This window comes from Struthio camelus, chromosome 2, assembly GCF_040807025.1.
Source record: "Struthio camelus isolate bStrCam1 chromosome 2, bStrCam1.hap1, whole genome shotgun sequence".
Lineage (NCBI taxonomy): Eukaryota > Metazoa > Chordata > Aves > Struthioniformes > Struthionidae > Struthio > Struthio camelus.
This window is the reverse complement of record NC_090943.1, coordinates 2446221-2734578: the sequence shown is the minus strand read 5'-3', so window position 1 is coordinate 2734578 and position 288358 is coordinate 2446221. Positions and strand designations below refer to the sequence as shown.

Genomic DNA, 288358 nt, shown 5'->3' with positions numbered 1-288358 from the left:
TGTAGCTCATTTGATTTAGCAACTTGGATCCGTAAGGAGCTGAATAGAACAAAATGACACTTTTTACTGGATGACTAAAGGAAAAAAATACACTAAAAATTGTCTAATGCCTGGGCGAGGATGTGAACATGTGCATGCAGCTACACATGTAATTATTTATAAGAAGTGTTCAGTGGAGATGTGAACACGAACATAACAGTATGACGTTATTTAAAGGTACGTGACCCCATTTGGCATAAATCTTGCACTGTCAGCCACAACATCCATGTAGGTCTTCTCCAGGGGCACACAGAAACTACTGAACATCAAGTTTCTGAGACCTACCTGATGGCCAGCTCTCCCTTCAGTCCCTCTCAGTTTTCATCCCAGTTTAATGTGCAACCTTCACCAGCAAAGCCCCAAACATTTGCTTTTAAAGTCATCAAGTTTTCCTCTGAAGACAGCAAAGCATGATAGGTTAAATGTGTCAGGTAATACATTATCCCACGTAATTTGCAGTGCCACGGGGAGCGTAAGCACACACATCTCTTCTGCTCACGCTCGGTCGCTCCTTATGGACTAGAGCAAGTGAGCAGGGAGAATGTGCTGAGCTGCACAGCCCTGTGGTAGCATGAATTTTGGGGAATTTTGGGAAAAAAAAGTCCCTTAATGCAGAGTTCTGTTGATTGGCATTCCCCTTGTGCATAGCTGGAATTAAAATTCATCGGGAAGGGTAGTAGGCCAAAAGTTTTGCTAGTGTAATTGGATAGAGTTCTTTTCAAATTAACTGTGATTTATACCATCTCGGGGGCTGGCTTAAAGAAGCTGGAAAAAAAAATATTGCAACAAATTCAAAATCTAGAATAGGAAAAAGGTGACTTTAATAGAAACTTTATCATGTATTAACATGTCAGATAGCCTTGATGGGCAAACGCTTCTGTAGTTGTTTTCTGTAAGAAGGATGTCCACATTAATCGATGCCAGTGGAAGATCTGTTCTACTGATTTTTTGTGGGCCTTTGAGAAATTAGGAGGATAAGATAATGCCTCTTCACTACATAAGGAAAGAAAAACTTGTAAGTTAAAGTAGGTATGTATAGTCCAAAAATGCCCATGAGCAGTGTTTTCTTGGCTGTCGTCATAAGGACGATCCCGAGAACAAAGCAAAGGTGGGAGTATATTAGCACGCCCCTGTTGATACAGCTAAGCAGTACAGATTTATACCCTCAAAGAATAGCCCTGTGTTTTCTTCCAGGAGATGGAGAATCATATATTAACAGGGCTGGAGGAGACCTCCTAAGACCATCTGGCATGCCCGCAACGCAGAAACAGTTCTAATTGTTTGTTTGGTTTTTTCCTTAACTATCTAATGAGTTTCTAAATACACCTAGAAATAGGTGTATCCTATTTCCCTCCTCCCTCATCCTCACCAGGTAGTCCGTTCGAGTACTTTGTTACTTTGCTGGTTGCGTGTTGTTTTGTTGTCATCTTTGTTTTTGTTTTTTATAGTTTCTTTATGCTGAATTTGGTGTTCAGGACTTCTTCTTGGATCTGCTTATGGATCTGCAAAGCAGATTATTTAGTTCACCTGTATGAAAGATTTTACCTATTCCCTCAAACTTTTCTAGACTGAACAACCCAGGCTTCTTTGGTTTGTCATCATTTTTTCTTAATGTCTGATCTTTCCAATTAACTCTATCCCAAACTTCTCCCAGTTAATCCCGAATTTTTCCTAATGTGGTTGCCTACAATGGATCAGACAAACTACCCTTAGGCTCCATTAGCACTATTGGCTATATCTCCATAGATTGTAACAGGACCTTAGGCGCCCAGCTCAAATCACAGTTAGAGCAGGGCTCAGTTAGCTAAAGACAAGACATTTTTAAACGCCTTAAGGTATCCTTAATGCCCTAAAGTTCCTGTCCTCCAATTCCTGCTCCAGAAGGTGTAGTTCTCCTTTACATCCTTTATCCTATCCACTACCTCCACATCTCAGATAACGTTCTAGCAGCTCAAATGACACTACATGTCTATATGTGCAACCAGGTGTGATAAGACTTAAGTTCAGCATTGAAAGCTTTACCATAACCATGGAATATGGCATCCTAAAGAAGTGAGCTCATCTGCAGGGTTCTGGGGTAGACAAGTGACTGAATTTGACAAGTCTCCTGAGTCTGATTCCTGATGATAGTTTAGTATTTGCACTTCCCTACTCCAACACGCTCCGTGATGCAAGTGGTTTCGTGAAATTCTCTGCATCGTTGTGTAACAGTCCATAGCTGTTCACCTGTCCTCTGGGGTCTGTGGTGGGACTCCATTTTTTTTCACAAAGTTGTTTGACCTTTAAATTTGACTAACATGAAAATTGAAGTCATGAGGGGAAGGCCTCGCTGATTTTCCTCAGTTTATGCAGAACAGAGGGTTTTCATTAGAGGAAAACATGATTCCACCAAACTTTCCTTCTCAAACACTTTTGTCACAATCTGAATGGACCTTTTAAAGTGTTTGTGCTTGTTGCCAGATCACCCAGTGCAACAGTATTTGTGGCCTCTTTTATCCAAGTTAAACACGGGTGAGCACATTGCAAAGCCAAAATTTATTTAGTATCTAATCAGGCTTATTAAATTATCCAGGGCCTGCCAAGATCAGCAATATAATTTGAGCTCCACACTCACCCACCACCACCATTCACCTGATGCTGGGTAGGTGCTAAACACATTGAGAGACTGCCATGGCCATTAGGATTTGGAGGTGATCATTTATCACAGCAGTGGAGTAAGAGTTGTCTTTTCTATTTTCCACGCACCATTAGGCCTGGGGTGTTTACACTTCATGGACCTCACTCTGAGTAAATACATTTGGAAAGTTGATTTCAATTGAGCTGAAACTGATTCAGCTCAAGCTAGGGCCAACACATGACCAGCCTGTGTAATCCTAAAGGGAATATCACAAATTGTTTTGGAGGTATTTTGACTTATTTTCCAAAAGCCACATTCTGTCATCCTTCTTTATGTTGCATTAATGCTAATTGGGAAGATAATGTTCCTAAGATATTCAGTCCGTGCTGAGTTGAAACTAAGACTTTATTCAGGAAAAATAAAATAGAAAAAGAAACAAAACAAAAGAAAACAAGAGAACTGACCAAAAGGAGACAATAGCTTGGTAGACAACCTATTTGCCCACATCACAAGAGATTCCGTTCAAGTCACTCATCTGAATTAGGGGGAGAATGAACTTGAGCGGGGATGTCTTACATCCAAAATGAATGAGATCTCCAGATGACAGGAAATACCTGTTCTTAGGGGAAATATCATACTCTCACAATGCTCAGAAATTCATCTGGAAAAAAATTTCGGTGATGAAGGTCCTTCATCGGGATCTTTACAGTCCTGAGAAAATGCTCCATTTCAACACACCCACCTTTTCCAAGACAAAAAAAATGAAGTTAAAACATTCCTAAAAAGCATTACTGTACTTAACCAGCCAAGAGTTGGATTCATCTGTACAACCTAGATGTGTCAAAAGTTATTGGGGAATTTCTATCACCGGAAGGGTTTAACAGGTTAGAAAAACATGTGTCCAGCGTGTTTTAGGTAGGGTTGACCCTATTCAGGAAGAAGAACAAAATGGTAAGTTATTTCTCCATTTCTTCCTGACTTTTTTATTATGATTCTATTCTGATGTTAAGAATTTTTCACCATTCAAATAAATAAAAACACTCTGCTGTGGTACCAGTTACGCAGGAAAGCATGCCAGTTCAGAAAAGATCTACAGTGCAGTACATACATCTAGGAGAGCTGAAATTTTTGGTTTTAAGGAACTTAAGTTCCATTTTGACATCTCAGTCCTGAGCTCTGCTCTGTTCTGGGAAGGGAAGAGATGCTTACAGGGAACCTTTCTGAGGTAACTGAAGCTATGAATGAAGCCTCGTGTTCAACGGTTTGAGACTAAATACTTCCCACTCATGCAAAGCCTAGATTCCAGAGGATAACCGGATCTGTTGAAATAGAAATTATATACAGATAGAGCAAGGTAACTCATGCCCACAAGACTTTCCTGTCCTTGAAGACCAAGAAGAGGAAGAGAGTCAAAGCACTTTGTCCTTATGTGACACAACACCTTTGGATTAGAGGTCATGTTCCTGCTAGCCATCACCATGGTTTATACGGTGCTGTTAATGTCCAGGTCTCAGACTCACCTGTTCCCTTGTTGTTTCCTTGCAGAATTCCCACCCTCTGAGAGATGTCAGAGAGCACACCACCTCCCAAAAGCTGGCCTGGGCTGTTCCCTCCTCTCTGCTCCACTAATTCATAGGCTGGACTCACAGTCATTCCTAGGTGCCTTCTCAACAGGCTTCTCACACAGGCTTACAATCAGCTGCAGGAGCCTTTATTTTCTTGTGGTCAACCACTCTCCCCTGAAAAGTCTCCAGAGGAAGCATTACATTTCCTCATACAGCCTTTGAACTTCTGGATTAGCACTTTCCTTCCAGCCTGAGCACTTCCTCTGCAGAAGGAATTTGTTCTGCAGCCTTTGGGGAAACCGTAGCTTAACATGAATGAGTGAAATCTTGACAGCAAGAGACTGTTCCCAGTTTTGCTAATTCTAACCACCCACAGGTTTTATCTCCTTTCAGTCCTGACTCAGGATGAGCTAACGGCTTTGTGCTGCTCCTGCCCTGCAGAAAAAGGCAAAGCAGCTCAAATTCCTTTCACTGAAGACTTCATTGCCTTAAAGAACCTTGTAGTTATCTGATGGAAGAGGTCAGTGGTCACAAAGCAGCTCGTTTGTAAATTACTGCCTTAAAATTCTTGCCTTCTGGATTCAGACCCTTAATGTGTCATGTTTATCAAAGGTCCTTATGGTGGTGGGAGTACCTTCTGTCCACAAGCGAGCAGAGACTGAAAAATACTGAGTTTGGGATGACCAGACTGCAAACCTGTCTCAATTTTGACCAGATGTTCTAGCTGAAGAAATGAAAAAGGCAGTACAAACATTCTGAGATGTACCTTTTTTTAACATCACTATGCTTTGACATATGCTCCAGTATTCTTAAGATTATTTGATACAAATATATTTTTTTAAATTCTTGTGCAATGAAGTCTTTCCAACCTAGGTATGTCCCCTCGGTTTGGTCAGACATGAGGAGAAAGAAGAGCTATTAAGTCTGCAGGACAGGTTCTCTGTGGTGCAAATAAAAGGGCCAAGCTAAGGAGCATGACCTTTATATCACAACTGAGATCTTAGCAGGGAACTTAAATCATTTCATTTTATCTATCCAAAACTCCGGAATTGTTCCTTCCCCATTATCTACTTCACCTAGTAGGGTTTGACTCACCCTATGGAGATGCTGTTTTTACCTTGTTGATATTAGTTGTGCACACAATTCAGAGCCCTAAAGATTCACACAATTCACACAATTCAGAGCCCTAAAGAGCCTTTGATCAACTGGGGCAAATTCTCATCATTCTGCAGAAGGGTGCACAAACATTGAGAGCTTGCTTAGGGAAACAAAGCTCTCACAGAGACTGAGTTCCCAGGATATATAGGCTCCACATGGCTCCACCATGTGTCTGTATGGTCTGAAAGTCTTGGGCTACCTCATTCTGGGGTAGAGCACATGATAGAGGTCCTGATGAGTGGAAACTTAGCATATTTTTGAAGGAATTCTGCCTGGTGAATGGATAGGATCCTACCTGCATTTCAAAGAAAATTCTCTGAAAAGGGAATTTTGAGCAACTCTCTCAAGTTTGCTGAGCAAACTTGCTTCATTGAAAAGGTTCTGCTCTGCTTCACTACAACATTTTGAATAGTTTGGGCTATTAATAGGGCAGAAGAATAGGAATGAGGAAGAGAGAATTGGGAGACTACCACTCAATAATATAAATAATGTTTTCAAAGGAACAGGATCAGAGAACAAATGAAAATTCAGCCAGAGGATGGCTGGTCTTGTGCGTAGACCATTACTGTGAGGGTCGGTTCCTGGCTGCATTCTTGCACGATCAGGGCAATTTATTGTCTCTTGTGCCATAATTCCTTCTCCATAACACAGCAGAGTAGGACTGCTTGTATCCAGCCTGTTCATGCAACTATCCAAGGCCAGGATTGCTGCAGGTCTAGACAGAGCCCAGGACAAGTTCAGTGGGTTAGCATGGGCACTGCTGCAATGAGAAATGACGGCCTCAACTGATATGAAACGATAGCCTCAGGCTGTCCGCTGATCCTGGCTGCTGTCCCTGGACCTGCTCGGTTCTTCTTGCTTGGATGCTGTGGATGCACCCATGCCAGTGGATGCTGCTGCCCCTTGGCATCACGCTCCGCTCACCTTCCCTTGCAGGGTGGCTGCGAGCTGCACTGGGTGCTCTCTGGAGCAGGCTAGGTCACTGAACAAGAAAAAACGACTTAGAACTGGCACTTTTCATTTTACTGGCAGCCGTTCATGCATTTTCCTCCCTCTTCCCTCCTCCTCACACTTGCTCGCTCAGGAAACGAGGAACGACAGAATTTGGGTATTAGAATTGGCTGGGAATTTTCTGCTAGCACATTTTTCCTAGAAAGAACCCTGATTCACTGAGCTCTAGTCATTTCCTGCAAATCTTTAAAAAAACTCCATTAAAAATAGACGAAAAAGCGTTTTGAAGTTACTGTCACATACAGGTTTGAGTTTTTTTGAAGGAAATGTTTTTACTTTTTTTTTGAAATGGCTCTTGTTTCAACATTCTTATTACTTTTTTTTTTTTTTTAATAAAGGAAAGGTCTTAAAAAATATCTTAAATGACCCAACCTGATTTTTTCACAGATTACTGGATTCCAAAAATCGTCAAGTTTTGACAGGAAAACTTTTGAAACCTGAAGTTCTCACAGGACAAAAGGAAGTTTCACAACCAGCTCTATTTCAATATTGTGATTATTTTGTTTGTGTGTGACTGGAAGGGGAGGTGGGGAAGGATTTTATGGAAATCTGATTGAAAAATATGCTCACTGAATCTAGCCACATCCTGCGTTCTTTGTCCCACAGCAAATCCAGAGTGACTTGAAAAATCTTCATGGCTTTACAGACTGTGCTGAGCTAAACAATAGCAGAATGATTTGTCATGATGATATCCCGAGAAGAAAAACAAATTTAGATGTCACATCATATTCATTTCTGAGCGCACAAGTTTATTGCTCTGGATTAATGGCTAGTCCGGTGTTGGCAGGCTCACCAGCCCCTGCCTTTAAATTGTATCAAAAAAAGTGGTTGCAATATTAGTTTTGAAATGACTCTCTCCACACTGGGAAGTACTGATCCTCCCAAAGTGGTGGTGGAGGAACAAGGAGGAATGCAGTTTATAATGGGCATGGAGCAAACCGGAAGGGACTGCAGGAAGATTTCGCCACGCGGACTTTGAGCATCCGCTCCCCTGATGTCTACACGGGGACTGCAGATGGACCAGCCTGTGGTAATTCAGAAGCTGTTTCCTATTACAAATGGTCCTGGAGGTGACCGGGATTTCTCTAGTGGAAGGACTTCATCAAGGGGGATAGTCCTCACCTCTTTGTACCGACCGAGCGGTCAGGGTGCTGAGCTCCAAACCTCATCACGCTTTTTCCAAGGGGCACGTGCGACTGCAAACGTGCTACGAACCGTGATGGCGTATGCAGAGTTGTGATGGCCCTTCTCAAAGACTGGCTTTCAGGGGCTTTTAGATGATAGCATGAGTTGGTCTGTGGTTAGGTTAAGGTGGTGGGTAGGACAGGAACTGTAGACTACACGACATGAAACTGTTCTCCTTTAGACTGTTTACAATTCAGAACGAAAGACAAGGGGGCAATATCAGGAAGAGACTGATGCAAACAGCATACACCAGCTGAAGAGTAACCTATAAATATGCAATATATATGTACCTAAGTCTATATTCACATTATTGCATATGTGATTTGCTAGGGAGGCTGAACATTCCCAAAGAAATAATGGGTACAGAAATGGATTTAGTCTGCATCATTTTGTTTGTCTTTTTTTTTTTTTTTTTTGGTCCTAGAGGAAAAGAGCCCATTCAGCATGATTTGCTGTTTAGGAGACTCAAAATGAAATATTATATATTGCTCAGGCTGACCTGAAAGGAAATGGCAAGCAATGGCTATGGTGCATTGGGGAAACGGGAGAAACAATGGTTCCTAAAGGAGGATGGAAACTTCTGCTCCTGCAAGGCGCTGCAGCAGTGCAGGGAGGTGACAGGTTCATTTTCACCTGGATCTCAAACCCATCATGATTTTCAAGTCTAAATAAAACTGTGTTCTATTAAAATGTTGATCCTTTAGATTTCTCGTTTCTGTTTTAAAGGGCTGTAAATACTAAATTATCCAAATTTCCCATAGGATGGAAATTTAATTTTCAGTTTTTGTAAGGTTAATACTATTGGAAGAGCTGCCTTCTGTTTTAATATTTGGATTAATAAATTCTGGAAAGGCAACGACCAACAACTTAACAAAACCCACAGAAGGGAACAGACACATTATAAAAAGAGCTAGCAGTATGGGGGTTAGAGAGCACATCTGAAATGTGGAAGACACTGTTTAAGTTCTTGGCCTACTAGAAACAGAGGAAGGCATTGGTGTTTCGTAGTTGAACTTGATACCCTTACCATTGAGCTTCTACCTATTTTGAATTTTCTTTTCTTTTCTTTTTTTTTTTTAAGAGGAAGACTTCAGAAGGCCTTCACTATGTGCAGGCAGGAAACATTTTTCCCATCCCAAATTTATGCAGAACAGGCAGACTGATTCCAGCACAGCTAAGATAGCCCCCTCCAGCAGGATGAACGATGCACAGGACAATGCTATATTTGCATTAAGATTCCTACGTTGCAGAACACAGGAACCCCAATTTGGGATGAGTCCACTGGGTGGCTGGCGCTATAGAAATGCAGAACATTTGCTACTGGGTTGAACTATGTGTTGACCAGCTACTATTTTCTCACTCCAGCAACAACCATGGTTTAATGGCAAAGCCTTCGTATATTTAGGAGGGAAGATGGTGAAGTATTCATTTGTTAGCAATTTTCATTGCCTAAATACATTGGGTTTGGGGTGGGGGGGGAAGTCACTCACTAAGTCTGAGGTGAAGACTTCACTGAAGTTTATAATAAAACATTTCCCCTACAAAAGTGGAGGGGTTTGAACTCAATCAGCAATTACTAATGATATTTATTCATGTTATGGTATTTATTTAGCTGCATAAAGTATGTCGGGGATTGGAATTTCTCCTGGCAAGTCCTACATGTGTGTCAAGGAAAAAAATCTCCGCTCTGAATTCTGCCAGTGGAAAGTCAAAATAGACTGTGCTTGCATTGTTTGCCCTCGAGCAAATATCTCCAGTGAATTAAAATTGTTCAGCTTGCACCTGATAGTGCAACCCTGTTGAAAAGTTGAATTCAAGTTGTGTCTGTCTAAGGTGTTTCCATGACTCTCCTCAGTACAGGGCCTCCTAAGCCTTAAATATACTTCCTGCCCAAAATCCCTTGGGAGCTAGGAAAAGGTCATTATCCACATTTGCCAGAAGAGAAACTGAGGTGCAAAGATTAAGGCCTGTCTTTCTTTTTATTTTTTTTTAATGGAAGGGGATGTTTTACTCATACTGGTTTTACTATAAACTAGCTACTTCTACCCCTTTTAAAATCCTCCTCATATTATTTACTCTGTATCAGATAGGGTACTGAGCCACTGAGGGACTAATCGGTAGACTGGTGCTCCTAGACTGTGCGAAGATAAAAGGTCAAGGCCTTGGACTGGGCATGGGCACGCCTTGAGCACAAATTGGACTGTAGGACCCATGGGCAGAACTGCATTTTCTTTAACCTTTTGAGCAACAGCAATTGCCTGTAGTGCTGCAATTGCACCACTCACAACGGCTGCGGTACATCTGTAAGTATTGTGGTCACACTACCGGGGCTAAGGAGATACAACTGGGCTTGCGTTTAGGAAGGGTATGAGTTGATACCCCACTGAACCTTCACCTTTGCTGGGTGATACTCTAGGCGTGAGCGTCAGGGCACTTTGTCAAGACGTTTCAGTCACAGCTGAAAGTCGGGAACTCACCTTTGAGCCTGAGGACCTGTGATGAAACATGCTCCCAGCCAGCAAAAAAGTGCTCAGGTCTCTCCTACACCATGATCCCTCAAATGACTATCAGCGTCTGGTGTACCAGGTGCAGAGTAGGAGAGACGCCACGGTGTGGATCTGCAAATACATGTTGTGTGGTTTTACCTGTGGTGGAGTGCAAAGCAGAAGCCAACAGTGCGAGTCTCAAGGCGTAATACTCGGCCAGCCTGTGCAATGGGCGTTAAACAGCTCCTCTCCCTTTTATTTTGCATCGGTTCATGCTGGATCTTATTTCTTAACTAGTGTAAAGGCACATGGCTCTAAAGCAAATGCAAATATGCCATTTTACACCAGCTAAGGCTGTGGCCTGTACCACCACAGAAGCAAAACCAGATTTTCAGTGGTACCTGGGAGCAGAGAAACAGTCCTGTGAGTGTCTAAAAATGGACATCTAATGACAATCGTTCGAAAACTGTAGGCCACTGTGAGTATCTGAATTTAAATATCTTTTCAGCACCTGAGGTGTTGTTGCTGAGGGAGGAAACTAAAAGGAAGTTTTGGCTAAATGAAAATGCATTCACCTCTCAGAGGATTCATTTCAACGCAGTTTCCACTCTAGAGTGAAAAAATTCTCATTTTCTCATTTCCAGACATCATCTTTCCTGGATTTGTACAATGCCCACTACTTCCTATTAATGTAATAATTTTCCTGATCCTGCCGTATTCACCTCAAATTCCAAGAGAGACATTAGGAAGGGAGGCAGCAGTTAAGCTTCACAAAGCGGGGATGCCTTTCTCACCCAACACCTCACATTTCCCCAGGGCATGTCCTCCACCCTGTCCCAGAGGACTATGAGAAAAGACAGTGTACAGCTAGCACCATCACCTTGCAACTGCCAACTGCCCAGCCAATCCTTTTAGACATTTTAAGGCCAGTTTGTGGCACTGGAAAACACAATGAGGAGGTTTCCCCGGTCAGAATCAAGAACAAGTCTCTACCTTTGCCCTGAGACAATGCTAAGATTTCCAACACAAATTTCTGGAGGAGGGGAGATACACAGCATGGGTTTACTCTTTTCCTCCAGGAACCGTTTCAGTCTATCTAGCATCATTAGTCTGCAGATGGCAACAGGTGGGAAAGTCTTCGTCCATCACGTTCTGGTTCATGGCCTATCTTCCGCAGGCCAGGCAACGTCAAACTATCAGCAGCCCTTGTAACTGCCCTGGAGTACAGGTATGTACTTGTTGAACTCAACCCTGTGTAGTCTGGCTTGGAGAAGGAAAAATCAGGGAGAAACTTTTTTTTTTCTCAAACCTTTACCTTCAGTTGAATTTTAAGGCCTCATATCCACATCTTGAACTAAGTCAATCGCCAGAGCTAACCCCATGGTGAATTATGAAAGTGTCATTCTAGTGACATCTGTAGAAGCATTGACTGGCCTCAGTTAAAGTTTTAGATAGATGTCGACCATGTAAGATCACCAGAGCTTCTTCACAATTATAGACTGAATCTGGTCATATCAGTGTCCCTCCCTCAGCACCACCACCCCCGGATCACACAGCATCATGAGAGCAAAATAAAAGTCAATAAGAAAACGATAGAAATTATCTCTGGGGATAACATGTTTAGTTCAGTTGGGAGACTTGCTATTTGAGTTCAAGCCCAAGTAGAAATTGTTCTGCACTCTTGGCATGCCCTTTCCTCTACCTCTTCAAGCCTAGGCATATTGAAGGGTTGAAAGAAAAAGAGCGATCTGTAATGAGGATGGAGAAGACTAGTGCAAAAAGTTGCCAAGGAAAACAGAGTGAATGTCTCTGTGGAAACCACATCCTTTGAAATATCTGCAGTGTAATCTTATGCCTTCAAATTTCATTATCCTATCTGGTCTGTGTGTGTGTCACTTCAGCTTATTCCTTCCCCTTGAAGAATCCCCAAATGCCCTGCTCTACATTTGGGAGGGTTTTGCTGAAGATAATTAAAAGACTAAATAAAAATTTCACTGCGCAGTGAAGTGATGGTGAGTAAAGTATAGGGTTTTTTTGTTTTGTTTTGTTTTGTTTTGTTTTGTTTTCTGGAAAACACTTAAGTGATGTTGTTAAGAGAGCATTATTGAAAATGGTAATTGTACTCAGAAATAAATGGTCTCTCAGTCCTGTCGTTACTTGCCCCTACTTTATGGTACTGTAATTGCCCTGTGCTGGGGCTTCCTCTGATCTACGGGTCTCTGTTCCAAAGACAGATATGTCCAAGACTTTATGACCATAAGACAATATGCTGAAATCTGCTAAGTCCTCTAATATCCTTTATGATCTTATGCGCTCCTTAACATGAGCACAGCACCACATTAATTCAGCCGTACAGGCTCCAGAGGAGAGTGGCATAAGGATAGCTTGGACCAAGAGCAGCAACACCAGTTAGTCCGAACGCAACCGAGTCATGCTCGTTGCACCAACGATACATGTAGTTCAGTTATTATCCCTAGAAACAACGGCATAGCTCATGCTGTTCCCCATTTACCTGTGGAAACAATAAGGACAGCTATGATCTCCTCCTATAATCCTGGACCTACATCCACCCTGACTTAAATCCAGGAAACATCTATGAACAAAAATGCAAAAACACACAGACAGCATCACACAGATCGTGGATAAATCTATGTCCTGAATATTTTTGTTGGGATGCCATGACAAACTTCTGGATTGCAGGGCTGCTCTGGTGAAGCCAGTACATTGTAAATGGGACTAATCTGACCAAATATATATGGCTAGAATGCAGATTTTCTGCAGCTGAACTAACCTTTCTAAGTTCCCCGTGGATTCAATGGAGAGCTAGTCAATAGAGTTGAGGGTATGATTCATCTGCTCCTAAAATAGGTGCCTAAAATCGATATTGCTTTTACATGTAGGTGTCTGCAAGTGAGCAGGGTATCTTGGCTCGTGTTATAGGCAGTGGAGAGCTAGTCGGCACAGTCAACAGAGTCTAGCAAGCAACTCCACTAAGTACATGTAGGGCCTTGATTCACCTGTCTAAATACAGCCGTTTAGTGTCATTTGAGAGTGTCCAAGACACTTGCTCAGATGTCTTATACGGCAGAGTGGTAGATTTATAGGCTGTCCTTGCTCTTGCAGTGAGGAAACATGGAGGTCAAGAGGGATGCCCTGCAACACTTGCATGATACTGGACACCTCTGTGTTTAAGCAAACATAGCTCTACAACGGATATGGATAGCAAGGTCCCATTTAACCATTGATTTTAAGAATTGCTCAGAAACCTACAGTACTTATTTATACGGAGCTGTGGACACGACATCCTAAAAGGTGAGCTGAATTCTTCCCCTAAAATTAGGTGGGGGTTGTATGTAGATGGACCCATGTACCCCAGTGACTCTACTCGCATTTCCCAGGCTTGCAGAGCAGATGTGTTAAACAGACCATTTTCTGCAGTGAGCTGTGTTTAACATAAATGCCACAGTAATAGTGACATCTGAGTGTTGGGACTCGATCTCCACTGACTGCCATGAGGGTTTAGATACCTGGTGCCCATATAGAGAGTGTTTAGTTCTCTCCACTGTCTATAAAGGGAGTTATGGTGAATTAGCTCAGCTGTAGGCAGCTACATTATGGATTTACACTTTCTCAGGTGTAGGCGTCTCAATTTGGGAGTCTTAATCTGTGAGTTAAATCCCATCCTGGATTACCAGCTTTTACTACTTTAGAAAATAAGCTCCGCCATACCACTTGTAGTAGGATTTGGGGTATGTAGGCTGTTAAAGCTGGCAGAAAAATTAGGTGTTATATCTGCACCGCAACATGAATGTTCTGTTGTGGTTGCGTGAGAGATGGCTGAACACATGATGAGTAATAGGTGTTTTAGGGTTTTCTTTCTTTTATATATTTTTAGGGGAAGGGAGTTCACAGTTTCAGGGGGAGAGGGATGTTTCTACAACCAAACAGCACTGTGGGACATCTCCTTTGCTCACAATATTACCAAGTCCGGCAATGCGTACCCCTTTGTTTGCCGAACACTTCATAACCTTACAGTCTTTGCAGACTGTCCGAAGGCCTGGGCAGATGAACTCATGTCTGCTCCTGTCCACCTCTCGCTCCTTGCCCTCACCAATAACTAAGCCCAGAAACCACAACCAGGAGTGCTGGAACCGAGTGGAAAGAGGGCACAGAGGCTGCAGAAGAGCATTTCTGAACATTTTATAGGTCACTTCCGGCTTCCTATCACTGATGGGCTCAGATACCATTTGCCCTCTTCGGCTTTCAGCCATACAGGCGAATCAGGATCTGTTTGCTTTTTACCAGACTCTTTAGGTTTTGTCTGGAAGGAGAAACTGTCAGTATCACTGCAGAATTTCTGTGTATTAAGTAATTCCACATCTGCCCTTCAGCAATTAAAACTGAACTGAAGCAGCAACAACAACAACAACAAAAATGAGTAGTTTGTCTTTAAATTTATATGGCACAAAGCACTGGCAGTTCAAGAAATGAGAAAGCGTTTACCTCCGTCCTGGGACTCATGAAAAGAAGTCCGAGACAAGTCAGTCATTGCACTAGTGCCGAGAAATAAAAAGGGACCTTTTCTATCTGTGCATTCAGCAATCTCCGTTTGCACTGAGAACCTCCTGGCTTTTCCACTTTACCTAAAGTCTCCAGGTGTATTTTATAAGCCTCATAATAGGTTTGGAGCCTCAGTTCAGGAGTTTAATTTTCACGTACGATGCCATCTGCTGTCTGGACAGCCCTAAGGGGAATCCTTATTAAAATAACTCTGGAGCAGTAAAGCCATATGTGTAGCTTTACAGCTCATGGAAGGAATTATAATCATTCAGCCAATAAGAAGAATTGCTCCATGATGGCATGATAACTCTTCTGTGTACGCAGGGCCTTTAGTTTAAAAAGAAGTTGCTCTCCAAAGTGCACTGTGAAACTGTGGAGTGCAACCTTGACAGGTGAAAATTAATGTAATGAAAATTATTTCGGTTTAGCTACAGGGTTTTACACTGCCTAGGAAACAGTTTGTGTTTACTAACAGGAATGAGAAGAATATGATTTCCCCAATGTCATCCAGTCACTAGCTGTCACTTTCTGCTCTGAAGTGAGAAATCTTCCAGAAATTAGAAGACTTTAAAAGCTTTCATGCCAAACACTTCTTTTAGCATGAAGGAAATTCAAGCTTCCTGCTATCCTGGGAAGCCTCCACTGAAGTGATAAAGCAGCATTCAGAGTGGCATTCATTTCCTTTAACTTTAGAGAGTCTGTAATGCAGCCAGCGTCATCCAAGCCAGTCATTCAAGGCTCCCTTTACGGTCAATGGAGACTTATTTAATTTAGTTATTGGAGTTGAGGGCACCATTACTAAAGCTGATGTCTGAAGTCAAATTAGTTTTAGCCTAAGGTGCCTATTTCTGTCTACAGTCTACACAGAGACATACAGGGGACCAGCTTAACCCTTGGTGGTTGCGCTGTAGATGTCTACTTTAGAGGAGATTTTTTTACCCGTACTTATGTATGTGCCCTGAATCACTCCCATATGAACTCCAGTTAGTTTTGACTTTTGTCATAGGAAATGTACTTTAGGATGTCATTCAGTCACTGGGATGAGGGAATCTAATCTGCTTACCCATCATATGAGCGTGAGGAGGAGTAGCTGTAGCACTGCCATAGCCGAGTTAACGTGAAAGTATTTGGGAGATAAGGGTTGCAGGCAGAAGTAATTTCTCTTATTAGACTAGACAGTTTCACTAGGGAAAAAAGTGGAACCTCTGGATAGAAGCCCTTCTTATGACAAGGGGTGAAGACTAAATGTTGACTTTGCCTCTATATTAGGCCCAGGGAAATGCATCTGAGACTCTGTTGCTGGCTAATTTGATAGCCATGCTTCCATCTCCTTATCGCAAAAAAATGTAGGAAATTATACCTCTCTGTCTCCACAGGGAAGTTTATTTGATGCTGCTCCAGTGAAATGAAAAAAAATTATATTTCTATAGAATTGTTTGAATGCGGGTGTTTGGAGGCAGGGTTAAACAGAGGGAGGAAGGGGCTGTGCCGCCTTCTGGACCTCACACAAGAATGCGAAGAACATCTGCCCAGTGCTAAATGCTAAACTAAACACCCACTAAGCCACTTCCCTAGTGCTAACTACGCGCTTAGAAGGTATGTCCTAAACAGAGAGGTGGAATACTACCTGAGAGCTGGCCTTCGGCAGCGATGAAGTTGGGGTTTTCTGATGGCCGTAAGCCATTTAAATCTATGCTACCCTTGAATGAGTTTATCCTTTCCCGTTTCCCTTGAGAATGAAGCCAAGGAAACCGATCAAACCAAAAAGTGAATTGGGGGAAAAAATGGCCAGAGAGGAGGGTTGCACCGTTCTTTCTCAGCCTAAACCAATAACAAACATGGACTCTAAATCAGTCACTTGGAAAGGGCCAAGGTGCCTAAAATTAGTGTGCCGCAACTTAGGTGTCTGGATGTCAAAGTGAAATGCAGAGGGAACCTGGGACATATATATATACTATATATACTGTACTGGGAACCTGTGCAACATCTTGGGGAAAAGGAGGAGCTTCAAAATTGGACCCAGGAGAAAACAGATCTGATCAGTGGGCACTTTATGACAGAGGAGAAGTCCTAAAAGATATTCTTCAAGTGACTCAGGTAGGGCTACAGGGAAAGGCCTTTGACAGCTTTAGAGCTGCAAGTCTGGAGCAATCCCTGGAATTGATACCCCTCAGTGAGTGGAACAAATTCAGTGAGAAGGTTTATAGAGTTTTTGGTTTTTGGACTTTTTTCTTCAAATATGGCCACAGGCAGAATTGCCAGCACCTTTTGACAATAGCAGCATTAGGGCTGGAATATTTTCCCAGAAGGTGGGTGACCTGGGCAGCACTTGAGAGGAACCTGACCAGATTCACGCCACATTTCAAGAAGTAAAGTAAGAGCAGGAAAGGGAAAATAAAGAGGAAGCTAACGACTACCCACTGTGTGGCTAGGGTCTTCTGCCCTCCTCTTGAATTTGTACCACCTGTGAGCATCCCACAAGTATTGGTTTGAGCATCCCCAGCCTGATCAGAGATCTATATTCCAATTTTCTTCTTCCTTAGCAAGTTTAATGTCTTTTTCTCTAATTTCTTTGAGCTTTAACTTCTATTGTGGGCTAGCAAAGAAGCATTTCAGCTTTGTTTATTCCATCTATCTCCTTCGAGAAAGTAGCATGAGAAATGGTGCTTGAAAGGGCCCCAGACATGTAGGCTTGTCTCCAGTGCCCTGAGGTCTTCTGCTGCATCAGGTTCCTCAGATCCTCTTAGTAGCAAACCATTGGTAAGGAGGAGCAAATGTGGGTAAATCAACCTGTTTTTGTAATGTTATAATTGTGCTGTGACAATGCCAAAGATTTTCAGCTATCAGCCAGGCCTCTTTTCCCACTCTAGATGCTATAGAGTGCTATAGTGATTTCTGTCCTCAGACAAACTGAATACAGTTAAGAGGGCCCTAAGTGAATGAATTAATGAGATGAGATGAACTGACCAATTATCATGACTTACAGTAAAGCTCCAGGTATTCAATAAACATCAGCTTCCCGTTTCCCAGCCTATTCCTCCAAATATGTAAATACTATAATACTGTAAATATGTGCTGTAAATACATAAAAAGAGAGCAGAGACATTGCTTTAACTAGCTGTAAGACAATAAAATGGAGAGAGAGGGGACCAACCATTATTTTCCTCTGAATTACACTACTTGTGACTATGTAGCCAAAATTAATGAGAGGTCGACCACTTTCTGAAGGCTGTGAAATGCACAGCAAGATTTTGAGCTCTAAGGAGCCTGCTCCAAGGTATATTCACTCCCTTGCCACAGCCACAGTCAAAGCCTGTCGCCTGTCATATGACCCAACAGATTTTCATAGGCCACATGTGCCCAGTACAATCAAAGCAGAACAAAATGTGAGAGAGATTACGGCTGTGGAGAAAAACACTCTACCAGTCCTCTTGACTTTAATTAGGGAACACGAGATGCATTCTGGCTGCTGTCCGTTAAGTCCAGGGAATTTTACAGGCTTAACTCCCACTAAAAGCCAGGAAAATTCAGGTGGTCGAAAACAGCAATAACGATACAAGGATCATACTCATAATGAACCTACTTGTGGCACAGATCTGTAAGGCAGGAAGATGTTTCCTTCCTCTTTTCATGGATGGGCAAGCCCATCCCCAAAGAAGTTAAGCAGTTTGCTAGAGTCTGTAAACAGCTCTGTGGCAGCATGAGGAACAAAACCTTGATTGTTTTTTTTTTTAATTTTTTTTTAATAAACAGAACATCTATTCTTAATCTGGTACACTTACCCTAGCATCATGATTCCACCTAAATTCATCCTGACGGAGAATTCAGGACAATGATGGCATATCCGTGCCTAAATTTAATTCTGGTGCTTGACATTCCATGGAGTTAGCTAGGAGAAAGGTACCTAAACAACCCCATGGATTAAGCCTAGGACTTTTGCTAATGCAAAATCACTATAGTTATGTTAACTTACTGGACTAGCTAAAGTTCTGGCCTCAAATTTGCAGATTGCTAATGTTTATAATTTAGTCTTCTATAATTAGAAGCCATCAAGACCCAATCAACACACTCTATCTTTCTTGCTATCAGAAAGCAAATGCTTCTTGGAACTGGCTTGTTTTGTTTCCTAACCAGCTGGCATATTAATCCCAGAAATTCAATATTTGCTTAAGATAAAATGTCCTCCCCAGAGAAGTCAAAGCCGGAACACCGTTGTACCGGGCAAGCGCAGGAAGAACCGGTGGGATATGTTCCCCTTTTCCAGAGCTCAGCTCTGACAATGGGAATATGGAGGAAATGGCCAACGGATTGAAAATAGGAGGGAAAAAATGTAAAAAATGTTAATGTGGAAGCAAAACCAAGAGTGGGGTGAACTGCACATAATGCAGTGTGACAGCTTTTGAGCTCTAGTGTTTGCTCATGGATTTTCAGGCTCTCCTCTGTGGAAAACAGAGTCCTGTGTGTCCAAGCACTTCCCAATGGAGCCACTAGAGTTCTTTGGAAGTGGTTTCAGACGCTCCGCTTGTTTGTTGGTTATTCTTGCTGATTGGATTACAGTAGCACCGAAATGCTTCAGCTAACGGTAGGGGTCCTCTTATGCCCAGCACTGAATGAGCATATCACAGACAGTTGCGATCTGAGGGGTCTTCCAGTCAAGAAATAGTGGATCAGAGATTCTGAAGGTTTAGGGTAAAAGCTGAGTCTATAACCCTCTATTCACTAGGATGTATGGAAAAACAGAGCCTTTTCAAACCAGCCAGAGTCATAGGCAACAGAGAGTAAGGAGGACATTTTACTTATATTTTCTAGCAGGGAGCCGAAGCAATGAACCGTGTTTATATTGTTGTGTAAAGTCCTGCCCCTGCCCAGTCTCTCCATCACAAACTTACAACCAAACTGTCTACATATCCACATCACTTATCTGCTGGATAAGTGCTGGAGCATGCTGGAGCATGTCTCTGGGATGTCCCATCAGAGGAAGGAAATTCTTCCAGAAATCACTTTCCAGGGAACTTGTCATTGCTTACTACTTTATAAGGTTGCCAATTAGTCCATCTTTTAGGTAACTGGAGCAGTCAGCCGGTAGAGCCCTAAGTCTAGCCTGGAAGGGCCTTGGCATGCTTTGCTCGGAGGACGTATAAACAATTTGAATCAACTTCCCAGAAGATAGGTGCATTATGAAAGGTTACAAACCCATCTTCTGCTGATAGGTAGATTATGTCCTTAAAGTTACTTTGAACGTTTTCAAACAAGTCTATGATAAGGACAAGCAGAGAAGCCAAAAGTTTTAAGTCCTGCTAGGGCACCATACCCCATTATACTGCTTCTCCTTTAATGCTAATCTCTTTCCATACAAAGAGATCTATCTCCTTTCCATATAAAAAGGAATGTAAATTATGCATATATGCAAACACACACCACAAAGACAAAGTACACAATATGCAGGAATATTTTCCTGCTTTGTCTGATACCAGTGCTTCAAGCCAGGCACATACAAAGTTGTTTGAGTTTCAGGGTTAGTGTCTGAGCCATGAGAAACATAGAGCCAGACTGTTCACGAGGGGGTTATCTCTGAACAACAAATGCTGTGTTGCCTAAAGTGTATCTGCCCTCCTGCAGGTGTTCCCAGCCGCCAGCATCTGCCAAGACCATAGGGAAAATACAGAGGTTGGCAAGTGAGGGGAGAGATTCAACAACATCCATTTGCTGATTGTTCTTAGATTATAGGAAACTCGGTCAGGTCCATAAGAGCATCCAGTAGCACTGAAATCTATATTCAGTAGGTTTGTGCACCTGATGAGGGCAAGTAAGAAAACCATTCAGACTATCTAGTCTGTGATAAGATACCTTTTCAAGTGCTGTAGCCAACTTTGAGGACTGCAAAGGGCAAAGGCCACAGGAATTAAAAAAAAAAAAAAGTCTGTCTCAAAGGCTCTCCTAACATAAACGACTCTACGACAAGAAGTAGCCCACATGTGAGTTCTTCTTATGCTTTTCTTCTTCCCTGGCACACACGTGTAGGGAAAACATCACAGGAGGGAGATGGGAAAAGAAAGTGCTATATGTCCCTGATTTCTGAAGTCCCCTCTGGACGACACAGAAAGCATATTGTGGAAATTCACTTTCCTCCCATATATCATGTTTATCACGGGATATTGCCCCACCTTACTGCACTTCAGGACCTTTAATATGTCACAAACACATTTAACTTTCTCGTGGGCCATCTAGTGGAGTATTCTGTCTCCAAGAATGGCCAACATCTGGTGCATCAAAGGAAGGTGTAGCGGCCTCTGATGGTGTTATACATATAGCATAATATAGCTCCATGTAGATTTATCTCAGCCAGCTCTGAAATATATTTTGGTTTGTCAGAACCAAATCAGTGGAAATCTGCCAGTGCAGGAGTACCGAGAGGGATGAATTTACTGGGTTATATGCTCTACCACAGTAACACTTCTTTCTTGACAAAGTTTCAGGAGGTGGAAAGCCTTTTTGCCTGAATTTCCTGGTCTTTTCCTAGGGGGAGCACAGTTTTACTATGGGTAGTGAGTCATTTATGTTAGGAAAATCTGTATCTCACTGAAAGATTCTGGAAACCTTTATATATCAATAAATTAAGGAACAGATATGTTGAGAAGAGCGAGAAGGGAAGGTTAGACTTCAGAAGTAGCTGGCTGAAAGTAGGAAACTAACATCCGTTATCATAAGGGATTGTTGAGCACCTCACTACCATATATATTCCAGGTGCAAGGAGTGCCAAGCTCTCCAAATAAAACAAAAGATGACTTCTCCACAGTGGGACTGGATAAAGGTAGGGGAGCTTAGACATCTAGTTCAGTCACAGACTCTGGTATGTAGAAGTATAAAAGTAAACATCTTAACCTGGAGCTGCATTTTTCTGCAGATGTTAGATTAATTTGCCTAAATACAGGTGCCTAAAGCCATTTTAAGCATCAAGGTGCATCTTGCTGGGCCTCCAGAAGAAGGCAAATGACCTTTAACTCTTGTGTTATATCTGCTAGTGCCTTGTAGATGTCTTGGCTACTTTAGGGCATCTCCAATGACATTAGATGCCTAAGTACGGGCAGCAGATTCCAGCCCTCAGTGACAATATTAACTATGTATAGATGTGTTCAGCCTCACTGGGAAAACCAGTGGAATACAGCCTATGTGGAGCAGAGAAGTTAGGGAGCAAACATCATGGGCAGCAAGAGTTCCAATCCCCTAGCAAGTCTGGAAGATCTAATTTTAAAACATCATTAGGTCCTCAGATTTGGACGGTTTGGAGGTGTAAAGATTTTTCTAACTGATAAGCGAGCTGGAAAATGTTCATTGCTTATAACTTGTCAAAATTTCTTCGAAAAAAGCTTTGCCTTCTAGTTACCCTTGACAACCCTACTTCCAATTCTGCTATTATTTCCACTATGGTGTCACAGCACTGGGGATGAAAAGAAAAAAACTTCCGAACTTCCAAAAACTAGTCTAAAGGGAGAATGTACCAGCTGTCAGGAGAGATTCAGTTCGTAGTTGTTCTAAATGGCTTCATTTATTAGCAACCATTGTCAGTGCTAAATGGTAATGTTCTTAGTTCTCCGTGAATGTCTCCATCAACATTGAAACTGGATGTCTCGCTGGAAGAACAACTCTGATCTCTTTCTCTGAAAGGATTATTTATTTCACTGAGGGAGTGCCTAGGTGGACTATCACCCATCTAAAGCAGAAGGGCACAGTAGGTGTTCATAGTGGTACCTTCTGGCTTTCAATGCTGTGCAGTGTATGAGCTGCACATAAGGCTGTGGATTTCCAATCGGTCACAGTGTTGCTGAGCATATGCTGTCCAAAAAGATCCAGGTCAATGTTGTTCTATTATCAATGCTGCATTGCAGTTATACACGCACACACAACAAGCACCACAGGTGGGATTCTGCTCACAGGTTTATACACCCAAGTGCGTTCACAAGAAAGTGTCTCCATATGCACCAGGAGTGGGTCTCTGTTGCCCAGACTTAGGTGCCTAATGCCATTTGAAACACCTTAGAGTATCCAAGTTATCCACATAGGGCTTGCAGATGCAACAGAGGACCTACAGGAGACCTCCTCCCTTTTGGCAAATTCCAAGAGCCCAGGTGGAATAGCCCAGGGTATTTTGAATGGCCCCAAACGTCTTTGTCCAGGCAACTGAATCCCATACAAGACAACAAACCTCCCAGGGGACCTTAGATGGATGACGCAGATCTAATAATTTTGTTCAATGGAGTCTAGGGACAAATTCAGCTGACAAAATGTAGCTCTTTGCTTCAGGGAGAAATGTGCAGATCCTTAACTTTATTAATTAGATGTCTATCAATTAAAACAAGGTCATAGATACCCAGCCCACACGTACCTACCTACATTTATGTGTCTGAATTTGCTAGCTGAATCCCACCTGAGAAGGTAAAAACTGTCACGGAGGGTCAGAGCAGAGCCAGACCAGGACTAAGGTGATCTCAGGCTTGTTCTTTACTATGCATGCCTAATGAGAGGCTGTAATCAAGCCTCCAAACACCTCTCTTGTCAAGAAATGTATCTCTCTCTACATACTGCCTCTTTCAATGTAACACTGGAGCACTTCATAATCATAAATAAACGTGTCCTAGAATATCCTCTGTAAAGTATGGAAATAGCTTTTTTCCCAGTTCCAAGAGGTGGATGAGAGCTGCTAAGTGACTTGCCAAAGATCATATGAGAAGTCTTTGGCAGCAGGCTGTGATCTGAACTTAACTCTGCCCATCCCCAGCCAGTGACCTACCCCTGCTCCTGGGGCTGCAATAATTGTGGTCAGCCGTGTCCTACAGCTGAAGGAGCCTCACGTACAGGGGTCTCAGGTTCTTCTGAGGTCTCACCGGCCTTCACAAAGGCTCCTTCCCTCATCTACCAGATGTTCTGAGGAGCAAAACCTACCGGGCGGTGGGGCGAAACCAATTGATTTTGAAGAGCGCAGAAGGGGGATGTTAAAGATGGAAGGAGATGAAAGTCTGAAAAACGTCAGAGAAGGCAAAGGAACCCGCAATGCGATACCCAGTGCCAGGCAGCTGGCCTGGGGCCAGCTGTAACGAGGACCATCGCCACAGGAGCGTCGCGCTGCGCCTCTGCTCAGCCGTGAACTTGGGTGTTCGAGCAGCAGCATGTGAAAATATTTAGTCTGCTGCAGACGGGAATGTTTGGGAAAAGAGATAGGAAGGCCTGCATTCCTCCAACCCCACAGCCCGATCCTCCCCGCATTCCCTGGCGCTCCGCCAGCGCTCAGGCTTGCCGAGTTTTTGGGGATCTTTTCTCATTACTCGGTCTTTCGTGGCTTAGTCGGATCAAATGACAAGCGACTGTTGTTCTGGTGTCGGGCTGTTGGTTAAAAATAGGAGAGGGAGGACTCGCTGGGTGGATGTGGAAGACTTCTGGGGAGAAGATGAAAATCCCTTTCTGCTCTAGTCCTGTTTATACCTTTTTCTTCTATCTCTTCATCTTGTCTTTAGACAGGCAGCTTTGCCAGATGAATACAGTCTTCCCACCTCCCAGAGCCTAACATAACAGAGGCCTGATCTTGGCCGTGACACCTAAAATGTTGACGTTCCTCTGGGAAAAGAGACAATTAAAACACAGCTTTCCGGCTTCAGAGGTGTGTTGCAAATGCTTTTCTCCAGCAAAAAAGAGTAGTCCAAGATACTAGGCAACAGAAAAGCTAGCACTTTAGACTTCTAGGATGCACATGCCTGCTAGGAAAAAAAAAAAAATCAGTGCCAGGGACTATTACTAGGCCTTGAAATTCAGTTAATCAGACTAGTTAATTGCTGCAACTATCCGCAGCATAGTTCTGGCGCAGACCAGAAATTAGCACTGTCCATGGACCGTTCCCCACAGGCTGCCACCCTGTTTTGTAGACTATGGGAGTTTAATAATATAAATGTGTTCAGACCATGCTTAGTTAGCCTCAGAGCCGGAGAAATGCCTGAGCCAGAGCTTGGCTGTGTTTAGTTTACTAGTGTAGATGAAGCCATTATTTGTTATTCTTCAGAAGAACTCACCAGCCACAGGAATGGAGATACCCATGGAAATCAAAGGGGAAAGCCTGGCCACAGTGGAATTGGTGGGGTTTCACTGTTGATGGCTTTCAGGAACAGAGTGTTTTGTGAGGCTTAATGAACTAGGAGAGGAGACTCCACAGCCCGCGGGGTCTGTTCGGCAGGCCTTTGACTCATGATCCACTTCATCCTCCCTTCTAGCCATTTTTCATACTTTGGAAGAAATCAATTTTTGCAAGGGCAGGGCAGGACACAGTTTCCCATTTGTTTGGACTTACCAATTTGTGCAAAAATGCCTCCATTCTGATACAGAAATAAAGCAATGAAACTTGAAAACATCCCATGCAATGAAAGAGCTGAAAAGTTAGAAGCGATGTGGTAGCATGATTCATTCTAATTTCAACTGCTTTCATTTGAGGTATATGCCTTTTTTTAAAAGGAAATGAAAATTTGTGTGGATGCATTCCATCATGGAAACTTAAAAGGGGGCTATTGGAGCCTACAGAAGAAAGCTCTTTAGGGGAAACTCAGTGTTTGGTGTATGACCCAGAAATATCCATGCAGAAAATGTTGTCCAAAAGTTTCATAATGATAGATTATTTATGGATCTCAGGAGCAGACACTTTAAAGGGTCTGTTTCTCAGAGGGCAGATATTCACCATATTCTGAAAATGAACTCCTTTTGAAGCAGCTCAGTTTGGGTGTTTCCACATCACTTTTGAAACTAGTGATGTGCGATTTTTCTCCTAGTATTGAGGGGTGACTTTCCCTTCCCTTCCCTTCCCTTCCCTTTCTTTCCTCTCCTCTCCTCTCCTCTCCTCTCCTCTCCTCTCCTCTCCTCTCCTCTCCTCTCCTCTCCACGTTATGGGAAATAAACCGTGAAGGACTTTTAGACCTTTAGATAAGAGGCTGCTCAAATCCAGAACTCGTGTTAGTAAATGTTCCACTGTGTTATAGAGAAATGGGTAACACTGCATAGATTCAGGCCTGATTCTTTCCTATGTGATATAACTCAGTAGTCATCACAAGTCAGCGGATAGAGTTCGCTTACCAAAGTCACCCAAACTGAGGGCACGCACCACCATCAGGAGATGTAGGAGCTGCCAAGGAGGGCAGAGAAGATCCAAAAGCAAGGAAGGCATAATATCTACTAGCATAACCTGCCCTAGTCTCAGGATTTCAGTGATCTTCACCCCACTGATCTTGCATGGCCTTGATTCAGGAGTGCATATTACGGTGAGCCTGATCTGCAGTGCCATGTTATGTAAGTCAAGGAAACTCACCTCCTCGGTAGCTGAAAAGTGAACAAGTCGAGATAGTTCTCCCAACTTAGCAGCTTCCCCTGTAGGATATTTCAGAAGGACAATCTCTGTATGCTATTAGACCTGGATAAATTGTGTTTACTTCCACTCATCGTTGACTGCATCCCTCGACACAGGCTCCAAATAGACAACCTAATATCAGATAGCCTTTGAATTGGGGAGGGATAGTCCTATCTCCCTTCTAACTTGATCCAGCTCAAGCCCTCAGTAGTCTTTTCTAAACACGAAAGCACGTTCTCAGGGGCTGGAAACCCAGACCAGTGCAGAGGCATATGGACCAGATTAATCACATCAGGATATGGGTGGGGACCAGCATGGGGAAAATTTCAGTCCAGTTCATACCAAATAGATCCTGAGACATGAAAACCTGACCCTCAGATGATTTCTCAGTTGAACTTCTGACCTATCAGACAGCTTTCTAATTCTAAACACTGAAACTACATGCAAAAATACATATAATTTTTTCAAATGCACATTTTCCTCCCCCGCACACACACCCGAAAGAAACAGCATGCCCTGGCTAAAGCCTGGTCATACATTTTTTTTTTCTCCCCTCTGAAGAGCTGAGGCATAAACCTTGCAATACACTACCAGGAAGCTTGAAACTATAAAGTTAAAACCAAAGCTATTCTGAGTTAATAGGATCCATTTGTTGTACGAAAGAGGCACCGGCATATTTTTTTCTTTGGATGTAAGAATTAGGTAAGTGAAATTGTCAGGCGTGCATGTATGAAATGTAATCTGGCTAACCCCAGCATTCCAGCCGGCCCGTATTTCAATAGCTAAAGTATGCATGGTAAGTTTTATTTAAATGCAGGCAGCCTCGTCTTAACAACTCCTTCAGTGCACCAAGTCCGGTTCTTCAGGACGCGGAGAGGCCTGGGCTCCATCCTCAGCAGCTTGCTGTATGATCGCAAGCAAATCCTGAAAACAGAGATAGCAATGCCCCTCTTCCCAGGTGCTGAGGTCTCTGGATGAATAGTGCGATAACAGAGCAGATTCTAATCATTATAATTATCATTTATTTATTATAGCTCCGGTTGACACAGTGGGATAAGAATAAAATCAATCCAGAGCCTCTTCACAGAGGCCCCTAGCATATTTCCCCCAAGGCTCACAAATCAACACTGCTAAGAAAAGAAATTTCCACTTAACACCTCATCACCCCCCCACACCCTTGCAAATGTTTATGTACATACTTACCTTTATTAGCAGGAGCGGAGCCCCTGGGATTCCTGGTATTGGTAAAGCAAACGTGTGCATTAGCAGGGTAAAGGGCAAGCTCAGCGTTCTCCGTTGGCTGGGTTGTGTTTTTAGAGGTTTCTGGTGTTTTGTGCAAAGTCTTCTGGCTGAGGGTCTGGCAAGGAGGTCTTTAATCTCGGAAGGAAAAAAAGAAATAGAGGCCAGAGGTTGAATCTAGGTGACAGGAAAGGATAATAAGAAAGAAGACTCGTCTCCTTAAATGCAGGAGCAAGTTGCGCTGGCAGGACGTGTGCTTAATGTCCCCTGAGGTTACCACACCACAAAGGGGTGACATTCTGCAAGCAACATGCAAGTTCAGCTGACAGCTGATTTGGTTTATTTGTCCTGAAATGGCAGTTACTGGCCTTTGTTAAGGAAATCTGATTTAAACGAGTCAAGTGTTTTCTCTAAGCCTTTGCAGTGTCTAAATCTGTCTCTGCTCTGAATCAAATTATATGTAATACCTTCTTTATTAAAAAAAAAAAAAAGTGAGATAGAGAGGCAGGCATTTTCTTTCATTATAAAAATACAATTTTGTCTACAGGACCAATTTTGACAGCCTTAGAAAACAGAAATTTTCTCCACCGATATGAGTGCTCTCAGGGTGAAAAAGGAGTTCAGAAATGTCCTTTCCTGGGGTGTGTCAGAGACACGGATGTCTGCACTGACTTCCTTTACTCAGAAATGAGGATGCCGTTCGTCCCAGACGAAGGGAAGGGACTGAGTGACAGGGGATGGAAGATGAAATTCCATCAGAAGTTTTGAGCTGTTACTGAACACTGGCACTTCTGGATAATCAGATGAGATCCTTTCCTTTCCTCTCCCCCCTTTTTTTTTTTTTCCTGATATTTAAGCTCTCAAACATGTCATCAGTGCTGCTTTTGGAAATGCAAATGTCTGCTGCATGAAATTAGAGACGGGAAAACATTTTCCAGGAGAGGAAGAGTTTAGAGGTTTACATGCACATCAGGGTGTCCTGCTAAATTTAAACTCTAAATTTGGAATGAGCCAGTATGGAGTTTGTTGACTCTGGCTGGTACCTGGCTTGATCATTAGCCATAATTTTTGTTTGACTGTGGCCAGCTGTCTCACTTAACCATCTGGCTTTTCCACAAAGACATCCATCCATCTCTTTATTTCCTTCTGTGACAGCATGTCCTGCTTTCTGGATATGTTGCCAACAAGAGACTGAAGAGTAGGCCTGAACATTTCAAGATCAGCCAAGCTCGTTGTTGTACAAGCCATGCAATCACGAGCCTGTCTGCTACTATAATGACAGACCACTTAGGGGTCCCAAGAGTTGCAGGGTCAAGCCAGGGGATCTGAATCAAATCCTTGCTGAACAGTCAGCCACGATGCAATCCAGTGAGCAGAAAGGGTCCATTTGGCCCACTGCTTTTACTGAGCTAATGAGTTAATTAAAAGCTGCATCTAGGGACCTCAGTTACAGTTAAGGACCTGTGTAAGAAGATACTTGAAGAGCTATGGCTTATTTCTCTTAATTAATGCAGAAAGCATATTAGCAATTTAATGAAAAGACTCCTAGAGATAGTTTCATCTCAGCAAATGCAGGTGTCTACAACACCAAAAAATTTGAAGGGGAATTTGGGGAGAATTTGTTCCAGTTTGCTTTTATGGAAGTTTTCGGTGGATTGTGGTTGCTGTTGTTGCTGTTGCTGCTGCTGCTGCTGCTGCTGCTGTTACTGTTGTTCTTGTTGTTTTATTTCCCCTGAGAGTAGCCTCTGCAAGAGCAGTTGGTTCCCCGTGGCAAGCATAAGGGAACACATTTAACACTCACTTCACTATTGTTGCCCAGCACTCTTGCTGGTGAAGACAAGGCAATTCGCACATCAAACTCTCATTAATGCAATAGCTGTTGCTCACCTCCCTCCCCTATCCCCTCAACACACACACACACACACTTTGACGGGAGCGAGGAGTTCTCAGTGTGGCTGTAGAAAGCAAATGAAAATCCATCGATCCTTGATTGCTTCGGTCCCATTCTCAGTTCTGTTCACTCTTGGATAAGGGAAATATTACACACGTTACAGTCATACATGAATTCTCCTGTTGATTCTTGTATCCCTGTGAGTGTACACACCTCTTCTCAGGATAGCTATTGCCCTGCTAGAAGAAGCCCGTAAATCCCTTTTGAAATCAAATATATTCTCTGCGCTTTCTGCTTATGTTACCCTAGCCATGAGACACCTAGACTGAGGTCACTGTTATTTTACATCCAACTTGGCCTACGGACACCACCGGAGACCTGTTAATCTGCACTAAGTAGAGGTAGCATGCTCCTATTTTAGGTGAACATCCAACCACCTCTTTTAAAAACACGGAGATTTTGCCCCAATAAAGGGTGCAGAATACACCCACAAGAGTTCCACAGTATCGGTATCCCTCTACAGAAATAGGACATTTTGGTCCTTCTGATCTCCAGAGCTTCTGATAAGGGGCTGGGAGAGTTGATAGTGCCCCATGCTCTCCCTGGAAGCAAGGCCGTGGCTGTCACTTTGGTCTGGCCGTTGGTCTGGCCGTCTGCTGAGTATCCCTGTGACGGCAGATCTCCTACCTACAGCAGCCTTCACCAGGCTGCGAAAGAAGAAAACAATGATCAAGGGCGCCACTCTTTCCAGATGTATGTCCTGCCCAAGATGTGTCTCTAAAAAGCTTCCTTTTAAGTAGATCATTTGAATATGAGGGCAAAGCAAGGATAACTCTGCAAGGATATTATTCTTGGGCAAATATTTGCAAAATTATACTCTACTGTTTGTGGCTTGACACAGCTGGAAGTCTTACATTGCCTCATCAGTGCTGCAGTGTGTTTTGAATGGAGAGGGAAGGGGGTGACGCTAAGTATTCAGCCTTTTCACTCTTGGTCCTATCCTCCCTCTGGGAGGGGGGTCTTTCCTCCCTCCCTCCCTCCCTTTCTCCCTCCCTTCCTCCTCCCCTTCCTTCCTTCCTTCCTTCCTTTCTTCCTCCCTTCCTCTCTTCCTTCCTTCTTTCTCCTTCCTTGTTTCCTTCCTTCTCTTTCCTTGCTTCTCCTTCCTTCCTCTCTTCCTTCCCTCTCATTACCTCCTTCTCTTTCCTTCTTTCTTTTTTTAATTTCTCTCTCACTCTCTCTGTTTCAAGAATGGGCCTGTGGGAGGGGAGAGGTGAATTTACAGAACAATTTATTTCCCCTCCCAATGCTCCGTCCTTTCGGTTTGTCAGAATCTGTCCGACTGTCCATCTGTCTATTCTAAAACACAACATTTTGCCCAGTCTTGTCCGTGCTTTCTTCCCCCCGCTGTGTTTTTCTTTCACCTCTCCCCATCACAGTTATGCATGTGAATGAGCAGAGTAAGTTGATTTTGGAATAAATGCTTTCCATTTTTCCTGTCTTTATACAGCTCCTTGCACAGCTGGATTCTTCTCTGAGTTACTGTAAAGTGTTACTGTAAAAAATAATAATAATTACTGTAAGAGTAGTACAGACAGCACAGAGGTTCCTTAGCATGGATGTGTAAGTGAAACCTGTTTGCATTTAGGACAATCACGACAGCTTGCCACTCCTGACGTCCTTCGGAAGCAAAGCTACTATAAAAATCTAGCTTTCTGCTTTCATATTATTTTCTCATATTTCATCTGTAGCCTTTGCACAATGTTTATAGCTCAGTAGTACAGCCATTATTTAGTTTTTCTTTCTTTCCCCAGTGACCCCAAACTTTTGGACAGAGCTGCACCTTGCAAAAGTTTTACACGTGACAGCTCATCAAAGCCTGTCCCAAATGACATGTCGCTGTTATTAAAAACTCTCTTTGATTTCATTTGCAAGCATGTAAATACTTAAATGTTATCATATTGTTCCCCTTATCGTGTTAGTTACGACATGGCTTAACATACTGAAGTCTCGTTCCAGGCACTATTTCTGGGAGGAAGTATTCATGTCTCTCTCCAAATCTTCTGTAAATTATAAATGACTCTGCTTAATTCCTTGGGGTCATACTTGGTTAAATGGTGAAAAGGTTGCAACACACTGGGATTTAGCGCTCTGCCCAAAGACTGCTGGCCTATTTGTGAGTAAACGCAAATCCCTTTAGGGTTTTAGATAAGATCTACTGAACATCTATGGATTTTTACTGAGTTTCGCTTTGAGATTTGGGATCCACTTTGGCTGCGGGAGCTGTCACTCACTCACCTCAGCTCACATTGCTCGATAATTTATATTCTGTACTCCAGGATTTCAGTGGCGACTGAAGCAGAGAAGAAAGAGAGGGAGGACGGCTTTACTTCTACTTATCCCTTAGGCACTTTGTGGAGCTGGCTTTGTAATATTGATGATGATGTTCTCTCTTCTAATAACGGAGAACAGTATCCTTCCTGTCTTAGGTACGCACCCACTTTCATACAGATTGGTCTTCCCTCTGAAGAGCTCTTCATAATGAATAAGGAGAGAACAAAGGCCTCACTCTAAGAAGACTGTACCCTTCAGCACATGACATTTAGACAACTGAGGTTCCCAGCAGAATCAACCTAGCTCATTTCTACCGTATCCATACATTTCTACCTCAGCAAAAGTCATCTCCAGCCTACAGTCAGGTTACCTGAGAAAATGGCCAGACTTGCAAATATTTAAACGTGCTCGAGATTGTTTTCTGGTGGTGAGACCAGGTGGTGTGGAACAAGGAGCACGAGGGGCCAACCTCTCTGCTGGCAGCAGTCAGCATGGTCCCATAAATATCAGTGAAATGATGCTGAGTTGCATCGCTTGAGGATCTGGCTTAGACTGATTAAACTCTCTCCACAGGCTTGGTTTAGTTTTCCTTTACTGGAAAGAAGGTGTCTACGGAATGTGATGATTTCAGTCGCCTCCACACTTCTTGAAGCGGAAGGCTACCCACATCATCTGATCTTCAGTATCATTATAGTCTCATATTGTGCTTTTCAAGATCCTGTGGGCGAATGCGGTATCCATGTGACAAATAAAATCCTCCAGATACCTGATCTTGGGGATGGAGCGGAGCCAGAGGGCTGTCAGCAGAAATCATCTCGTTCAAAGGGTGGACTCATCGCCATGAGGTCAGCCCATGTGCCAGAACCATGAGGTGGCATTTAATGGGGTGAATACCTCGCTCACTCTCTGCCTCTCTCCTATCATGTCTAACTCTGCGTCTGCTCTGCAGATGGGAAAACACATTCCTCTGTGCATACCGATTCGCTGTGCTCTGTCACGCCAACATCAGTGCGGGTGCCTGAAGTTGCCGCTGAGGGATCTGAGTTGCCGCTCCTCATCTGATTCCCTGATAACCCCTGCTGTTAATGCTCTGAAGGGTCTGTGGGCTAAATACTTGGTTCTCTGTGATGTTAGAAAGATTCTTGCATCTGTTTTTCATGTAATCCTAATATAATGGGACCAGAATGCAAACAGCTTTGGGGGCTTTTCCTTCCAATGAATCCTGATCGCCAGTTCTGTGTCTTTGATCTTGGACCCCAGTTCCTCATGTCATTGCTTTCTCAGGAATAGATGATGTTCATTTTCTAATTCCCTCACGGAGAAAGTCTTAGTGGTGTCCAGACTGGTCTTAGGCAGATGCATGCAACCCTTTGATCACCTTTGAAGGAGGAAGCCAGATTCACAGCATTTGCTCTCCTATTACGGCAATATAAGCTTGGGTTATCTACACTCATATTCATTTTCTTAAGATAACCTCAGTCGCATAAGATTAACCCCACTGTGAAATGGCACAGCTGGGCACAACACTAGGGCCTTTCAAGGCCCAGCCCATGGTTCTCTGTGCTGCAGGAGGCTAACTCAGCCTGGCAATTGTACCCCAGTGAATTCTGTGCAAAAGTGCCCGTGTTTGCTGGGCCAGTAGGTTACAAGGAGAGGAGTTCTGACAAAAGTTTTGGAAAGATCCTGTTGCATTCTCTGTACTTGCAATGTGCTAAGTTGCTTCTGCATTGCAGCAAAGATGCTCGAGATGCTCATGCTGAGGCCAGAAAAGTCTTTTTGAAAGCACCTATATCTATCAGTGAAGTGAGGGAAGATCTGAATTTTATTAAACAGAATTTAAGTTAGAGTTTAAATTCACACTCATGGTAAAGACAAGTTCTCAGTAAGCAAAATATGTGTCAAAAAGTCCCTCCCCTACACAGGAAGACAGAAGGTGACTATTTAGGAGCCATGGTGGAGTGGGAGGAAGCACTTATAGATCCTTTCCAAAGACTTGTTGATCTATTCAGTACCACCCCACATGTGTTTTGCTATCTGCTGGCAAAACATCTTCAGCCACTAGACCTAACAGTTTGTCTCTATTCTTTATGCTTCCAGAACCCCCAAAACCATGTGTTACATGTGTTATATTTAAGGATGGCTGCTGATACACTGAGTTCTTATGAAGAAGAGAGACTCCCTGACTATAAGCCATAAAATTGAAAATTACTAGTTTTGTGGTTCAGGAAAGTGTCTAAGCAAAAACCTAGCTGCAGTAGCAATAAGAGTAGCAGTATTCCCATAAGAGTAGCCTCTAGAAACATCAGCAAAGAGCTCCACTGTTCTAGGGCCTGTGTATTTCCATGGTAAAAAAAAATCATTAGCCTGTTGTCATGTGTACCTCAGTATGAACTGAGTGAGGTATTTCCCCCAAAAGAGTAGGCTAGGAACTGGAAGGAATTTCCATCCTAAACCCTTCAATGACTGATATGGCTTCTCTGCGGGAAGGATGGAACCATTCACCCACCCTACACAGAAGAGTTTCCTCCAGGTCCTGCCTCATTCAGTTCAAGTAGATTCCCCAGCTAATGATTCTTTGTTTACAATTTCCTCCTGGCTTGGTGAGGGATATTTGGGACTTCCTTATGTTGCACAGATATAGACAGCCAGTGTCACTGAGGACACTCTGATCAAAGAATCACAGCATGGCCAAGGTTGGAAGGGACCTCTGGAGATCATCTAGTCCAACCTCCCTGTTCAAGCAGGGTCCTCTAGAACACATTGCTCAGGATCGTGTCCAGATGGCTTTTGAATATCTCTAGGGGAGGAGACTCCACCACCTCTCTGGGCAAGCTGTTCCAATGCTCTGTCACCCCCACAGTCAAGAAGTTTTTCCTCATGTTCCGATGGAACTTCCTGTGGTTCAGTTTCTGCCCGTTGCCTCTTGTCCTGTTGCTGGGCACCACGGAGAAGAGGCTGGCCTCATCCTCTTGACACTCCCCCTTCAGATACTTGTACACGTTGATGAGATCCCCTCTCAATCTTCTCTTCTCCAGGCTGAACAGGCCCAGCTCTTGCAGTCTTTCTTCCTAGGAGAGGTGCTCCAGCCCTCTAATTATCTTGGTAGCCTTCCGCTGGACTCTCTCCAGGAGTGCCACGTCTCTCTTGTACTGGGGAGCCCAGAATTGGACACAGTACTCCGGGTGAGGCCTCCCCAGGGCTGAGGAGAGGGGCAGGATCACCTCCCTCCACCTGCTGGCAACACTCTGCCTCATGCACCCCAGGAGACCAGTGGCCTTCTTGGCCACAAGGGCACACTGCTGCCTCATGTTTAACTTGTTGTCCACCAGCACTCCCAGGTCCTTCTTGGCAGAGCTACTTTCCAGCAGGTCAACCCCCAGCCTGTACTGGTGCATGGGATTCTTCCTGCCTAGGTGCAGGACCTTGCACTTGCCTTTGTGGAACTTCAGGAGGTTCCTCTCCGCCCACCTCTCCAGCCTGTCCAGGTCCCTCTGAAGGGCAGCACAGTCTTCTGGTGTGTTAGCCTCTCCCCCCAGTTTAGGATCATCAGCAAACTTGCTGAGGGTGCACTCTGTCCCTTCCTCCAGGTCATTGATGAATATATTGAACAAGACTGGACCCAGGACTGACCCCTGGGGGACACCACTAGCCACAGGCCTCCAACTAGACTCTGCACCACTGACCACAACCCTCTGAGCTCGGCCATCCAGCCAGTTCTCAATCCACCTCACCGTCCACTCGTCTAGCCCACACTTCCTGAGCTTGCCTAGGAGGATGTGATGGGAGACAGTGTCCAAAGCCCTACTGAAGTCCAGGCAGACAACATCCACTGCTCTCCCCTCATCTGCCCAGCCAGCCATTCCGTCATAGAAGGCTATCAGATTGGTCAAGCATGATTTCCCTTTGGTGAATCCATGCTGACTACTCCTGATCACCTTCTTGTCCTCCATATGCTTAGTGATGACCTCCAGGAGGAGCTGTTCCATGACCTTTCCAGAGATGGAGGTGAGGCCTGTAGTTTCCTGGCTCCTCCTTCTTGCCCTTTTGGAAGACTGGCGTGACACTGGCTTTCTTCCAGTCCTCAGGCACCTCTCCTGTTTTCCAGGATCTTTCCAAGATGATGGAAAGCGGCCTAGCAATAACATCCGCCAGCTCCCTCAGCACTCGTGGGTGCATCCCATCGGGGCCCATAGATTTGTGGATGTCAAGTTTGGATAAATGATCTCTAGCCCGATCCTCCTCGACCAAGGGAGAGTCTTCCTTTCTCCAGATTTTATCCCTTGTCCCCAGGGTCTGGAATTCCTGAGGACTGGCCTTAGCAGTAAAGAGTGAAGCAGAGAAGGCATTCAGCAACTCTACCTTCTATATATTCTTCACTACCAGGGTAGCCACTCCATTCAGCAGCGGGCCCACATTTTCCCCAGTCATGCTCTTAGGTGACATTTGCATTAGTTTGTACATATATCAGGTGACCAGTAGGAGACCAGTGCTCTTCTGGTGCGGCAACTGAAGGTGGGATCCCCATGGTATCTTAAATGGCACTAGGCATATATGTTTGGGCAGTTGAATTGACCTCTTAGATCCCGCCCCCCACCTTCAGCTTTCTTTCCACTAATTTTCCACTGACCTATTGACTTCATTTGTTAAACAGTCTATAATGTCTGACTGGTCATAAGCTACTGAACCCAAACAAAAGTAGGAAAATTAATGATTTCTGTCCTGATTTTTTTAAGACAGAAAAATAACATCATAACATCACGTGCAATATTTCTGCACACTCAGGTAGGCATTCAAACCCCTCCGACAAGTATCGGATTTAGAACTATGAGAAGTCTATGCTGCTTTACATAAACGAGATTAGGATCAGGAAGCCACACATCTTGGGACCAAACTAAAGTCAATCCAAAGCAAAATGCCCCAAACTATGTATAATGTGGATAGTGTGGATGTAGATTCCTCAGCATCAACCATTTAGCTTTTCAGCATTTTGCTCTGCCCCGCTCCAACTGCATCATATGCTTGATAATGTAAATATAGCCGGCATTTGTCTGGAAAAAAGTCCTCAAAAAAAAGCAGGATGTAACACACTGACTCTTACAAACATTGAGGCCATGCTGCTTATTATTTCAGAAATTTCCAATCTGGGAAGTCCAGTAGTAAGAACTTATTTGCTGAAAGGTGCTAACGAAAGCCCCTGGCAGCTCAGAAGAACAGCCACACTGACTGACACCAATCCTATCTTGAACAGTAGTCATAAAAGCATAACCAGAGAATAAGAAGAACAAAGCTAATGTGTATACATACACACACATACATATATATATATGTATTTCAATTCCTGAATATTTATCCCATTCTCCAAATATTTTCAGCTGAAGGTATTTCCTGAAGGTATTTGTCTATTTAGTAATTCTTAATGGATTGTTCTTTCAAGTACTTGTCCAGTTTCACCTTAAACCTGTATAAGCTTTTTGCACCCATGACATGCTTGAGAAGGAAGATCTACGGAGGTATTACCTATTGCATGAAGAATTATCCCCTCTTCATTTCAATATGTCTCCTACTAGCTTCATTCTCTAACCTCAAGCTTTGGATTGAACGGAACAGTGAATAGCCAAATCTCTAGTCAACCCCTTTAGGCTACTCTGCATCATGCTCCTTTTAGGATTTCTCTTCTCCAAGCTGAAAAGTCCAAACCTTCTTATTTGTTTCTCATATGATAGGCTTCCATACCTTTGGTTATCGTTGTTGCCTTTCTCTGAACATTCTCCAGGCTTTTTGGCCAGACTTTTTGAGCAAAAAGACCACAAATAAACCCCATAGCAAGCTAAGCTATAGTTTAAGGATGAGCTAATCACTCTTTCATTGTCAACATCAGTAGTAAATAGGATCTATGCATAACATTAATGACTATATGTGAAGGAACTGTCCAAGACACCCAGATGATAAGAATTTATGCTGTTAAGTGTGGAATATTTTCTTGTTTACAAACATAAATGCTCATCTGCACAGCATTGCTCACAGGTACCAGAAATAGTACTTGCATTGTACCGCACATCTTGTGTTGTGAGCTACTGTTCTGGATGTTATTGCATCAAAATCAGTTGCCAGCCCACAGTCTTGGCCTCCTGCTGATCCAGACCAGAGGACCTCCTGAAGCGCTCTGCAGCTTGTATCACTGATCTTTGAAAGGGAAGTAGGGTGTGAGGGGCAAGAATGTGTACTTTTTCTCAGTCTGCAATTAGGACAGGATAGGACAGGTCTCAAATCTGGAAATCAGGATTTCAGGAAGAAGAAGTTTGAGGTTTCTTCACTAAGCGAGAAATAAGAGCTGATGCCTTATCCAGGGGAAAGATCATACCAGTGGAAGGATCTCCAACTCTGACTTCAGGGCAAGGCAAATATCCCTTGGTGCCCCACCCTTCAAAGTCTGCTGACAGTGGTTTTCAATATTATTGACAGGCTCTTGCCAGTTAAATCAGGAATGTGTGCATCTTTTGTTCCCTAAAGGACAAAGAAACACGATACTACAGGAGATCTGAGGCAGGTTTAATCTCACTGTGTTTAAATATCCAAGCCTGAGTTGGTCACCCGCAGCTTTTTCTGTAGTCAGTGTAGAGGAATAGGCAATTCATCTGAGCTAATGAAGACACTGTCCCTAGGATGTCCCCAGGATGACTGGAATCAGTCCCTGTGGCTTTCACGTGTCTTCAGGGAGATGAACCTACTTAGGCCCCTACCCATCGATCCATCTTCAGTAGCTGCTGGTAGCCTGGTTTGAAATTCCTGCTGTCCCTGGAAGACAAACTCTTTATCTTCTCCAGGCTTGATGTCGCAGGGTGTGTCCTTGCTGTCCCCCATCCATGGCCTTGGCTGCTTGAAGGAAAATAAGCCAGGGAACCTCACCCTTTACCATGTGTCAGTCTGCGTGGCAGGTTGGGAGGTGATTCAAGTCAGCTGACCTCATGTAGTCACGTAGTCGTGCGCAAGTGTCAGACTTATTGAAATGGCCATATGAAATCCAGTGATGAGCTAAAATATTCATAAGCATCACCATAAATTAAGCAGGCTCCTAAATTTCCAAGGAAAAGCTCTGAATCCAAAGTCATTTTGGAAACCAACAGCTTTTCTCCATTTCTTCATGGGAGAAGCTCCTTCCTGTCAGCACAGCAGACTTTCCTGCCTTCCCAGACATCACCCCCCCCCCAACCTTCAAAGGAACACTCTTGCCTGTTATTTTTCACTGTAGCTTCTGCCAGGAAATTAGTTATAGACAGATGGTGATAGCATTGTGCTTACTCAATCCTCACCCTGTTTAATTGGGAAACGTTTGTATTTTATAGGCAACAAGAAAAAATATCCTTATTACCTAATAGGTAGCATAAATAAATAATTTATGATGGGGACATCTGTCCTCATTTAAGACAACAGTTTGAACAGTTCGCAACTATTCCAGTAAAAGGCTTGCTATGTTCCAGTACAATATATCTCTTACGAGCCAGAATTTTGACCCTTTTCAATCACATCTGCCAGTAAAAGAATTGTGCAAACGGTTTCTTGTCTCCAAGGAAGGAAGTAAATATAGTGCAACACTCAAGCTTAAGACATTGAGGAGACTTACTCCGCTTCTCCTAGTCTAATGGATGATTGTGCTTGCTTCCTTTTGCTAGTTTTCCCATATGATGCTAATCCTGATGTATCTGAGAAAGACCTCTGCAGACAAAAAGCTAGTCCTTTCTTTCAACTCTGCCAGGTGCTCAAATGGAAGATAACAGACTTTTGCCTATCTTATTTCTCCCTATCCCAGCTACAACATCATTGCTGTGATTGCTTTTGATGAAAAATGTTGGGTAAGGTCTACATGATGCGGTTAGAGCTTAGAAAACCAGAGCAGACACAGGAGATCTGCTTTACAAATGTATGTTTGTCAGTGATTTGATGACATGGTTCAAAAGAGCAAATTTGTCTGTGCTAAGGAGAGCTGACAGTGAAATGGACCACAAGAAAAACAGAGACTGATCAAATGCAATTTAGAACTGGGAGCTATTAAAAGAAGTGTATTAAATAGTTGCAATTCCCAGTCAAAGAATGTCTTTTCGTAAATATCCTGCCGACTTACAGAGGAAACGAACATTGCAAGCAATAAAATACATAAACAAGATGATAATTTCTGTTCACAGCAGCATTGTAGCATTATCAGTGGAGTTAACGAAACCGAATTTCACAGCCTCGTGTCTGTAGCCTGTCCCCTTCTCAAAAAAGTGTCCCAGCTCCTCCCTGGTGTCCAACATTTCCCCACCACACTGCAGTGCCCACGTCCTCCCAGTTCACCCCATCTTTGGCTATGCTGGTCTGACTGGTTGGCCCCATGGACCGTGCACACTGACTGCCCAGCTTTTACCTCAGGAAGGATGAGGGACTGGAGTTTTTGTTCCTTTCTCCTCTAATCAGTCAATGATGTTCATAAGTCTGTTAGGTGCGTAACTTCTTGGGGAACTTTAGCCTTCTGTCTGGTACGGGCAGTAAGTTCAACCAGCAATAGGGAGAGGCAGACAGACAGATGGAAAATCAACATGATCTTATCAGCCTCGTTTCCTGGAGAATCCAGGTTAAAATCTAATGGGGGAAAGGGAAAGAAGGCATGAAGCCAGTAATTTGGAAGGCATTAAATGGAGAAATATGATGAGAGAAGCTACATTCCACAGCTGTCAGGAATTTGTTTTGAATATTTTTAGAAAAGGCAGACATTGTAATAAAAATAAATGCCCATTTCCAGACATAGATGACCATGCTTTAAGGAATGATGGTGGTGCATTCAATACATATTTGTGTTCTGCAGTTAGAAAGGCACAGGAAGCTGGATTCATATCATAAGAAACAACTTTTCAACCCACCTGTAATGAGAAATTGTATTTAACATTATCTGCTCGAGTTATGCATTTTCAAGTCAGTAGGTCCAGATAACTCCCCAGAGAGCTCGCTGGCTGCAGGACTAGCTCTTTGGCAGTTCCCTAAGCAAAGTAAGCAGCTCCCCGAACATGTGCAACTGATTTCAGGGGTCATAAATAGACTTTGGCCTTCCTGTCGGTATTGCCTAGGCCTGAACCTAGGCAAGTCGGACTGGCTGGGCTCATGCCAAGGAAGAGTGTGAGGATGAGCAGGGCACTAATTCGTCTAATTAATTCAGGAGGGTTTAATGAAGTGATAGGACAGGACACAACCAAAAAGGAATTCATATAGGAGATTACTAGCCTTCTATGACGGAATGACTGGCTGGGTAGATGAGGGGAGAGCAGTGGATGTTGTCTCCCTGGACTTCAGCAGGGCTTTGGACACTGTCTCCCATCACATCCTCCTAGGCAAGCTCAGGAAGTGTGGGCTAGACGAGTGGACGGTGAGGTGGATTGAGAGCTGGCTGGATGGCCAAGCTCAGAGGGTTGTGGTCAGTGGTGCAGAGTCTAGTTGGAGGCCTGTGGCTAGTGGTGTCCCCCAGGGGTCAGTTCTGGGTCCAGTCTTGTTCAATATATTCATCAATGACCTGGAGGAAGGGACAGAGTGCACCCTCAGCAAGTTTGCTGATGATCCTAAACTGGGGGGAGAGGCTAACACACCAGAAGACTGTGCTGCCCTTCAGAGGGACCTGGACAGGCTGGAGAGGTGGGCGGAGAGGAACCTCCTGAAGTTCCACAAAGGCAAGTGCAAGGTCCTGCACCTAGGCAGGAAGAATCCCATGCACCAGTACAGGCTGGGGGTTGACCTGCTGGAAAGTAGCTCTGCCAAGAAGGACCTGGGAGTGCTGGTGGACAACAAGTTAAACATGAGGCAGCAGTGTGCCCTTGTGGCCAAGAAGGCCACTGGTCTCCTGGGGTGCATGAGGCAGAGTGTTGCCAGCAGGTGATCCTGCCCCTCTCCTCAGCCCTGGGGAGGCCTCACCCGGAGTACTGTGTCCAATTCTGGGCTCCCCAGTACAAGAGAGACGTGGCACTCCTGGAGAGAGTCCAGCGGAAGGCTACCAAGATAATTAGAGGGCTGGAGCACCTCTCCTAGGAAGAAAGACTGCAAGAGCTGGGCCTGTTCAGCCTGGAGAAGAGAAGATTGAGAGGGGATCTCATCAACGTGTACAAGTATCTGAAGGGGGAGTGTCAAGAGGATGAGGCCAGCCTCTTCTCCGTGGTGCCCAGCAACAGGACAAGAGGCAACGGGCAGAAACTGAACCACAGGAAGTTCCACCTAAACCTGAGAAAAAACTTCTTGACTGTGGGGGTGACAGAGCATTGGAACAGGTTGCCCAGAGGGGTAGTGGAGTCTCCTTCCCTGGAGATATTCAAAACCCTCCTGGATGTGATCCTGGGCAATATGCTCTAGGTGACCCTGCTTGAGCAGGGAGGTTGGACTAGATGATCTCCAGAGGTCCCTTCCAACCTAAACGATTCTGTGATTCTGTGATTACCATTAGTGCCCGTCAAATAAGCCCATACTGTGTTTTATTTGGATGACCAGCCTGGCTGATAAAAATAAATGCATAGATTAAGCACCATAGATAGAGGGCTTTCTGGAAGAAAGAGATAAGTAAACATAAGTTAAGGAGTCCAGTGCAGAGGCCACTGGATGAAATTACAAGAATTGTTTTTTATGGTAAATTAGGCAAGATGATCTAGAAGTACCTCCTTGCCTTAAAATCTTGGATTGGAATAATTAGACTTTGATATAGTTCTTCTTATCAAGTATGATATGATTATATCATAATCAAATGCTAGCTTCAACATGTCTGTGTTTACTGCTGTGTTATTTTAAATGTGATTAATTCAAGGCCTGTTTTTTTTTTTCCTTGTAATTCTCCACTGAAATAAATATTGAAAGCCATCATTGAAAGCCTTTCCGGTGTCTATTTGTGTTGAAAATATTTCTCCTTAGGATGTTGAGGGATGTGTGTATTCAACCCCATCTGAAAGTCAAATGAGTCCTGGACTACTCTATTGGTCTGATTTGATTCACTTTGTTTATTAAATAGGAGCCAGATGGCAAATGGCCTTTAGACCACTTAGTGATGTAAAAATATATATATGTTTTATTTATCCTAACTGATCTCCACAGTGTTGCAAAAAAAATGTGGATAGACTTTCATTTGAAAATGGTAACTCTGTAGCGTTACAGAGCACATCAGAATCACTGCACTGAAAGGCTTCTTTTCTAATAAAGTTCGTAAGTGCTATTATTAGGATTTTATTAGGATTTGCAGCTAATTCATCAAATTTAATTCTGCCTGGTGGTTTTTACAAGCTCAGACACTGACAACTCCCTCAAAGTGACGGTTTCGTCTTCACATCAATGCCAGGAGCATCATGATCCTGGGTATTTTGAATGGGTATCACCCACTCCCAGGGAAATCTTCTCATCCTCTGAGCTACAAATTTCTGCTCCATCCTTTCACCATAGAGACCTGAGTTTCACTCCAAGAAAAAAGGGGGGATATCCCCCACCCCTTGGTCTTTAACATTGCAGTTAAATGTATTTCCTGAGACGGAGGTGTTCAAAGTCTGAATCCTCAGGCTGAGGAGAGACCTGAATCCAGGTTTCCCATTTCTCGGGTGTGTGCCCTAGAGACAAGGCTCTTCTGCCAAAAGTGGAACCTCATTCTCCACCCATTTCCCAAGGAGAAATGAGTAATGAAGTTGTCTTCAAGTTAGAAATTAGATGTGAAAGCCTAGGGTTTGTGAATTTTCCTTTTACATTCTTTAATGCTTAGCTTAGCTTTTCAAAGTGGCATAAGAACTTCTTAGCAACATCTGTACTATTAAATTAACCACTGGAATGCAATTGTCTATATGGTCCCTGGCATATATTTGGCACAGGTCAAGGACCAGCATAGGTCAAAGAACATTCCCCATTACCGGTGTGGACAAGGCCGTGTCGTTTTGGCAAGTAAGCAGGTGCAAAGCTTGTGCACCCTTGTCTGCATCAGCCGAAGAATGCCTATGTATATTTTATTTGTAAAGCAAACACACTTTTTATGAACCTCGATCAAACAAGGTAGATTCTCCAAATCCCATCTAATTGCAGTTGTGCCTATGTTCTGCAGTCCCACGCCTGGTGGGTGCTAAAGTGTCCAGAAAGTGTTGCAGGATACAGGGACTAACCATACCCTCATCTGTTAAGTGCAAACACACGTACTCTCTCCCAGAGTAGCATTAACAGAAACTGTAACAATGCCTCTTTTATAGTCCAGTGCTAAACCATTCCGCAGAACAGAGAAAATCTGTGTTCAAATTCCCCTTTTTGCTTATTTGGGGCAGAAGCCAGGGTCCCCATCCCCCACCGGGCGGCCCTGTGTTTCCTAAGAGACCTTGCTCATTATTTGCTATCAAAACTGTTCCTAGCAGGTAGAATAATTATCTGCTCATTAAGGCAGGGACTGCAACCCGCTCCACCACGTGAACTCTTTGGCTGCTGGAATATAAAAGCAACCACTTACAGGTTTTCCTCTCCGGCGTATTTTGTGATCATCCTTTATGGGTGCCTAATCTGACAGGCAAAAGCTTGCCTGTTTTTTCCAGCCTGTTTAAATTTGACTAATAAAAGGCATGACCTCTCTGCAAATCTGGTGTTGGAACTCAGACTGGAGCAGGTGCACATTGGATACTGGGGCTGAGGAGCCTGGCTGGTTTGGGGAGACTAAGAAAGTCGGATTTGTTGAGGGCAGCTAAGCCAGGGCTGAAGGGTGACAAAATTTTTGATAATAAATACTTCAGGGGAAATAAGCACGGGGAAGACCTTTAATCTAAACCTAGCACTATTTTAATAGATAAGTTCCCATAATCCAGTCTATCCTGTATGCAACAGCTCCTCTGATAAAGCGTTTTCCCTTTGAAATACTTGGATATGTTTTAAATGCCACAAAGAAACTGATCTGCGAGTTCGAAGCCATGATCAGAGTCCTTGACGTCTCATTTCTCTGTCCTCCGTAACTCATTGCGTGATGCGCCCTGCTTTTCCCCCCATAAAAAGGGAGGTTCATCCTCAAAGCAGGCCCAATTTTACCAGTTGAGCTAGCAGAAATATCGCCTCCACCAGCCCAGCTCAGCGTTAGGCCTGTCTCACAGGTTTCTTTGTGTCCAAGCTATGCAATGCTTTGGGGCAGCAAAAGGGGATGTCCCAGGTGGCAATACGACAGTCTTCGCCTGGTGGGATGCGAGTGCTTTAGGATAAAAGGGCCGCGGTCACAGCTACACGGTCTGTTAACCTTCTCCATATAGATCAGGGAACTTTATCTATCTATCTGCTGTAAATGGCTTGGAAATCTACCACTGAAAGTAAAATTGCTTTGCCCTCGTATTTTTCCAAGCAAGGTAAGCCATCTCAGCTGAGTTCTGCCCCACAGGAAAGGCATTTTCTCTTTGTAAGAAAAATGTTTAGGCACAGACAAAAACTGTTAATTTCAATGATCTCTTCCAACTTTCCAGTAGGAAAATTCAAAACAAAATGCCTCAGTGGTGATTGCTCTTTACTTTTGCTCTTTTTCTTTGTTTTTTTTTTCTTCTTCGTTTATTAAAAGCATCAATTTTGTTGCTGTTTCCAAGCAGAACTTTGTTGTAAAGTTTTGTTCCCTGAAATGAATGAATAAAGGAATCACAATCAGACTGTTGGACCTCAAAGGCTGCCAAAATGTCCCACATCTGGCACAATTAGGCTTTTATTTGTTAACCACTTGTAATTTCCTTTAGACCCAGATAGACGCGATGGGGCAGACTGATGCCAGCCAAAACCAGCAAAATCAATTCTTTAGTGAATTACTGTTCTAGGCCAGTGAATTTCCAAATTTTCATGAGAACTGTGTGGGGGAAAAAAACATTGAGAAAACATTGCCCACCTCAACTGGTGCATGGAATGACTCCTTTTTATTGACTCTGTTTGTTCATAGTGATGTATAGAAATGCAGAACAGAATCCAGATGTATTTGAATATTCTTGCTTCCTTCTCTCCTTCGGCTTTCATCTTCACCTCCGCTCAGAGCTTCAGTAGAAGTGTGACTACTGCATCACAAGCTGCATTCTTCCCACAAATACATCATTTTTGGTCTTACTGAAAATGCATGATCTACTGCGTGATCTGCTCTCGCTGTTCTGCAAACTGGCAAAGAGTATTCAAGTTGCTTGACACAGCTGATCATTTCAAGTGCATTAGTTACAATTTCTCTGCTCAGCCAGATTTCTCCCTAAAGCTATCAGGTCCTGGGTAGCAATATTGTAAATCTGACTTGTATCTGTCATGGATCTACTGCTGCTGACTTCCTTGAGACTGTATCCATTTGCACAGCTAGAGTTCAGTCCTGTGGGTATCAGTGAAGCTATGCCAGTGTGCCCCATTGAGGGTGCAATCCATGGCTGTAAATAGTTGCAAATTGTTGTAGATCTTGCAGAATGCAAGCACTAGGTAACGAGTTAAGCTGTTTCAGAGATTAATCAAAAGTGCGGAGAGGAGATAAAATAGACACACTCGATCCCTGGTCACGAGTGGCAATTCTGATTTATCTTCTGTTTGGATTTGCAAATCTGAAAAAAACATGCCCAGGGATAATGCAAGGAACAAAACTGTACAGTTTGAGGAGTACTGCCAGGAATTCCTTCCTTCAGAACCCAGTTGTGAATGTAAACGACTGGCAGCAAACTCATTTCTAGCAATAACAGCTATGTCATGTTTCCTGGAACATGGGCAATGTGCAGTATCATAGGAAAGGGAAAATAAACACCAGTTCACTTTCTGAATCATCAGTCATAAATTCTCACTGAGAGAAAAAAAAAAAATTAAAAAATAAAGGAAAGAAACATAGCCTAAAGGAAGTTAGCACAGTACTAGAACAGTTTTCTGACCCCTCAGTAAGTGCATCCCCCTTTTCGGTGTGGGGACAAACCCATAATACTGAGCAAAGAGAATAAAACAAAGACAAACCACATCCTTCTTCACTTTCTGAAGTGGGACACGTTGCAAAGCCAGTCACTCAGTCTGTTTTCTCTGGTTTTGAAATCTAAGTCTTGTCACTTTATAGGACTTTTTTTTTTTTTTTTTTGGAGTTGCTTTCCTTGAAGGAGGGATGGTAAATCATACAATGACACAGTGCTCTCTCTAGCTTCCAGTTGGGCAAAATCTCACTTCACACCTCTAACAAAGTATTAGGGATTGATCCTGAGCTGGTGAAAATAAGAATAGGGCAGTGGAATGATGGTGATCTGTCCTATCAAAGCATCTAAATGCACAAGGGCCAGGTCCCATCTCCCATTGTCTATTGCAATGGAGGTACCATGTAGATGCCGGGCCCCTGGGCCGTGTAGATATCTGGTACCAGAAGATTTGGGGTTTAGACCTCTATCACATACTCTGTCTGAGAGGTATTGCTGGGTGCGTGCTGTATCACACTGCTTCAGGTGAGCAAAACCCACATGGAGTTGATGTTCTCATGAACACATGCAGGACTGCCAAGGCCAATGGCTCCCAGAAGTAAAAACTTGGCTGAACCAAAAGGAAGTGGCATGAGCACCCCTTTTGACACTCCAATTTTACGGTGGTTTCATTCTGCCAAAGTCAGAGGAAACCCGGTAGTGTAAACCTGGACTACTACATGGTGAGATAGACCACCAGAATCCTTAAACTCCAGTTTATGCTAATGAAGAGAAAAGGTACCAGACTGTGGAATTTCGCAGAGAAAGTTCTACCCAGAGTGATTACCGGGGATATAAGTGCAGCCTAAGGCTTGTCATCTCTATCCAGGACCTGCAGAATTGAGCCCCAGGAACCTGGCATGGAGCTGACAAGACACCTCTGCGGCAAAGGAGGGGACCTCCGCTCCTGACATCAGATGCCTTCTGAAGCCGTTCCAACGTGCTGAATGAGCCACAGAAGCTGATCCATATCTCGTTCTTCGCTCAGCCCGGTCAGATGGCTCTCCAGAGAGATGCCAGCAGATCCTTATCTGTGCACTTCAGAGGGGCAGATTGTTAGCCCTGGCATGAGCAACAATAGCGGCTTTGAGGACATCGGTGACCAACTGCACCTAAGCATTCCTCCCAGCACACTTACCTTCTTTATATCCCCACTAATCACCCCTCTTCCTGTCAGCAGGGAAATGTTATCACCCTTCAGCAAGGCATCAAACCAGAGCTGCAGAGGGATTGCTAACACTGACCTACCTTTGCTGTTAACATGAAAGGAGAAAGAAAGAAAGTCCATTTTAGGCCGCATCGTGTTGCCGCAAAAAGATGGATGCCAGACCTTTTGGCTTTGTGAACCAATAGGATCTGGGCTGCCCAGACAGCTAAGACTAGAAAAAAAAAGAAAAAATCTCCTCAAGGGTGGGCTTGAAGAAAGTCGGATGTGTTGTCTCTTTTTCTCTCCTGCCTCTCACTGTTTCTCCAGCCTTTTAGTCCTTTCTTTTCACCTTATTGTTCCCTGTTCATATTGCATCTTAGCAAAGGCACAGACACGTTCTGCCTGGAGTTTTATCAACGTGGCCAGGGAAGGCCCTGTCAAAATGCCCCATCAAGAAGGAACATGAACAGAAAAATTGCCTATTGGAAACAGGATTTGTTTCTTGTGAAAAGTGTCTGTTTCCTGTGGAAAAGAACCATCATTGTTTTAAAATATGTATTTTAACCTAAGAGAGATACAAAATGGAAATATTTTGGTTATGTTGTACTGCCACGGTGCCTCATGGGTTTTATTCTGCCTTACGCTCGTGTTTCCTGACTGGCAAGGGGGGACATTTGGAATTAGTCTCTCCAAGAGAGTGACTGGGGCAAAGGACCTACCTCACTTTGAGAAGAAGCTAAGTACATTATCGAGCAAGGTGGTTTGACACGGATTATGCTTGTGGGACTTTTAAGGCCATAGCTTCTTTTCTATATTGGCCCCTAATTAAATTTACTAAATCAGAGTCCACTTTTTAATCACACGCTAAGCAAATCTGCACAAGGCTGTGATTTTTCAGCATGAACCTTGGGGACTTTGGTGATATGTCCAATGACAATACTGATGGCTGCTTTTTTTCTATTGCTGCTCTGAGCTGGAGGTTGGACTACAGACCTCCAGAGATCATTTCCAAACAGCACATCCATATTTCTATGGCTGTGCTAACTAGTGTTTATCAGCTACAAAGGAAGACTGGTGTGACTTGGTGGAGACACCAACATTAGCAGAGATAAATCTCCATTCCATATGTGTAAGAAATTATAATCTCTAGTTTATTGTCTCGTCACTGAGTATTTTATGAGCCTGACCAAGCTGACTATGTTATGATTGCTTCTATGCAAAATTGATCTAAAATATTCCTGAACATTGTTACTTGTTCTTCCTCTCCTTTTTAGTTTACTGACCCGTCAGCATTAGTGGGACAAAAAAACACGTGAGGGTTCCTTTCTCTTTCTCTATCAACTATAGAGGAGGGTTAAATATCTGAGTTCTTCAATACATACACCTTTTAGGGACTGAATTTAGGTAAGATGAATCCTATGTAAGTAATTTCAAGAAATTAACAGACGTTGGTGGTGGAGTCACACCTAGGTTTTATGGAGATGAAGATCCAGAACTCATATGTAATATTCTAGTTCAACTTTCCATGCTAGCTGACAGTGACATTCTGAAACTCAGGTAGTGAGTTAGCCCGTCTGCCGTGTGGACTCAACATCATAGTAAAACACTGAGAAAAGCTTAATTTTAAATTAAGCTTGGAAATTAATGTGAGCTAGGAACCATAGACTGTTTGCATGAGGTCATCCTGATTTGGGGGCAAGACATTTTAATAGTATGGACACAGCCTGTCTTAGTCCAGCTGGTCTTAATGCCAGAGTACAGCCCTGTGAATTTTTAATTGGCATGAGTGCAACTAGTGGTACAGGAGACCCTTCCCAGGCCTAAGTCGTTATTATGAAGTATCACTAATTAAAAGTTTACTGTCCAACTAGTATATCTAACAGATGCTTAATTTATTGTTCTTATTTTGCTTTTTTTTTTTTTTTTTAATGGAAAACCACAGGGTGTTGAATCCTCCCCTTGCTGGATTGTCTGCAGTGGAACAATCTAACATTTGAAGGCAATGAGACTATACGTTAAGAAACGGGCTGTAAGCAAAGCATGATCAGCTCATGATTCACCCAGGCAGACTCACCCTCCTCAGTTCTCACACTTCGGTGTTACAGAACAAGAGTCCCACTGTTTAGCATCCCCCCTAATTCTTTGGCTTCTCACTATTTATACTTTTCAGGATTTATTCCAAGGGTGGAGGTGGTGGTGTTAGGAGATGAAATTGCTCTGTTTTTCATGAGCAGAAGTTTTCAATGGGTAATTTACTACTGTATAATTAAGCTTCAGATTTTGTTTTTACTTGGAAATGTTTTAAAAGGAAGCCAACTATCTGGTCAGATTTGTGATGCACAGCTGATGAGAAACAGAAACCCAAAATGCTGATCAGAAATCCAGAACTGGTTCAGCAGAAACAGATCTCAGATTCTCTGGAAGGAGGTGAGCAAAGCTTAATATTTCCAGTAAGGTTTCAGTATTGTCCTGCTGAATGTACATAACAATTAAGAGAGAGCCTTGTTTTGAACAACACAAGCAGGGTCGCCTAATATAGATGGGAGGGGCATAGCTCTCTGTCAGTCCCCTCCACTGGTGCACAAGTGAAGTATAAGAAGATGAGATTCATGATATGGCTATCATCTACAGTGCGGCCAAACCAGTTACTCCAGGATCCCGTTGCAAGCACTGAAGAGAAGTCGGGACCTGAGAAGAGCAAGTCCATGGCCCTGTTCTAGACTTCTCCTTAAGAAAAATCACAACTAGACACTACTGCCTGAATCTCCACAAACTGCAGAGGGAGTCAATGAGATTAGTTCAGATGAACAGTCCTGCATTTAGCCATGTGAATCTCATATAGGAGGTGAACGTGATCTCCCTCACTTCAGATGTCCTAAGGTTTAAATTTCTTCTGTAGTCAACGGGAAAAGACAGGTGCCCTAGCGTTTGGTTCATTCCATCCCTTGAGCTGTATTTGAGACTGATGAGCGCGCTTCTGTCCGGGAGGTGTCTATTATTCTCTATTAAACACAAGGAAGGATTGGACAGCTACTAAGAGGAAACCTATTTTATTTGGCTAGGTGAGATGTGTCCTGCACAGAAAGATGAAGCTGCTGATTCAGCAAGATACTTTAGCTCATGATGTTTTCCACCACTGAAGGAGTCACATAGGAATCCTGCAAGTGCATTATTCAAACCAGTAACTTATATCCCAAACACTTGGCCACTCTTCCCTCCCTACAGATCCTACTACTTAATTTGTATTTCTACTGTAAGGCCAACAAACGGAAAGGTCTAGCTCTGTGCTGGGTCCCAAGAAAATGACCAGAGAAAATATAATAGATCAGAAGCTTTCTGATTTCCAGAGCTTCATGGAGGTTTCTCTTCTTTCAGTTTTGGCCCTATATGACTGCTAGTTACACTCCTCCCATTCTATATTAGAGGTTGAAACCAGATATTGTCATGGATAACTTCTTAGTAATCCAATACCATCACCTCATCAGAAGTTAATCTCCCATGCAGTGTCTTTCCCAAAGCAAATGTGAGTTCAAGTATTATAATCTCCAGTTGCTAGATATGAATCTCTAGTCTAGTTTACAGGGATTCCTACTTTTAGCATGAACCACTCGTTGTCTGCCAGAAAAGAAATTCCCTTGAGAGCGTTCCATATTCATTTCGTATAGAATTATCTACAGCTCTGTGAAAACTGTGCACTTGTAATTACATGACTTTGTGAAGGCCAGGAAAATAAAAAGTCTCTAAGAAGCACAGGCAAACACAAGAGCTGAGTTCTGAAGGGCAGCAAATATAATATCAGTAAGTTCCTAAACATTTTAATTTTGGAGATATGAACAAGGAAGAAGATTCCTGTGGAAGAAGATCCCTGTATTTAAACATTTCCTAACTATTTGCTACTCATCACTCCTAAAGACAAATTGCTGAGCTCTATGGGCCTCTATTCTTCTGTGTTTATCTCTAGAGTGTCTGTAGAAGTCAGTGCTTTTGGTCTTCCAACATTTGTGTTTCTCTGGGCTGCTTCTTGGAGGGGCCCATCTGAGACTGAACTAAAGCGAGGGTCTCACTGCGTGAGTTACTGTAGAGATATAAAATAACTGACATTTGCCACTCAGAGAGAGGTTCTGTCTAAAAAGACAAACAGTATGAAAGAAAGTATGGCAAATAGATCTGATCAGGGTCAAATAGCACTGCCGTGCTAGAGGGAAACCAGAACCCGTGTTGATCAATGCCTCAGTTGGGCACACCACTGAATGGGTTGAAAAAATCCTTTCGCAATAATACAGTCCAGCAGCACAGTGGCCTGTCTGCTCCCTTGTTTTTCCAAATATGGCAAAGAGCCTGGCCTTCCCCTCCAGCAACTTGGGTCCTTGCTAGGTACAAAAATAGCAAAGCGGGCCAGACATCTAGTCGGCAAGATGCTCGTGTTCCCCACCATGAAGCACGGGGCAGCCATTTGTCATGAGTCATCCCGGCGAGGATCTTCTTTCAGGGGGGGTACGTTAGCACGATGGTTTCAAGAGGCTCTCCCAGGCCACATCTCTTTCTTTAGTATCTGGGGCTTGTTGATCCTGGCACACCACCTGGGAACAGGCAGGAGGCCAGCCTAACAGATTGGCATGCATGCAGGCAGGGAAGGAAGCTGAGCATCTGGCTTTAAGCACCAGGGCTCAGATTTCTCTCGGAGGGTGTTGACAGCAAAATGCATGCCGGGGCTCTGCTGCTGCAAGGGCTGCTGAGGGGGTAGGATGTCTCTGAGGGATTTGTTGAGACAATTTCACTTCTACGGTCTTTCCTTCCTGCTTCCTGATCGTTAAAGAGCTGTAAAAAAGAACCTGAAAGAGAGCTCACCTCTTGAGATTCCGGTGGACTTGGCAATGACAGGAAGTTATCTCTGAGAGCTCTAGAGGACTTTGGATCTGTCAAACGAGTGCCATCAGCCTCAGCAAGTGTAATCCTCAGTAGTCCATTAGACCGGGTCTCTTTTTCGGTGGACAGCACTCCATGTGGCATACATGCCATGTGGCAACTTCATTTCAACCATAAGACCAAGAACTGGCCACTAATGAAGAAGCCAACTGTCACATCCTCTTTAAAACTAGAGCAGGATAAGGAAAAAGAAAAAAAAACTAAAGAAATAAGCAATTAATGCAGCTGAGTTAATGTGTTCAACAAATTCCTTATTTCCCAGGCACCTTAGACTGGGTTTCCCTTACTAACTTTTAGCCACCTAAAGCTAGTAGACCACCTAAGCCAGTCATGCTGCCTCTATCTATTTTGTCTATGGAGACAAAAAGGCACCTCAAGAAGTGTAGTTTGCCCTGCCTTAGCAAAGGTTAGGGAAATCGTCTCCTGGAGGTGCCTATGTCTCTCCCTTGAACACAGAGCTCAGATTTAGCCTACACTTAATGCCTCTTAGATGGCTGACACTGAGCAAGATTAATCCCACCCTATGTTGGCAATTCCCCTTTCTCCATCTTGTCCAAAGGGATAACTTTCCTGCAGAATTTGACAGCATTCAGCTTTGTTAAATGGTTTGAGACCCTGAGATGAGAGATTTTAATGGCAGTGTACTATCTGGACATGGCTGTCACAATAATTTTGCTCCATTCCACTTTAAAAGGCTTTCCAGAGCTGCTAAAGAACGACAGAAAGGTTATTTAACAGCAAGGTCTTGTCTTCTACCGAGGCAGCTGTTTAAATTACATCAGTATTACCAGCCAAACAGTGAACCATTCGTTGTCCATACCGCCACCGAGAACGAGAAATGGTACTATCTCCTTTGACATGTTAAGAACTGATGAACGCAGAGGTTGTGGGGCCTAGCTGATGGCTCTTTCCTTTTGCAAGATTTGGAGTGCCATTTTCTCTAATGGGTTTATCTGAGTAACTGCTCTGTGATGAGAATGGGCCTGGGGAGAGAGCAAGTAATAAAATCTGTTTGTCCTATACTGAGTTATCAGCTTTCTGGAGGGAAAGGATGATAGGTTTATTTATGAATGGAAATTTTTGCATAAAATTCCAGCTCTAACTATTTTAGTTTTGATTAGGAGATAAGTTTTTGTTTTAGCCAGAATATTACATTCTACATTGTGTAGAATTACATAATTCTACACAATGTAGAAACATTTTGAACATATAGTTGTCAAAAATAAATAAAAATTAAAATCTGTGGTGAAAATTTTCAAGGAGTGGGAAAAGAAATTTTCTTCTGTTAAACAAAAATTGGTATTGACAAGCGCTTTCTCGGCTCCATCAAAAAATTTTCACAAAAAAGAGAGAATATTTTTCTAAGTACTTTTCCTCCTTAATCTTAGACCAGTGCCTTGACCACAAGATCATCTTTCCCTTAGGGAATGAGCATGATAGGAAAGGCAAATATCATCAATAAAACTACTCAGAATGATGTTGGCACAGCAGCAGGGGCTGTGGGCATTTTGTGGGTTTCAGAAGTGAGTCTGGATGGTCTTTGTGGTTTATGCGCATACGTAAACCAGTGGGAGTCCGTAGATCTGGCTTTTTGTTCTAGCTCTCCCAGACATCTGTGGTGTAACTTTGGACAGGTTCCCATCCCCAAGCTGTTCCTCAGTTTCTCCATCCTTTGAGGTTGCGTTACGTCCCTTTCTCATGCAGCCAGGAAGTTCCACAGGTTCCTGGGGGTGGAGGGAACGGTCAGGCTCAGACAGACATAGGCGCCACAAGGGCCTGCATCCCCACTATTTGATAAATTCTTGCAGAAAATCCTAGTGATATGGCTGGTTTTTTTATCTTCAGTCTGATCGGATTTGGCATCATGACAGCGGGCAAGAGCTGAGCAACCTTTTGAAACAAAGACAGTGGACCCGAGCTACCCTTCAAAATGTCCAAGCAGCTCCCACAGAGTTCAGAAGTTCTTCTTCTTCTTATCATTTTTATTATGTATCAACATCAACCCAGCTTTAGACATTGAATTTCCACGCTCTATCTGCGAGACAGTGTCCATAGGAGACCTCAAGTCAGATATGGAAGGAGAGACATCAGAATATTAAGAAACTTGTCCAAGGTCATATAAGGAAGCAGTAGCAAAGCCAGGAATTACCCCCCCCACACACACACAAAACCCCAATCTTATCAGCATCTAAGGCAAATGCCTGAACCAGATATCCCTGAGGCTATATGTGCAGGGACTCAGGGGTAGAAATATGCCACACATTGTTTAGGTATAAGATGGATTGTCCCCCAAAGACAGCCTTCTCCCAAGGTTTCCATGAAGCATCAGCAGATTTTAGGGGATGTGGATGCCCCAGGGGTAGGGGTGGGTGGGCAGAGAAGAAACCTGCTTAATATGCTAAGGCAAGGGAAATGGCATGTAAATCAGAGCTGTCATCCCTTTCCTGACCCGCACTGCTGCACATACTTCTGTCCGAAAGTATGTTTATACTGGAAAACAGATATATGTCCAGATTGCAAATGCATAAGTGAAAGAATAGAAAAGGGAGCCAACACTTCTTCAGTTCAGATCCTGGTATCTGAATTATCCTAGGTTTTATACCTGGGATGTATATTTATCTATCTATATATTGCATATATATTGCATGTATATACATATACATGCATATATACATACCCAGACAATTGTACAGTCACAGATGTGGAGATATGAGAGATAGTTCCAGGTCAGTAAGCATGGTCATCTCAAGAGAAAGCCTTGAGAAGATGGCTATACTGCTGCAAGAGCCTCTCCAGCTTCAGTCTCATACTTCTAGCACTGAGAGCATTAGGGACACCACATGGATGTCTCTCAGGAGCTTCCACCCTGGCAGAGCCACCATGCATCCAGCAGACTTCATTGGCAGTACCTCATCATTGGCTTTGCCACTTGAAGCTGAGCTCTTTCAAAGCTACCCAGGTGTCTGTACTCCAATGGCACCGTGCTTCTGGTGTTTGGCTCCAGGCAGAGCCTCTCCAATGTCCCTGCTGCACATCGTTGTGTCAGTGCTCTGGGTTTTGAGACAAACTGTTATCCCAGGAGAAATGCCAGATCTGAGATGGTTGTGAACATAGCTGGAGTTAGAGGAGAATATCTGCTATGTTCAGGTAGCACCTGCTACTGAATTTGCAAGCACTGGTCCCACATACTTGGCATCTGTATTTGATAATAGAATGGGGTACTAAATACAGGCATGCCATTGAACAGCATCTGGCTTGGAGGGGTGAACGGATTTAAATGAACTTTAAGCTAGGTCCCCCAGGGCAAAGGCCGGAGAATGAACAGACGGTCAGAGTTAGTTGTCACCAACGTTGGTTCTTCCAGGGGACGGTCTGCTCCTGAAAATGGCCACAACAGTGGCGCGGTGAGAAGAGTTTTGGCTGAGGGATGTGCACCGTTTCTGCGTTACACCATACCTCCAGCTTCCTTTGCCTTAGTTAAGCTATGTAACAGGGAATGGCACCTTCTGACAAGACTCCTTTGGAAACAGGATCTCATAAAAAGTATGCCCTCAGCAAAATGCTTGCTCCCTCCTGTTTTGTGGTCCCCACACATCTGGCACTGCCAGTTGCCCCCCAAAAAAGAAAGAAATAAAAAAGGACTGCTGGTGAGGGAGCACAAGGAGAAAGCCACCTTTGTGTCTCTCCTCGTCAATCCATGAGCTTCAATAGGTCTGCCTCGGCACCCACTGCTTTGTTGCTATCTTTGCCTGCTGCAGCCAGCACATTACCACTGCCAAACCCTTCTTGGCAGCATGAATGTTTGGTGATTCTCGAGGAGAGCCCTCGAGATCAGGCAAGGGAGACGTGTGAAGCACAGATGAGAGCTCCCATATTTCCACGGGAGAGGGATCTGCCCGTTGCAAAGCTCCAGGGGCTGCGGAGGGCCACAGTCAGGGATAAAGAGCTGCAGTCTGGAGGGAGTTGCTGCAGGAGTGAACTCACACACTATAAAGCAGCAAATGCTTAAGGCCAGACCCCATAAATCCACCAAATTAGATGCTGGTGACATTATAGACCCATTTTGTTAGTTTTTCCAGCTGAGCTGCAGACCACAGAAAATGATTTATACTCAGAGGGTTGGGATGGTTGGGGGAAGGATGAGGAGGATGGGGGGAAGGGGATAAGGGGAGTGACCTACAGTATTTTAATTTCTGATCAAAGTCTGCCTTGAAGAAGGAGGAGGAAAAGAAAAGAACTTGTTCCTGGTGCTAGGAAGATGAAGAAGACAAAGTGGGGGAGTGGGAATGAGAGAGCACGGAGCTTGCTCCCAAGGGAGTATCTGGAGGGGCGCGAGGCACTAGCTACCCAGCCATGGTGGCAGGGTCAAGGGGCAAGCTGTGGGAGGGACAACATAAAGGGGAGGGGGAAATGTGGATCCAAGATTCACCCTGACAGCCAGCCCTGGTGTAGGGGCTTGTAAGATTACTACAGAAAACAGGTTTGCAGACATGGCAGAAGACAACCTTCACAAGAAGATCAAAATGCATCTTCCTCTTCTTGGAAACTAGGCAGTGGTGCCTACAACGTTGACATGGAGAGCAAAGTTGGAGGGGAAATAAACCACTCTGGCTTCAACTTGACTTGAAAAAAAAGCGTAACTTAGAGTAATTGTTTATGTGAGTAAAACTTCAGAAATCTTCCTGGATGAACACGGATATCTTTCAAAATCACCTGGGTTTTTCTGGATAGCAAAGACTTATGTAAGGATTATCCACAACAAAGACTAAAATGAGTCACTCCCGTACATGTTACCACTGATACGGTCAGAGATGGATGTCCTACAAAAACAAATGAGATGATTAGTCCTTCAAGACCTGCAACATGACACATTCATTCCTGAAACAGTCACCTGCAGAGGGAGAGATTGTTACATAGCAGTGAGAACCACCGAGCTGTGGTTGGGTCTCTTACCCAAGTGGTTGGGTCTCTTACCGACTGCTGCTGAGTAGGCCATTTAAGCAAGTGACTAAAACCTGGCAAGTTTTCTGCATCAAATTTAAAAATTAACGATGATCACAAATTTTCCCTTCAAATGAGACTGCAATAGAACTTTGTGGGTTTTTAGTTAAATAAGGTCTTACATTTTGCAGAAAGTATCTTTTTCTGGGGTGAAAACGCATTTTGTTTTGTGAATTGAAAACCAAAAAATGTTTAATTTTGGATCAAAACAAATTAAATCTTTATTTTCAACTGATTTTTTTTTTTTGTTGGCTGTTAAATGACTAAAAGTATGTTTGACTCAAAAACTTCTGTTTAAGTGCAATGAAAACCAGCCTATTTCAGTGAGGACTAAGATAACAGAAAGAAACCTGGTTTGGTTTCTCTTCTTGCGCTCCCTATATTTCTATCAACAAGCACACTGAGGAGCACTAACAAAATGATCTCAAGAGAACATATTTGCATGGAAATAGCAGCCTAGTTTTGTTTCAGCTCTGATTTGTATACTATGTCATCTAGGTAAATGAAAAAAACAAAATAACGAATGTATTCCGAAAAGTTCCTGACCAAATCAAGTAATTTGGCAACCGCAGTCGACCTCCCATGCATGCTGCTCACTGTGTTGTGTCGAGGATATTGTAGTACTACCCCTCATGACCAGCTCATGATACTACATGTAGATGCACCATGGTCCAAGCAGCCACAGGAGCCACTTCCTTACTCCATCAGTGCCATACCAGCTCCCAAACAATTGCGTTCAGCCAGCCCACTCTGCCCAGTGCTCTCAGCATGGCCTGCCTACTCTGACTGACTCCTTCCTGAACGCCCTGCCTCTTTCCCTAGGAAGTGGAACAGCAGGAACGGATCCACTGGCACCGCGTGGTTCCGCCGCACTCAAAAGGAAGACAAAGTAAATGAGCTCTTGACTTCGTCTTTCCTACGGCTGACAATGTAAGGCCTTGTACTCCTGATCAGTCCCATGAGTCTCCTCCCTCTGGTCTTGAATAACATGTTGTTCCATCTGCTTCTGTCTTCACCGAATGCACTCAGTTCTTGACTCGTCTGAAGGAGGCACAAACAATACGCAGGGACAGATACGTGCCTTCATAATAAAATCTGTCACTTAGCTTTTCTGCTGCCTCAATTCCTGTTTATGCAGCTAGGCAAACATCCCACCTAATGGCAGACACCAACAATGTCTAAATGCAGTTCACAGTCCCAAAGTAGCTATCTTAAAGAGGTCACATGAATCAGTCCCTAAATATTTCTCTCACCTGGAGGGGTGAATAACTCAATTGCAGACATGTAAAGTGAGGTGAGATGAACCCTGCCCTGTAAGAATCTCAGCTCTAGACCATAAGAACTACTGCCGTCAGCAACAGCTTGAATTTACCACTCACTGCTTTTCCCAGGCTTCACAGAAAACGCTTGACATAGCCACCACAAGCTGCCATACCACCTCCAACTTTTGATGGATTTCTCTGGAAATCTGGGTCTAGAGGTAAATAGATCTTGACCGCACATCCACAAAATTCTGTGCTCTCTATTACTGAGAATGGGCAATAAAGCTTCCATAAGTCGCATTGACAGAGAGCTTCTTTCTATGAGATGAAGCTAGAGGCAACACAGGCCAATCCTCTGGAGGAAATTGGGATCAAGCAGGCAAAAGTGAGGTATTACAGTTAGAAAAACAGCCAAATATATTTGACTCACTCCATCTCCTGAGCTTGCCTATATGGTGCGTTCCTAACACGGTTTCCAAGCCATAAAGCTGATCTCCAAACAGATCTTCAGTGACTGCTATTGATATGATGTCCTCGTGGCCCTAGGTCCAATGAGCAGTGCTGTTCAGACACAGAGAACTTTAAGTTTTCACACCACAAATATGAGATTCATCCATTTCCGTCACATCCTTTCCCTCTGCATCTGCACAGCACAGCTTCTCTGCCCTTCTGCAGATGGTCAAGGAGGGTGGTGAGATGGAAGCAGAGCCTCAGTGCTGTGTTGCAGTTCTGGGGGTCCAAAAGGCACATTATGTTCATGTTTTCCCATTCCCTCAGGTCCCTCCTGGGAAAAAAAAAAGGTTATAGTCAAAACGGAGAAGGCTGATGAAAAAGGGACTCATGCTATTTTGGCAGATGAAGAGAGACTGAAAGATGAAGTCATGTCAAGGAGCAAACAGAAAGTCTGAGAGAAAGCTAAGATGTGAACACAGAGCTCTGGAGTAACAGGCCACTAAATTCATGTCATTCTTTCTCAGCACAAAAAAAGATGCTTTCTCTTTCCCTTTTTCAGTCTTATAGTCCAAGTTAGCTGCCTTTCCCAGCTGGGCCTTAAACCCACTTCCTTGTTATCTAGCTTTGCTCAGCACAGTTAATCACAATCTCAGCCACTGCTTAATTTACTGGAAAATATCCAGAACAACACTGGAAGCAGTATGGACTATTTGGGTAAATAAGAAACGGTTCCCAAGGTAGCTGTTAAAATCTCCCCCCACCAAGCTATCCTCCCTGTCATTGCACTTTCATTACTTTCAAAGTAAAAGTTTAAACACCTTTGTTTGTTTTAGTTTTATGTAAAAGATTCCTGCCTGCCCTCCAGTCTCTCTGCTCTACCCGCACCTGTCACCAAATGAGGTTCCTCTGACCAAATATAGGTTTCTACGGTATGGATGTCACCACCTGGGCTAGTCAACTCATGTTCCTAAATGGAAAGAAATAGAGATTTGGGGGGGGGGGGAGGGGGGGGATTTCAGTTCATTCAGAAGTGGATATCTAAAAATAGGTCAAATGAATTGCAACCTGCAAGTGCTATTTTCTTTCCACTGACTATAAAGTGTACCTGGAGTAAGTAGCTCAAACGGAGACCCTACACAATAGATATCTAAAACGTGATGACAGATCTCTCTCGTTAAATCTGCCATTTCTACTCAAAGTAGATGGTCCTGCTCACAGTTTGAAGTATCCACCGTTGAGTTTGTGATTTCTGTTAGACTACTACCCAGCCAATCAAATCAGAATAGGGCACTATATATTTAAAACAAATGTTAATTTGGCAAACAGACCGACAAAAGGAGCCGTCCTACCTTCCCATTTCATAGGAATCACAGAAGCATGGGACAAGCAACTCTTTTCCCCATGGGAAAGTTTATGGAAGAGACAGGAGATGCATCTAATTCAGATAACGAGAAATATAATTGAAAAAGGAAGCCCAAACCGAAACATGAACATTTTAGACAAAAGATAAAGTTTATGTTCCCACTTTAGGATAGGGTGGACGTTGCCTACTCTATTGTCTAGAGCAACATCGACATTGAAGGAAAAAGGTTACCAGCTCAGATGTAGATGTCTGCATTTAATCAGATAAATATCGTGGTGAAAGCCTGATCTTCCCTTTTATACCCAGGTAAGATATTTAATACAGTCCTATGATATACACAGAGTAATCTGGGGAGCCTGCAATTGCCTACTAAGCTTTGAAAACCTAGATTTTGCCCTTCTGGCAATAAAGAAACGTGCCTGAATAGCAAGGGAGAAAAAAATAGCTAAAAACAATATTTAAAACATTTTCCTTTTTTGATTGCCATTTTGACATGTGAAGAAACGAGAACAGCATTAAAATGAAACGAAATAGTTTCCCTTCCTTTTTTTTGTAAATATCCTAATGGAACATTTTGACCTGATTTGCAGGATTTTGACGAGCTCGTGTGGTGACGTGCGTGCTCTGCGAGTGGGTGTCGGGTTGCCCAGCAATGCCAACCCATACAAGGAAGCAGTCTGGGTCCTGCATTCAAAATGGCTTTGGGTACACCAAAGGGCCGTATCCTCCAAGGAGTCCGGAGTCAAGGGGAGGCATGGAGATCAAGGGGAAAGCATGAGACTTTATGAGGTAAAATATTTAGCGCCAGAGTTTAAGGACTGAAATACCTTTTGGAATATAGGTCTTAATTATTATTTACCGAGTGATTTATAGCTCAGTTCGCTGTGCAGTGAGGAAGTCTGTTCTTGTTATGACCGACTAAACTCTGTGTGTCACTTCCTTCCTCATGCTCCTCTCTGCTCTTATTCCTCATCCTTCTTTACACCCCTCCTTGCAGTTAGTCAAAGCCTCCCTCATGTGGCTCTCACCCCACCTTACAGCCCTGAGATCCACCAGAACTGCCAGTGTTGAAATGGTTATCACCAGTGTGACCTTCAGGACTTTGAAGCTAACCCTTCGATATGGTACCAGTTGAAGAGAAGAAGGGTGACGTTTCATGGAGAAAGCTTCAGGATCTCTGGAGATTTAGGAAGTCATCGCAGTATCCGTCTATTGAGAAGCTTTTCACAGCAGCCACAAGAGTTAAAAATGGACCTTGTTTGTGGCTTAGATCCCCAAGGGTTCAACCATGCTGAATGGGCTATTAAAATATAAACCCTGAGGGATGAATCTAGTCTGGAGGACTTGTGGTGGCCCACAGTGAGTGCTCAGGCCCACAGGAGGACTAGAAATCCATTAATGGGGCAAGTTAAAGGTGTTACCTGATGCAGGTAAAAGAGACCTGTGTTTTTACAGCTGAAGGACCAGGGTTCTAGGTCCTCTTTCCCCAAGGTCTGTGCAAAAATCAGGCCTAGCAATTATGCCTGCTGCCTAGGGAGCATGGCTTTGTTATGTTTTCTTAAGACCCAGCCTTGCTGTCAGACTCAGTTTCTTGCAGATCTATGCCAGAGCATAGAGGATTTTCACTGTGGGTATATATGTGTGTGCACGTGAGAGAAGATTTTGCAGAAAGAAAATGTTAATCCAAAACGAGGAGAGCATTTTGTCCCCATATCTTCCCCCAGCTCGTTCCAAGGCAGTTCTAATTCCCATATCCTGGGAACATTAGGTCAATTGTTTGTTGCTTTAACCAGGTGAGTTCACACTTGCAATGAGCTCGCTTTCACCTCCCTCGGGCTGCGGTCAGGGTCCAGACAGGCCCTTTCTGTTCCCTTTTGTTATCCACCCAAGCATTGTTCTGTGCCTATGCCTTCTCCTGCAAGAGGTGGGTAATTCATTGCAAATCGTTGGGAAAGACTGACCTCTTCCGGGAAGCCGAAGTGCAGCCGCGGCAGGCAGCCCAGGGAACCTGAAACCAGCCATTGTACCCTGGAATTTCCCCTAGGCATTTTGGGCAGCAAATTCTTGGCACTGGCTGCTAAACATTTAAAATGATCTTCCAGGGATACGTTCCCAAAGATGCTTTCTGCTTGCTGGTTGTGTAAGCCCCAGAGGGCTGTGGGCTTACACTGACCGATTTTATATTCTCCCTGACATCCCCCATGCTTATTTTTAAGTTCAGTAAGATTTTCTCACTCTATTCATCTCTGTACCGTCCTCCAGCTTTTCTTTTCAGCTGCTTCCCCTAATGCTTCAGCCCTTTTCTGGGTGCTCACCCTTGGTCATAATCGCAAAGTCATAGGCGTTTTCGTTAAAATGATCAGTCTGCACTAATTCTGTCTACGTTGTCCAGAGCTATGCAGAAGTGTGCACATGAGTCCTTGAAACAGGCTAGACACATTAGCAGGTGCCCTGTTAGCCAAACTCTTAGCTTGGGTGCTTCACTGCGCAGTACAGTGAGATGCCCATGTTATTTATCCCCTAGTACATCGAGCCGTTGCTTCTGTTCTCCGGTTAATACAGGAACAGCCGCCCTCCAAGACCTTTGTAGAAGGTTTCAGATGGCTGGGAAATCATCTTGATGGTAGCTTCAGGGTATACCACCAACAAGCAATCTGATAATGAAGAAGCAGCATGTGAAAAGTGCCCACAATCTCTTCTCTATGGTGCTGCATTTCACTGGTTTTGGAGCAGCTTCCCATAGTTTGGTAACCACAGCACTAACATTTGGCATCTTCCAAAAGAAGACGCCTGCTTCAGCCTCAGAGATGCTCGTCCTGCCGGTGACACCTGGATGAAGCTGGCCAGCTGCAGCTCAGGGACCTAGTGTCCCGTGATGCTTTCTCTTGCTCCCAAAGTGTATTAGCAGATCAGCCCAAGCTGGGATGTAACTAGGTAATGTTTCAATTTTTGTGTGCATGTTGTTAGGGCCTTGAGAGCACCAATAACCATTAATTAGCCTCACCAGCCATATCAGGGACACCCACACCCAGACCACAGAGATCCTTACAAGCCTCTGTCCCAGGCCCTTATCCCTGCCTGAGCTACACTGCAGATAGGCCCGCACTTACCCTAGATGTGCCACCTCACTGTGGACTTGTCTGGCAATCACAGCAGCCAGACCCCACAGCTGCCCCTCAGCCAAGTGCCATGGGGCTCAGCTGAGGACCCTGCAATGCCTTGCCCCCATGGCGGCCCCATAGCTCTGGGCTGACCTGCAAACACTTCAGGAGACTATGGCCAACCATGGAGGAAAGTTCCAGCTTTGAAGGCCTCTCTGACAGTCCTGGAAGCCGTGCTGGATCCCTGCCCCCACACCAGTGGGGGCATGAGCCCAGTGACTACCAAATAAGTGCAAAGTGATGAGGCAAGTCCACCTTCAGATTAGGATCAGCAAGGACCAAGGCTGAGCACTGGCCTCCCTACAACAGCATCAAGCAAGCAGCAGTGGCAAGAGCCTGAGCTTAAATCCAGTTCCTGAGCTAATGGGTGGAGAGTTAGTGTGCAGATGCAACTGGTCGGGGCAATTAAGGGCTGTTGATGCATTCATGGCCTTGAGACGTGTGCTGTATGGGGGATAAAGAGCGAAAGAGGGATTGCTAGGAAAGTCCCTTAGCAGATATGACTGTATAGCCCACGAGAAGAACATCTGAAAATGAAAGTGACCACTCATTTTGCAGAACCATCTGATTTTTTGCACTCAGGCAACCCACTATAATGAAGAATAACATTACATAACTGGCAAAGTATTATGTAAACCCTCAGTCATAGCTTAGACAATTCATTACATTTCAACCACTTTAAGGGTCCAGCTTTGACAGGTCTACTTTGTTTTTCTGTCCCTCTTAAAGAGAAGCTATAGTGGGACATAAGAGTCCTGGCCCTGGTGCGTACTCCCTCTCTTACTGTAAGCAACGCCTCCTTGCAGAGGAGATTTTGGAAAAATCTGTGACCTGCTAAGACTTGCCCCAGGTGTCTCACAGACACAGATTGCCTCAAACCTGAGATTTAATAAAACCTTTAATCCATTCATATTAGTGATGAACTGCCTGTTTTTTCTAGCCAGGTAAAACACCAGTCCTTGAATCCCGTTACATTCCTGTCTTCAGTGCTCTCCATGGTCTACTTTCATAGCGCGTGGAAAAGGCTTGCTGTTTATCAGGTTTTTAATTTCCCCATCTTTTTATTCATGCTGACTGTGCTGCCAAAGAGCCTCTGCAACAGGTCACGGTGCTAGTGGTGTGTATGCAAACCATACAGGCCAAAATATGGTCCTGCCCACAGAAGCTCACTCATTAAGCCAGCTGTCCTGTTCATCTCTCAAATCCACTGAACACACCATTAGCTTGCACTGATTTTTGTTTGTTTGTTTTGCCTTGTGAGCAATTAATCACCCACTGAAATAGAAAACTGCAGTTGATTCAAGGTGAACACGAGGATACTGAACTGTCCAGTATGGGTTGGATGATCCATGCCATCAGGGAGCTCAGCAAAGTCCAGTAGCAGATGATAAAGACCCACAAAGGGGTTACAAGGGTGATAGGATGCAATAAGTGACCAGTAATATTTTCCTATGTGGAAAGCAAAGATCCAGGCAAAGAGATTCTTTCCAGGCAAGGGCTATTGATATTAAAACCACAAAACTTAATTAAAAATGAAGGTAATTAAAGCCAGATGCAAGAAGGCATTCTTTTTTTTTCTTCACATACCAGGTTGTAGACTCATTGCATGACTCACGGGGAGAGAGCAGTAAGTCAAGGTGACTGGGAACATTCAAGGAGCGATTATCTGGGATCGTTAGTGGGCGGCAGCTATAAACTGGGAACAGGTCCTGATGAGGTGCATGGCCTTTAACTCCTCTGGTATGTAATGAGAGCTGTAAATCTCCCCGTTACAGGCAGCAGTGATGCCGGTGCACTCAGCAAGCAGCTGAACTTTAATCTTTGCAAGACATCAAGAGAAGAGGAGGGATCCTTGCTCCAGGACCTGAGCAACAGGAGGAGATTTCAGCCTCCTGTGTCAGTGGGCGAAACTACCAATTTTCTTGTGGGAATTATGTGCAGCAATGCGAACGTTGAAACAGGCCCTTGGGAGTCAAATTCTGGCCTAAATGGCTTTGGTATGAATCTTGAGGAACTGCACTAGATGCTGGGGATTTACACCTTTCAGAGCAGAATCTGGACTTTAATATCTAAAATCCCTAAGCTTGTCCCCAGCTATTTTCTTTCCTTTCTGTATACGTCTGAGTGTTCCCGAGAGGAAGGGAGACAGGGTGCTGGGCACAGTACCAATATGGTTCACAAGCAAAGTAAAATGGAAGGGACTGTGGGTGATTGAAGTGTGAAATCCAGGGCTAGGATGACCTTTACTTGCAATTAGTCCCTGGACTGACTCTGACACTGATTCACGGTATGACCTTGAGCAAGCCATACCATTTATTTGTGCCTCAGTATCCCTCTTGGTAAACTGGAGCTATACACACTCCTCTGCAAGGCTGTGGGTTGTGGAAATTAGGCCTAAATTCATCTTACATGATATTAACAGTTGCATGAGTTGCCTAAGCTAGGCCCACAGCCTCACTAAATTCTCACCATGGTCAAAGCAGAGAAATAGCCAGTTTAAGCTCTGAATTGCAGGAGCCAAGGGAGACAGCAGTCCTAAATTAAACATCTCAGGGAAGAAATGTTATGAAACAAGATATCAGGGGTTATAGCTATACTGAGGCAGGTATTGTCCACAGACACTTCGCAGTCCAACTCCCCCAGCTATTCAGACTGAAAGATATATTTTGGTTCTTGAACTGTACAGGCCTTCATATTCGCTTTATGAAACAATCAGGATATGTGAGGGAGAGTGGTCTGCCACTGGCTTTCATACTAATGCATGGCAAGGATGTGGCCAGGGTGACTGACTCTCTGGGCACCGAGTCTTTTAGGAGTCTCCGTTGCACTGGTAGAGGCATGGTCAGGATTAGAGTCTTCTGGGTATCCTGAGAACTTGGCAGGAGAAGTGCTATAAAAGGTAAAACTGGGAGGAAGATGGACTTACTCTTCAATTATAAATCCCTCAACATTTATTTCCTAGATCTCATAACAGCACATACGGTCTTCTTTCTTACTGGCTAGGTAAAAGCAGACCCCATATCCCAGGGAAAGAGCGTAGACAGGACAGATCTGAAAGCTTGGGAGCTGGCCAGTTTAAGGCAACGAGTTTCTTTTTGCTCACGGAAGTCAAAGCACGTCATGAAATCTGTGATACACATGTAGAAGTCTTGGATACTCTGGGACAATTGAAATGGTACAAGACACTCCTGCTTAGGCAACTGGATCAAGACTCTAGATGCTCATCTCAAAACAGATACCTACATGGAGATACCTTCATTTAGATGTCTTAATTGAAGGCTGAGTTTCACCATGGCAATTTCACCTGCTCAAATCATTAACCTGGCGTGTCTGAGACATCTACACAGGGCTGGCACATAGGACACAGGACTCATAGGAGACCCATGTGGTTGTGGAGCAGCAGGTGAAGGCCAGATATGGTTCCCCCAGAGCACCTCAAATGGCACTGGGAAGAAACACATGAACAGCTGAATCAAGTTGGGAGTGACCCACCCTGGGAAGTCAATAGCCTGAAGGTAAGAAAGCTTATCAGGAGTGGAGGAAATAAAGACTGTGTTCAGATGGACTCTCTTGATCCAAGGTTCTTAAGCAGGACTTTGTCCTCAGTTTCTCACCACTTCTCCTCTGCTGGATCGTCTTTCCCTCCAACCTGCTGGTTTAGGTGCTTGTACAATCATTTCCTAGCTCATTTCAGTCCAAATTAAATGGATTATTTTATATAGCTAGTCTTGGCTCATTTGTCAGGAACAGCCAAAGGTGTGCTCACATGAGCAGTGCCATCCACAGGGTCAGAAACAGGAATTTCTGCTTGCTTCCAGGCACCGAGAATTTTAACAGTTAAGATCCACAAAGGATCTGAAGTACCAAATCAGCTCAGACATTTCCCAGATTTCCTGGACAACTATCCCTGCAGAGGCCTGGTATAACAGTTTCTGCTTCTGGCAGCAAGAGTACTTATGTACTGCAAACCAATTGCCTACAAATCATTGGCTTCAAATGGACCACATCTCTAAAAAGAATTTCCACAGCTTTTCTGGGCACAGATCACGCAGTTATTAGCCATCTGCAAACCTAGACTGATTATGAGATCACCACCTCGCTAGGCTACCTCGTGTTGCAAGCTCCTAATTTTCAGACTCAGTTTTTCCCACTGTTGGAGTTGTACCCATTCCCCAGTGACTATCTCCATTAGCGATAAATCAGGAGGTTCGGTTCCGTGACTCCTATCCTTCTGAGATCCTTCCCTGTTCCAAAGCTAGACAGATTTAAGCCGATATCGTTGCCTATCTGCCCTTTCACAACTCTATTACATTTCAGTAGCGTACGTCCCCTCAATATTGACTTCTATGCTCAAGCCTAAAAAAGGCATTGGATTGGGGTTAAACCTTGTTCCTCCAAATTTTTGCACAGAATTTTTCCACCCAACCTTTTCAGTTTAGATAGATCCCTCTCTTTCCAACTGGGTGAACGCTTTTTCAAAAATGTACTAGACACAGCTGTTCAGTCTTGGCAAGCTTTACATGTATTAGGGGAAAAAAGTCTTCTCTTGGTGGCTAATTTTCTGTATAACATCAGACATTTACAGAACTGCTTCTGTTAATTTTCATTATTTCAAATTTCCTTCATTCTACATACTAAATATATCATTTTTTCACGGTTCTTCTTAGGTAGGTCATGCTGTTATTGTTTTTCTTTCTGCAAAGCTTGAGGCTCTTTGTCCTTGGTATAGAGACTGTAGTCCTTGAAGAACAAGCCACAGTTTCCCTTTTCGTATATCAGTACCCACCGACAGTGCCAATATGGGCATTTTTTTGTGCTGAGAAATTAGCCAATATTTATGATGAGATAAATGAGCATTGGGTATTGCAGGGATGAGATGTAATAATCTACAGTGACTGCAGCTAAAGCCCCGTTTCTCAGAACACGGCAGCAGAAGGTGCTTTTCTTATATTCCAAAATCTATTTCTAGATAGCAAAAAAGGTTCTCTCATTCAGCATTTTTTTTCAAGACTGTACTATCAGTATGGGTTTTTTTCTCTGCTTGGCATTCCTGAGTACACACCTACATTTTTAATTAGGCCCAAACAAACCCTGCCATTCGCATAGCTAAATTTCTAGCTTAACAAGCAGCCTAAGTTTCAGGCTCCGATAATTTCACCTGCTTTTCTGTGTAAAGAAATTTAATGGATTTTTTGTTTTTTACATTTATCCCAAAAGATTGGTATCTACCCCTAAAAATATTTTATCCAAATACACTGTGACAGTGATTGGCCTAACACAATATTTAGAAGCTTAACACAGCTGTTGGACCAGAGGTCTGAGCCTGTCAAGTCCACGCTGCTAAAAGCTGTTCCCTATCTATCTCTCCCGTTCCTCTTCCTTGTCTTAATGAGAAGAAATACACTGTACTGCCTTGCTGCAAATCCATAATAGCAGTTGTCTGTGTCCTGCAGTTACACCATTGTCCCCCTTGCAGGTTAAAAAGTCATGAGATTGTCTTTACAATCGTAACATTTTCATCAACAAAAAGTCAAGACTTTGGACTTTGAAGGTAGCCTTTTTGAGTCTTTTCTGGTAATTACAAGTGCTAGAAATACACTTTTTGTTTCCACTGGAATCTGAGCTTTTCTCCAAATCACCAGACTCCAAGAGCTGGGATTTTTCTCAAAAAAAAAAAAAAAAAAGAAAAAAAAGAGATAAAAAACATAAAGTATTTCAAAACTTTTTTTTTTTTTAAGAGTGAAAAATTATGTCTATTTCTTGCTTGCTTTGTTGTCTCTGATCTTCTTTGAAGTCTGAATGTTTGAAGTGCTTAAACATATGCTTATCTTGGAGCACATGGTACCACTGATTTCTATGGGAATGCCGATGGGCTCACAAAGTTACGCACATGCTTAGAAATGCTTTGTTGGAACAAGGATCAAGGAAAAAACTTGAGTATAAATTCTGCTGTCTGAAAAGGACTGTGGAGCCATGGACTCCATGCCACCCACATGTCCAGTGAAACTGAGACTTTTATTAGCATTTTCCACTTCCTTTCCTCTTTTTCCCCTGCCAAATTTCAATAAAATTGTTTCTCTGCTTTTGTCTCACTTTTGCTTACTTATTTCTATTTGCATTTGTATTTGGTTTTGGGTTTTTTTTTTTTTTTTTGGACAGGGTTATACTTCAGGAGCTCTTATAGATTGAGGCCTGATTTCAGAAGATCATTTTCTTCATCTGAGGACCAAATAGTATTCCTGAATTAGCCTTATCATAAGGGTGTGCAGCTTAAGAAACTTTTTGAGATTATCCTAGCAATGATCTTGAGTAAGACTATTTAACAAAATTTCAAGGTTAATAAATACCCTTTGCTTGGAATACAAAAAAAGGGCAAGATATTTTATAGTCCAGCTCCATACAAAATAGTCAGTTCCTGTTAAATGTTCTGATCCTGATCCAGAACTTACATCCTTTGTGGCTGGGTCCTGAAAAGCATTTAGGCAAGTACTTAAAATATCCTAGTGATATCAGCAGAATTCAAACACTTCTTCCGACAGCTCTCTGCATGGGGATGAGCATATGCTTAAGGTCAAGAATAGGCTTCAGATGCACTGCTGGATCCAGGTCTTCAGGCCCGTTGGGATGACTATAACCTATAGAGGTTAACAGAGAAGCATACAGATTCATGCTTTACTATAGCAAGAGTTCCTAGGGAAGGCCCAACACAACATCCTTCTCACCTTTCCCTTCTAAGGACGCTGCTGCAAAAAATTTCCTGGAAATAATGGGTCCCTGTCAACTGTCTGCAGGGCGTTTTGGATTAGGTCCAGCGCCTGGTGACAATCGCACGTCCACTAGGAAGGTGAAGTAGCTAAGTCAAGATCAGTTAACACAGCCACCCAGATGTCTTTGTAGTTCAAGGCCTCAGGAGCTTGCTCAATTTTCAACCTTACTTGTGGATTGATTCACTTTGGATGCCTAGGGAAAGTGCAAAGCAGGAGTTTGACAGCAGGCCAACCACTGTCCTTTCAGAAGTATTGTCCTTCTATATTATACAAGGGTTTGTTTGGCCTGCAGATTTTTTCTTCTTTAACTGCAAGCAATGGAAAGGTCTTTTGGTAAACAATGTGCTGTTGATTATAAATTTAACAGCGCTATATACTGCTTGGCAAAAGAGCTATTTTCTTCCATTCTGCACAGTTAAAAGAACTGAGCTGCTCTTTCACATTTAGCACGCTTCCATAATTTAGGAAGATACGTAACCAGACTGAAAATGAATGGAAATTCTAAGGTCCAGGGGAAATTCAATGTGTAAATGTACTCATAAAAATTTGACATTAATATCTATATGGCCTGAGAGTCAGTGTTCAGCCACAAAGCCGAAGAAAGAAATGAGATGAAGGTGATGAACAGATTAAAATCTCCCTTGGCTGGTTGCATCTGAGGTTATATCAGATTACATGTCAACCATCACAGATTGGCAGCACAGCTTGAGGAAGGAACTAGTTGTGTGTCTCATACTCACTGCACAAAACTTGATGGGTCTGGAAAGCTGTAGAAGTAAGGTCTTGTTTTTACCCACTGCAGCCCCAAGGCTGGATGGTTGCACCAATTTTAGTAAATTAGTTGGACCAAGGCATGTTCCCAGGGACTCAGTTCTGCCTATACACCAGTAAACCGTTAGAACAATCCCTGGCACAGTTTAGTCTTGGTCAGATATCACCATCCCACACCATTCTTGAATATCCTTTGGGAATCTGAACAATCCAGGGACCAGCCCCAAAAGGCAGGTGGGATGTGGCTACCCTCTTCAGGAGGTCAGAAAGTTTAATAGCACCAATGCAGATCGCTGCATCCCATGGCCTCAGGGCCAGAGAACAGTCCTTGGTCCTTGTTTAAAGCCTGGCTGGGTCTGTCACGGCAGAGATCCTGCCTCCAGGGAATTTCAGGCTTGTGAACAGCAAAGAAAGGGAAACTTTGTGAAAAACAATGGATCTGGTCATCATGTAATATCCAGAATTTAAATAAAGGATGAGTCTTTGTGCCTCTCCTGTTAGCCAGCTGAAAGTGGCCTGCTGAAAGTGGTGGGAAGAGATGCCAGTGGGGTTGTGATTCTCTGTGATGCAGACACATTGGAAGGGGCCACTAGGCTGAAGAAAACATCTCCTTTCCTGTCAGCCTCACGCTAGCACATTTCTGGCCAGCGTTTTTGTTCATTACAGGTCATTAAGCTAAGCAAGGTCGGACAATCTCAATAAACAAGATTAGAAGAATATTTTAGGATAGTGAAAGACCAAAAGAATGGAACAGCATCCTCATAAGGAATAATTAAAGAGAGTAGGACTATTCATGAGAGAGGGCTATAAGATCATGTGGGGCAAAGACAAGTCAACAGGGATTGACTGTTCCCAGTCTCCTCCAGTGCAAGAACAAGGAGGGTCAAAAGAAATTAGGATGTGGCATGTTCAATACTGAACAAGCAATGAAACTCCTTGCCAAAAGAATCCGCGGTTGCTTAAATGTGGCACTGTTCAAAAAGCAGATGGAAGAATAATCTAGCTAGAGCCCTTAAAGATACTGCCTCTGGCTATAAATTGCTGGAGGTGGACTCATTATTCAGGAAAAGAGCACCCCAAACCAGCTCGGTTCTTGTATTCCTACCTAGGAATCAGCTGATGTCCTGGGCTAGATGACTCTTTGGCCACCTGGCCCAGTGTAGCCAATCCTATGGTGAGACATGGATTTGGGGAGGGGAACCTATTCCAGTAATGTCAATCCGGTAAGTGAATTGCTAATCGCTGGCTCTGTCTCTCACTTCTTTCCACCTCACCACATGCAAAACTTCTCACTCAGCTGCTTTCACTGCTCCCTGCTTCTGCATTTGCAACCTCAGCGTTGCTCCAGGTCAGTGACCCCCATATGCCAGAAGCAGATTGGTGCACTCTTTGATTTTGCCAGCTATCTGCGCACGGAGTCCTGGGGCAGAAGAGACGCTTTGTAACTGCATTTGCTGCTGATAAACTGTCTAGCAGGATCTTCCCTTAGAGAGCCCTCCTTGAGGGAATGTTCCTTATTGCAGCTCAGCATGGCACTTCCACAAGTCCCAGCACCGCTCCTGCCCTTATCCCATAATGCCATGAGGGCCTTTCCTCCCTAGGTGACCCAGTGTACCAGATGCGTTGTTGCTGATTTGCATCAGATATTGGATCTGGCATGATGCCGGCATGGAGGTGAACGGACCAAAACAGAAGTTCTTGGATTTGCTGGAGTCCTCTGAGCTCTCCCAAGAACTCTGCTGAGTTCCCATTCCTTTGAGGTCCTCAAATTCTCCATCTGCAAACAGGGTTGATTACATATTACCTTCCTCAAAAAGCACAGGAGGATATCCCCCAGCAGGGATAAATTGTGAACTGCCTAATCGGGAACTTCTCTGTTTGCTCTTGTCCCAGGCTGGACAACGTTCATCTTGGCAACCTTAAGGGGAAAGGCTCCCTACTCCATTAGCTCTCCATTGAGCCATCCAACCTTCCACGCAAGGCTGTTTTATTTGGAAAACGTGACAGCTTGTGGCAAACAATATTTACACTTTAACTTTTTGTTGTTGTTGTTCCAGCTGATGTGAAACTCCTCAGCTTTACAATGCAGGTTTAATGAACGCTATTAAAAGGGTAAATATAGCAACTCCTTTTTGGAATTTCTTCCTTTTCTTTTTTAATTGATTATTTCTTAGAGGTAAAACTTTTCATGCAATGGCAAAGTATCAGCAGTAATTATATTAAATATGTGTGTTGGGAAGGAGCTGCTGATTTTCTTTTCTTCTTTTTTTTTTTTTTTTTGGGGGGGGGGGTGAGGCTATAAACCAGAAAAGAAACAAAACTTACTTTATATTTGTAGACAAGTGTGTGTGTGTGTTTATGTATTTCTCTCATACTTGCCCGTTTTGCTCTTTTTTCTTCTGTCAAAGCACTACAAGCAATAACACCACGGATGATAGAACCCTTTCTGTTTATTCTTGTTTTCTTTCCAATAATGAATAAGCTCGAAGGGCATTATTTTAACTAGGCTCTTGTAATCCTTTAACAGGGCTTGTTGAAAATAAGACCTAGCACTGCCAGACACCACGCAGCAAAAAGCTGCTTAGTGCCAAACTCCTTGGCACTGGCGAAGCTGGGAATTGACTGATTTTTCTCCCTGTTCTGTGTTTGAATATGCTCCTACCTGGGTCCCAAAGAGGGTCAGAGTTCAGGCAACACCTAAAACCTGTTCTCTGTCCTCAAAGAGTGATCAGAATAACACTTTATGTCTCCCTTGGTTTAACGAATTGCCTCCAAGATGGGATGAGATGTGCAGGGTTGGCAGCTCTCAGTGTTTTACTGAGAATCTGTAAGGTTTGTATTATTGTGCAAAATATGATGATGTGGCAAACTCAGCTTCTGCTGAAAAAAGGAGAGATATTCTAGCCTTGCTGGTCATAGAGAAACACATGAAAGCATGAACTCTAAAAGCTCTGACACCAGAAAGCAACCTGAAGAACCTCAAGCTTGTTATTAAAAAACATCTCGTGGTTCTTAAGGCAAATTCATTACTGTTTGGTGAGAAGACAGGAGGGAGGGTCACAGTTTGGGAACACTCAGTCCTAAACTCAGGATCTGCAGCTCAGCAGATCTCTCTTCAGTCCTTCATTCTGCAGCCTTGGGCAGGTCATTTCACTTTAGTGCTTCAGTTTCCCATTTCTCCCATGAAGAGAGTTACGCTTCCTCCGCTGCCCATGCCAGCCAGCACTCTTCCAGCACTGCTGGGGCATGTTAGCCTGGGCCAGGGCTCATTCCCAAGAGGCCTCATGGATGTGGCCATCCTATCTGGGAAGAAGACAGATTGGGCATCTCGATAGGAATCACGAGGTACCATAGACCTCATGCCTGAAAATGGTCCCTGCACAACTTTATTGGTTAGTATAGCAGTAGTCCATGCTTTCTGAAGTAAAGAGATTCCCCTTTTTCAGATAAATTAAAAAGAAACGAAGGTGTTTATGAACCAGTAGACGACCCTCAATGACAGTCCGCAAGACACTGTAGAGCAGCACAAATGGATGGAGACTTAATAGGCTTTTCAAAGGGATATGAGGGAATGGGATGGAGGGTATGGGATGAAATGGGCAGGAGGGACTGCATCTTTTGATGGCTTTCCACTTCAGTTAGATGAATGAGCCTGTCTTTTTTCTTTCCCCGCTCAGAGGTGCCTGGATGCAAACTGCTGTGTCTCACTGCTTCAGCCATCCTCCTTCCCTTCGCTGGCCCTCCACCCTTCCCAGCGCTCCTATCCTTCTCTCAGAACCACCTGCTTTTCAGTACCTCAGACCAACCTCAACTGACCTCATTATATGGCTTGTCTTTATGCAGACCACCTCCTTACTTCCTTACTCCAGCAACTGCCCAGGTCTTGCTCATCCGCTTGGCAGACTTCATCCTGCAGGGCTAATGTTGCCCAAACCCTACCTGCTTTAGTTCAAACCATCTACCCATTGCTCTTCTACTTTTCTGTGTAAACGTGAATTTAAAACCAAGAACGTGCGTAGCATTAGGAGATTTTCCTTGGCAGGTGTGTGTAGAAGAGGAGGGAAACACTACTCTTGAAACAGGAATAGAGAAGTTTTTTTTTTTCCCTTTTTAACAGACCAATATAATACAGTACAGTGATGACTTGAGAATCTTCCCCTGAGAACAGTCCATGAGATTTCAAATGATGCGATTTCAAGAGCAGAATAAGGTCATTGAAAGCCCAGATAGCCAGAAGCACAGGGAAACGCGAACAGCTGTGCTGCAAGACCCCCTTCCCACCTGGCATCATTTAGAGCAGCCCTAAAATGCACCATTAAAAAAGCCCTTTGCACTTTTCCTGGCTCTTTTAAAGGGCCAGAGTGAGCACCAAACCAAATACCTGTACCTCGCTGCTGAGAGGTGTCTAGTCCCCCGAAGGACACCTGAGCAGCAGCCGTATCAGCTTTCCACGCTGCACACGCAGCGCCTGCAGCTCTGCTCACCTGCTGCCCGGCTTGGCCGGTGCCGGCTCAGCGACAACTTGCCATCCAAAGGGAAGGAGGGATATCGGAGTACAAGGGGGAAGCACTTGTCTGTGGAGTGGGAAGGTTAATCTGCTGAGGAAGACAGAGCAAATAGTTGTCCGGGTGAGGATATGGCACTTCAGCTCAGCCTGTTTGTGTGCGAAAGGAAGCCCTCTGGCACAGAGATGCTGCTGGCTTTTCGACATCGGTCATTGCGGCCCAGGGGAGAAGCAGGGAGGTGAAAGTGCCCTTTTGGCTGGGAAGGGAGAGGGGAAATTGGAGTAAAGCACTCAGAAAACCACACAGCGTGTCAGCTTATCGAATGACCCTGAATAAGCAGATGAACGTTTCTCTTCAGAAGGGGTGTTGGACTTCCTACAACTGCATGAGCTTTTGCTGGGGGGAATATTTTCCTCTGTAGCTGCGCTCAGCGCAGTCACAGCCCCTCCTGACCTGTCACTGGCTGTGGCACGAAGCTGCAGGTCCTCTAGCATGCCCTCCCCACTTCGCCCCACAAGCTGCCCCAGCAATTCCCGGGATTTTCATTTCCGTTCTGCGTACCTATTCCTCACTGGATGGTACCTCAGATCCCGAGTGCCTGGTCTCCGTCACATTTCAGGGTGCAGAAGAGATCCTTTGCCTCACCCAACATGAACCCCCTGCTTTCCACCTGGATAGCAAATGCCCAGGTTGTTCAGCACAGCTCGGCCTAAACTCCTGCAAGGACTGCTGAGATTTCAGTAGAGAAGAAAAGGGGTTTTGTAAGGAAAACAATGAAGTAAGTACCACTATAGTGGAAACATCGAGAAGGAAGAATGGCAGGAAGGAAGGAAGAGCAAGCCATCTTTAAATTTCACTATCATTTTTTCTGGAGTGTTCTTCAGTTTTCACCAAACAAAAGCTTTATCTAGATCAAAAAGACTGCTAAGAAAATCAGAGTCAAATCAATCTAATGGTGACCACCTTGGCTGAGACTTTCTAGAATTTGGTAGAAGAGACCAAATTAAGCAAAAGCAATTTAAACAAGGTTTAAGAGCATCCACACCAGGAACTTGCATAGGATAGATTAGATTACTTTTTAACTGGGACAACTTCTCCAGTGTGGACTTGCCTCTTCAGACAGCTCTGATGGTAGCTGATCTGCTTCCAATGATCGTGGGGGTTCATTACCTCCAACATTTTGAACTTGAGCAAAAAGTCAAAACTTGCCCTTGTCTTGCCAATCCCCACATCACGGTCCTGTCCACTGCCCTTGCTGGGAACTAAGACCTTCTGAAATCAAAGGAAAAGCATCCCCAAGAGCCGGATGAAGTCCTCCATCAATCACATCACACGAGTACAACGAGGGCTGTTGAAAAAACCTTTGTGAAATTGAGATAAGTACCCTCCGTTGCTTCCTTTTTGCTAGTGAATTCAGCACAGTGCTTTCATTTTCCATTAACACCTGGAGAGGCCAGTGGGAAAAATGACAACCTGGAGGAGCTACCTCTATGCACCTAGGAAAAACAAACAGGGCCTGGAGATAAGAGAAAGTGGGGGACCAGAGAGATAAGAAGAAGAACCAACCACTCCCCCTTCTTCTTTTCTCCCTCCCCATTCCCTCCAGGAGCCGCAGAGCTCACAGTACTTCAAGTGCAGGGTGGTGGGTGAGGATTTCCGGAGGAACCTGTATTATTCATGTCAGCAAAGCAAGGCTTGCCATATCTCCTAAAGACACCAGCCGTGATAGCCTGAATGCACATGTTCTGACTCAGTGTAGAAGCTAAAGAGTCCTAGGTCTGTAGGATTTGGGGTCAGAGACCCCCTGGGAACTACAGCAGTGGGGAAGGCATAGCTTACGCAGCTGGGACTGATGGTCTGAGGGTCTGTTCCCAGCAGCAGGCTGCATCATCCATACTGCCTTTGCCTACTCAAAATCTCAGTCTGTGTAATTTCCGCTCTGAGGACAGCACTGTCCTCGTGCTGCATTAAACAGTTGCTTTGTTCTGCCCTGATGTGACGAGGAACGCTCTGCAAAGGTTTTTAAAGTGTTTTGGGAAACAAACACCTTGTAAATCCCGGCACCTCCAGTACAACTTTTAAAATGATACCACCCTTAAAGAAACTCTCTAAGGAAGAGAAGCCCGTTAAACAAGTGCAGAGAAAGACCCAGTCTCTGCTTGTTATGTGAAATAACATCACGAGGGCTAGGATCCAGCTCAGTAAATACGATACATAAATGTAACATAGGTGCCTATATGTAGGTATTCCAGGGAGCACTGGGGGTCTGAGCTCCCAGCCTAGACAGGGACAGTCTAGTCAGTGGAGCCCTCAGAATGACTCAGCCTGCCCTGGGGAAGACATTCACGGTAGGATTCAATTTGGAAAGCATAGGTATGATCAGAGACGCCACTGGAGACGCCCTTGGATATCCTAGCTGGCCTCCAGCTCCGATTTCAGAAGAACACAGAGAGGTGCTCCCTCATCCCTCTGCCCTGGCAGGGGATCCGATGAAACCAGTCTCTGGGGCAGAAGTGGACCAGGAGGTGGACTGCACTGACTGAAATGGTGCTTGGGCCTAATGTCAACCCTCTGTGCATGGCTGGCATGATTCTTACTACAGCTGGGACTTCAGAAGCTCTCAGTGATGGGTAAGAACTGGCAGGGAGATGACCGGGGCATTTCTACACCCCTAGAAATGTTCCATCTGGTTGACTCCGAGCCAGAGTGACGAGGTGGATTGGCTCCTCCATCATCCAAATCTGCTTTCCTGTCCCTGTTTGAAAATCATGACCTTTGGGACCAGAAAGTGCAATGACAGCAAAATTGGCAAGTCCAGCTGTCTACAGAAGGGAGTGAACTTGGCATCCTTACATGTCTGGAAATGGAGCTGTTTATACAGGGGGAGGGGAAGGGAGAGCTGCCATGCATAAAGTCTAAAATCGATCACTCACGTTAACATAGCGTGCTACAGAGTAATGAGGGTCCTATTAAGAAAGGTGACATAAATAAAACCATGTTAGCTGCTTCACTGCAGAACAAAGCGTTTTCCCCTAGGACAGAGCTTTCAGTCACAGGAATTACCAAAAAGCATTCTCACTTCTGTAAAAGTGTGATTTACTCAGGTTACTAAATATGCACTGGTATAACTCTGTTAGAATTAGACAAGAATAAAAGGAAGGATGGTCTCATGGTTAAAGTGCTGGAGTGGGAATATGGAGCTTGGGGAATTTTGCTGCACTACAGATTTTCTGCTAGATATTGGACGAGTAAGATTACTTACTATTCATGCTACCTCGTTCTAGATCATGCAGATCCAAACAACAACAAAAAAATCCTTCCTTCCTTATTTGTAAAATGAGTTTACTAGTTCTACCCTCTTTATGGAGGCTGATTGTTCTGTGGGGCAAGGATTACCTTAACAAGCCGAATATCCGCATTCTGTTAGGTGCTGGCTGAGCAGATCATTTTAATTCTAGCGATTTTATTTCAGTTTTCAGAAAATTAGAACAAAATAAAAAAAATAGATGCCAACCCATTCAAGAGCTGAGGAGTCGAAGCACATCCTGGAGTAAACCTCCTGCGATGTGAACCTCTACCTCTGTTAGACCCGGTGCTGCACCTTGAAGGATGGACAAGTTGACATCAGCGCATGGCTCCATAAAGGTGCTGCTGCCTCACAGCTGAACGTCCTGATGATCTGATGTACAGCTAAGGTTCTTTGGGCATTGTTTTTGTAAATGCAAAGTAAGCCTCTTCCTGTCTCTCTCCCCTCAGTCAAAAAATTTCATTTAGGAAATGCCCCAAATTTTTTTTCAATATTTTCTCAGGTTTTTTCTTTTCTTTTTTTTTTTTTCCAGTTTACACCAAAATTATCTGTTGGGTTTGACCCAAGCTGATGTCATGATATGTTCTGAGTTGGATAAAACTGTATTTTGGGAAAGGGGTGGGTCAGAAAGAGAGCAAATACTTCCAGTGAACCTGACCGAGACAGCTTTTTGCGCATACAGCACTGCTCCCAACACACTGGGCCCACAGCTCAGAGCCTACAGGAAAAATATTACCCACATGGAGTAATGTCAGCACATGTTACCTGCAGCCGCGCCAAGGCATCAGTGCAGTGACCCAAAACAACAGCAACGCTATGATAGCACTCACAGCATATCACTTGCTTAGCATGATAACCCTTGGGAGAGCAATAGAGGGATCCAGTGTTTGACTGGTGCTGTCATGTTTGGCTCCACCAGAGCCCCAGGCACCGGGAGCAAATGCAATCGTTCATGGGGGTTTTGTCTGAATCAGCACCTTCGGTATGTGCCAAAGCACTGGGAACAGCCCTGCTTTGACGTTACGCTGGTCCCACTTGCTCCAGTGAATTTTCTCAAGCATGTCTGCTCCGTGTTCACCCCTCCTGCCTTCCACCTCTGCCCCCGCCGCGGAGACATAAACGCAGCTTTACTGCATCCAGCACAGTGCACGGCCCGGCCAGGGTGTTAATAACAAACAGGCACCGTGGAGTTAATGTTCCCCTCTGCAGATGTATTCCCTTGAAGCTGGCACGGCTGCTGCAGTCTGGAGGAGAGCTGACTAGTGAAGAAGCACTTTTTTTTTTTTTTTCTGTCTCTGCTAATAGGACCCCAAGCCACAACTGAGCAATGGAGCAATTATGTTCTTCAAGATGAAATTCTGACTCATGCAAAGGACTCTTAAAAAATGAGGGCTTTTTTTTTTTTTTTTCCTGAGTTCTGCCAAAAATCCCATGGTGACCTTCTTTATTCTTTCCTGCTCACAGTTAAGTGGAATGACAGCTCAAGGTCAAGAACAGAAAGCAAAGAGATTTAAATCTGTGTAGAATACTGCTCCTTCATAGCGGTACGTTTCAGAACTCCAGATCAATGAAATGGAAGGGAATTTCCTTACCAAAGGTGAAACCATGACTGATCTCTATGATCAATGTGGCAGTAGGTGTCACGAGTAAACATTCCAGATTCTTTCATCTTTTCTTCGGTAACCATAACAGATATGGATATACAAGGCTGGAACAAAAGTTTGGCTTTAGGCAGGCCTAAGCTGCGGTGCTACACTGGATTTTGCCTTAAGCTTTGACTCTCTGGCTTTAAAACAATTTCCAACGCTGGTGCTGTCCTAGCTAGGATAGTAACTCCTCTACGTGACCGTCTCCTGATTTTACATAGCACCCAGTCTAAGAAACATATCGGCAGTTGCCAGCCTTCCCATCAAGATAGCATGATGAGCAAGAGAACAAAGCAGCATTCAAAACAAACCAAAGAAGTATCACTGAGAAGATGAGAAGATAAGATTTCCATACATTAGTCACAAAGTGCCACAGCCTGGAGATCAAACCTAGAGATCCAGAGATATATGTCAAAAAAATTCCTCAAAAAGAGGCCTAGGAACAAGGCTGTGCTGAAGCAGCTATCTTTAGCAAACAGAGCTGAAAGAGAAGGGTGGCTAGGAAGAATTTCATGTGCACTTTGAAGCAGAACAACTCTCTTAGTTCGCCTGGGGTCATGGCAGGGGCTGTGCAGTCCTGCCACAAAACGGTATCATGAAAAATTAAGCTACTGCACTTGACATGCCAGAAAAATGACAGGAGATGGCCCAGCCCACTGCTAATAGCAAATATTCTGAGTGTGGCTGATAGATCATGTCTGTGTCCACACTGCCACGTCTGGGACGGTGTTTCAGCACAGGCTGCTTGAGAGACGCCTGGGAAGGCAACAAAGCATGGAAGACCATAGGTAAAATAGAAAGTAAAATAAATCCTACGTATCAGGCCTGGCCACCTTTCAGAGACAAAGTACTACTGCAGTTGACCCTTTACTACCAGGCAGGCATAAGCTATATGTAAACAGAAAAGAATTTTGTTTATAAAGGAAGAGTCATAATTTTGATTCATAGAAGATCTGGCATCATTAAATGAATGCGATCTTCAGAGCTGGGAGTACAGAGATGGCTGGAATGAGCCACTAATGAACGTCCAACTGACAGAAGCCATTCAACAGCGCAGGCTAATTAAAGAGCACGTTTTTCAGCTGCAGAAGAAAAACCTGAAATCTCCTCCTCACTCTCTCTTGGTAGAACACTGAACAGCCCATATCATGTTTAATGCTATAAGACACAGGCTTACATTTAATTTCATCATCTTCGTCTCTTAGAAGGATCAGGGAAGAGTTAAGCTCTGGAAACTGAAGAATGATTTTGAGAGAGATAATGTACCGGACAAAAAGCATCAATGCTCTGCAGCAGAGTTATGATAAGGCCATGCCAAACAGGAGTTTGAGCAGACATCTTCCCTTGGCACCCACAAGGCAGCAAGTAGCCAGGAAGGAACTGCAATTAGGACAGCTGCAGACGGACAAAAAGGTACATAGAGAGGAAGGGATCTTGTCTTGGCAATCCTGGAACATTGCAATACAACACCCCAAAAATTAGCTAGGAGCCTTGTGTAGGACTTGACGACCTGGAGAACAACAGCATGAATTAATGACAGAGAGAAGCCAAATAGTTAAAGAATTGTCAAGTTGGCAGGTATATCGCTACACAAAAAGAAATGAGGCTGAGTCTGCTCGTAAGAGTCAGGATCCAACCATTGAGGGCAGGACACATATTTCCTGGGAAATATGCTCTGGGTGACCCTGCTTGAGCAGGGAGGTTGGACTAGATGATCTCCAGAGGTCCCTTCCAACCTAAACCATTCTGTGATTCTGTGATTCTGTGACACAATGCACCATGGGGCAGTGGGACACGCTGCAGGAGGCTGCAAGAGACCCATGAGACTATTGGCAGTCAAATGGGAGGTGGTAAAGTGAAGCAGTAAACCACTACCCTCTGAAGAAGCAAAGCCAAAGGCAGGACTAAAATGACTCAGGAGGAGTGTTGTATGGGAGAGTTAGAAGAAATTTACATGGGTCAGCAAAACCCTAAGGACACCATCCAGAAGAATGAAGTCAGTAACAGAGCGGAAATAAGGTGCACCCCAGCGGCGGTGATGCAAGCAGAGAGCAGAAGACTGGTCTGAAGCTCAGCCCACTGGAAATCCTGCAGTGCCAAACAGACTATAGGACACTGCAGGGAAAGACTAAAGCCCTTTGACAGAATATGTACCTGTGCTCTCTAGGGCTGGAAAAGACCTGGATGATAAACAAGAATGGTGAAAATGGCACCACAGCAGCTACCCAAAATTTTTGAGCTGGAAGAGGACCAATTTATGGGAGGTTTTGTACAAAATGACCACGTGGGATGGCTTTGGAACACATGAAGAAATCCCTTCTAGTCCATGATCCTAAAGAACAATACGATGCACTTTTCAAGACCTTTTTCAAGTGGATCCAAAGCCTAGTGGTGTTTGTGGGATTGTCTTCTGAGAACATTGTATCAGACTGTTCTTCAAAATGACTTTTGCTCTAGGAAGTTTCTAGTACTTAGCTATCCATATAGGGAAGCTGTTAGCTGTTAGCGCTATGGTTCCAGTGGGTGAGACTTGAGAAGTCTATCAGAGAGCTCTATAGGACCAATAAAATTCTTACACACAGCAAATGGCTGCTTTGCAGCTTTTAACCTCTTCTGCAGTCTACCCAAGGTTCTCTTACTTTCCTACTGTTTATTTTTTCTATCACCATTTTGAGGCTGCCAGAACAGGATAAAAAAAAAAAAAATTTAAAAGAGAGGGAAAGAGAAAGAAGGTGAAGGAATATTAATAGAAGGAAAAATAAAAATATTAGCAGGTGTTTACAATCAAATAGGGCCTAAACCTCCCAAGCTGTTTCTGTAAATTGCTTGAAATTCTTTATAAGGCAATTTTGTGGGGTGCAGAGCTTCGAAGTGATGGAGTCTAATGACTGGGATGGTTTTGGCTCATGGACCTTTTTGAAATAGAGTCTTTTGGTTGCATTGGACATTTTCACTGTCTGCAAACAGCATTTCACCATGTTCTGCAATCTGTGGGAAGATTTACTTTTGCTGAGCAGTAAAAGCCTGTTCCCTACGATAAAGCCTCTCTGATTTCAAGAGCTACAAGAATGAACTATGAATCTGCCCCCAAGACACTGAAGTCAATTTTTCACCAACCAAAAGAGGGTGAGTACGTAGCACTGCAGACCGGAGCTACACAGGGATTTAGCGGGTACTTAGACAATCTCTTGCAAGCTGTACCAGTTTTAAAAGCTTGTTCATCTAGCTGTGAATTATACCCTTCCATTGAGGATTACTGTTGCAAACTACCATGGCTGACAGCTAAGTCAAATAACTTTGCAATGAAGCAGATTAAAGAGTGCTCAGCTGATCTGTTCCACATCTGGCAGATTCTCAAACCAGTCTGGACAGATTTACATAAGAATGTCCTTCATACTTCAGTGTTGTCATAATGCCTAAGTTTTAGACATATGGGCCCAGAGTGGGATCCAGAGCCCTGATTTAGGCACCCATAATCTCTCGGAAGTGCCTGGGCAAAGTAGCTCTGGAATGGATCCTCCAACAACAATATGTTGTGTGCAGAGTGGCTGGAGATTCTTTTTTTTCTCTCCCTTAATCAGAAAAGAAAATACAAAGCATCTACCCAAAATTGCAGGGAAAAAAAAAAGTTCTAAGGAAAGCTTTAACTCATGAATGTCAAATTGACTTAAAAATAGAGATTTTTAAACATGGGAAAAATAATATTTTTGGTTTACTGAAACCAAAATCTGTCACTTCAAAGTATCTCATCACAAGTCTTTTCTTTTCTAATCAGGGTTTTTAGCTGAAAATGTCATTAGTCCCCAGTTTAAGCCAAGAACAGTTCAAAAACACATCTTCCTTTCAGTTTTCTACAATAAAAAATGTATATCAGAGAAACTCTGAAATTGCCCTTTTCCGAAGAGAATTTCTATTTTGACAAAAAAGCACACTTTACAAAGGGAATATTTTTCTTCAGAGAAACACTGGCCAGTCCTGATGACTGACACCTCAGGCAAAAGGTTGTTCTGAACACCATGTTACACCAAGTCACACTTTTCCATCAGCTCCGACACAATTCTCCTGAGGCAGCTATGACGATTTCTCAGTGTCTAAACACTGATGTAGGTTGTATGTAGGTTGTATGTAGGTTAGCACTAAATATGGAGGCGACACTAAGCAAGCAGCTGCGACTAATCTGATTTTTTTCTTTTTTTCTTCTCTTTTGTAAGATGTATGTAGCTCAAGGCATACTTGCTGCAACATGGTGATATATGTACATTCAAATATCATTATTTGAGTTACTGCTGCACCTTATAGGAGCCTGCTGGGGTTATGACCTGGCTGAGTGAGATGCTGTACACATCTCTACTGTGAAAAATCTGCTGCCTTTTTGCTGTTACAGCACCTCTTTTTACCTTTCCTGGCTGTGAGAGCTGCTTGGCTAAGACTACACCAATAATGTGGAAGTACTGAGGGTGTGAAGAAGAACTGCTTATTAATCACGGCAAGAGTATGCAAATCCCAGCTGAGGTATACCAGGCAGGTCTGTGGGTACCTCTGCAGATCCCAGCTGAGAGCATTTTGCCGGCGGGCGAGGAGTGACACAAGCACACTGCAAGAGTTACCTTGAAAGCCGTTTTCAGCGTCAACGAAGGTCAGCCCTTGAGGTCATCCTCGAAAACAGGTTGCCCACTTTCCACATTGTTAGCTAGCAGGAGCTGCCCTGGGGCTGCCCAGAAATGCTCCCAGACCCTACCAGATTCCTGCTTGTCTGATCTGGTCCCTGAAGCAACCACAAGCAAAAGAGGTGGGGAGTATAACCACAACTACCCAGACTTACCTGCCAGACTGAGGTCTAACATGGTACGAGACAAAGAGAGGGAGGAAGAAAGAAAAGATCATCTGCAGAAAGAGGAAAGACGAAAAGAGAAGAGATGGGCAGAGAAGCCACTTTTTGTTTCCATTGGTTCTTAAAAAAAATGAAATACTTGTGGGACTTGGCTTTCTCATTTGCTTTACACCACCTCCCTTTACTGACTTAATCTCCCCTAATTTGCAGGAGCAGGAGTGATGCTCTCAGCGTATAAACTTCCAAATCAGGGCAATTGCCTTCTTTCTTTCTTTCTTTCTTTCTTTTTTAATACTTCACACAAGGATGCCTTTAATATGGTGCTGCCATGAAGTCATTACCCTGGGCATCAACTACACGCCTGCGGACCCAACTCTACCCGATTATCACATCATAAAACGGAGAGCTCCTCCTGCGTGGAGACTGGCTGCCACTTCCTAAAACACACGTGCATCAGGTGGAAATGAAGGACAGCCCACCATGGGCCATGCACAGCTACACTTTACTTCAGAGAAGGAGAAAGAAGGCATGCGGCTGGAGCACCTCCCAGCGAGGGCACGCATGACACAAGCGAGTTTCTTCAGCTTTTGTGCCTTTTGCTCGCAACGCTGCGCTCCACGTGCTGGCAATGCAGTGACTGTATTGGCTGGAGTCCTCAGGGCTGGAGGTTCCCAAGGCATTGGAGTTAAATCAGTTAATTACTGACTTATAGCAGTTTTCCAACATGATGGATTCACACAACATCACTGGTTAGAGAGGGCTACTAAGCCCTGTACTAAACCGAGCAGTAGTCTCTACATTACCCTAATCCAGGAGTCTGTGAATTATCGGAAAATACATAGAGACACAAGATCCTTCTAGCTGGGATCTGATGTAGTTATGAGGGATTCAGCTACGCCTCTTTGCACAGTATCCACTTTGCAGTATTTTGTCAATGAACTGTGGAAAAACTGCTCAGTCCTTCTGGGGTTCCCAAGAGAATAGCTGGAAGGTCCAGAATTAGGAGAAGATGGAGACACTCCTTATGTTTGGTGCTGTTCTCACACAGAAGATAGATCTGATATTAAATGGCTTACAATCATGTTCGGTATGAACATAGCTGTTGGAATATTACACTTTGTCTTTTCTGATTCTTTTCCCTTCAAAATTTCTCTCATTGTGCTTATGATGGGAACTTCCTAGAAAATCTGATTATACCAGTACTGCAATGGGAAGATTGTGACACATGGCTTTTTGTCTGCATTGCTACCTGTTTGCCCCAGGGCTGAAAGCATGCATAGCTTTCATCCAAAGCATCACAATGAGAGATGGACTGAGTTGTCATTCTGACCAATTTTTTTCACGTGAACAAGACTTCCAGACTATGGTAATGCCCTGGCTTTGCAAATCCTACCCCAGTGGAGGACTCTGAGGTTTAGGTTGAAGTCTGCTCATGGCTGTGTGCTCAGATGGATAAGTACGGATTAGGGAAGGGGCTCAGATCTCCATTCATCAGTTAGTGCGGACACACTCTCTGGCCCACTTCACCTGGCTGGACTAGCCTTCTTGACTCAGAGAGAGAGGGGAGTTTTTAAGACAATTCATGCCATCCCATTTGCAGAGTCTAAATGTAAGGTTAAACTGCAAAATGGCTTTAGGGTCCTGGCTTACTCCCAGGTTCTGATCCTGACTGTCCATAGTGCACGAGTACAAGTTCATCCCTAAGCCCTCTCGAGGAAAGAACAAGCTTACTGCTTTTGAGATGAAACCTGAGAGCTTGCTGGGAATATTTTGCTACAGGGATCCCTCCTCATAAGCAGTTTGGACAATCCTGTGCCAAGTTTGCCTTCCCTCAATCACACAGTCATCCAACACTGTCTTAGGAGGTCTCATTTCCTCAAGCACCTTCAACTGATCTAGCATGAAAATGTTGAGGCATGTAGCACTTGCCCTTGGTGTTCTCATCTGAAAACAACACTCCTAGGGGCTGTCACACAACTTCCTCATCCTGGCAAGTGGATCTGTCCATCTGGGCTCACAGGGGAGCAGTAGGAAGGCATTAGGAGGATTAGCAGTGCTTGACTGGTCTGGTTTGTGTCCTCATCACGTTGTGGGTAGCTACCAGCTTGCATGAAGGCACAACCTGTACTTTTCTAGACTGCTGACCAATGGCACAGCACTAGTAGGATCCATCTCATCCAGCTTCACATACCTCCAGGGGAGATGGCTAGCACCATTTAGCAGTGCAAGCCATCCCAGACTGGCCCTGCTGGGGGGATAAGCAATGCTATATGACTCAGACACTTCTTTTAAGAAAAGATAAATCACCCTCTAGTATTGCTCAGTCTCTCTTCATTGACTGTAGGTATTTAACTTTGCAGAAGGTCAATATAGGGCAGGTGAATCCCACACCAGGTTGAGACACCTGCCCTGACATGTGTAGAAATGACACAAGAGAGCCCCAGATTTCTTGTGTCTGGCTAATTTTGAAGGGTTCATCACTGGACAAAGAACAATTCAGTGCTCCACCTGGATTTGTGTAGAAGAAAGGCCCAGAGCTACTGGCCTCCTAAGGGGACAGTCCAAATCAGACCTTGGCGTAGGTGCACTGATTTGCCCCGTGGAACAACCTGTTTTCCACCACTGCTTATAGAGAGAGCACTGCTTAGAGAGCCCTGAATTCAAGATGCATGTATATCTCTTCTCACCTAGACCCTACACCTTCTCTCTAAAGCCTTTAAAATGGACCTGCTCCATTGCGAAGTGAGGAAGCACTTCATCAGGTGAGTCAGGCTTGCAGAGTGTGACAGGACAGGACAGGACAGGGCAGGACAGGACAGGACAAGACAAGAAAAAAATCTGGGTCTGGGAGCCACAGTCTGCTGAAACCTAGAGAGTAAAAGTCCTATAGCCCCACCCAGCACCAGCCATTCTCCTATATCCTTAGGGCTTCATGTTTTTCCACATACTATTCAATTTATTATTTGCCAGTTCCAAGTATAGCAAATTCACAGAGTGAGAAAAATCTCATTTTGAGTTGGTTTTGGCCTCTCTCTCGCACTTGGACTTGTTTGGAACAAGGTCTTTGTACTTTATTACAGCAAATGCCCACAGGTTATTATTTCAGAGAGCCATTAGGGAAAGGAGTCCAAGGAGAGGGGGCCAGTGGGCTGGAGGGGGCCAGTGGGCAGGAGGGGGCCAGGAGAGAATGTGCAAAGCTTCTGAAATGCATCGTTTTTCACCTTGCCATAAAACAAACGACGGAGAGAGAACCTAAGCTAATAAACACCCACTGAGAAAAGGGCGGCTTTTTTTCTCTCTCTTTGGCTGTGACTGCCGCTTTTTTCACCCCTTTTTCAACAGATGTAAATCGTAGAAAAAAACATATTTCTATTCTCATGTATAAAGAAATATTTTGGGTCAACTTACTCTAAAAAAGAAATAAAAAAAAAAAAGAGAGAAGGCTGGGGAAAGTTGTGTATACATATGGTTAGAGATAGGAAGATAGACAGGACTAAAAGTTTGGCCCTAGATTTTAGATGTCCCCTCGTGCAAGCCATGTGGAGCTGCCCATAGAGAGGCACGTGGCAGGTCATGTGACTAGGGAGAAGATGCAGTGAGGAAACGTGATTTTTAGCAGGGTCCTCAATAGACAAGACAAAGTGTTACCTCTTTGCTCCGTCTTACAGAAGGGGAACTGAGGCTCAGGGCATGGATGGACCTGGTTATAATACTACAACACATCCGAGGTGGAGCCGACAACCTAATTCATATTTACAATTTAATTCCTACTTTTTGCCATCACAATCAATATAACTTTTCATCAGTTCACCTTTCATTCTCTCTGAAGGTGTTAATTCTTTGAGGAAGAAGGGTAGAAAAACATCACAGGACATTCACATCAAGTAATACTTCTCAGAAACCGACAGGGTCTTGCCTGCTATTGACTGGAGTCTTGACACAGGCACTACTGCAGGTTTAAATGATTTTCATTTGAAAATGAAATCGAGGGTTCTTAGTCGTTCAATCATTTCAGTTATTTTAACCAAAATCCTGATCAATCGGACACCTTTTCTATCTGTTTGCAAGATCATTTTTCTCTAAGCACAATGTGTCTCCCATGCAGCCCATTATCTTTCTTTGTCTGGTTTTCTCCACTTCAGCATTAGGAGTCAAGAACATGGCACATTTCAACCTCCCTTTCTTGCCGATTTGGAAATGCTGTTATGCACAAACACAATGTTATTAAACACATCTTTTTTAAAACATAAAATGTAAATTTTGCCAGCTATCCCTGCATTAGACAGAAAGTGGGACCGTTCTTCAAAGTCAGAAATAACTGCCCGAGTTCCCTATAGTTCACCATAGACCCTATAGTGCCCCTGGAGTCAAGGATGAGAAATAAAAAAAATCGATCACAGCATGAGCCCCAGAAGAATAGCTCAGAGTCAGAAGTCTAACTTTACATGTCTAAAATTAGGTGAGGAGGATACCATAGTGCTTAGTCATGTTCAGGTCATTACTTTTTATAGGATGGATATTATGGATGAATTTCACTCAGAAATGGGACACTGCATTCATTGTTCAGTCAGCTCTCCATCCATAAATCAAATGGAGGTTGGAGGTGATATAATCAATCATTTTATTTGGACAAAAGTATTTGAGATTGTAAAGCATGTGGCTTTTTTGGATGACTATAATTTACGTTTTAGAAGGGTCAAAAGTTTATATAGACCTTTTTTTCAATAGAAAATATTTTCTGAAGCTAAACAATTATTTTTGTGGAAAGTTATTTTCAACAAAATTTGATTCGTTGGGTTTTTTTCACTTTTTAAATGGCAAAAAAGGGAAAACACATTTTCCCTCAACATATTGCCTTTTATCCTTTATTCTGGAAGGAAATAATAAAGCAGAGCCAACACTGGTCTTCTGCCACTGTAATAAAAGAGTGTTTTTTAGGAAAAAAAAATATTTTAGAACTTTTCATTAAAAATAAAAAATGAATAATTTATGAAAAAAAATTGAAAAAGATCATTTCTCTCAACATTTGTCAACAAAAATACCAATTTCGATCTACTCAGTTCTATATTAATTTCAATCAAGGGAGGCTATCATCCTCCCACTCGAGCAAACATATGTCTAGCCTATATTATCCTAATGGATAGAGTTGTCAGGTAATGTAAAATCATATACTTTCTTAAATAGCAAAAGTTATTAGCAGAAAAGAAAACCAGCTCCACACACAGACAGGAAAGCGTATGTCTTTCCTTGCTCCAGCTTTACCTTGTTCGTGAGCGAGCATGACCTGCTGGAGCTCTACGCCACCCACGCACGGTGGCATTCGTACCGCGAGCCGTGGGCTTCATCTTGTCCAGTAGCAACCATATAAACAAGGTCAGATGAATCATGCCCTAAAAGTTCCTATTTCTCCATATTGACTGTAAAGGGACCCCCCAAGTGATGATTTCTATAACATTAGCTGAGAAGAATGGGAGACTAGGGGTTGAGCAACGTGCAACAAAAAACCATGTGGTTGCATGTAATGTACTGAGAACGGATGGATCAGAGAGAGATTTACAGATGTCATAATGCTGTATGATCTCAATGCCATAATGAAGTAATATCCTCAGTTTGCAGATGAGGAAATTGAAGTATGAAGATGTGTAGAGCCCAGCCCAAGTTCTGATGAAGCCAAATTATTTGTCTGTCATTACCTATGATGAGGAAAATCCAGGAATATAACACAGGCCTTTTGAGCCCTGTCCTGATATAGAGAATCCCACCCTTACGTTGCAGTGTTATACACAGGAGACGGAGGTTGCATGGCTGTGCAACCTGTAGCGTCACTGTAAATCAGCTGAACATACCCTTCCGACTCTTGTTTTGCTGCAGCCCTGGGGTGACTTGGTTGTTTCATATCTTCTTGCCTGTCGGTCTGGTTTAATTCTTTTGGGAGATCTCAGAAAGTAAAATAGTGGGAGGGTCAAGAGGGCTTCTGTTAAGTGTAACATCACTGGTTGTTCTAGAAGTACCTTGGTTTGTTCCTGTGCTTGCTTCTCTGCAGTACATATTCCAAAGACATGGACAGCTGGCCACCTCATGCATGGTAGATCCAGTGCTTCCCAGAAGTGCTGCAATTTGTGTGAATATGCCCAGCTGAGTGCATTGCATGTGTCCTCAGGTAACTGTCTCCTAGTCCCAAGGGTCTCCAGAAAAGACAGTACTTTGCTGCAGCTGACAGTGCCAGAACAATTCATTCAGCTGTTCCTACTCACCTTCTTTCTCAAGCATGATCTGGGAATTAGCAGGACTGGGCTGGGTGTTTTCGTGGCTGCTCTTAGCTACCATCTTTCCCAAGGGCTTAAGAAGCCGTTTCCTGCCCTGGTCTAGGTGAATCCCAAACCCATTGGGATGGAGGGGCTGTGGCATCAGCAAGAGAGATGGAAGCTGAATGCAAAATGCTCCAAAATGATTCATCCAGCCTGTTACCAGCTCCTGTTACCAAGTTTCTCCTGAGAAAGAAGATGGCTGAAGGTGGGAAACAGGCTGGATGAATTGTCCTGGATGGCCCCTAGATGGGTCTAGGGGTTATGGGCTGAGCGTCATCTTGCAGAGCACAGAGAATCCTCTCAGGGAGTATCTGTGCAAGATGCTCTGTACTTAGCTAAGGCTTCTGCTCTAAAGAGCTGACAGATATCAAAAGCAGGGCCATGGTGCCAAGCTGCAGACTCTCAGATAGCTCACAGCTGATGAGCTGCCCAGTGGGCTCTCCAGTTTCTGCAGCACCCAATACGACACAGGTAAATTCACTGAGGCCACAGGCTGATGGTGCAGGGCAAATCGTTTCAACATTCCCTGCACTGAGTTTAAACCACCACAGCCCTACGGAACAAAGCTTCAAATTAATGTAAATGAATTGCCCTGGCTCAAAAATATTTGGATGAGTGAATTGTGCACTGGCTCATTTAATGTATTAGAGGCCTTTTGCAGTCAGCAGAGAAGTGGCCTAAAGGCCAGGAGGCAGAACAAGCTCTATGCAGTGGGTCCCAGTTGATCCCACGCTAACGTGATGCATGGAGTGACTCCAGTTAGGAAACATCTGATCTGGGTCAGCCTTTGCACTGTTGGGTGATCTGGCCATGGGGAATCCAGTGGTAGCAACAGGAACTACAGCCTTAGCTTCTTGGCCTGACTTTGCTGCCCAAGCTGAGCTCTGCACTGTCAAATCTATCTTGCCACATCACTGCTTGAGCCAGCTGATACACATTTCCAACCCTTGTGCCTGCAATGTAGACACACTCTGTGTACAGGTGTGAGCTGATGTTACACTGAATCTGGTGCAAACTGCACGCTCCCGTGGACAGCAATGGTTCTCCTCCTCCTTTTCCAGCTATGTGGTTTTGACACACTCATAGTAATTGTGCAGCCACACGGTAACTCAGAGTAACTGGCTGATCGGATGGAAAACGAAGGAGGCTCAGCTCACATCAGCTCATCGATCCCGTTCACCTTGTGGCTCCGCAATTAGTAGATCCAGCACAAGGGAGAGAGAGGGAACAGGTGGCTGAGAATGAGCACAAGGGAGGAGTGAGCAGGTCTCTCACTCCGTCAGCAGCCTGCAGTCACATCAAATTAGGTGTGACATGAAACCTCCGACTGTACAATGGTTTAAATGGTCTAAGTCCGTGTTGATGCTTCTTCACCTTTCCTCTCTTAATTTTAGCGACTTCCCCATGCCAGCACTAACACTCAGGTGGCTGCATGATGCACTGGATCAGATTCTTGACGTGGATGAAAGCTACTCCTTTTTTTCCTGGCACAGGTTGCAGCCAGGTCAGTTCCCTCATCTGTCTCCCCTCACAACTGAGTGAGTGTTAACAGGGGCAGGTGCATGCCGTTGGGAGCTGCAGAGGGAGAGACCACCTAATTTACAGGCAGCACAGATTGGATTCGTTTAATCTGCTTGCAAAACTGTGCCCCAAGACATGAGTCAGCTGGGTCAGAGATGAGCAGATTTGGGTAAGAGCAGGCCTATACAGCAGAGAGACTAGCAGAGCACACCAACTGCTAAAGTTCAGCTAGAGCGTTTTGTGGCTTCAGGTGGATCAAAGAAGATGTTTAAAGGGATCAAATGGAGGAGGAAGGTGGATTTGTGGCAGAGCTCCTGCTGTGGGCAGGAGCAATGTGCAGGAAACAACCCTCAGCAGGGACTGCTTGGGATGGCTTCTGACTGCATGGAGGCAATGGGCAATACACCTGCTCGGAGGAGAAGATAGGGAAGGAGGACATGGAAAAAGGAGCAGACAGGCTTGAGTCCTTCCGTAACTGAAGCATGATGTGAACCATGCTTTGTTTTATGCCTTTGATGCTTGTCGGCCTATTTCAGACCTACCTCCTTTCTTTGTCCTTCCTCACCTCTATTGCGAGCATCTACTGAAGGGCAGCTGGAGCATGGGACCTCCTGGTGCCATCTGCCAAGGTGGTACCACCTTCTAATCAACCTTTCTGCAACACCACCACTGCCCCTGCTAAACCAGACTGCCTTGGAGTGGCCTCCCCTTGATTTAAGCTGAACGTTGTTAGATTAGGTTTTGCCCTTTCCCCCACCCTCTCCAGTCACTCAGACAAAAATAATGATATTCTCATCTGTTTAGCTCCAACGTTATTATGGATTTTTCAATGGATTCCATATTGCGCCCTCAGTTATAACATTAAACCAGGCAGCTCCAAACCGCAAGATGATTGAAACATTCTGGTTCAGCTGCGTGTTCCAGCTCACATCAAGCCAAGTTGCTTTAAATACATCAAAATTCATGGGATGCATAAAGAACACAGGTCAAACCCAGTCACAGATCTGTGGCTGATAGGAGTGGCGTTCAGATTATGGCACTGGGGGAGGCTGTATCCCTTCTTGCCTTGCAAATTTAAAATAAAATAAAATTATGTGAGAGAACAGATCTTGCTACATACTGTAGATCCGGAGTTAGTCCAGGTTACCTGGAAGAACCTGGGCCAGCGTGTCTTTGCCTTTCTCTCCTGGCTGCAGTACAAAGGGGCTGTAGCCTTCAAGCTGATGTAGTTGATTTGAAGAACTTCAGAACCAGCAACGTCTGGAAGAAAGGATCAAATAGGTCTGCAAGGCTACGAGTGACCATGAAGCAGCAGAATCAGGGGCTCCTGGTGGATGCATTGCTTTCCTTTCCCAGTCTTCTAAAAAGCATGGCCATGAGAAATGCAGACTAATGCAGATTGGAGCCTATAAATCTAAGGATTATGAAACTAGGGATTACAGACTAGGGTTATAAAAGAACAGGACATATTTTCTAAAAGTTGTTATTGACATATATCCATTTTTCTTAAAAGAAAGCCCCAACCAATTAGTATTGTGAAAATGCTTCTTAAAACGCTACAAGAAATACAGAGCTGTCTTTCATCGCTGTTGAACATGCCAGTTTTGGTTGACTGACTAGAAGCTTCCGAAAAGAGTACTAAAATCTAATTGCCACTCAATTTTTGGAAAATTGTTGTGGATTTTTTAGGAAACTCTTTTATCATAAATGTTCTGAAAACATAGTTGTACATTGTAATTTCAGGTCACATCTTTGACTCTCAGTACAAAGAGGAGCAAAAGTAGACAACAGAAACAGCTGTGTATTAGTTATGCTGAAATAACCAGGTTGTTTTTGTGTCCTGTCAAGCTCTTTATCACTCTTTCCGAGACTTGCTCTATTACAGTGTTTATTCTGATCAAGCTGAGTGTATACAATCCTTTGCAGCTTTGCTGGATTCATTCAAGGCATCAGAAGTGGGTTTATGGCCAATGTAAACAACAGTAATGGAGAGCTTCAACGCATTTGATGTGCTTTTAATATTTCAGTAAACCCGTAGATTTTTATTTTTTTAATAAGAGTGAGAAATTTAGAAGTGAGTGTAAAGGTATATTGTGCTTGCAATAATAGCTGGGAATTAGTCTGAGCATATTACATCAGCCTGAAATATTAATTTTTCACAATTCTGAGCTCCCTTGTAACTTTGAGGCCAAGCCTTTGAAATGCCAATTGCACTGAACTTCGATTAGATCTGGTTCCCTTGAGGAACGTTTGCAACATCTATCCTTTTCACAGAGATGCTGAGCCCCTCTGCTTCAGTTCAAAGGCTAATTCCGTAATATTTAGATGCTCAGGGTCCGAATGTCTCACTTAAGGTCTAAGTTTAGGACTGTGAGCATCTTCTGTTCTTCTGTAATCGGTGGAGAGAGACAGCCATGACTAGAGGGCAATTCTTCCCCCTGCAGGACAGGCTGAAATGCCCTCTGGAGCCGCCCATCTCTGTCCTTTGTCAGAATAACCCTAAGGCAACCACAGTTCTCAAATGTAAGTGCTCAGTTAAGTGTCTGCAGTGAGGTGGGAGGAATCCAGGTCCTAAGGCCCAGCCGCGTATGTGCAATGTCCAGGAGCATTCCCGTTTGCACAGAACCCAGCCCAATGGGACTCTTCAGGCTTGCCTGACACCTTTGCTCCATCTCAAGGCCTGAAAGCTTTTACTGAGCATGAATTAATACCTCTGGGGATGAAGGTCTCAGAAAGCGATGCTGAAGTGCCATCAGCCATGCATTTCACCTTCTGCACTTTTTCACTTCTGGCTCTCTATTTTTTTTTTCTTGGACTCCAATCTCCCCCATCCTGCCCAGCTGCAGCCCATGAAGCGATGGAAGAGAGCTGGTATGGAAATTATTTTCTCATGTACCTGGAGACTAGCATAATTTTGTATTAGAAGCTAAAATTAAAATCCTATTACAATAAAAGTAACCGGAATCCCAGGGGGACAACATACCAAACATTAGCCGAAAACACCTTCCTGAGCATGCAAAGAAAATCATAAGGGAGAATGGCATCTGTTATTAACATCTGAGTGCAAATTCTTTCCACCTGTCATGGGCAGAAAGTCAAAAACCCTTCATTTTCAGCAGAGCACTTGAGCTGCCCGTCTAGAGGACACTGTAAATTTCATTAAGTGGCTTTCCACCATGGCCCGCGTGGATGTTGTTTCAGGCCCTCCCATCAGCCAGCGCTGAGCAGGCACCTGGGGATGCCGGTTCAGCTGACAAGCTTGGGTTTTCCAGCTAGCGCAGAGGATGATGGAATGCTTTCATTTCCTGAGGAGAAACTGCAACGCTTCGCATTTGTATAGATGTATCAAACCGGGCAAGACAACCACTTATCAGGGCAACCGCAGCCACTGTAGGGAGGGAAAAGCTAGACGCAAAGAAAGATTAGCGTAGTCTTTAGTTAGCACCAGCCAGCTAAGAACAAAAAAGCAATAATAAACCATAAGGCGCCTGAGATCCTATTACGTCCCAGGTCAACCGCGAGCCTGAAGGCCATTTTCAAAGGAGGTCAATGCCATCGGCTCCACGTGACATGCAGGGAAGCTGAGGCACAGATGAAGGCAGGGTATTCCCAGAGTTGCCCGGGAGGCTAGAGCGGAGCTCGAAATAGGCCTTGTATCTCTGAGGCCCTCCAGAAGCACTTCCAAAGGCCAAATCAAAAAAGCAGGGCAAATCAAATTCACTCAGCTGTCTGTCGCGTGTGGTCCTGTGGGATGAACCTTGCAAGCTGGGTCCTGTACAACTGTCCTGTGTCCTCCTACCGTTTCCTTCATGCACTGTGTCATGTTGGTTGGAAACTCTTTGTTTCTTCTACGTAAGTCATAAAATTCTTAGGACAGGGACTCTCTCTTATGCAGCTATACAACACCCAATAGGGCCCCTATCTCAGGTTGGGAGCTCAGGTTCCCAGGCCATCTAAATAGTAGCCTGCTTTAGCTGGCTGGGGGAGGAGAGGGATGGTTCAGCAATGACTCCAGAAATTGCTCTGCTAATCAGTGGCAAAAACGGCACTGATGGTGCCTTTGGTTCTAAAGCTGTGATTTCAAATTCAGCGACATCATCGCTTACACCAGTTAAAGCAACACGCCTGCCTGGCTCCTGGTTCCCGTCCCCTGCATGACTGTCTGTGCTGTGCTGGCACGCATGTTTATGTGACTGCACAGTAAGCCAGATCGGGATTAGGTCTGGCTTAAGAAAGCAAACCACCAGAATAAATACGCAAATAAAAAGCATTCCTTTTTTTTTCAGCTGGTCTGGTAGCTTCTCTCTGTCTGCCATGTCCTTGCAGCAAAATTGTGTGGCTGACATTGGGCAGCCAAAATGTCCTGGGATCCTTCCTACGAAGGCCTTTGCGTTCCCTGCCCTAAGGGCTGGTCGGATTTGAATTCTTGAATTCTAGCCACAGTACCAAAATTACAGTGTTTATTTTCAGACTCGAGCACAATGCCCAGACCCTTGAGCCAGGCCCCAGCCGCTGCCATTAGCAGGAGGGTCGGGGCGATGAGCTTGTGGCCGTTCCACCTCTGGGACCCAAACAAGCACCTCTGCGTGGTTTTGAGCCGGATGCTGGAGAAACGGCAATTGCTCGCAGCAAGCTGCGTTGCAATCATACCGATGCACCTGGAGAGACTCTGGCCTTGCTTTTTCCTGGTGTGTAAGCACCTCCCTGCTACTGACTCTCCAAGGTGAGACGGAGAAATCTAGGCTCTGAGTATTTAGGATCGTCCTTCCCTTATCACTTTTTAGTCTATTTTATCAAGACTGAATCTACGGAAGCCACTTAACACGGTGACTAATCCACCGGGGTAGAAGCAAAGACTGCATTTTCAGTTTGGCCGTGACGCTGCTGCATGCCGCTACGCAACTTATTGTACTGCACTGTGCCTCAGTTTCCCCATTGCAAATTAATCAAATGATATTTCTCCTCCAAAAAGAAATACAACGTGACATTTACGGAAAGTGCTATATAAAAACCATGCATTGTTACTAAATCTCACCCTTAGTCAGCAAAACCCTTAACATGTGCTTAAGATTTAGTGTATGCTTAACTCGCATTGGGGCTCAAATGCCTGATTAAGTGTTGCGCTGAAAGAGAGAGGGATTGCTGAACAGTGGTAACACGGTCCTAGGTCATCTATTGCACTTAATTCTTTTACGTTAACAAAGTGCAACCTGGGACAAAGCCGTATTTCACTGCTGAGATGCTCTGCAGGGGGAACTTTGCACTGAAATGCCCACCTGCAGCCAAGTCGTGAAATCACCGCTGTTACCCTCAGCAGAGAGTTTATCGTTAAGGGCAGGGCAGCTGGAACTCCTCCTGCTCTGTAAAGTCGGGGTGAATCCAAGAAGCAAGCAGCAAGGCAGCCTCAACAGCAGCTCTCTAAAACGTCAGGCAGAAAGTCCTCTAAGCTTTAAAGGAACAAGAAACATCAGCCAAGAAGTGGGTTTCAATCTTGGGATCTACACCCTAGTACTCACTTGAACCCAAGAGTGGTTGTATTGGGTCAGACCAGAGATCCATTTGGCCTATTATTCCTTATCCACTTGTGGTTGCTTTGGGAACGCTGTAAGACGAGGACAAGCCTGGAGTGGCCCTTTGCATGCTTTCTCAATGACTGGTAGCTCTTGGACATCCCTTTGGTAGCTATCGCACTGCCAGCTTCAAGAGGGACATTAGCATAGCATAACTTTCGGCATTCCAATGAGGCGTCTGCTCTGAGTTCTTTGGAGGAAGTCCTCTCCCTCCATTAAGCACGGAAAAAGTATAGGACCATCAGCTTCCTACCTTAGAACTGGTCTCAGAATTATAGAAGTGCCAAAAATATCTTAATTTCAGAATACATAAATGCCCAGACTTGACTTTTTATTCCTGAAAAGTTAATAATGTTCTGAAGCCAAAGCTTCTCTGCAGCCTGAACAAATGAAATAAAAAATCAGATTGTCATCAAATGGCCATAATTTGGGAGCTGCATTTTTAAGGGAAACATCAAATACCATGGTATTTACGATAAAATTAACAGATTTGAGACCGTTGTGTGCAACATACAGAGAACCCACAGTGTGCAAAACTTCACAGCTGGACAGCACAGAAGTCCCTTGACTCTCCTGTTTTTAAAAATCTCTGTTCTTCTTAATGATTATTTCCAGAATGGTCTGTGTTGGGAATCTATCTGTTCTAGGCTTTTATTCAAACAATATACTGCTTTAATTTGTATTTTGTAGGAATACACGAACGAAATACATTTGTGTACTTCTATGCGAACCCCACTGAACAAAGTATCTGAGCACTCCACAATCTTCCAGGCATTTACCTCTCCGGGAAAGAGGGCAACCCAGGCTCTGTCTCCTGGGTCAAAGACTGTTTACATATTGCACATTATCAGCACCACAGAAAGAGTCCCTGAGATGAGAGGCAGGAATTTCTTTGTTCCTGGGAAGCACTCCCAGCCCAAGGATTTTCAGTTCTTGATGTACAGGTAGAAAAGGCTCGAGAAATACATCCATTCACACATTCCCGTTGAGACAGCAAAGGTTGACTTCCCACCCTGCACTGCACAGAGGATGTACAGCTTGCGCTTTCTCAGCTGAAACATTTCATTGTAGATGCCAACACAGAAATGCTCCACTTCCACCAAAAAAAAAAAAAAAAAGACAAAGAGAAAAGCAGGGAACTGAAAACCCAATCACCATGAAATGCAGCAGAATGGACAGCTTTCATCGATCTGCCTAAATACCCAAGAATGCATCCTCTCCACCCCATTTTGCATTATCAGATCCAAACAAAGAAATCAGATGTTCCCCAATGAAGTCAGCAGGGCTCCTGAGGTATCCTGAATGAATGCCCTTCCTGCCCTGGACCAGAAAAGAGGTCTCTCTTGATGCAAAAGGGGAGAGTCTGCTACCAAAGCATGCAAAGAATGGGACTTTTCTCTACCAATATCCTTGCTGATGTTGGAGGGCGATCAAGTAGAGAGGTGAGAACCTGGCCCTTGGTGAAGGGACAGTCCAGCTCCTTCGGGAATGAAGAACAGCTATGAGCTTCAAATAAACCCAGGCAAAGAGACTGGCCATTGCACTGTGCCACACCCTCGGAAATGCCGAAATAGCCAGGAGACTGTAGTGGGAAACAATTCCATCCTTAGCAGAAACCTTTCGCATCAATCAGCAAGGCTTGCTGGATAATACATTCAGCAGCGGCTCAGGCCAGCCATTCAGATCTTCTCTCCTCCCCTCCCTTGAATTTGTGGTTTTCCACCTGACTTGCGCCTGCAAAGGTCATTCCTGGTTTTCACGAGTACGAATTTGTTTCCTTTTTCTTTTTCCCTTTCCTTCCCAGGTGTTGGCTCCGGATGATGCGCTCTGTGGTCGGGACTGCACACTCGCTCTTGCAAAGAACGGGAGGCCGTTAAATGAAAGGTTCGCAGGATTGGCTCAGCGATGCACTGACTTGGAAAAAGCCTGAGCAGGCTTCCAACCAGCTGTGAGAATTTCCCACCCATCATTACGGGGTGTAAACTCATACGCCATGCTCAGGCCCATAAAACATCCGCTAGAAGGAACTCTGTCACAGAGACCATGTAACAATTTTGGACCTACAGAGACCTACTTGTGTTTCTATAGCCTCTCCAGTCGTATTCAGCCTTCTGAGACCATCACGGTTTCAGATCTGCAAAACAGAGCACCTCTTTCCCCATGAGCGAGTCACATGGGATGTGCAGAGCACAGCGTGCAGGGCAGTTGAGGAAGAAACTTGATACGGAAGGTCACATGCTATTTTCGAGCAGAATCAGGAGGCTGAACTGTCAAAGGGCCAAGATGAATTAACCTGGGGCCTCATCCTGGACAAAATGCATGTGTCACGCTGATGCAGAGAGAAGTCCTATGAAATAAGCCTGAACACGGTCACTTGCTAAAATCCACAGACGCACAAGAGCATGGTCACCTTACACGTTGCCACGAGAGCTGTCTCAGTAGGCTTTAGTGCCATCTTTAATGGGAAACAAAAGCTAGGCACCGAGAGCTCATCGCTATCGCTATTGAAAAAAGCGGAAATCTCTCTACTAACTGCAACAGCCACTGGCTCTGCCTCTAGTTCCTGGATTTTAACTGCAAGTAATGAGCAATATTAGGCCGGTTCCAAGTACTCAGTGTTCCTTTCACTGACTGGGGAAAGATTATAAAATGTCTTTCTAACCTGGCAATAAACAACCCGAGCCAAGTTGTGGATTTCATATTCCCAAATAAGTTGTCTTTAAAAGCGATTGTGTGAGAGCTGGAAGGGGGAAGCACTGGAGCTTCCAGTGCTGCATTTTTACCCTAGCCTGACCCCCAAGGATTGAGACAGGGCAGGTAGCTGAAGTCTTGCCGCTCCAGCATTTTCCAGCACACGGGAAAGCCATGATGCTGAGCCTGCCTCCGCTCTCCAATCAACCGGTTCGATTTATACACTTGGCTATATGTGGACTCATTCCACCGAGTGGCAAGCAGTTATCTGAGGCTCCCAAGCTGCTTTAGACCCCGAGACCATTACTCCTTGCACCTACTGACAGCACAGGACCCCAAAGAGAGTGACTGCTGTAGAGGTTTGCAGCAGGCTGAATGTACTCCCTACACCTAGGCAGGGTGGGACGAGGAGGAGCGGGGTCTGAATATCACCCAAGGGATTCTGCAAGAGGCAGGCATCGAAGAGGAGGGCAGCAGTCCTGGCAAGCGTTTGAATTTGACACGGAAGAACGGCCTCCCAGTTCCAGTCTCTCTCCGCGAGGCTCCTCAATGATTACACAAGGAAGATTAGATGACAATACATGCACTTTAGTTAAGTTCCTAAGACCAAACGGGAGGAATCCTGGCTGTATACCAGCCTTAAAAGACAGCTGAACAGTACCATAAAGGGATCCTTTCTTTCATGAATCTCAGTGCAATGAGAACATCTAGCGTCCAAGGGGAAATTTAGCCTCTTGAGAGCCCGGTGCAAGGCACTCTCTCATCTCTTCCACAGCTGCCTCTGCACAAAACCCAGCACAATCACTGAACGTCTTCTGAACAGTCAAAGCTAGCTCACAAGGAGCAGTGAATAAGAGGCATGATGCCTTGATCACACGCAGTAACACAAAAGAGTTTCACTGCTATTCTTCAGTGCTCAGTTCACGAGGTATCTTTCCATACACAAGCTGTCCTTCAAAAGCTACAGTGAGTAGAGCAATACCTTTATTGCATGACAATTTGGGGGATTCCTGAGTAAGCAGAATGACTACTTTTTAGGGACATTCATTTTTATTTTCCTTGCCATCAGGGAAATGCCAAGCAATTATATAAAGCTTTGTAAAAGTCACAATGAAAAATAACCCTTCTTTATCTGTGGTGCAAGGCAGGAAAGGACAAGAGAAGGAGCATGCAGATAAGGTGCTACACTGAGATTTGGGTAGCTCTGGTTCATGGGCCTGCTTCTGCCAACCATTTATTAACAGCTCAGCTGAGATTATCGTTATTCATACTTTAATGACAATCAAAGCCCCGCTTCACTAAATGTTTACAAATAAATTGAGGATTTCATGTCCCAAAGGTTTACTATTAAGTAATTAAAGGACAGGCAGAGGACGAATCATAGCACCCAGTTGACTGGTGGAGAACTGAAGCTCAGAAAATTTCAATGATGACACATGGAAGATCACCCAGGAAATTTCTGGTCAAGCTGTGACAGAGCCTAAATTTCTCTGAATTACCAACCCTACACTTGGAAATGCCTTCCCCTCCTGGGAACAGTTTTGCTCTTCATCAGGCTATTTATGAAGATTAGCTTGACAGAGTAAAAGCACTGGATGGGAGATGCTATATATAAAATGACCAACGTATTAAGCCACATTATGGAATTATAAACAAGATGAGAAAGGAGGATTAAGCTATTGAGGACTGTAAAGATCATCTTTGCTATAAACTGTCCATTGGCATGGCAGAGACCAACTCACCTTCAACAAAAGGCACGATATCCCATTGGTTGGGAAATAGGGCTTGAAGAGCGAAAAAAAAATCCAAACAAAATAAAACAAAAAAATCAAAAAAAAAAGGAGGATTTGTCGGGGACTCGACAACTTCCAAGCAACTGAGGAAAAGGGTGTATGTGCCAATATGAAACTCCACTCCTCTAGGTGAGATGAGGCAAGGCATGCTGGCAACTCCAAGGCAGCTGTACATGCTTCCTCGTCCTGATGAATGCAAATGTCTTAGTCTTCATCAAGAAGCATAAATATCTGCATTTACCACAGGTGACGAATGTAAAAATGGACGATGAGTGCAGCTGACGCATCGAGAGCTCACAGTGTAACCACCCTCAAAAAGCTTCTTGACTTGCTTTGCCAACAAGCTGCAAGATCCGGACTCTGCAAGATTCTTTCATTTCAGAAGGAGGAAGGGAGGCTTGCAGACAGAAAAACGTAGCATGAAACCCAGGGTGTGACTGGCATTTATATTCACAATTATAATTGTGCGCATTTCTACTACAGTGCAGCAGGTCACAGGGGCAGGCTGGAATTTATTAAATAATTCAGAACTGAACTGGATCCAGTTGTCGAGCGGAAAACTTGACGTGTACAGAAAAAAATTCTCACCACAATATCACTTTCAGGAGTTATGAAAGCATATAGATACATGGATTATAAACATAATCTCCTGAAAAGCTGGCGTTCAGACAGCCTACTGATTAGCAAGTAGTAAGAGATCGCTTACATATAAAGTTAGTCTAGCATGGCTAAGGAACAGAATGAAAATTGTTCTCCTTGTGGTCTACTGGATGGGATACGGGCTTACTAATAAGGAAGACAATGTTTCAATTCTGGTTGGCATCCATATGCAGCAGGACCACAGATGAGAGAGCTGAAAATGTTGGCTTGGCCATGACTGTCCACAATTTGGGAACTACACATGAAACCTGGCTGTCAGAGCTGCCAGTCCCCTGAAACCACAAGCATTTGTAGAGAAAAGTAGAGCAAGAGGTTTGATATGTTCATCACCACTTGAAGGCACTTTGATACCTTGATTCTGACTTTCTGGAAAAGATGTTTTTCAGTTCAGAGTTGTTTTAGCTAAAGGTGAAGGCCTGGAAAACAGTCATATTGGAAACTAAGGCAGGTGACCACGGTGGTTCTTTCTGATCTTCAAAATCAGGTAGTCTGTTTAAGCAAACACGAATTCTGAAGCCTACTGTGGTATGTACCAATTTCTATGCCTTTGTTATCTCTGTACAATGTAGGCAGTGATTTTTACAAAACTTTATGCACACCGAGAGATGTATTAAAACTGATACACTCTCCAGCATTTGCAGTGCAGCATACCCAGCAAGCCCAGTCAAAAACTCAGCCCAACCTCTGCATAAAATACCTGTGATTAATAGCATCTATATAATACAATAGAGGAAAGATGCAACCCTGTGGTGTGGTTTGCTTTTTATTTCAAAGTTACAAGGAAAAGAATGCAGGCAGCCCAACAGATTCATTTCTTAAGGAGAATTCAAGACCCGAAAACTGTTTCACTGAATACAGATTCCTTTTTCAGCCTCTGGCATTCAGCATCTTGGCAACACTGTAAGCGCTGAATGGAGATGCCGTAATGGAAGGGAGCCCTTGGCATTGCTACGTACCTGTAATTACCTTCTTCTGTCTCTATTTGTGACTTCATGGCTGTAAACAACGTTCACCGCTATAAAAACCATCACATTAAGAACATGTGCAATATGGAACAAATCAGAACATTTCCGACTAGGTGTTTCTTTCTCTAGTCAAAAGGACTAAAGAAGTCCTTATAGATGTTCTGCATCGAAGCTCACAGAAATTCACACTCGTTGTCTAATCTAGAAGCAAAATGCCAAACAGCATGTGTTTGACAAGCCTAGGATAAACACTACATGATGATAAGACTCTTGATCATCACCGAGTGTTAAAAGATGGTCCCAGTCCTTCCTACACTTCAGAGATCCCAATTCAGTTTGGGATTTAGCCCCACTGCATACTGATCCTTAACAAAGCTGTTGATCAGTCTGGTGACTCAGTTTCCACTAACTGCAAAGCGAGGAACGTCCAGGACCTCACTCACAGGAGGCAGTGATGAGTTCAATATTCACTCACACTATCCAGAAGTGCTGTTTTTGCTCCTGTAAATACAAAAGGAACTTCTAGCTTGTGTCTGTGCTAGGGTGGGCACTTTGAACGTAACTTAGGGCTCAAGACTACTTGCTTTTGTGCTAGTTTGTGCTAGGTTTCAGAAGAGAGGAGAAACAAATATTGCCATGTTGTAGATGAGCAATTCAAATACAAAGTGGAAAGATCCATGTTTTCAGCTAATATAAATCACCACGGGCCAAAGGGAGCATTAACTCCAACACAGATGATCTAAATCAAGTCCTAAGCAACACATGTGGCTGACTGCAGTGCTGCCAGAAATGAAATGCGGACAGACTAAGGGCCAGCCCTCTGCCTCAACAATGGAGCCACTTTTCCCCTTCCCTTCCTCTCACCCCTCTGCCCTTTCCCATCTCCTGTTGGAGGCAGTCCGTTCTCACCTAGCACACGAGCACGCATACAGCAAATGTCCTTCTCCAGAAGCCTCAAGCGTGGTTTCCTCAGCTCCGTCCCGCTCTAACCCTCCAGACATAACCCAGCCCTCCAAAGCTTGCTCTTTGCTGCCTACTCCTGAGCAAATTCTCAGCCATTTAAGCCAGTTTGAACCCATCTACACCATCTTCATCAGAGGGATGAGCCCCATGCCCTCCCTCTTCCTTCTCACTAGCAACCGTCCCACCTCCGTGGATGGTTCAACAGTTTAGCTGCTGCTGAGGAGTTCTACCTCTGTAAGTTTTTCTTTGCTGCACCAAATCCACAATGCAAAGTAGGAAAGTGGAGTGCAACACAGCACATGGCTAACACCCAGACACGCACTGTTTGGAAACCGGACAGCTTAAGGCTTAACGAAATATCAGGAACCGCAGCGCATCAGGCCAGGGTGCTCGAGGTGCACTGCCAGCTATAAGGAAATAGCTATCAAGGTGGCACTGTGACCACCGTCATTCGTGGCTATCTTCAGCCCCTGCTTCTCCCTAGCGTGAATGACCCAGGCTCCAATTCGGCGGTTAGGGAGCGATCAAGAGAGTCCAGATCAAGCCTGAACTCAGGCTTCTGAGGTTGGTGTTGAACTACTTTAACCCCTCTACTGCCAAACCGTAAAGGGGTTAAAACCAACTGGTTTAAAATTAAACCACTCGACAGAAGCCAGACTGGACTTTTAAACCATTAAGCAAACACCGTTCCACTTAAAACAGGAGGCAGCTTGAATCCAGGGTGCTTGTTTTGTCTTCAGTGCCCTGGCACACAAACAGCTGGCCTCACGCGCTATATTTACCTTGACGAGGCAACACGTTCTCCAGAGAAAGCCCGGGCTCGCCAGTTTAGGATGAGCAAGCACGTGCTGTGCTACTGTCCCCGAGCTGGGGCTGCCGGACGAAGCCCCAGGGATGGTCTCTGCAAGACGGCAGCTTCTCGCTGCGTCCGCCAAGGGGAGGCTCAAGCAGCCCTGCTGGGAACCACGTGCCAAGCTGCGAGTCACAAACACTCAACGCCGGTGCGCTGGGCAAGCCAGGCGCTGTTTACTCTGCAAACCTCAGCTATTAAACCCATGACTAGGACAGCTACAGAACTATTTTTATCTCTACCAGGCTGAGGTTTGACATTGCTCACACGCACAGCGCAGAGGCAAGGGCTACTGCTGCCATGTCTTGCCCTATTAAAAGTTGCACAGTTTCTCTCTTAATTGCTGCTGCCAGAGGCAAACTTGAACATTTGCAAGCAGCTTTGCTCCGTTTCCTTCCGTGAGGCACAAATCAGTGTTTTCAAAGCACCAGCTTTTCAAAACACAGATATTACGAGGCTTTAGTTCAATTAATTGCCTGAAAAGGCCCCTCACACCACTCATCTGAGGACTACAAAGTGCCACGTTTATCACCAACGTTTCAGTGATTCCACAGAAGACGTTCAAACTCCTGTGTAGAAACATATTTAAGGTCTGGCCATTTCAGGCTCACTCATTACTGCCATGAACACACACGGGATTATAAAACGACCGTATGATACAGCCTGCCGTAGTTCTGCTCTGCCTGAGCTGAAAGGCCCTCCTAAGTAAACCTTCTTCAGATTACAGTCTCCATTGTATGAGTTTTTGTTATGCATCTTAATGACAGAGGCCCCCACTTTTCACATGGAGTAAAAGACATACAAAGATCTTATAAACTTAGCATATACAAGGCATAATTTATCCTAAGGGTACGTTTCTAAACTTCATGTAGATAACAGCCACTGAAGAACTGAGAACAGGATTATTTTTTTCTTTCACAGCTTATTTGTTGCATCTTCACTCATGAAGCTCCAGTCCCGACCGGTGATATTCCTTGGAAGATAACAGCGCTTCAGCTCAGCCCAGAAAAAGGGAACTTAGCAGGTTCTACGTAATTCTCGTAATTACAAGAACTGAATTATTTTTTCTTCTTAAAGGAAGCTCTGATCAGAGTAAAATTTTTATACTTGTGTTCCAAGAGGCTGTTTGAATCATAAACCATCCAAGCAGTTAAACGCTTTTTTAGTCCCCTACCTAAGAGTTCAAGCAGCTTCTGTGCAATGGTCTCCAGGACAGAATAGCAAACACTGCGCACACTGTGCTGACATCCACCCCCAGCCTTCTATATTGTCAAGATGAGGATGGCTGATAGCCACCTTGGTACTAATCCACTTTTTATATATATATAAAAAGCTTGTGCTACAAGACAACCAAACAAAAAATTCTAAATTGTGTTCTACAGTACGATAAAGAATGCGCAGAATGTTTGTATCACCACTTCCCAGCCAAATGAATGCAAGGGAGAAAAATCACTATTCCAAGATATTTAATAAGACTGAAAGTCCTCCGAGCGGATGACATTCAGCTCAGCAGCAAACGTACAGCTCTAGAAAGGTTCACTTCTTAAAAACAACACTACAATTTTGGTTAAGCATGGACATGTCAGACTAACACAAAACACAAAGTACAGAATCAAATGCAATGGCTAATGCTAAAAAACACAACAATAAAAATGATGGCACAAAGAATGCTAAACTAAACTAAGTGCATCTAGGATTTTTGGCAATCCTGGTTTAGACCAGTTCAGGTTAGAGATCCGTTCCCAGTCAACACCAGGTTCAGTTAACATCTATTTTGTGCAAAGTGTATTTTTAAATTAATGAATTACTTATGTAAACGTTATCTTCTCCTTACAGTACAACAACAGTGATTTGGGTATCAGAAACAATCAAGAAATAGAACCCCAGACAATATTTTATTTCACAGTACATATTGTGGATGTATATATAATCACCATACTCAGCAACTAGATACAGTGCATGCCAGTAACAACTTGGACTGTAAAGGAAGGACTTGCAGTGCAGAAGTACAATTTACTCCAATACTAAGAAACTAATATGAAGTAATACAAAACAAGGTAGAATAAGGTCTTGAAAACAACGTACTCTATGTTATTTACTATACCTTTCTTTAAAAGGTAGGCTGTATTACTCTGAAAACAGGAAAAAAATCAGCTCAACTATCAGTGGAATAAACAGTTCAAAGCTTCACTAGTTAAAAATATCGCACCAATAGTGTTGTGGATTGTATTTGGAAAGCGACACAAGAAGAATTCTGCAAATATTAAAACACTCGAAAAAGAATGAAGTGATTACAACAGTTACTTTGAACTAAAATAGTTGGTAAACTGTAGAAGTCACTGAAACGTGAGGTGACCAGCAAGTCTGTCTTTCAAGTTCTCTGCTACAGGCAGTATATATAGGTTAATCTGGACTCTTTTCTAGGTAGCAGCCAATGAGTTAGGAGAGGAAAAGGTCTCCACCATTTGCAGTCCAGAGGAAGCTAACTGTAAACTCAATGAAATCTAATGGATAGCGATTGCCTTTTACTTTAGACGCACAGGACTACAAGAAGTCTTGACATGCTTCACCCCCAATTAGTGCAAATAAATAGTAATTGCAAGATAGATGGACTGCACTACAACAAACGATACAGAGGTGACTGCAGCTCCAGCTATCGGTCCCTGAACCTAAGCATCTGGAGCTGACACACAAAAATGCTCCCCGTAAAGACCACATCTAAATGGCTGGATGGGGAGTTCCCTGGAAATGAAGGACAGATAAGCAAAGGGAAAAGAATCCTTCCGCTCACAGCCACAAGAGATGTGGCAGCCCAGCTCCAACAAGGTATTTAGGCAACAAATTAACTGCGCACTATGTTGATATCGTTCTGAGGACACTGCAACCATCTGACTATTATCAAAAAAATACAAAGGCATTGTGTGCGAGTGAAGGATACATGCAGTGCGCTCGAAGAGATGTACTGAACAAATGTGCTGGTGAAGAAAATCACTGCCTCCTCTCCGGAATTAATTCTTTCCTTAATTGTGCGGTTTAAAACGGGGGCCAGGGATCATGACAAAAACCTGCAGACGATCATCAAGAATCAGCAATGCCTTTTTGGAAAAGAGAAGCATATATTTAACTCTGACACTTACTTTTAATAAGTGACTTCAGTAAGCAAAACACTTGCTCAATGACAACACAGCTAAATCTGCTCATCAAGTAGATGTCTCAACCAATAACATGTATCCAACACATGTTATCCGTATTAACTATCCATCTCTTCTTGCTTTCCCAGGATATGGCAACATAGAGCAGTGGCCACTAACCCTTCACTACTCTTATGAAATTCCTGAGTACATTAAAAACGTAACTGAAACCTATTAAAGCTATTCTTTCAATGATCACAGGGTTTTATCACCATCTTCTGCTCACTTCAGCGCTAACTTACAAAAAAAGTCCCAATGACTTACAGTTAGACATCTGGGCCTTGGTTCAGGTATTAGCTATTTTCAAGAAAGACCTTGAGAGAGAATTAACAGGCTGTAATCATCTAAAGTAGTCTCATAGGCAGTTTATTTCTCCCTCATTTCTTTGTTGCAATAAAAAAAATGCCTTTCAAAAGCAGTAACATAAAACAGCAGCATAAAAGTTGATTCAGATGAAATCACACCACTTCATATTTACAGATTATCTGTAGCAAGGAATTCACTACCATTGTTTCACACGACTAAAAACCTTGGCGTTTTTAATCCTGAAACGGTCTTCAAAAACCAGCCAAGTCTGGAAACATTTTCGCAACTCCCCTCTCTGAAATCCCACATCAGCAGCACAGTATTCCAGACAATATTGCAAACAGCTCCCATAAAATCAAAGGGTCTATAAAGAAACAGTCTTTAAAAATACAGTTCCCCAGTCCTCCTTTTTTTCATGTCACCATCCCCAGCAGCCGCTGTGGGGGCTACGTTAGTTTCTTTATTCTGCGGTTCTGCTTGTCGATATTCAACGTTGCTCGGTCTACAGAGGTGGTGATGGAATCGAGAGCTTCATCCTGTCTCTCCAGTTCTGCCTCTGCTTCTAAGGCAAGGCCCTTCAGTTTCTTTAGGATCTGTCAGAAGAAAAGACTGAGAGCTTTCAGTGAATGATCCAGCCTGCTCTTCAAGAAGTGTTACAGATAACGTGGCAATTAGTTAACTCTTTGCTTTAAATGGCCATAACGTTTGCCGAACTCATGCCCTCAATTCTGCTGGCAACATCCTAGGGAAAAAAGGTGCAATTCTTGTGCTGATAAACTGAACTGAGATGTGCAACACTGAATTCGACTACAGCACAGAAGTATCAACTCTGAAATGCTAGGAAAAAAAAAATCAGAGGTAAAAATCAATGTAAATTCAAGTTTTTGTTGGCTCTGTTATTATCTCCTTGGTAGGTCTGCATCTTAGAGAAGCAGTTTGTCCTGAGGTACTTACCACACATCCTGAGAGCTGACGTGGGTTGTGAACACCGCTGCTGCAAAATCGGAAAGCATTTTGACTAAAGGTTAAGCAGGGATCAAGTCAAAGAAGAACAGGGTAAGTTGTTTTATTACAATCTGCTGGAGAAAGAAGTGGCACGGGGTGGAGCAGAAGGGAAGAAGAGAGAACTAGGCAACTAAGCAAAAGCATTTTCAAGGGACTAGAGGTGATAAGGCATGAATAGATGCCAAGGTGGTCAAAGAGACTCAGGCTGTACCCAAGATGAGAAACAACTTAAGCACTGGCTACAGCCCTGATCCAGGTTAAGCGTTATACTACTAATCAGCCAATTTATGCTACACTTCACAGGTTACTGTTTGCATGTGTGATTGTAAGCAAACACCCAGAGTTACTCTATGATTGCCATAAGACACTTTGTCTGAAAACCCCTACAAATAGTGGTCCAAAGAGGGCAAAAACCTCTGAAGTGAGAGTGAAAAAGCTTGGTTGGCAAACTCTTAAGGCCAAGAGACATCCATAACGATCACCTACGCTGATCTTTATGGCTTTTTGACTTCTAATTTTTATCAGTTCACACAACAGTTTCCAAGAACAAAGATCTACGATGGATTTCTCTTGTGTTGTTTAATTCCTTACCCTGTAAGGTTGGCTCTTTTTTAGCAGTAGACTAAGGCATGCGTTATATCATTGCCTTTTCTTCCCCCTTGTGGCTACTCCCTTAAGAAGTCTGTCAGCGCGAAGCGAAACGACCTGTCCAGCATGTTTGACTGGACTAGACTCAGCTGCATTTCCTTAGATGCATCAACTAGAGATTTGGAAGACAAACCTACATGTGGATTGAGGTATGCGGCTTCTCAGTTCCCTCAGATTAGAAAGTGGTTTCCTCTGCTGTCACCACTGGACTACACGTTCGCCTACCTTAGACATCCACGGAAGGATCCCTGACAATAACACATTGCCTGGTTCATAAGAGGAGCTTAACCAATCAATTGTAAATAGTAATTGCCAAGAAAACAAATTATCCTACCACCACTGGTCCATGACATCAACTCTGGTGGTACCAGGTAATATTACTACATTACCTAGATAGTAATTTAGTAACTAGCATCTAAGTAATACTACTAAAGATACCAGTACTGCAACCTGTTTAGCATGATACATCTGTGGCTTTTTGGTAAAGTAAGGCAAAAGAGGTGTACTCTGTTCCTTGGTCTAAATTTTTGTTGCGTAACTGTTAGCACTTCAAACTCTGCTTTTTTGTTGTTGCTTTAGAACATATATAATAAGCTCTCAGAAAGTGGCTGTCAAACATCGGCAGTCCCTTTTTCCACATCTGGGGCTGCATTCCGTAGCAGTTCAACAGTTTGTAGTTACACAAGTCACCGCTTTGAGAGAAGCGGTGAGCAATATCATATCTAACTGGAACGGCAGGGGAATTTTATATAGACAAAATGCATCAGCTCAAGCTGGATGTTAGCCACAGCAGTGATGTTTATCGTATAAAATATCTCCCAGCTCCTTCCATAAATCACAAGCAGCTAGAAATACGGCTGTGTGAATAACTGCTTTTGCAATTTGGCTGCCAAAGTAAGAACACGCAACAAACCACAGATCAAGCCTAATCTACCTTGTTCTGTTCTTACCAAAGCTACAAGCTGAGAAAATTCTGTTTCTGTCCCAACTGAAACACGTTAGGTTCTTGCAGTCTAACAGGAAAGCGAGGCTGAATTCCCCAAACTGGGGGTGGCAGATGTGTTTAGGATATGCACCAAAAAGGCAAATGACGTGATTGAATTTGTTCAGTGTGACTCAGGACACAGATGTGAAGCAGGGTCTCGACTCTCTCGAGGGAGTGCCTTGACTTCTAGGATGTGGGAAGTTCAGAGGTGGCCCTCCCTCAGTCCTTCTTTTGAGCTTCTTCCACTCAGATAATTATATATCTATACAGACATATAGATATACAACATAAAGTAGCTACTACTACATAGAATGACTCCTGCAAAGCAACACTGAATGTAAATTTGCGTTAATAAAAATCACAGCATAATTAAGGCTGGCAGACACGTCTGGAGGTCATCTGGTCCACTTCCTCCAACTAAGAGCAGGGCCAGTTTCAAAGTTCAGTTTATAGAAAAGATCACTGGGTTTCAGTTTCCGCTCCAGTAAACGCTTAAGTCTTTATACTAATTTAACAGAAGGGAGATCTCACTGCTTCAGCATATCCTAAAGGATGGCAGCGAGAGGTGTGTGCTGCAAGGATAGAGCTCTGGGTTCAAGCTCACCCTTGCCACCTACCACACAGAAGGACTAGCATACAGGAAATCTGGGCTCTGAGAGATTAAATTGCTAAATTTTTGGTGAAAATATACCATCATTAACAGTTTATTTTCCTGGAAGTTTCGGGATACTTTCTCCCTGTTTCTGCCCTCTCTCCTCAATCGAAGCCATTTATGTGTGTACATATATACATACATTAAAAAAATACACATTTCTATACATATATATGTACAATCTCAATTTGCGGATGGTTTAAAGAGGACCCCGACAGCACTCTTTCAGCAAATTTCCCAAGCATTTTACACAAAAGCATTCAGAAATTTGCTTTTCAGCACAGCAGAACAAAAACAGCAGTGTCTGCTGATGCCTTCAAGATCACTGGCTTAATGCAAGCGCCAGAAAAGTTCCTCTGTCCAGCCAGGATCCCCATCTTCGGCTGCCGCAAGGCACGCTTTTGGCTATCTCTCATCAAGCACTGTCAAGCAGCCTGTCAACTTCAGTGCTCCCGAGTAACGTCCTCACCCAACCGATGTTAATTTGTGAAATCTGCCGAGGTAAGTGCAGCAGGTAAACGTGATTACACTTAGTGCAAGCCTCAAACGCACCTACGCAGCAAATTTGGGAGGTGGCACAAGAAGATATAGAAAGGAACCAGGGACACTCACCCCTGTCTTCTCTCAAAGAGGCACCAACTTTATTTGTAAATTAAAAGTGTGCCCACAAATGCCCAGATTTGCCATGAAAAACACTTCATTTTTAGTTTTAAACTAGATTGCTTTTGATGGGCTTCACATTCATTAAAGCATACTAACATTTAAAATACACAAAAAGACACAGTTGTTGAGAACAGAAAAGCTTTTAAAATATGCAAGCAGTAAAGCGGAAATTTAGTCAGCTACAGGGCTCTACTCGGTTTACCTGCCAATTAGGCTCTGACTTGAAACACTGCAGGCAATGATGATGTGGTCACTCATATTAAAAAAAAAAAAAAGAAAAGAAAAGAAAAAAAGAAGCAAAGCAAATGGCTCACTTTCATCTGTTAATTCCTTGCCTAAAAGAGTCTGGTAATAAATCCCTTAACCCTTCATCTGTTAGCATCTTCAAGTGCTCAAGTTGAGTGCTACTGTCTACCCAGCGGGACCTGAAATGGTTAAGGTGCTCTTCTAGCACAGCTCCCACAGCCTGCTGGATCAGCTACTGGAATTTGAAGTCTGGCCAAACCTGGTCACTATTTTTGCAAAGCAAAACGATGGCAAGATGTCTAATTATCAGTACTCTAGTTCTGCCAGTTGCTAAGATAAGCGATGCCTTCCGCGCCAGAACATAATTTGGGTTGTCAATCAAGACGCGAAAAACTCAGCGTGAAACACTTTTCTATTTGTAACGTAAAGCCAAACAGCAGACATGATTCCATCAAAGACGTTTTTAAGGAACACTTCCCTCAAGCAGTGCTTATCCTCACATCGAGACAAACTTGAACAGCCTCAGATTTATGCCATAGGATTATAATTTGGAAAGTCTGCTTTAGCCCCTCGGCTCTGACACCGACTTTCTGTGCAACTTTAGGCAAGTAACTTAATCTTCCCATTTTTTTCTCTCCTCCAGCTGCAGCGGGAGCCCAGGTGACTAGCTTAGCTGGAGACACTCACAGCGCAGAGCCGTAGAGTGACAGGTGATGAACCCAAGCCCAAGAACTTGCTCAGTACTTAACACAGTTATTTATGCCTTTGCCGCATCACCCGAAGGCCTAAACCCAAAGCATCAGGCCCACTACAAAAATGGTTTGTATCCTGAAGGCCTGACAGTGGAGGCCTGAGCTGGGGTCCTGAGCTGCCAGCATAACAATGCAGTTTAGCTAAAGCTTCTGAAATACCATCTCAGCACACTTGAGTATCTGGCACTGAAACTAAGGTAAAGAACGTGCTGGAATACAAGAAAGTCCACCAGTTTGAACCCCTTGAAATCCTCGCTTAACCTACTCTGTTATCCCTGAGTAACTGGGATGAGGCCTGAATGCTAGAACAGAGCACGTAGAACCCAAAATCAGAAACGGCTCTTGGATGCGACTCCCTCAGCCAAATTCACCTATTAGTCACTAGTAAGTAAGGAACTATCATTTGCAGTGCTATGAACTGTGGTGTGAACAAAGGTTTTGAGAGCGGTAACCGTGATGATTTAACACACGGCTCCACCTCTGTGCTTAACACAACGCAGAAGAGCTGGTGGGGGCGAGGAGCAGACCTAAAATATTTCAATTCATAGTCTCATTCCGAAATCAAACTCACACTTACGGGTCGAGCGACTTTGCACTGAAGCAATTAAGGGGCCTGCCCACATCCTGTCCTGCTGCATCTGGAGAGAAGCAGGGAAGCAGCTTGGAGCAACACCATCTTAAACTATCACAGCACAACTCACTAGAGGACATTTGTCAAAGTCTCATGTGACACAAGTAAGAAAAAGGCATACGCCACTTGTCATAGCAAAAAGATACGCATTTGCACTGCTTTAACGTGCTCTGTTTGGGTAGTTTTGGATCGCAGCTATCAGCGCTTGTCTGTAGCTATGCAAAGCACAGATGGTTTTTTGTCCAATTTGGAGTTGCATTGGGTGCACACTACCCAAAACTCTAAACCAGTCACCGCAGAAGCACTTCTACCTGCTCTAGGAATTCGGGCCACCTCTTGTAGCACAAAACCTCCTAGTATAGACAGTTCGAAAACTACTGGAACAAGCAAGTTTGAGAAGAGAGCAGGTACCTTACATCTGAAGCATACAACAGTAGTCAAATTTTAAAGCATCGGCTGTTTTGGGCCTGTGGCTGTTAGGAGAGGATGAAAGGGCTGCTAATTACTTATTTCTTATCTTATTCTTAGTGGCCGATTCTCCTGTTATTTCTTCTTGGGCTGATGCAGAAGCCTGATTTTATCTACTTTCTCAGGGTGTACCAAGCACTCATAGTACTGGGTGCTGGGGCAAAGTCTACTCCCTGGTCTTGTCTAGAAAAAACACACCCAAGCAGTTTCACAGGCTTAACTACGGCTTTTTATTTTGGTACCATCAAATCTTTAAGTTACATGCAAGCAAATACAAAGTGTTAGTTGTGAGGACCTCAGCTCTCTCCCCAGATTCTGCCTTCAGAACAAAAACAAAAAAAAATTCAGGGCACGATCGTTACATGCGTCCGCTAAGACTACTCATCTGTCGCTCGCTACTGGCCGTGGCACATGACCATCCTATGAGCAAATCTAGTATTTAGCACTCAGAACGAACAGTTTCTCAACAAAACGCCTTTTCTCTGACCTAACAGTTGTGCTTTCCTGAGACGAGGGCATGACAAAAGGGTAAATAAGCACTGAAGAGACCGAACATAGCGAAGGACTGAAATGGAACCATGCAGAACGGAAGAGATACCAAGGAAACATCACAAAGATAGTCATCGGGACGGGCGATTTCTCAAATGTTACAGAATTAACTTCTTTATATACCGTCTCTGCCTTTATGGCATACACAATGTACAGACAGAGTAAATATCAGGGCAACAGTTCTTTGGCAGGAGAGGCTTAGCAGAGGGGAAGTTAGAAAGCATTGGTTTGGCAAAATAAATTCAAATCTAGAACAAGAACTCCTACTCCCCCTCCTCGACCACAGCCCTTAAGCCAATATTATCACATCCCCTCCCACACCCAGTGACATTATGTCAGCCAGAGCGAGGCGGTAGGCAGAAGCTCAGCCAGAGACCACAGGAACTCCGCGGGCTTCTTTCTCCATCTCCGTAGCACAGCTTAGGAGCACAGCTCACACCGCCACCAGCTCTGCATTTTTAACATAAACGTCCCTTCATGAAGTCTTGGCGAGGTCTTTTACTCAGGCACCCAATCGCAATTCCAGACTGCTCAGCGCTTCCAGCTCTAATGGAAGGAATTTAATATCAATTCAGCAAGTCCTGTTGCAAAACATCTATTGTTATCACTCTGTGAGCAGATGTTTTTGAGAGAGGAAGAGAAGTCAACCGGAGAGAAAGCTAAGCAATGGGGAAGAAGGTTATCTGTTTATCACAAATTCCTCTTCTTACCTCTCCAATTTAAAAAAAATTCTACTGGTCTTCTCCACATCACAGGTAGAGAGAGGGTTAGAACAGAGCTCTTCTGGGTTTAGGATGTTTGTTTTGTTTTTTTAAAACATACGCTTGCATTAAAGATAAACAAGGAATAAAAAAGATCATGAACAGTCTTCAAGAGAGGAAACGGCTCAGAAAAGTGCTGTAGTGATCAGTACAGGGACCCCAAATACCTTTAGCTCACTCACGGAAGTGTGATGTTACGGTTGTTATTGTCTTCAGCACACATTAGCACTTTATACTTATAACCATCAGCCATCATGTCCTGCTCATTCTCAAAGCAGGAGAAGAACTGATGTGGTGCCGAGCATCTGAGAGCAGCTGCAACAAGAAAGCTTGCACCAACGGCTTGTCTAAGACCACTGCCTGTACTGCTCATTGGTGAAACGCTGACAAAAGGAAAAAGCAGCAGACTACATCTCAGCAAGGAGAACCCTGCATCCTAGATCATGACTGACTTCTTAAGGTCACACAGCTGAAAACAAGACACAGGGCTCTGGCCTCCCTGCCCTGCATTCTGTTTACGGGCTTCACTTGCTTCCCAACTACAGAATGGCTGAACATGGATAACAAACTTAGATTAAAACCTTGACATACCTTAGATGTCCATTAAAAGGCTTACTGAGATGCAGCTTCGAGCTCCTCACCTCGCTGCTTCTAAAGCCAAGGGAGAGCGCTCCGATTTAAAAATTCTTGGCCTGGCATAGTATGAATAAAGACTGCAATTGGCTCTTGGCTCTTGTGAATCCTGACAGTGGGGTTTTTGCTGTTTGTTTGTTTGGGTTTTTTGGTTTGTTTGTTTTTAAATAACACTAGCATTTAACACTGTTTTTGGTCCACTATCCAGCAGAGAGAACTTCAGAAGTTTGGATATCTGCGCAAGTTAAACCCTCACCTACCCAACTGCCTTGGGGTTAGTTTTAATAAACATTTTTCTCGCAGTTTGTCATTTTTAGTCACTCTTAAGTCACTGCTATGAGCTCGTGACTCTCAAGTGCACTCAGCCATGAAAAGCTGCTGTATTCTAATTCCCATTTATAAAATAAAAGACAGGGGCTGCAAAACTGCAGTCTAGACTGAGAGGCAATAGGGTTATCAACGACTTCCCATGATGCTATCGCTAAACTACAGATGGAGTAGTAAAGAGAGAATGAGATGCTAGAAAAAAAAAAGATAGGAACAAACTTCAAGAGAATCTTTAATCTGTAACCACATTTTCTGATGTGGCTGCAATCACCACCAGTAAATCTATTTTAATTGAAAAACAAGTAAAACCACATTTCTTTGCTTTCCCAGTTAGTTCACTGTTTCATGTAACTACATATTATGGATAGAGAAGGTTTCTTCACTAAAATGACTCTAAACATCAGCTGCAAGATAAATCCCCTAAATGGTTCTTTAAGGAAACAATACCAGACTGGATGAGTTTAAATAAATAATTTTTTCCCTAGCAGAGTCTCCAACCACTTCCCCTTCTCCATCCATGCAATTGCTAGATTTCACACTTAATTCCCAACTACAGGTTCTCCTTGCGTGTTTACAAAACACTTTGCTCAGGTTTGTGGATATTTCTGAAAATGAACTGCTGCTCCTTGGTAAAAGGAGTAAGGCAGGATAGAGAAAACACAGGAAAGCTTGAAGTGATATGTGTACTTGCTAAACTCTCTAATCTTCAGAGGAAACAGCTTAAACTTGAGGGTTTTCCTTGGGTTATGACCCTCGTTTGATATATTTAGGCTGCTGCTAATTCCCAATTTGTCTAAAAGAGTTAAAAACAAACAGGAGGTTATCAATGTATTTTGATCACAGGCCTGACTAGTTTTTAAAATACATCTATCTACAGTCAGGGAATATATTCTTAACGACAGCAGACTATGTTTCTGATGAATGAAGAATACACGTTACTAAGGAAGGAGTGAAGTGACCATTATATACAACCACAGACAGGGTTATCTCAACTCTACCTGTTTAAGCTCTTTTGTTTCCGACTCGGAGATCTGTTCTTGACTCTGCAGCTGAACCTGCTCATTGTCCATCCCTTCTCCGCCTCCCACCGGAGAGCCGGGCTGCACCACGCCTCCCAGGAGTCCTGTGGCTGCAAGAGAAATTCCCATGGTCAAAGACTGCCATCTCCTGCAATAACGGAGAAGACTAGTGGTAACAGCAAACACTGATCTGTGCTTTGCTCAGCAGCAGTTTCGGAGGGGGACAAGCGCACTTAGAGAAGCTAAGCCCAACCTTGCCTTGCCCAACCTGTATTCTTCTAGAAAGGCTTCCAGCTGTATTTTGTACAATACAGAACCCGGAGGATACCAGGCTGCCAATAGACGACCCGCTATTAAAGGCAGCGCCTGGAGAACAGCTTTATTTTGTGCTCGGGGCGTTCATCCGAACAGAGGGCAAAGAAGCAGCAACGCGTTCCCAATTCGATAAAATGAGGAATCTTCCTCTGCTGCCTCTTCTCACTTTAATCTTTTAAATTAAAGAAATTAAAGGTGGTGGATCACAGACAGAGTCCAAGAGTCAAGTCAGCACACCTCTGCAACAGAGGGACCATCCCGACGCTAGCAGCCACCCACCGCTAAGCAGCAGGGATGCGATTCCTGGTGTAACATGCCACCTGTCTTATTTAAAGCATCAGCTCTTGCTGCAGTATCTGATACTACCCAGTAGGGTGGCAGGGACACGCAGTAAGGAAGGGTTGTTACTTCTGATGTAGATGAGTGCTAAACACCCAAGACAAACATCTCAGCTTCTAGAGGTGCTCCAAACATCTCCAAAGCGCTCTCTCACTTAAAGAGGCACCGAGAAGGAAGGAAGCCAACGCTCTCGCTGCCACCTGCGAGCGCACCGCCCGACCTCGCACAAGGCAGTGACAGCAGCTGTTGGAGACACCGGGACAGAAAGCAAGTCGGAGGCGAGAGCTCACCGCGAGTCCGAAGAGCTGGTGCCCAGCTGGCTGGCCGACGACATACGCTCGGCTGCTTTGGATAGCATTTCTGCTCCGCGGAAAGGGAGACAAAAGCTAAAACAGAAGTACCAAACCCTAAATCCTTCTCAAGTAATTACGGCAAAATCATAATCCCTGGAATTAGTCGGTTATCAGTCTGAGAGTTACCGGACTCGAGATTTAAGACAAGCGGGTCATTCACTGTACTGCTGTGACCCTGCCCAAACGCGTCTCAAATTCGAAGGGGCTAGAAACCAAGCGCACGAAAACACCGCTTACGGCAAACGACTGTTGCGATCTCCCGTAGAGGGCAAACCAGGGGGAGGGAACTGCAGACTTTCCTATCGCAGCAAACAGCCAGACAAGCTTCTCTGTGTTTCTTATCAGCTGAATGTCCCCGTACGCTAATTATTTCATTAAAAACAAGAAATCTATCCACCTCACTCCATTCATCTTACTGAAGACGAGAACAGGAGGAGGCCACAGCAAAGGCGCGCAAAAAGAACGGGACGGGGAAGGAGATCAGGCGTTTCTCTTCAGTTTTCTGTTAAAAAGGAGGGGCAAGCGAAAACAAAGGCAGAAATATTTAGAAGGGGCTGCAGAGCAAATTTGGTTTGGTTACACCGAGCTGGACCGTTGCGCTGGCACCACGCGAGGATGAGGAATCGCCAAGTTTCTGAACAAAGTACTGGAGACCCGACGAGAACGCAGCGGTCGGCACTAAACATTCAGGAACTCTGAAAGGGATAAGAAGTTATGAACGCCGGTTTTCAGCTGCAGGATTAAGACAGCACCGCTTTCGGATTGTTATACCACAAACGCACTGTAGGATTTCTCGCACCTTTTTCCAGGGCAGCTGTTATCTACCGTTACCGAACGCATTACTAGCTAGGAAAAGCACTGGTTTGATCCAGCGTGGGAGAACCTCTGTTACAAAACAAGCTTTGCTCTGCTCTGTCCTTAGCGTGCAATTAAAAATCCCATCCGATTTAGTCCAAAAGAATAGTCAGAAAAGGAAGGCAAAGCAGTTTTAAAACAGCTTCAGATACAAAACACTTCAAACCTCCTTTTTCTATATGAAATCAAGTGAAAACTCTTAGGAAGGACAGGGGTTTCTTTTGTTGCATTTGTTTATGCAAACGTGCAAGGTGCACAACTTGAAAACAGTACTTGTAAAAGTAGGTAGCATCCAGATGACAGCACGACAGTTAAAAATGATGCTCCTTACTCAGCACTGCAGAGCGAAGAGCAGCAAATGCTACGAGCCAGTTCCCTGAGACAAACGTACCTCCACTGCAAAGACATTTCTGCTATACGTCTCTGAGGCAACACGCAAAGTTTCTGTGTGTGTTTTCAGATAGTGCACGCGTGATGCGTATCTGCTCCTGTGTACACACGGACTTTTTTCCCTTCTTTCAGGGAAAAAAGAAAAAAAAAATCACTATTTCCACCACGTGAGCAGCTATGGAAAAACCCCACAGGTTAAAACACAGTCCATGACTGCCACCTTGCGACAGAAGACGGACAGCGACAGACTCCAGGGAAGGAACAAACAAGGGTTTTGGTGGAGTTGGAGAAGTCATGATTTCCATAACCTCCAGTTCTCTTCATTGACATTTCCAAATCAAACAGCCAAAATGCAGGTGGCGGTAGGAGAGCAATATCCTTGACTCACTGACTCAGATGCAAACAGAGTAGAGCAGTGGGAAATCAAGCACAGCAGGGCTGTATAACTAATTATTTTATGTAACCAGCCTTAAGACCATCAGGAACTGAACACCACTTTGCTGGAATAACTCAGTGCTCAAGAAACCAGCAGGTTGTTTTTCCTCTAAGTTGTTGTGCTGACATTTTAGTGCCAGATGCCCAAGACTTACTTCCTTAAAAATTAACAACCTTTTCCAAGCTATGGCCCTTGACAGCTCGTCAACAAGAGAACGTTATCCTCCCTGCTGAAGTCCAGCTTTAGCTTGGTGCACAGAAATAGACCCATCTATTGTTTTACTATATCATTTTTCTATTCATTTTTAATATACTGGCAAAAAAAAATACTCACAGGTTTGTTCTTCTGTCACTGATCAGTAAGAAAAAGATAAGATCCAGTTATGTTTTCATAGTATTAAATTCTTAAAGACAAAGATTCACCGGCTCTGCTGGTGAATCCAGGCTTGGATTACAAAAAACCTCCTACAAAACTTTAGAAAAAGCAATAGTAGTAAGGTATTTTATTACTGTTGTGAAGGGTTTCAGTTCCTGCCGTGTTTTCTTAACGTGACTGAACCGTGCAGTCATCTAATCAGAGATCTAAAATCTCAGAAAACCAAACTCAGTTTCTTCTTTAATCCAGAAAGCTGAAATTCTCAAATAATTTTCCCTTCCAAAAAATAGAATTCAGTTTTTGTTAACATAATGTTTATCCAGCATATAATTTAAAAACTGGTTGAACTGGAAGTTTGTTTTAAACTTTCTTCAATTAACTGGAAAACAGGTTTAATAAAGAGATGCTTCCAGCTTCAAACTGCCAAAAGTAAAATAGCAACGATACAAGACTCGGAATCATGCAGTCAGAAAAGGAGAGTGGATTTACCCTTTCCACAGAGGGGCATAATACTGAATTGGTGACACTGGAAAAAAGAAGGACATTGGAGTTAAAAAGCAAACCAGCAGTTGAAAGAAACTCGGATTAAACTAATCCTTCTCACAAATTGGTGCAGTTTGTGAAAACACCAGCTGAGAGCACGACATTAAAGAGCGCTTGGCATGTTCCAACAGTCAGGCCCCTAGAGACACCTCGGATTCAACATCTACGCTCATAGATTTTCCTAAAGTATCCCTGAGAAAGCAAATTCAACTATATTCAAACAAGACCACACACTTCTGTCACCTCTACCCTCACACCCTTCCTCTTGCCAAGAGGGCCTAAAGTCAACTACCAGTTATTTCTTGCTTTTTATCAACAACATAGCCTCACTGCTAGGGCAGGGAGGAAAGGCCTTGCCCTGTAAACATCACACAATATTCTGAGTTCGAAAACCACCTGGAAGCTTTCGGAGCTAGTGTTATTGCTCACTGATGGATCACGGCCTGTCACATACCTGCTTGCCAAATGGAGGTGCCCAAATCTACCTGAGGAGACTTCCTGGCACCAACAAATCCCAGGGCATCTTCTAAAAACTGTATCTTCTTGCTAAACTGCATCTCCAGGATCGGGATTGCTTCTGGCATCTTCGCTGACAACAGCCGGTAAGAGGTATCAGGCTTACCAATAAATCTCTGGCGAACACTGATTTCATATGGCGTATGAACTCTGATATCATCTACATCTTTTGATTCAAACCGGTGAATGACCTGAGAATTGCAGTCACTGATTTCCAGGCCAGAAGCGAGGAGCGTGAGTTTTCCTGGCTTGACATTTGAGTCTGTTCTGTGGGTGATAATAACTGGAATTCTAATTATGATTCCTTCCTGGTTCTTTGAATCGGAAACTGTGGCCGTTTCCTTTGGCTTGGCTTCCAATGGCGTTTTCCAGAGCTTGCTGCTAAACGGCCACCAAGAAGGAGATTCGAGTTCAGTCAACAACCTAGCAGGGAAAAGAGAGCGTTAGAAGAATGAAGGCCAATAGGAGGGTCATGCTACCCCACCAATTCAAAGCAAATTACCACAGATGCAAAGATTTCTTATTATTGAATCCAGCACTCTGCTATTTCACATCTCAATCCTATTGATAACTTACTAGGATCCATTAAAAAAAACAAACAAACAAACTTACTTTCCTGCATCTGCTATCATGATGGAAAGTGGTCCCAGAACCTCACTGTTCTCATGTGAGAAATCCAGCTTCCAATTAGATTTATTCAGGCCAATTTACACCCATCTGTTGGGCTAACACTGCCTTTTAGCTCGATGTTTCCACACTCGGCACTCAGTCCTTCTGCCTTTTTCTGTTCCCCTCTGCCTCAGCCCCACAGGTTGTTGCCACCCTTTGCTTTGCCCTCACTCCCAAATTCCCATTGCTCGCTGGAACAACGCAGGCACAAAGCTCAGGCTCGAATGCCCAAGAGAGATTGCCCGCTGGGTGCCACCTCACTTTCAATATTGGCATAGCTCTCTATGGAGATAAGTCTCATAATTGGCAAACTATTAAAGATAATCGGATTCACTTTATGGAGCAATTAAGCAACACCCCCAAAGAAGACTATATTACCCCCTTCTAGCCAGAGGATACATAGGGAGTCAAGTTCCTTATTTCTAACCACGAATATGAACAGCAGGCACCTAAGTTCATCAGCTGCAGGCAAGAAAGACACAACATATGTGTGTACAGCTACAAGGAAGAATTAATGAGATATGGGACACGACACTGCTGTTGCATTTTCTATCCCACAGCCCATTCCCCCTTCCGGGGTCTTCTCCCAAGGATGAACGAACATCACAGGTCTCTTTGGGTCTAAGCTTCACAGGCAGGCCTTCCACTGAAAAAAAAAATGGGAACGAAGGGAAAGGCACTGATTTCAGTTTGATTTCCCAAAGTGCTGCGCTGCTCATCTCTGAGCATCCCTCTCTAGGTCTAGATGGGTTACAGGGAGAGCCAGAGTTCCTTTGTTATGACACTCCATTTTTCCCATTCTCTTCTTGTCCCCTGCCCTTTTCCCAAATCCACCCTGCTAAAAGAACAGACCCTCATCAGAAAGGGAAGAAAGAAGCTGAGATCATCGTAGTGGGCTAACTTGGGGAACATCTGTAGGAAAACACATTAGTTCTGCCCCACACCACCTTCTATAAAGATTTCTCCCCTCACTGTGAAAATCCCCATGCCTAGTAAGGAGAACAAATCCCCGTCAAACTTCAGCCATCTTCTGCACCCATCTGCTTTAAATCTACCCTCTGTCTAAAAGGCCAGGTGAGGTGACCCATCCTGTATACCAGGATGACTCTGCCTCAGGGCCTGGAAGGAAGTCTTTCGGGCCAACTACAACTCCCCACACAATCGACAGTAACTGCGTATCCCCCTCTCCCACTGTGCAACCCCTTTTCCCACCAGCCACTGGGCAAGCAGCCACCTCCCCTCTCACCCACAGCAGCTTCTCGTGTCCGTCTGCAGCTGCAGGCAGCTGTAGGATGAGGCAATCGGCTCTCTGGGATGTATCTGCTGCTCAAGCAACCCTACCCAAGCATCTCTGGAAAACAGCAGTGAGCTGGCTGGAAGCATCCTACAGGCCAAATGAGCTTGCAGGCCACCAGTCTAACCAGGATGCTTTAAACTAAGGTTTCTCAGCCTGTCCGTCAATCACTGGGCAGAACAGGAGTGCCCTCCCTGGAGGCACAAATGGGTTCTCAATTAGCTGATGGGAGGGAAGAGGTTCTGTTTAAATCAAAGCAGAAGAACAGCTCCAAAGAAGGTCAACCCAAACGAAAACTGCGTCCTCCTCACCATAGGTACCTTAAAGGCTATCTAGCGACTAGGCATGTTCCACTGACATGCAAGTTGCAGAAGACACTCCAAATAAAGCCAGATAAAACATAAAAAGATACGTTTAAATGAAACATTGGTCATTTCACGATGCACCAAAAGACTACTAATGACGGAAATCTCAGAGATAAAAGCCTTATCAGAACAAAATGCAAAGCATTGCTGCTTTCTTGGTATTTCGGGAAGTATGCTTGATTTAATTTGCTTTTAAGTTTGCTCTAGAATGGCACTGCCCAATAAAACATGCACCACAGCAGTGCTATTCTCAAGATACTTTTTGCAATAATTATTTTCCATGAGAGAATCAGAGCAGCTCTACAGAAGACTTTGCAATTTTAAAATCCTGTTTAATTGGGCTACAAACACAGTCTAATCTGAAGGGAAGCTCTAACTGAACACACTTTGTCTACTAGCTGTCAGAAGTTCTGCACCAGCTTCAAAATAGATCTGCTTGAAGAAATTAATCAGCTAGGAAAAGCAAGAAAAGTCATACTGTTAAAAAAAAAAAAAAAGGCATATTCAGTAAACCATTGAATTCATCAATAACAGAGGGAGGTAGAAGGAATTGTTCCAAGACTCTATTCCCAAACACAGTATGAATATTAGATATTTACGTAGATAGCATGCAAGACAAGTAATGAGTCTGGAGCTCTCAATGGCCCTCTGAAAATACTATGACTTTCCTTAATGACAAAAAAATTCTAAATTAAAAGCTATACTCTAATGTACTCTACTGTAACTAAATAGAAAAAACTGACCTGATCTCACTTCTACACAAATAAGCATGTTTTCCATCCTCCTCTCAGAGTTACAATAAGAAACTTTAGGGCAATGACAGCTTATGCCCATGTCTTAACTTATGAAAAGTTATTAAATTTCTCATGCAAAACTGGTTTGCTTCATTGCATTCCCTATGAGAAAAGCACGTGCATTTGCTTACTTTTTAATCACTCTCTCCATCTTCTCCCCTCTCTCCCAAACGACTGACGTTCTGGTCACGCAACGTCAGACTTACAGGACAATTTTTCTGTTACAGAGACCTAACAAAAGGTCTAGCCAGCTTCTCTTGGCTTCCGCAGAGAAGTATAATATATCAACAAACTAAGCGACTGCTCCATAAAATGAAAATTTGCAAACAAAATACCTTGCCCTCTAATATGAATATATTAAAAAGGAACCAGTGAATCTGGATTTAGGCTTATTTTTGGTCTCTGAACACTTGCTAGCACGACAGACTCAACTCTACCTATCTGCACGCAGCCCAATCGAAGCCAGCTGCATGTACACGGGCATATACAAGAGCAGAATCTGGTGCACACTACATTGAATGGAATTAATAATCCAAAACAGCCGACACACACAGGCAAGATAGTTAATCCAAGTTTTAAATACAAAAGGTCGATAAAGAGGCCACTCTGATTCTTTTTAAAAGGGACCATCAAAATACTGGTGTCACTCACACAACCTTAAACTAATACAAATATAGTTAAAATTTCCCTCTCTTTGTGATCTGCTACCCATGTAAAATGGTCCTGCATGATATTATCTACGTAGTTACTTCTCACCAAGACTCTAAAGAAAGCAAGAATCAAAGGCATTGAAGTGATTAAGTTTTATCTATGCTAATAGTCTGAATTAAATAATGTGCAACAATCAAATGAGCTTTGATCATGATCTTTCCTATTTTCTATGCTGTTTAGGGAAATGAAGAAAGATGTCATCGTTTTAAGAGAAGAAATTTGAAAAGATTAAATCTTTATGGGAAAACATACACACATGCAGAGAGACAAACTATATTAGAAAATAAGTGTTAGAACTCCCCAAAAAGCACAGTGCAAATCAAGAACAGTTCAGCTAATGGCTTCTGGACTCTGTTTTAGTCTGTGAGCAAGCTGGCTAAACTTTAAGATACCGTAGATAAAATAGAAGCTCAGCAAACATTTGGTCAATGTCCTCCTTTATTTTTCCATCTTTAAATCAAAGCAGCTAACTCTTGAGATCCACAAAGACAAATAATACCTCCCGATGCATCTTAACCCAAAACAAAACTCTCTTCCAAAAACAATGAGCAGGTATTTATTTTCCTATTCATTGTTTATTGCTACAGAGCTTTAAAAGCTATTGCTGAAGCTTTCCGTTATCTTGGCTTTTCATTAAAGGGCATAGAGAATATCGCCAGAATCACTGCGAAATCAACACTTTCTTTAGACATGATACCCGTCTAAAAACAGATGTTTCTTCCAAAAGAAACTAGTTTGAACTTTATTGTGTTTGTTTCTCTATGCAGCTGTCTGAGGTTCCACAAAGAAGCTCATAGCTACATATCTTCAAACATTACAATACTCCCCTTAACCTTATTGTCTGTTTTGGACTGCTGTTGCATCCAACTTGCAGCACACAAGATAGCAGAGAAAAAGTCACTTCAAATATTAATCACTAAATAGCAAAGTCAAAGTGTTCTGACTGAGACACAAACCATTTATTATTCACATCGAGTTCTGCAACAACTAAAGACATGCAACATCTCAAACGTGCTCCATATCTCTTATTTCAGTTGCCTAAATGCACCACTTGGTGGCTTTTTCTTTTGGGGGAATACTGTGGCTCAAACGCCTATTTGAGACTACCACAAACAGTCTAGTATTGGGGTGGGGATGACACACAAGCCTGACTCTCTGGTTCTTACAGCACCACACTCTGCAGACAGAGCTCAGCAGTTTGCTTAGCGTTGCACGAGACGGTCCATTTTTTCCTCATCAAATGTACTAATTCCGACAAGATGTAAAGGCAGGGAGCATTTCATATAAGGCTGGAAGTAGCGCAATTAATTTTAAAAAACACAAATAAGGGACCACCGTTTCTACGGCCGTTTCTCCGACTACGTCTGTACCACAGACCCAATCCTCGCTGCTGCTCCGAACTGGTCAGTGAGTTATTTTGAAGTAAAGGGGAAATATAGAGCCCTCAGTTAAACATACCCTGTAGGCAAAGAGCAACCTGAAGAGTTATTGGCTGTCTCCTGCCAACTCAAGTCACCAGCCCACCTGCCATTCTGCCTATGATTTCAAATGGATCAGAAAAGCAGAACTGTGGTGTAAAGCTGGCTGTTCCATTACCAGGAAAATCAATCAAACCCAACATCCCATATTTCTCATCTGTGGATATTCTAGGACATCTAATAAGAACCAGAACTCCATAGCCTGTCTTTCAGTAGGGGCATTTATAGAGGAAAGAGATGCCTATTTTCTCCAAATTTACAGGAACTTAACATTTTGGAGATCTCTACCATTCTGCTAGCTGTGGCTGGAAAAAATCACAAAGGGCTTCCGAGAAGTTATTTCAGGGACAGAGCACAGGTCGATAGATACAAGCATAATTTTCTGAGGGAGAAAGACTGTTACATAGAAGGGAAGACAGAAATAGAGAAAAATCTTATAACAAGAACTAGATCTACAGAATACCATCACGTGCTTGAACTTTCACTGAAAGTCAGCAGAGTTTAGGTCTAAAGACCTTTGTGGATCTGCCCCTCAAGTTCCAGACGCATACAGTGCAATCCCACAGCTACTGCTTAGCTCAGAGGATGCTACAATACCTGTCTGCTACATCCATATCGCCTTCGATTTTGTTCAGTCCTCTCATGATGTTATCAAACTGCTCGCCCTGGTAATGCAGCACTTTTGCCGTGTCCTCCAGGCGTTTCTGCGAACCTGCTAACAAGCCAGTCAGTTCCTTTCCTTTTGTTGACTGCAGAGGCCCAGCTTCTGCTCCTGCTCCTTGGTTCGACAGCAACTGCTCCCTCCAGAAATGCTCAAGGATGTTGAACACCACATTCCTGTTCGGTTGGAGAGAACTGAACCAGTGCTTGGTACTCCTCTCTAAGATGGTGAGGGAGCTAAAGATTAGATTTGAAGATTCTTTCTTGATCTCGCTGATACTAGAAAGATGGAAATCGACCAAAAGTTCACCAGTTTTGTCAGCTGTAAATTTGATAGCAACAGGAGTCAGTGAGAGTCTGCCAGAGACCCATTGTTTGCTGGTGTCCAAGTAATATGAACAAGGCCAGCTGTGGATACGTATCTCTTCGTTCATCAGCTTGACGTTGAGATCCTCTTCTGCGAGGACAACGCTCTCAAAGCCAGAGGGAGAAACTAGAATTAAAGACAGAAAAATACGCCAAAAGTGATCCTTCAACATAGAAAAGCCAAAGGTATAAACAACACTTCTCATAAATAATTAATCCAGTTCACAGCTGGCTTCCTGTATTCTCACTGTATGCTTTCAGGTGTGCACACAAGACAGGTACGGAAATAGCTGCAGACGGATTAGGAAGTTTGGTAACCGTTCCCAGCCATCTGACTATTTACTTCAGGAAGACTTACCCCTTTGAAACAGGACTGTTAGTAACATTGCCCTCTCCGTAACAGAACTGCCTCCCCTTGTGATGGGCTCATGTTTCAGCGCGTGACTTAAAAACACACATTTACAAATTACTGTTGAATTAACACTGGACATTTAATAGCGGCTGTGCTCCGAGTGTTTTAGACGGGCGGCACTTTATAGTTAATCTAAATGTTCATACACACATGTTTATGTATTTAGGTGGAGGGTAAACTACCAAAAACAGAAGCACGACAAAACTTTACTCCAGTAAAGTCAAAATTTTCTCGAGTCTTTAACGTACCACTTTTTACTGGAAAATAATCCTGTAATAAGTTTTCCACTTCCCATCTTCTCCCCCCACCCTTCAAAATTCTCTCTCCGACCTTATCAAACTTATCATCAGATGTAAACTTCCCACAGACCAACAGGTACTGAATAAAACGCTGAAAATGCCAGAACATAAGCTCTTCAATACATATCCGCAAGAATCACAATACATAACCACTCCTTTCCTTCCAGTCCAAGATAGCAACACTCATATGTTACAAATACACGCCAGAACGTCTAGCCAACATATTCAGTGCGAATGAAACCAAAATCCCTCATTGACCAGAGCTCACAATTATTGGAAGAAAAGAAATACCCAGTTTATAAACGGAGAAGTATTCTTCAGAAACCACAGCTATCTCAGGCCCTCACTCTTGGTCTCAGGGAAAACTTACAAAAGAATCCCTAGCTTGCAAAACTCAAGTGGATACCAAAACTTCTGGCTTCAATTACCATATTAGTTTTACGATCCAACAGAATATCTTCAGAACCTGCCTCTTTGAAAATAAGGTATCATCCAGAAAGCTCACATATTCTCCCACCCCTTTCCTCTAGCTACGTCCATTGGTCTCACAGGTATTACCTCTTCCTAAAAACTTTTGTACTTAGACATACAGGGCCACAACAGTAGCACTGACACTATTTTCCTTCCCAAAAGCCTTGAACGGTTCTTCCTTTAAATAATATCTATGACTCCATACGGCCACCAAAGACGGTAACGAACGAGGGTTGTTCGGTGACAGAGAAACAGGATTTTAAACACTCCCATTTCTTCAAGCATCAAGAAACCAACTAGCTTTATAGTGGAAAACAAATTATGCAGCACTGATTGGTTTATCATCAGTGGTTTATGCTCTTCAAATGTGTTAGGGACCAGAAGAAAAAGGACATTAATCAAGTCTCCACACTGCTGGGAACGGGCTGGGAAGTCATGAGTTTAAATTGCAAGAAGGAAACAATGGGTTTAGACATTAGAGAGACTTGACCCTTATTAATAGGAGTAGGCCCTCAGACAAGTTCGATAGGGAAGTGGTAGAAACCCCAGCACTGAAGAATAGCAGGATTTTTTTTTTCATATATAGTTGATATTGCCTTCAGGAAGCATGATTAGCCCTTACAACTACCTTAGAACGATCCCTTCCTGCCTTTGACCCACAACCACAGAACAGTACCTCTACAGACATAAGCAATCCCTCCGACCAGGCAAGTGTCAGAGGGATATTTTGATGGGACAGGCTGTTTGAATCACAGCCAGCTGCTCAACCACGTACAGGACACTGTTCCCAAGACAAGGCAAGCAAGTATAATTCGTGTTTCGCAGAAGCTTTTCCTTCTTTCCCTCAGTCCATTCAAGCTGAGATTAAGAAATCCCTGCTTCAAAGCATGTATGAGCACATGCTCACATAGGCAGGCTGAAGCAACTGGGCATCTTCGGAAAAGGTGTGTTTTGTCTCTACAGCGTGTACATCTTGACAAATAAAGGAAACAGAAGAGACTGAAGGTAACTGCCTGAGGAGAAAATTCAGTTAGTGAGATGCCAACATGCAATGTTTAGGATAAATCTCCAGGAACCCGTTAGTTCTGCTACTCATAGAGCAGCATTTTTTCCAAAACAGAAGAGTGAAAAGAACGGGTAACACAACACGGTAAAGACGCCGTGTGACATGGGTCCATCCTTAAAAGACAAATGTAACTGAATCAACAGGTGTGGAAAGTGGGCCCATTGAACACAAAAAGTTTGGCAGGTAGAACAACGCAGTCAGAACAAGACTCCAAATCGGCAGTTTTTCTTCTGTGGAGTATTTGATGTTACTCAGTCACCATCAAAGGTGTTGAGAAATAGTTTGAGAAGAAGTGAAAATAATTCAGCTATGCTACTGGGAAAAACCTGCTTGGCCTAAAGGAAAGCCAAGATGAAAAAGATGCCATGGTGGTATTGAAAGACGTGCTGCAGGCAGAGCAATCAAACAAATATGATAGCACGGCAACCAGCAGAGGAACAGGTAGCGGCTTAAAAGATACGACTGAACTGGCACTGTTCAGCTCAGGGTGAAGAATCACCACATTGAGGCAACGGTGATTTCATTCCACCCGACAGCCCACGCTTTGCTGGGAGCCCGTGATGTCGTTTGATGACAAAGCATTAATCCCATAGGACTTACTCACTGCTATCTGGAATCCCAGTAAGAAAGCTCGGATGCCATATGCCTCACGCCTGGCTTGCTTACATCAAAACACTCTCAAATTTGGAACTGTAACTTAAATGAAACATATCTAAGTCTGCACACCCACCAGGAAGTTTTTTATACCCAAGGGTCAGGCTGTTTCCTGTAACATTTCCTTCATAATCCTAGTTTTCAGCATGAACATTAAAGACCAATTACCTTTCACAACTTCCTTGTGAACAGCCATTAAGCAATGGCAATTCAATTACTCACGTATTCATTATCTTCTCAAAGCCTTTGATATGTATCACAGCACAATTTACAGATTAGCGCTAGAACATTATCTCAAGGTGTTCTGCTATTTACACGGCATAATAAATGAAGAGTTAGATCTCCAGCACAAAACCCCAGTTCAACTGATACAAACAATTTATATTGACACTAATTACACCTTTTGACCTTAGGATGATCTGCTCCCCTTAATGAAGGGTCTCGGAATCCTAAAGCACAGCAAAAAAAGCTGACTGTTTTTTCAAGTAGCGGTGGTGCAAATACCTAAAGCACACTCTGAAGATCTCCTAGTACTTTCTGGCTGCTACGTCGTTAAGGAACACTGAAGTTTACACGTTTGCCTGTACCTCTTAAATAGAGCTCTTAATGCTGGGTCCAGTTCCAATGACTTATTTTAATCATACATATTTAAAACTTTAGAATTACTGAAATAAGGACTACTCATGCTACATCATACTCTGGAAAGAGAGACTTCTCTCCATACAGTGGGCCACTGGAGCGAGGTGAAAGCCCAGAGATATCCAATTTAAAAGAGTGGCTATAGCCAACAAAATAACAAGACAAGCTCTTGCAAATATAATTTCTAACAGCTTTATCAATTATTTGCTGCTTAGTTTGGAGAAAGAAGTAAAAGCTCTCGCCTCAATTCCTCCATCTAAAAAAGAAAGGTAATTCCCTCTAATGCAGTGAAGTTGGATCAGATAGAGCTGATGAAGGGAAAATGATGCAATTTTTTTTTTTCAGTTTCGGTTTTGTGAGTAGCCAATGGTTGTACGTAAGCTCTGTTTAAAGGTTATTTTATTTCTGTTACATAGAAGAAAAAAGCTGTTCACACAAAAACAGAAAGAGAAAAAAATACTTTTTAAACGATCAGACAGGTCTAACTGTAATGGAAGAAATATTAACAGTGGGATTCCAGAACAGCAATATGCAGAACAGGGGCTTCTGCAAGATATTTTAACTGGAAAAAACTTCTACTATGGATACATAGTTATGTGCCTATAATGGTATACATTCTTTTACTGTCACTAACAAATACACCAGTTTAAGCAACAACATAAATCAGATTATTACTAAAATCAAGAGCAGTGACAGTTAAATATAAATCATAACGTTATAGCTTTATTAACCAGGAGCTACAAATTACAATTTCAGAGTAGGTTTAATTGCTTAAAGCTGCATAGATTTCAGGTCAATTGTATCCTTGTGAAATATTTTCATAATCCAAAAACATTATCTTCCCCCTCACCAATATTATCTACTCAAACGTTTGAGATGGACAGCCATTCAGCAAGTACGTTTTTAAAATAGCATATAGCCTGGTACACCACATTCAGCTTCTCCCTCAGAAGTATTACTAATGATGATATGATAGCAAACAGACACTAAGCCGAAGTAAACATCTTGGGCTGTTCCCTCAAGCTCCTCATATCCTTAATGTATTGTAAAGGCAAAGAACTTTACTGAAAGAGCCCCCACCAGACCCATAAAAACCCATCTGTAGTCTCCTAATCCATCTAAACAGCGTGCCAGATTCAGTAAAGCAGTAGTGACACAGCTAGATCCCAGCCCATATGAAGTAGCCAACATCCCTTTTTTGCTTGTCCTGTGCAACTTTGGTGCTTCAAGCAGTTTCTGAAAGTCTCAAACGTCAGTACCTTGCTCACAACAAGCTGTTGCCCCAAGGTTTTATTTTATAAATAACGATGAAACAGAAACACCGAAAGATTATACATCTTGCACAAGACCACAAGGGAAAGCTGGAACCAAATGCAGGTTTTCCAACACTCGCTGCTGGGACAGGTGCAGCAGAACGTAACACCATCTGAAAAACAACTCCTAGACCATGCTAACAGCAATATCAACCTCCAACAAAGCACAGCTGTACTAGGGAGAGAAGGAGAAATTTTAAACAACGCAAGTGACTCAAATTTTGTTAAAGCTCAGCCTGGAGCCTGTTTTCAAACACTAGTAGTTCCACAAAGTCTAAGACATGAGTAGCTCCCCAATGAGACCACACTTTCTTTCAAGCCTCCTCTCTACCATTAAGGATTTAAAATATTAACGCCTGGTGTGGTCTCACAACTGTGCCATACAAACATCTTCCTAAGCCATACCGCAATTTCCTTACCTCTATCCATAGACGCAGCATTCTCAGGCAGCCTTTCAGAGGCTACTGTCTTTACAGAACTGCCCATCTGCAGGCAGATTTTTTTTGTATTTCTTTCTCTTCAAAGTCCAAAAGAGAGGGTAAAAAAATTGCAGCTAAAGCAAAAATCCTACTATGTCCATTACCAAAAAGAAAGAAAATGATATAGAGAGAAAATAGGTTTAGTCCTGGACACAAGAACAAGGCAGTCCTCCCACAGACTAAAAGAAGCAGTCACTCGACCTGGGTATATGTGTATGCTATAGGTCATATGACTTTTGACTCACCTGAGAGCTTAAAGGCTTTGCGTGATAGTCAGCTTCTTTCTGTGCCTGAGGCCAGAGTTTCCAAGCAAAGATCTATCTCATAATTAAATGCATTCATTGTTCCAGCACATAATTTCCAGTATAACGATGCTCAATTACTATTACATCTGCACAACTCTTTTTCATTTCTCAGAGATGAAACGTGAACATTGCAGAAACGTAAAGGCACATGAGGACAAGCAAGAAGAATTTTATTCAGTAATAAAAACAGCCAACAATGCTACAGAACATAGCTATTGTTTAAGAGCATTCAACAACATAACATAACGTGACACAAGACTTCAAGTAGCCTGCTTAAAACAGGTGAGAAACTTGACTGGAGTAAAACAGAGAAAAAAAAACTTCACAATTTTCCGAAATTAGTGGAAAACATCATTAAGGATGCACTTCAGCTGTGACACTCATACATTATTGCTTACAAATTTCTGAAAAGGTATTCAATTGTGATTATAGTTTCTGAGCTGCTAAAAATACACTCTTACCCTGCTACTTTTATAACTCTATTCTCCTTGAGTCAATCTCAAAGAAACTCCTTTTTCTCATCTACCGGCAGCGCCCTGCCTTTTACAAAAGAGAACCCTTGTCTCTGCTTCTCTCCTATTAACTGGTACAGAACCTGCACCAAGAACACCTCGCTATTCTTGAGCTGGGCAAAGAAAGTCAAAGTTAGCAGTAACACAAACTTCAACACGGACATGAGCAGTAAATTCATTGCTGAACACCAAATAGCTCAGCTACATGAGGTAGGGAGATTTATTTCCTTATATTTTCTAAGCTTCTGACAATCACATTTTAGGAGCCTGGAGCTATAGCCTTTCTGCCTTTTACACTTATTTTAGGACAAGAAACTATTACCTGAAATTCAGGATCTCTCCTCACCCTCCGTCATATTCTTTTGACCTATCACTTGCAGTTCAGCATTATATCACTCCCCATTTTATTTCTCCTAAAACATGGCTAGGAACAGCTTGCATGACAAGACCTGAAATATTCATGGATTTGTAAAACACTGACAAAGCCTCGCTTGGAATAGCGCATCCCATTCCAGTACCTGCACAGAGAAAAAAAAAACCGAACTCAAGCGGATGTAAATAAGGGCCACCAGGGCAATCTAGAAATAGAGAGCACAGCTAAGAGGAACACAGCTTATTTAGCTTAGCAAAACAAAAGGTCAAAGGTGGAGAGGACTGCTAGCTGAAAAGACATACAGAGAGGATAGAAGGAAATAAAAGCAAAGGAAACTAAGCAATGCAATCTAAAGGACGAGGCAGGCAGGAAACAAATACTCAGAGGATTACAATCCTTAAATAGCTTTCCCAGGTGTGCAGTGGAAAAGGATGGGAGATGTAAATGATTTCATAATTAATTCATTCCAGCTTCTTAAAGAAATATGTTTTTGCCTACACGTTTGCATACGCACCTGATGGCCTAGACAGTCTCTCCCAGTGAGGACTACCAAACATGGATACATTATCCACATCTCGCTGTAATCCGCAAATCACCTTTTTTGAACAAAAACATTTGTCTTTTCGACACAGCGGTCCCCCAGACCGAGTGCAGTTACGCACAGCATAGCAGCATATAGCAAGAACTAGGACTGGAAGCAAAAAGGTGTGGACTATATTCCCGGCTGTGTCACCACATTACATAAATTCTTTAGCTAATACATAATTCCATGGCTGCTTCTATAAAAAGGAGATGACTCACCTTCTCTTGCAAAGTGCTTTGAGATCATTTAATGAAACTAAGTATTACTAAGTGCCCCAGGTGCAAGGAGATGCGTCTACATACTCTGCTAGAGTGCATTGTCAAATCGCATGCAGAAAACAGTCCCTTTGCCACTTCTCTACCTCCAAGCTTACAGAACTCAGTCACAGATTGTTTTCATCTGTCCCGGTTAATTATCTGCACTACAACCCACATTTGCTTTCTGCACATGCTTCTGATGTGTAAGTGTTTGTTTCTTTTTTATTCTCCTTCATGCCTTAAGTTTCCTTAGGGTCAGTATGTTTGTTTATTCTGAAATGCTGGCATCTGGTAAATGACGAGCTTAACACCCCAGGGAGCCCATAACCCCCCACAACAGAAATGTTTACAAGGCCTGACAAATGACTTCCCCTTCCTTTTTTTTTTTTTTTTTTTAACCAGTGGTCTAACATGACGTCCCACCAGGCTTCTAAAGTCATGATTCTCCAAGTGACGCCACAAGACACAAAGTACTCAGAGGCGACACTCCAAGACAAGCAGCAAGAGAGGATTCACAGTATTTCTTTACTATGGCACATGAAGAGATTCAGCTCCCCCAGTATCAAAAGACTGACAGATCCCCACTAAAACAAAAAAACAAAAAACAAAAAGAAAACCTTTAATCTGTTGGCATACCCAATGTCAGGGAATGGCTCCAGGCCGACGGACTTCTCTTACATACCCCTCCCAAGTATGGATTAAAAGTACCCCAGACAGAGCAACACAAAGCAGCAGGATGTCAAGAATTAAGTTGGGGGGGGGGGGGGGTGGTTAAAGAGGACTGCCTCAATTCCCACCCCTTAACCCACACCAGCTCCTACAGCATCCAGGTTAAACCTCATCAGCCCTGTGATATAATCTAACCATCTGCTCCAAGAGGAGACACAGACACTCCAACACTCCCCAAACTTTGCTCTCCTCTCCTCCTAGGGTGCCCCCCTCCACCTCAAGGATGAACCCTCCTCTGTCCTCCCACAACTCCCTCCCCTCAAGACTATCCGCAAGTCTCACTGCTCCTTTCTTCCAAGCTGGACCTCCCCCCTCCCACAAAGACCTTTCCACCCACTTTCATTTCCTCTCTCTAGGAACAAAGAGAGTCGTCCTCCCTCCCATCCCAAAGACAATCCAGTTACCTCCCTACACCCAGAGCTCTCCCCAGGATTTCCCAACACTAGATGAGATCTCTGCCCACTCCCATGTCCCACCTTCTGCAGGCCTAGGTTAGCTCTCCAAAACCTTCCTCTCTCCTCCACTTCTAGACCAGATTCCACCCCTGCCCCCCACTTTCTTCACCTCTCCCAAGTCTAGGGCAAACCCCCCATTCCGTACCCTAGACCAGACCCCAACTCTCCTTCTCCACCCCACCTCCCCCTCTCTTCTACTCCTAGATTGGATACTCCAGCCCCTGTACTCACAGCTCCCCCACCCCCATTCCTTCCCCTAGGCCAACAGCCCTCGTTTTCAGTGCTTCCTCAGAATTAGGCCAAACTTCTTCCACATCCCTTCCCAGATACCCCCCAATTTCCAACCCTCTCTCAAGCCTAGGCCAGACCCCTCCCAATCTCTACCCTCCCCTGAAGCCTAGGCCAGACTCCCTGCCCTTCATCTCTTCCCCAAGCCTACTCCAGGCACCACTAACCTACAGCGTTCCCTCAAATCTAGGCCAGATCCCCTCCCCCAAGCCCAGTCTCCAATGCTCACCCAAGCCAGACATCCCCCATCTCCACCATTCCCCCAAGCCTAGGTCAGACAGCTCCCATCTCACCCTCTTCTCCAAGCCTAGGTCACACACTCCCTCCATCCCCACCTCTCCCCAAAACCTAGGTCAGACATGCCCCCTCATCCCCACCTCTCTCCCAAACCTAGGTCGGACACCCCCTCACCACCCCCCCCACCTCCACCTCTCCCCCAAACCTAGGCCAGACACCCCCCCACCTCTCCCCCAAACCTAGGTCGGAAATCCCCCCCCCACTTCCACCTCTCCCCCAAACCTAGGTCAGACACCCCCTCACCACTCCCCCCACCTCTCCCCCAAACCTAGGTCAGACACCCCTCCCCACCTCCACCTCTCCCCCAAACTTAAGTCGGGCCCCCCCCACCTCCACCTTTCCCCCAAGCCTAGGTCACCCCCCCCACCTCCACCTTTCCCCCCAAGCCTAGGTCACCCCCCCCACCTCCACCTTTCCCCCAAGCCTAGGTCACCCCCCCCACCTCCACCTTTCCCCCAAGCCTAGGTCACACTCCCCCCACCTCCACCTCTCCCCTAAACCTAGGTCGGACATCCCCCCCCCCCCACCTCCACCTTTCCCCCAAGCCTAGGTCACACACCCTCCCCGACCTCCACCCCTCCCTTAAGCCTCAATGAGACACCCCCCCCCCCACTCAACTTCTCCCTCAAGCCTAGGTCAGACCTACCCCCCTCATCTCCACACACCCTGCTCTAGGTCACCCCCCCCCCTTAATATCCAGACCAGGAACCTTCCCTGCCCTCATCTCCACCCCACAGGCCCAGGCCTCGACCCCCGCACCCACCTGCCTCCGGAGCGGCCGGGCGGCGCACGCAGCCACCACCCGCACCGACGCTCTGCGCCTGCGCCCGCCGCGCGCCGCTATTGGCCGAGCCGCCGCCGCCGCCGGTCCGTCCCCTTCTCTCCCCGCCACGGGCCCTGCCTGCCGCGCGCCCGGGTTCCGGGGGGCCGCCGCGGAGGCCTGTCCCCTCCACCGCCACGACTCACCCCGAGCTCCAGCCCCGCCGAGGGACGCCCAGAAAGTGAGTATCCCTCGTCCCGCTGCCCTTTCCCCCCTTCCGGGCCGCGGGCGACGAGGCGAGCCGAGGGAGAGGTTGTGTGCGTCGCCTAATGGCGTCCGGGTGCCGCCGGCCCTGCAGCGGGGTGAGGCGGCCGGTCGCCTCATGGCTGCTCCCTTCTTCCCCGGGGCCCCCCTTCGGCCTCTCGGCGTCTCCTCGGTCCCTGCAGGGTGGGGGCAGCCCGCCCGGTCTCGCCTTCCTCGGGTGCCTGCTCCCTCCCTGCCACCCCTCCGCCGCCCTCTTATTCACTCGCATTTTACCTTTTTATTCACTGTTATTTACTAATTTTACCCTATTATTCACTATTATACATTAAATTTACGTATAGGAACTGCCTGGCCGATAAAGAAGGGTCCGAGGAGGGTGTGGGTATACGTATATATGTATAAATATGCATATAAATTTATAATATTTGTATATATATTATATATTTATTTATAAATACACCTACACGGAGCTTATTTCCTCTCCCCGCAAAGGGGTGAGCCCCAACGCCGTTTCTGGGCTGGAGCGGTGTCCTAGAGGAGCAAATATTTGGAGGGGTTTTCCTTCTCTTTCTCCCCCCAGCCCCCACAATTAATTCCGCTAACAGGGACATATCCCTGCAACTAATTCCTCTGCTGTTTTAGGAAGGGACCGGCCCTTGCTGGAGCCCGCGGTCACCCGGGGAGGAAGGCGACGAGCAGGAAAAGCGGTGTCTTCGCCGGCTGCAAGGTGATTTCCTTCGTCAGGTGTCCCCGCCGGCGTTAAGCGTTTTAAAACGTGGAGGGTCCTCATTAGCCCCACGCAGTGGGACGCTGCTGTACAGCTTTCCATTTTTGCCGGTGGATGGTTCTATCTTTCTGTGATTTTTCGCAGATGTAGAGACTCAAATCACATCTGAAAGTGATTTTTTTATTATTATTTTTATTTTTTACTTTACCTTGACTGGGTAATACCTGGTCAGCACTGTCTTGGCTAAGCGGGGAAAGGTATCCAGCCTGAATGGACAGGGCAACATTTGCCTGTTCCACTGCCTTTTTTCGTGACTACAGCGCTTCATCTCACGCTGCGTTCTGCCTCCCGACAGGACACGTTGACTTTATTGAAAAGGTAGAATCATTCACTTACTCAGACTTTTTCCGGGATTATTTGATTCCCAACCGTCCCTGTATTTTCTCAGCTAAATTCACTGAAGGCTGGGGCAGCAGGAGAAATTGGGTTACTTGGGATGGGAAGCCTAACTTCGATTATCTGTTGCAGAAGTTTGGTAAGTTGTGACTTTTTTTACTATTAAATTGAAACATGTATGCTAAATGCCAGTGAACTTTTTTGTTGCTTAGAAATCGGAGTGCTAGCAAAGCCCAACTAATTTCTCTAGACTTTTTTCTAAGTTGCCACATTCATTTTGTGTACTTACTCATACTTTTTGTTTCACTTGGATTCCAGTCTTTAGTTTATTCCAGTAATGAAATAAAATAAAACCATAATATTAATCCAACCGGACCAATTTATGTGCCTGCTTAATTTTAACGAAAGGAGCAGTCCTGTAGGCCACAAGAATTGAATGGGCAAGGGGAAAGTATTCTTTAGTTACAGGGAAATATCACAGAGTATATATTCAGGCTGTAAAACATTATTTTGTTTCATAGGAATGAATACCCAATTCCAAATGTAGTTTGGTAAGAAGAAATTGCAGGTCACAAAAAATTAATGGCTTTGTAGACTGGTCTGAATCATGCTCGCCTAGAATGGTGATGTCGGGAGTGAGGGCTGGGCAAGGGATTGTTGCCTTGTGTGTTTGTGCTTCAACATGATAGTGTTCACCTATTACAGGCCGCTACAGCGTATAAGGTTAAACAAGTTCAGTTTCAGCACCAATTATTCTGTTTCCGCATGCATTCAAAAAGTTTATCTTTCAGGAGAGGCTATAGTACCTGTTGCCAACTGTGATGTCAAGGAGTACAACTCTAACCCAAAGGAGCAGATACATTTCAAGGAGTACATAAATTACTGGAAAGAGTACATTAAAAATGACTACCGTTCATCCCGAGGGTGCCTTTATCTGAAGGACTGGCACCTGAGCAGGTAAGAGAGCACCCTGCAATCCTCTGCGGGCCACAGACAGTGGAGAGCTGCTGCAGGGCAGCTCATTTTTAATGTCTGAGCGTTTGATACTCTCAATGCTATTTGTTAGCATCTGCCCAATGAAATATCATTCTTGCACTCCGTTGCTCTCAGGGTTTTGCACCTGGCAAGACTCTTGAACAAGTAACTGCTTACTGAAAAGGCTGACATTCCTGAGCACTTGCCTTTTCACCTATGATGTTTTAAATGACCAAACGTTATCCTTGTGGGAACTGTGTGGTTGTGCCATTGACTTTTGCTTTGGCCGTAGTGGTGAAAACCTTAGTCCTTAGGAGGAAGGGGGATATTTATAGTCGTGTTTAATTCAGTGAGCATTCTGTTTTCTTTCTGTATGAGTTACCATCCTATGGCATCCATTTTCTTCTCGGTTAACCATCTCAGTTGCTCATGTTCTCTTTATTCTCTGCAGGCTTTCCTTCTCTTCCTTCAGCCCGCTGCAAGTTAGGCGGACGCACTGTCCGTTCCCTATGTCTGTCTAGGGCTTTTATCTCTTTTCATTCACTTTTCTTCTTCCTTAAATGTCTCCTGATCCTAATCTAGCTTTCCTGTGATCAGTCGTTGTTGTAGAACCCTTGTGTTAACTTGTGAGCGTGTCAGTGACTTACAATAGAGGAAATCAGTCAGTCCCCACCCCGCTGTTTGTCTGCTTTTCCAGACATCTGTCCTGTGGCTTGCTACAGAGGGTCTGTACATGTGGCCTAGGATGGGAAAGGGGCAGCATATACTGTGGGAGGAGGCCAGGCATTTTTCAAAATCCTGCAGCCTGTCTTCCCTCCTAACCCTTGCACCTCCAACTGTCATCCAGTTGGACAATCTTGCGAGTGTCTTCTCCAAAGAGAATATGTTCATCAGGGACTGTCTTGCCATGCTCAAAGTCATTCTCCCAAATGATTCTTAACCTTCACAGCTGTTCTAGGAGACAGAAAGGCACTGTTGCATGCATTTTGCATGTTTAGACAGAAGAACTTGGAGTTGTGAGTGACACAAAGAACGTTGTAGCTAGGGACCTAATGGGTCTCTGCTTCTGGGCTTGGGGAACCAACATAGGGGGAAAAAATAGTGCATTTCTCTGAGACCCCTTTCCAATGCATTATCTTTTTAAGAGCTTTCCCAGAGCAAGATGTTTATACAACCCCTGTGTATTTCACCTCTGACTGGCTGAATGAATACTGGGATGCTATAGCTGTGGATGATTACCGGTTTGTCTACATGGGACCTAAAGGTTCATGGTAAGGCAGCTTGGTTTCTGTCCTCCCTACATAACTCTTTTTTAAGATGAATCCTCTAGGGGATCGTCTCATTGCATTTCAGGATAGCATCAGGCTGCAGAGACAGTGTAGCCGTGGTGCTGTACCTGAACCCAGCAAGTCTTGTTTCTTTAGGAGCTCATTTGGTTCTGGATATGAGCTGTTTTTGTATAATCAGCAAAAGTGTTTTTACACTGCTCACTGGCAGAGAGTATTTCTGTCCTTGAACTGTGGCATGGCGTGTGTGCACAGAATCTACAAAAAGTATCAGCTAGCCCTAGGTTTAGAGCAGTTGAAGCCTTGGGGATCATCAGCCTCTTCTGATCCACAGAGCCAACAGAAGCCTGGGAGGGGCACTGATGAGTTAGTCAAATATTTTGCAGGTGGAAAATTAAATCTGACATGTGTGATAAAGTTGCATTTACAAAGTTCCAATCAATTCACATCATAGAATCTCCTACCATTGAAGAATCTGTGGGACAGATTCAAAAGTAACTGATGGAGAAACACGGAGGATATAAAACACTGCAAAACTGTGTAGCTATAGTGGCCTTTTAATACTTAAAACAGTAAAAGCTAGATGCAGAAGACCACTCTTTAGGTTGAGATTTGCCTGCATAGTGAAGGTTGATTTCTGTGTATATGTCTGAAGCGGAAGTTTTTCACAGACATGAATTTATCTTGCAGATTTTAGGCACCATCTTTACTTAAACCTTTGATTTGGTCCGCAGGACTCCGTTCCATGCTGATGTCTTCCGTTCCTATAGCTGGTCAGCCAATATTTGTGGGAGAAAAAAATGGTTGCTCTATCCTCCGGGACAGGAGGAATACCTCAAAGATCGTCATGGCAACTTGCCCTTTGATGTGACTGCACCTGGTCTTCAGGACAGCAATGTTTACCCTCGCTACACCCAAAGCCAACCCCCTGTTGAAATATTGCAGGAAGCAGGGGAAATTGTCTTCATCCCCAGTGGATGGCATCATCAGGTTTACAATCTGGTAAGATAACTGATACCAACCTTTTCGTAACACAGAGAGATAATCGGGCAGCACGCTTGAATCGGACCAAACCCGTATTGCCATAGCATGTTGTGGACATGAGAAGTTTGACTGGGCTGAACAAAAGCAGAGACAGGTTCTTGGAGGAAAGGCCATCAGTAGCTACTCAACATGATGACCAAGAGCAAACCTTGAACTCGGAAGCTCCCCAGATCATTGACCATGAGAAGCTGGGAGTGTGTACGATTGGAAGGAGCCATTTGCACCCGTTTTTCTTATTTTCCGTATGAGATTCTACTAGTCACTGAGACACAAGATGTTGAGGACAAGGTAGACTTACGCTGGGGCTGTTAATCTTGGTTTCCAAATATAACTTGTAATTGACTAATGAAAATACTAACAAAACAGTTGATCTTCATGATTCCAATCTTGTTCCTTTCTTCCCCTATCTTGTCTCATTGTTGCACCCCGCCCCCAACAAAAAATGTGCTCAGACAACGGAACTAGAGACGTTTGCCATTTTACAAAGTGAAACAAGATTTAGTTGTCCAGCAACATTAGAAAGAGCCAATCTTTCAGCATAGTAATGATGCTGGCCCCCAAAGAAGCATTTCACTTGCTGGGGAATGTGATTTTTACTTCTTTGCAGCAACAATGACTTGACAGTAGTTCTCTCACACTTTTCTAAGTAGAGTTGAATAGCTGTTTAAACGCTCTTTCTTCAGGAGGATACCGTTTCCATCAACCACAACTGGGTGAATGGCTGCAACGTGGCTATAATGTGGTGCTTCCTTCAAGATGAATTAGCAGCTGTCCAGCGGGAAATCAGTGAATGGAAGGACCCTATGGATGATTGGCACCTACAATGCCAGGTATAACAGGCAGTCAGACAGACAGCGTCATGTTATTTAGAGGGTCATGTATTTCAGGGTTGTAACGTACTACCTTATTAAAGCTGTAAGACATTCAAGTCGTTAACTTCGTACCTGGAATTAGTGCACGTTTCTGAATAAACTAGGAACTGGTGACAATTTCATTTCTCAGGAAATGAAATATTGCTTTAGTAAGGTAGTGGAAGGCTTGTGTCAGTGCATACTTGCTGTGTCAAGGAGGTTAGGATGTTGTCTGGAAAACTAACACTTCGTCTGACGTTCCTCAGTCATTGAGGTTAGCACTGGCATAAAGATTAATCCCTCATGTAGAATCTACCTTCGCCTATATAAAGTCATGCTGCTTCTTATAAGCAGCAGAACCTGTAATATCCATCATTCTCCTCCCCTGACAGGAGGAGTTTAAATTCCATTCGCTATGAAACACTGAGTCTGCCACAAGCAAAATTAAGGTGAAAGTGGCAATAGGTTCTGTTGCAAAGTGCTGTTTTCAGAAGGCATAACTAAATTGAGCAGTGTTGTACCTTGTATGCCCCTAAGCCCTTAAGCGTGAAGCAAACGTAAAGTTTATTTCTGGAAGTTGTTATTGCTGCTAGACTGATATTCTCCAAAAATAGCTTCAAAAACGTAGCCATGTAGTAGTAGCAAAACCAAGGTTGCTTTTGGGGCTAGTGAAGTTTCCAATAAGACAGAAAATTTTAGTGCCGTTAGTCATCAAGGAGTTACAAACAAGATGATTAAACTTGGTTACTTATGATTCCAGATATTGCTAGTTTGATAAAATAGTTTCTGTAATTCTTACTATAAATAAAAAGGCATTGCTTTTTCAAAGTTTTTTTTTTTTTTTTTTTTTTCCCCCCCCTCTCCTTAGTTGATCATGAAGTCGTGCACGGGTATAGACTATAAGGAGTTCTACAACTTCCTCAAAGTTATTGCAGAGAACAGAATTTCTGTCTTGGAAAATGGCCTTGATGATGAAGCATTAGCAAAGAACACTCCAAAAGCTGCCATTTCCACCTTGGGCATGCTCCATGCAGTGTTTGATTTAAAGAGGACTGTGAAGGTGTTAACATCATTGAGTGCTAATGAAGATTTCAAGAAACTAGACCTGACGTCACTTTCTCCACCTCCAGAAGCATTGCTCCACCACTTGAAAGCAGCAATAGATACAGCGCTCCTCTAACTTCTATTTATTTAGTTCTCTGCAAAATGAACCTTTTACAAAATGAGTATTTATAGAAGAATGACTCCTCCCTGTTTAATAGCTGTTACAATTTAAGTACAAAGAGCCTTAATATAGTGTGGAGAGAGTACATTCATAAGACTGAATACTTTGTAAACTGCCAGCACTTGAGTATCTAGAACAATGGCACAGGGAGAAAAAAAAAAAAAGAAAATGGCAAAACTCATATAATGTTGGCACTGTAGAGCATGATAAATTGATCCCTGCTAAGAAACATTCCAACGTTCAGGAAAGGGGAGTAAAAATTCACTGTGGAACAAGCTTTGGTCCAGCAGGGCTAAGCACTGAAATGGCAGTGGTCTGCATCATACTTCCCCCTGCTTCTGAGGGCAGCGTGTAGACACCTAACCTGCACTGCAGGCTTCAGCAGTTAGGCTCTGCTGTCTCTGGTCATGGCCTCATTGCTTTAAAAACCTGTCCTGCTTCCAACAGTAGCTCAGCCTTCTTTTTTTTTTTTTTTTTTTTTTTCTTCCACGTTACAGGATGCTAATTATTTAGCCTTCTTGAAGCCTGAGCTGGCTCAACAGCTGTAGCTTAGATATGCAGGAGCTCTCTGTTTCTTGTATAGTGGCATCCCTCTACAGCTGAAAGTCTCTGATAGCCTCAGCCTTCATCCTACCTCAGGCCCAGCAGGATTAGATTTAACATACGTGGAAGGCAGAGTCATGACAGCAAATCTACCACTAATAATTTTACCCTGTGAGCCCCTCAAGCTCAAAAAGAGAAGTGTGAATGGACTCTTTCATTGCTATACACTATTTAAAGGCACAATATTTTTATCAAGCAAAGACTTGATTAGTCAGGGATGTTGGCAAATAGCCTCATGTTATCTACTAAAAAAAGAAGCCATGCTTTTAACACACCCATGGTTTCAGAGCACAGTTTACAACCTGAATGCTACCCTTGGGCTAAAGAGCGTTTCCAGTGAAGCATCACTCTTGCTGTTACTGATTGGCAAGAAAGGCCAAAGCACAAATGGCTGCATACTGTTAACAGAGTTGCCCCTTTGGGCTCACTTGAATTATTGATCCAAAACTTTCTCACTTCTCAACCACAGAAGACCAGTAAAAGCAACTACTAACCTTATGTTTAGAAAGTGCAATAGTAGAAGTCTTTGCATTGCATTGTTTTCTAAATAATCCTGTGGAGTTTGTGCAGTGCATGCATTTTGCATGTCATATTTTGTAGTAGGTGTTCCTTCATTGTGAATAGGAAATTGTACCTGAAATTAAAATCAATACCCACAGCATGGAAGAGTAGAGTATGGAGAAAACGTTTTGTAACAGCTGTAACTACATTTCCATGAGTCAACCCTCTGGCAAGGTGTTTCTTTGGACTGGGAAATGGCTAGTTTTAAGCAACTCTGAAATTAAATGGTCACAGCTGTCACTTATGGCTGCTTACATCCTCAAAGACAGGCAGATGGCACTTTTCTTCCTTACATGAAGGAGGTGATAGTTCATAGAGTTGTTACTAGGAACAATGGTTAAAGCAGACAGTCAGGATACTGACAGGAAAGTATGTTTTTTGGTCTTGTATTGCCCAGTCTCACTGCATGCTGCGCAACCAGTACTGGCACCAACCACTATGCAAAACAGCACCTTCAGCTCTGACTATGTGACACCCCTTCTTCACAAGGCCTGCTAAGTCTTAGAGCAATCAGTCCAAAACAATGGAGAAAAATTGCATGACATGAGCTTACGACTTAAGCCATGTCCTCTTTATGGAATCTGGGGAGAACAAAAGCATGAGGACTGGCTTTATTGATTTAGGTTCTCTTAACGGTTACATTAGGAAACTAATTTGGAGTTCATATTCTCCAGTCCCATGAATGATCGATCAAAGCATCAAGGGAGCCACACATGTTCTAAAGACAAGGAGGGAAGGGAAATTCTCAGAACAGTCAGAAGACAGGACGATTGAATTAAAACACAGTATGGATTGAATTAAACACAGTATGCAAGCCTAGAATCTCTCTTAAAAATTAAACAGCTTTATTTAAATAGAAAGTTACCGTAAAATATACATTAGGAACACTCTCATACGAATATATTAACTATTGTAACCAGTGTACTATTTATTAAAGCATAATACTTGTGATTATCAGGAGGAAACAGTCTGTAGAGTTTGGGGGGGGGGGGGGGGGGGTGTTCTTTTTTTCCCTGAAGTTACAAACCTGGACAATTTAATGTCAAACTCTATTTAAAAAAAAAAAAAAGTTAAAACCTAGTTCAAAAGAGCTTTTGCTCTAATAAGCAACTCATTCTTTAGTATTTTCATCCGTTAACAGCAGGATACCAAATATCCATTTGCCCTTTATGAAGGCATTATAAAAACCCATTTAATTCTAATCTCATTTGTATCCTACTGGTGGCAGTGGGTGGTCTGTCAGCGCAAGGCTGTGCACCTAGGAGAAGCAGTGGTTCTGCAGCCCTGGCAGTGCAGGCGGCCAGGTGTTTTGATGCGCTGCCTCACCAAGCCTTGAGCGTCCTTTGTACGGGGCACACGCGAGCCCTTACAGCGTAACGAAGCAGCGCCAGCGTGTTCAAGGTGCAAGTGCGATATCCCTGAGATTCAACAGGATTCGGCAGAGTATAAATATAAATTTACAAGTATCATAAAAATAAAGTTAGTCACTAGCAGCTTTACAGTGCAACGGAGAGGTACTGAGTTTGGCATAGTTAGGAAGAATGGAAAATTATTCTTCTTAGTGATACAGGAAAAGCCTCCTTACTCCACAGAAATGGTTGTTTAGGAGCAGGGAGAGGGCTTCTCACGTCCATGCCACGTTTCTGACGACCAGAAACAGAGTTCCACCAAAGCAATTCTTTTGGATTCATTTTACTATTCTCTGTAAAATAACCTCCCTTATGTCAGTTCACCAGTGCAAAACACACACAGCAACTGAGAGAACAGTTAACTGAGGTTTCAGGGGAAGGAGGCAGATTGCTGTTTGCGGGAAAGTGAGATAAATGTACAGAGCAAGAGAAACCTTGGCCGCTTTCCACACACAGACTTCCAAACGCAGGCTGAGGTTGCATATCAAAGGCTATTAGCCAACAGCATCTGCATGTCTGGACTTTACGATCGTAGGTAGTCTAAAAGAAAACCCAGCAAAACTTTGCTCTACCTTTATGTAAAAAAAAAATAAAATAAAATAAAAGCAGGACCAAGTTACACCAAGGGAAGAATTTCTAAGGGGAAGCTGAAGAAGAATCTCAGTGGAGACTAGCACACTCCCAATAAAACAGAAACCCTCATCTGAAAAATAGCCATTCTTCCGTTTCACAAGGAAGCCAAAACAGCAGTGACTCGATGGCTTCTTCATCCACCAGTGTTCGGTCAGCAAAGTGCAGGAAGGAGGACCCGGTCAGGTCCTGGCTCAGGGGCTGTGAGTCCCATGGCAGTTCTCTCTCTGATGGAGTCGCATCCTCTGAATGTGTTCGTAGCATGACTGGGCAAGGAACAGAAGAACTCATTAAGGATGAGGTTTTTGCAGCAAAGGTTTGGTCTCCCGCACATCTAGTGAAACTCCACTGTCGCCCTCGGCTGGGCAGAAGATTAAATCTGCACATCACAATGATAAGCATATTCTCTAGACTACAAGGAAAATAACCCGGACTAGGCATGTCAACACCCCTCTGAAACTAAGCAGGAGTTGAGAGCATCAGTGTCTCCTTACTACTTTTGTTATATCAGCAAAATACTGCCATATCCTTGTGATTTCCGAGAGAACTTTAGGTTATGACTTTCCATTCTTCTTGGCTAGATCCCTTGCAGGAGGCTTGGTCCCACTTGGAACTTCTTACAGACCTGACAATTGTGACTGCAAAAATACTTCAGTTTCGTGCATTAGAGGGTTTCTAGTCTCATATTGACATTGGAACTCCTGCCTGTGGGAATCAGATAGATCTCACTGCCTTTGAACTTCCCCCTGTTGCATTATTGGCAGTCTCTTCTCTGCAGTAATGAAAAATCCCATGGTATCTTTGGGCAAAGGACTTTTTTCACCTCTACTGTTTAAGAAAGTCTTTTCTATTGCCACTTGCAACTGTCACAGTCGAAAACCTTTCCTTACCTCCAGTGCTGTTAGCAGAAAATCATACAGCCCTCCTTGATTGGTGGGGTCCATCAAGTCTCTGATCAGATGGATTTCAGCTCCCAGGTGCTGTATTCTAAGAAAAAGAAGCAATCACAACCCTTTGAACAAATCTCTAGGCACCAGCACTTATGGGAGTATGTCTGAAATTATGGAGAGAGAGAGGCATGGATCTGGAAGTTCACCACTCTGATCTACCAGAGGCTGAGTCTTTGAGAAATCCTGTATGACTGGCTCTCAGCAAAAGCATTCAGAAATTTTCAGAAGAAAATTAAAACCCCCCCATTTCACATGCTCAGTATCTCTTATTCCCCTCCTCTGTCATCTACAGTTGAGATTACTCCCTAGCATAAAAAAAGCATCCATCCAACAGGAGTGCAACACAAGAAAAATGCTTCTGGATTTTGAGGCCCCAAGTTTAACCACTTCACCCTTTCTCGGGCACAGAGTACATCCAGAAAGTCAGTCAAGGACTTTGACTCAAACTTGCCACGAAAAAAGACACAGTTTTCATTTTATTGAATGTAAGTGGGTTCCTGCAAGTTCCAGTGAAAGAAGCACAAACGCAGCCGCTCTTTGCAGAAATGTGTTACATTTACAGCTATTCCTACACAGAAAAAGCCCAATTACTAGGCGTTCAATGTTCAAGGCCTTCCCAGTCTCCAAACTGAACAACGACTTGTGAATGAAAAATAAGAGTTTTCTCAGTAGGTTACAAGGGCAAAGAGAGACTGAGCGATGTCCCTTAAAGCAGAAATCAATAGAGTCAAATCCTATTCTCTTCACTCTCAAGACAGGGCACAAACCAACCCAACAGTCTTTACTATGGCTCTTGCAAACCTCTTGACAAAGACACAAATAAGTCTAGTCTCTGCAGGAAGGGCAGCAATGAGAACAGCCAAACTATTAAACACTTCTGCTGAAAAGCCTGCCATGTATCTCCTTGCAAATACAGTTCTGGAAAAGCGTGTTAAAATGCAACCTCTAGCTTTTCATTAAAGCCATTCTGCCTGGAAACGCGGCTGGCTTTCCTCCGAGTGAGATCGCACACAGCAACGGGAATGGGAAATGAAAAGCTTCCACTTACTTAGCTCGTGATACAACATACATCAACAGCGGCAACAAGTCATCCATAGGGAGCTTGTAGTCCTTCTCAACCACCCGAGATACAGTGCTCTCTATCTCCTCGTATGTCTTCTGGAGGATCACCAGCTTTTCCCGGGGATCCACCGTGGTGCTGTCAGTGCGAAAACGACCGTGTAAAAGATGCTTCCACTGCACAGCTACAGAGAAAGCAGCAGTACCAAGAAACCTCAGAGACAACCTTCACACTGAAAAAAGAGCCTGTCAGTCATCTCTCATGGCTGCACCAAAGAGGGGTCAACAAGCTGGTGCCAGGAGGCATCACCAGCGCGTAATACTGTTCAGATGGACCTTGAATCTTCCCTAGTCCAGAGCATTATTTGCTTGCCCTGGTGTCAGCCTTTTATTTTAGGCATGACTACCTTGAGTCACAGTCACTGGGATAAAAGTTAAAGAGCATGAAATGGTTCATTTTTGGCAGCTCTATCAGCAAACTGCTCTTGCAAGGCAGCAATACAGGTGTCTCATCTATAAAGTTGGTTCTTCTGCCCATAACTTCCTGCAAGGGTACACGTCTGCTGTGCTGCTTTCTCCTTAGGACAAGTCATGCTGGCTTTCATCTGGAGAGCTCCTCCAGAGACAGCATATGCAGGGAGCCCGGAGCTCCCACCTGTGGGCTCCCACCATACTTCCCTGCTCCCTTTTATTTCCTTCCCACTCACTACTCTAGCACCATCCCCTATGCAGGCCCACAAGCCAATAAGACAGGCAAAGTTTGTTAAATTGTGCTCTGCTTTGCTCCACTATCATCTCTGCACTCCACATACATTGAATAACCGTTATACAGTTGCATCTACGCGTCCAAAGCAACTCTATCATGACTTGACAGTCACAGGCCAAATTTGTTATCCACACTCCCACGAGCAAAGTCCATTTCATTTTCTGCAGGAATATCTCAGCAAAATTAAGTTTAGATATTTGTCAGTGGAGGATTGCATTTAAACACTACATATCGTCTTGACTTTTCTGGAGCAAGATATTTTCTCTGCAGAAATTACTTTTTTTTTTTTTTAAACGGAAAAAAAAATCACAAACAACTTTTCTTTAAACATCTTTGCAAGCTTATTTAACCTTGCAGCCTGGGCCAGATTTGCTTTTGCTTTTGTAAAAAGGTGTAAAGTTCCAGCATTTCCCAGAATAAAGAAAATCCTGGTTGGCTCTGGTTGTTGACAGGATGTTATGGAAGGTGACTTACATCAGCTTCTGCAAGCACTCGGTAGCAGACAGGAAACACTTGTCCTTGATAAGGGAGCGCCTCTGAAAGGGAGACAGAATTATATATTTCAGGAACATCAGTAACATCCCTAGCTTAGTTTTTCTGAGTCCATTGCACCCATCCACAGTTGTCAGCGCCCCTCTGGTGAAGCTCCATCATAAGCTAGCATCAACACATAGCCCCACTCCATTTCGCTAATGTACCACAGCTAGCTCTTAGGGCTATGTCTTACCTGGTTGGTTGTCAGGGTGAGATCTTTCAGAGGCCACAGATGTCTGAAAGGAGATTACAGACAAGATTTAGAAGGCCGTTAAGTCTTAATTCCACTCTAAGTTAGTCTTGACTGGTTTTTTGCCCTCCTCATTCAAGGTGACATGAAAAGCCCTGTAGGCTCAAGGCTGAGTTCTCGCCTGTTGTTTCCTTGCTACAGGAAAAAATAATAGTTCAGACTCACTGACCTGAGCGTAGGATGCATTTCATTCATAAATGCTCCTGAAATAATCAGTGGGGAGTTCAGGCACTTTGAGGTGCGATTCATCTCACCGAGTCTAGACTGAGTCAAACTGTCTCTAGACTCTAGCTCTCCTGCTACTCCCTTGAGCTACAGATTATGCTACGTTAGAAAGCATCACATGCCTCTTGAGTTCAAGTCATAAGTCTTTGCGTATCACTTCCAGAGATGGATCTTGCTGTAAGAATGAGTCAAGGAAATATCTGGCTCCAAAGCCTTTCCCCTATCTTGCGGCTGAGCGCCCACAACTGTTGCAGCAGGTATCATTTGGTGGACTATAGGCACATTAATAATCTTTATCTGACTGTTTCTGAGCTGGAATAAACCATGTGTTTTATGAACTAGACAAGAACATTTTTGCTAAAGGAGAAGGAAAATCCACATACATAGTGGCAGCTTCCATTAGCCAGTGTTGTCCTTCCAGACACAGTATTGTAGGCACCCTATGACAGGACTCTGTGCCGCAGCCTATGAAAGACCCCAGCTCTACAGCTGATGGTGTGCCCAGGAACTAGAACGTTACATCATCCCTTTCTCCCATGCCGTTAGAGCTTTCCCTGGCTGCTAGCTTCCCATCATAGGGCATACATCCAAGGATGGAAAAAAAATAAAATAAAACAAACAAACAAACGAAAAAGACTCACTTCTGCACATCCAGAAACTCTAGTAGCTTGATGTCAGGTAACAGACTTAGGTCCACGATCCCTTGGCAGTAGAGGTCATCTTCTCTTTCATGATAGAGCATGTAGAGCATGAAGAGCTCAGGGTAGAAGCAAGGCAAGATCAGAGGCAGGACTATACTGCACGCATTCTGGTCGCTACAGCAGAGAAAAACGAAGCAGAGTCCTACAGTGAGATCTGTAAACTTGATATTACCAAAAGCAGTAGCCACACAGGACACAATGGAAAAGTCAGCTTCTGAGACTGCAAGGTTGACCTGTTCTCCCTCCTTCCCTCGTCTTTTGAGTTCAATGCCACAGCTGGACGGTAGAGGCCCATATGACACTCTCGTGTATGTCCATGAGCTGGAGATACAAGTGCATCTTACAGGACACTGTTTCTGCAACAGTGCTACCTCTACAAGGTCTCCGTAGCCACTGGGAGAAACCTGGAGCACCAGAGACTTATCTCCAACTGTTCTTTCTGAGTTCTTTCAGTAGAGCACTTATTTCTTAAGTGAAAAAGAGCAAATAAAATCAGATCAAGCCATTTTCCATCTGCTTATCATTCCACTAAACCTTTGGATTCACTCAACTCACAAGGGGGATGGCTGAAAGTTACAGCTTCTTCCCAACCCAAACCCCCTAAACTAGGTCTTCCACAATTACCTCTGCCTTCCTATTCTAGCATACCAACCTCATGTATTCTGTTTCTTCTGCCACATTTTCTGCACTGTGGTCCCTATTTTCAGGCCTGCCATTTCAGTGTTGATATGGAAGTCTCCATCTCAGCATTGACCAAGTTCCTACAGCTAAAGTGAAGCATGTAGTAGCGCTGGGACTGCCGTCTCGCACACCGCCACGCTACTCCACACTTGCTGGTGTGGGTTAGCTTGCAAGGCTGTGTCCCACACACCTCTGACTCTCTACACCTTTTATTCTACTACAGAACACAATCAGAAAAAAGTTGCTCTCGTTCTTCCATCAGAGAAGCATGAAAAGCATACTGACAGCTATGCACTCTTAGAGAACAGTGTGGGCAATAAACCTGAGTCACATAGGATGGCTCCTGACAAACATGATCAGTTCAGCACTGAATGTATTTTAGAAGCACCCTATAGGTCCAAGCAGCTTAAAATTAAACAGCCAGTGGTGATACCTACCTTGTCTCTCCATCTACACTCTTTGTGGGCAGTTGGCCTTTCTGTTCCAGCGCCAGATGGAGTAAACCCCTAGAAGACAAGCAGAACCAAGGTTTAGTTCCCTTTTTTGTTTTATTTAGTTATTATTAAGGGTAATTTGGTATTTGCAAATGAGGAGCTCAGTTGCCTCAGCACCAAGTAGGATATCACCACTGCTCTTTGTAGTCCTTGGAGTGCTGCTTAGGTCTCTTCAGGAATCTGAAAGAGTACCGTGTATTGTAGGCATCCTATTTTCTTCTACATCGAAGCCTCAGATTAAATAGAGCCTTATACATGGTCTCTTACTCCAAAGGCCATGTTTTACTATTTGAGGGTATTCTGTCACCAGTAGAGGCTGCCAGGAGATGCTTGAGTGTTTTGAAGAATCTCTAGTTTCTAAAGGGAAGAGTGGTCGCTCTGGCGATCATACCTGCAGTCTCATTGAGCACTGGCCCCTAGTATTCCCAGGCAAAGGTTTCAGGATCTGTAACACCAATCAATTCTCTAATCCATCCATGAACATTAGAGGATGTTTAGAATTGCCCTATTTAAACAAGTCTCTGCTCTAAAAAGAAGCTAGCTCGGAGTTGCCTTGATACTTCCAAGTCAAGGCTGTTTAGTCTTAAAATAGAGGGGCAGTTGCTTTCTTTGGTGCTGAAGTACAAGCCTAAGAAACTTAGCAAGCCCCACAGCAGAGTAAGGTGCCTTTCCCTCCTCACACCACACCTGAAAGGTCTGGAGGCATGAAGCAGGCTTTCAAATGTACGCATACAGCATATTCCTTTCACTGGCTTTGGAGAGAGCCTGGACTGTACCCATAGAGCACAGTGCAGCACGGTGCAAAGGCCTCCTTCTCCGCACCCATACTCACACTCCAAATGAGCTTAGTTATTGCAAATACATCTTTATTTCGGACATTTCTGCAGCAAGTCTCTGAAGAAATAGGATGTGAAATAAAGCCGTCCTTAAGAAATGATCTCAACAGTCTACTTCACAAGCCCTCTAGGCTCATATCTCTTGCAAGTACTGAATGTGTTTGACTTACTGGTAAAACTCCCATATTTTCTTTGCGTAGTACTTGACTTCCTCCTGTGCCAGAGTCAGCAAGTGTCTGTTGGCCCCAATCCCAGAATATGTTGCCTGAAAAGCTATCATCAAGGCCTTCAGCAGCTTTCCCAGTGGGTGCAGAGAAGACTTCAGTGCCTGCACGACAGAGGAGGAAAACGAAGTTTTGCAAGTCAGCCCTTGCCATTGGCAGAGGAAAACATTCAAAGGCAACCCAGTCATCTATTGTCAGCAAAGGAAGACAAGCCTAGAGATAAACAGCTAGAATCTTGGTCTGTTTCTGATGCCAGAAACCCGTCCTCTTCTCGTTATCTGGCAGAAACATGCTCAGTAGAAACTGCTGTATTACGTGAAGCTTGCTGTGATATCCAAGAGAGAGCAAAGGGTGCTTCAGGGAGTAACTGGCTGAGTGAAAAGCAGCCACCAAGACTGCATGGAAGTTTGTTAATCATTTCCAGCAGCTGGTTAATCCCTGGCACGCAGAGAACCAAGACTGAAGCTTTATCATCATTTCCTGGCCTGTATAGCTGGACACAAAATGAGTTTCCAAAAAAGCATGCAAGATAACCTCACTTCTTCATAGGCATGGACATTCACACATAATTTAGAGACAAGACTCAAAGTCACTGGCTGTTTTGTATGTGCTATCAGCAACTAACAGCAAGCAACAGGGTCTATGTCCCTGTCTGGTGGGCAGGTGTGGATCATTGGGATTTTTAAACCTTACCTTCTCTAAATAGCAGTGCAGTGACTTCAGCTCCTGTTGCTGAACTAGCTCTTCAAGAATATCTTCTATCTTCCAGGACACATCCTCAGTCCCCCTGAAAAGACAGGATGAGAAAGGAGTTGTCTCTATGTATCTCAGACCTTTCTTTCTAAGGCCCACCATACGTAGTTATTCTACCACCCTCATTCAGACAGAGTTCCAATAAAGCCTTTCTTGTCATGACTAGGGTGGGTTAGCTTCATTTAGAGTGAAGCCTCGTTTATGGGTTATAAACGGTTAAGATGACTTAAAAAAAAAAATAAAAAAAATCAAGCAGTAAAGCACTGGGATAGTTCCCAATTGGTATTGCATGTGGATACCAAAGGGGAATAAGACTATTAGAATAAAGGAGTTCTACTCTGTTCTCCTGAAAAACACCACCTTTTTAAATAGAAAGGCCTCAGCCAACTACAACAGCTGTCATTGCCTAAATTCATCACCTTTAGCTCCCCTTAAAACCAGTCTCAGCTGCATCCTGAGCACGCTCATCTTATCTATTTTAGATATTTTCTTAAGGAGAGAGAAGTTTGGCCTGCATCCACTGATGGCATCAGCAAACAAACAAAAGGAGCCCGGCGGACATGCCGATGACTACATTTAATCGGGTGAATCCCATCTAGACTTTCACATGTAATAATTAGCCTCAACAGCCCAAACTTAAATTTAGGCTTAAAAATTCATCCTCCTCCAAGAAAGTGATACTGTCTCATGGGTAGGAATACCATGGAGGAGGATGCATGAGTTCACGACCTGAGGAATGCAAGGCAGACTCAAATGTATACCACCATCCTCTCTGCCCAAACGGGCTCCTCTGTTCCAACAAGAGTGTGCAATAATCACCTTTGGCAGAAGAGGTACTCCTGAGTACGCAGCTCCTTGCTCGTTTGTATGTGGAACCCCATGAAGGACTCCTCCATTTCTTCTTTGCAGCCAGAATGGATGAACTCCAGGAACTGGTCATAGATTCCCTTCCATCTCTTCTCCACTGGGAACTGCTTAAGGCCCAGCTGACTGCACAACATGACATTAGACTCTCCTACCTCCCTCCTCCATTTTCTCAGACTTCACCTTCAGATAGGAAAGGTTCTCCAGAACCAGATATCAATACAAGAACCATGGGAGCAGAGAAATTTAGCAGTGCCTAACTGGTAGGTCAGCAGAAATCAACTCAAGCCTATTATCCTGGCAACAAGGTACTTTGGGCCCAGAGAACCTAACTCTTTGTGCATGGAACATCGACAATCTGAAGCTTTGCTGATGAATTGATCACAGGTTTTCTTGCTCCCCTTACAGATTTTTCTACAGAAAGAGACTATTTATTCCAGCTAAAAGCCTACAGAAGAGACTGACAGCAAGACGACAGTTGAGCAACCACCACCAGTAGCTACTGCTGTCTGAAAAGCAAAGGAAACAGGAGTTGTTTCTGCAAAGTAGAACCTCTGCTGGACGGGAAATACTTTGAGGAGGAAAGAGGAAATTGAACCAGGCTGCCCAAAAGGAACCTCAGAAGACAAGTAGCTGCTCTGCTTCTGCCTTATTTCACAGGTTTACCAGGGAGGACACATTCCTCAGTGCTACTACGGGAATCCACCCAGCAGAGGAATTCCTGCCTCAGGGCAGAGAGCTACCCGCACTCCTGATGGGCTATATCAATGCAGCATAGACCCAGTTGCGAGACCCCCTCTCCTTCCCACCACAACTCCCTCAACTCCCTCATTTGGGAGACACTGGCTGTAGGCAGGCCCTCCAGCCTGAAGACCAGAGCATCCCTTTGCAGGGTTCAGCCCTGAGGACAGGAGTCTATGTGATGCACAGTTTAAATGATAAACTATGCTCTCCTTTCCTCTTCTGCTGCTGGATACTAGTACTTTAGATCAGCTCCTTCAGACAAGGACTGCTTTGATCCCTGTAGGGACTGATCCAAGTCTCTTCTAGGTACTGACAAAACACAAGCCAAAACCCAAGTAGTCAGCTGCCATTGCTCACGCTTTAGTTATCCTGTCATCCAGCTGCTCATTTGATGTATTCAGGATGCCTTGAGTCTGAAGGCCTTGGCCCGATTTGTTAGTAAAGGTTCCCTCCAGAACGAAGCCGTTGGCAAACGACAGCTTTCCCTGCAACGGAGAAATAAAGGGTTATTTTGCCAAGATCTCATTAGCAAGAGGAAACAAGCTGGCCTGAGATTTCAAGCTCTTTTCACAGAGCCAACTCCTGAAATAGCGACTAAGAACAACTTCCAGCACCAAGCTGTACATTTTCAGCATCCAACGCAATAGTGTCATTAAGGTAGGAATCACTGGAGGCAACGGGTCAAAATCCTGGCTATTAAACGTCGCATATAGGATTCTGGAGGGGGAAAAGCTATACACACAGTACCCAGAAATAAAGATGAGGGATCTTACATTATGCTTTCCAACAAGTATTCAACATCCTTTTTGCGTTACAAAAATCTCTGGCTTAAATTTGGGGGTAGTTATTTCTAACCTGGAGTGAACATATGAAACTTCACTTTCTCTTGTGTTTTTCCTCTGCTGGTTAAAACCACAAGCAAGTTTGGCCTCACAGGTACAGGGAAATATTTGATATTCACCCTAAAAGCTTTCAAGTGCTTGCTGCTACCAAGAATAACCTTAAATTCTCTTGGCTAAATATGGGAGAAGATATGCAGTAGCTTGATTCAAACTTAAAAAGTTTTAATTAAATAACTGCTCAAGCCAAACAATATTGCAACCAGTCTGGCTTGGAATATGAGCCTGAAATCCGTATTGCTAATAGCAGGAGGCACTACTGCTTTAGATAAAGAACAGATTTTTTCTAAACTAACCACTCAAACTAAACATTAATTTTGGAGGAAACTGTATCTAAGCATTTCAACCGGTCTCTGCAAAACGTACCCCAAGTCTTCCAGCTGAAAATTACGACAAACTCTTCCTCCCATGACAAGTCACTAAGCGACCAGCGCTCATTTGCATTATTTGCAATCCTTACCCATCATCAAGTATCTATTTTGACATCAGCTCAGTTTGATTTAACCACACGCTTCCTGTCAGACTTGCCATGGATTTCTGTAACAAGCTGGAGGACTAGTTTTCCCTGCAACGGGGCACTTTATGAACACTTTGACCAAATATTTCTGTTAAAGATAACTGCAACTTGTTCAACGTGTCAGTGCAATGGCCAGATGGCAAAATTAAGCCTTCAGGATAATTCAGCTCTGTTAACATGTCAGTCACGTTAGCATAGCGCAGGTACTGCAATTCCATTTACTTTATGTATTGTTTCCTGTGCTCCCAACCAGTACAAAAGCTATAAAATTTGTTTTACAAATACTAAAACATCCCAAATTACAGCTGCAAAGTGCTGCCCAAAAAAAAAAAAATCCACCACAACCACCACAAAAAAACTAAACTCTTAAATAAAAAAAACAAAACAATGCCCAAAGCTCTCAGTTCCCTGCTACTTGAAATCTCTCAGCTGCAGCCTTCCTGAAGGTGACAGATAACACAAAAAAAAAAAAAAACACAAGAAAATATTCTTTTCTGGGAAGTCAGGGAGAATTGGAGAGGGAGGACATGAAGTTCAAAGAAGAATCCCTCAGCCTTCTGGAAAGCTAGTAATACTATAGTATTACTACTATATAGTAGTAATATACTATAAAGTAAAAGGTTGAGATGAAAAGAAGCACTCACCTTTCCAACAAATGTTAGATCTTCCATGAAGTTTCCTTCATAAACAGAGTCGTCCTCCAAGAGCAGAATCCCAGAACCCTTCGTTTGAAAGAACAAGTAGTGAACGGACTTCCTACCTACCCTGGCTCATCTAGAAACAGCCACTGGGGCTGTTTACAAGGTATAGATTTTGAAAAACCTTTTGAAAGCTAAACATATCCTTGGCAATGCTCAAGAGAAAGGCAAGGAGGTGCTCTAGAGATAACTGATTAGGCATCAGTGCATAGAGAAGTAGCACTGAGTAATCAGGCAGTTTTAAAGAAGAGTATTACTAGGTTTATTTCCTTAGAACAAGGAACTAAATGCAAGTTCCTGCTCAAACAGTAGTCACTACGAATTACCACAGGGATCAAACTAGTGGCCTTCCCAATCCTATGACCTTTTGGTGACTGTAGCCAATTGTGTCATTCTTTGCAAGATGATTAAGAGAAAAAAGAGGAAGCCAGCTGCCACGCAGAATTAGCTTTGCCTCTTTTTGTGCCGTCAACGTGGCTTTAATGTGCTGCTCCGAAGCACTCACAAAATGACTCGTTCCATTACCTCCGGTATACCTCCCATGGCTGCTTACAGTAGCCTGCATTTCAGAGAAGGAGCACCAGGATGAAGAACAGATACAGGATACTTTATACCGATGGGGAAGATTCTTCTTGTTCCTGAAGCTTTGGCCCAAGGTTCAGGCCTGAAGGTTTAGGTGCAACTATACCAGCCAGAAAATGCAGTTACTTTTAGAGCTGTAACACATTTTCCGCTGGAATGGTTTTCTTGATGGAAAGTGCTCTTTCTGGCACAAACAAAAGGTTTCCGAGGAAAGCATCTTGGCCATACCAATTTTCCACTAGGAAAACTGAAGCGACTGCTCCCCACCTGGAAGCCTTATGAAGTTAAAGGAGCCGTCAGCAGCTGGCAAGCCAAAAGAGAGCTTTATTTTGGTCCTCCACAGATGGAATTTTTATGGAAAGCCCTTCCGACAAAGTTTCCATGCTAAATATTTTGTCTTAATTTTGTGTGGGAGGAGGGGGTTGTTTGTTTCTTTAAGCACGTGTTTTTTACGATAATAAATCCTTTCATTCCCCAGCCAGCTCTAACTATGCCAATCCCTTTTTCTTTTCACATCAGCATATCACCTTTCAATGAACCGGACAGCAGACTTCATACAGGTAAGTCTTTACCTTGCCAGAGTGGGCTTAGCAATCTCTAAGGCAGATGCAGTACCATATATACCTGCACAGCATCTCACAGGAGTTCCACTCTACAATAGCAACCTGATGGTCAGTCAAACAACCAAATCTATAAGGTGTCTCAGCAAAAGCAAGGAAAAGTGACAGTTATGTCCACTTCCTATCTGCATAGAAAGCTCAAGAAGGTGTTAAGCAGCATATGATTTAATCTAGGCCTTGTTCTTCAAAAAATGTTCTTGTGCTAAGACATCAATGCCTAAATCTTGTTTTCTGTTTTTCAGCTGAATCTTGCCCTTGATGGGGAATTCCATGTCCCACTGATACAGAGAGTCCACTGAAAATGGGTACTCACCACCATTTTACCAGCATGAAATGTCCTTTGATAGCAGATCCCTGACTGGGTTACCACAATGCCTTGTCCGTGTTTGTGATCATCGTGCCACGTCCCTATGTACCTCTCCCCCCTGGAACGCAATCGAAAAGGAATCAAGTTTTTGCCCTGCTTCACCACATCTTAGTCAATTTTATGTATCGCCTTCTGAGGCCAGCCTTAGTCAATATAATGCTCCATGTAGTATTTACTGCACAAACCCAATTAATGCAACGCTCCCCTAAGATTTCAAGCCCTACAACAGAGTCTGAATGTTTCCTCCCTGCCACACCCAAATCCTCCCCACTAAAACATGAAGCTTTCCACTCCAAATAGAGGGACAGAACTGTCAGGCACCTAAAACTAGTTTTGACCCCCATCCCCTTTACCTATCTTTGTCGTCCCAGACTCCATATCCATTCTTCTTGTCATTTTCCCACTGTCCTGTGTATTTAAATGGATGATCAGCTGAGAAGTTCTCCAGTATCCCAAACCCTTGACGCATGTTGTCTTTGAAGTAGCCTTTGTAGACCATCTCGTTCCCATACCTGCAGAGAGATAGATATAATTTAAGATTGTGCCTTTTGGACAGCTACTATTAGAGGAGGAAGCTGATTAGATTGGGTTCATCTGTCTGTTAAATATTACAGGTATTCGACTGATAGCTCTGGAGCCTGTAGTCTTTCACTACTAGGAACGTGCACCACTAGAGCTGGCCACTCCACAAGTAGCTTTCAACCTTATCTGAGGACATATCACTTAGGAGAAGCCTGAAGAGCCCCATAATTAAAGCTCACAATTACCTTGGGAGAGGTAACTCAATCTTGGCCTCTTGCCAGCCAGGACTCGATGACTGTTGTTTTATCCAGAGGGGGAGTAGAGCAGATCAAGCGGGAAGCCAGATCTGCCTTCACCTTTCCTACACCCACCAGCCACCCCTTCTCCTGGGATCATCCACCTGGGAAGAGCTCCTCAGAGCTCTGTCCACGCTGACCCTAGACCTCTTGAACAGAGGAAGAGCTTATGCTAAGCAAAGCTGCCATGGATAATTATCAACCACTCTCACATTTGACATCCGAGACACTAGCACAAGTGCAATACACTTCAGTTCCTCTTACCTCCTCTATTTATATTCTTATGGCTCCTGACACTACCAGCATTCTTGAAATATAAACAGATTGTACAGCACTCACAGTCATAGTATCTATACTTTGAACAATACACGAACATTTACACTTTACAAAGAGCATTTAAAGGGCATTCCTTTGGTCCTTCTCTTGGTCTGTTAACATTTGCTCTCCTGGCTTAGACCATCATGTGATTAAGTACCCTCTACCCCAACAGCTACACATGGCATTGGTTATAAGCAATTAACATATACAAAGCACTGCTCAATGTTCCCTGTGTTTGATTCATAACTATAGAGCACAACATGCAAGCTGTAGGAAGGACAACGGCCTATCCCCACAATAAGGAACCGGCTTGTGCGTGCTCCTTTGCCACAGTTGGCTCAGCAAAAGCAGAGGTATGTGCAGTAATGATGGGCAGATGAGTCTTTGCGTTTGCCAACACATTTGACTCCAAGCCACATGAGAGCTAATCAGAGATGAGATGAGGTCGTATTCGCTGTTGCATAAACAAAGTGAGCTGGCTCTGTCCAGCTAGCCCCACAGGCTACAGATGAAACTGGTTTATGTCTACAACCTGCTGAACAGGCCTCAGCTGCAGTTTCTGACCTTGTAAACAGAAGGGAGAAAGACGCTAAGGCTGAGACAGCACCATAATCCCACAATATAGTTTTTACAGATTGGGCTCCATCCGATTCCGAACAGTGCTTTGAGACACAAGGGTGCATATGATTCTTTCTTCCGGGAGCATTTCGATGAGTAAATAAGAAAACCTTGAACTGCATGTCTTAAGTTAAGCTCTAAGTTTAAGCTCAGAATTTGAGTGAACAAAAAAAGAAAATCCAAGTAAGTTGGGGGAAGCAGCCCACTTCAGTTCAGGATGAGTTATGACTCCTACAATAAGCAGCTCTTCTACCATTAGGGAAGCTACTCTGTACAAGGTTTAATTCAAACAGCATGGCCAGCCAAGGGGCAGAGAGCTGTGTCCTCCACTAAGTCTGTCCAGCCTGAAAGCGTACGATGCGCATTCTGCTCTACAACTACAAGCACGAATGCAAAATGACATCCTCACCTAGAGGGATTAGAGGTTGCTGTGTCAGGCAGCTACAACGGTTACAGCTTTTAGAGAAGGTCTTACTACTCCAGTGCTGAAGAGACTCATGGCTGCTGACAAAGCCATGCTGCCCATCTCCAAAACTAAAACAGAAAAGGCCAAAAGCTAAAGCAGAGTATTAGCTTCTGGATTACCCTGTGCTTTATACTGTAATCGGGCCTGCCTCAGTGAGGTGGGACCATTTCACTCTTTAAGCACACGAAACCTCCCTTCCCTGAGTCCATCTTTGCGCTTTACTTACTCACAGATTCCATAGCCTCTCATCTTGCCCTCATACCAGTGGCACTTGTAGCAGTCATACCGGTCTTCAGATCGACGTGGGACAAGGCATATTCCAAACCTACAGCGTGCACGCGGCAGACATCAGCACAGAGATCAGCATAGGAGAAAGGCAACTCAGTTGTATTTGATGAAGTTTAAAAAGTAAGGACGTGCCGCATTCCCAGATTTACGTGTCTGGGGTCAGCACTACCTCTGAGATTATTCCCAGGCGTTAACTGACTTGCTCCGAGGAAGAGGTTTTTCTAGCTCATCTCCTCGCAAGCTGCGGACACAGTTTCTCATTGCTCCTTTCTACAGGGCTATTTGCAGTGAATTTCCCCCCCCCCCCTTTCTCCTCCTTCCCTAGTTTAGGGGCTGAATTAGACCACCAAAGCAATTGATCATTTAAAAGGAGTCTTTAAAGTTATCTAAAAACAACAACAAAAAAAAACCAAACTTTTCCAAGGTATTTCATAGGAATTAATTCACCTATATAGAGATTAGGGATGAGATTCATCTGACAAAATGGAGATGTCTCCACCTGAAACGATCATCTGAGTCTGCTCCCTCTACTGTAGTCACTAGCAATCCAGTCACCCTAGGCCTTACTGAGCCTAAAGCAGGTAACAGTGAGTAGTTCTCTCCAGTGACTGCAAAGGAACAAACTAGCTGAGCTACAAGCAGCTACATTTAAGTGAGATGAATTCCACACCAGAAGAATCCCCCTATAAAATACCAGTGTCACTGTACCTCTAGTAGGAGCCATTCATTCTTGTGCTTTGAAAGCAAGAAACACCCTATTTTTAAGGCTTACCCATGCTCCAATCCCTCTTTGAAATCTCCAACATGGTTCCGTCCATCACGCCACTTCAATGTCCCTCTGCAATTAGGAGCAAGCATTACACAAGGGAAACTACGGGCAACATTTGCAGTTTCAACAGAAGATATCAGGAGACACGCATAAAGGCGCAACCCAGGGACTGCTAACATGAAAACATCTCCTCAGGGGACAAAGACAGAAGTTCTCCAGGCACCACTGGGACCCTGGATTGCACTGTAAGGATTCAATACTACCAGATTTTCGGGATCTGGAATGAGCTGGTAGAATCTTCTTCCAAATTCCTGGTTCTCAAAAGCATTTTGCAGTGTTGCTGGATCATTCATTTAGAACAATGAACGTGATCGTTTTGTAGTTACAGCACAGTGTGTGATTAAGCCAGCCAAAGTTTCAACACTGCACATCCCCACAGACAACTTAATGACAGCACGGCCCAGAATTTTCTTGTGACAGCCTTTCTGAAAACAGAAGAGACATCCACTAGCCTAAAGAGTTCATATCTTTCCATCTATTTTGCATGTGGGTTGTAGACATAATTATGCAAGGAAATGATGCAACGATGAAACTGGAATGGTCAATGTGATGGTCAAACTATTGCACGGCCATGCCCACTTGTGAACAGGTTCTTCCTTCCTCCCTGTCTCCCATTCCACCTGTACCCACCTGCTGCTTCAACTCTTGCATCAGCACAGATGCAGGCTGCTCCCCACACACTCCCCACCTACAAACAACGCTAGACAGTGCGGTACCAAAACTGTGACACAATGGCATGACTTTCACCAAGGTTGTTGCTTTTAAACACCCACATGAGACAGATAGAAGGCCAAGAGATTGTTCTTCTTGTTGTTGTTGTTGCTGTTATTAAGATACTGGGAAGTGGTTGGATCCATTTGAGTGGACTTAACACATCTTAATTTGCTCTGCTATTACGAACGCAAAGCAAAGGAGACAAGCCAGAGAGAATGCCTGCTCCAGCCATGGAGAAGATTTAAGCTACTAGTCAGCAAGCCTGATCTACTTCCTCCACTTCAAGGCATCAGGAGTAGTGAGACGGAAGGATGAAGAATGCAGAAGCAGTTGATGGAGAGCCACGATTCACATCACTGCTGACAGAAGAAAGGAGGGGTAGAGGAAAAGACATGGAGCTTTCTGCTGATGTGCCCTCCCATGCCAGCTCCTCCCTCAGAGGTAGACAAGCCATCAGGGCCAACCTTGCTGTCCTGTAATCATGTATTAGTAGCAAGTCACATACAAGAGCAAATTTAGCATCGAGAAGGACAGCCCAGTAACTAAGCAATTAAAAGCCCAGCAATTAAATGTGCTTGAAGTCGCAGAGTTCTGCCACAAATTCCCTAGGATACCTCAGTCAAGACACTGAATCTAAGTTTGCCATCTGAAGCAGCAAAGGTATTTCTTCATCACAGAACTCCTCCAAACCAAAGACAGGAGGAGACAAAGGGCAGGGAGAGGTGCCGTCCCTGCGTCTGCAGAGTTGCCACCTCCGTGGTTTTCTGACCCCTGCTGGGAACATAGGTGCTGGGGAAGGTGGGGGTGACACCTGCCCAGAAGAAGCCCTATCCCAAACACCTATTTGATGCTACTGTGAAGTAAGGCACAAGCTCTTCCACAGAAGATTCAGTATGAAGGTTTTGATTCTGGATACTCTGAATATTTTAAGAAGGCTCTTTCAAACCAAGCTGTACATCCTTTTTGTGTTTCAATGGCAACTGCAAACAAACTGCACCAAACTCAGGAAGTATAAGACTCCCGAATAAGCCTGCACTGCTGTCCGAGGAAGTTACCTGTATTTCAGGCTTCTGCACAAAACCAGAAACTATGCCCAATTCTGTGTCAAAGGGATCTTCGTTGGGGTTATTTATCCTTAAATTTACAAGCTGTTTCTTTTTGACAGAATTCATTCTTAAACTTGGGTTGGATTTAGTGAATAGTTCTAATACTTCCCAAAACTGCACTTGAGCAACTCTTGTATATAATGTTTTATCTACACATTTATTTGCAATTCCTCATTTGATAAAAGTTTGGATGTTAAAATAGTTTTTGACAGAACAGGAGAAAACTATTCCCTCACTAGCAAGCAAAGGGTTTTTGGTTTATTGAGGGTTTTTGGTTTTTTGGTCATCCTGATGGTTAGATTTTATGCCTCAGGCTAAGATCCTGATATTAAACATTATCTCAAGTCTAATTACAGGCACAAGCAAATGCAACGTCTTCGATGTGATCATTACCACATTTTTAGGGACAACCTCTAAAATTGACCCTAGAAGCCAGTATTGCTACCAAGAGGCATACAATACAATAGCTCACATGCCAGGACTCATACTTTGACCAAGCCCTAAAAACAAGCAAACGTATCCCAATTGCACCCTGCATTTGCCCTCGATACCAGATTCGCTCCCTGTGGAAACAAGTGAGGCAGGAAGTAGACAAGCTGGCACACCTAGAGCAATTGCCAGCCCACAGTCTGCAGTCCAAGCCCTCAGCCCGGGATGGAGCACCCCGTGCTCACAAGCACTTTTGAAACCGGTCATAGCCTGCGTGTATCCTGGCTGGATCCAGGCAGAGCCGTACCGAAACGGCAGGGCCATATGCTTGCGGGTTCCCGCTCAGGAAGGGGGAGAAAAAGGGGCTCCTTACTTGCCATGTGGCTTTCCCCAGCGCCATTCGCCCTCATAGGTCGCGCTCTTGAACTTGCCCTCCAGTTTGAAGTCGTAGCTGAAGCAGCGGCAGGACAGAGGCTCGGTGCCTTCACCAGTCTTGCCCCACAAGGGGAAATCGCGCTTCCCGTTCAGAGCCTGGCGGATGGCTTGGTTCAGCTTCCACCGCCAAACGGCCTGGGGGCAGAGGACGAGTGAGAGAGTAACCAGTGAAGAAAGCAAGACAAGTCCCAAGAGGAGATAATCCAGAAGAAGCAACAAGAGGCTGGGCTCTCCCCTGTTCTGTGGCTGTTCAGCTAGCCGTATCGGTGCCCGTCTACAGCACCAGTAGGAAGTATTAGCTTGGGTCCTGCACACTAGACACTGCAGCAAGGCACTAACGCTACCAAGTCAGTTGAGCCTGACTCCCACAATCACTAGTTGCCCTTGACCCAGGACCATGCTGGTGTGGCTGCACTGTTGCCAGCTGTGAACCTCACTGGGGCTCTGCACCACACATTAATGCCCAAGGCAGACAACTTCCAGGGCCACTCCTCTACCACTGACTGTCTAAGCCACCTCTGGCAAATCACAGAGGAAAAGGTCTTAAATTAAGCAGATGCAGAGCCACTAATCTGTCTTCTGACCAGGAAGCTAAAATCCTGATGCCTAAATGGGGTTTCAGCTTCCAATGCTTTTGCACCCAACATGGGGCTGCTGGCCTGTCTGTGCCACTCTCCTATATCAATGCTTAGTATATGGTATTGCAGGAGGAACAGAAAAGCCTTGCCCACAACTAACCTTCACCTGAGGATCTCTGGCAGAGAGAAGGAATGTTTCTTCTGGTGTAATAATGCGGAGGCCATACCTGTGAAGCAAAGGACATCAGAGAGACTATGAAAAAATACATTTCTTGGTCAAGAGGCAGTTGCTGCGCTTCTCATCCCTGTTCAGAAGAGGCTAACGGTACTTTTGCAGCCAGTTTTTTTCCTTCTGAAGAATTACTCAACTAATCAACTCAGCTTTGTTCCTTAGGTCTGCAGCCAAAAGCATTTTATTAGTGACTGATTTCAAGATGTCAGCAAACACAAGCAGTGCGAGTCTGAGCCGCTGCGATCCTATCTGAGAGGCAGAGCGATTACCCATATTCCAGAACCAATTCCCTCCACGAAGAGAAAGGAGATGAGGCAAGGTTTTCAATCATTCTCTCAGTGCCACAGTCAAGCTGAACCCTTTTCCTCCAAATGGAAGTATTTTACTTACACTCCTGGAGCCAACTTCTCCCTGCAGTTTTTGTCCACCCACACAAGCTTCAGATCAAAACTCTGAAAGCTGTTCCCCTGGAGAACCAGAAAGAGAAAAAAATATTATTTTTATTGACATAAATATCACACTTTGCCCTCACCCTGTCAATCCACCGAACAGCAGAGCAAGACTGGCAGCACTGTAAATTCCCTCCTCCATGGTCCACATGTCTGTCTCACGCCATGATGACAGAGCTCAGAGATTGAAGAGACTGAAGGAATGCAGGAGAGGGAAGGAAGTTCTTAGTTTATCACTACAACTAGTAGTAACAGACCTTCTAAAAGGGTGCGTTGGAACAGATGGCACTTGTCTCTACAAGAATTTCTTCCTTATCACACAGCAACCCACCAGAATCATCCCTGGCACCCAGCAAGTCCTAGTTTTTCCTATGAGCTGACTCGGATCTGGATTCCAGGTGCCACTGCCATGAGGTGGCCCACAAATATAATATTTAAGGAAACACTCTTGTAAGCAACAGCACACCAAACAGAAGAAACTAAAATGGTTGGAATATTAGGTAAAGACTACAGTTAAGACTACATCTGCATTCCCTGTCTAAATACTAGGTGCCTACACTACAGAGCTGCTGTCTGCGAGGATGTGGTTGAACAAGCTCAGGTGCTAGCAAGCACCACGGAGCTCACAATGAGTTAATTACTGATGTATCTACCAGATCTGGGGGAACAGGGTAAGAAGGGAGGTTCAGATTCCCAGCTCTACAGCCATCTTTGGCAGTCCCCTTTCCACAGCCCAAGCTAGCCAGCTCAGTGTCAGTCCAGTTATGCCTCCACAAGCTTTAATAACAGTCATAGCAGCAGACGAGACACGGTGGGTGGGAACCGTTGACTGAACAGAGATGACTGCAGTGCAGATTTATCCACGTGAGCGGATTTATCCTGGGCTCCTGTTCTTGTCAATAGGGTTGAGGGCATGATTCAACTCATCCTAAACGTAGGCATCTAAAAACAGATCAGATGAACCACACCCAGAAAGCACCTTTTTCTCTCCTTTCACTGAAAGGGAGCCTGGGGTGACTAGCTCCTAGCAAGAACACCAGAGCATTAAGGTGCTGTCAGTCAGAGCAAGCCAAGTGGGACTTAGTTAATACATGCTGCAGAACAGCTTTGAACATATATTACTTCTCTAGCTGTCCACAGCAATAAACACTCCCTGTCTGTTCCACACCCAGGCCTCAAATTCCTGAAAGAGCCCCAAGAACACTGGCATCATCAACTGCAGCTCCCACGCCACTACAGCACAGTCAACCATGAAACATCAGATTTAGTCTTACGCACTAGGTCTTACAGTGTAAGATTTTTAACCCATCAGGGCCTTTCGAATGCAGAAGGATGGAAATCAATAGTCATATGCAGGTGTGGGCATGGGTTATTAGAAAGGTACCTGTGGTGGTTGGATTGTATGCATTTACTGGGGGGGGGGGGGAGGAGGGAGAACAACTTTTTTGTGTGTTCCCCTTTTCCTACTTCACTGGGCTTTCTTCCCTTATTCTCCAGTGGAAAACACAGGTACAAGGATCTGAGACAGGTTTTTTTGCAAGCAGACAAGCTCTGCTGCAGTTTCAGTGTTAAACAATTAATTTTACTCTCATTCATCTATGCTGTCCTTCCAAACACCCTGAAACATTCAAGACTCACCTGAATCAGCACAAGGACATCATCAAAGAGCAGAATTCGGTCTGATCGATTCGTGCTGGTAGAGATGGGAAGATTTCTGCTATCTTCCAGCAGCCTCCTTTCAGGAACACAGAGCATGTCCTACAGAGGGAACCACAGAGGGAGAGATTGCAGACAGGTAGCTCTTGCATTCCCGAAGAGAAACATCAGGATCTGAGAGAGGACATGCAACTCAAGCCACCAGTTCGCACAGAGGCTGGTCGACTCGTGATACAGAGCATGCTGGCACCAGGCTCAACTGCTAAAGCACCTGGTGACCTGAAGGTTTGTCCAAGGCTTCCAAACTGCTCTGCTCCAACTGTCAGCTTCCAAACCAAGCCCTGAATGCTTGACCCATATTAAGTGTCTCCCCTTGAGTAAACAGAAGGGCAAGACCTCCAGAGGAGCCCCCCCCACCAAGCCACTGCCTGTATCTCTGACTCACCGTGAATTTGTAGCCCAGGGATTTCCATAAAGCTTTGGTAAAACAAGCTTCATCCAGGACTTGGCTGATGAAAGATTCTAGCTTCATGTATTCCTTGATAGCACCGGTAACCAAGTCCTTTTCAGGGCCCTGATAAAGGAAAGCAGGGCTTGAGAAATGCTTCAGGCGTGGCTGTGCAGGACTTCCATTCTCTGGGCTACAGCTGCAGAAAAACTTCAGCAGCTCTGAATCCTCAGAGACGGAAGGAGCTGCCAATACATCTGCACTCATCTCAGTGGCTGATTTTATTTTATTGGCATAAATGGTTTTATTCACATAAATCCCAGTTTGCTTCCAACCCAGGAGTATTTTCAATCCACAGGTGTGCACCAAGCTTTAGAGCACTTGCAAGAGGGCAGCTTTTTCATTCATCATCACAAAGCCCCACAGCTCTGCGTGAGATGTTAACGTGAACCAGTCAAGCAACATCATATAAAGCCTCCTACCTCTTTAAGAGCCTCGTTCAGCTTGGTAAGGAGCAGTACATATTGCTCAACGTGATCCCGGATAGGCTTGTGAAGTACAACGTATAAGGCCAGTGACGTGGAGGTCTCAGAGGTGAAGTCTGTGAGGAATTGTTTCAGCACTGTCTTATGATGCTTCCAGGCTTCACTGCAAGATTGCAAATAAAGACAAAGCTTCACTAACTAATCTTTCTGCAGACTGCCACACCTCTGCTTTCCAAACATGATAGGCTACCTCCCTCCCAGACAAGGTATAGAAAGACCTCAAAGAGCAGGGGACAATGCTGTGCAAACATCTTTACACACCACATACAAAGAAATAAGGCAATGAGGCAAACAAGAACTTCATGCATTTTGCTACTGACCCAGCACCCTTTGCAAATAGGAATCACACCCACAGATATATAGAATATAGCATGACTTCCACAACCGTTTGCACACCAAAAGAGTGACTCAGATATCCAAGTGACTCCAAATCTACTCATGTCTAGCTTTCATCCTTTCGGATGCTATTTCCGTGAGACTCTGACCACATCTGCAACAAGCAGTGGAAATTGCTCAAACAGAAAAGCTATTTCCATACAACTGTCAGCCTATTCAGAGGGACCGAAACACCATAATTTGAATCAATGTGTTAAGGTTTAAGTGGATGGTGTCAAGTAAACTTGGAACAAAGCTAACAAGGAGTAACTGTAAGGAGCATACATATTCATCCGTTAGCAGGAGAGAGAGTTGACAGCACAGCTTTAGTTTTTCTCTGAGCAAGCCTACAGAAAAGCTTCAAGGAGGGAAGGAGCTGTTGATACTTCTGCACTCAGCTGGAAATGGCTAAGTAAATCCCAATTTGTCTCCAGTCCAGGACTATTTTCAATCCAGAGGTGCACACCAAGCTTTGGAGCACTTGCAAGAGGGTAGCTCAGGTACGCGCTACGCTTCAGCAGCGGCTAGGCTCTGCAGCGAGGCAGAAGTACAGCACTGCCCCATCCATAACCATCCTGAGCTCAGTTACTCTACAGCAAAACATGGACACTGCAGATACGTTTGGTCAGATCAAGCCTAGGCCTCAGGCATCTCCATCCAAGCTGGGCGCTCCAGGCTCCCCTTGCAGGCGAGGCAGAGAAATGGGCAATTTTATAGCACAATTCACCTGCCCTATTTTAGGTATCTACAGTAGGATGGGGTGAGTCATATCCCAGATGTGCCTATCACTGATTACAAAGTAAGGCACCAGCACAAGCTTAGGTTTCAGTAATAGATGTATCCCTCCCTCTCCCGAGCCTAAATAGCGACCAGCTAACAGAGGTTTGCATGGACGTACACTGGCCATAGGTTCAGGGATCCTCTCAGTGCCCACAAGAAGTCAAGTCTACCTCTCTAAAGAGCAAGCCTGCAAGGCTTCACTTTGGGGTTTCTGATCTTTTGGGAAACCAGAGCTACGTTATCAATAAGTAGTCATGGCTCTGTACTGCAGGAACCCTTCCCGGACAAGATTAGCTCTGCAAGAGCTGCCACGCACCCCAGAGCCCCACTCCTCTCCCTTGCACATGTTTTGCTCTGTGGGTGTATGTAGGCTGTGCCACACGTTCCATACAACATGCTTAAGACTGCGAGGGGAGAGATGAAAGTTTCCATTTTCAGCTTTTCCATGCGGATCCTCCTGCCAGGTTCTCACAGAAACCTTTCTAGGGTCCCAACTTTTCCTCACTCCTTACCTGAAGTTCCTAAATTTACTGGATTCCTCCCTTCAAAATCTCTAAGTTGTGCATGGTTGGAAAGAGCAGGAAAGAACTGCAGAGGAAACCTTCCAACACCTGGGCCGAGGGTCTTGGCAGAACGCATGAGACGCTGGCCCAGAGGAGCAGCAGCTGGCCTACAAAACAGAGATGACTGCAGGGGCAGTGCTCAGTGCTGCTCACTCAGTTTAGTGTCTTAACCCATGTTTTCCCTGCAGATCACTCCATTCTGTCAGGTCCAAACTCCCCGATCAGCTTGATGTTTGCTCCTTCAAAAATTACTTTCCTGCCTACAATATCACTATGTTCATGTCAGCTGCTAAATAAGCATTCTTCCGCCCACTGACCTTTTGCTCTTTGTGGCATGTTCAAAGCCGTGGACTACAACATAGTTTGCAAAAGTGACGAAATATCTGTTAAAAAAAAGAAAAAAAAAAGGAACAGGCACAAACAGAGTTAGAGACACAAAGTAACTACAAGGCTTAAGCAACAGTGGGAGCAAGCTCCTTTGAAAACATGGCCAGTTCAACCTTTGCAAGGGAGGCAAAAAGAGAGGTAGCTACTGTACACTCTCACTTTGGCTCACTCCACTTCTCTTCCTCGTGCCAGCTCCTTGGTTTAACTGCTTTGTTGACTTTTTGCACTACTTTCGTTACAGGAAGTCTAAATCTTCCTGGCATTCAGCATAAGCAGAAGTAATCTTGTGCAACCACCCTGGAAAGCAAATCTACAAAGGCTAAGCTTAAGATATCAGCATTGGATGCATGAATTTCTGCTGCTTGAAATAGAAGTATCAAGTCTCTATTACTGATGATAAATTCTAGTCAATGTATTTCATGTCAATGTATTTTGTCTCACACTAGAGGGAGATCAAGCCATATTTTGTCAGCAAATATCATGCCTCCTTCCAGTACTGATTTCACCAAAGTCATGTATTCTGTCCAAACTAATTATCGTTTATTACATCCAGCCAGCTCATCTATTTATTGCTGATTTTCAGAACCCTAAAGAGGGTCTTTGCTTGCTCCCATGACTCCAATAAGCATGAAACATAGTAGGATCAGGACTGCACAGAGTGAGTCAGGAGAAGTGGGTAGGAACCAGCTCTGTTTTTTATATGACACTAAACAAAAACAGGTTTCCATTTGAAAACAAGAGGGGAAGAGCGATCTCCTCCACATCAGCTGCTCTTTTGTGTCAACTGAAATCTCAGCACAAGTTTCCAACTCCTAAATTGGTTTACCTTAAAAAAAATATATTTAAATTCGTTGAATCAATTTCAAGATGAACAACACATGCTGCTCCAAATCCCACTCACACAATGGCAAAGTTTCTTGCTCACCTCTTTTTGAGGTGATATCGTCCAAATAAATAAATAAATAAATAAATAAAACTGTTCCTTCCTTTCTCCTCCATTCACATGCACACCCATAAAAAAAATAAAACCAAGACTAGATGAGCAGCAAGCTCCAGGAGCCAGGGCGCCCTGTCTGCTCACCTCCCATTCCTCTGCGAGTGCCAAACTGCGCAGATGGTTCAGGCCCATCTGGCTTGACCACATTTGTGATGAATGCAGGACTGAGCACTGTCTGATCTCTATGTCACCTCAGGTGCCCATAAACCCTTTTCCACGCTGGGACCTCAACACACAGGTTAGGCACGCTCCAGTGATTTTGGCAAGCATTTTACTTTGCGTTGCAGGCAGACAGGGAGCACATAATTAATTAGTGACAGAATCAGCTATGGGGAAGTATATTTTTCACCCCATGCTATATCCATCACTATCATACCCTTTCCCAAAACTGGACAAGCATGGTAAAAACAGGTTTTTGAACTGTATTTGGTAACATCTTCTCCTCACTCCTGTAAGTCCTATAAACCTCCTTGAACCTGCCTTTCTGCTCCTGACCACAGCTCAAGCTTTGCTCTCCTAACTTCCCCAGTCACAAATTGTTGCCCTGTTCCTCCTCCCTTTTTTGTTCTTTTTTTTTTTTAAGATGCATTAAAAAAATACTTGCAAGAAAAAAATTCTGCCTTTTACACGTCTTCCAAAGCACAGTCACAGATAGAAAAAGACTACCTATTAGGTGGTCTACACAGATCCTAGAGTCTGTAGCATTTATCCCAGGCGCTGTATGCGACCACTTCCCTGCTTAATGACTGAATGCTAATGAACAGTACTGAACAAATTAAATGCATCAGTTTTGCACCAGTCTACCAGGGTTGGTAGAAACAGTGGATAAACTGGGTCCCTTATGTTACTCTGAAACGCTTCTGTACTTACTGAACGTAGAGTCTTACGAACAGCTCTCCTTTCCGGACAGTGTAAAAGTCTTGGATGCAGAATGACTCAGAAGTGCTGCATTTTTGTTTGAGTATCCGGTAACATTCCTCCGTGAAGTTCCAGAGAGCTTGAAATCGATCATTCAGTAGCAGAAAGAGTTTAAAGTTGTCCTTTCCTCTCTGGTCGTGAGGCTCTTTGAGGAAGAGATGGAGGGGGGAAAAAAAGCCCATCAGCAAACCTTGAATGCCAAGAAACCCTGTGGAAGGCACTGCCCGGATCTAGTACTCGGCCCAATTTGTCAAGGTGAAGTACATATACTCTTACGGGAAAATAATTCCTGGGAGGAAGGAGGTGATGACTATTTAGGGTTGGGTCCCTGTAATTAATTGTATGGGCTACCCACGCTAAGGCCCTCTCCTTTCCATTCTTGTAGGGCATGCGGTCACGGCAGCCTGCGAGGCTAAGCCCCAGCTCAGGCACGAGCACTGGAGAAAAACGTTGAGAAGCTTTGCCCATGGCCTAAACAGCAGGTCCCAGCCTTGATGGAGGCTAAAAGAAAAAGGCAGTGACATGAGTAGGAACTACCCTACAGGCCTAATCAGTTGCACCACTTTGGGCCAGAAGAGCTCATGAATACTTACACAGATTTGTTGTTTCAGTGGAGCCGCTCTGATTTACTGCCAGCTCAAAACTTGCTCTCACAAGTTTTACTTTTCAAGATGGGCACAACAGCAGATGGGGAACAGGGAGGTAGAATGGGCACAGTTTAGGGGTCACACGTGCAAGATGCGTTTCTTATTTCCACACACCATAAGGGAAACAAGCCTCAGAGCAGATGTATGCGAAGGGATTAAATGTTCAACAAGGCCAGGTCAACTGAAGGGAGAAGTTTTGTCTCTTCAGATCTTCCTCAATATATGATTCTGCTTACACTGGTCAGAATCTGGATTAAACTCCAAAAACAACAGGAACCATAGTCCTAGGCTTGCATGAAAGGTCACATGCAGCCTCAAGACCTCACTGTGTTGAATGAAACAACTCTATATATCACTTACTCCTGTGAACCAACCTCCAGTAAGTCCTCAGCCATTAGTTTTCAATTATAATTTTCTATTCATAGGTGCACCAGTGAGGTGACTCAAGGTAAAGAATTAGAGATTAAAAAAGGGGTCTTTTCTGACTTACCTGCCTGGAGCAAAGGCTTGAAGATGAGGGCATCTATCTGCGCCAGGCAGGCCGAGAAGGTTTCTTCTGCTTGGAGCAGAGATGCAGTTGCTTCAGCCGTGCACATGTCCTGGACACAACAAAAACGGCACATGTAAATTCACTGCATGAATAGCCACCTACCAATGGTTTCCAAGCTCAGTGAGAACATTCAGGCTTTCCTGTTCTTGACAGCACATGCAGACAGCTTCAACTGCTGCCCCCAAAAAGCAACTGAAATTTTGCAAGTTGAAATAGAAACCGGACAACTGAACATGAGCTGGTGTCACAGAAGTCCACCGAAGCTACAGGCTAGTTTTCCTGATTCCCCAGATGAAGATCTTCTCAGGTGGACCATGACAGCTTTCCATGTGACGGGGAAGGCTCTAAACTTCTTGGTAACTGTCTTAATCTTGCCAGATCCATACTTCCAGAAGAACAAAAGAAAAATAAATACAAGGCAGCAACAGATGAAACAGAGGATCCATTCCTATTTCCCTCACCAGTTTTCGGCCTGGGTGCCTCAGTCTGCACCTGTTGGCATTAAAAGCTGTCATACAGAGCCGCAGAGCCATGCCAAAGTGCCCAACCTTCCAAAGGAGTGGAGGTCCAGTGTTACTCCTTTCCGAGTAGGACCGTGCACTGCTGGCTATATGTCACAACTGCTGGGTCAACAGAGAGTTTGCCTAAAATGGAAGTGGGCAGTATTAAGGGGAAAAAAAAAAAAAGAAAAAAAAGACAACGAACCCATGTGAACAAACTCCAGTAGCTTCCTCCTCCTGCCTTCCCAGCCCTACCTCCAAAAAGAAACGTATCAGAGGAAGTGAACACAGCCAACTAATGGTGTGTCATAAGAAACTAATATGGAAAAAGCCTATGTGGTGAAAATATGACGGGCGGAGCTGGCTGATATATTACTAAAGAGTTTTTTTTTTTTTTTTTTTTTTTTTTTAAAAAAGAGGGGGGTGGAGAGAGAGAGAGAGAGATTCTTTCAGCTTAGTGAAGCAAGACAGCAAACTCTGGGGACTGCACACAGTCTGTCCACATTTATTCTCAGCCCGGTTGTAGTGAGTTCTCAAAATACAGTAACATAATAGTTTTACAATACTAAACTAATGAATATAAGGCATGATGCTGCAAAAAATTACAATGTCAAATTGGTAACACACATTTTGACACAGTTTTGGTGTGTGTGCACTCTTCCAACAGTTCTCAGGCGTGGGCCAGGGACCATTTGAAACGGGCAGTTTGCACGTGGCCATGCTGTTTTGGAAGGTAAGAAGCACAATAGCTATATGAACGTAGGTTATGCCGTAACCATCTGGCCATGGGATCAGGTCTCATTTATTTACTAATAGAAACATAGATAGCATATTCACACTGTCCCTAGGAAGAACTGATCTCAGACCATGTGCTAGCAGCCTACTCTGAGGCTTCTTCACCTCTACCCTGATCTGCACAGACCACAGGTGAGATTCGTTCTCCCTGTGTTGAGATATCTGGAAGTTAGACCTCTAAGCCTAAACCCGCTTTATCCTTCATGGGAAGGAACACTTCAGACATCTCCCCATGGACCATGGAAAGGACACCTAGGTGCTTAGGTGGGAACACCTCACTTTTAAGTTTCTTAGGGGGTCGGTTTCCTTACTGAATTAGAGTTTGAGCTCCCTAAAACCACCAAACCCCGCTCAGGTTCTCCCTTTCCAGGCCATCGTGGAGCTTGGGCTGAGATGGCGTCATAAAACAAGGGAAGCTTTGCAGCGTGGATGGTCAGCTTCCTTGGTTTAATATGGATGTTCCAGTCCAAACACAACTGTCTGCGCAAGTGACTAACAAGATTATCTCCTTAGTATCCACAGCCTCTTAAGTTTCATATGTCTGCAAAATAGGAAGCATTAAAAAGTTCCATATCTCATCAGTTTACAGGTTTTCATACATCAAGCCCTGAACCAAGCCAGGCTTAGACTGTAGGACTGGGTTGTTGTTTTTTTTTTTTTTTTTTTTTTGCAGGAATGCTGGTGATTTGCCCCAGGGGAATCTCTATGCATGCAAATAGGTCAAAAAGCTGGAATCTGAACTCCTCCTGTCCCCTCCTAGAGACGGCTCAGCCAGGAAAAAAGCAAAACAAAGCAGCAACCAGTCAGCTGCCATCCCAGAGCACCAAGAGGACAGGACAGATCTAAAAGTTTGTAACTTAATCCTCTGCCTTGTAGACACAAAGATAAAGTTTTCTTCCCCCCTCACAGGTACTAGAGAGCACTCAAGCTTGTTACAAACCTCTAAGCATAAGTAGCTTGCTTAATCAGGCAGTGAAATCGGGCTGGATACGTGACAGCATTTCATTTTCAAATGCTTCAATAAAACAGCAAGCCATCAGCTGTGTTGTATTAGTATCACTGAGTAGCAGGCTGGTGGGCTTCAATGATTTTTTTTTTTTAAGCTATTTTGTCTATTTGGGGGGAAGGAGGGAAGAAAAATCCACCATTTCTGACTCCTCTGCGAGGGAAGGGGCTTGTCTGCCACCTACGCTTCTTCAGTCCTGCAAGAAAAGGTTTTATCCTTTATCCATGGATGCCAGATGCCAAACTCAGAAGGTCTTTCCCAGCCCTCCTCTTATCAAAACCACCCGAAAAACCAGCCATCCATTACATACAGATGGCTTAATGAAACCCGAATGATTCAAACCACAGGTGCACACGCACACAGCTTTGCTCTGCACAGCCATGTTAGTTCACCAGCCCCTTCTGAACATCAGCTGGTCCCACACGCAGCCACCTGCCCACCTGCAGCCACCTGCCCACCTGCAAGCCCGTTACTTTGAGGGTCTATTACTCATGCAGACCTAAGCTCAGAGTTTACTGGGACTGCCCCAAGGCATTCTCGTGATGCTAGGCTTGGGTTGAGAAACCTCTGCAACAGCCACAGTGGGAAGCATGACGTATAGACACCCAAGCTGACTCTGCAGAAACCAGAAGTATTTGGATAGCTTTTTCCGTTACCTGGAGCATGCCAACCTCTTCCGCCACCTGACACCATGGTTTTTAAGCAGTCACATTCTTGCCCTTCACTGGAAATTTGTGGTCTAGTTCCAGCCTGAACGTGAACAGTACAGACCATTTGCTGAATGAGTAAGTGGCACCAGTCAGCTTTTGAAATAGCTGTTCTGGTACCACAAAAAGACCTAAGTTGCCACATCACATCACTCAATGAGGTACGGGTGAGTTTCAGCCACCACTTCCCGCCTTTCCTCATCAGTTAAGTGAAAAAAGCATTTGCACGCTTATTTGAGTCCAGCGAGGCAAAGAGGATTTGAAGTTATCTACCCAGTGAACAAAGTCAATGTTGACTCAGCCACAGAGCATGAAGGAAACAATGGAGACCATCCCAGGGCACGCGGAAGTCATGTTGCACATCCTCATTATTTGAGAAACCAAATGCAAACTGCAGAGCTGCTGGGTGATGGGAGCACTGAACAGAAACCTGTGGCTGTCACATGCAGCCTCCCTTCCCCCTTGGACCCAGCTTTCACACGACTCAGTGGTTTTGTGCTTCTGTGTTTGTTCACTGAAAGGCAAGGGAAGTTTGATTAGACCCACTCTCACGTCTGTTCACAGTGTTTTGGTCTGCACTTCATGCATGGCTCTGCTGCTGCTTGGGAATCAAAACCCTTCTCAGATGTTGCACTCCTGACAGTCAGATGAAAAAAGATGCACCTCCAAGGAAGGCTTCACTAGCTGCACAAAGCACGACAGCTTCTCTTGCTAGTAGGTATGATTGTCTCGGTTCTGGTCACATGTGCAAAATCTGAAAGTCTCCTATGGCTTTTGAGGATGGAGTTTCCCATTGACAAAGCAAGACAGCTGCCAGCCTGCTTCAGGCTCTTGTGAGGAATGATGAGCTCTCTCCAGGAGAAGATTTTCCAAACTGGGAGACATATCTATTCCCTCTCCCTAAATAAAGGTACAGGAGGGCATAAGCCAATGAAAAGCATGAAAAGCCATACCAGTAAACATCTGTAATTAGGGAGAGGACGCAAATAATAGTATTCATGTAGAAACAGCACAAATGAGTTTGAGAAACAGTATTTTTAACTGTTGCTGGATCTCTGCAGCTCATCCTTGTCTTGGCTTTTCTGCCGAGCATGGCAATGAGGGCAGAAACAAGGGTGATGGCAGTAGCTTTTAAAAAAAAAAAAAAAAAAAAAAAAAATCAAGGCAAGCAGGTGCTGAGAGATAGATAGATGGAAGATGCCTGGGATAGATGGGAGCAGCCTGAGTCATCTGAATGGAGTGAGCATTCATCCTCAACATGGACTGTGCAAAGCTGCTAAATGCAAATTTCAGCAAGAAAACGTAGCTCCTGCGGAGCCACAACAGGGAATTCTGCCAATTTTCTCAAAATGGGTACAAGGGTGGTTGGAACAGATAGGAAACCAAGCAAAGATGCTTTGCTGAGCCTCTCTATCAGAGTTGTTGAGAACACCAATCTGCTTGGCGTTTGTAGCTCTGAGAGCGCTATTCAATGAGGAAAATGGCCGGAAAACCCCCTAGACATTAGATGCGACTCAGAGTTTCTCACGGAAACACAAATCCAGTCAGACAATCCTATCATCTCTTCTACAGTAAGGAAGAAAATGGATCTTCAGACAGGGACTATTCATTTTCCATCTTCCTCTTGTGAATTCCCCTGTGTTGAACTTGCATTTAGCAATCAACAAAAACCAGGACTTCTCAGCTAAGAATCCAAGTTCAGTACCAGATTTAGGAGCGCTCGCTCAGGGCATTTTAACACTAAACCTTACAGGGTGTAAATGCCATGACCATGTCTGTGACCCCTCCTGTTCTTAAAATTTTCTCTTTCCTTGCATCAGCCTTCCTAAAGGATATTGCTCCTTCATTGCTCCATACAGTTCAGCCCTGCCAATCTCATCTGTCTTTGCAGTTCAGGATCTTTTTCTGAGGCAGCGGGGACAGGAGAAGTGAGACAAGTCTATCACTCCATCACCTCCAGTCCTCAAACAGGCCAAGTGTTCACTCCTCTGCCCTCTGAGATGCCATCAGGTTGTTGCTGCCACTCAGCTGAAGATGCAGCTTTCTACTGCTGCCCGTGCCTTAAGAGAGTACATCATCTTTACAGAGGCAGGAATAAAGCTGCTTTAATTCAAGCTCAAGTTCAGGAACAATATGAGTTTTACATTGAAGCCAGTAGGGCAATAAAGACATTTTTCCATTACAGTAATCCCCAAACTCTTTCTCCAATATTACCTTTCACACTCTGGCCGGCTTTCTCTCATGGTGGTAATGGTGTTGCTTCTACCTAAAATGAAGGAACCCTTCTGAGGATGCACTATAGAGCATGGGCACTTACACTTGGACTGGAAAATTCCCCTCCGCTTTGCGGCGGGATGCGGCCAAAAGCATTTGAAAGCTAAGAAGTCTCTTACCTAAAGTGCTTTCTCTCTAAAAGTGCTTTCTTACCAGACCGTCTTCTAGGTCCCCATGACAGAGAACCTCTTTCCCCTGTTCACTGGAACAAGCCCAGAAAGCAGCTGAGCTGTTCACTGCAATGCTAAGAATGATGGATGTATCCAGAGGCGCTGCAAAAATGCAATTGTTTGAGCAGAGCCTAACCACAGACATGTTAAAGCCCCTTTTATACCAAGGTGAACACCACCTGGGTTAACTCTTCAGGGAAAAATAAAATCATCAGTGCATTTACCCTTTGCGTGAGCTTTATGCCTTTCCCCAAGCAGTGCATAGCTCCAACGGATGCACGTTATAGGGCAGGAAAAAAAACAGAGCTCTGCACAAAGCCTGCCACTAGAGTTTCACCCTCAGCAGTTAATCATCAAACCTCGCTAATGCAGATCAACACTTTAGGCAACATCACAGTAATGTTTCTGAACTGAGTCTAGGGACCTTAAACTGGACTGAGCATAGGCTTAATTATCTGCTTCCTCCCCTCTGTCAGCTCAACATTTGTGCCATCACGATTAACCTGACCAAAGAGCTGCCTGAAAAAAAAAAGTTGGGGCAGAGAGGGGAGAGGTCGGAGGAGGAAAGGATTAACATTAAGGGCTGGTCTTTCGGGGGGGGGGGGGGGGGAGAAAATGTTTGTTTGAACTTGGACCCTAGCCTCTAGTCTTCTTTTCCACATTTGTTTTTAGTGCGGATCAGGTCCTCACCCTGATTTAACATACAATCACACGAACATTCCCAGTGGCAGGATCGGACTACCTCTTTCATTTGCAGTGTCAGCTCAACGTCCATAAACTCTGGAGCTCCCTTGGCCACGGGGGCAAACTCAAGTGGCCCATGCCAAGGCGTTGCTTCTCCTTCAACCCAAACCTTTGTTCCTTTCCTGCCAGGGCTAAGCTTCTAGCCCAGCTAATCGCAATTCCCAACTACGTTCCCCCTCACGTGTCACGCTCCAGCTGAGTCTGCATTCAGACCAGCACAAAGACCATTTTGTTGTGCGGAAAAACAATTCCGTGCTTTGCCTCAGCAGCACCAACAGTGAAGTGAGCGCTCCCATTCAGACTCTGCTCTCGTCAAATCTCAGATCTGTCATGACTCAGGATGAATTAGCGTTCACCTTACTGGAGTCACCTCATAAGCAGCCAGAAACACCTAGTCGGTGAGTTAAGAGGTCATTGGGAATAAAGAGGGCAGAAAGATAATAAAAACCCAAAACCCCAAGACTGCTTTTATCAGCAAAAATGAGGAAGAGAACAACTGAGGTAGCAAAGTTGTTTGGATAAAGCTTTACTAGAGGGTAGAGGGAGCCTGCAGATGCCAGCAAAAGTTTGCCTGGAAAGGAACCAAATGGCCTGCCATCAGGGGAAATTGCTGAGCAGGAAGCAATAAAAGCAGGCAGGCACAGTCCGTGGCATAGCTTAAAACCAGAGTTAATAGACCCATCAAGCCTCTCACACTGAACGTAAGACCCGCAGACTTTTGGTGCGGGTTCCCACATATCTTACACCACGCAGCAGACGCTGGGAACACGGCACAACCACCTCTCAAGCGATGGGGGAGGCTCGGGACAAACAAGAGGAAGCCCTGCCTTGCACACCACGTCTAGTTAAACCGTGGAACTCACTGCCACAAGAGTCTATACTGGCTATGAGTAAATTACACCCGCTTTCAAAAGTGGCTGGATAAGTCCATAGAAGGGGAAAAAAAAAAACACTCAAAAGCTAATAAAAAGACAGACATCAACTCCAGCTCAGAAGTCCCTGAGGGGGCAAGAAGTGCATTTGAAAGAAGTACTACTACAACACTTTCCACTTTTTATATTCTTCTTCTCAGGGTATCTGTTCTTCTCCATTATCAGAGGTGAGATAGCCTGGCTTGATAGCACTGATTTTATGCATTAGCCATAAAAATAATTTGTTGGTCACCTCCATCGCAGGACCCCAAGCGCTCAAAGAGACAGTGTCAGGCTGTTAGAAAATCGACCACGTTGGAAGCGCAATAGATTTGTGACAGCAGCATGTAGCCAGAAGCTTAAGAAGGGTCAAACAAGCATTCAGTGCTGTCTGCAGAGAGCATCAAGGTTTTGTAATTGATTTTTCAGCCCAAAGAGGTTTTTTTTTTTTTTAATCAGTTTTTTTCCCCCCCTCATTCATCTTCAACACAGAAAAACAGGAAAAAACAGGAAGCCATGGGTGGGGGAGGAAAACATTTTTTTTTTTTCCCTTTTTGCAAAAAATCAGGAAACACAAGAGCTTTCTAGAAAGCTTATCTAACCCAACTTTTTTTCTTTCTCCTCCAAAGTCAAACTGGGAGCTCACGTGCCTTCCTTAGGAAACTCATCTTCAAGCTGAAGAAAAACAACTGTGACCCTCTAGTTGACTTGAAAAGGAGATCTGCCCTTGCTGAGTTTCTAAAGCTGAACTATCCTCCCTTGGTAACCAACAGGGAGAAAGAGGCACAGGAGAAGGTCAATTCAACTCAGCCCAAGTGAGATGAGCGCGCCCCTGTGTTCACTTCGTCTCTACCCACTAACTACAAGAGTTAAACAGTTAGATCAAATAAGATATCTTTCTTATCGACAGCTAAGGCTAGAGAAGATCACTCTCATTGCAATTAAGGCTATCATTCAGCCTTTGCAAATAACATGGCAAGTACGATAAGGTGAGATGGTGTTTACTTAGTGGTTCAATCCCTCACGGCCCTGCACCTCCCATTATCAAAAATACCTGCAAGCAGCATACGCTTGCGGAAACAGAACTGCTCTGATCCAGCAACTTACATGCACCACCAAATGACCTGGAGTTATAGACGAAGCCCTCCCAGGTAACTCCAAGCCTAACGCGAAACAACTACAGGTCGTCTGGAGGTATCACGGGGAAGCAGGTCATGAGAAGAGAGAACTCATCCATTCTCCATTGGAGTGGAGAAGTTACAGAAAGCTCAGTGGACCACAGCCAGGTTATCCTATTAGTCCTATATCATGGCTCTGAGAGTAGGTTGGGGAGCAGGAGGGAGGCTAAGTGTCTGTCTTCAAGAGACCTCTCCTCTTCTTTGATCTTCACTCACAATATGCGTACTCTGCTCTTCCAGAGCAAACAGGACTTCAGCATGGCCTCAAAAAGTAACAAATAATGATGCAAGTGCTACACATCTGGGTTTTAGAATATGTGTTACCATCTACTTCAAAGCAGCTTTGAATCAGACCCTAATTGTCACAGTCTGAATTAAAGCCTGGAAACCAGTTCACAGACACAAACAGTACTGGAGGACAGTGGAAGAGCTGATAGTACAATTGCTTCCTGGATGAGATGGAGTTCAATGTACTGTAACACCATTCCCCTGCTCCATCCTCTCCACTTAGGACCTCCAGAATTTGAATAGGACCAGAGAGGTCCTTTCACTTCCTTTCTGCTGAGAGACCACCATAAAACAACCAGGGCAGCAGTTACTTTTCAGATGGCTGCCTCCACCTGATGCTCACGTGTGAGCCTCCAGATCCATCCTGTGGCCGTCCTGCCTTTTGGCACCGCTTCCTGCCTCTCCTCCCATCTCACAGACTTCAACTTAGGCTAGAGATAGTGCCCCAAAGCTAATGAGGTATCACTGCGAAATGCCGCTTATAAAACCTCCCAGATCTGCCCTCCCAAGCAAACCTTGTGGTACCTAAGCACTTCAACCTTTAGCATGGCATCCCCAGTACCTTCAAAAATAGGGCAGGGCTAAAGTCCATTCTTAAGAACAGGAATGGAGACAAGACTTACCTGGGATAATGTCATCACTGCACGCAGACTCCCTCCGTTTTCTCTTTGGGTCCCCTGAACTCACTAGTGTCCTTCAATATTGTCTCCAGGAACATTAACACCAACCTGTCCCCATCTGCTGACTAAAGAACCGCAGAACTACTTCCCCTCTAGCGCATAAGGTTTTACAACAGACTCGCTGCAGTACAGTAGGAAGCTTCCAGTGTTTAATGAAAGCCTTCAGGTGCTCTTGGAGGACAAATTACAAGCCAGAGAAGGTAGAGCAGACCTGTGAAGAGTCATCAGGCCTTTCTAACCTCTGATCATCATTCCAAGACTCCACGGTACACGGAGGTGCTTTGAGTGTCAAAACCCAGGCCTTTTGATGACCTGAAGAGCTGGTCAGAAGCTCTGACAAAACTATCTTACAAGAAAATTCCTGTTGGTTGAGCCCAAACTACTTTGCATCAGCCTTCTTCAATTCAACAGGAACGTAAGCAATACCTTACCAGGTCAGGCCAGTGATCCGGCTGCTCCGACAGTAGCAATAAGAGATGTCATTCAGAGAAAGAATATAAGGTTGGTCCCTTTCTGAGATCCGTTCCGCTGTTGCATAGGGGACGTCAAACCCTAGATACTTCTAGTATCTGCCTATGGATCCGTTATCCTTGAATTGATTTTATCCCTTTTGAACTTGCTCATATTGTTTGCCTCCAAAATGCATCACTACATTGAAACTGATAGGCAGTTCTGCCTAGGTTCCTTGCATCTTATATGCCAAAACAGATCCTCAAAAAAATCTTATATTGCAGCTCACTGTGAATTAAGTCATTGCAATAGCAGCAGGGAAACTACCAGGTTCACGCAGCAGCCGCAAGGTCCAGGAAGCTTCCAGGCCATAGGAAATTTCCACAGACAAAGAGCAGCAGCTTTGTTTCTGCTCCAAATTAAACTAAGCTAAAGTTTTAAAGCAACAATCATTCCCGTGGACTGCAGCTCCTCCTCTTTTTTCAGGCTCTAATCACATAGTTACTTATGCATTTTTAAAAGTCTTAAGCACGTTGCTCTTCCCCTACAATTGTGCCTTTGACACAGACTTTTCACTGAGCACCGCCGTCACCTGCCAGCTCTTGACCGCATCCCTCCCTTGCGGAAACCCGTGAGAGCTTATCAGCCTCTCTCATCCCAACTAATTATTCGGTATTGGTTTCTTTGCTCTGCCAGGGAAACCGTGCATTCGTGCTGGGGTTGCATAGTTTCCAGCCTGCCTTCGTCAGGCTCGTATTGCCAGGCGAGGCGCCTGCTCGCCCCGCGCGGGCTGAGATCCCCTGCCTCGACCCAGGAGCACGCTTCAGCGCAGGCGGGCTCCGCCGGCCGCCGAGGGGCTACGGGCTCCAGCGTCCTTTCACGGGAAGGGCAAAGCGAGAGCAGCAGAGGGGTTTCGTGGCTGTGATGAAGCCTGCACCACACCGGGAATGAAACACCTTAAAGGCAACGTACCTTCTGTACGCAGAGCCAGCGCATCGTCTAGATGAAACACGGGGGCGAAACGCGCCGGGGCGTTTTACGCCCCGAGAAAACGCGCTCCACGACCCTGGTCGCCCGCGCAGCTAACCATTTCCTCCTGCAGGAAGCACTCCCAAACTGCACTCCGCCTCAGGAGGTTTTAAAACTCACGAAGGCGTCACCTTCAGCAGTCCCGTCGCTCTGCCGAGGGTGATCTGACGCCCTTCCTCCGGTACGTGCGTCAACATAAAGCTGAGCCTGCCTGAAGAGTTTTTGGGAAAACAAGCCGCTGAACAACACCGGGAGCGCAACCCAGAAGTAAGTAGTGGGTAGAGCAACGTACCTTACATAAGGCGCCCAATTACAATTCCTCCGTGCTAACTGCTAGGGCAGCAGCTCCTCCGAGCTTCCGAGTCCTGAAATACTCCGTGCTCCCAGAGCCGCCGCTCACCCCACCCACCTCTCCCTCCCACATCCCGTCGCCGAAACACAGATCTGGGCCTGTCCACGACGGGAGATACCCGCAGCGCCCAGGGAGACGGTTACGAAACCCTCATAAATAGAGTTGCTGAAGCAGTTGCTCATTGTGTGCTTTTCTGGACGGATGTTCCTTGATCGATGCAAGCCATGGGCTATCGCAGCGCACGTAGGAGGGAAATATAAAAAGAAATAGAGAAGGAAAAGGACAGGATGCGTTTGCTTTGTTGAGTGGCAGTTCTCAGCCCTAATCCAGGCAACGTCCCTTTTCACCTACAGGGCCTTTCCACGGCAGTTTGCCAAATGAAGCTCCTGGACCTTTTATTTTGTTCTGCCAGTTGCCCCCCCCCCCCGCCCTTGGCACAACTTCTGCGCTTGCTAACACTCACCGGAGCCAGACTGAAGCCCTGGGAAATGGGACGTTTCCTGCTATTCAGAATTGTGTCCCTGCTGCAGACAGCGTGGGACAGGCTGCTTGCGATGCGTGCAAAGCCTGTCCCCCGCTCCAACATCAAAGCCGCTACACCTCATCCAGTGGGCCAGATCCTCACCCTGCTCTAAACAAAACAAACCCATCCAAGATCTGGAGTCCTTTCCAGCTCATCTAACCGGAGTTCAGCCATCATCCCGCCTCCTAAAGCGGGAGCACAAAAGCCCTGGATTTTTCCAGTCACAGTTCGCAAATCCCCACAAGTGTTTTGTCAGAGCAGGAACAGCCACCACAAACACACACACACACACACTCTGCACATCAAAAAAAAAAAGGTAAATACGCTCAGCAACAAAAGCCCCACGCCATCCCCTTCTGCTTCGGAGCACGCTGGAGAGCATTAACAAAGCCCTATTCTTTCCCAGATGCTCTGACATGTTACGACTCAGCAGCTCTCCTCCTTCCCAGCTCTATGATTTTCAAGGACTTTTACAAGCTACTAAAACTCACTGTGGCCTGAAAGGATCAGGACAAGTTGGTTTAATATAGACAGGCTGCCCAGGGTGTAGCAGAAGATAGACGAGGCGCCCAAGTCACCTTTTGTTCGGAGAGGTTTTCTGTTGTGTCCTTCCTTCCCACTTTGCCAGACTCCCAGGGTCTTTCCAGAGTGGGATGTGTCCATAACTCACCGTCTACCTCAATGCAATGGCTTACACTGCGTGGGCAGGCAGAAAGGCAACCCATGCACGTGGCAGGGAACAACGCAAGGGAAGGATACAACCAAGAGAGTTGAAAGGATGAGCAAGGTCCCCACGAGCAGGCCAGCCGTGAGCTATCTGCTCCCCAAACCTGTAAGAAGGCAGAAGTCTGGCAATCAGGGCTTAGGCATAATTAGAGACCTTTTCCCTCAAGCCTAAGATCTGGAATAAACTAGGTTCCCCAAAACCTGAGCAAGTGCTTCAACCACCATGGACTAGACCCCAAGCAGGCACCTCATCATTTTAGGAGGAAAAAAATAAATAAAAGTAATCAGCCTTCAGTCCTTTCTAAGCCTAGCCTGAGCCCAGGAGGACTTTCCACCCTTCAAATCCTGTATGGATGGAAATTTCTCCCTGACTTGCACTATCATAAGTGCAAGTGATAACACACACAGGTCTGGGGATCTGCAGCTTCCCTGAGGCATTGTGTGAAAGGCCCAGGTGCTCTGTTCCACACTGGGGGAGATGGGCACCAGAGAGCCCATCTGGCAGGTCAGACCCATTGAGCACATTTGGGCCTGGACCTCTTGCTCAGCTTTGTGACTTGTTTCTGCACAGTTCTGGTCAAGCAGCTTGACATTTGTGTCTCAGATTAATGTTCCCCCTCCCCACCTCGTTACTCTTTAACTCCATTTTTTTTAAAACGGTGGTGAAACTGTGCTGACAGAGTTTCATAACAATTTGGTTTTGAACAACTCTTTTTGGTTTGATTACGTTTCTTCATGAGAATTTTGATTCCCATCAGAACTCAGCTGGTTTTCTCAAAATGCTTGGCATTTGCACAAATATCGTTTTTGGCCTGAGAGCTCCAGGCTGGCTCTCAGCCTTAACCCTGGTGAGCGGCAGCAGAGGCCCCAAGTCCTGACGTCTACCTCCTTGCACTTCACTGCTGAAACCTCCTTCCTGGATGCGGATAAGGCAAGTCATCTGAGCAATGCAGTTCTCGGTACTCTCCTACTCATCTGCAGCTCTTCCTCTTCTCCCCAGCCCTAGTCACCCTCACTCCAAGAAACTGCAATAGCAGACCGGACAGCGAGGATACTTCTATATGTTCCTCTGAAGAGCTTCACACCCCTCCTCCCGTGCCTTTCTCCCTATACATGGCTCTCAGCAGAGATATGGCCTCCAGCTTATAGACCAGGGTGTTTTGCACACTCAGCTGACTTGCCCCCGCTCCATGGACACTTCCACTCATTGGGCAGCCAATACTGCATCGCCACATGTTATAGCCTGCAGGATGAACAGAAATCAGCCTTGGTTTACCTTAAAGCAATTTGCTGCTACTTGAACAACAGCTGAGCCATACTAGAGCTTGGAAAACTCCAACTCTCCCCACAGCCACGAAGGGAACCTTAAGCACTCTGTGGTCATCTTCACATCCAGCCTTTAGGACCAGATGAGGCTTGGGCTGGCTATGGAGTATGAAACACAGTGTGATCCATCACCTATGTAGTATATACAGTTAGCGTTTGATAAAGATATAAATCAATAGAGGGTAACCATGGACAAGCGCTCTGCTGGCCAGTACATTTCTGCAGCAGACAGGACACCGATGAGAGCGCAGATGTTTCAAGAGCACCTAAAGTTGCGTACGAAACATGTTTCCCACCCGTTAATGTAATACTGCTAACGCTTCCTCGTCCTCCTGGGAATCAGGGTCAGAGGGGCACAGAGACATATTTTTTGCAAATAGACACATCCTCAAAATAGTTTTAGTTCCGGGCAGCCTGAAATATATATATGTGTGTGCATGTGTACATAGACACACACACCCACACCCCTATTATACATGTATTTTGGCCTAAGAGACTTTCAGTTGTAAAAAGGGTACCAAAACAAATCAGGGATACATCAATAACTGGTGCTTTTGTCTCTTTCAAAAAAGGAGGCTAAGCCCTGAGTTTTGTCAGAACTAAGCCTGTTCTAACAGGTTTTTTTTAATTCAATAAAGTCAGTGGTTTCCCACAAAAGTCTTTAGAAATCTTCCCTATCAGCTCTAGGTTTCCCTCTCATTATCTAACCAGAACTTTATTACTCAAATCGTCTCTGGCTATCTGCAGCCACAGATCTTAAATACAGAAGACCTGATACCAGTTCTAGCCTGGAGCTTAGGGACTACCACCAGCATTCACCTGCCTGTAGCCAACAGTGCTGGGCAAGGCATAGTCCTGCAGGCTTTATATGTTTCTCTCCCCGCTCAGCCTCAGTTTTAAGTCTCTATTTCCTATGTTTGCAAGCAGCACTCTGGGGATCATGGTTTAAAGCCAGGCTTAACGCAGTTACTAGGAATATGCACTCAAGGGATTAGGGAAAGAAAATTTCGGTATTATCTCTAAGAAGTTTGCCCTTAAATAGATGTTGGCATGCCACCAGCTGTGGCCATTAAAAGCATTCACCCTTTTAGAAATATAAAACAGGCTTGAAAAAGAGACCTCTAAGAAAAAGAGAGCATCTTGCTGCTCCTGCTTAGGGTTCTTAGCTATGAAAACATGATCCGCCACCAAATCTTTCCCCAGTTTACATCTAGGGAGAAAATGACTCCGCTCCTCCAAATACAGCTTCCCTGAAAGAAGTGGCCATTTCCATCAAGGAGTTCATTACCAAAGCTGATTTATAGAGCTAGTTCCTCTACTGAAACCAGATCCCGGGTATCACCAAGGCAATACCACCCCTTTTTACAAGAACTGCCTATTCTAGGAACTGCCATCATATGACTCAGTTCAAAGAATATCTTTCGCTACGCCAGCTCCAATACAGGGTTACTGAAGCGTGCTCCAGTATTGTAGCAAACAGTCCCATTCCCACAGAGTATCACTCAGTGAAACCTCAGCTCCTGCTCACCCCCGGACAGACGCTGTCTGCAGGTGTGAAATACTATTTTTCCCAACAAGAGACCCTCCCAACATAAATCCCAATATTGCATGGCTTTCCCTTACTTCCAAAAAAGTCTTTAAAAATAAAAACAACAACAAAATAAAAAAACCCACCCAGCAGCTCCATTCACCTCTGCAGACATCCTGAGAGTCTCAGATTGCACATCAACATCAAGTAACTGACTGAAGTTTTTAAACTCTAACTCATGTGCCTAGCAAGACCAGAAGCATGGTATTTGTGCACACTACTGGGAAACAGTGCATGGAAACAGGTGCCAAACGTGTAATTATATCTCATGCAAAAGAAGTTTCACAACCTTCTTGATAATCAAACTCCTCCAGGTTCTTTTTACTGAGGCAACACAAGCTTTTCCACTAAAGAGCGAGACAGACTTGCACAGCAGGAGTAATTAGAAAAGAATGTACAAGAAAACAATGGGAACACGCAATGTTTTCCTCCATCTGAGCAGCCATTCAATAGGAAACCACTATCGAAAGCAAACACTTGCAGAAATTCTCCAGGCTTATGTCAAGACGCATAAAAAGCTTCAGCTAATATACACTGCAAAAGAGTCATCTGTCTGCATCCATATTCCTCTCCATGAGAGGAGGGGCTGATGAGCAGACAAGACCAGGGACAAATTGTAACACAAGGTTGGCCAGGAGCAAGACCAACATAGAAAAAGTTGGGAGCGGAAGGAGAGAAGGCATGGAAAATTTAGCACAATGTACTCCGCATCGACACCTTTCCTTACCATGTTCTAGTTTCCTTGTGCACATAAGCCCCAGATGACATTAAGAGACTGACTCTTTAGTTGCATCTTCAGATGCAACTAAATGTCACAGTATTCATCCCACTGGAATGAGATAATCACTGGAAGTGGGCATGGCCTAAGAATTTCAGCCTTGGTCTAGCAGCCAGACAACCTAAATTCCATTTCCCTAGATGTTTGTTTATGTGGCCTTTGGCAAGTCTACCCCACCTGTGCTCTTCTCTACTAGGGAGCAGTTGGTCTTAGGGCTGTCTCTGATGACGCATCCACGAAGTGTCTAGTGTATGGCAGATCCAGTTCTTAATACCAGCATTGCCTAAGATCCACCACTAGCAGGGACTCATGACCGCTTCTTTAACTGGTAGAAGTGCAAGGTCATCCAAAAGGTGTGGACAGGTGACCCTGGACAGATGGCAGCTTCGGTAATTGAAACCTGCTGACAGACAGCCTGCACCAGTTAGCACCTGGCTCTCTTTAGAGTAGGAAAGAGCTGGAAAGGGACAAAAACAAACAGGAGCACATCAGGCCAAGCCATTATCGTAATGGACTGAACATCTGATCCAAGAACGAAAAGATGCCCAAGAGCAGCATATCTCCCTGTGCCTGTTAGTCAAGCTGTACCAGTTCCTAGCCCGTCAGACAAACTCCAGCAGTAACAAGGTGGTGCTGAAACTGCGTCATGAGCAGACCAGCTGGCCCCACACTCATCCTGTCCCATACAGCCCAGAAGATGAAGCTGCCAAGGCAGGAGAACTAGATGGCCATGACTGGGGGGGCAGGGGGTGGTCTTCAGTTTAAGGTGCACCCCCTCCAAGTGACCTGCGATACTCACATCCATACCCTGAAAGGCTGATCAGGATGCCCAGCCTTCTGGCCATAGCTGCCCTCCAAAGGTCAGGGTGCTGCCTTACTCTTAGGACCTTGGAAGGCCCAGATGGTTTATAGACACGTTGGGAAGACACCAGGCTCCTCTGCAATTGCACCAAGCCCTACATCATACCCAAAGACGTCAGTTCAAGTGCGCTTGGGGAACCGTATCACATGGGACAACAAGACTAATATGCTTACCGCCTAAGAAAGCGATTCTAATTCATACTCCACAGAACAAAGCGGATCAGAAATACCAGTCCTTAGAGCAGCCAGCTGGCCAGGCCAAGAGAGGCAAAGGGACTCTACTTGAGCGTTACTCTTTCTGTAAGAACAGAAACAGAAGCAAAGGCTTCTTAAATAATCCTGTGGTGCCCACTTAGCTGTCAGAATGAAACATGACTCACTCTTCACCACTCTGTGGTAGCTTCTCTAACCACAGGCCTTGCTAAAGAAGAAAACAGACACTGGCCTCTGGCAGTTAGCCCAAGTGCCATAGGACCTGTTATAGGTGCAGGAAGCCAGAAAGCAAAAAATAAAATAAAAAAAACAGACCAAAAAACCCTGCTTTCCTATGGCAGCACCAAACTCTCATCTTTCAGCTGAGAACAGCTTTTTCCTTTACGGAAAGGTATTTTAAACTGTGTGAGCTTTTCAGTGGTTGGTTACTTAGCTGTACGGATAAGTTTCCAGGAAGCTGTATAATACTAAAAAAGCATTGTATTGCTCTTCCATTGTAGCAGAACGATTGCAAACCTTCAGGCTCTGAACATGACGTGCAATTTGTCTGAGCAGGAGCGGAGAAGTGACACCAGCGAGATAAGCAAGTACTTAATCTAATGAGTCTTTTTGGGCTGCCGAGTGCCCCAGCTGGGGAACAGCACAGGGGTACCCCAATGCTTGGCCACGGAGGGGGACAGTGACTTTTCCCAGGTCTCTGTCATACACTCTGAGCAGGGTGGCACAACCCCAGCTGCAACACTGGAGCCTTCCTCCCACTCCAGCCGACGTCAGATGCCTCCAGTCACTGGATCAGAGGAATCCAGTAGCCAGAGGCATCTGGCACGTGGGGACGTGAAAGAGGAGCAAGGGTGCAGAGCTACAGATGCGTGAAGTCCTTGCTGCAGGAGGGGGTACAGCAAAAATCAATTAGATTTCCTTTCTCAGCGCAGGAGAGTTTGCTGATTTGTAGCCAAGACCAGTTCCTCACCTGTCACCCAGCGGGGTTTTACAGCTATCTCACAAGAAAGTTGCCTTTTGATTTGGGAGGGATGGGAAAAGGCTCTCCTCACCAGCAAACACAGGCAATACGGGAGAATATGAGGGGCTAGCCACCAAATGAGCAACTCAGAAGAGCAGAGCAAGTCTTGGCCCAATCTTCCCCCGTCTCCTACACCTTCCAGTCCCCAGATCCCCCCCCTTGAGACAGCAGGATAGACCAGACAAACCATCTGTAACCCACCTTTGCACTAAGAGCAGTGATTAGTCAGTACAATACTGTCCCCAGAGGTATCTCCCTTGGCTGCCATTTTAACAGCAGGTTATGTAGCAGGTGGAGAGAGCAACCCCAGACGAGGTGCCCTTCCTTCTGCTGCCACCCAAGACCCCTCCCCTTGAGGGACCTTTGCAAGGCCAGCTGGGTCTGATGTCTCCGGTCAGCGGCTGAACGGGAACAACAACTTCCCACCCCACCAGGCTGGAAACCGCCTGCAACCACGAGGCGCTTCACTGCGCGATGGGCTCAACCACCCAGAGACACGGTGCCGAAGAAACACAGGCGCCCTCGTCCAATGGCGCTGCGGTGGATCAAACCATCATACCCCACCGCCACAGCATGTGTCCTACCAGCACCAGGAAGGACTTCTCCAGCATTTTGGCTCAACGCAGTTAGGAAGTGAGCAGTGTTCCCATTTTACAGGGGCAGAGCTGACCAATTTGCTGAATTCAAAGCCTGTCTGACATCCCTGCGTTTTCTTCCCCTCCTTGGTCTTGTGTCTTAAACGCGACTGTATCCGCTCCTGGCCCTATGAAATACCCTTTTTAGGTAGGGACAGTGGCACACACTGAACATCACCCCAGTTCCAAAGAAATGATTCAGTCATCTTCATTACCGCACAGAGCCAAGTCTTTCGCAGTAGGACCACGATCCACTCCACCTCCCGCAAGATCACTTTCACAGCAGTTTAGAAACATCTCACACAAGACCAGTACCGTCTGCCTTACCATGGGTTGAGCTGTCAGCCTGGATATGCAGCCATGGGAGTGGAAAGATGAGCTGCTGACAAAAACCGCCTGCCCTAACTTTTCAGTTGCTTTATTTACTCACTTTTGGGGGAGAATCAAGGAAGTAATGTTCCTCTCCCAAGGTGCACTGCAAAACATTCTTGGTAGACATGGAAACCCTGGCAGGCTGCCAGTGCTGGCAGGTCTCCACATCAATGTTTCAGCAAGCAATTGGAAGCTCGAACGGCTTTTAGGGAATTTAAAGGGAAACAGCAGCCACAGACGGGCTGTATTACTGCAGCTCTCCATACGCAGAGGTTTAGGGGTGTCTGTGTGGTGGACACGTTATTGTTTCTCTTCAGCTCTGCGGAGAAACGTGTCACGCGTCTGCGGTGCCCAGACCGGGCAAGTTATGACTGAGCTCACCAAAGACAAATTCAGCCTCCGCACGTCTCCTACGAAGGAGATTTCCTCGTCACAGGCTGCAGGGACAGAGGGCAACCTCCAAATAACTCAAAGGCAGCTGAAAAGACAAAGGGAAAAATGATTCTCCGCACGGTCTGGGGATTAAATTGCAGCAAAAGGCATTGAGGAAGTCCCATCCCTCCCTTCTCCTAGTCCCCAGCTCTCCTCCCTTGCCCCAGGGCTTCCCTCTCCGCTCGCAGGGGGCTGAAGAGCGAGGGGCAACTGGAATCCCAGTCTCCCCGGAAAGGCCCCAAGCACACCCAGAAGCAGGGAGATGCGTGGGTTTGGGACCTTGTTCCTCTGGGGGAAGAGAGAGGAGAGCCATGAAAGTCTGGAATTCAGTGCTTGAGGGCATGGAGGCCACCGGGGCTGATGAGGTAGAGATAAGGATCCCAGACTCGGGCAGGAAAGCAGACCTTTCGTCTTCCCTGCAACCCCTTTTTCCCCCCACTTATTCAGAAATATGCATTCTACGTGGGGAAGGGTCATTTTTCTCCAAAACACCCTGCACGGTGCCCATTGCCACGGTTTCAAGGTGCTTCAAAGTGTTTGGAGACAGGGAAGCGGCGCTCGAGCAGGCTCACTTCCCTGCTCTCGTGCTCTCTGTGCATTTCCAGACCTTGCGGGCCATAAGACTCTTCAGCCGTTTGCTTGCCAGCGGGCAGACAGCGAGGATGCCCTGGGGCAGGGGACAAGACGGGGCCGGGCAAGGGACAAGATGGGGCAGCCACGTCTCCGTCACCCTTCAGCAGTTTGAAGGTTGGATCTCTTTTTTTTTTTTTCTTGTTGCCTTTCTGAAGTGCTGGAGTTTGTTCAGAGCTGCAGCCGTTCTCGAAAAACGACATTATCGCCCTCTGCGTAGCAACAACGCCAGCGCCCCAGTGATTGGCGAGATGACATATTTAGCAAGACCAACGTTTCGTTTATTTCCCAAGAGGCTCCAAAAGATACCAGCTAAAAATAGGAAGCTGACAAGTTTAGCAGCATCTGTGGGTTTACTGGGAGACTGGCGGTCATCCGCTGATCTGTGGAAAGAGCATTTGCAATCTGGGCTACGATAAACTTCATCCAGCGAGGGGTCGCTGCTGGTGGGACTGTGGGGAAAAGCCCAGTTCCTTGCTATTGCTAAATTCACAAAAAAAAAAAAAAAATGTTGCAAAACTTATCTCTCCCCTTTTTCCTCCTCCCCTCTACAAAATACCTAGCTCCAGGGGCCAGAATACCAAATTAATTCATATAGGGAGTTTGCTTGTTCTCCTTGTCGTGAAGGAACATTTCAGAAATTAACTCTAAAAGCTCAAAGGAGGTAGAAGGTCAATATGAGAGCTCATCATTTAAAAACACAACAGATGATTTTGCTCTGTCCTATTCTAGGTATTTTCGAGGCAAAAAGCTGAAATTAAGTTATTAAGTGTGGCAACACTGCAAAAATATACATCCCCCCCCCCCCCCAAAAAAAAAAAAAACCTAAAGGAGGTACTCTGTTTCAGTAACCCATACTTAAAATAAGAAGTCTGGAGGTTAGGGGGGGAAAAAAAGGAAAAAAAAAAAAAAAACACACACACTGCAGGTTTATTTGTGCTATTTTTGCCTAGCTCTTGGCACAGACGTTTTCCAGCAGTGTTTTGATACCATGGTAGGCCTGGTTCATCAGTACCCAGAAGGGACATATCGCCCTGCTGGCTGCTGGGAAGTCGCAGGAGAAAAAAAAACAACAACAACAACAAAAAAAAACCCCACCCACACCACACCACAAAAAAACCCACCCACAAACACACACAACAAAACAAACCACGAGAAAAAGGAAGGAAGCTGCGCTAAATTCCCAACCCATAAGCCCAACGCTAAGAATAAGCTCCACCCGGGTAATACCAGCCCAGAGGTTTAGGTAGAACGTACTGCGTTTGACCCAGGGCACAGGAGGTGCATTTCCACAGGCTCCCCCTTAGCAGACCAACGCTTAGACAACTTACTCTGAAAGAAAGTGGTCCCACAAGCAGCAGAACTAAGAGAATCACGTGGATTTACGCCCCGTGTTTGGATGCTCTGGTGTCTAGTAAGGTGCAGGCGCAACCCAGCGCTTCCCGCGTCTCGGCTCTACCCTGCGTGGGTTCTCTGGTGCCTAACACAAATTGCTCTCATACCTCTTAACTCATTGCTTTCTCATGCTTCTTCCTTCAGTGGGGACAACTGAATTAACCCTTTACCCAACAGCAGACTTTTAACATGAAAAGCACAGAAATTCAGTAGCTTTGAGGACTTTCTCTTAGCCAATTTCAGCTAAACTAAGCCAACAATTTACAAGTTCAGGGAAAGGGGGAAGGAGGAGAGGAGAAACTGCCAAGCACTCTTTCCATAAGAAGTCATACTGGAAAACATCAAGACCAGCTAACTGTACCACCTCTCGGGATCTCCCAACACCCAAACGGGACCTTGGCAGGGCACAGAATCACAGAGTGGTTGAGGTTGGAAGGGACCTCTGGAGATCATCTAGTCCGACCCCCCTGCTCCAGCAGGGTCCTCTAGAGCATGCTTCCCAGGATGGCGTCCAGAAAAAGGAGAAGACCGAAGCACACAGCTTCCGCGGCAGACACACGACTTCCCTGCGGCCACACTGCCACCGCCTGTCGCTTCGCACGGAGGCAACACAGCACCCACCCGTTCCTGCAGCGCCCGGTTCTGACACGCATTTTCCCCAGCGCATACTTCCCCTCTGTCTCACGTAGGGAAACGCAGCAGCTAGCCGTCGCCGTATAAATCTGCAGAGAGTGCAAATGCAACACAGAAGGGCACAGCTGCTTTCCCTCCCGTGCAAGCCACACGCTGGCCTAGTGCCACCTTCCTCTAATCTTCAGGATCTAATCAGTAATGCAGACCTTAGGGCTGGCCTGCCCGTTTGAGAGCATAGAAGATTAATTTACTATGGAGCTATTTTTCCTTAAGTTATACCTAGTTATTCTGAAGTACTGGAACACATTAGCAGAAGTGGCATGAAGAGCTCAGCTTCCTCCTCGAGCTCATTCTTTGTTCTCTTGCCTAAAATCTCAGGCTTCTCCCAGTAAAGAACACTGCAAAAAACCCTATTTTTTTATAGGGACAATATAGTTACCTCAATTATTACAAAATACAATAAGAAGCCTTCTGTAAGGCCTTGTATGAGCCAAATCACGCCATTTAAAAAGCAAATAAACTTTGGATCTTTGATTTCTTTCGAATTCTTAGCACAGAGGTGGAGATGATGCCAGGGCTTTATGCTGCCCATAGCCAAGAAGGCTGGAGAGTTATTTTAAAACAGTTTTATGATTCCTGTTGACTTACTAGTGACTGGACTCAGAACCTGCTCTTTGAGAACAAATATCCCAATATAGTAAAACGAAGAAGAAAAAACAAACCCCAACACTTAAACGCTTAAGTTAGCAGCTCTGACTTGCCCATGCTGGCGTTTGACCAGAACACTAGCCCTTCTAGTGCCTGGTACTTGAATTGAATCAGCTCCATTTGCACCCCACCCCACCCAAACTGTGACAGTAAAACCCATCAAAACTGAATGCTTCTGGAGAAACCTTTTGTAACAGGATGCCCTGTGTTAGGAAAAGCTTCTCAGCCTCAGCATGAGAATTTTCTACTGGAAAGAAGAAAGCCTCAGCTGAAAAGCTTATAGCCAGGTGCTCAGGGCGTTCATCTGGGCTTGGTCTTCTCTATCCTAAGGTTATTAATTTTTTTTTTTTTTTTTTTTTTTTTTTTATCTAGCAGAGAGGCCTCCTCCTGACCCTGTGGTGGAAGGCTTCATTTGCTTTTTGGCCGGAGAACAGTTCAGCTGATAGTCCCACAGTCCCTCACACCCACTTGAGGCTCGCTTTCTCTAACCATCGCATTCCAACAATGTTCTTCACCACCTCTGCAGGTTGCTCCACAGGCCACGAGCAGCCCCGAGCAGCCCTAAAGCAGCCCTGCAGTCTTAGCAGCTACAGCCTCCCTTGCAGGTGCTCTTTCCTGTTGCCTTCAGCTCTATCCGGAGCTCAAGACTAAACGAAGTTGCAGACCGTAGCCACACATCTACAAGATCTTTCAGGGATGAAAGATGCGTATAAATTCCCCAGGCATCAAATACTCATCTCCAGTAACGCTGGCCTCTGCAAGCATAGGGTAGCAACGATGCTGATGATGCATCCGCTTGGCTTACAGCCCTTTTTCATTAGGGGAGAGGCTCCTCTCAAAAGGCCAGGAGAAAAACAAGAGCAAGAGAGCTGCAACCAGTCAGGCAGCTGTAAAGAAAGAACAGGGTCAAAATAAGCTTTCCTCTCCAGGGAGCAGCGAGAGCTCTGACCATGACTCTGCTCCCTGCACTCCCCCTCTGCGAAGCCTGGCCCGAGGAGCAGCAGAGCACTCTGAAAGTGACACCAGTCTAATTAATTAATGACTCCCCGGCGTCAGCTCTGCGACTGCTGGGCTAGAAAGCAAGGCAGTAAAGAAGGGATGGGACAGCACGCGACTGCTTCTGGTAAATGCTGAACACTACCGACAGCGAGCTCCGTTATTCATAGCCTCTCCTGCCCGGGCTGCAGAGCGGAGCAAGCTGGAGATGCACCAGGAAAGGAAGATGGCGTGGGATCCACCCTTGCAGCATCCTCTCTCCTGGATGAGGTGTTCCTCCCTCTTCTTGTCTTGCTCCAGAGCAGCCATGGGACAGTTAATCGAGGTAAGAAGCATCCTGCTTTGCAGATTTGGGGTGGAGGGTGCTTGGGAATCGTGGGTTTTTTCTGTGCACGGTACCCAGGGAGGACAGGTATGGCAGAGAGCAGAGAATTTAAGGTAGCTCCAAGGAGTCAGAGGCTTCTTTGGGCAACACTTGTTGCTTTCTGCCAGGCCTAGTGTAAGGAGGAAGCCACTTTTAAAATGCCAATAGCTGCTGCTGAAGATGGTCAGCGGTTAAGAGCTGTTTTAAACCCCAAATAAAGCCTAATCCCCAAAGAGGCCGAAGTCACAGCACAGCATCTTCTAGCCTAGACCTGCATGTCAACAAGCGCCTGACATGAGAGACTGAAGAAATAAGAGCAGGAACAGGCATGTGCAGGTGGTCCTGCAGCTGGATGTACCCTCCCAGTTTAAACATTCAGGCTGCATTTTTCTTCCTCTGCCTTCCCTCGTTTCATCTCGTTCAGCCAAAACTTTGACTTTTGAGGTGATGTTCCTTACCCCTGGCTCAGTTTCAGAGCTTGCCCCCTGAAGACAGCTACGTAGTCCCCCGGCCCCAGCAACCTCTGGTAAGGCCAGGCTGGACTGGGAGGGAAGAGCACACTTAAAACCAGCTTCACGGCTCAGGATTTGAATGCTGGTGCACGGGCACCATGGTGCTGAGGACCAGCATATATTTACAGCAGAGCTTGTTTTGCTCAGTCCTCTTAGACACAAGGGTTTAACTGCCACAGCGGTGGACATAGCAAAAACCCACTACCCCCTGAGCGGCATGTTACTCCTCATGTTAGTAAGGCTCAAAAGTTGAGAGCTATCCCCCTGTGTCTGTTTCTAAAGGAAGCCCGGAGGGACCAGCCCTAAGACAGCTCAGATATCCATAACATACGTGTCTTAGACAAATTAATCCAGATCGACCTATAATTGATAGGCGTGCTACAGAACAGGACTAGGTGAGACTGGCTTTGTCAGTGTTTGTGCCAGGCTGGGGACCTCCCTCGCAGGTCGCACTGGTGCTGCGGCAGCTCGTGGGTCCAAGCACACAGTGGCATGCAGGAGAGGGCAGCTGGACTTCTGCATTGCTTCTGTGGCTAAAGAGATCGGGGGCCAAAAATTGTTCCCTGGGCAGGACCAGGGCTACAAACCCCCTGTCTGACCTGTCTGCAGCAAGGGATCAGCCACAGAAGTATGCTGCGGGGAAATGAAGCTGGGTTGTAACATCCACATTAGCCCAGGAGCCAGCAATCGCCCAACAGAGGCTCTCATCAGGCCAGGTCTGATCTCTGCAGCTTGTGGTCTGCAGGTTTTAGCAGTTCACCATCAACACACAACAGGCAACAACAGGCATGTTGGAATCAAACACCCATCCCACGTACCGAGTTCTGCCACCAACCCCCTGCTTAAGTTACTTAATTCAATATTTTCAAGTGGGTCTACCGACATACCCCATCTGACCCACACAAAACCAGAGTCTCCTGGTATAACATCCACCAGCAAGGCAAATCTGTGAGCTCTTACAAATTCATAGACTGCTGTAGAGACTTTTCCAAGCCGTTCAGCCTACAAGAACTCTCAAGGTTACCAGCGAGGCAGAACTTTTCCTTACAGAGCACATTTGACAAAACACGCTTCGCTGAAGCCACAATGGTTTGCAGACGCAGCATCAGCCCCGGCAGGAAGACTTTTACTTTCTTGCTGTTTCTAAACACTGAGGCAGCCACTTGAATAAGCAACATGACATTTTCAATTTGAAGATAGATGTTCCCTATCATTGTGTTTCACAGACACACACTTTGCAGGTTTTGTCTCACTGCCAAAGCAGAACAAAGTTAAATGTCAAAACTAGGAAAATCGTTATAGAACAGGTGTAGTTTTCTGGTCTGCTTTACTTACACCAGACCTTCTTGAAAACTTGTCTACTTCTCATCGTGCTTAAGAAAGACCAAATCCCATCTGAAAATACATGCTGCGCAACAGCTTAACTACCAGGTATCCAAAAATGAGATTAGATGAGCAGTCCGTTTCTGTATTTCTAAAGGCAAATGAAATACAGTCTGTTCTGAAGCTCTGCAAGGACTTTTTGTTTTAAATAATTATACAATGCAGTTATCCTGAATAATTAAATTTCTGCTAAGCCAGCCCATCAAAACAAAGACGGAGAAAGTCCAAAGGACTGTGCATCAGAACATTTCAGTGAGGGGGAAAAACAAAAAACAAAAAACAACACAGTAAGGACGAGTGAAGAAATAAGAAGATGCTCTATTTTAATAGTGTTCAAAGATTTCCAAATATGGAGATTCCAGTGCATCTTCCACCTGAGAGAGAAGGTAAAAAAAAAAAAGCCTCTGAATAGCGAGTCTAATTTCACTGACAAAAAGCTTTGCTCTTTTATAAGGTCTTTAGAAAAATCTGCAGACCCCCAAGGTGAAAGTTAATTGTCCAAAGCTTAACAAGCTACCCTCTCACTGGGTAACTTTGGGATTAGATACATGGGCCGTCCTAGGCACTTCCCCATTCAGTGCACCAGCTGCTACAAGCCCTCTGGTCAGGTGCATTACAGAGAGACCTTCAGCATTTCGCCCAGAGCTGGGGACTCTGCTCCAGGAGCCACGCGTCCACGTTCAGTTTTAGGATGTGCAGGTCTGTGAAGATACGCACCCTAGTTGCTCTGTCTAGGTACCTCTCAATGCCTCCCCACTCCACCTTTGAAATGCATCCCTGATCATAAAGCACTCAGACATTACCTGGTGCCAGATGAGCACCTAAAAGTGAGGAGCCTTACACCAATGCTCTAGCACTGAGGACAGACTAAAAAACAAAAAAGCCAAAGAAGTGTTCTATGTTACTTTTATAGGACTGCTCAGAAAATGCATTTAGCTCCCATAAAATTGCATCCTTTCAATACAACGTACATAGGACTAGCCCATTCCTTAGCTTCCCACCATTTCCCACCATCCCTCCGAGAGTCCCAGCTAGGACAAGCTCTGCATTTCAAGAACGAGGCGGCTTACACAGGGAAGTAGGGACGAGGTGACAGCACGATTCATGCTGCTACTGCTTTTACCCATCAGACCTTCAATACGCCCCAGGGATGCTCAAGAGGCTTGGACTGAGTGGGAAGTTGGAGGGTGGGATGAGAAGATATATCAGGTGTTTGGGATGTAGCATTTGGTTTAATCAATTAACCCCTTACTGGTTTGAATTCCTCGGCTGTCACTCCTTTATTAAGCTCTTTCTCTCTGAACTGGAGTTTAGAGCTCCTTAGTCAGGAGGTAAAACTCTCTTCTAGGAAGCGACACAAAAGAAACATTTCAGAAAGTTTATCAAGCCAGAAAAGGTTGTATCCTTCTCGTTATCAACACAGTGAGAAAAAATAAAGAGGCATTTGGTCTCCTCTCATGCTAGCCTGCACTTCACGCAAAAGCTGCACACAGGCTTGAGATTAGGGGAAGAAAACCCTAACCTTTTCTGCTGGTTAGGAGAAGCTTCAGTGGAATAAAGCAAGGCTGGTCCTGAATAGAGTTAGGTAGGAAGATAACTTCCCTCACTGCAAGATAAATTGAAGGCCATTTTAAAAATAAAAGGAGGTGATAATTAAATGCTCTCAGGTATTTTCCAAGTCCTTCCACTTTCAATTTGCCATTTAGATGCACCAGATAAATGACCTCCAGATCAAACCTAAGTGGAGTTCAATTTATATTATGCTTAGCTGTGTATTGTTTGGCTCAGGAGGCAGTAACCCTCATCTGTAGCCTCCAAGTGAATGTGACAGATGTGATGTTGTATGCAGTAATCTAAAAATATTGAGGTTCAGTTATAGTTCAAATGAAGGCAGGCAAAATCACTGAGTAGTTCTAGTGGACTCCCGAGGTTGATTTCCCCATGTGAATACATAGATTTAACTCAATAGCTGACAATAACAAGAGCAAATAGGAAAATAATATCTCAAGAGATGGATGTACACAAGCCATACGCATGATGTTTTGAGAGCTAAGTATTAGCTTTAAAAAAGGTCACCTTTAAGAAAGGTACAGGTATTGTGGGCCAGGCTGGATTAAAAAAAAAAGAAAGAAAGAAAGAAAATGATAGAAAATTGCAAAGCCTTTTTCTGGAAAATTCCATGTCACAGCCTAAGGAGACAGGCTCAGAGAGAGGGAGAAAGACTGTAAGGATGTACAAAGTCACTGGACCTTCCCAGATCCGAAAAACCAAGAATTTTAGAAAAAACTGGACATGCTTATAGCACATTTCACTTGCTATATGTAAACGTATTGCCTCCTCAAATAAGCAGCTATTCTAAATGCTCCAGCTATGCTTAGAGAAGCTGTTGCATGACTTCTGCCGTTCTCAGAGGAAAAGGAGTATCAGGGCTTGATTCAAAAACTGGTGTTCACACCTAGGGCCGTGAACCGGCCCAGGTAGGAAAAACCAAATCCCAGTTGGGAACAAGGCAGGCTGGAGGTCCAAGGCAAGAGATGGGTCCTTGGGCCAGCCCAGGGCAGCCATCGGTGCTGCACACCTGGCGACCAGGACAACAGCTGTATCTACACTGTAATTTAACAGCGAAGGCCAGATTTACCAGCTATCACACTATTCACCTGTCATGTGCTCAAGGCCAAATTTACAGCAACCTACCTGAAAGATCGGGGTGAGGAGGAGAACACACCGCACACAAGCTTTCAGAATGTTTTACCCTTAAATCCAATCATTGTGATCAATCTCTTCTCTTTAAGCGCATCCTTGTATTATAGCGAGGCCTTGGCCTACAAACCCAAATATCAGTTATTAGCGCTGCTGTATTTTGGACTGTGTAGCTGGACCCTACCAGGGCTTCCCCACCAGCACCACGAGTTTTGTTAGCATCGTGAGACCGCTTTCGCCTGCGTGGAGGTCATCGCCAGACTGCCTGTCTCCTTCCTGCTACTTGGACGGAGAGGAAGGGAGGGAGCATGCATGTTCGTCTGTTTAAATCTCAGTCCCCCAGAGCCATCTGTGGCCTTTAGATATGTATAATCAAATGCAATTAAGGGTAAACATTGTTAGTTTTTTCAAAGCTGAGCCATGCTGCAGGCAAAGCAGTAACACCAGTCAAGACTAATTAGAGGGGGCATTTTAAAGAGACCTTGAAAAGTGGTGCCTTTTATAATTTTTCTTTGCTGTTGCTTAACGAAGCAAATAAAGCTTCCATCTCCTTTTCCATTGAGGCTGATACTTCTCTTTCACACACACCATCACTGTTGACAGTTTCTGTCTGATGGGAATGAATCAGAAACAAAGAGAGCATGATTTTTTTTTTTTGTTGAAAGAACCAGTGTCAAACTGTTCTGACCTAAAAATGCAACTTGCCTGGAAATGATTTAATGTTTTGGGGTTTAGTTAATGTTTTACAGCTCTGAGCTTCCGATGCCAGTTCTGGTTCTGCTCCTTAAGGAGCAGGTTTTGCCTCCTCCCTGCCTTTGCTGGGCACTTGGAGGAGCAGTAAAGGAGACGCCTGCAGGCAACGCAGAGATCGTTTCTTGGGTGCTGAGGCACCTCTGAGATGTACTGGAACGGGAGGACATGCCTGAGCCTCTGCTGCACCTGAGGACGTGCCGCCTAGCTGGGTTTGGGGGCCAGGCCTTTGGCATAGTCCAGTCTGGAGCACAGATAGATCTTGGGTCTCCCCAGCCAGGGAAGCCTGCCCTGTGCGGTGGTGACCCAGAGGAGAGGCCAGGGTACTGCACATGCAGTCCAGCCTTGGCTTCCACTTTAGATCCACCTGCACCCAAAGCATCCCTGAAACCAGCTCTACAGGGCTCAAGACACAGCAAACCCAAGGCATGGGGGCAGTAACCAGCCACCAATGCTGGTTCTTGCTGCAGACAGGGGCGGGTTTGGTCTATGGGACAACTCAAAATCCCATCATCTCTCTTCCCTACTCCCAGAGGTCAAGCAAAGAACTGGATGTCGAGGGAAGGATTTACCTGCTCTGAGCTGGGCATCTAGAAACTGAACACCTCAATCTGAGTGAGTCACCACAGGCTCCGTTTATAATAGTGGAGAGACATAGTCATTTATTCATCAGATCTAGATAAGTCATTTGCCTCTGAAGGGGATGAACAACCCTCTGGAAGCACCTGCTTTATCTTAGCCATAACATAAGTCTGAGCTATTCACTCCAAGGTTAACTAGCATATTTTTAATCATCTAAAAGGAAACACATCTACTCTAACTTAGAGGAGTGATGTAGCCTGCAGGTGAAGACACTCAAATATACATGTCTACAGTAAGTAGACCTAGTAAATGATCTAGGTGTCTCGGCCTCCATTATAGTCAATGGAGACATAGTCACTGCAGTCAGCAGAGCCTAGAGAGCTACTCAACCACCCTGCAAGACACCCCTTTCCATGGTCCATCTTTGGTATTGATTCTTGCCTGCATTTTCTCCATTCCTAACACTCTCCTGTATCTAAAGATGACTCCTCTTAAACCTGAGATCTTTTGCAGGAGTTTTCTTTATTGCCTCCAGATTTCTGGAGTGTTTAAGGCAGTTGCTTTCAGCCTATAAAGCAATATTGTCAGTATTTTGGCTTGACAGGTTTTACTCTTAATACCAAATACAGCTTCTTCATCCATCTATCCATCTGCAATTTGGACCACACTTGTGGCCAAGGGCACCTCACCTTTCAGATTCATCCTTGATTGAACTGCAATTACCAGCTTCGTTTGTTTATTTATGATCATGTAGGAATTGCTTTATCCCACAGTTCCATCTCCACTGGGTTTCACCCGTTTGCATCTTTTCCTTTGTCCCTAATCCAATCACTCTGTTATCCTGACATTTATTGCCAAGCACAAATCAGCAATTCCAAATCTTGACATTTATCCCCATGCACAAATCAACAGCTCCAAAACTTGACATATATTGCCAAGCACAAATAAACAGCTCTGATTTCCTAAAGCTGTTAAGAGTTGCTTTCATTAGGTTTTTTTTTTTTTTTTTTTTAAACTGTCGTACATATCATCTCCAAAAGCTAAAGGGATTAAGTGTGGGACACTCAGCGCTGCATTTTTAAACTCATTTAGGACTTCAGACACCTTGTCCAGTCAGCATGCATATTAATGCAGACTTAGCCTTCTGCTACTTAGTCCCAGTGCATGCACACAGACGCTTGCCACAGGTCAACTTGCATGGTGATTTACTGGGCCGTAGTAGCTGGACCATGGGGATACAGTAATTTCATTGCATGTTTCTACCCTAGTATTCTCAATGCCCAGTTAAGAACGCATGATGAAAAGTTACTTCGATTAAACCAAAGTATCTACATGAATCATCAGGACCCCAGGTCCCATCAGGACTTATCTTCATTTATGGCTTGTGTTTTTTTCCCCTTGCACTTTTGTCTTAAATATGCAATATTCTGAACCAAAGTATTACAGAAAATGGCAAACAGAGAGCTTTTGTGAAACCAATGAAAGTGATAGATCCTCAACCTTGTTTTTGTTTCTTTCTTCCAACACAAATTCAGCCTGGTTTGATGCAACTCTCTAAAAGTAACCATAAACTGGTAGCAAGTGCTCCCACTACTGACTTTCCTGATACTTACAGTAAACACATGCTCCTACATCGATCCAGAGTCCTAAGCTCTCCTTTTGGTGCATGCAGTTGCCTGTAGCTGGGCACCTGGAAGGTCAGCTCACCCCTTACCTTGCTATATATTTGCATTCCTTCCCTGACCCTCACAATTTTCATGCAGCTTTTTACTAGTCCAACAGTTTTGTTCATCCTTGCTATTTTTAATTTGTGATTACTTGGACTGGAGAACATTTAAACATCTAAATGTCTACTGCATGTTGCATCTCTGATGTGTGGTACTTAAATGGTACAGCAGTTAGAGGAGGACCGTGCAATCCATTCTGTTTCCTGAAGAGCTGTCAATCCATGCTGTGATCTTGAGAAAAATCTCTTAATTACTCCATCTCTTAATCACTCTACTCCGAACTGGAAATATTCCTTCTGTTTAACAAGGGTGATCATTAAGTGCCTTGAGATCCCCAGAGGAAAGAGATTAACACTGGAAAGGAAAGCAGCAAGGATCTCCAGTCCCACAGCTCCATGCTCTGTACTGTTAATGCAAATTCTGACTTTGGTTTGCTGCTTCCAATTACAATTATTCTGCTGCTATTGCAGTAGAGCCAGTCCTATGCAAGGATGCCACATGAAGAGATGAACACATCTCTTGGCACTAGAGGCAGCATATGGGACTCAAAACCTGTGTATGGTGTGGAAAAACTGGTGCCTTCACTAGTCATAAAGGAGAAACTGGATTCTTACTGCCTCACCTTCAGATCTAATCTACCAGCTTTTTGTACTTTTTTTATGCCGCATTCTAGGAGAACCCTGTGATTATGATTAATGCTGACTAATAACATACTATTCATTTTACAAACCCGCTGAACGCCCAGAGGTTCTGATACCTGAGATGCCCCGGGACTGGTCACGAAACAGGGAACCGAGCTATATGAGGGGTTGCTCTCCACGGCTGTAGATGGGGAACATGCCTGCAAGCATGGCCGTCGTCAGAGCTGAGCCTCATGAGAAAACACAGTCCTTGGCGGTTGAATAAAGCCTCTCTCTTGCCTCGGGACTCCTCATAGCAGACAATCACTCGCACTGACTGCCCAGCCATGGTCAAGAAAGTGTGGAGCTTCGTGCTGCCGTGTGCAGCACAGCCCTACAAGGGCCACGACAAAGCAGAGGGAAGGACCATTAGCAATGTGTGAGGCTGAACTGAGCAGGAAGTACCTGTGTGAAACCTTTGTCCCTCCCGAACTGCAGGTCCCTTTCCCTGCAGTGATGGTAGGTCCTTTAGTGACTTGCTCCAAAAACTGTCTAGAGCAATAGCTACAGCCAACCTTAAACCCATTGTCTTCAGACATCTACAGAGCCAACCACGCCCCTCTGCTCCCATCTATCATGACCCTAGGGACTCTGCTGAATGGGGCTAACACTAGCCATGCCCCTTTCTGTATCCTCTCTCATTTCTTGATGTGCATTTCAAACTTATCCAGATGTGGCTTCCCCCACAATTTCCTTTCCTGAGTGATATTTTCTTTATACCTTGCTCCCTTGCGAGGGTCACCTGCCATCAGAGACAAGCCTGGAAGGAGACACCCTTTGGGCAGCTCAGTTCTACAAAAGAGCAAAGCCATACTGAGAACCTCTAAAGGAAGTGTCTCCTGTGATTCACACAGGGGCTATGCTAGAGGTTGACTCCAGGATCAGTAGTAAGCAAGTAGCTCATGATAATGCAGGAAAGCCGGACTCAAGACAGGAAATGAAATTAGATCTCTGAGGTCTTCTAATTAGAAAAAATTTTCAGAACCTATAATGGTGCCCTGATTGCTCCCCAGGGCTGCTGTTTGCAGCAGCTTCTTCCATTTCTGTTCTGTATTGCCAGCTGCTTTGTAACCAGTATAAAGAAATCCTGCAGGTTAAAAAGGAGGTCCTTTACAGATGAGTACTGCAGATTCCTACCTCTTTGGTTGTCCCAGACTCACCTACAAGATCACACCACCCACCCTGGATAGACTTTCTCCTTCCTTCAGCTATTTTTCTGATGCCCCTGGTGCAGTCCTTGCACTATCAAATAAGGGCAGCTGGAACAAATGGAAATGAAGTCGTACCAAGTGTTTCCCACTGGGAAACAAAGCAATCCAGACTCAGTAGGAAACATCCTCCATTAAGAAGGGTCTAAAATGTGGTTTGTGTTGCACAAATAGGCACGTAACTGGAGAACAGCTCCAGCTCCAATTCACTCTCTCTGGTATCCATTACAGCTGAGTTTTAACAGCACTTTCGTGGGCTGAGAAGGAAAGGGCACTGCAGAGAATTCGATGTGCATGCCTAGGATACATTTTAGAGGTGAAGTGTTTTTTAGCTTCTGTCAAAAGGCTGTTGCCAATTCAAATCAGACCTTAAGTTCAAATACGAATCGGTGAACGTGTTTTGCTAACAACTATTCTAAAGGGTTATTGGCAGGTTTTAACTCTATAATTTACTGCAACGCAGCACATCAAGTTCATTGGCAGTGAGGGATTGCTAACCTCTGATCTTCAAAGCCACTCTGAGAGAACAAATGCTTCTTGTTGCTGTGTGTCCCCACCATATCTCTGCTGCTCTAGGACCACGGCATTGACCTAGACAACCTGACTAATATGGTTAAAGCACTCCAGATTTATATCATAATACATGGTTACCTTTGCTCTCACCATACCACAGGTTTAGTTTGTGACTGTTGGGTCAAACAGCTTTAAGCATGGCTCTGCGGAAAATTTGTAACTTGCCTCCTGGATTTTACAGTGAGATTTCTCTCCCACTATGCATTAACCCAAAGTATTTCTCAGGTAGCCCTCCAATCTCTGTAACATCTGAACGCTTCGTTACCTGTAACAGTTATCCTCTCAACATGGCTATGAAATGTTGTCATCCCCATTTCAGAGGTGGGGAACTGAGGCACAGAAAAATTAAGAACTGGATCTGCGATGAAACCTAGGTACCTCTCTGCCCACCATTTAGCTATCATGGAAGCCATCATGGCCCTGTCCAGTTTCGACCCAACTGGGTACTTTGGAGAGGTTTGTTCAACAGAAAGCATGAATCTCTAAAGCTATTTACCCCAGAATCTCCCTAAAGATATGGAGCTGTGGATGCAATTCCCCTTATCTCAGATATCTATCTAATATAGGTCAGACAGATTGCCTCATAAATGTGCCTGTTTCCTTTCAGTGACTCTAAAGTGAACCTAGGGACAACAGTTCAGACAGAGAAGTCAATGCTATAGATGTCATAAGCCTAGGGAGAGCAGGTGGCCTTGCTAGACACTTCTAGCTCTATTTTATTGCATTCTATCTTATATGTCAAGGGGCAGATGTTCCTCTAAAGAGATGGTCCATTGACACTGACTTCCAGGATAAAAAGCAGGAGGAGCTGAAACCTCCATTGTGATCATTCTTTACACTATCGTCTACGTTATCGATGCCTCCTATCGATGTCCTGCAAGGTGGCTGTGTGATCCGTAAAGCAGCTAGGTGGCAGTTTAAGACCGAAGCACTCCTGGAGGCTGAAGAGAGAGAGGCAGCTGTGGGTTGCAGGGCTCTTCCTCTGTACTAGCTAGATCGTCAGTAAGACGCAAAGAAAGATGACAACACTGTCTTCACAAGATAAGGCTATCATGATTATTATCCTATTTTTCACACATTTTCTCACTGCCCCCTTATGCTTCCTTTCTAAAGCCTTTTGAGGGGCTGGAAACTAGAACACTTTTGGTGCTGCATCAAATACACTTTTTTAGTTAAATCTTATTTTTGCAGACATGCATAAAACAAGACATTCTCGCATCTCTTCCAACCATTGATACAATACAAGCCAGAGAATTTAATTCAAAGACCCCCTTGTTAGCCTGAAAAACTTAACTTTTTAAGATATATTTTCCAGAAAGACAACCAGGCTCAACGTGACATTTAGAACAGGATTTAAGAGTATGTTTCTTTCCTCAGACTTGTCATTAGTGACCCAAAACATAGAAGCAAGTCTGATTTAAAAAGAAAGTTACTGTTTTTGAATGGAGAGAAAACCCTGGAGAAAGCATTCTTTTTCAAATTCTCTTTTAATTATTAATTCATTTTAACTTTTTTCTAATGGAGAGGAAGACAGAAAGAAGTTGACTGTGCCCAAAACCAAGTTTAGTTTGAAAGAAAGTGTATACTTTCACCTGAGGGGAAAAACATCCACTTAATTGTAAAAACAAAGCTATTTTTAAGGGAGAAAAAAAAAAAAAAGCAGTTGGGGTCGTGTCCCTTAAATTCTTTGCCAGGTCACGATATGTATATGCCGAAACTACAAAGGGAACCTGTGGGCTACAGCACAGAAAGAAACGAAACAGCACCACCTTGCCATTCAGCATTCTTGTGGTCTATTATTGCAAGGGAAAAAGCTAAAAGAGAAGCCAGGACCTTCCTCTTGCTCTGTAGCACAGCTTGGTCTCTACATATTTAATGTAACTTCAGGGCTCTCAGCATGTACAGGTTAGCTAACTACTACTTTGCAAAGAGAATTGTGCTGAAGGGAAGGGAAGGCTGCCCGAGTTCTGTATGTCTGAAAACACAGCTGTTTGTTCACAGTAATTCGTGCATAAAAGCAGCACTGGATTCCCTTGGTCTAAGCTTCAGTCTCAACTCCTCAGCACTGTCTACGTTGTCCAATCTGCCTACCATACACCCTCCTTCCTAAATCACATGAATTGCTCATACTGCTGCAGGAGTCACAGCTTGGGCTATGGAAATAGAGCCTCTAGTCCACAGTGACCACCTTTTGAACCCTTTTCTCTTGTATTTCATGAAATCCAACATCTGCACTCTGTGGGGCTAACTTTACAGGGAGAGTCTGCTGGTAATAGGCTTGGATCCCCAGTGCTTAAATGTAACTTAAGTAATTATTCAATTCCTCTTTGCCATTTTGATAGCTACAAGATGTGTTCTGTGGGAATTGCTGCCTGCACATACTGCTGCCCTTCAAGAATTCATCAATCCTTTCCTACACAGGGGTTATGGGATCAGGGCCCCATAGTAGGCATTTAACTCAAGTGCCCCTCCCCAACTTATAAGGAAGCCACAGTATCTGTTCCTTTATCATATTTGTGCAGCATTTTCCTTTGAAATAGCTCAAGGCAGAAGTAGGGAAGCAATAATGTTCCTCTGTTACCTGTGGGAAAGTTGAGGCCCTAGGTGCTCATCCAACAGGAGGCAGACAGAACAAGGCATAGATATGAGACCTCCTGACTTTGTCTCGCATCTCCTGGGGATGAGGCCACTGCTATGAGGTCAATTGTCTGGTGCCATTTGAGACGTTCGAGTGTCTGACATCCAAATAGTGGCTGGCATGTATGGCAGGACCATGCAAGACCAAGCCATGCGCTGCTGGATTGGCAGCCGGAAGATACCCCACAGCACCTCAAATGGCACTAGGTGCCTACATTTAAGAGGCTGAATCTTACCACTACTCACACCTTTAACATCAAGGAGCTTTGAAACAGCACCGCAGAAATGCTTGTTATTCAAGTTGCAAAGTCCTCCTGCCCTCCTGTGAAACATTCCCTTGCTAGAAAGGGAAGTTCAGGCAACATCTCTGAATGTCTGTATATCTGAAGATATAACAGAGCTTGGACACAAGCCCATGCTTAGGCACATGCCTGGAGGAGCTCCAGGGTAGGACAACTGGAGGGTCACATCTATCCTTCCAGCCTGCAGGGCTGATAAACCAGGCTTGGCCAGGACTACGCCTGCTAGGACAAGTTTTCTGCCACCATAACTCCTACAGCAGTGGCAGCAGGGCTGGTGTGGGGAAGGCAAGCCACCTGGCTCCTTCTTATACTGCTTCTGAGATGCAGACAGCAGGGTAGCTGTAGGCTGCTGGAGTTGCCACGAGGATTAAGGAAGTGAGCAGAGGAAGAACCGAGGGTGCGCCATGCCCTAGCACTCTCTCAGGCCCCCCTGAAGCCTGGACTTTGGAAAAGGGACTGGCTTATGGTCAAGACAGGAATGTAGAACAAGAAATGAACCAGACCCAATAGTTTCAACGCCAAAACCACGGTTAGGGAAGTAGGCTACCCTTTTCTGCTGTCAGCTCTTACAATAAGTGCATGGTGAGAAAAAGAATGGACCAACTTGGCAGTCACCATCCATTGCTATCTCATACCCAACTCCTTCTGTCCCGTTTGATCTAACGCTTCTCCTGCAATGTTTCTCCAGGGCTTGGCAGTCAGGCATCAATTTATTCCAGGGTCTCAGGAGCATCCTGCCTCCTTCCCAGAGGTCTGGCTGCCAGGGCTCAGAGTCAGCTTGGGGACAGCGCAGCGAGGCCTGATCCCCATCCTGTGGGAGTCGTTCTAAGCAGAGGCTATAGGGCTTGACTCCCACCCAAGATACAGCCCCTTACTGCCTCATAGCCCTGTCCATGCCTCACCATGGGTCCGGCTGGCTCGGACTCACAGACCTGCCTTATCACCATGGACTTGTCCAACCATCTGAGTTCTCCATTTACCCTGGCTGCCATCACCCCACTCCACCCCATCCTGCAAAAGCAGAGTCTTAACAATCACTTCTAGCTATATGTCTGCAAAATATGAAATACGTATCCAAAATATGAAAGCCTTCAGGAGCCTGAATCTTCAGAAAAAGCTATGACTAAGAAATAAAGGCAAAAAGGATTGCTTTATAATCATGAAAGCTGACAACACTTGAGACTTTAAAAAAAAAAAAACACAACAAAAACTGAATATGAGCTCTTTGTTGAAACTCCTGTTCCCTGAAGACTTCCAAATTGTTGGAGGCCTGGAGAAGTGGGGCCGCTAGTTTCTATGCCACTGTGCTGTTTTACAGTAACCCTTCCAATTCTTAAACCACATTCCTCTTTTCCTTCTTTCCCAGGCCACCACAGAACCCCCGAAAAAGAAGCCGGACCCTGTGACTTCAGAGACGGTGGTGATCTGGGGGCTGCGTCTCTGGCAGGTGATTGGAATCTTTGCCATCTTTGTCCTGGCAGTCAGTAAGTCACAATTCTCTGCCTTGCGCCAGCTAAGCACCACCCTAAATAGGACCCGTTCCTGACCCTGGGAGGGCTGCAGACCACACGGCCATGGCTGAGGCTCTTTGGCCTCTGGAGTAACAGGGCTACATATGGCAGAGGCAGGCAGGATGGGATCTTTGAACGACCTGCAGATTTTAGCAGGTGTTTCATGACCTAAATTTCTTTTTATGGATCCAGGCATTAGGAAGCTACTGGCTGAGACCTGGTGACTACTGTGGGATGGGATCAGGCACTCTGCCAGCAGGCTTTGAGGGTCTGTCTAGGTGTGGCTGATTCCCCACCACAAGGTCTTCATCCAGCTTCATCCCCTTGCAGGTCACTCTGGGAAGGGTAATTAAGCCATCTTCACTGCTCAGTGCAGACTACTTTCACTCACTTGCTATTGGGAATGTCACGCAGGACACTGTCAAGACCTTATCAAGGTTACGGAAGATGAGATTTCCTGCTTTCTCTTTGAGCCAGCTATACTGTCACACTAAGAAACTAGATCAGTTTGATACAAGCCACACTTGATAAGCCCATTCCTGTTTCTCATGTTCTTGTTACTTTCTAGGCATCTGCAAAGTGTTTAATAAGTTAATTGCTTCCAGCATCTTTCCAGGAAATGAAATTACACAGACTTGCCAGTAACTCCCTTAATTGTCCTTTTTTTTTTTTTTCTGTTGGGGATAAATGAGCACTGGGACAGAGCCCATATCCAGTTCCTGAAGGCAATTACCATCAGCTCAGCAACTGCCACAAATCCTTAGCCACTCCAGGAGGGATACCACCCTGCCATATGGTTTTATACGCACCTAGATCTCCTAAACATTTTTTAACCACCTTCTCTTCTGATTCTGGCTTGTAGTCCTAATTTGTTTGCTGAAGTTAAATTCATATATGGAACAATGAACCACTTTAAGATGACTGAAGGAAAGAAGGCCTCGAGTGCCTTAGCTTTCTTCATCACTTTGCGCTCTCATTCTTCGTTAAGTAATGGGTCTCTTCTTTCCTGCTGCCTTGGCCGGTTTGATTAATTGTAATCCCACTCGTACCTGAGCACTCCATTTTTTTTAATCACTCTGTTCCAGCTAATCCTTTTGTTCTTCATCCTTTGTTACACATCCTTATTCTCATTTTCCCATGGTTCCTTCTCAATTCCCCTGCTCAGGAAAGAGTCCTTCTGAGGCTCTAAAGGTCTCTCATTCTGCTCCGCAGACTTCCTTTTCACAAGTACAGAGTAATATCGTCCCCTGCCAGGTTTCCTGCTCTCTTGTATTTTTCCACCTTTCTTCGAAACACTATCCCAAGCAGCTCGCTTTCTCCACATCTTCCCCTTCACTCTGCCCCTCTTCTACTCTTTCTCTCTTTTCTTTGAGCAGTGAACTTTGTCAGTTTGCAGTCACTTCCACATTTCGTTTTTAAGCAGGCTTCCTGATGAAAGTCAGGAAAAAAGTTAGGATAGGCTTCCCCTGAGAACAGTGGCTCCTTCCATAGTAGGAAATTAAAATTATCCAGGACCGTTTCCTGCTTTGGAGGCTGGCAGGCGTGAAATAGCCTCGTCCATAAACTTTAAACCCTCTTACTTTTCAAACGCGGCGGCCACATGTGAACTGCCAGGAGAGAACGATCACGGGCCGTACCAACCCCAACCTACAGGCAGCCGTTGCTTGGGAGAGCGCAAGTCTGCTGGACACCCTCCACAACGTCCTAGTGTTGACAACTGACTTCTAAGCTTCCTTGCTTTTTAAATTTACTGCTAAAACTGCAGCTGATGCAACATCTAGTTGTAGCCCTAGTTTACTCAAAGGACTTAACAGGCTGCGGTGTTTTCTCTGCTGATATGGATGAAAAAGAGTCACCTGTTGTTACCAGAATCTCCACTTTGGTTGCTGTAGGTATTCTCTATCAGTCCTTCCCCAATACCCTTCCTGTTATGTTCCCATGCTCTTTTTAAACCGGAGACATTCACCTTTTCAAAGCAAGTACAAACCTTTTCCTCTGTTTTCTTTTCCCCTCCTTGCCCTTTCTGGGCAGATAACATACCCTACACCCAACGAAGCCTCCAGGATAAGTGCTCTTAGGGTTTTCAACTGTTCTCAATTAGTGAAGCGTATGTTAGTTCATCTCTTGCCACAACACCCTTTGCAAACAAGCGCAAGAAAATCTGTAAAGTAAAATAAACATGACCAAATATTTAACTCCACGGACTCCCTAGAACGCAGGGAGCAGGGATCAAAATTAACATTGGCAGGTTTAAAATCCAAGTAGATGCAAAGGGGTTTCTTTGGTTGGTTGTCTTTGGTTTAGAGACATCATACTGTAATCAGTCTTTCCCCCGGCCCCGAGTAAGCGTGTGGTATCTTGTTATTGTTTAGAAACTGGCTTTGGCATTACCAACTTATTTAGGATTATTACAAGCAGGAAAAATCTCTCATGCTGGCAAACTAACACATCAGATTCCACACCAAGATGTGCCATTTGAGGGAAAGAAGCTAAGCTTTCTTCAATTACCTAAAAATCTCAGTAGCAAGAAGAAAACACTTATGATAGTTTATCATTCTGGTGACAGCCCAGCAATGAAACTTATTACAGAAAGCAGCTTACAAAGAAAGTTACAGCCCAGATACTTAAAATGCTGCAAGTGGCAAAAAGTGAGAAGCTGTATTATTTTGAGGATCTGAATTTAGCCAGAGTAACAAACAGGACATGTGCAATTCAACTACAAAATACCATCTGCTTTAAGGTTCAAGAGCCCACTGACACACACAGGTCGTTTCAGTTATATATTACCAGAGTGATATTTTCTAGGAAATTGCAGGTTTTCAGCCTGCTAAGTCTTAGCTCTCATCAAGGTGATAAGATAGATTCAGCGTGTCACAACAAGGAAGGGAGCCACTTTAGGGCTCTTCTTCTCTGATGCAATCCTTTTATTTAAAGAAATTGTTTCCTTCAATGAACAGAATGGATTTGAAAGCACCTATATCAGCTTAAGCTATGTTATCAACCAGCTTTATGAAAACAACACGTTATATGAGGGGACAATTATTACCCTTAGTTAACCATGTCAGCAATCTGAGTCAAAATATAATAGGTTTGAACCTAGTAATACGAGTGTAACTGGATTTCACAGTCAGTTCTCACCAATCTCTTGCCTCTTGGTCCAGCCACATCTCCCGCCTCCTCTGCTTTGCCTTCCCCAAAGCATTGGTGGTTCCCCAGGTTTCCCCTGCAAAGTTTCACCTCCCAGCAGCAGGCACAGATTTCCTGTGAGCAAGCTCCTGGAGGATGCCTTGATATCAGCCTGGGACGCTGAACAACACTTGGCTTTTCCAAGGTGACCACAGCCAGAGAAGAGCTTTTGTGTGGTTCCTCTGCCCAGTTCCAGGAGCACAATCACCCTCCCAGCCAAAGCTGGAGCTGGCGCAACCAGAGGCAGAGGCATCCTTCCCAGGGCCTAGGCCTGATCCCATTGGTTTACAATCTCACCTCGTTATCAGAGCTTTAAGACCTTCAAGGTGTGTCTGCTTTGTCATTTGAATTCAGATGAGGAATACGCATTTGAAGCCGATGTCCCTGCCTACCTCACTCTGATTCACATCAGAGCGGTTGTGGGACACTCAGACTGGATTCCTTTTGGATGAAATGGAAATAGAAGATACGCCCCAGAAAGATACGGTCCCACTATACACCAGCTAGCATGCTACAGTTGCTAGCAGCACCCATATCTGCAGGATCAGACTTGAGCTACTCCACTGAAGTGCACCAAACATGGATGGTAGGTCTCCCGTGCTTTCACCCCCCAGACCTACTCTTGCTGCACAGCAGGACTTGCAAACGTAGATGTGATTTAGGTGCAGTTTCAAACTGCTTTTAGCAACTTCCACAAGATGGCGTCATCACATAACAAATGGTGGAAAATGGCCCAATTCGAGACTCTATTACATTGCCTTATTTAATGACGTGGTGGGGGGAGAGGAAAAGAACACATAAAGACTTATGTTGTCAATACATGTCACTGAAATAAATGACAAGTCTCTGGGGAGGTCTTCTAATCCATAGCAAGGTTTTTGGGCATTTACAAGCCAAACAGCGTGCTTCATGACTTTTGACCACCAGAGACCAGAAGAAGAGCTAAAATGTTTGCACACCTGTTAGCAGAAGTTTTGCTGCTTCTCCTGGAACAGCTGATGGCCAGCTTTCTCAGATACCATAGGAAGGCATCTTCCAGCCTCCTCCTGTCCGACAGCCCATCCCTTTCCATCTTTTTCCTTTGCTTCCACTCTATGACGGGATACAAGTCGTGTGACAATTAAAACTTCAGGCTTGTAGCAGCCCACTGGCAGAAATGTGGCTTCACAGAACACACAGAGAGCATTCAGGTGGTGCTGGAGGTATAACTCTCATGGACATGCTGCTCAATCATTATATGATTCTTATTCGTCTACCAAAAAACCCAGGAACGCTAAGTTTTTTGCTCCAGTCAGAGAAGGCCACATTAGAGCTCATTTTTAAAGCAAGCAGACCCTCTACAGGGAAAACTTAAAGAGAAGGAAAGGAAGAAAAGCAAGTTTTTCAGGTACTGCACAGAGTAAGTCGAGTCACTGCTGCTCCTCTGCCTGCAACATTTTTACACAGTCACTTTGTCCGTGGTTACAGGAAATTTTTGCTTCTAGATATTTTAATCAGGTAGAGCAAGGCAGGCCTAATGCCTGGCGAGCGTCATGGCAGTGTGCCTTTAAATCCTTGTCAGGGCTGCCTCTCAGCATCTAGCATAATTCAGCCACACTGGGTTGCTTATTTGAGTGCCGGCTGATAAGAGAAGAAACCCCCGGCATGCAGGAACATCTAGCAGTGAAAGCTGTGGCATCTGGCTCTCTTCCTAGGAGAGGCTGCGATAAGACAGCAGCAGACACCCAAGAGGAGATTAGCTGTCAGGAGGATTTGATTCACTCAGGAGAACTGCTATCTTCTTGCTAAGCCTGGCTCTTTTTTTTTTTTTTTTTTTTTTGGTGGAACCTGTAAATGGGAAACTGAGGCCCAGTAATGTCGCTCTGAGGGGATGGGGGAGTCCCTGGATCTTGCATAGTCTCTTTCATCCACAGAGCTCAAGGGTTTTGCACCAAAAGTATTACTCTTTGAAAACTGCAGCGCTGTGATGGAGGAGAGGGTGACCCAGATCAATCTTCAGGAGAGCCAGCACCTGGGATCAAGACTTGGCCCGTGTGCTCTCTACTAACGTGCTCTTTCCTTCCCCAGAGCCATCTCAACCACCACCAACATTTTTAAGCAGGCCTGCGGGCTGTTTATTTTCCTTATGGTGTGTTGCTTTGATTTCAAGGTCCACAGGCTGCTGGTTTCTGTATTTGCGTCACTCCCAGGTCTGGGCTTGGCAGCAGCACACCGGGGAGAGAAGTAGGCAGCACTACGCATGCCTCCCAAATCTGGGAACACCTTTTTAAGCAGTGTCCCGCTGGCTTCTGCAGAGATGATCCAACAAATAGGTCTGGACTCAGGGGAAAAGGCCTCATTTTCCATGCTGGTACGTTCTTTTGGAGTGAAAGGCATGAGTAGAAGGGAGAGGGCATGAAGAGGATGCTGGAAGCAGGGACAGTGCTATGAAGAGGGAGGAGTGCCTCTCAGCTCCTGCCTGGGGTCCACCTTCACCTATATTGCACCAGATGGAGAGCTTCAACCAGCTGTATTTCAGGTACCACAGGCAGGGAGAAGCCCCTTATCATTTGCCTTTGAATCCTTACACAGTGGAAAGGACAGCCTGGGGGAGAAGGTAGGAGGGACCTCTGGCAGGAAGCTCACACAAGGGGTGGGGTGGAAGCAGAGCTGTTATCATATCCACTGCAGCTCTCCAGGTGTGAGTTCATGCCTTGTGCTCTGCTGAAGGTGAAGACTGAGCTAGCTGTGAAAAGTACCTGATTATCATGCCAAGGAACTGCTGAGCTTTCTCAATTCAGAACGTGCCTTAGACCACCTTGTCTCCACGAGTGAGGGACCTTTAATTCATCACCTAACTGGTGGGTTTTTTTGTGGCACCATTGGCACCAGAACAGCTCTGAGACCATGGAAACAGGTTTGCTCAGAAGGGCACATAGTCCTCAGCAGTCCTAGTGCTACTGGGGACTAAGGCTTACCTGGATGAAGAGTGACAGGACAGTAGGTTAAAGCAGAAGCTGATTGCAAAAGTAGGAGAGCCAGTTCTGATTTCTTTTTCACTGCCTTTCTGTCCTTCTGCAAGACTTCCTAGAGGTGCTTTCCCATTCTCACCTATGCCAGTCGAATGGTGACACAGAGCCCCAGCGGTTCTCTTCTGATATATAGCCTCAGACATGAAAGCTTGAAGAACCAGGTCTACCATCAGGAGCGATGCTTGGGACTGACAGATGAAAGACTTCTGCATATCTCCCTCTGTAAACTAGGCGTCCTTCCCCTGAACTTGCCAAAAGTTCAGGAGGAGTATAGAATAATGTGAGGGCACAAGTGAGGCTCACATGAAATGAACATGTTCCTAGGAATCAAACATTATTTAACAGGCACCAGAAAAGCTGTAAAACTGCGTTCTGTTACTTGCATTCAACTTGTTTAATCCAAAGTGCTAGACTGTTTTAGACTTTTTTTTTTTCCAACCTACTTGATGCTGGTGTTGAAGTAAAAAAGCCCGGCAGAAGATTTACACCATTAAATAACCATTACTTTTTGGATGGCAAAACTAGACAGATGTTTCCACTAACGTACAGAATTTGCTGTGAAACATAGATGATGAAGACTGGTTCAGGGTTGCTTCGTATGGTGATTCTAACAGAGGCTTTACCTATATATCTTCAAATGCTTCATCACCAGCTGCAAAGAAGGAGACATCTTGCCTAGTATATGAGGAACACTTATCGGGGTGCACAGAATAGTATGTGCAGATGTGAACGCAAGGAGAGGAGGTACGGTCTTCTACCATAGGAAACATCGCTTGTCCAAATGGGCATGCATAAGTCCTGAGAAAAGGGGTGGTTCTTATTACGAGGGAAACAGCTTAGGCCCCTTTTTGTCCTGAGTCCATGGCGCCACGCAAAATCTTTGCTACCCTATGCAATAAGTTTTCTTGGGGCCTTTTTTATTAATTAATGTTTGAATGTGTTTCAGAGTTGCTGTGCATGTCTGTGCCTGCACAATAGCCCAGGTTCCCAAGTCTGTATCCACCAGCATATGCACCTCAAGATGGGCACAAAAAAGGATGTTTAGGAGAAAGTTGGAAGGTCCTTTATAAAACAATGGCCATTTTTTTATATTCTGGTAAATAACACCTAAATAGTCTTTCCTTATTGATTATCTTGATAATAAATAGCCAGTGCTGTTCTTGTTTTATACAATAATGTTATCTTAAGCTTCCACTGTTATGCATGTCAGCACACACACACACACATACGCACACACTCAGGTCTGCTACAAAATTTGCTGCTGTGACCTCCGGCAGCTAAAAAGTATCGGAGATGCCACTGGCCGGCAGAAACTTCTCTCGACTGTGACAGCTTTCCAGTTACACTGACAGGGCTGTGTCTCGAGTCTGCAAAAGGGAGGACAGGCATTTTGGACTATAGCAGGGGCAGAGGCCTTCAGCACAGTTCCTTTGTGTGGTGTCCCCACCAGCTCGAAGCCTGGCTTGATGCCTCATCCTCCCTCCTGCTCAGTGACCGTACATGTTGAAGGCAACAGGAACTGCAGATTTGTGTACATGCAGACTGTGGAGCCACAGACGGAGGTTGTGAGGAAAGGTTGCGTTGCTGTATTGCAGCACATGAAGTGCATGTGTACGGGCTTGAAAGTTGCATGGGACAATGAGGGTCTTGCAGTGAATAGCTTTATGGACCTGAAAGTGAATCAGATTTGCAGCCTTCCTGGACAAACCGCATTCACCCCTTGATTACCTGTTCATTTTGTGACTTATTGTTGCACTTGTTATCATTTCAATGACTCTCACAAGTCTGGGTCACCTTTGACTTTCATGTGTAATTTCATGCTTGGACTCACCTGAGCATTATCTATATCTGGCGTGGAGAACCAGCACAAAGCCACCATCTCATGCAAAATCCAGTTAACATCAACCTAAAGAGCATAAGAATTTTGCTAAATCCCCGAAGAGGGGTAAATAACATGCAATAGCCCTACCCCTCAGGTGGTGAAAATTAATGTAAGTAACAGATATATGTTCTTTGCAATGAATTATGAGTTAGTACATATATAGGACTACACAAGCTTTGTGCATGCGTGTGAGAGAGGAGACAAGTCTGAGCTGCAGAGATTGGATCCAAGTCTATTTCTGATCTACCCAAGTCACTAGATGAGCTGCAGGCATTGGAATTTGGGGTTTTATTCCTAGTTCTAGTTTGACAGAAAAGACAGGCTCGGCTTGTTGACTATGTTTTGAATAAATGCCTGAAAACAGACATCTTTCCTCGTTAGACAAAAGGATCATTCTTAGATCCTGCCTCACGCAGGTGCAGTATTGGCTCCTCCTTGTGATAGCTCCTCTCCTTGCAAGGACACAATGGAGACGATTCAATTCCACATCTCTTGCCCCCTGGGATGGTAAATGCCATCCCTGCAAGAAGGTTAGAGAGAGCTCTCCGCTTAACTTCTGAAGTTTTTAAGATACCGGTAGCTTTGTTAATTAAGAGCTTTTGTTAATTAACAACTCAGATCAGCAGCAGCAGTGTCTAATGTTGACATTGTCACCAGGATTCCCCTCAACCATCTGGAGACACCTTCAGGGTAGATATCTCTAGTGACCGGTGGAAAGAACAATTGGGAAAATTAATCTGTTTTAGACGTTTCCCTTAGGATGAGATGAACCTTGCCCTCAAGCACACTGACCGTCCTGACAGGGTCTACACAGATGGGACAGAGAACCCCCAGTGACAACCCATTTCTTTTTATCCTGCACAAAGTTTCTTAGCTCAGAAATTTAATTTCTCTACAACTAAGATTTCCAAAGGAAACAATGGTTTTGGTAAGAGGCCCAACCTTAACCCACATTTCCAGTGAGCTCAAAATAAATACAAAGAGGCTACTGTTAAAGCTCTCCTCCTTGCCAGGAGACAGGAGGATGGGAAGAGGGGTAGAAGGAGCCAGGCAGGGAGAGCTAGCTGAGTCCACTCAAACAAGATGCAGTGAATTAAGGTGGAAGCAAGAAATACAGAATAAACGGACGTTCAGTGCCTGAAAAATATCTTCAGAGCACAGTGGACAAACAGTTAAACAAACCCATTCAAGGTAATGCTACAACAAAGAGCTATTTGGATGTATTTCCAGCTTAAGTGAGACAGAGGAAGATATTTTCACCTTTCTGCTGTCCTGGTGAGATGCTTATGCCTATGTATTAAAAGAACTGCTGAAAAATTGAGGGCTTGTAGAAAAAAAATACCCCAAACACTCACCTCTATTCAATGCCTGGAGGCACTGAAGGTCTTCCAGCAGGAGTCTTACTGAGTGCAGTCTGTTCAGCTTGTCAGAAAGAAGATCAAAAGGCCACTTGATTGCAGCATTGAAGGACTTTGGTGAGGGGGGAGGTACTAAAGGTCTCTTCAGTCTAATGGATAGATGCAAAAGCAGAGTCTGGAAATCAAAATCAGGTCAATTCAAATAGCAATTTGAGAAACAAATGTGGGAGGGAGGGCGATTAATTATTGCCACATTCTCTACCTTGGCTCCCCAGAGTAAGGCAGGATTCAGTCCAACACAAGTTATTTCAGTAAGACTCTAATTAAATATAATAACTTGTAGCACAGAAGTGATCAAACAGTGTGGACAAGCATTCATGTCCAGACACCAGGAAAATATCGCATGTAGCAGCGTAGTTAAGCTTGAAGGCCGAGCAAATATTAGAGCAGCCTTGACCTCTTGCAGCAGTCCTTTCAGAATATCCTCAGGGCAAATTGCAAGGGTGCGCATGTTTAAAAACATGTTTTGCTTGAAGTCATATTGTAACTGCAATCTAAAAGTCCTTGTGCTTTGGATGCTATTCTGGCTCGCTAGGAAATTAGTACGTAACAGGAGTAGTAGATTTTCCTTGAGAGAACTGTATGTAACAGAGAGTGGAACAAGACACAGAGCTGAAGAGGATCTTGAGAGGGCATGAGATCCATCTCTGCCCTGGACTTTAAAACTGTTGTTTTCACCATTCATACCTCACTCTCTTTTCTATAAGAAAGCAATTTCTGAGTCTTCCTTACTGTCATCAGAACTCCAGACTGGGTTACCACCTCAAAGCATTGCATGCCCTTTGGAGGGAAAGCCTCACCCTACTGGACCATGAGTTGAGGGACCTTCTCCAAAGCACAAGAAGCTCGGCAGGAGCTTTGGTAGCAGCAGTGGCATCTTTAAATGTGGTGGTTCAGAAACCAGTAGCAGTGCAGTCACAGCAGCTGAGCACTCAGGATGGACCAGTCTGATGAGCAGCCACCCAAGCACTAGCTAGTTTTATTTAAGACTTTAACAGCTCTTATTGAACTTTGCCCTGTCATGACTAGTCTATTATTAACATCACTGTGAGTTGTTTGGACTGCCCAAAATATGTTAGTCCGTTCCTTAACAACAACTTCTTGCTCGTACAGTAAACAACTCTCCACGCTTCTCAAACAGCATTTACACAGGAGTGCTGCAGTTAACTTGCCATTGAATACATCTGCATTAATTGCTTGCATTATTAACGATGGAATGGCTGCCTAATTAACTCAAAGCAGCACAGGCTACTTTGCTAAATGTTAATTAAATGCTTCATTGGCAAACTATGTTTTTTTCAGCTTCAAAGGAAGCAAACCTACTGTGTATTGCAGCCAATTTCCATTCAGTTTATGGAACTGTTGGGTTCTCAATCATAGCTCTGCTAAATTAGACCAAACAGTCCCTGGAGACGATATTTCATTTATATCTTTCCCAGCTCCTAAGAGAGCCAAGTCTCGTTGTTTTTTAAATTTACTCTCCAGGTAAATCAGAAGCAACTGTTTTACTTTTGATGAGCTAAACTGGCTTCAGTGAGAAGAGAATGGAAACCCTGAACAGGGTGACTTGGCTACATGTAGATTTTGTTTAAGCCAATACAGCTAATCACAGTCTTATGGGTACGCTCTTCGCTCTCCCCAATTGAAATACAAAGCAGTTTAGTTTAAGCTAACTGACGTGCACATACATAGAGTTATTATTTAGTCATAGGCATCTAATTGGTTTTGGTGGAAATTATGTATTTAACATTTGTTCTGAGCCTGTACTTCAGATGATGTTTTCAAATTACCGTTTTTATGGTGCCATTTCTCAGGTCCTCAACCATTTGCAGTATTGCATATGGATATTAGGAAGATAATAATCTCCAGTAAAAATAGTGAAAATATGTTAAAAACCCAGAAAGGAACAAGTCTCCAAGTTCTTCATTATTTCCCAAGTCAGAATTTTTCAGTATTTGCTGAAGAAAGGTAAAGGTACCAATTATAATATTTCCTTTGTCATCACAGATGGCAAAAAGTTGACTGCTTTCGAAATGCTATTTCATAAAGGTTCACCAAGTATTTGTTTCCAAGTTGAAAAATTACATTTCAGATGATCAGCCTGGCAGAAGCAATGAAAAAAGAATTGCTATGTTGTCACTTTGAATCTTCGGTGTGGAAAGAGAACACCATGTGCAGGTTCAGACCTGACTTTTAATTTAAAATATAAATGTTCCTTCAGAATAGATGGCTGAATTCAACCTTGTAGATCAGGGAACTGAAAAGGAAAAAAGAGTGAGAAAGTGATTTTTAGAAGCTAAACAAAAAAGCAATCCACAGCATGTTAATGAAAAAGAAAAACTTAGATTTTAATTGTGCATTTAATGGAACATAGTTTTTATCACAGTATCACAAGGCCATGTGTGCTGAATATAGAAGAGATGAGAAAAAAGGAGAGAAATGCAGATGATGCCACTACATTTTCTAGCCCAGGAAGTTTCTTCTTCTGCCCTTTGTAGTTTGATAAGCAGAGAAACCAAGAACAATGTCACCATTTCAATTCTCGATATGGCATATCTTTATGGCTCTTCCACGGGGCAGTGATACATCTTAGGGAGATTACCTTAAGCTCCCTGCAGTGTCAGACAAGCATTAAGGTAACAGTTTACTTAGGCTGCATTTTAGAAGCCTTCTCAACAATTAAATAAAAGTTGAGATCCTGGAAAGGAAAAGGAGGGCCACAACATGAGAGAATGAGACTGAATATTGTTTGATAACAGCATGATTCACCTGGGGTATAAGAGATCTGGTGAATATTTGATATAAAATAAATATTCAAGAGTTGAAGTCAGGTCATCTCTCTGCCAGAAGAGAAGCAAAACAGCTAATTCTAAAGTAACAGCCAAGCAAAATGGTCCCACAAAGACTTTATCCTATGGACCCAGAATCAAAAGGGATCAATTTATCACCACTCAGCTGAGTTGTAGTTAATATTCCTGTGCACGATTGTATCTCAAAGTAAAACTTTTGGTTTAAGCTACTTTCATTTTATATATATAACCCCCATGGAGGTTTTAACTGTCTTATTTTATAGCATACCTGCTAGCTTGAGAGCGTGGGCCCATCAGTTAGTGTGGCTCAGTTGACAAGTGGTAATGTCCTAAACTTGTGTAAGAGGATTGCTTTGATGTTTAACTCTCAGAGAAGACAGCGTAATCCAATTCTAGGTCTGTTCTTCTATGGAATGGACATTTTTAAACAACGATCCTCACAGTCCTTGACCTTTGGATTCATAGTCTGCATCCCTGAAAAAAATGGCAGCATCATTTCTCCAGGGAAGGAAATGCATTGCATTAACCTTCTCAGGGGGCAGCAAGGGCAGGCTGTTCTCTGTGGGAAGGGAAGTCAGGAGCCAAGCGTAGTGGCAAGGCTGACAGAGGCCTTATCCTTGACAAAGGCAAAGGTGGGCAGAACAGGTCCAGTGACCATAGCCAGGTTCAGGCAAAATCACCAGACAAGTCCACGGTCATGAGACAGGTCCAAGGTCAAGCCAGGTAATCAGGTCAGCAAGTCAGGGTCAGGATCAGATCTAGAGATAGCAACTGGAGTCAGATGCATCCCAGAGATTACAGAATCACAGAATCACAGATTGCCAAGCAAGTCTGTAGTGACGAGGCAGGTTAAGTCACACCCGTGCGTCAGGGTGCGCATCAACCAGATACATGGCCAGGCATGGGAACAGCTGCAACACTACTGCAGTGTGGCGCAGGTGGGAACCAGGCACGAGAGCATCAGCTTAGAAGTCACCCCCAAGTGACAGAGGGGGGAGCCTCTGCTGAAGCTTCTTCTAGCTCTCTGAAGGCCACCAGCTGCGTGATCTCTGATGTGGCCCTGAACCCAGTCAGCCAAACCCCCAGGAAAGGTGGTGATGGTGAAGACGCACTCAGGGCCCTTAACAAACCTGTTCAATTTCTCACCTTGCCTTCAAAATGAAAATAGCTCTACTCTTCCAGTGGAAGATAATGTTAAGGCTGGCATTAACAAAAGCCCAGGAAGCAATGTGTGTTACATTGCTTTGCTTTCTGGTTCACTTCATGGACAAAGTTTCAGTAGAGCAAATGTAATAACATCTGACTGCTCTGAGGCAGGGCATAACACAAATGCTGGTAAGACAGATCCAAACGTCTTCTAACAGGCAACAAACATCTCATTCTTAACTTCCAGTAGAGGACATTCACCTATTGTAACTAAGGGAACAATTTGCATGCCTAAATATACATCTCTAGGGACATTTGGGTGGCCCTACGGTACATTCTCGAGCCTCCAGCTCTATCTGCACGGAGTCACAGCTCTTCCACAGTCCTGCATCACACTGGTCATTTTAGGCACTCTTCGCAGTTAACGGGGAGAAATGCAGCTGCAGAGGATAATTTATTTATCTGACCTATCTCAAATGTCTGTCTTAAAATGAGATTAATCACCCTGTAGAGATGCCTCATTCTCTCCCTCAGTGGTAAAGGGAGCCTGGAGAGGCTGTCTGAGACTCTGATCTCTAACTTTTGGACACACAAAGCTGGGCAGATGAATTCCACCCACACTGTCCCCTGGGGGTGAAATGGTCTTAAAAGCAAAGGAATCCAGCAGGCACCCCACTAGCAATGAAATGATCATTCCTTTTCATGGGTTTCGGTGACCTGGAGCTCCTACACCAAAATCTCGTTCACTTACCTACTCTTTTATGAAATAATAGCACTCGGTCTAATACTTAGCTTTCTTCATAGATCAAGCCGTTCACTAAGCATAGCTCGCAGTAGAGTTGGAAATAGGAATGATGCTCTATTATTTCCACATAATCCTCTTGCTCCAGGGGCTGGTTATGAATCATTTCATGTCCAAAGACAACATAAGTCTCCAGTACCACAATGAACGACTTCATCTCTATTAGAAAGTTAAACAGAGAGCCCAGCTTTATGAGTGTTATCTAGCAACGACCATTTTTGTCTTTAGTAATAGGAAAGTAATACAAGTGCAAGAGATAGATACAACAGCCCCTACTCCCTTCCCCAAGGCTAAGCGAACTATTGTGATGTTAGTGGGCATCTTCTCCTTGACTTTCAAGGACACTGATTAACTCCATTTTGCTTGAAAGCTGACAGTTTCATCGTTTATCAATCCGTAGGAAAGGTGATGCTAATTTTCCTGATTTTTCTCCCATATAAGTAGAGGATTTGCCTGCTTAGCTGAGTTCCAGAGTGCTTTTAAGAGAACAATAGAACTTGATTCAAAGTTGGTTAGAGATAAAACATATACGTCATCCCCTCGATAAGTTGTTTCTCTGCTTATTGTCTCCATTTAAAATGTATGCTTATTTCTATTCCGACCTTAGCTTGATTCCAAGTCCAGCTGCTGGATTTTTTTTTTTTTAATCTGCTAGACTGAAAAAAATCTCTGCTATCTGCCTGTGACATAGCACGTTTTGTGGGAAGGTGCACAGTGAGATACTGCTGCACCGAACGGCAGGGCAGAGCCAGCCACGTGCTTTCCAGATGTGGCGGGTTACCCACCTGCTAGCTGCCAATATTGTGCTGCCAATAATGCCATATGGGTACCTCTCTTTCCTTTTCTGAGACAAGTAAAAGCTCCATTACCCACGGCATGTTCCTGACCCTGGCAGGAGAGTAAGGATAAAAGCATCTTGATTGCTTCCCCAATTACAAGTTGTTACAATTTCATCTTGTTTTAGGCAGTTCGCTTCAGCTTTAGATGTCTCATCCTATTGTGACTTTTAAGTTACCCTGAGCGTGATTCCACTGCAGCGCCTCTGCAGCAAACTGCTTAAGGAGAGAGATATTTTTGGCAGCAAAACTCAGCAAAGGGGTAGAGGAGCTGCTATGCTTTTTTTTGGTAACGCTACACCAGTTTTGATTAAAACACTAAGAAAAGTGCTACTTTCCTTTTCTTTAGAGGGGGCAGGGTACGAAGGGGTCACGCAGAGCTTGCTTCTGGCTAACATAATCCCCCTTTTCTTAGAAGAGGCAGGACAGATGCAAAACAAACTGATTTAGGGAAGAAAATTTACAGCATCAAAAGGTCTAGGTGCTGGTGTTGTGCAGGCCTCCTGCAAAAGTGCTTTTACTCCTGGTTAATGAGAAATGTTCACCCTTGGAAACAAATGTACAGATTATTTCTCTCTTTGCCTTGAATTAGTCTCAGAAGTCTGATACGTCATTCATGATGTTACAAAGCCAGGGGAGCTGACTCAACTGACGAGATGTAGAGAAAGCTGGACACATGCTTCTTTCCCATAGCATTGATACGAGGTGGGCACCTCCGGTTAAAATAAAACACAGAACATGGAAAACTGATCGTCTGACATCTCTTCCTGCAGAACCCATTTCCACAAGGTATATACATGAGGTTAAGAACTTAACTAGGTTTGAAAGCTAAGCTTTTATTTAGAAGAACGCCCCAAACTTTTTAAGGATTTAAGGAGGAAAAAGCAACTCAATTAATGTAAATGGCTCCCACTTGAGGAAACTTCATTGAAATTTGCTTTCTTTCTGCTAAAGTCTCTTCACTGTGATTGGGCCAGCCGGCGCTAAACAGAGCTCTGCTGGTCTAAACTGAATGCCCTTGCTTTCCTCTCTGCTTTCCCAGTTATCACCTTGTGCTGTATCTTCAAGTGCCGGATTCCCCGGACAAAGAAAGAGATAGAGGCGCGATATGCTCAGCGGCAAGCAGCCAAGACGTATGCAGACAAACTGGAGACCGTGCCACCACTCAACGAGCTGACAGAGATCCCTGGAGGTATGTGCCATGTTCACACCTACACATAAAAACCATCTCCTCTTTTGGTGGATGCATGAATGCAAAGAGCTAGATCTTCCCGCAGTATAAACCGGAGTGGCTCCCTTGGCACAATCACGAAGATATTGCTATGGGAGAGATTTGATAAACTCCCTCCCATTTGCATGCACTATTCTGAACCTACAAAATTTGTGGCAGCAGGCATGGTCATTTAGATAAAAGAGCTAGTTGCTCCATCAGCACAAATCAGGGTCACTCCTTTGCAGCTCATGTTTAAAATTTCCTGAGAGTCGGATTCATTTTAAGCGCCAGTTCCCGGGGGGATGTCGGTAGGAAGAAAAAGAGTTGGTAGCGCATTACCCCTAAATAGCCCCATCGGGACAACCAAGAGTATTTCTGTGGCTGGTGTCCCCTCCTCTCACTCACCTTTCCTAATTCTGTACCCTAGGCTCTACTGAAAGTCTCCCAACTCTCTCTGGTCATGTCCAGTCCAGACCTCTCAACTCTCTGCCTGTGGTGAAAGAAGAAGATGAAATGGCCCTGCAAGGAAATTAGGGGGACTGCCTTCCTGTCTGTCTGTCTCTTTGGCTTCTCTTTTCTGTGGCTTCCAACGAGATCCATCATGCCTTGGACTCACTGCTTCTCAGTTCCTTTTCTGTGTTTCACCTCTGTTTTCTCAATTCCTTTTAACCAAAGATCTCTCTCTCTCTCCTTTTTTTTTTTCCCCGCCCCGTTTCCCATGTCTCTGAAAGCCCTGTGGTCTGTAGCTTCATACAAACTTGAATTTTCACTAACTCAGTGATGCTACAGTCATGAAACTGGGGAAAGATAACGTAATTAGTAAAAGATAACATAATTAGTAAAATTGCATTAACCTATGAAACAGAGTGTAGGTATCTAAATGGCCTACGGGAAATCATCCCTGACTCATGCTACTCTTAATCTGTGTCTGGGAGAGTAATACTTGGCCTGTCCCAATACCATGTCAGAGATCCTTCTCACAGTTCAATAGTGCAGGCAATCTAGTATTCATGCTAGAATAGTACCATTTAGTAATTTGCACTCTTTAAATTACAGACACAGACAGAGTCTTTGAAGTGACAGGCCACAAAATCTGAAGCCTTTCATATGAGCTTTTGCTAAGGCACTTGAATAGCTTGTGATAGTAATTTGCATATACCTATTGCAATCAGTGGAGCTGTTACAAGTTACTTTACCCTATTCTGATCCTCTGGACAGGTTTAAGGTTAACTGCATGTTTATGTGCTTTGTTGAGTTCAGACCCTAAAGACTTGCGAAACACTGGGGAAAGTCCCATTTCCAATTCTGCCATGGAAGTCAATAGTTAAATAGTTAATAGTAATTAAACTTTAAAGTCAAAGTCGAAAGTCCTCCAAAGGTCTAGTTAATACTTGTATGAGCAGTCACACATGGAAGTACTTAGTATGGTATCCTTCGATTTCCTACCGAAAAGACAAAATATCAGACTCTGTAAGGACCAGCTATCAGTGGATTCCAGGGAGTGTGAAGGTCTGGCTCATGCCTGTAGATAGCAGAAAGCCAAATTAACCCATTTACTGCTGCATCCTCCTCCTGCCTAGCCATTACATCTAGAAAGCCCGTAAAATAAGGATGAAAATATCCCAAAGATGCAGAAGAGGTAATTTGTGAGGAGGATGTTAGTTTTGCCCCAGAAGATTATTACATTTTGAACCCCTGTAAGCAGCCTTCACATCCCACAAACATGCCCACGGGCTGCATCGAAAACCTGGCTGGTTTGGTGTGGATTTAATTGGACAATGGTAAAATATTGCATCGTGGACTCATGAACAAGTTACCACGGCAAGGCCGTTTTCGAGAAGTCAGCTGCACCGTAAAGACTACCTAAGCTCCCACTCCATGAAATGCGTGGGTTGAGCAGCTGACTCTGACCTCGGGAGAGACCTTAAATTATGGATCTGACATGCTGCAGAGGAGGAGCCTGGTAGATAACAGGTTGCTGAGTGGCTGCTAATGTGGACTAATGGCTCGTGAATACTTGTGATGTGAAGCTGCCTAGTTGTTTGCGAAAGAGAGGTAAATCTCAGAGCAAGGGTCTGCCTGAGCTACCCTGAAGGAACCGATACCTGGGGTGGGATTCATCTATCCACAAGCATACTCTACACATAAATGGACATATCTGCATCGGAGCTTCTTATTCTTTCGGCTGCTTTTATCCACACCGAAAAGAAAAGGTTTCTCAAGCATGTGGCTGCTTTTATGATAAGGGGTGGGTGCTAAACCAGAACAGGTAAATTGTGCCTTAAAGGTGCCCGTTTGTCTCCAGTGACTATAAAGGGGACCCCTAACCCCTAAACGTTAGGTGCAAAAGCTTTATGTGATGAAACCCACTGGTTTGGCCTCCTTCTGAGATTAGTCTGAATGCTGTGCTCAAAAAGTCTTTCACTACCTGAATCAGACATTTACAACGGAAAGTATACAAACTTTTAGGTGTCTTCTCTGTGCTACTGTTGGCATCTGTGCAAAGTGTAATGCTCTGCCATGTCACTCCACTGGCATTTAGCAACCCACCTTGATTTACATATTAATGAAATATAAGATATGTATCTGTAGACTACCTCTATATTTATACCGTGAGAAAACCCGGTAGTCCTACTCAAGGCCAGAGAGATGACTCAAACAATTTCAGTTACTGAATGGCTATTAAATGCTTTAAAGATTTCTGAGTCAAATACTATTAGTGATGAAAACATTATAATGGTTAAATACTTTCATTTCTTGGTATTTTTTGCTCTATCCCACATTTACTGTGATGGAATATTCTCGTTGCCAGATGGGTCTCCGTGTGCTTCTTTGAGTGTCATGTGCAGCAACCCCTTTTTCTGAAAATGAATAAAATGGATTTTAGGGTTCAGTGTGTAAAATATTACACATCATTTCCCTCATTCCTTTCTGTCTCCCATTTTGTGTGAGAAATACAAGCAGGACTTGGCCCCTGCTCTGAGTAGAGGTGTACCATTTGGGTCTGAGAGACCTTTCTGTATTCTGGACTCAGGCAGTCTCAACTGACTTTTCTGGGAATTCACACAGTTCCTGCTGCATCCCTCCAGGAAGCATGCAATATTTTTTTTCCTCCTCATCTCGAATGAAATGTGAGGGTTTCCACTGTGGTTGTAAGGAAGAGTCTGCATGATTTCCCTTCTATTTATACATTCAAATGACTCTCCAGTTTCCAAGACCAAAGGATGATATTTTGTATCATCAGCCTGCAGGCTGTGGCAATATTTCAGATAAGCATAAGAAATTCGGGTTTGATTCTCCCCTGTAATACACTGATGCAATCTGAAAGTAGCACTACAGCAGTCTATAGCAGTGGGAGATAGGGGGCTACTAAAGCCAATTAGATGACAGAGGCTCCTGGTGAGGGTTGAGACATCTCACTGAATGATCACATCTGAGCCAGGCAACGGCTATGTTTCTTAGCCCGGATAAACGTAAAGTAATTTGATTTAACTCAGGCGTCAAGTGAAGAAAGCGAAACAGTGGCCCATCATCTGCCGTTTGCTGAGGTCACTCACAGGTCCTTGCTACATCTTGGCTGAGACTAACTACTAAGTTGTGGTAACATGGTTATCTATTCACCTATCTGACTTCTATAATGGGGATTTTCAGGGAAGCGGGTCATGGGAAACTTAACACATTTTCACATGTTTTTGCACAGCTTTATACCCTGCTGGTCTTGACCAAAGAAAAAACTTTCTGTAAGAAATATATGAAATCTGATCTGTATTTGAGTGTCACGTTGCAGCTTGAATTGAGAGTTCAGTGCATCAAACTTTGAGCCCAGAAATGCTTTTGCGCAAATTACCCACTTTTATTTAAAAAAGAACCAACCAAACAAAAAGAAAGATAAGGAATATCTTTTGTGTTACTAAATCCTTATTTAGAACAATTGAAATCTGCAGAGCCAGAGTGTGATACTTTTAAGGTGACTCCTCTCACCAAGAGGGCCAAGAAAGGTTTAATAAAGACCTTGTAAGTGTCCTATACCTATTAAGGCTTGTGTGTTAAAATACAACAAAATAGAACCGAATCTTCACTGAGGTTAATTGCTGTAGGCCCATGGTATGTTGCTGCCATTAATTGCAGTAGCAGGTAGGAAACTAATCCTTTAATGACTGGATCTGGGGCAGGACATAAGCAGAGCGTATACTGTAGCCCTCTACAGGGCAAGTCATCTTCTGCTTGTCTGTGAGCAAAGATTCCCAGCAAAATCCCGACTGTCCACTCTCATCTGGAGGAGACATACCCCCAGTACAGAAAAATAAAACAAAATAAAAACCAAAAAAACAAACAAACAACAAAAAAAAAACAGGCCAGGGCTGTGCTGAATTACAAAAGAGATATTTCTCTTCTTTCTCCTGGGAGATAAGTCCACACTGAATGTCATTTTAGGCTGTGCTTATAATCTTCATGAACCAGTTCCTACCATTAGAAGCAGTTTCCTCCAACAGAGCCACAACTTAGCTCCTGAAATTACTGCTTCTGTTTTATCTCATTAGTCCGTCTTCTCAAAACAAAGGTATGAAAAGCTGCTGGCCAGTGAGCAAAAGCGCTGTGTGGACAAAGTCCCCGTAAAAGTTTTTTTCCTTTGTGCAAGATTTGCATGCAGGGAGCAGGAGTTTTGTCCCCTCCTTGGCTAATATCACCCTTTCTGTTTTCTTCTTCCATCTCGCATACAGCTCAGGTGGCAGAAGAGAAAAAAGAAGAAGTTCCCACTGTATCTGGAAAAGTGGACAAGGCGCAAGGCAAGAAAAATGGATCCAAAGACTCCAAGAAGAAGGAAAATGAAAAGGACCAGAAAAAAGGATCCAAGAAAGAAGGGAAGGATGGGGCCAAGAAGAAAGAAGGAGAAAAGGGTGCTGGTGACAAGAAACAAGGTGGTGGAAAGAAAGGTGAAAAAGAAGCTGAAGCAGCAAAGTCAGGAGGAAGCACCAAAACTAATGGCAAAGCTGGTGGGAATGCCAAAACCCCAGCAAAGAAGAAGTGACTGCTAAAACACCGTGACTGAGAGTCTTCACCCAACTTGGCATAGGAGAGGGCACTGTCAGATTGCTGTGGGTAAAGCACAGGGAGCAGATAGGACATGCTCCCTCCGTATATTCAGGCTGTTGAGTGCCACTGGATGTACAGATTTATTATCTTTTAAAGACCATATCACTGTTTTTCCCACCAAAGGAAAATCTGGCTTTACAGTAGCTTATAAATAAAATTTACTCTGCAGATAGCAACAAAACTGAAAGCTGGGGTGAGAACCAGGACTTTGATAAGGATCATAATGCACAGCGATAAAGACCTAAACTAATGGGAGGACACGGTTCATTTAAAATATGTTCTTCTGGAGGACCTCAAGGCTTTTGATAAACATTCGTTAGCACTCCTCTCCTCCTAAATAGGACTTGCACATGGAAAATTTTAGGCATCAAGTACTTTCTGGATGGTAAAGGCCAAAGAATGAAGAACCCAAAGAATTGGGTCATGTGGTTTCTGAGAGATGGCTCGGACACATGGGAGAAAGCTTTCCTTTTTTCCCTCCTACCTCTTTTACTGAACTGCTGAAGGAAAATTCTTCCTTAGACCAAGAACTGTGTATTTCTCAGAAGGCTTATCTCTTTTCTAATTTTCTAGTGAAAGACATACGAATCAGGCTGTAGGAGGAGGCACACAGAATAAAAAAGCAGATCTCATCCGTGCAGGTGCAGGCAGTAGCTGTCCTCACTTCATCATCACTTCAGTGAAGTCCACAGATGACAAAAGCCCATGGGGAGGGAGGGGGTGTGAAGATGCTCAGCACGTTCCAGCAGAAACTCGGCATCCAAGGGGAGCCGAACTGAGTGCTTGCCTGCCTTCTCACTCGCTCTTCCTGAGCAGTCTTGAAACCGGGGCTTCTGCATCATTTCAGTGTGGCTCCTATTTCTCTCACCTCCTGGAGAATTCTTAGGAGTAGTTTTAACATGAGCGGCTTTTCTGCTAATGTGCTTTGTAAATATCTCAGCAGTTTGTGCCTGGAGATCAACAGACATCGGATATTTAGGCTGGCAATTGCAAAACATACAAGCTAAGTGGAAATAATTGGCAAGCTATCATAATGACTAAAGCTCTGTCATCTCCATTGGATTCACAGTCTCTGAGCACATGCGCTGGTGCAGCTTTATCTACACCATGAGGCCAAGAGGGAGTTATCTCAAGTACAGGCTACGAGGCTCACCCTATTAATCAGAGTTATGTTAATCCAGCTCTTTCCTACCCCTGTGATTTCAGCACATGCAGTGAGTTCTATCTATCACATGCAGTGAGATCTATCACTGCAAAGACAGGTCTCATTCAGCTCACCTTTCCTTTTTCCTTTCCCCTCTCTTACGCATCCCATCCTGGCAGAAAATGAACCCAGCAAGACAAAAAGTTTTCTACTGTGTTAATGAGGTCACTCAGTTCATGGAGGGTTCCAAAAGCACCAGAGCTGGTGCAGCTGGTGCTACACCAGTGATGGTGTAGGACTTAGGTAGCAAGGATGGGAGAGGTGTTCACAACCCACAGAAATATTTACCAAGAGAGTGAATGGTGACAGTTCACTGCCTCCAAAGCCAGAGGAGTTGCAAGAAGTCAGGGATGCTGCTAGGTCAGAAATTCTGCCCCTATATGCAGACAAGTGATTTGAGCCTTAGATCTCCATCGACTACAATGATACCCAAGTCGCACTTACATTTAAATGCCTGAATCTCAGTCCCACAACTAATTTTTCAGTGGATGAAAGCAGGTTAGATGAGTGGGGATTACAGCTTCTAGGCAGGAGTGGACGATCTGTTTTCAGTCCCCTCCTCAGCCTAGGAGGTCTCAGATGCACAGGTTTATGCCTCAGGACGATGCACCAGCTACAAGGGTTTAGGTAAGGCTCAGAAAGGAACTTTTCTCCATCGTTTCAGCTGGGGCTGTGAAGAAAGGGAATGCAATGACTCTTCCATGCAAAACCTGGTCTCTGGATCTGGGGCGAGCGTCCAGGTTCCTGTCTCCTCTACCACTCACCAGCACAATGCTTCCCGCTTCCGGAGTTGGTCCAGGTAGACTCACTGCCAAATACTAAGTGTCAAACTCCATCTGCGGCAACGTGCCTTGGGGGAGTTAGCAGCAGCATGCACCACATCTGAGACCAATGGATCTGAGTGGGAAAAAAGCCACTGCTTCAGGTGAAAGATAAGCTCAGCAAGAGCCGCGTGAGTTCCTCTTCTCCATCATGAAGAAGGTGTGGGTTACCATCTTCCTGGGAATGGTATTGCCCAAATACTCAGAGGCAGAGTTCATCTAGGGCAAATGCCAAAGGAAGCCTCCAACTTGTGTCTCACCAAGTGCTGTGAGAAAGGGAGAGGCAAAAGCATCTCAGGTAGGCACTTATTCTGCTCCTTATATTCCTCAAACTGGGAGGAGACAGAGCAACAGAAGCAGCATGCTCCCATCTCATCTTCTTTGCAACACACAGGCCCTGGAAAACAAAGAAATTTTAGCGTCACAAGAACAAGAGTGATTAAGGACCTTAACTGGAGTCACACCATAAATCAGTATCAGAACCAGGACTTCGACCCAAATGTCTCAGACTCCAGACGTTAAGAGCATCCCGCTCTGAGCAGAGCTCCCTGACTTTGTCTCCATCACCCTGTACCTTATCTGACACCTGCACTAAGGTCCTTGCTATCCCGCCACCCAAGTCTGTACACTTTACGTTCTTGCTCTCAAATGTTGCTTTCACTTCATTTGATAAAAAGGGAACTCTGTAAAGGAGGAGCATCCGCAGAATAGTGATGTAAAAGCTTTGGAGTAAGCCTGATGAGGTGTCAGTGCACATGAACACACCTTCGCTTTAGGGAGCCGCAGAGGCTCCTAGCACCAGAGTTGATCAAAGCACACTGATTCCAATATAAAAGAATGCACCTTGTCAGTCATTATATTTCAGTCACATGCTTTCTTCTGTTCGCTCCCTGTGTAACTGATTTCTTTTATAGGATGTCAAAAGCAAAAGAAATGAAAAAGAGAATTGTGTTTAGAGCAGGCAATACTTGCATGGATGCTGCTCCCCTGGAAGCGCACAAGCTTGCATGAGCTCGCTGTCTGGCACACCAAGTATTGCAAAGGTTTGAGTGGGTTCTTATGTCTTCTAAAGTCCACTTCACAGGTGAAACCTCTGTAGGGTAGGATCCAGCTGTGATGTGGCCAGGCAGGAGTGCTTCCAGGTCCTGTGACTGGAAAGATGTTGCACGGTGTGGTACTGTTATCCTCCTGTCAATGTTACTTATGATCTGCAGACTGTGGACACTGACTCTTATTCTCTCAATCTGTACCTATTTGGTAAGGTGGAAGAGGACCTGATATGCACATGATCGGAAATCTCCAGTGATGAAAATCTCTCTCTTCGTTTCTTCATTAAGCTCATTATCACACAGTAAGAGCTCTTTTCTTAGCCCTCTTCCCTGCAAAATCCTCTGCCAAAAAAATAAAAAGGGAAAAGAAAATAAAATGCTGCATCTGGGACTGCTGGAGCCTTTGCAATAAATTTGAATTAATTTCTGCCAAGATTAGACACAAAATATGTTCAAAGTCTTACATACTGTGTCACATTAATTTACATTCTTAGCCACCGAAAAAACAAGATGTGTTAATTTTGAAAGAAATGTTTCTCCTTTGAGAAGGACCAAAATAGGGTCCCCTGGGGATATAAATGAACTTGTTTCTTACTCATTGGAGTGACTGTATGTGGGTGGAATGATGGGAATGCTTTACTGGGGTTTGCAAACTTCCAGGAAAACATCCTAGCTAACATAACTTGTTGTAATGCCTCTCACTGAAGTGGGCATGGAGAGAACTAAATTTATAGGCATGTCTCTCAAAACTGTTGTGCTGTTTTCCCTGTATTTCTGCTATGTTATAGTGATCAGGTGGAATGTGAATGCCAGAGCTCAGTAGGCGTAAAATAGCATTACTGTAGTGTTGCACACTGACCAACAGCAGCTCAGGAGCTGCTGCTTACACCCACCAGATGGAGAAATTGCATTGGAAAAGTTACATCCATAGCCGAAGCTTTGCAGAATGAATCATTAGCGACAAGATTGGAGACATGCTGAATTCTCTGCAGATGTAAGTGGAACAACAAATCCCAGACACCAAAAGCAAGATTTAGGACCCAAAACTCAGGCATCCAAGTAGCAACAAAATATCTCCACTTTCATTAGGTCAGCTTGGCAGTGCGTGTGTGGGAAGGGTGACTGGAGGAAACAAATTCAGATACTACAGAGCCAGGATGAGGAAGGACTGTTAGGATCTCCTGACCAATACATACCATCGTTTTCCACTAGAGGGGACCCTGTTCTTCCGTAATAGCTGAAGCCAGTTTTACAGGTAGCCCCTGCTGGGAGGTTTTGTCTTATTCATGGTGTTAAATTAAGCCTAGCTTTGGTCATATCTATTTTTCTTAAGTCTAAAGAAGACTCAGTTGGCCACCTTAGCCATCACCTTTTTCCCCTACTATGCTTCTGGTTAACAGAGGTAAGAGTGCAGTTGGCAGTAGCTTAATATCCCATAGACATCGCCGATGCAAGAGCCATCAGGAAAATATCATTGCCTTTGGTGCATAAAGCTTAAGTTGGCCGAGTTAGGTGTCCCAAGGGATTGTTGTGAGGATCATGAATGTGGATGAGCAGGCCTCATCCAGAGGATGAGAGGAGGGGCTGGAGACACTGGGTTTCCTTTAGTTTCATTTCTGGCTCTTTTGAAGCCCGTGTACAAGCTGCAGGCATGTTTATTCCCCTCCCTTTTCCTCAATGGTTTTACTTTTAATATTATAAAAAAGCGGTGAAAAGATAAGGTTAGGTTCTATGCTGATCTGCCAGGAGATACTGCACACAAGATGCATCTGTTGCTAGGAAATGTTGTGATACTTTTTCACCATAAATTCCAGCTTTCTTGAAAGGATGAAACTCTCTGGAGTAATTACAGCAGCACCAGAGGCTCTTGAGCAAAAAGATGGCCTTTTTGTTCTCTTTTGTATACTGTCTCACACAGTGGAACTTCGGACAAGAAGTGCAGCTTCTTATTGCTTTCATAATACAGATCTAATTATTAATAGTGTCTTGGCTCTGTCCTCAGAAAGTAAACTCACTGTATTCAGCTCCCTTTTGAGATGCAGCAAGGAAAGCGATTGGGTCATCTGTGTTGCCTTGCTCACCTGGTTAGACCCTTGGAGAACAAATGAGACCTACCCTGGCAATGGGAGAAAGGAGATTTCCCCCTTCCAAAGAGGGGTCATCTGGAGTCCCGAACCTGAGGTGGATCCTGGCAAAGCAGAGCTGTTCAAATCATAGCTCTGCCCTTCCCATGGCCAAAAATAAAAATGGAACGACCTCCAGATTTTTTCAGGGACCGGCGATGGAGCTCTTCACCATCACAGGTCATGTTGATGTTACTGACTTCTTGGACTAGATTGGTTTCCAAAAGGTCATCCTTTGCTTGAAAAGGAAAAAAAAAAAAAAGGTCATTTTCAAAAATAGATTTGAAAAAATCTCCTTTCCTGAAAAAATCTCCTTTCCCTCTTCTCTTTTTTTCCTCCTTTGTTGTGATTAGAGATCCCTTGAGCATATTCCAGCAAATGCACCAACAAGCTACACACATCCACCTGAATTATAACACCCAAGGCTCTAAGGTTTGTCAGTGATGCATCAGACAATAACTGTGAGATAACGCTGACTCCCTACTGTTTCTAGTTTCAGATGACATTTCATATGGCACTCCCCACATTTCTGCACACAGAACTGAGAAGCTCTTATGATCCTAATCTTTTCTGGCTAAGGAAAATGCATTATTTTCATTTGTTAAGTCCCTGATGCACTGAGTCCCTCAGTCCAGACTCCTGCAGACTGAGAAGTGTAATGCAGGGTTACCCAAAGGCAATCTGCTTAATGTCGCAAGCAAAATCTGGGACAACGGATGGGACCTGAGCACTCGTCTTGTGAAATAGTGCCTTGTGCACATTTCCTTCTTAAGATTCCCCAGGGATTTAATCTATAATAATGGTGGTGAAGCCTCCCTGAACTTCCCTATCTTCTCTTACCATAAAACTACCTGTCAAACAAACTTATTTCCAGGGAGGTCATAGCATACAATAGAAATTCTCCTATTTAAGACACAATAGAAATGCATGATCACTTTTAAAATCTGCAGTTGAGAAGCCAAAGAGGTGATACGGTGTCCTAGAGGAACTCATTTACTTTAAGGAGAGTGAGGGGAAAAAGAAATAAAGAGATTTTTGTAATCTGCCTTTCTTTGGGCTTGTACTTGCTGCTCTTTAGAGTCTGTCTTTGGGGAAGAGAAAATCTCCTTTTACCTGGAGATGAAGAGAGCCCCCAAGAAAAGCATCATTACATATTTGGTCTATTCTTATAGTCTGCCCTGGGCATTTGTTGTGCTGCCGTCCTAGACAAGACTCTGGGCTGTAGGCCCTTTGGTGAGTCTCACACTCAACAGATGCTGGATTTTGATGGCCTTTGGATAGACAGCCTGTTCTGATGGTCCTCTGTAGTGCGTCCTGCTTGCTGGCTGGGATCCCCAGCCATTCAGGGTTGTCATTTTCAACCACTTTAGTTGTTGGTCCTGGCTCAGTAGCTCAAGAGCAGAGACCCTTTGTGGTGGTCTTTAACTGATAACCGTTTCTAACACTCAGAGACCTTTTGCCAGCCCCTTGCACTTGGAGAGTCTGTCTGTGGCTGACCCCAAGAGCCCTGTACAGCTTGTTCCTCATGATTCTGAGGGATGAATTTGAAACAAAACCTCTGAAAGCAGAAAGCCAGCCCTGTACTCTGCAGCAAGGGTTTGTCTCCTGCTCCTTGTCCTTCTTACAGTAAAGCACTGCTCTCCCCACATCCCACCCTAAGAACTGCTCAGCTATGAAACCCAGTCAAATCTTTTGCTCCACTCGAGCGATAGGAAGTAGCTTACAGGGGGCTTTCTCCATAGGCAGTGCATTCAGAATACTAGTTTAATGAGTTTATTTTACAGGCCTTCAAATATTCCCTGGCTCCATGCTATCGCACAGTGGTGTATCTTAGTGATGCCAATGCTTCCATATGGGGATTATGATTTTTTAAAATTCATTTTAAACATCCCTGGAGACTTTATTAAGACTTCCTGTAAGAGGACAGGGAGTTTAATACAGAGGGAAAGAAACAGGAACTCAGATATTTGCTAGAACAGGGCTTGACTTTATAAATGAAATATACTCACACTCTTCCCCCAGCCTGTCCCCGTCCCATTTCCCCCCTCCCCAACCCATAAAACAGACCCTGGGATCAATGCCCCATGTGTATAGAAATAGAGACTAATCATTTAATTTCTGTGGCTTTCTGTCCAAAGAGTCACCAAGCTGGGAGAAGCAGAGAACCACTGTGTAGGGCACAGGTCCCAACTGACTGGAATGTGCCGTCTGGGCGAGTCTTTGGGGACAGCAGATACATGGATGCAGGGGGAGCAGTCACTGAGGGTCATTTGTGTTACACATTTCTGGTTATTAATGAAAGGGTGTAGCATACCTTTCCCCTTTTCATTTTCTCTCTTAGTTAGAAGTATGGAAAGTTGGGCTAAGCTGACCCACTGGGTGGTAGCATGTGGCTGAGGAGCAATACCAGTGAGATGTTATCCATAGCAGGGCCATCAGGAAACCTCTCTCCTGGGGATCACACGCCATCAGCTAGCCTGAGGAGTACCAGCCCTTGAACCCCAGCGAGTGCCTTCCAGGAGAGCTGTATGCTTCATGGGACCATCTTTGCCCTGTGCGCAAAATGGGCAAGGCTTTGAATGCCCCAGTCTTTTTTTCTTTTTCTCAAAAATAACTATCTCAGATGCTTTTGGAAATATAGCACAGATCTGTGGCTGTTGGTTGCTACTCTGCAGGCATAAGGTTGGGGGAAAGAATGCAAAAGAATTATCTTTTGGTGCTGTCTCTGCAAGTGGCATCCAGAGATTTTTGTGGTAAACACTAAGGTCCTTGCAGCCTTGTCACCCCTATCAGACCTGAATCTCAAGCCCAGTTCTCACACATGTCTAAGTGCACGCTCTGATGTCCCTCTGATGTTCCATCTTCACTGAGCAGGATCAGTTCCATGATGGAGAAGCAGCCTTCAGGCTGCGTAGCTTCTGAATTCCAAGGGGCAGGAGAGGAATGAACAGGCAAAAGTCAGCATGGATACTACAGGGACAGAGATGAGCTAATTGCTTTGCTCAAAGGCTTCTTATCAGCCCATACTGGGGGGGTGCACACTTCACTGCTCTCTTTTCTAGAGGTATGAAACAGTGGGGTAAGTTATAACCTGTTTCCAAGGAAGCTAAATGTGGGCTACGTAATTCAGAAAAAAAGAGGTAAATTTGCCAGGAAGCATAACTAGGAGACTGTAGGTCGAGGACCTTAGATTGCTTACGCTTCTGAGTTAATACTCATCGATCGCATGTGGATTTTATGTAGTTTTCAGGGTAAATATACTTAAATGGGGTTGCCCAGCAAAGGAAAGATAGTAACATAGGATTTTCCCAGGAACATATGTTCTTACATAATTCTGGCAAGTACGAAACCTAGATATTAATTAAAAATGAAACATTAGCTCAAGGACTGAATAGAAGCCAAGGCTGAATGTGGTGGAACCATGCTGGAATAGAAGGTAGCTTTTTCGTACCTGACTTAACAGAAGGCTACTATTATTGGAGAAAACTGACCTAATCATTTCAGCTGGGGCATAAGAATTCCTGCCTTTACGAAAGACAACAGGTTGAACCCGAAGTAATGAGACAGGGCTTTCAAAAGAGGAACTTCAAGTTTTCTTTAAGAAGCCACTGTCCCCTACTCCCTGCAAAAGTCTTCGTGTGACCTCGTAGTCCAGTACAAAACTTTGATATATAACTGATGTCCTATATTTCCCATGAAGTATTTTTTTTTCTTAGTTAAGACTCTTGCAAGCCTTAAACTTATTTGAGGGGCATGTTCCTCATGGAAAGTCTTTCAAGGGGGGAGCAATTTCCTGACCACAGGTAAAGGGATGAGTAAAATATCTGATTTGAGCCTTTCAGACAGTAATCATTCTCCTGTGCAGACATGAAAAATTCAGCACAGCACAAGAACTGGCAAGAATAAAGGATATGCTACTCTGTAAGCACTGACCTTCTGTCTTCTGGGATTTTAACCCATAAAATAAGCTGTAAATTTACAGTAAGATTTCGGTCTAATGACTTATACATCCAGTGACTTAGACATTGAATGTGCAAGTCTGAAAAAAAAATTAATGCTTGAAGATTAATCTTTTTCTGTTCGTTTCAGACAAACAAGTCCATTCTGTGGAGTTCTAAGGGCCTTTTACACTACACGTGTAAAAGAAAGCCACTTAGCTTGTATAATTTGAAGAAATACCAGTGGAAACGAGAACTTCAAAACACTATTCTAGCAAAACAGTCGTATCACATCTGATCCAATAATATAGTTTAATTCTTTCAACAACTTCTTAGCTAGTTTGCCAAATGAGATTGTCCCACTGGCCAAGAAAATCTGAAAATGCTGCCAAATCTTTTCAGACAAATTCCCTGAACTGCATATTTTATCCTGTTACGTACTGGAAAGAGACAAACAGAAAGATGAGTCCATTTGATTCTATTTATTGAGCGTATAAGCAACAGTTCAATCTTTGAGGACTTTCACAGAAGGATTAAAGAGAAGCATTTCAGAGGTGCAGGAAGCTAATAGCTAGGAGGGATTAAAGAAAATCTGGAGAAAATTAAACTCCTATTTTATTTGGTTCTTCTACTTCAGCTCCACTTAAACACAGTATTACAAACAAATTTCAACATTCACACATTTGTGAATAGGAAAGGAGCGGCTGAATGCAACTCCTTTCTTGTAAAAGAGTGGAAAATACAGAAAATAATGGGCAAGGGTTTAATGAATCCTGAAACTCAGAAAAGATAACATTACTCTGAATATCTGGGAAGCCTGATATGTCATACACTCCATTTGGAGCCAGTGATGAAAATCTAAGTGGTCCAGCCAGAGGTGAGGAGGTGAGGGAAGCATCAGAGGTATGGAAATAATAACCTACCAAGGAAAATGAAACTTTTTTTTTTTAAATACTAGAAAAGAGGAGGCTGGGGAAAGCATGGGAGTAGTTTTCAAAAACCTAAAATATCACTAAATAGAGCAAAGAAATCTCTGTCAGGTAACGGTGACGGTAATGAGGTATTGAAACCTCCCTCATTTCAGGATTTTAAGAAGAGGTTAGATAGCAATCATGGTTGATTTAGGTGGAGCTGATTCAAAACTGGGACTGGGAGGTGGAAGGAGATTAACCCTTGAGAAGAAAGGTGGTTTTGGACACACAGTATGTGCCGTGTTGCAATTCAATCTAGACGTCACGAGATAGACTTAGATAATTTTAAAAATTGTGTATTTGGTGACGTCCTCATTTCCTGGGACTTTCTGCTTTCAGGGTTCCTCAAAATCTCTTACTCCATATTTCCAGGCCTTGTTCTGCCAGCATAAGGAACATTAATGTATAAAAAAAAAAAAAAACCAATTGGTTTAAAAGTTGACTTGAAATCTATTAAGTCTCCTTGTGTGAGGAGACAGATAACATCTTATTTATGGAAATATACTGTCCTTTCAAAATTTAAGTGGGTTTTAAAAGGTCTGAACCACTACTGTAACAAGGTAGTGCATGGTTAGAAGGTTAGCTCAAATCTTCAGATCAAGACCGTGCTCTACAACATACTTTATATTTGGCCTTAAATAATTCATTTATCCTCTCCACGCTGTGGTCCTCCACTCTGTAGAAGGAGACGGATGAATTCTGCCCTGTTTCATGAGGGTATTTGTGAGGAACAATGCATTACAGCTCAGGGATGTAGTGCTGGCCACCCTACAAGTTGCCAAGAGAACTGCTGCCCACAAAGTTTTGTTGGCAACCAGAGCTGAAATCTAGTTAAAACTCTGAAAAAACTCTGAAATCTAGTTAAAAAAAAACTCTGAAATATAAAACTCTGAAATCTAGTTAAAACTAAAGGAGCAGTAAAATCGATTCTGGCGTCTGGGGATTTGTTTGCACAGTGATTTCAGACAGCTTCCAGGCCAGCCTGAGTTCTGGGGAGAATTCACAGTGTAGACAAGACCTCATTGTCGCTCCTTTTCTAAAAATACCTCACATTCTCTGGCTTCCCAGAAATCAATTTGCCTTTATAGTCATAAATATTGTGTTCTTGCTGAATCATTTCCCAGCTCCCTTCGTCGCCACCTGTTAGAGGTTGGTTCAGAATGGCCAGTGTTGTCGAATTTGAGAGCTCAAAAATCATGAGCCAGAACTCAAAACCCCACCAGCTTGGCCTATAACCAGGAGGTACCCTCAAAAGTATGAGTGCATATGTACTAGCACAGTCTTATCTACATACCTACATTTTTGCATCTACTTGATTTGGACTTCCCCTAAAAGAGGGAGAATCCTCCTTACTCTGATAGGCTTTTCCCAGGGTGTCCCCTAGGAAAACCGAAGGAATTTTCAGTCCTTTGGATGGTCCCAGGTAGGTTCCTTCAGAATCACAGTTCCCTCCAAGCCCATCCTTCACCAAACCCAGCAGGTCCCTCACTCTACTCCCTCAACCATGGTCACTCCTCAAGAGCAGCATCACCCTTCCGGTAGGTGTAGAATATCTGAGGATATAGCATGCTTCAAAGCAGGCTTCTGGCATGGTGGTATCAGCAGGAAATGAGAAGTTGTTTCTATAGAGTCCTGAAGCATTGTACTTGTTTTGAGAGACATATTTGGCAAAATAAGAAAAAGCAAAACTAACCGAATGGCCAGCACACCAAACTTAACCTTATAGAAACATTTGAAACGTAGAGAAAAAATAAAACCAGAAATTATCCCTCCTTCCAAACTGGTAATATCAAGGTGACAGGTGCCACACAGGCGAGCGTGGGACTCCAGATGGTGCAGCCCATAGAAAAGGGGTTTGCTCTGTGGGTCTTCCCGGGAGTTAATGAATCCCGGCTGCGCCGCAGCCTGGAGTCACCACACTGTGGGGTTGCTGCAGCCTGCCGGACTCTGCTGATGTCAACAGTGTGGTGAGGAGAAATTGGGGAAAATTAGACCAGAAGGGTGGCCTATAAGGGGCAAGAGCAGCCACTGTACCGTGCACTCCTTTTTGGAGAAACCAGGGACAGTTAGCCCAGAGGGTGGCTCTTCAGGAAAGGGTGAGAGTGATCCTTGTACCGTGCACCTGTGATTGAGCTGTAGATCTCTGATATGTATATATATTCTCAGCTCTATTTCTAGCTTTGCTATACTTTTACTTTGTTATAGCCTCTTATCTCTAATAAATTCTCACACTCGACAAATGATGATCTCTTGAGTTCAGTGCAACCAACCCCAGAATCCGAAAGAATACCGAACGCCCCCCTGGTAGCATGTCACACAAGGTTTTCTTTACATCTAGACTAATGTTAAGAGTATTAGGGAACTTCCACAATGCTGGAATTCTATCGTCCATACTGTTAATTTTTTTGTCCTTGGCCCACGCCAATTATCATTCTTTCAGAAAATGCCTGGGCAGCCTACCTCGAGGTTCACACAGGCCAAGTACTGCTCCTAATATGCAGTATATAAAGACGATACCCTGTTTTAGGTGAGTAAAAGAGCAGCAAGTGTAGATAGAACCCATGGAAGCATCAATCATTTCTGAGGGTCATGCCAGATCCAATATAAGTGGATCACTTATAGGTTCAGCATAATTTAGTGGTTCCCATTCTGTCTCTCTCTTAATATATGTAGAAGGTTTTATTTTATTACCGTCAGATTTTTGTCCCTCCAAATGAATCATTGATATTAGACACCCATACAACGCTGTGAAAAATGTTTTACAAAACATCAGCGGCATTATCGATGTCAGACACTAAATTCACTATCTTGGAAACAGATGGATGTTCTCCAGTCAACCACAGAACAGAGTCAGGGAGAAGGAGAGTTTTTTGCATAACCTTGACGTTTAAAGGCAGACATAAAGTGGCAGTACTCAGTAGAGTTGAGCAGACACTGAATAAATCTGTCAAGATCTTTTAGAGAGATGCTTCTTCTTAAAACAGCATTGAAGGAAGTTGCCAGCTGTATCAGGTTACCTTACAAGACACCCTTCATGCATATGCTTGGTGAAGGTGTGTGATTCAAGGATAAAACATTGACAACAAATAAAAATAATGAAATACAGCATCACTTGTTAGAGAATGTAGCCTCAAGCAGAGACAGGCACCAAAGTGGTTTAAAGCTGCTATCAATTCTTGTCTATCTGCTCTGGTTTCTATTTACACCTCTCATATCGGCTTTTCATTCTTTTTAATCTCCTGTGTTTTTCAGAGGTGGATTTTTTTGGTTGTTGTCATTTTCTTAGGTTTTTTTTTTTTTTCAGCAGTTTTTTTTTTTTTTTTATAAAAGCCATCTTCTCACTAGGGAGATACACATGAGTTTTTCGGATGTAGGGTTTCAGCCCAAGTGCACACTGAGGAGGGAGGTTAATGGGAAAAATGAGTAGAAGTAAAGGTCAGAGAAGAGAGCCGAGAGAGAGGCACTGCACCATGAGGCACCTATGGGTCTCCCATAAGACCTGACTTATATCTGCCAATCTCACAAGGACATCTCGAACACCTCAGGGCATCTCAAATGACGCAGATGCCCGACTGTAGGAACCTGAAACACCCTTGTGTCTATTCCTATTGGCACCCCAGCCCATACTGAAGCACCTAGGGTCTTTATAGATGAATCCACAAGCATCAGCACCCCAGACAAGGAATTGTCTACGTGACAGATGGAGAATCAGGTAGGCTGTGAGATCCCTTGTTAGATTAGCCATAGCTGGAAGGACACATACAAAAGTTACTTCTTAGCAGGTCCTCGTATCCAATTCCTTCTGTAGCTCTGCCCCACAGCATAAGGATACTGGTCCTGCTCCAAGAGCGGACATTCGTTTTCAGAGTGGCAATGAGCAAACCTCTGTTCAACTTGCCTGCAAATACACAAATGTAGTTCCTCCCTGCATCAATGAAATGCCTACTAAAGAGGTCAAGCATAAGCAAGGATCATAAGTAGGGAAAAAAAAGTGCAGGACTTGAACAAGGAGAAAGAAGACTTACATCTCAACATGTAGAACATGGCAAAAATTAAAAGAAAGGACCAGGGTTAAATAGCACTGACCATTGAAGGTGATTTCAGCAGTCACATCGTGGATGGAGTGAGGTTAAAGGACATGAAGAAGGCAGGAAGAAGACTGAGGTAACAAAGGCTGGAGATGATAAGGGATAAAGATTGTGAAAGCTATGTATTTGAACAAGAAATAATGTAAAAGCTGTCATAATGGATCCAAACAGAGGACTATTTCTCCCAGGATCCTGTCTTTGACAATGAGCATAAGTAAATACTTTTGTGAAGAATAAGTCACATCAAATCTATGCAACACCTCCCTTTTATAATCCCCTCATCACCAATTCTTTTCAGCTCAGGCTCTTTCTGAACCTGTCTCTTTCCCCTGATTTTTCCAGTTTTTCCACCTGGAATTTGTGGGCTTTCAGCATCCACGGTGCCTTTTGAAAGGGAGTTATACAAATTAACTACTCATTATGTCAAGAACCACTTTCTTTTGCTTACTTCAAAACTGTTTCCTGTGGGCTTCATTTCTTGTCCTCTGCTTCTTGTAATGCAGAAAGTAGTGAAAACAGACCTCTCTGCAAGATACTCAAGGTTTTTGAGTCCTTTTAGTTGTTTCCTTGCCAGTCTGAAGAGCCCTCCACTCATCTTAGTCCTGTTTTGTCACACACCAAAATTGTAAACTCCCACTCGTGCTGAAAAAAACTATGCCAGTTGTGTTCATCATTTTCCTAGATGTTTGCTACCATACCCTCTGCTAGAGATTACCGCTTTTGTACCCTGCCAGGTAAATGGCCTCTCATTCCAAGTAAACCACTTGAAATAGTTTAAGTAGTTAATCTGGTGATAAGAAGTTGTGGCTGAAGAGTACAATCACTCCAGCTTTAGGGTTTCACAAGTAAGGCAGAAACACTGCAGCCATGGGCTCTGCTTGCTCAAATGTTTTTAAACCATTTGGGCAGCGTAAGTTTGTGCCTGCAGGCTTCACGGTGGATTTGGTGCCACCTGGCCTTCTACCATGGGGATACAAAGCTAGCATGAGAGCATACAGCTGAAAGAGACCCTGCACTCCTGCCTAATTTAAAAGTGGTGTGGTTATGAGTCCATGCATGATCTACATCATATTTATACTGCTGAGTGATCTGAAAGCACACAGACACGGCTCAGGCTGACTTGGTTGCTTTTGCCCCAGACAGACCGGGAAGCAATCACACTCATGATATCCAGTGGGCATGGTGAACTATTAGAAACGCACATAGGTACAGCGCCAGCAGCACCTGGCTGCCCATAGCCGTGCTAAAACCAGTGCAGAGGTAGGAGGGTTACTCTCTGCCAGCTGATTACAGAGCATAATGGTTTTGGTGTGAACTTTTAGACTTGCTTGCATGGGCTAACGGGGACTTGCTCTTATTTATCTGTGGTTTTACTGGAGAAGCATGCCTATATTCCATAGCCATTTTAACAACTGATTTCTAGAGTCATTTCTTTACTCATTGGGCTCTACTTGTCCATAGTATTTACCAGTTCAACTGCTAGAGATGCTTCCAGTCACTGAGGCCAATAAAATCTATCTATTTACTAAAACAGAGGAACTGTGTCATTATGAGTAAAAATGTATTTCACTTGGGAGTTTGACATAAGTAATACAGAGCCTGGGAGCAAGAAAGGAAAGAAGCTGGTAAGTAAATGATCTAACTAGGTAAGGAGAAAAGTACTCTGTGGGAACAATGTGGAGCACAAGGTAAGGCCTCTGTTACTGTGTAAATAGTACCTTTTTAGGATAATTCCATCTTATTTAAGGATAATCTTAAAAGTAGTTCTGGCTAGATTTAAAATAATATGAGGAACCTCTCTGAAAAATTGGCTATGAAGGCAGGACTCCTGAAAAACCAATGGCCAAGTGTCTAAGAGCTTTCAAACAAGTCAGCCAACAGAGGAAACATCCATTGCTAAAGAGCTGCAACAGGAATGAGAAGGGGAAACTGAGGAAAGGAAAGCCTCCATCATCAAGTTGTCCCATTCTTGTAGTTCCTGCTGGTCAATGGTATTGGGGTCCAAAGAAGCCTCCTGTCCCCAAAGGGACTTGCCTCCCTTTAAAGCCCTGACCACCTGTTTAGGGAAATAGGAATTTCCCTGCCCTAGAAAAGGTTCAGCAAAAGATATCAAGAGACTTACAGACCTTCCTGCGTTCTTCTCTGGCCCTGCTTTGCCAGGGAAAGGAAGTAACTTCAAAAAACCCAGAACTTATGAGCACTTCATAAGCTTTAAACACCACAAAAAGAATGACAGTATCTGCTGGGGGGGTTTGGTGGGGGGAGGATGGCTTTTAATTCAAGCCTTTGAAGACAGATATAGACTGGATTCCTTTGCAAAAAAACAAGCACTGCCTTTTTATTTAAGTGAAACACCAGGTTTTTGTATCCAACCTTTAAACATTAAGTGGCCCAGCTGTGTGCTTTAGTGTCACCATTCTCCTGCAACCTTAACGAAAGGAAAATAGCCATGAATATGATCGATCACTGGGTGCAGATGCATTTCCACATCCTTCATTTCACATCCAATAGTCCTTCACAGGTCAAAACAAAATAACTTTCGCATAAAAGTGTAGCCATTCATCAGAAAATCAGCTCAATAAAAATGGTGAAGTTCTAAATTCTCTCCCACTCTCTGGTTTCACTCAATGGCTTCCAGATTGTATCCCTTTGGTTTATAAAATGAAAGCTGTTCCCCCTCCGCCCCTAATTACCAGGAACACAAATTCAGTTTTGGATGAAAAACTTTTGTCTGTGCCTCTTAAGTCCACCCCAAAAGATCTGCCATTGGAACATGGCCAGCCATTTTGCTGATGATGCATGACCTGGAACTGAATCGAGATGATTTTTCCATTAATGGCTTTGGCTCTGCAGAACCAACAGGAGTAAAATATTAGTTTTGCTTGCTAAGGAATCCACTATGACTCAAAGACACAGTGAAACAGATCTTTGGGGAAAGGGGCTTATGTTCCTAGAGAATCACTTTCCTAACTATAACCATCCTTGTTCTCAAAGCTGTATACAAAAGTCTTATGTATCTTATTATAAATAGTCAAGAGTGCAAAGGTTCAGTCCTCCACAAGGCCTTGAAAGACTTGGAGCAAGCAACTGCGTATTCTGTCAACAATATGTACTTTCTTTCCTTACATAAAATGTTGATCTTGACTAAAATTCAGATTAAAAAAAAAGTAAAAATAATTGGGTTTGGGACATTTTGGGGAATTCTAATGAGTCCTTGACTTCATTAAAAGTGGGACAAAAGCTTTTCTCTTCACTGTGAGACAAAGTGTATGTTGAGTGCATGCTAACCAGTGAGGTTACAGATTTGGTCTAGTGAGGACCAAGTGAGGCTGAGGGTTTGGAGATCTTGAGGTAACCCAGGAGTGAGTACTTTTGTAGCTACCCCCATATCACCGTACACCAAATCATTGTTATATTGGGTGATGTTTAACAGAGAGGCTACTCCCACCTCCCTTGCTAAATTTCTGCCAGGTTTTAAGAGGAGTTAGCAGATCAAAGTAAGGCTGAGTTTCTGTATAAACATATTCACTAAGGAGGGCATTCATATCACCTAGGTCCTCTATCTACCTTCATAGTCAGGGGAGAGAAAAAAAGATATTACAGAGGATGTAGCAATGTACAGAGAGCTTGGAAGACGAACTGTTGATGGGCTCCGTGAGACCTCATGAAACTTCAGGCTGGTTCTGCTGTCCTTTGCACAGACAGCAGGTTCAATATGTCTGTGAAGTGGATTTTATAAGATAGAGACCTGCAGTGGAGAAGATGCTGATATAGGAGGTACTCTCCAGACCTGCCTTCCTTGGAGCTGACGTGGAGGTAGTGGCTTGCCCTTTGCGCTTTTCCCAATATTAAAAAAAGCTCAGCCACACCACAGATTCCAACAGATAATTAGGAAAAGATGAGCAAGATGCCTCTACACAGTTGCTCTCCTTCCATGTCCTTTGTGGCAAGCTTAGCTGTACCATAATTTCTTCTGCAAGTGGTGGCATGGGGAACAGTCTCACCCTGTACTCAAAACTTGGCTTGTGATCACTCGACCTCACTGAGCAGTGAGGCATGTTTTTTTCAGAAAAGTCAAAGCACTGTAATGCTCAGAATGATGTTCAGCCACTTAATAGGGTGACATTGTACTAAGGTGTCACCTGTTCAGCCCCACTGGAATTCAAGCTTTGACCCCAGGCAAAGGCTGCCCTCCCCAAAAGCTGTGGGCCTCAGACATTCAATGAGGGTTTGCAAAGTGGATATGTGACAAGGCTGGACTTAAGAGTGGATTTGCATTTGGGATTCACTGACAGTGTAAATAGTTTGGTACTATCCACCAGCTGACTTGGCTAAAGAATATCTGCAGTGTTATACTTTTATAAGTGAGAGGCATTTTCCAAACATCACTTTGTGACTATAGCTAAATGGTGCAACATAATGAATCTTCTGGTAATCTGGTTCACGCCCTGCTTCCATCCGGGAAAAGCCACATTGAGATAAAAAAGGTACAAAAAAGAGTGACAAAGATAATAAAATGTCCGCATCAGAAGAGACAGTATTCACTCTTCAGTTTGATAAGTCATGAAAAGGCCTGTGAATTCATGAAAGGTGATGAGGTGAGAGCAAATGAATAGGAACCTCTACCATTACCTGGAGTACCCAGTGAAGCTGTGAAATAAAGCCTTCAAAAACAAATGAAAAGAAGTCGTCTTCTGCTCAGAAAGTAACTAGACAAAACCATGGAGGACCCACCTCATTGTACTATTAAATATGAGAGCCTGGATTCAGCTTCCAGTCCAGGAAGTTGCTGAGGCGTGGCATGACAGACCCTGAGAAGTTATTCCAGATACACTCTCTGCACTCCCTGTTTCTTCTACTCTCCTTATGTGTTGCCTTTTAGGACAGACTAGCAGGCTAGATAGACCTTTGGCCTGGCTAATCATAGCAGTTCTTACATGCTTAGGCACAAGGCTATCTGGCAAGTCACTAGGTTATGTGGAAAAAGACTCGTTCTCATGACCAGGATCTCTGCCTTTGCTGCCTTTGGGGCACCAGCTGTAAAGTAACTATTTGTCTGCCAACCAAAAGATGACAGTCTTATCTAACTGCAAACAGTTTGGCTCTGCTAAGTAGAAGAAGCATGTAAGTAATACAATGTCCACAGAATCCAGCCTGGAAGAGAGGTAGAACAATTGGTAGATTAACCATGTGCTTTGTCCTAGTCAGTTGGGTCTGCATTTACAATATTAAGATCTTGCTGCTTCAATATCTCCTATTCCCACTCCAGCTCAAAGTATTATGAGGAGGATCTTCACAGTACTGCTTCAGTTCCTTTTCCATTTGAGACATAAGGAACAGTATCTGAATGAAATATTTGAGGCAATGTAACAGGGCTCTTTTAGTATGCAGACATCTCTTTAGGAGTGAGCGCACAGGGCTGCTGAGGTTTATTTGGGAGAGTTTGCCAAAAGTTAGGGTCAGATTGTCTGGTCTTAAGTCACATCTCACAACAGCACTGAATTCATCTAGGCACTGAGCACCAGGAAATGTTCCATATCTTTTTTGTGAAATAAATTAAAGTTGAAGGGATTAATTAACTTGCTTAAATTTATTCAATTATTTCGAGTGTTGTACTTCAAATCAAAAGAAAGATGAAAAAGCCTTATTACACTTTTCAGCTTGATTTACACTGTTGGTACTTCTTTATGCAATATGTATCCTAATGTTCCGCATAATGCTTTTTCAGGGCACTTGAACAGTAGCTCTTCTATCCTATCTCTGGGAGACTATGTCACTGTTCAGAAACCCATGCTACTAGCCAGACTGCAAGAGGAATAGAAAATGTAAGTAAGTGGCTGGGTCCACTGATTCAGAAGTCCTTCCCCTTCTCCCTGGCCTTCCATCCCATTAGTTGCCAGAAGCTCTTTGGTAACTGCTTATGAGACACCCTAGTGAGGAAGCTTAGCCCTCTTTCCTGCCAGAGTGTGGCAACTTGAATTTCCTTGCAGTTCTGCATTTTAAGAACTTGTCCATGGACAATATCCACGGAGCAGCTGACTGAGGGTAACACATTCCTGTGAGGCTGCAGGATTAGCTTTGGCCTGGGAGACAGAAAACGTGCACTGGGAGGTGACACAGAATAGGAAAGTTCCAGGTTCAAAGAAGCTTTTTCTTTTTTTTTCAAATTCAATTTATTTTATTTTCAATTTATTAAATTCAGTTTATATCCATTATCTTGCTTGGCATCATATGTTGTTTAAATCCAGACCTGGCTTTTAGGGCTTTCCTGCAGCCATCATATTTACCTGGGGATATGTGTGGTAGATTCTTAAACATTTGAAAGCTAGGGGTGGGGGGGGGGGGCATTCTCAAAGTGATGAGGCCTTGATAGAAATTACTGAGCATGGTAGTCTTAGTGAGCTTAAATAAAATTCTCAGTTTTACTTTCTGACTTTAAAAATTAAAAATTATCTTTTTAAAACTGCATCCTATTATCATTCCACTGATAGCTAGCACTCTTCCTCTCCTGCTCTCACCTGGCAGCTGCTTAAACAGTTTAAATGCCTTCATAAGCCAAGTCAATATTTGGCAAATTCACTTTTATTTAGGAGATTTAAAAAAGTCCTTTCCCCTGTTCATTCCTTTCCCTTTCTTAAATCCTCTGTGCAATGAAAATGTTAACACTTCCCTGAAGCTCTTTGGAACCAAATTCTGCTGCAGCTTGACAAGTTACGTGTCTCTGACACTTTGTATGAAACTCATCTTGGTTAGTCGTAGCCATCTAAAAGCTCTAGGGTTAGTCACTTGAGGCTCCCTCCAGAGTTAGTCCTAGAAGGCTGATCCCTCTCGTTTTCAGGTAGGTGTTCAAAAAAAGTAAAATAAATCACCCGCTTATTTTCAATTAGAGCAACGCCAGCTCAGTGCTTGTGAAGTGCTAACCTCATATGTACTGGTACAATCCATTCAGGGAGTGAATCTTGGCTAATATCAAACCTTTGTCCTTCACTTTGGAGGGTGAAGCACATTGTTTCCCCAGTAAGATTTGCAGCATGATCGTTCAGGTAGATCTGGACTACTGACTGGGAGTATGGGGCAGTGGGTAATGCGGGAAGGTCTCAGGCTATCAACTCTACCCAGAAAAGATATTGTGTGAGTTCCTCCTATGGATATGTCTGCACAAAGGTGGCAAAGGTGAAACTGCAGTGTCTGCTGAGATCGGTTGAACCAACCAGCACTGGTGGCAACAGGTGATCCAAGGCACGGAATCACAGAATCAGAGAATGGCTGAGGTTGGCAGGTACACCCAGAGATCATCTAATCCAACCCCCCTGTTCCAGCAGGGTCACCTACAGCACATTGCCCAGGACCGCATCCAGATGGCTTTTGAATATCTCCAAGGATGGAGACTCCACCACCTCTCTGGGCAACCTGTGCCAGTGCTCAGTCACCCTCACAGCAAAGAAGTTTTTCCTCATGTTCAGATAGAACTTCCTGTGTTGCAGTCTGTGCCTTTTGCCTCTCGTCCTATCGCTGAGCACCACTGAGAAGAGTCTGGCCCATCCTCTTGACAGCTTCCCTTCAGATGTGCATACACATTGATCAGATCTCCCCCGAGTCTTCTCCAGGCTGAACGGGCCCCAGCTCCCTCAGGCTCTCCTCATAGCAGAGATGCTACAGTCCCTTCACCAGCTTAGAAGCCCTTCATTGGGCTCATTCCAGGAGCTCCACGTCTCTCTTGTACTGGGGAGCTCAGCACCGGACACAGTACTCCAGGTGAGGCCTCACCAGGGCTGAGTAGATGGGCAGGATCACCTCCCTCAACCAGCTGGCAACACTCTTCCTAATGCACCCCAGGGTACCATTGGCCTTCTTGGCCAATTGCTGGCTCAGGATCAACTTGTTGTCCTCCAGGACTCCCAGGTCCTTCTCTGCAGAGCTGCTTTCCAGCAGGCCAGCCCTCAGCCTGCCCTGATGCAAGGGGTTATTCCTCTCTAAAAGGAGGAATGTGGTATGAGCCATAGCTCGTGATCTGCTCTTGACCATGCAGACTGGGAGCCTCTCCAACCACCTGCTTCTTCTTTACTATCATTCCTCTCATTCCCTGAACTGTGCTGTGGCTACTACAGTAATTTCTGTTCTACTCCCATCTCTATTTTGCTGTAAGAACATATTCAGGGAGAAACTACCTTCTCAGAGATGTTTTGTAGTCTCCAATTCCCACTGATTTCAATGAGTCTTGACCATTCCCGGGACATATGAAAAAAACAGTCTGTTTTATCTACAGAAATCAGACTTGTAGGAAAGGCTCTCTCTGCTTGGGGAATCGTGAAGTCTAGGCTTTGTCCAGACAGAGAAAGTCTGAATTCATATATTCACTTAACTGGAGCTGAAGTGTTCTAATCGAGGGAAGTATCTGTCCTTCCTGTTGAAACTTCTTGCACGATTTTCAATATATAAAGGAGAAGGAGAAACTAGAAAGCATTTGTAGCTCAGCAGACAGGATTCCCAGATGGACGATCCCTGACAGAATGAGAGTTTTTGGATCTAATGCTTGTCTAAGGTAAAACATAGGCATAGTTCAAGGTTCAGTTTGTGCTTTTATCTTTGACAATTATGAGCTGAATACCCACTGCCAAACATACTCCAGAAACCATTACGCATAATTATCAGTATGTGCATACCAGCAGTGCCAATGACATGAGATGTAGCGTTCAATTTGCAAAACACCATACAAATTGCTGAAAAGTTACTTACAGCTGTAGCCCTGCTTTTGCGAACTCATTGGAGACATTTCAACTAACGCACAGACCAAGAGGTGCTTGAAATGCATCTCATTACATAGCCTTGCAATGCCGCTATTTCATATGCATTAGCTTTCAGCCGTAATACAAAGTAGATTCATTTTAGAAAGTGATTACATCATAAAATGTAAGAGCTATCCAGGACGAGCAACATAAATGAAAATAAGTACCTCCGCATTTTCATTTGCATGAAGAAACAACATGGGTCTGATAAAAAAGGGAGCTGGAAGAATTAAGGCGGGTATGAATTCAAAGCACAAGAAGGTGATGTGTTAGCAAATTTTTGTTTCTGTAAGTGAGCGGTACAAAAGGCCTGCCAGAATCAAGTCATCTAAAGAGCAGATGGTGTGGCAGTGACAAGCCTTATTCTGGACTCAGATCTGTGTATCCCCTTTGGCACGGAAGGCTTAATTCAGTTGACTAAACAACGGAGGTTGGTACTTTCTCGAACCAGGAGGCCAAGATCAGGCGAGATTTTCCAAGGCATTTCAAATGGCACCGGATTCCTATACATGAGCAGCCACATCTTCCCTAGATGTTCATTATCTCTAATGGCAGATTAGTTACTCAACACACCTAAATTAGATGTTCTAATCTGCATCTTGGTTCCCACCCTTAATTTCTCTGTGCCAGAGTATGCTGACATAATGATAGGTGATCAAGTTACAGTTTTTAAGAAGTTCTCTCAGATAGTGATATTGTCTTCCAGAACCGCCAGGTAAAAACTCCCAGCTAAAGACGAGTTGGTATTTGATCACTTGCTATTCTGAGGAACATGCACTCACTTCCCAATCTATAGCAGGAAACTTTTTTTTTCCTTCAAAACTTTGTCTATTATATTGTAAACACTTTTAGGGCTTGATTGCACTATGGGCTGAAAAAGAGTTCTTGTAACCTAAAAAAAAAAAAAAAAAAAAGAGATGTAACAGTTCCTTGAAACCTGAGAAACTTGGAGAGCAAATTAAGCCTGATCCCAGTCATTTGCGATATAGAGATGAGATGTTTCCCTCACGGTGAAAAACCACCTCTTACTTATTTTAATACCATTGTTGTGGAATCAGCTAAAATTACAGATAAAATCAAATAGCGGGTAGCAACACAAATTCAGTTGCTAGGTGTGAAGCGTGAATGAGAAGCAGCATTCACTGATACAGACATAATTATGCAAAGAGAAGATTGTTGCCATCAGTACAGTAAGGAAAATAGCAATCTTTAGGGAAAAGACCAGCGTTTATTACATTAGGAGTTATAGATGTATAATCAAATTGTGCCTCAGCCTATTTTTATAGATCTTAAACTTTGGCTGGAAGTTACCAGTTGCACTGATAAATCACAAACATATGTACATAGATATTTCAAGATTTTTCTTTTTTTTTTTTTCCATGAGGATTGCAGAAGTTTAATTGCTGTTTAAGAAACTAATCAAAATCACAGAATCATGGGAATTTGCAGCCACAAATATGAACTAAAACAGACTGGGAACCATCTCAGCTGTAGGCATCATGTCTCAGCCAGTCATTTCATCCTGAGGATGTAGTGCAGGATACACGGGAGGAATCACTTGCTGGGATTGGTTCTCTCTAACTTAAAATGATGCAAGGAAATAAGAATTTGCCGATGGCATGATTTTGTACGAATGGTGAAATAACTTGTTTTAAATACAGCAAATTGATGCTCTCTTGGCAACAAAAGAAAAAGAAAGCCCAAACCCTCCTCTCTTCTGGAGCTCCACCTTTTCTAGACCAGTTCAGCATAGCCGATAATACTCATTAAGAAGTGTTCCTTTGTTTTTCAGTTTGGTTTTTATTTTTATATAAATATACAAACAGTGGCAACTATTAAGTTCAAATTAGTTTTCTTTGTTTTGAATTCCTCCGTTCTTTCAATTATTTGCAAGAGTTCAGAGCTGTACTGTAGGAAAAAACAAGGGTTTTGGGGTGTGCGGGGGTCCGTCTGGGAGGGTCTTTTTTTTTTCTTCCTGGTACAAATGAGCTGGTTGTCTATATTTTCTTAATTGGAGTAGTGCCCAGTTAACTGCATGATTTACAGAACAGGATTTATGGAAAAGGGAGGGGAAAAAAACAGTTGCAACAGACAAGGGTTTTTTTCCCTCTGAGTCATTATTACTTCTTAAAGTCATTTTTTCTGCATTAGTCCACAATGCAGAGCAAAGCAGGAGATTCATCACATAGAGCCATCAGAGGCACTCAAAGGCGGATGCAACTTCTGTTTTCACCCAGAGCAAGGATTTCCTCCAGGGACACTTTTTAGCAGGGAGAAGTCACTCCGGCAGAGGCACGCACGGCTGTTGCTACCCTGCTCTCATTCAAAGCAAAGATGCATCCAAAAGGCTGATTCTTTGGAAGCACAACTGATTGCAGGAGCTTTATTCGTGTTTCCTTACGATACAGGCAACTGTGAGGCATTCATAAAGGCAAAGCCTGGCTGATCACTTCGTGTCAGATGGAGCAGGAGGTTACAACAAGCAGGACAGAAGATGATTAGGGGCCTGATTCATAACGGACAATAAGCACTTATTTAACTTTAAGTGTTTTTCTGCTCAGGGATGAATCAGAGCAAGGTAATGACCTCTGTTTTTCAAAAGGAGTCTAGAGGTAGCGTTCCGGTTGATTCATGCCTGCCACTGCTAGGCATGGGAAATGGGAAAATCAGAAAATGGGAAAAATGGGAAAAAAAATGGAAAAAATGTCTAGTTCTGGTTTTGCAGCTGACCTTAAACCAGAGACTGGTACCCAGAAAATTCTCTTTAATCTTCTTTCCCTTGGGTTTTATATTTTGCCTGTTGATTAAATCCCCCTGAGGCTCCAGAAGCCTTGGAACTGATAGGCTTGTACTCAGTCACATCAGCTTTCAAATTTCTTGTTGTTCTTGTTGTTATTAGAGATTTTAGTGCTTTGAAGCATTTTCTTTCAGGTACTGCATTCATAAGAGACAGCAGATTTCATGCTTGACTTCTTGTTATGCTCACATAAGGTATTTTGATGCTTTGTTTCTCTTCCTGGCTTTACGGTGGTTAGGAATAATTTGCAATCACAATGATGAAAGCGATGCAAAGTGAAATGTGGAGGAAAAAGAAGAGGACACAGAAATGACGAGCCATATGCAAATGAGTAATGTTATAATGAGATAGCAAAGCTGATTGTGCATCATGATTATGAAGGAAATATTTGTAGATGTCGCACAAAAAGGCTGGGGCATTGCAATTCTGCTAGCATCGGGCGTATTACTGTCAGTATATTTATTGCAAGAAAACCCAGAAAGGCCTTTTCAAAGCTCACTGAAACCGAGAGAAAAGTTGTCCCTTGACTTTACTGGAATTTGAATCAGGTTCAGAATACTTGTTCATTATCCACTTTATAAAAATTTCAAAATCAAATGCGACGTCCCTGTAAAGAAAAAAATGAGCCTTCAGGTGCTTTCAAACAAATATGATAACGATCTTGCATTAGTCAGCCCCGTTAACCAGCTCCCTTGTGCAGTGCTTAGGTGGCGTTGTTAAGGGCTGGTGCAGACTTTATACCCTGCCTGCAGGGTTCCCACAACCATTTCTAGGGTTGAATTCAGCATCCGTCCATACAGCAAAGGCTATTCAGAAAAAAGAGGGCTAGAAGGGACCTCAGAGGTCATCCAATCTATTTCTCCCCACTTAAGGTAAGATCAATTCTACCCGATGATAGCTCTTTTTCTAACGTAGCCCTAAGATGTCAGAGTTTCCCCAGCGTCTCTCAAAGCTCTGAGCTGACTGGGAATCAGGATTTCCCAGCGTTCCCCCAAATAGCAGAATTATGGCCCACTGATTTTTAGGACTTCCTCAGAGGTTTTAAATCAATCCATAGCAGTTGTCAAAAGGCAGGCAACCCAGGCAGGAAGACAACCTGTTAGCCAAAACTTCCTTGTTTATACAGCAAGCAGGACAAGGTCATAAAGAAGTCCGGCCATGCCTAATATTTGGGGTGTTGAGGGACATGGGAGATGGGTTTCATTGCTTGATATTATTGTATAAAACCTTACCTTGTGGGGGACACAAACCCTGAAACTAATATCGAAATCAGAACAAGTAACATCATTTGTCCTCCTCCTTTTTGGTGCGGATGACGTCATAGTATGTGGGAGGCAGCAGGAAAAATTGCTCCCCTGAGGATATTATATTAATATTCCCAATTAGCACTTAGATGTGCTGAGAAATGGAAAGAGGAAGAACACTTAAATACTTGGGAAAACTCTTCAAGAGACCCCAGAAGTGGGTTTGGTTGAGGGCAAATTAGTCTGGTTGAGTATAACCTTACCAACATTTTCTTTCTGCAGCGCCATAACCTAGGGTACAGTGCACCTGGTGCAGGGAGGCGGAGACCTTAATCCCCAGCAACCACTTGGCTCTTGTGACAAGGGACCTGGCAAATTGCAGGAGAAAAACTGTGCCTGCTACAGAAGTTTGTACAATCCTCACCAAGATGAAGTTGTCTACCTCCCGCTACCACACTTCGACTTTCACTGCAAGGGGCAACCACCTAGCTCATAGAGCCGAAGGCAACGCTTCTGCTGAAGCCTTACTTTTCTCTCTCTGGAACATTTTCCATGGACCTTAGTCAGTTACCTATTTTCTAGCATAAATGCACGATGTCCTTGAGAGAGGCCAGCAGGATTCACCTCCCAGAATAAACAGCAAGGCACATATAATCTTTAGTTTCACTTGACAAAATGAACCTTTCAAGTACCACTAGCCTTTTCTGAATGACACACTTTGAGGCTTCCACATCTTCAGCCTTGGAGAGTCATTTGTCTTTTCCACAAACAGATGAGTCTTTTGGAGCTGTTTTCTGACCACTTGGGGTTAAGGTTAATGAGTGAAGAAGCATTCTTTTGAAAATGGAAGAGGAGATTGAAGGGGGAAAAGGGAGCTATCTGAGCCTCTTATTTCGGCCCCAAAGGAGGAAAAAGCAGATTCTTCACAGTTTTGAGTGGTGTGGTACCAGGACTTGTTCTTGGATCTGTATGATGAGGGGAAATGCCTCCATTTTCTCCTATTAGTAAGACTAATTGACTGCCCCTCGTGATGACAGAAGAAATGGGACCTCAGAGAGTTGTGACACCAGAAGGCCAGAAATCAAATTGTTTGCCTGGACCCTCATATCTTTTGAAAGGGGAGGCAGGAGATGACCAATGGGTGGTTGTTCAGGGGTGGGAATACTGGCAAAAGGTATCAAGAGCTCTGCTTACAACTACAGAACATCCCCTTATGCTTTCTCAGAGACACTCTCGCAGATGTAGGTAACTAGGGCACATCAGACCACAGCAGGACACAGTCTCTTCGGTCAACACTGGCAGGACAGGAGCATCCAAACAGCATCAGATGTCGGTGGCAGATGAGATCTCAGCAATGGTGAGGGTTGGTGACAGAGCACCTGAGCTAACAAGATCTTACAGGGCTGCTGGCTGAAATCTTTAGAAAACCTTCAGAAGACAATTGATCAGCCCACTCCAAACAAGTGAAGATGTTTGCCTTCATTTTTCCTGTAGCATTTTCCTTGTTCTGTTTCTCTCCCCATTTCCTACACATCATCCCTTTCCTGCGCTTTTCAAGGTGAGGGCCAGGTGTTCACTGTGCCTGCAAAAAAGTAGAAATCAATGGCTCTGGATCCACGAGCAGTGAATATGTGGAGTATTCTTAAAACGCTGACACAGCTGGTATCATAACTTCACCAACTCCTTCCGCTTAACCAAGGTGTCTCAAGTACATAGCAACATCCTGGCTGCTTCAGCTTTCTCTTGTGCAGCGTTGAGCACTTTGAAATCCTGCCAAATGTGTTTTGCTCTGTTTTTTGATGTATTGTATCCTGGCTAGCGTGAAAAGATGATTCCTTGGAGAAAAAAAAAGTCTCTGTGGTTTCTTTAAATGCAAGAAGAGAGGATGTGTTCTAAAAGGTAATAAATTTCATATAAGTTTAAAAAAAAACAAACAAAAAGGCCTTACAACAATCTTCTAGCCAAAGGGACTTTGTCCTTTTCCTTATGCAGTAAGTTTTTACTCTGTCCCATCTAAAACATAGTAATATCCAAATCATTCTTTTGCTTACCAAATGTCCTGGGATTGAATCCTATGCAGCAGAAGGAATTTGTGATTCTAAGCAAGCTACACTTCTTTATTCAGGATGATACAATCTCTAAACATAGTCCTCAGCTAAGCTATTTTTGTGCTTACTAACCTTTTTAATTACGTCCCTGTCCTTCTAGGCTTACAACACCAAGTGTTTTCCAGGCCAAGGTAACCCCAGCAAGCCCCATCTTATTTAAAAAAGGAAAGGTCAATTAAAAATCCAAATTCTTCCATGCAGTCAAGCCTCAGCCAAGGACCTCCGGAGAACGGATTTCATACGGAATTGCTTCTTGATTTCCACCTTCAGCTGGCTAGCTAGGTCTCCCAAGGATCAGGAGAGCAGGCACAGTGATCTGTTTTCGTCCACCCACAACCAGTCTCATCCATTTTCATTCCTTCCCTGTAAAAATAGACCTGCTGATCCTGGACTGAACTAATTAGGTGATTAGTGGCCTAGTTAGTCGTTCCTGGCTGAAGCGGTCGAAGAGAGATGGTCTACCTTCCAGGAGAATACCTTCCCTTTATTCCATCATTTTTATGTTCTTCAAAGGTGAACACTGAGTCACTGAATGCAGCATAAGTCAAAAATACTGACAGGCAAGATACCCGAGAGCTGTTTACATCTGCCAGTTAATTGGCTATTTACCTATGTAGCAGCAGTTGGTAGACACTGTCAAGAAAATAGTGCCTCCAGAGAAAATGATCTTCTCCTCTTTATGTCCCTTAAAGCCACTTGGGAAATATGCTATTTCTGATAATGTTATGCATATATTATGTGGTAAGGGAACTATCAGATATGTACTTTTGCCTAGAGTCATGCTATATTGATTCTCCAGTCTATCATTTATTTATTTCAAGCCAGCTAAGTCCAGTCCTGCTTAATGAGTTGGATGAGTTGCTTCCAAAAGACCATTAATAGGTAATATTTCCTCTAGGCTGAATTTTTACTCAAGTTTGACCAAGAAAGGAGCATCAAAGAGCATTGGCAAATATTTTCGTTATGTCACCTGTGCAAAAGTTCCTCTCCTTAGCTGTTCAGAACTGCTTGCTCATTAGAGGTTCAAAAGCATCAACAACTAAAACTGGGATAGCTGGAGTGCTTCTGCAGTGCACAGCAAGGCCTAAAATTGGGAAACCAAGAACTGAAGCGGTCAAGTTCAGAGGTAAAGAGTCATTGATTTTGACAGAATATATGGGAGAAGCCCATGACATCTCCAAAATGCCAAGACCTGACTGAGGAACTCTTTACCATAGCTTCAACCTATGGGCTTCAAGCGGAGCAGAAACCCCAGAGACTGAAGTCCAACCCACAGTCATAACCACTCACAGACCCTTTCCACCATTTGTAGAGCATAGGGGCAGTCGGACTTGCAATTACTAATGCTAAAAGTAAATAGTGGACTCAAGGTTATTGAGGGATCCCATACTGTGCCGTAGCTACCTACTTCTATCATCTCTGTGTGAACTATTCTCCCCTGGCTGTTGTCAGAGATAGGACTGTGGACTCAGGTGAATATCTGTAAATACTCTCCATATTGAGCATTCACACTACACATGCCACACAGGAAGAACACTGCATGGGAAAGGTTGTATCCTCCCTGTGGGAGAGCTGCTAGGTCGCAGGTAGATGCCACCAGGGCGGCTGCTGCCTCGGAGGTGTCTGCCGCCCTTGCACAGGGCAGCTGGCTGTATCTCCACTGGCTTTTTTGCCTATGGTAGAGGAAACACCGGAGGTAAAGCCTGCAGATAACGATTCAGGGAACAGGAAGGATGTGGTCAGCAGCTGCAGCTATCGGGTGCACTCATCTGAGATACTTGCACTTCCACATGGGAAGATGGCAAAAACCCTCCTTCCCTCCACCCCGTCCCCAGCAGCCTGAGCTCATGTGGTGAGACCAAGGGCAGAAATGAAGTGCACCACATTTCCTAGGTTGCCTCATTTTGCTTCCTGTTTTGAGCAGTCATGACCAAAAACCTCTTTGTCCTGAGAACATAACAGCTTCTAGAGTGATTGTTCAAGCAGATTTCAGATGAAAGCCTTTTAACCCTGCTACCATGCAGAACCCTTCAACTAAAGCCAGAACGCCAGATCTGCTAGTTAACAGGAATAGGATGCTCTTTCCCACCCTCAAACCTCTGGCAAAAGGCTCCATTTATTGCTATTTAAAACAAAACACAACACTTCAAGACAAAAAAAACCCTGTGAAATGTATGTTGAACAACATTCAGCACTATCAGATGATCTTCTGAACCTGACGAAGCTGTTTTCAGTTGCAAAAGGCCAATTTTGATGAAGCAATAGATAATTGGGTAATCTAAATTCATAGAAGTTAGTACTAACAGGATCACAAAAATATTTCAGAGCAAAAAGAAATTCAGTTGTTCAATTCACTACACTCTTATTATGCCAGCCTTCTGTTCTCTGTCTCACTTTTAGACCTGTTTTTGCTTGAATATGTTGCATGTTCCCTACATAAAAGTAACATTTTTCAACATAATGTTCATTTATTTGATACTGTGCTTCAAGTTAACTTTCATCTTCAACCACAAAGTTATTAGGGCCCGCTCTTCCACTCGCTGCCTAAGCCCCAAGAATAAGGGAAATTAGCTAAAATCACAGCTGGGAGCATAATTTGGCACTGGCCCGGATGCACATTAAACAAAATAAATAATACAAGGTAGAGCTACAGAATATACCTGCACTTTAGAGCATTTCTGTGATTCTGTGATTCTGTGATTTCCCATCAATTGATGAATCCCACCCTTTACAATACCTTCCAGAAGCTCCAATTGAAGAGTACCACTCAGGTCGCTAAGTGTTATGGCACTTTCATTCAAAAATAGCAGCACTGACAGCAGGTGGCAGACAGTCCTCTAAGATGTATTAACTGGCCCATAAATGTGAGCTGCTGGGACACCCGTTGTTACCTGCTGAGCCAGGTAGTTAGATCTACCTCCTTTTCCTACAGTGGGTGAGTGAGAAGATATTTACACTTAAAGGTTAGTTTGCGTTTTAGTGCTGGACGTAGCTGTACGGGTGTTGACGGAGCAGCTCAGCCTTTTCCCGTTGCATGGGACGGAGAGCACTGCCAGGGCATGGAGACTGCAAGAGGCGTTCCTCACTGAGGACAACTGGCGTTTCTGTCCATTTGCGTCTTCTTGACATGATGACCTCGGAGCAGGTCCAGGCTTGCGGGGAGTGTTTTCAGTGGTGAAGGAACATAACCCCAGTGACTGTGTGGAAACAAGAGCACACTGGGAATATAAGGGGCAAAGAGCCCCAAGTGGCTCAACAGACGGAACCAAGACGTCAAGAGGAGTGATTTATGCTAATATGGGCCAATACATGGCACAGACATCTATCCACTCCGTTACTGTGTGGTGGCAGCTCCGGGGTTTTGTGGGCTGAACTAGACACCTACAAGGACTCTTCACATCGTATGTTTCTTCTCCCTTTCTTACCTCTCCCCCTTCTCCTTCTCTCCATAGTTTGTGTCTCCTCCACAAGCTTGGGTCTTCTTCCCTACCGATCAGTGCTTCCCTGGCAGGCCCTTCTTGTCCCCACATAAGTATCTTTTTTTTTTCCCCTGAAGGACATGGGAACTACATCCAGCCTACCCTACCACAGTAGAGAAACATCCAGGTCTCTAGTTTTAACGGTGGGTAACTGAGGCACAGGTACAGATGAAAGCATTTGCCCAAAAATTCACAGGAGGATTGTGGTAAGTTGGAAGTTGACCCCAAATTATCTAAACACTGGCAAAGCGCTTTTGCCATGGGCATGTCCTTCTACTAGGAGGGATTAAAAATAACAAGAAAAAACCCCACATACTATTAAAAATTTGGCAGTAAGCTTTTGCTTGTGTTTTGCAGCCTCACAGTTAAGCAGGCTAGGGGTAAGAAGTTAAGAACATGCTCAAACTCAGTTCAGTACTTTAGCCTGCTCCTATCATTGCAGAGGAGTTCCAAGTATCTCAGGCAGAAGTTTTCCACTGGAAAATGCTGCTGTGCAATACTGTAATGTTTGCAGGAATGTGATGACTTCTTCAAGGCCATCAGTGGAAACCAGGCAGTCAGGTTAGTCAGCTGGTCTCACGCCAGCCCACCTTCCCAGGCATTCTGGCATCGTAGTCACCTATGTAACATCCAACCCAGAATTCAGCCTGCCAACTTTCCAGCTCTACTAGCAGAAGAGATGGTATTAAAATATTGCCTTGTTTCAGCAGCGGACCTGAGCTTGATGTTGCAGAAGCTGCCTAATACTTTTGCTCCTTGCTTATTCCCTAAGCTTCCAGTCTCCATGGATGTCTATCGTGGCTTTCTTGGATTTCTTGGCTTCTTCAGTGCCAAGACACCATTGCTGTCCTTCAACCAATTGTGCGAAGCCAAGAAGAATAGAAGTTCAGAGATTGAGGTTTCTCCAAAATTTACCAGCCTTGAAGAAGACTATAAAGGAACTTTGTGAACATGAGAAATTCTATCCACTTAGATTTGCATTTTTTTTGTGGGGGAGCAAATTCAAGGTATCCTTCCGGTTAGGAAAAAGAAGTGTTCTAATTCCCTTCTCTCCCTAAAGATTACAAAACTTTGCAATATTTTCTATGTGATAGAAATTTCTATGACTTTCAGTGGCAAACTTTTTCTACACAGTCTCTACTAGACTAGATTTAAGTGCAAGATCTGTCTCTGTTCATCCATCAACCAGCCAATACATTGCTAGACAGCTTTAACAATGACAAACGGTCATTTTGTGAAAAATATTCCCTCCGATAGTTGGAAAAAATGTCATTTCTTTTTTTTTTTTTTCTGTAGCTGACTTGCGGTAGATTTCACAAACCAGCTTTTTCTTCTGATTCAATCACAACTGGCTTGCCAAAATCACTAGATCTCAAGCCAGCCTTTTCTGGAGTTTCTTGTGCCTAACAAAAAAATGAAGCCACTTTAAACAAAAGGACCTTGTTTCAGTGAAGACCAAGTCAATTATTTTGCCATGCAGTTTAGGTCTCTACCTGGAGATATGATAAAATCTTCAGGCTAAAGAGCTAAGATATCCAGAGATGTGGACCAGAAAGCAGGCCAAAGACCAGAAAACCAGAAAATGCACTACAGAGTAAGGATGGGAACCAGGAGTACTGGAGCGTACCCGAATAAGGTTCATAATAGGCTGAGAAGCAGTTTTAAACTAGGCCACTGTTTGTCTCCTTCCTGGTGTCATTAGTGCCTAGGGAATTCTCTTGTGGGATGCCATCTCCTAATAATCTTCAGCATTATGAGAAACAACATGTGACTAATTTTGGTGAGTCATTATGGGAACTATCAAAAGATAAGTTATTAGCACCTCCTGGATAACATGTTACTTTGCCAAAATGGATTGGTTCTCTTTGGCCTTTTTGCCTCTTGATTGCTGTCACACAAGGAGGATGGAATTAAAGAGAAAACACTGAAGTTGCAGCACCACTTTATGAACGAACATCTCTGAAAATGTCTGCGTCATAGATCTGAATAATTGAATTTACCTCTTATGTAAACAACTATAGTGGCCACAGACGAAAAAGAGACAAGCAAGGTTCTAACTTCAGACAGCAACTAAGTGAACTGCAAAATGTTAATTTTTTTCTTGGCAGTGCTCTTTCTTCCACCAGTTTGAATCTGGATTGATTCCTCTGAAAACTGAGTGTGGTCTCCCTCTATGATAGTTCTTGATATCCTAAATTTAGCAGAAAAATAAGAATCGCTGCAGCAAAATTACATATAATCTTCCTTGCAGATGTACCCTATCATTAGACAGATATACCGTGGATGGGTTATTATAAAGCCCATAATCACAGTTCATTCAAGAGATCTGAGGCCTACAGAGGGCGTATATTATTCTCCAGGGCCCCTAAATGCTGGACAAATTTAGAGCTGCTCTAAGCCATAGTGTTCTGAGTGAACTAATACAAAGGCTGTTCAAATATCTACAGATACCAGAGCACCTCATTATGGAAGATGAGTCTCATTGCTTCTCTCCAAGATGGAGCCATCGAAAAAATGATCCAGGTAGAACAACATTTGCAGGGCTGATCTTTAAAATGGTGTGTGTTGGATTCTTTTTGCTTTCACAGTTCCTGGATGTCTTGTAAAAATATTTCCAAGGACACGGAATAATTTTATTCCGATAAATAATATGTTATTTTTCATGGAAGGTAGGGTAGCATTTGTGTGCTGCAACGTAAGAGTCTAAGGTCATGTCTATACCAGCAAACTAAACAGGAGCTGAACGTAGGCTTAGGAACTGGCCAAGGATTAACCACACTATTTAACTGGTAGCATGGTCCAAGGACAGTTTTGGCCTGGGCAAACGAGTATTCTTGCAGAGTCCTGAGCACCATTCAGAGAACAGGATTAGCCTGAGGCTATTCCAACAGCACCTCTTTGCGGGAAGAAGGAAGTTTAGCCACGTGGATGAGAAACATGCTAAGCCCTTCGCCCTTAGAGTCTAACAAGGGTTCCTGGCCCATTTCACTTACCATACCAGATGTAATCTAAGAGGTGCTACCTAAGCTGTTCAGTGGAGAAAAACCTGTAACTCCAGGAGGCAGAACTATCTGTTTCCACAAAAGGTCTCTGAGGAAGCCTACTCGGAATGAAGGATACTTAAAAGCACCTGGGTATAAACACGTTTAGCACCCTAGCAGCAGCTACCTAGGAGCGCAGTGACCGTCCATATTGCTCAAATCACAGGTGGCACCCAACAATTTCCGCTCTGTTTAAAGTTGTATCTAGGGAGTTCACAAATGCCACTCCTCATTCAGCATAAAGAACCAATGTGAAGAATCAGGACACTCAGAGGAGGTGTAGCAGTAAAGGCTATCTGTCCAGCAGCATCATCTGCCTTTGAACTCTGCCATGTGTCTACACAGAGGAAGTCTCCAGCTCTTTTAAAACTGAATCCAGTGCTTTATTTCCAGTCTTCCAGGAAGGTTGGGCAACCACTCAAAACCAGTCTTGGCATCCTCTTCATACCGTCCGGACATAAGGGCCACATCTATAATAGCAAACTAAACAGCGCCAGGGCCCATTCTCTTGTCCAGATGCCAGTTGGCAGAACCTGGTCACATCCACACAATTAATCTCTCTTATACTCCCAAACAAGGTCCAAATTGCTTTTTGAGAATGCTCTCTGGCCCGCACTTACACCCGAGCCATGCCCAGGAGTTGTCTGGGTGAGTGCTAGGTGGCATGGGTCAAAAACATGCCAGAGACCAAAGTTAAGAATTTAAAAATATGGATGATCAAGGCTCTGGAACATGCCCTGCTACAATTCAGTTTATTAGTATACATCCAGCCAAAAGTAGTCCTGGACTCACCTCCTAAACAGGAGTAGCTCTTGATGATGTTTTGTCCAAATGAAAACCAGCAAGGCAAAGAGCCACTACCGTCTGTTTCTCATGGACTTTGAGCTGTCCTGCTTCAAAATAAATAGCACCTCCTTGTCCCCCAGCTGCTTTCTTCCCGAATCCAGAGCTAGCACAGTGCAAGCCCTTGCAAGCTATATATTTCATATCAGCTGAACTCAGCCCCTAAAATGTTGCAGACGTTGGCTGTTATTTTCCTAATAATGGAATGGCTTGTTATTTTCACATAGTTCCTATACATCTGTTCTCTTTTCGGAGAACACCAGCAGGAATAATCTATCAGCAATTTCCTACAAGGCTAGAAAGGGAGATAGGAAATAAATGATTGGCTTTATAAAGTCACCAAGGGTGGCCATCAGCTCACAAGTTAAGATACATGTCTACATATAGGTGTTACAACGCGTACCGGATGTGTAAGCTCCCATTACAGTCAATGAAGAGCCATTCAAAACAGTCAATGAAGCCTGGACAGCAAATCAGACAATCAAACGCAGTAGCCAACGCAGAGGTGAGCTAAACTGGTTTCTAGGATCCATGACTTATGAAATAGGAGGCATGAGTATGTGGCCTCTAGTGCCTTTTTGGACAGAGTAGGTTATCTGACCATTGTGTCCTTCTGTGCTGCCAACTGAAGGCCGGACAAGGTCCATGAGATCAACTCGAACAGCAGTAGCCATGAGTGTGGGCATCTCAGCATAACTCTGCACCTCCACTGATCACAGTGGAGATTGGGCACCCAGTACCCAGAAACATTACAGGACCTACACTTGAATTCCTTAACCTGTGAGTTGACTCACCTGCCTGCTGTCTAGATTAACTCAGGACATGATAAGGCATGAGATGCAAGACCAAAACCTGTAATCGTTTTCCCTGAGCTGATATTAAACTTTTTAGAGATGTATCCTTGAGATGCAACAAAACCTAAAAAGACTCTTCTATTTGTCACATACTCCAGCTGAATGTCACCATTTTCCCCTTGGGAATCGTTCACGTTTCTGAGCTTTAAAAAAAAAAGAGAGCGAGAGAGAGAGAGAGAGACGAGAGCACAAGACGAGAAGAGAAGATGAAATGTGTCACTCTCATCAAGGCATCTTTTCTTCTCTGCTCTGGACAGCACAGTTGCAGGATAGTGTACTTTTTTACTTTGAACTGAACCTCTCTTAGAACCCTCTCACTCACTTTGCAAAGGAAAAAAAAGGTGCGTGTCCAGTGAACGCCCAGCTGTAACCTACCTGACAACTACTTTAGACTACTCTATTGCTGGGCCTTATGGTAGGTGTCGGTTATACCTACATTCACTTCAAGGCCCTTGTCCACAGACTGAGCAGTCTAAAATAGCCTTCCTGTCAATGGCGGTGGCATCTCGTGGATGCAAGAGAAAGCAGAATTTGGCACCAAACATCTGGTTCAACCTCGTCTAGTCTCTGTGGGGGGTCCTGATGCCCATATAAAGCAAATACAGGCAGTGTGGAAGACATTACTACTTTTTCAATCTGTTCCTGTCTCACTGCGGATATGTGTGCACGGCGCAGTGGGAAAATCATAGTCGATTATTTTTTGCTTTACTATTTCTCTTGAAACAAAGATAAATCCACCTGACTCATCTAAGCTGCCTTTGGCTGTTAGTATTCACGATTACGGAAAACATAATCTTACAAGGAAACGTTCAGAGGCATATTAATGTTACACAATCAGACATATTGCAGTGATTCAATGACACATAAGGGTCTGATTGCTTTTGTTCTTCTCTGTTAAACAGCAATAATGGAAGTTATTTAGAGCAAGGGAGTAGGCAGGTGTGCAGGTTCTGCTCAGAACTCTTTTTTGCTAGGTACGAAAGCTTAATGTCCCTGAAAGCTTGATTTTTTTAACTGCAAATAGAAACTACAGCGCCCTTGCTTAGTTGCATTGAAGTTTTATGACAGGGCAACAGGAAAGAAAAGCACAGGATGGAGAATGTTCAATAGTGTTCAACGATGTCAAACGAACTGCCTTGGAGACCCAGAAGCTTTGCACCAGATTCAATGGGAAACTGATGCCACACGATAACATGAGTACACGGGGGTGGGCTTTAACACTTAGATATGCCTCACCTTTGAGTTTGTGGGAGTGAGTGAATCTGACTTTCTGCCCAACTATGATGAGCTGAAATAGATTTTCTTCTTTCCAGGGGTACTTTACACTGAGGTGCCATTAAATACTTTTTCCCGGACATATTAATATACATTTAGGTCTTGAGTGAACTTTCATTTTTCAAATACAGTGAGTTCACGTTCACGTCACTCAGCTTTATTGTGCTTTCAATGTGTCCACCCGGCTGGTGGAATAGTTCCTTCACACAGACTTGGCTTTCATCTGGATGAAAGACTGAGAAAGGCTTCTGCTAAGTGTCTGAGTCCTTGCTAGGTAGTTTTGAATGCTGCTTCAGTATTCTATGAAGACCAGAACTCCGGCACTGACATATTCCTCTGTTAATGCACAGATCTGAAGATACTTTTTGGATGCCAAAACATAGCAGGACATGAATAGCCTTCATGTTGCTTGGCAATGAAAAATCTTAACTGTGTAAAAATATCCTCTTTTTGAGTATGTCCCAGAGAGTCCCTCCAATCTCAAGCGTCCACAGTGAGATTGATGCCTTCCACTTTCTACATCACCATGTAAAGCCTCTTCCTTGCTGTACCTGTATCAGTTGTACCTGATTTGGGGTCAGCTGGCCAACCATGTCTACCATAGGGGAACCCACAACCATGGGAGACCCTGAGAAATTACAGACAACAGCTGCAGGTTAGACCATAGCTCCACTCCATCGTATGACCCACTACGCACCCACACTCATTCATCATGCATCCTAAAGGGAAATGAGTGTTTTTCTACACCCTGTAAGAGCTTTACTATTGCACAGGGCCAACCTTTCCCTTCTTTTATTTTCCACCAAAAGGGGCTTTGGCCAGTTTTCTCAGAAGAGGCATAGAAGGGGAAACAGGGACTGAACAAGAGCGGAGGCCAGGAAAATGGAAGTCTAACTGGTCAATAATATTCTGTCGTTGCTTTTTCTTGTCCAGGCTCCAAAGAGGGTGATAAGACATATGGACTCATACTTCAGTGAATACATAAGCCTTCAGACGGAGGGAAAAAGGGGATTTCAGAAACTAGAATATTCCATAATCCCCCATTAGGGGGCATCTCTCCCCTTCATGCAGAGCATTCGCTATGGGCTCCTGGGAGGCTGGATCTCAGTGTATGTGATCATCAACCCCATCCTGCTCATTCACTTCCAACCTAGCCCACTTCTGACAAGTGCCCAGGAAATTAAGAAGTTTGTTCTGTCTCACTTAACCTCTGAGTATTTACAAATGTCATGAACAGTGCTTGTTTGTGGAAGCCAGCCGGTAGTGGTGGGATTTTTTTCTCCCTCCTGTTCTTTTCACGGCCTATTATCAAAAACCACAACAGGATCAAATTTAGAATGATCTCATCAAAACTCTGCAACATCTCAGAAAGCTCCTTCCGAGTAAAGGAAGGTGTACATTTTTCCTTGTCCTCAAAAGGCAGGCTGCAAGACTCAAGGTGACCAAGCAGGTGGCTGTTGTGGTGATTTGCTTTGTTTTGGTTTTTTCTTCTTCATTTTTTTCATCAAGAAATGCTGACAGCGCAAAATGGAAAATTTTTGTTGCACCTCGCCAGCTGTGACGAAGTCTCTTCTCAAGTGGAGGGTGAAATTTCTGATCAAAACCAGAGTGAATAAGTATTACTATAATAGCAGGTGATGAAAGAGCAACATCCCCCTAGAGACTGAGGCTAACCTGTAAGACTACCTGGCGTGTTCTCCACACATATTTGGCTGTGTTCCTCAAGCAAACTGACCCCTTTCTCACCTTTACAAACTCTAATGTCCGACTAAATGTTTGTCTAATCCATAAGATAAATTTCCTGCTGACTGCTGCTAAGGAGAACTACAGTGGGGAGGAAGGCATGAAGAAGGGTGACAAGAATCAGCAAAGATATCGAACTATTTTTGCATAAGGAATGCTCAAACATACTCAATCTCTTCATCCTGGGGAAGAAACAAGACAAGATGACCTGAACCTTTCTTTTTTTTAAATTTAATTTTATTTCTGGAATTACAGATTATAGTCCAGAAGGCTGCGCATGAGAAAGTTTTATTTTTACTACAGCTTTTTGCCATGACCTAGAGAACAAGGATTGCCTTATGGGAGGGACTGTGGCCTCATCACTCGTCTTTATATCTAATAGGTCTTAGTCTAAGAAGAGAAGGAAAGAGAGGAAGGAGGAATAAAATGGAAGCAGAGACCACAAATGCTCAGGCTAGCTGGAATAAAATAATTCTTATTCACAAGACACCAGTGGCAGCTTCAGAAGGCTTGAGGCTTTCCTCGCCTTGAACAGGGAGTCAACAAAATGTTTTGGATCTTTGTTTAGAACAGCTTGCTGACCACACTGCTTCTCAGAGATAGTTGTCGAAAGTGAAGCTTCTGAAGGTCGGTTGCTGGTCAGAGCCACCTGAGTTAAGATGGCTTGAAATGAATTTTCCACGTTTTCTGTCACTCCATTTGAGAGATAGGAATACAAACACCTTGCAGGGAAGCTGCAAGTGGGGCTCACCACACTTCAGGTGCCTACAAATCATTTGGCTAAATATTGGTTCTGTGTTTATCCTCCAAGGAAATTAATAGCTTCTCCTGAAGGAGATTCATCTTACCTAATACAAGCATGACCAATCCCTTCTAGAAGAGGGACACAGGAAGTCAGGGATGACCAGATCACAGCCAGCTCTCTAACTTTTAGATATCTAAACTAGGCAAAACAGCAGAAACCTGTGCTTCCAAGAAGAAGAGAGACCTGCATGCCAAGATGGTCATGTGTGGTCAAGGAGATACTCCCTCCTAAAGAGCAGTTTTGTTCAAATGCTGCTATTGAGCAAGAATATAGGGTAACTGTGAGGTGAGAGAACGTGAGACCAAACACCAGTGACCAGCACAGCAGGATGAAAGAGGAAGCATTATGATCAGTGCCACTGAGGTCACTGGGCTTTCTCAGAGACTTATTAGAGTATAGCATGCCTGCTCTGCCGCTGTATGCAGGGATGGCCTCTGTAGAAAAAGGTCTAGAGCAATGTCTGGGACGTTTGGCTGATGAGCAACTGATTCCTCTTTTAATTGTCTCAATACAAGACATAATCTAGGAGAACAGGCTGAAAGAATTTAGGTTTTCTTAGCCTGGAGAAAAAAAGCTGGTAGAAATAAAAAAAAAAAAAAGATTTCAAGTATCTCAGAAATAGTTACAGATTGGAAGAGAAAAAAAAGTTCTTTGTGTCCATGGACAAGAAGCCTTGGGCATAAATTACAGAACAAACAAAGTTTTAGGTTAGTGATTGGGCCAAATTTTTATAACAAAAGGGTAATGATACAATAACATTGATTGCTTGGAGCAGTAATCTCCTCCACTGGCATCTTCAAGCATAGGTTAGACAGATGTCAGCCAAGGATGGCCTATAGTGTTGATCCTGCCTAAGGACATAGAAAAGCATTACATGACCTTTCACAATCTTCTCTGATTCCCTAAGGCACTCCTTTTAGTGTTATTCTCATAGCTGGAATTCATTACCTACTATATTAGCTTGATTGTTTCAACTGTATTGAACTACTGAATCATTCTTAATTGTGGCCTTAACAAAATCATTGCCTTCTTCCAGCTTTTATTTGTTCACTGAAATGGCAGTGGATTAGCTCCACAATATACTTACTTAGGCATATTTTCCCCTCAGCCTATTCTGAAAAAAAGGGTAGGGACCTCTAGCTTATTGTAACAAAGTCAAAGACTGTTGGAGCACAGGGAGTTTGAAACAAACTACTAGCAAAGCTACTTTGATCCTTCTAAATCAATACTCAAGTACTGCAGACTATTAATAAGGTTGCCATACCTAGTTAAATGCTTCACACTCGCTAGCCAACTTCTTCTGAGCCTACAGATAGGCAGCAATAGAACACAAAGGCAAGAAAAAGCATAGGTCTGTCCAGCAAATATAGCTTGTCCCTAGGCAAGGAAAGGGGTAAGGGTGAAAGCTATGGCACAGGTACAGTACACTCTGAGTCTTTGCAAATGATCCGGTAGGAGGTGCTTATCGTCCTAGAAAACTGTGCAGTCATCTATGATGCTATAAGGTTTAAATTCCACAGATTCTTCCACCTCTATTCTCTGTACTTCACTGTTATCCCCAGCTATCAAGGATTCTTCTTACAAAAAGGGAGGGAAGCTAGGTTGGTCTTATGACCTTGAATTCCCTCTTCCACTTTTGGGCAGAGAGCAAGGAATAAGAAAGTTTTCTTTGGACTGGTTTACTGCAGTTCCTTAGAAAGCTTATGTTAAATTCTGTAACGTTCACATTCAGCATGTGTAAAATAATCTGTCCACAACTGAGACCTAGTCATAAGCTAGCACAGTAAAAGTAAATCCTGAATCAAGAAGCTTAATAGTCCTTCCAGAATTCATAGTAGCATTAAGTACGATTACGCTGCATATTCCTGGTACCCATCTAAATATCAGCTTTGGGATTTGCTGTATTTTTGGCCTTTTTCCAGCACAGAATCAGAGAATCATAGAAATGAAAATCTCCAGAGGGATAGTGAGCCCCTTCTTCCTTCTGACATCATTTCTGACAGATGTTTGTCTAACCTGCCCTTAAAGACATTCGTTAAAGGAGTTTCCACAACCACGCTCAAGAAATTATTTCCAGTGCCTCACTTTTCACTCCGTTAGAGAGGTTTTCTTAGAATCTAATCTTAATCTCTTTATTGCAAATTAAGAATATGACTACTTATTCTATTCTCCGTGGGTTTTGGAGAACTGGTTATTACTTTCTTCTCCAAACACTCTTTTATGTATTTGAAGACTAGTATATTCCCTTTCTCAATCCAAGCAAGCCCAAAATGCCTTCCTCAGCCCATTTATCTACTGCTTGGCATTCGGTGCCAGGACTAACAAGTTAACCCTTCCTATAATAGACGAGATCTGCCCTGACATCAGAATTGTCACACATCATCGGGTAGACATATTCAAGATAGTCTTTACACATCTAGACTGGGCCCTGTTATTGACATAACTGTGGAAGCATGCAAAACCCATCCGAACAGAAAGGAAGATGTTCCACAGCCTCATAGGCATGTTGCTGGGCAGTCTTTGGGTTAGTTGTCCTGAAGCTACCTCAGGGAGGTTTGTGAGCTCCGAGCACAAGGAAATGGTTGAATTTACATAGCAATGGGTGACCAGCTGTTATCCAGACAGAGAAGACAGGATTCTGTTGCCTAACCACAGGTATTTAATGCCATTTGGGATGCTACAGGTAATTGAGACATCTGTATGGGGCTGACAGATATGACAGAGGACTTTTCATCAGCAGATGATGGAAGTCAGGCAAAACACCTCTGCCGGAGCTATAAAGATGTGTTAGCTGATATCTGGAATGGCACCAAGTGCTGATATTTAGGTAACTGAATTTCACTGAAGATGTTAATAGTTTGATTCATGCTATCTGAAAGAATCTAAATAGAGCATCTAAGAGGACATCTGAAATAGCACAAATGAATTTTTCCTTGAAAGTGTCTATTTCTCTTCACTAGTACACAAGGGGCCTAGGCAGTAGCTTAGATGTAAATATCTGTAGCTGGGTGGGATGAATTCCTCTCAGGAATTTCTACAAGACTGGTACATGATATAGAGATACCCATGCCATCCTACTACAAACTAATTTAGGTTGCAGAAGCCAGTTAGCTCACATAGCATGGAGCTCTGCGCAAACAAACTTACCCAAATTTTTCAACTGTTCAGGGACCCAAATTAGCTCATACACAGTTCTGTGCTGCCACCACTGGGCTGCTAATGGGTATCCACCTCAGATCCTACCCATCTTTCTCTGTGATGCTTAGTCTACAAAGCAAGTAGAACCATGGATCCTGTGTATTCTGGGAGGGATATGAAATACAGAGGAGAACTCAGTGGTTTGAAGTCCATGCAGATTAAAGGTGCTTTAGTAATTCCACTGTTCCACTTATGCTGAAGCAGGCTTCCTTTCTACCATGTCCTCCCTTCATGCAGCAGCACCAGATAACAAGGTCATGAGAACAATTCAGTAGCTATTTCAGTTCCTTCTTAGAAAGTCACGGGTTCTGCTGCAGTTCAGAGCAAGTTAATTAGTGATGCTGCTTTCCTGGTTTATTCCACTCGCCCTGCCATAAAGTGTTTTGGTCCTAGAGATAATATTTTCCTCTTGCCCTGAAAACTAACTAAAGGCAATAGGTTCACTGTACATCTACCCTTGCTGCCTAGATTGATTAACCCCTTTGGTGCCATTTTTTAGGAGAAGATGGAGGGATAATTTCAGTGTGCACTAGCCAGGCTATTGATACCAGCCAAATATCTAGACCCATTGTAACAACAATATATAGATAGAGCAGGTGGTGAAAGAGGGATATCCTAAGCCACCTGATCTCAAGCACGTATGCTCCTCAGCCATCCCATCTCATATGACTAATAATTATTAGACATCATTAAATTGTTTTGTACGTGGAACCAATGCTTGCAATACCATCATGTATCCTGTGCCCTGGTGGATGTAGGGTATATTGTCTGACATAGTAGGCAGCAATGCTAGTCTTGCTAGTTGGTATAGCTGAGTGCCACTCTTTTTACCATCGCTTCCCCTCAGATATGCTGTCTAACATATAACATGAACGAGTAGTCTTGGGAACAAGACAACCAGCTGCATCTGCAACATGGAGACCCAAACCCAGATCTGGCCATGGCAGAAGGCTGAAAATAACTCTTGCACTAAGTGTTAGAACCATCTCGTACTGCAACAAAAAGCAATGAGACCTAATTTCATGAAGCGGAGCACACTGGGAGTCAATGGTGTGATTTTCCTGCTCAGCTAAGAACATTTATCTGCCTGGGAATAGTGTTATCAGCTATCAGCTGGGGTAGTTGGGTGTTAAAAAAAAAAAAAAGAAGAAACCAGACCCCTTTACTCTAGTACATTACCCTCGAATGGTTTGTTCAAGGAGCCCAGGGCTGTGAGTTTTGGAGACCAGGTAAACCCATTGCCAGGAAATTATGCTCACCTGGGGATCTAATGGACAGTCCTCAACATTGCTCTGTAGCTAGGAGTTTAGGGGAAGTGAAACAAATTTCGTATTTGAAAAGAAAAGTATGGGATTCACTTTCATACACATTCAGTGCCATGGGAAAAGTGAGAGAGCTGACCTCTTTCAAGGCCACCCTGAACTTCGGCTTGGCTTTAAAACACGAGAACAACAATAAACAATCTTACTGAAGCTGTGTCCTGTGAAGTCGAAAAATGTAATTAGTCACAGCTGGTCTCTAATAATTTCATGCCAGAGGGCTTTGGGAGCTATTATATAGCAATTAAAAAGAGCTTAGGCCAAATTAGTACTGGTTAAAAGATAGGTTGTTTCAAGGGAAAAAAAAAAATTCCTCGTGAGTTCATGGCTGTGGAGGCTAAGAGCTTTTCAAATGGGAAGGGTGAATGTGTTGATTTCTGCCTGAACTGCCTCAAGCAACTGGTAACCGTATTCACTACAGTCCACCTGACAGGGCACAGCGCTAGGAATTATCTTGTTTTGTTGTTCCTGTCCGCGCTGCCCTGTTGGCTGACCAAGAACGTGAACCAAATGGAACTGGGGAGAAAAGGGACAAAATCGTCCTGGTTCACTGGCTCAGGCAATGGAGGCATTGACCTGAATCCTAGGGTCTTGTCCCTGCTTGCATGACATTTATATCTTTGGTATTAAACAGCCCCTGCAAATCTTACCCTTGTTAACACTTTTAACCGGTTGACCCCATCCTGAGCTTAAGGCCAGGAAGCAGAATCTACTGAGAAAACACCACCAGCAAGCTCCTACTGCTGTGTCAAGCTGATATGTTGGGGCTTTTGAAAAGGCAGTGTCAGAGAAGGTTACTTTTTCTGGTATTTCAAAAATTAGTCCCGGGGAAAGGAGTGAGGTATGAACGTGTGAGTGTATGTGTATGATCAGGAGGTAAACAAACAGCACAAGGTCATATGGAAAACAGCTTTCATCTTAGCTAACTTTAGCTGTTGATAATGTACGCGCTGTCAGTGAGTTCGTTATCCGAGGATTTCTTTACAGTCAATGGTGAGAAATAGACATTGTGGGATATCTAGCCTCTGCTCTGTTTTAGATGTCTGCTTTAGGAGGACATGAATTTCACCCTCTGTTTACTCAGTCTTCATTGAACCTTCTCAAAGACCCTAGAGCTTGACCTATCTGATTCTTGCCTCAAGTATCAGACAACTTATTCAGGCTTCCCTCAGGTGGAAGGATCCACTGGAAGCACTTTATCAGGTTGTGTTCAGCCAGTTTAGTGACTCTTCACAAAGGAAAAAATGTAGAGGTATCACAAAAATATGATTTGAATGACCCGCTGATCCACAAATACCCTAGTGTTAATTTTCTTGAGTAAGTGTAGGCATTCTCATGCATGTCTGCACTAGCCAAGCCAGCAGAGATCAAGCTACTTTTCTTTCCTGCAGCTTTGAGTGGTATTTCCAAAGTATTTCCAAAAGAAAAGGCAATTCTGCCTAAATGGTAACCGTAAAGGGTAAAACAGCTACCATCATGGGTGGCATTCATGTTGCTTTTTCACTGCCTCATTTTAACACCACGGTTAGCTGGTCATGTAGAGATGAAATATATGAAAATGAAAGGGTCATATTCAAGGACGGGGGTCCTGAAGGAACATTGGTCAAGAAACTCTGACTGTGATGAGCACTCGCTTTCCTTCCCAGAAGCTCTGACACTGAACATTTCTGCAATACTGCTCCCGTGCCAATTCACACCCCACAGGATACACAAATAGGTGGGAAAGTCTTGGATGCGAGTCACTGTGCTGTTCATTTGCACGTAAGCATGACAAAGAAATATGCCATCAAACTCCTTAGCTGTTTGGGAAGCGACTACAACATCCTTGGAAGAAGGAATAGTTCCACCAGGATCCCTGATCTTCTGGTCAAATACCCTCAAGGGCTGTGCATCTGATTTCCTCTTTAGTAATTGCTCCTCTCAGCAGTAAAATATCATCTGCCATCTAGTAGGGAGCATCTTGTTTCCACGACAAACAGAGACGCCAGAAGCACAACCCTCAAGGTGTTCTGCACTTAGCAAGAGCTGGGACGCTCCCTGAATTACGGAATCCACAACTTAGCTTGGTCATTGACAAGGGCCTCGGGCTCTTAAAAACCTCCGCTGAGGTTGCCCACTCAAAGGCACACCACTTCTTTAAAAAGTCATTTCTCCTGGCTCCTGGCTCTTGCTTGAGGTCAGAAATGTACCCCAAATTCCCCTCTCCTCCTAGACTTCAAATACTGAGAACATAACATCGAATACCGAGGTCATCTGCAACTCTTGTTACATAAGTGTCTAAGCGTGTTGCATGGGATTCGTCACACCTAACTGCATTAGCAGCAGTATGAACACCTGTCAGTCACCCGAGGCTCCCTTTACAGTCAGTGGAAAGCTATAAACGCTTTTAAAGAGTGGTTCATCTGACCTTTTAGATGCCCAGATGGGATGAATTGCCCTCTTGAGTACCTCTGGACAATAAAGGGATGCCAGACAAAGATGTCTATCCACACATGGATGATGGCAAAAGGGTCTTGTGAGGCTAAAGTATGCTTAGTAGAAACAGAAGAGTTACACGATAGTTGCAAATCTCTCTTGCTCATGTGCAAAGGCTAACTTTTCAGAGGCTTATATTTTTAGCAAATCAGTGTGAATTTTTTTTTACCAAATTCCAATTTTCACATTTTGATTTTTTTAATTTGGACAAAGTAAAATATTTTTCCTAACCTTATTTGTGGAAACTGCTGGATCAGGTTCACTTTTTTAATTGAAATAGATAGGCTAAGCCCTCCACATGGGATCTTTCTGCCCAGATAAGTTAGTGTATTCAGCAACATTAAGAAGCTGAAACGAGTTGTTTATATGAAAAGCCATGCAGTCTTATCTGTGTTGGGGTTATTCATGTGCAGGCTAACATTTATGAAAGAGGAGGGCTGATTGCCACAGCAACCATACATCTATGCTCGTAGCTACCACTGGGCGCCTCCTGTTTCTGCTAATGGCAGCCCTGTGTTTTCTTTCATCCAGCCAAGAGCGGCTTCCTGCACTTCCAGTGACTCAACCCTTCCCTGTCCCAGTTCGTCACCTAGCATAACCCAACAAAAAGAAAGGTTTCCCTGAACCTGCCCGGGCAGTGTGGATTTACAGTACTTACCTTTCTTTTTAATTTTTTTTTTTCAGGATTTGTTGTCAGAAACTTGTACCTTATTCTGTCGTTTCTTTGATGGCCTGCAGTAATCTCTGAGTGACAACTGACGCCAATACTCTTTTCCAGACTTCATAAGCATCTTCATTCTTATATTGTGAAGCTCCACGTGACAGGTGCATGAGGGAGACTGTTTCTAGGATGCCAGTCATATGAAAGAAGAAGAGACACATCAGGTCACTTAATGGGTCTTTCCAAACTGCTGTTTGTGGCAGAAGATTCAATCTGGAGGAGAGATCCATAGACTGTGTCCTCTGGGTGCAAGGACTTCCTAAGTTGACTTCACGTTCCTTCACACCACTGCTCTGTGACCTCTCCCCTACCGCATCATCCTCCCTCTGAGGAAGAAACACCTAACAGAGGACAGCCCAGACTGACCAGCTGTTTCTGGATCATGTGGTCACTGAGGAGTATCAGCTTTGACCTGCACGTGGAAGCAAGAAGAAGTTGGAGGCTGTTGGTTCGTTCTTGTGTTCAGTGCATGTATTTACGGTACACAGATGGCAAACCCTGACCACTGGGGCCACTGACAAAGTGACGACACAAGGAAATTCCACAATGCTGCAGATAACAAAAGGGCAGTAACGTGTACGCACATGGCTCACCCTGACCTGCGTCTCTACTGACAAGATACCAGCAGGAAAACTGAAGGACGCTATAGATAAAAAGCAGTTTAACAGAACTACTGAAAAAGGGAGAACTTACCAGGGCAACCATATCACAAATAATAAATGAGAGCATAAGATTTTAAAAAGCCAGAGCCAATGGGGAAGGTGCAAACAGGGCTTGGTTGTTTATATGGGAAGACCTGGAAGTTGCAAAGGGGAAAAATTGAGAGGCGAGATTGTGGAAGGAGGGTGATGAAGCAAATCAGGTGAAGCAAATCATGTGAACAGGCCTGCTCAAGAGTCCTTGTGGAGCAGCCTCGTGCCTCATCAGCGCAGCTTGGAGCAAGGCAGTAAACTCAGTGTTTCCACTGTACTCCTGTCTGACTTATTTCTGTGGTCAGGAGAGGCCTAGCATGTCTTAACCTGCTGTTAGTGAGGGAATACCAAGAGCTCTCTTCTAATATTGGTGGAGGAAGACCTGGCATGTTCCACCTAAAAACATTAACTCTTCCACTCCCTGAGTAGCATGAAGGCTTAGGAGGGCTGCTTTGCCACCCAAAGGGTGAGAGAGCAAACTTCAGTATGTTTTTGCATATTTAAAGTAAACTGAAGGCCCAACAATTTGAAAGAGTGTATCCTCCTTGTAGTAGCCCCAGGGTGATTTGCAAGGAGTGCTTGCAGTGATGGTGGACATCAACGTAGGCTTAGTGC

The 288358-nt window shown here is 44.1% G+C and overlaps 4 protein-coding genes across 25 annotated transcripts; 2 read left to right on the top strand and 2 right to left on the bottom strand.

Moving 5' to 3' along the window:
* Positions 1–108302: 108302 nt before the first annotated feature.
* SNAP47 (synaptosome associated protein 47) lies at positions 108303–140125 on the bottom strand. 5 transcript variants are annotated; one of them, XM_068934071.1, is made up of 5 exons: positions 140044–140125; positions 129720–130275; positions 123750–124234; positions 119669–119799; positions 108303–110943 (listed from the first exon to the last, which is right to left on the bottom strand). In XM_068934071.1, exons 2-5 carry the CDS (start codon positions 130214–130216, stop codon positions 110797–110799), a joined length of 1260 nt encoding a protein of 419 aa, XP_068790172.1. In that variant the 5' UTR covers positions 130217–130275; positions 140044–140125; the 3' UTR covers positions 108303–110796. The 5 variants fall into 5 exon arrangements, with proteins under 5 accessions (XP_068790172.1, XP_009682460.1, XP_009682459.1 ...); XM_009684165.2 differs by lacking the exon at positions 140044–140125 and adding an exon at positions 138148–138429; XM_009684164.2 differs by lacking the exon at positions 140044–140125 and adding an exon at positions 137186–138080.
* A 255-nt stretch (positions 140126–140380) lies between these two features.
* On the top strand, positions 140381–148926 carry JMJD4 (jumonji domain containing 4). Of its 3 annotated transcripts, XM_068934067.1 has the most exons (8): positions 140381–140521; positions 140947–141031; positions 141480–141566; positions 142219–142384; positions 143548–143673; positions 144423–144690; positions 145416–145562; positions 146452–148926. In XM_068934067.1, exons 1-8 carry the CDS (start codon positions 140423–140425, stop codon positions 146761–146763), a joined length of 1290 nt encoding a protein of 429 aa, XP_068790168.1. In that variant the 5' UTR covers positions 140381–140422; the 3' UTR covers positions 146764–148926. The 3 variants fall into 3 exon arrangements, with proteins under 3 accessions (XP_068790168.1, XP_068790170.1, XP_068790169.1); XM_068934069.1 differs by lacking the exon at positions 141480–141566; XM_068934068.1 differs by having other exon boundaries at positions 140397–140487; positions 140947–141566.
* ALS2CL (ALS2 C-terminal like) lies at positions 148795–227239 on the bottom strand. 16 transcript variants are annotated; one of them, XM_068934059.1, is made up of 29 exons: positions 226471–226598; positions 226206–226383; positions 224800–224874; positions 197430–197526; positions 177862–177970; positions 176677–176869; positions 174740–174805; positions 172642–172807; positions 172157–172285; positions 171694–171813; positions 169997–170073; positions 169535–169601; positions 168735–168931; positions 166056–166121; positions 165222–165320; positions 163129–163287; positions 162722–162833; positions 161153–161230; positions 159450–159577; positions 158304–158474; positions 157425–157518; positions 156678–156835; positions 155615–155683; positions 154437–154610; positions 153514–153556; positions 153261–153322; positions 152010–152159; positions 150902–150998; positions 148795–150277 (listed from the first exon to the last, which is right to left on the bottom strand). In XM_068934059.1, exons 5-29 carry the CDS (start codon positions 177965–177967, stop codon positions 150206–150208), a joined length of 2853 nt encoding a protein of 950 aa, XP_068790160.1. In that variant the 5' UTR covers positions 177968–177970; positions 197430–197526; positions 224800–224874; positions 226206–226383; positions 226471–226598; the 3' UTR covers positions 148795–150205. The 16 variants fall into 16 exon arrangements, with proteins under 16 accessions (XP_068790160.1, XP_009682447.1, XP_068790158.1 ...); XM_009684152.2 differs by lacking the exon at positions 197430–197526 and having other exon boundaries at positions 226206–226357; positions 226471–227239; XM_068934057.1 differs by lacking the exon at positions 197430–197526 and having other exon boundaries at positions 226471–226564.
* TMIE (transmembrane inner ear) lies at positions 201219–241839 on the top strand. Its single transcript, XM_009684163.2, has 4 exons — positions 201219–202167; positions 216627–216744; positions 232905–233054; positions 237797–241839. The coding sequence occupies exons 1-4, from the start codon at positions 202051–202053 to the stop codon at positions 238102–238104; spliced, it is 693 nt and encodes a 230-aa protein (XP_009682458.2). The 5' UTR covers positions 201219–202050; the 3' UTR covers positions 238105–241839.
* Positions 241840–288358: the final 46519 nt, after the last annotated feature.

Coding starts and splice junctions, on each gene's coding strand:
- SNAP47 (XM_009684164.2), bottom strand. CDS start 137,228: ATGTTTGGTAGTCCTCACTGGGAGAGACTGTCTAGGCCATCAG. Junction 119,800..123,749: donor CACCTCCATTTGGCAAGCAG/GTATGTGACAGG, acceptor TTTCTCTTGCAG/CCACAGGACTCCTGGGAGGC. Junction 110,944..119,668: donor AAACAAAAGAGCTTAAACAG/GTAGAGTTGAGA, acceptor TTCTTCTGACAG/ATCCTAAAGAAACTGAAGGG.
- JMJD4 (XM_068934067.1), top strand. CDS start 140,423: ATGGCTGCTCCCTTCTTCCCCGGGGCCCCCCTTCGGCCTCTCGGCGTC. Junction 142,385..143,547: donor AAGGACTGGCACCTGAGCAG/GTAAGAGAGCAC, acceptor TATCTTTTTAAG/AGCTTTCCCAGAGCAAGATG. Junction 143,674..144,422: donor ATGGGACCTAAAGGTTCATG/GTAAGGCAGCTT, acceptor TTTGGTCCGCAG/GACTCCGTTCCATGCTGATG.
- ALS2CL (XM_009684151.2), bottom strand. CDS start 178,454: ATGGCTCTGCGGCTCTGTATGACAGCTTTTAATGCCAACAGGTGCAGA. Junction 163,288..165,221: donor AGAGGCTATGGAATCTGTGA/GTAAGTAAAGCG, acceptor ATCTCTCTGCAG/GTATGGGAACGAGATGGTCT. Junction 150,999..152,009: donor TATGTTGTATCACGAGCTAA/GTAAGTGGAAGC, acceptor TCTTTTTCTTAG/AATACAGCACCTGGGAGCTG.
- TMIE (XM_009684163.2), top strand. CDS start 202,051: ATGCACCAGGAAAGGAAGATGGCGTGGGATCCACCCTTGCAGCATCCT. Junction 202,168..216,626: donor CCATGGGACAGTTAATCGAG/GTAAGAAGCATC, acceptor CTTCTTTCCCAG/GCCACCACAGAACCCCCGAA. Junction 216,745..232,904: donor CATCTTTGTCCTGGCAGTCA/GTAAGTCACAAT, acceptor CTGCTTTCCCAG/TTATCACCTTGTGCTGTATC.